The 288358-nt window shown below is 32.5% G+C and overlaps 10 protein-coding genes across 14 annotated transcripts; 5 read left to right on the top strand and 5 right to left on the bottom strand.

The window, feature by feature from the left end:
* Positions 1-6872: 6872 nt before the first annotated feature.
* Positions 6873-62015, bottom strand: LOC113517074 (zinc finger protein SNAI2-like). The gene is made up of 3 exons (XM_026901620.3): positions 61845-62015; positions 23758-23892; positions 6873-15097 (listed from the first exon to the last, which is right to left on the bottom strand). The coding sequence occupies exons 2-3, from the start codon at positions 23879-23881 to the stop codon at positions 14232-14234; spliced, it is 990 nt and encodes a 329-aa protein (XP_026757421.1). The 5' UTR covers positions 23882-23892; positions 61845-62015; the 3' UTR covers positions 6873-14231.
* Positions 62016-63881: 1866 nt separating this feature from the next.
* Positions 63882-65224, bottom strand: LOC113521622 (lymphocyte expansion molecule-like). Its single transcript, XM_026907211.3, has one exon. The coding sequence runs from the start codon at positions 65116-65118 to the stop codon at positions 64054-64056; it is 1065 nt and encodes a 354-aa protein (XP_026763012.2). The 5' UTR covers positions 65119-65224; the 3' UTR covers positions 63882-64053.
* A 2522-nt stretch (positions 65225-67746) lies between these two features.
* Positions 67747-88123, bottom strand: LOC113519147 (nuclear pore complex protein Nup153). Its single transcript, XM_026904207.3, has 7 exons — positions 87729-88123; positions 83337-83567; positions 82869-83136; positions 82435-82770; positions 82195-82360; positions 79206-82107; positions 67747-78670 (listed from the first exon to the last, which is right to left on the bottom strand). Exons 1-7 carry the CDS (start codon positions 87792-87794, stop codon positions 78512-78514), a joined length of 4128 nt encoding a protein of 1375 aa, XP_026760008.2. The 5' UTR covers positions 87795-88123; the 3' UTR covers positions 67747-78511.
* Positions 88124-90680: 2557 nt separating this feature from the next.
* On the top strand, positions 90681-93573 carry LOC113519724 (peptidyl-prolyl cis-trans isomerase-like 1). Its single transcript, XM_026904906.3, has 3 exons — positions 90681-90949; positions 92875-93322; positions 93422-93573. The coding sequence occupies exons 1-2, from the start codon at positions 90879-90881 to the stop codon at positions 93317-93319; spliced, it is 516 nt and encodes a 171-aa protein (XP_026760707.1). The 5' UTR covers positions 90681-90878; the 3' UTR covers positions 93320-93322; positions 93422-93573.
* A 4396-nt stretch (positions 93574-97969) lies between these two features.
* LOC113518958 (rho GTPase-activating protein 1-like) lies at positions 97970-116399 on the top strand. The gene is made up of 10 exons (XM_026904000.3): positions 97970-98154; positions 98231-98341; positions 98423-98539; positions 100760-100881; positions 101981-102138; positions 103955-104272; positions 104798-105042; positions 105516-105716; positions 107682-107788; positions 108173-116399. The coding sequence occupies exons 2-10, from the start codon at positions 98293-98295 to the stop codon at positions 108341-108343; spliced, it is 1488 nt and encodes a 495-aa protein (XP_026759801.1). The 5' UTR covers positions 97970-98154; positions 98231-98292; the 3' UTR covers positions 108344-116399.
* Positions 116400-118849: 2450 nt separating this feature from the next.
* LOC113520588 (PHD finger protein rhinoceros) lies at positions 118850-144473 on the top strand. 2 transcript variants are annotated; one of them, XM_026905968.3, is made up of 6 exons: positions 118850-118988; positions 119819-120129; positions 122151-122345; positions 126071-126287; positions 128667-128856; positions 128954-144473. In XM_026905968.3, exons 2-6 carry the CDS (start codon positions 119960-119962, stop codon positions 136207-136209), a joined length of 8028 nt encoding a protein of 2675 aa, XP_026761769.2. In that variant the 5' UTR covers positions 118850-118988; positions 119819-119959; the 3' UTR covers positions 136210-144473. The 2 variants fall into 2 exon arrangements, with proteins under 2 accessions (XP_026761769.2, XP_026761778.2); XM_026905977.3 differs by lacking the exon at positions 118850-118988 and adding an exon at positions 119344-119480.
* Positions 144474-155462: 10989 nt separating this feature from the next.
* LOC113519744 (protein nervous wreck) lies at positions 155463-233553 on the top strand. Its single transcript, XM_031911436.2, has 18 exons — positions 155463-155611; positions 168645-168788; positions 179541-179626; positions 204647-204791; positions 206381-206517; positions 211536-211689; positions 211910-212137; positions 216091-216276; positions 221166-221402; positions 222048-222192; positions 222533-222696; positions 223275-223433; positions 223635-223898; positions 225956-226069; positions 226900-227008; positions 229387-229587; positions 230249-230283; positions 230921-233553. The coding sequence occupies exons 1-18, from the start codon at positions 155591-155593 to the stop codon at positions 231392-231394; spliced, it is 3003 nt and encodes a 1000-aa protein (XP_031767296.1). The 5' UTR covers positions 155463-155590; the 3' UTR covers positions 231395-233553.
* A 9614-nt stretch (positions 233554-243167) lies between these two features.
* Positions 243168-250893, bottom strand: LOC113518908 (atypical kinase COQ8B, mitochondrial). 2 transcript variants are annotated; one of them, XM_026903938.3, is made up of 9 exons: positions 250752-250893; positions 249122-249694; positions 248443-248659; positions 247842-248051; positions 247262-247377; positions 246444-246606; positions 244795-244997; positions 244270-244422; positions 243168-244018 (listed from the first exon to the last, which is right to left on the bottom strand). In XM_026903938.3, the coding sequence occupies exons 2-9, from the start codon at positions 249689-249691 to the stop codon at positions 243731-243733; spliced, it is 1920 nt and encodes a 639-aa protein (XP_026759739.2). In that variant the 5' UTR covers positions 249692-249694; positions 250752-250893; the 3' UTR covers positions 243168-243730. The 2 variants fall into 2 exon arrangements, with proteins under 2 accessions (XP_026759739.2, XP_052751437.1); XM_052895477.1 differs by having other exon boundaries at positions 249122-249423.
* A 1560-nt stretch (positions 250894-252453) lies between these two features.
* LOC113517836 (phosphatidylserine lipase ABHD16A) lies at positions 252454-262724 on the bottom strand. Of its 2 annotated transcripts, none has more exons than XM_026902575.3 (9): positions 262274-262724; positions 261199-261252; positions 259480-259790; positions 258975-259135; positions 257636-257889; positions 257089-257250; positions 256184-256368; positions 255571-255766; positions 252454-253746 (listed from the first exon to the last, which is right to left on the bottom strand). In XM_026902575.3, exons 1-9 carry the CDS (start codon positions 262340-262342, stop codon positions 253627-253629), a joined length of 1512 nt encoding a protein of 503 aa, XP_026758376.2. In that variant the 5' UTR covers positions 262343-262724; the 3' UTR covers positions 252454-253626. The 2 variants fall into 2 exon arrangements, with proteins under 2 accessions (XP_026758376.2, XP_052751418.1); XM_052895458.1 differs by lacking the exon at positions 262274-262724 and adding an exon at positions 261953-262083.
* Positions 262725-264459: 1735 nt separating this feature from the next.
* LOC113519752 (protein GPR107) lies at positions 264460-287799 on the top strand. 2 transcript variants are annotated; one of them, XM_031911461.2, is made up of 12 exons: positions 264460-264690; positions 269039-269149; positions 272339-272493; positions 274730-274860; positions 274985-275076; positions 275845-275949; positions 276774-277060; positions 278124-278241; positions 279131-279261; positions 280389-280530; positions 281355-281506; positions 282228-287799. In XM_031911461.2, exons 1-12 carry the CDS (start codon positions 264604-264606, stop codon positions 282337-282339), a joined length of 1623 nt encoding a protein of 540 aa, XP_031767321.2. In that variant the 5' UTR covers positions 264460-264603; the 3' UTR covers positions 282340-287799. The 2 variants fall into 2 exon arrangements, with proteins under 2 accessions (XP_031767321.2, XP_026760743.2); XM_026904942.3 differs by having other exon boundaries at positions 264461-264690; positions 274982-275076.
* Positions 287800-288358: the final 559 nt, after the last annotated feature.

Here is a 288358-nt window from a genome sequence, read left to right as displayed (position 1 = left end):
GGTGTTATTCCTCCGTACCTAGTAAATTCACGCCATATCCCACCCTTCAAACCGAAACACAGCCATGCAAACACAACTGCTTTACGATTGAAACACGAATGGAATCTTCTTTTCTTTATTAAATATTACATATTCTATATTTAATATTATATAATATATACATATTAATGTATATTACCACTCTATCCACTATCCCTATTCCACAGTAGTTTTTACCCGCGACTTCCGCGTCACCGAGATATATTGATTGGCCGGAATAAAACGTAGCCTATTTCCCACTCCGTTCCAAATATTCGGTATACACCAAATTTAATAACGATTTGTTAAGCTGTCAAGACGCCAAGGGGTAACAAACAAACTCACTTTCACATTTATAATATTAGTAAGGACTATTCAACGGCTTACAATTCCAATTAGCTTTGGTTCTAATCAATGAATACCTCTTATTCGAGCTTAGTCAGATTTCGGTCCGATAAGAGCTCTTTATCTAGTTGGTATTGCTAACTGACACGAACTTATAGCTTCAATTTGCAGACTATACGATTAGTTCTGTCATTTACAAAATAAGATAGATAGCCCATAATTTATGCTTGTAAAATTAAATATCTTGAACTAGTCACTTTATTTCAAATTATAGTACTGAATAATCAAGTAGTAAATTAAAATTAGTACGACGAAGTCATGTGACGCATAAAGGGTAGTATTGCTCTCACAGTGCCGTTCGTGTATATAGTTAGTAATTACCATTTTATATCAAATGACCCTTAAGCTTGTTTATAATTCAAAATTACATAAAAAAAAATTAGGTCTATTCTGAGGCACTATTTTTTTAAATCTCTAAAATTATAATTTCAATTTAATATCACAGCGAATTATTTATTGTAAGGACGAATATGCACTCAACTTTTAATAGATATATTTAAAGAAATGGTATCTCAGTATCGACTCCAATGATAAATTCGTTTAAAATAAACATTTACATTTTTTAGACAACTGAAACGGCAGATAAGCTGACAATAATTGCCAATACGATCCTCCAGTTAAAAAGTATCAATACTACAGGTCTACAAACATACTAGAACGATAGACGTTTTATATTGTGACACCCTCAGTGCCTTTAATGAACTGCCATAAATACATAAGGTGTTATACATCCGTACCCTGTAATTTTGCTGTCACTGCCATCCAATCTTGCTTGGCAATAGAAACGCTTATGGGATATAGGCAACTCTGCAGACGACTTTTATAGTCTCCCTTCGAATTGAACGTATTAATTTAGCAATCGAATTCAACATTATAAACGTTTAAGACAGGGTTAGCGTACTTTAATAGTTATAACTCCACGTGACGTCCAAGCTAAATATTAAGGGTACTTAGTACGTTATATACTTAGCTATATGAAGCGAACGCTTGTGCTTAATTTAGTGATCGTGTAATGTAAATTACCGAATAAAGTGATTCGTTTATCACTCGTATATCATGCTCGTTTGCCCTCCGTGTTATTTAATATATATTATTAAAAAATTGTTAACCAGATAGATAGATAGATAGATAGATAGATAGATAGATAGATAATTTATTTGCATCACTTACAGCACACAAACAGCAAAAGATACAAAAGCAAAGTGAAAAAAGATAAAAAACGATACATGTACAAAAGATTAAAAAAAAAACCAAAAACAAAATTAAGATACGATATAGTCACTTAATTAGGTGATTTATACCTTAACTCTATTTAAATTTTATGTTACACAATCTTACACAATTACGAAATTAAATATAAGCATTCGAAAATTAAAAATAACTGCTATGAAATGCCTAATAAATAAGTAGAATTACCTAGGCACTTGCCTTATTCTTATTTGAGATTTCCTGTATTGCACCGGTATTGAATTGCAAAACCCAAATTATATTGCAACTATTTAGGACAGTGGGGCGTCAAATATAAAAAACAAAAAAGAAAATAACGTACCAGTTGTTTTTTATACTATACGATTTTCTGAAATTATATTAATGTAATATAATAAATGAAATAAATAGTTTACCTGATTACAAGATTAATACAACATTAATCTTAGTAAAAATGCGTTATTTAAATAAAATTGGTGTACGTATGTGGTAACATGTCGTGCTATATAAAAAATAGGTTTTGTCGAAACTTTATGGTCAAAGTATTTCACTTTATTTAGATATTAAATAAAACATAAGGATGGAAAGGGATGGAATAATGGGATCTAACAGCTTCATTGCTAGCAATATAGGGTATACCTGTTTCAAGTTTTAAGTTCCCTCTGGAAACCATCGTGGTTACTTGTCACCAAATTCTTCACGATAGAAGAGCTGCCTTTATCCTCACCTATTTATTTATCACGGCTGCCCTTCCAGTGCATACTAATAGCGCGAGCAGGGTTATCATTTTGTTTTTACCCATTAAAACAAACTCAGAAAAATAAGAAAATTAAAATAAAACCACGAAATATTTACTACCTTTTTATTGAATTATTTCTAAGTTACAATACCGTATTTTAAGCAGTTCTTAGTATTATTGCTGTTCATTGAATTTTCAGTTGCGTGACCTTATCCTAAGTGCTATTTCCCTATTATTGAGTGCCAGTAGGAATTCACACAATTCATACACTATTTATGAATAGAAATTAAACACTAATTTCTATGTACTTTACGGAATTTGTAGAGAAAAAATAGTTGTATATATAATTAAAAGTTTAAAATTATTGTTAATAGTAAAATTCAACAACAAATTAAGTTTTACCTGTAAAATATATAAATGTATTATATAACATATTTGTCGCATTTTGAATCGATTTATTTCTCTCATAATCTCAACATGATCTATTAAAGACAGTTGTGATTGTGAATAAGATATGACAATGGATTATAAAGTCTCTTTGGAATAATTTTTAAAATGAATAATCGAATCACACAAGGCCTTTCAGGAACTGTTCCTTGTTCACACAATTTTGATTCTGATGAAAAATGCAACAAATATAAAAAAAATATATAAAATAAAAAAGTATAAAACAATGTAAGAGAATGAATATCATTCATTAACATTAGTGGGCAGTTTTATAGGTACCTATATAAGATATGTACGTGTGATTAACAGTATATATAGGTATGTATGCTTATTTGTATTTGTACAATTAACCGAGAATATAAATCAATGTAAGCCCATTTAGCTACTAAAATGTTTTATTCTGTTTTTTTTTTTAACAACACGAATACCTTTATAAATTGTTTTTAAATACTAAACAGGAATTATATTTTTGTTTCACATCCTCATTTTATATAGATACCTATTTATGTGCCTATCTGCCTATATAAATATTAGAATGCTACAAATTTTATAAAACTAATAAAAGATAAAATTATTAAAAAGACACATAAATAATCGAAATTATGATGCATTAATATATCATAATTTAGATCATTTATACATACATAACTAATTAACAGTTTACTTAATTGACAGTTTAGCCATAATTACAGTGTTAAAATCAACTGTTGTATAACTAAGTATAAGTTAGGTATCTATGTATATCACAAAGGCTCACCGTTTCGTGAGCGGGGGCGATTGACGTAACGTTATAAAATAAATGCAAGACACTTCATCGCATCTCTAATATAAATGCACTTAAAGAGAAACGTTTATAATTATTAATACAATCGTTTTCTTGTTAGACCACTTTGATAATTTGTCGACCTAAGTTTTAGCATATTTTGCTTAAGCTTGAATACAGTTTCAATCCTAAACAGCCCTTTCATTCATTTCTAAGTACGTAAAGAATGGGATAATTGTGTTGTATAAAATATTGTGCAAAATAATTTGTACAATATTTTGGACATATTAAAAAAAAATATCATGAAATTAAAGGTACATTTGCTTACAGCGAAATGAACATATTTTGTTATCATGAATTTTATTTCATATCTGATATTAATGTATATTTCACCGTAACCACATTTTGATGTTACATGATATTCAAGAAATACTGAAATAAAATAATACATTCATTATCAATTGTATAATGTTTAAAAATTATGATAAAGTTAACCTGGTGAATAGTATCTACTTGATCCCGGTGATCTATGGCATATACAGTTTTCAATACAATATGATTTTTGCACTTCAATATAGTAAAATAACATAATTCTAAATTAAGAACAAACATAATAGAAGATATAATTACGTTATGACATGTTTATTACTAAAAACATTAATGTTTTTCAGTATTGAATTTTGTTTATCTTTACTTTTTTTATTTTTTCTTGTGTATTTATAATATTTGTCTATATAATTTTGAATAATAATGTAATAAATATGATATTGTCCATAAAAACTACTATTAAAATCTAATAATTTCTGCTACAATCGTGTTATAAAAAACTACAGATAAATAAAAACGGAATAAATCTTCATTATTAAGGACGTTGTGTCCATACATAGTATTTTTGTGAATCATATAATTATAATATCTTAAATGGTGACTTACGTATTATATTATTTCCCATATCGTTGTTGATTAAATTCGCCGTAATATAGGGGTACAATTTTATTAAAATTATATGTTTCAACTACAAAATATTAGAATTATTTATTTTAAATTATACATTTCGTTGTTCGATAAATTCAAATAAGTAAACGTACATTTTATTTATCGTTATAAAGTAGATACATTAGTGTAATGTGTACATTTATGTTAAGTATTATAGAAAAGAAATAGGTGTATATGTTAGTTACAAATATTAACCTGTTCTGATGACGTGTTTTTTTACCACTACCCACTACCTACCTACGGTGGCAAACAACCATAATCTACTAATAGTATTAAGTTATTTGTGCTACTACGGCTACAACACCAAGGGCATATAATTTACGCGTGCCGATTGTGAAAATTATAACCGGTCTTTATATTTAATAAAACGAAAAATAATGTAAATATGTCAGTAGCAAAAAATTTATAAAATTTTTATTAAAATACCAAGAAGTCAATAAAAATGGGCTAATAACAATATATGATTACTTATATCATTCCATTTTAATTTAAACCGACTTCAGAGTGGAGAAGGTTATGCATGTATGCATAGGTATATTCGACATGCGTACAATTAAATTCATTAAAACGCTAAGTTAAAACATTTGCTTTCCGGGCTATTACGTATCAATTTAATAAAACTGAAGTTTGTTTTATAGTGAAATACAATAAAGAATTTTTATCATTATCTCTTAAAGATTATTTGGAAATTATCTAAAAAAATTTTAAAAGTAGTCTATATTTCTTACCACTTTCCATCAGGTGGGCCGTCAGCTTGTTTGCCATTCTAAGTTGTATAAAAAAAAGATCATTTCCAGATGGCATGTCAAAATAAAACATACACCAGTTTTAATGTTAGAACAGAAATACAACTTTGAATCACATCCAATTTGATGTAGTAGTTTTTATGTAATGCCAGACCAAACATACAGACAAACAAAAATTCTAAAAACCATTGCTTAAGCTTCTAAGCTCCTGTCAAAACCCTTCGTATATATTTTTGTTAATCTCCCATGACAGACATCGTCTAGTTAGTTAGTAGGTAGATAAAATAACATAACATCTTTAGCGCTCAGTAAGTATTGAAACGAACAGAAGAAACCTCAACAATAAAAAGATTTCTTGCTTGTGATACAAATATATAATATAGATAACAATATAAACTTTTACAAGAGCTCCACTATACATATTTAATCAACTGTGGAATACAAAACAACTAACAAAGGAGCATCCCTATCAATTCTATTCACCTAGATATTCCAGTCAGTATCCAGTAACTCGAATTCCCTGGAAACTGTAACCATTTTATATATAAACGTACTAATAGTATACATCAATGCATGTTCTGCGATGTAGGTATTCAGTTTCTAAACAAACCTGAGGATTATATCTAAAATATAAAGTTTGTTATGTAAATTCAATAGTTAAAACAAACTTAGTTTAACTGCATATTAGAACAATGTCTTGACTAGATAATAATTTTGTCTGGAATAGGCACGAACTTTATTTTAACGAGCCCTACGCCACTAGGAGCGCGGTGCTAGGAATGATTTATCCAAAAATTACATTCATATTTCGTTTAAAGGGTCAAAAATATATTTGTTATATCAAATTGCGAATTTTGAAGAAACTCGTTCAGTTTCCTGAACATTATCGCAAATTTTTAGTTCCAAAATATCTAGTACTGTCAATAATTTAAATGTTAAATAAAACCTGTCATGTGACCTAGACATAGAATGGACCACCCTTTCTTCTCCGTGGGTGTTATAAGAAGCGACAAAGGGGACTTAATGGTCGACGGATGGATAGCAGCTTCCCTCTTAAAACATCACCAAAAGCCAAACTGTAGTTGCCAATCCGCCTGCGAAGCATGGCAACTACTGGCAAAATTCCCCTAAGAGTAAACCGCCATAAAGAACACTCCCGTTCCAAATGGAAATCAATGAGTGAAGCCTATGTTTAGCAGTGGACAGATGCCAGAGATGGCGAAAATGATGATTAAATAAAACATATATAATAAACAATATAATAGACAATTTAAAAGTACAATAATACTTTAACGATCCATCATTATTGTATCTAACAACCATCAAATGATAGTTTCATTTATTGCAGCGATAGATGTATGAAATTCTGCTTTTCTTTTTTCTGGAGGACTGAGAGTTTCATCAAATTATTTCTTAGAAGAGGAGGTTCTTAATTTGACTATATTTTCTATATATATATATATATATATATATATATATATATATATATATATATATATATATATATATATATATATATATATATATATATTATACAATATTTTTTTCCAATTTGGAACTTTGAACAATTATTTTTACAGTCGATAGGATTCACATTTGTTGTTCTTGTAATAACGCGGGCGATTAAAATAACTATATTTAGAGAGCATTATTTTAAATTTATTTACCTTGATAAATTATAAATAAATGATCAAATTGCTAAATTGTCAAAACAAATTAAATATTAGATATATATTTGATTTTACATTAGGTACTTTAATATATAGGAAGCATCACAATATTCGGGGATGCTTCTTGAAGTATACCTTAGTCCAATATCGGAACATAAGACACTAACCTTAGAAATCGAATATGTTTCCTGTTCCCAATAACATGACATCCGATCTTACGGTATTCCGTTCATATAAATCTAAAATGGAATCGTAAATCTGGGCCTTATTCCGAACAGGTAAAGTACAGTAAATATTCATAGGCGAAGTTGTTTAGCGCCTACGCCCGCGAAATGTAATAAAGGCTACCTCTGTCAGCTTAAACATCACTTATGTTAACTTTTACCTGTTGAAAGAATGCAAAAGTTTCTTGAGGATATCAAAATATTTAAATGCGAATGGTTAAAATATACTTCTAGTACAATAATGAAATGATACAATGGTGAATATAATTTGCCAATAGTTTCAATATAATTTAAAACATGTTATTTTCTTTATAAATTTCATGATCAGTTAGGACATCCTTATACTTAGACAAGGATAATACCGGTACCATACCGATATATAGGTATATAGGTATTTATTCTCTTGATATTGGTAACAAAGAAAAAGCCATCACACATCGCCCATACAGGATATAATATTCATTTCAATAGAATTATGTATCTGTTATTGGACAAATATATAAATATTGTAATTAAAATCAATAGATATTACTAAAAACTACTCACTTACGACAATTATATCGACTATGCCCAAATTATAAATTGAAAAGCTTTTTTGCAAATTTTTTTATTGTTTTATGATGATATATTTATTTTATACTAACATAAATTTAAATTAAATCATATACAAAAATCTTACATTTATATTTTGGTAGTACATTCCCGTGTACTACATACTAACTATATGACACTTGTGAATTCACGAAAGTAAACAAATTTATAATTAACGTCCGTTTCAATAGAATTTATTGAAAATGAGAGCAAATGAATAATTGAACTGGTCAAAAGAAAGTCTATTGACAATTGTAATACAAAATAAATAAAAAACGATTGATAGATTAAATGTTACAATTTGTTATTAATTTCATTTTAAGAGTGTTTCTGTAATAATTTCAACTAAACTTCATCATCTTTTCATTAAATTCTTGTGAAATAAACTGAAATAAGCCTAGTAATATAACTTAAAAAAATAACATAATAATAGATATATACATAATAAAATTAAAACAAAAACGATATATATTAATAAATAATCAAGGCAAACAGCTCAGCTTACAAATTTACTTTATAATTCAATTTGCAACGGAAATGAAATTAAGAAATTCCGTACCGTAATTATAAAATTGCAAACTCAACCATTATATGATCGTTCATTGTCCTTTGAGAAACACGATACAGATACCGGTAAATGATTTCAAAAACCGATGTTGTTCATGGCAGTAACGAAAACATAACAACTAGGGAATTTCAACATACTCGTAATGAAGCTACTTGATACAAAGAAAACAGTCGTTCACGCTACACTATTATATATTCAATCAGTAAGTAATACTTGGCAGATATTGTATTAATAAACTACGCCATGAAAACTACATGGTGCCAAATTTCATGGGAATCAATCAAAATTTCGAACTTTTTAGTCATGAACATACATATATACGAATTCACTTTACCTATTATTTAGGATTTATAAATCGAAATTACTAGCATCATTTTAAGGGTACTTTGTCCCTCTGACGTTCCCTTAAATAAGAGTTGAAAAACGAGAAAAATATTGTGTAATATATTTTAACGAACGTAAACAAATTAGATTAAGTATTTATATCTTGCATTTAAATAAAAAAAAAATAAAGGTAATTTAAAGGCACAGACCGTAACTATGTTATCCTCCATCTATAGTACAAGCATATTCATCTGAGGTGTGAAGCATCATTGCTTTTAAATTTAAAGACACATTAAAATTAGGTAATTAATTGAAATTAGATAAAACCATAGACAAAAAGAGAATTACATAGAATAATGCAATTTATGTTGAAATTAGCTTTTAAATAATGTTATATTTGAGTACAAACACGGAAATTGTATTAAATTTTACGTAACCTGATATTGATGATAATGTCACTTTGTACAATTGTGAAATTAAATTTCATTGGAACATTATCATTTGTTAAAATAACAAATAGATGAACAAACTTAGGTACGTTGACTTTCTAATTGCCTAAATAGAGAAAAAATTTTGAATTTATGTTTTTTTTATCGGTGGAATTAGTTCGAATGTTTGGTCAATTTTGAAGACGGTTTTCTTCTGTAAGATGGATCATTTTAAAATATAACCTATGCTATATGTTCTTAGCCCGAAATAAACATAACTCACTTAACAATGCATACATACCGTCTAGGAATATGAAATTTTGACATAGGAGTTCCTTATATAAATGAGCATTAAGAAATGACTTCAAAATTCACTTCCTACTTTAAAAATAGGATGTGAATTTGTATAAAATTTTATCGTAAATAACATAAGTGAAAAAATATTAATCTTATTTTGTATCTAATAATATATTGCATGAAATACGTTATATATACACATTAATATCTAATTAATTTGGTAATAAACCTGTTTAAATAAATTAACATTATGTTAAACGAAAAAAAAATACTCCTGAAGGTATATCGTTCCAGATAAAAAAAAAACCAATACGGTTTACAACTGTAAATGTTATGAGGTAATAACATAAAAAATACAAACGAATTAAGAACCTCCTCCTCTTTTGAAATTTAATGAAAAATAATACAGATTATGAATAGAGGCATAAACATTTTGCCCCAATTCCTACGTCAGTTCACAAAGCGGGAAGCGGTTATTCGGAATTTCAACGCCTGTTGCATGTCGGAATACCTATCCACTGCGACGGTGAAATAAACGACTAAAATATACTCTATATAACTTTGTATAGTACATAGTCGACTTCAATAGAATTTAATCGAAATGAAAACAAACAAACGAATAATTGATTCGACCATAGAGAGTCTGCTGATGTTCAATAGCAATACAAATCGAAATTCCGTTGAATGTTCCGTGTTGTTACTAATTTTCCGATTCAACAAAATTTAATTATCTTTTCGTCAAATTCTATTAAAAATGATACTAGCTGTGCCCACAGCTTCGTCCGTGTATATATTATAATGTGTGTTATATTCCAAGCTAAAATAGTAGCACATAAATAAATTGAGGTAATAACGCACATAGCCATTGGTGCTGAACGTAGTTCTGAAAGTAATTTTGCGAAATTGTTTACACACGTAGAATATAATATGAAATATTGATAATATCGAGGTAACAAGAGTTCTCGATACCAATTACGTTTTTTGGAAGACTTGAGTTGTTGAATCGAGACGATTCCGAATGCCCGATTTCGTGGTAGCTGTCTATTATAACATCAAAACCGCGCTCCTCTTATCAGTCTTATTCTGAACAGATTCTTTCAATTGACTAAACAAAGGGGTTAATACACTATCATATAATATACCTATATCTACATATATTGTTGATTTTATTACTTTTTTCACTATTTCAATTTTATATTCCTTTTTATATTAATACCCGCCCACTATGTACTTTTTATTATAACACATTTGTGATTTGTTAATCTTTGTCGGGTGCCCACGATACAGGTTCACCTAGTGTGGGACCCATTGTATCTTGTTTTTGTAACTTTGTATTTTGTATCAAATAAAAAATAAATAAAAAAAAATACCTAAAGGGAGAGAGGGATTATTAGTAATGGGACATAACAAGCCCATTGCTGGCCAATCCGCCCTGTCAGGTTTCATAGCAGTATAGGTATCACTGAGAGATAATATAGGTCCCTCGACCTCACTGGCACCTCGCCAGCGAAAACCGATAGCGCAGACGGGGTTACTATTCCATTTTTGCCCATTATAAAACAAATAGACCTGTAAGAGCACATTTAAAAATTAGTATTTACGTGCTGTGAATATTAATAAAGTTTTACCATATGTTGTATACTTTAAACTGTTAAACAAGTGAAACTACTTCAGTCTAAAATTTATGTCTCATAAATAAATATACGATGATATATATATATATATATACGATCGTGTAATAACCCGTAAATTTGCGAAGGTACTCGAATAAGTATTATATAGGTTAGTAGATACTTTATTGAAAATTAATAGATTTTTAAGAAATACGTTCAGATTAATGCTGAAAGAACAAGAGTAACACTTATATATATATAAATTTATAGGAATTTAAGATCCTCTACTTGGGAATTGACGAAATTATCAAAATTGACATTAATTATCAAGGTGAGTTTAAAGCGTGCGAATCTATGATTTCATACTAATAATATATACGCTCTAATGCATAAGTTTATATTTCTAATAAAAAAAAAACTACACTACCTTGTACAATTGCATGTAAAATGTATTGTTTTATTATTATTTTTTAATACGATTTTTTTTTTATTCTTGATGGAGACAAAAATAGAATCTGCCAAAATCAAATCAATCAAAAATGTAAAAGGGAATTAGGTATTAAGATATTAAGATTTTGGTGACTGTACCGTTTAGGCCTAAATAAGCTAAATCACTGAAATCTACACTAACCTATGCATATTGAGCAAAGTAACGCACGTATCATTCTTTTTTTTTCTACTTACAATTAAATAGAATTACACATAATTGATCTGAAATATTACATTAAACTGCATAACTTGAATAAATTTTTCAGAAAAAGGTTTTCGTTGAATCCTCGTACTTTCATGTGTTACTTTTATTGAATTTCATATAATTTACCATGGATTATATAAGGCGGAAAATGTTTAAATAGAGAGAGATAGATGTGAATTTTTATAATTATATAATTACCGCTCCTAAATAGTAAGTATTATTAAATATATTTAATTTATACACAACCAAGAAAAAACTTCGATATACGTATTTTAGTGAAATTATAATAGTTATCGCATACAGTCAGTGACAAACTAATATACTGTTTTGAGATCAAAAGAAATGTGTTAGTAATTTAATGTTATATACATATACAGTAACATTAATCTATTTAATATTATAATTTTATGATGTTGCTTTATTCCACACATATTACAGTTGAGTGTGGTAGTGTATTAACAACACTGAGTGAGTACTGACAGAGTGACTAGGTAATAACATTTTATTATGTAATTTTATCGATAAACTTACAATTTAATCGCTATCAATCTATACGGATAAATGCTATACAATAACGGAAAGTCGTCGTGAAATATCAAATATCCACATAAATATGTAACTCTCTATAAAAATACTTCTCTTTTCAACATACATTAGCGATCCTTTTGCTTTCTGTTTATATCCGAACTCGAAACGTTCCACGAGAAAATTAAATGTTTACAACTACGTATTATCTATAAACATTATCAATGAAATATTGTAAATTTATTTTAAAACATACGAAATGAAAGTATTTCATTAATGCAAACGAACCAAACTGTAGCATATTATTACGTCATGCATTTTACTACATTCTACGGCGAATCCAAATTTTTAGGCTCCTCGTAATTATGATAGTATACGTCTATGACAGTCTATGTCTACTTTGGCGGGTATCTGATCCTTTAGTTGACAGGATATACATATATATTTATACTTGAATATATAAATGTATCGGTGACAGTCATGAATCATTTGTAGTATAATTAATAACTGTCAATTCACCTTAAACATAATGAGTATTTAAACTTGTGTCAACTAAAGTTATGTTTTTGGTAAATACCAGGTACTCATCATTCAAAAAAAAGTAAAAAATGTTTTAAAGGATCTATTAATTTCATTATTTTAGTTGTTATGAAGTTAATTGTTAAACAAAATTGAGTACGTATTCCAGTTCAAACTTGCTTAGAATACTGGTACATATTATCTAAAAGTTAGACAATTGCTATTTATATTACTATAAAAATAAAAAGTGTTGTGTTCGATTGTACCTTAATTTATATTGTAAATAAATGGAATATATTATCGCGTTTAATACGATTGTAATTGAATTAGTTATTTAGAATTCTATACCTTTATTAGGCAAATAAAATGAACGAATTTGTGATAACAATTATTGAATCTGTTTATTAAGTGAAATTACACGCTTCCATGTAATATTTTGTTTGTAATATTACTATATTAATAACATGAAAATCAAATAAATTATTCAAGCTTTCGAATAGACGTTGCCATTTATAGGTCACACCACACAATCAATATGTGGGACGTTGTGTAGATATAAACCTACTTAAAAACATTTTTACTGTAGGTTTTAAAAAGGTCTGTGAACTTGGTCGCTTATGTTACATTATTTAAATATATATTATTTATTTCATGTTTCGTAAACACTAATGATTAATCTTTATCTCGCAATGTACTAATTTATAATCTGTGAGTATGTGTCCAACAAGATTGTAGCATGATCCAGAAAGTGAAGTTGCGTTGATACCGCCACACCCCGCGGCGCCACGGCGCGCTTTTCCTTGCACAGTAGACGCGACACGCAACACGCGACACATGGCCCATGCATGGCCCATGCGTGGCCCGTGCGCGGCCCGTGCGTGGCCTGTGCGCGGCCCTTGCGCGGCCCTTGGGCCGAGGCGGGCGGCTGAAGCAGCGGCAGTGCCCGAGCAACAGTTTGGTCCTCTCGAGACGCTACCCGCTAAGCTACTTGCTACGCATGCACGCTACTCGTGCGCCTATCACTGTCTCTCTACGCTCGTTACTTTATTGCTCTCTTTGTACCACAGCTCGACGGTTTCATTAAGTCTCTACGTATCACCGTAACTACTATCTATAGTCGTCTCACACCATACGTGTGACACTAACTTACCTATACGTTACTATGTAAACATTACGCTACGCTGTAACATTGCAGGCTCTTGCCATAAATTGACACGATTGCTTATGTCGATGCCGGACTAATAATTGAAAAAATACAATTTATTACATATTAAAATTTACTTTTTTAAAATTATGGAAAGAGCCATAACGATATTAGGTACATTATTATTGCTTATTATTCTTTCGACGCCGTCGAAACTACGAGCTTCTACGCTATAAAATATTTCTTGTAAAGGTGTAAAGAAGTTTATAGAGAAATCATTCGTTGCAATCATTCGTCAACGGGAGTGGGGTCACTCACTCGTCGTCGGAGCGCACGCACGCAGACTCCTGGTGCTTGTTTAAGTAACTTTTGAGCGCAAACGTCTTATGGCAACGAGTGCACTCGTACTTCTTATCGGAGGAATGCGTCTGCAGATGGGCGCGCAAGTTGGAACGGTCCGCAAATGCCTTGCCACAAGCGGCGCAACTGTATGGCTTCTCGCCGGTGTGGGAGCGCAGATGGCCGCGAAGAAGCCACGGCCGGGAGAACTGTTTGCCACACACTCCGCAAACGTGACCCATGCGATGTGTCAGCACGTGCATGGCAAGTGCGGGCATGGACACGTATGCCTTACCACATTCCCCGCAACGCTTTGCCGCAACCGAGTCGAGGCTGCGGTGTGTTTGCTTGTGACGCGACAGATTTGACGATGTCGCATACCGTTTACCGCACTCGTTGCAATCATACTTAGCTGGTTTCTCCTTTAGTAGTGGGGTCGACTCCGGTTCCGTCTCCTCGGGTAAAGGTTCAGGATCAAGGTTTATATCTTTATATTCCGGCTGGAGATCAGGAGAAGGGGATTGGTAGGCAACGTAATTGACTTGCGGCTCTACGGTGTACTCGACCGTTTGTACCGGTGTAACAGTTTGCACGGTTTGATAGATAGGTTCTGGAGGTTCCTCGGCTAGTATGTAGATATTGGTAGGTTGTATAGTGTAAGTGTAGACTGGTAGGAGGGGTGGCGGTTCAGGGGCGTGGAGGACGGTGACGACGGTGGTGGGGGGCAGCGGTGGCAAGCCCTGGGCTAGAGACAGCAAGTCGTGCGCCGCCTCAGTGTCGGCCGCGGACCGCTCCGACACTGGCATACACCCCAACTCCGCATACTCGGCGCTGCGTGGTTCTGGGAACAAATATAATACATTTAACACTACTTTTAAGAGATTTTAGAAAGGAAGAACCCTTCATTTGGTTTGTAGGGTATTTTTCGTGCATATGTTACGAGCGAACCTAATAGTTTATTTTTACAATTATTGATTGTAAAAAGAAACTAAGATACGATACGATAATAATTATAACTTTGGACGGTTTCTTTTAGCAGAAAAGTAAAGCAGGCTTAACGACGTAAAACCTACATCAATCACGCTACTTTGTTGCAATGCATTGAAAAAACCATTTTACAAAATTAAAGTTTCAAACATAAACTTATAAAAATAAAGGGAGACGCACACATTGCACCAAATATGTACTTGTATATCACAAAACTTGTACTGTAACCGAGTAGTTTGATTCTTATACTCATGTAAATAAGATTTTCTGAGGGAAAGGGATTATTATTAAGGCAGATTACCAGCCCTATTGCTAATAATATATCCTGTCAGGTCGTCGTCCACGTCTTCACCCCGGGAAACCATCTTGGTGAATTCCTGATGTATTCATCACGATGGACTAACTGATCTGCCCTTTCATTTCATCTATCATCCCTTACTGGTGCCCCGCCAGCGTATACCATTAACACAGGCACCCCGCCTGTAATACTATACCATTGTAATCCAATAAAAAACACACATTTTTGTCACAACTTTATTAGTTTATTTTTAGTTACAGAGTAGTATAAAATATACTATAAATAAATAGTAGTATAAAATAAAATATATATATATAATACTTGTATTTTATACTACTCTGTAATATCATATAATCATGGACGAACGCATATACAGCGTATACAGCGAGATAAAGATAATTATTACGAGTAGGTATTAGTATACCCAAAAATAATAAATATTATAACAGAATAGTCGGCACATTTCGTATGTCCAAAAAACAAACGCTTCCAATGTATTCGATTTCAAGAGAGATGTTAAAGTCAGTTAAAAATATATAAAGCACAAAGCAAATTAAATTGCATCGGTGCCCACGTTAAATAATAAAAATACGTTTTGTTGCATTCAGCACTGTAGTAATGAAAACTACGTTGTTCAAACGAATTCCTAATTGTGATGTACAAGTTTTGTTTATACATGCAAAACACGAGTGCAGTGAAAGTGGCCATAACAACTTATGTCAACATTCAACAATTTATTTACAGCAATAAAACATGTTCTTTGCAGCAAAAGTTTTAGTGACGGTGTTTCATGTGACACGGCTAGATAATTATACTTATTTTTGTAACAATTATTATAATTAGATTTATCATTATTATTACAATCTATTCATCACCCAATGATGAATATAGATATCTATTATACTTAGATACAACAAAGTTAAAATAAACTTTATTTAATTCAACAGAATATGGCAAAAGCTCTTTAGAATCGACTTGATTTTCTAGTATTCTATAGTATTTCAGGAAGCCATTTATTGAGAAGATGCTGCAAGAAAATTAACAGTTAATAATCCTTTACGTATTAGATTGGGATCCAATACTTACCTGTCTATTGACTTCATGCAAATTTCTTAGGGCATCACAGCAACTAATCGTTCGAGCAAGTGAAAACCGTCTTATTTCAGCTTTCATATCTATTGCAAGATTATCTGATTATATTAAAACAAGATTCAATAATTAATCATTATTTCCATTGCATACTACATACACTACTCCTTCCTTTGTTTAACGTTATAGTTAAAGAAATAATGATGAATGATTAAGTGTTTGTTCAAAGAAATACTGGTTTCAGGTTGTCGCTTTATTAACGCCTTATTCATAATACCCAACACCTCCTACAAAACTATTTTAACTATTACATATTATTCAAACTGAGAATATGACAAAAGAAAGTTCAATAGCTAAAGTAGGTTTATGACAGGTTTAATGTTTTTATGAAAAAAGGGTTAAGTTTGTATATTTTTTTAATAAAAAGAAATCGCGCTGTTGTACAGTGTTGTAAGTAAAACGACTCAAGTTTTCTCCATAAACAGCGCTTATTTTAAATCTATTCTCAGTAATCTATAAAGAACAACATCGTTATGAATTATGACGCTGCTTAACCTTTTCTTTCAAATGTAAGTATGAGAATATTACATTTATCTTGTTTATCAACTTAATATAACAATATACATTAACACTCAATGAATTATATCTGACCAGATACCTTAGGGTGAGCGTAATTAGTTACGCACACAACAACATTTCACCTAAATGAATTTGTACATTGAGATTGCTGGTGCATAAGTAAACCCATAGCATCAAAAGGCGTCAGTATTGTCTATCCTCCGAAGATTCTATTCAATAAACAAAAGGGAAAACAACATCGCACTATCCGCCCGCAAACTTTAATATTGAATTGGACGCTCAAGTCTTGACAAAATCATAAGAATAAGAACTAGGTGGAAGTGACACTCCTGCCGATTTAATAATAATACTGCCTTCGTGGCTAAAAATATTATTTCAAATATAAAATAGAATAACAAATTTTAATGCTCATATATTAATTATATTAAACACTTATATTTAACAATAAGGATATGTTACTTATTATAATTATACTATCACAAAATCAATTATTTTTTTTAATTGTTCGTTTATTTACTTAGCAACCGTAAAAAAATTGGCGTGATTTCAAAAAATTAAATTTTATGTTTTTCAAAGTAACAACAGTAATTTAATTACTAAATATTTGACCTATTTTATTATAAAGTAGATTGTATGTGCTGTGTTTGTTTAAGCATTCATAACTGTTTTAAGACATTAATGGTATAAAGTCCATTGGAATTCTTATTAATGTATGGGTATCGACTTCACCCCTCACCACCTTTATTACGTCTCGCTAAATATTGTATGTACTGTATATTACTGATATTTGTATCGTATTTATAAGATGTTAAATTGTATCTACGTCATTGAACCTACTGGTAGGGGTACCTTTACGTTTGTCTGTATAAGATCACCACTTATGAATCTTTTCCCGCTTTTTCTGTTTAACAGATTGCTTTTTTATTATTAACTAGCTTCTTGCACGGTACTTCGTATGCATAGATTTTAGAAGTAGGAATACTTCTACTTCTAAATGGCATATAATATAATACCATATTTTAAGTTACATTTTCAGAAACTTTAACTCTGAAAACTGTATTCAGTTCATTAGTTTTTGCGTGTTGCCAGAACAAATAAATATACAGATGTCTTTATACCAATTTTCCCCAAATACCTCCCATGTGCATTGTCTAATTACAATTTTATTATATTAATAAGTTGTATAACAAATTAATGTATTAAGTATGAACTTGTGACATCCCTATTTGAGTGTTGGAAAGTGGAGTTCATTTTGTCGGCATCGGTGCACTCATAAAAGAAAGTGCATGAGTGCCACTTCTGCCTACATTATTTATTCTTATGACAACACCTTGTACCATGTAAAGTGCAATTTTGATCGCTTCTCGGTTTATATTGCTTTAGTTCTGTGACTTATATTAAGAACTACAGTTCTCAATCTTAGTTCTTAGCAATCTAGGTCATGTCTATTTGGTCAGGTGTATTAATCTATTTTATACCAGGAATATCGCTTTGTACATACATATACCGAACCGAAGAATACCTCGGTAGAATAGTATAATAATTCTAATCTATAACATATTTTTTATTTTCAGCTAGAAATGTCAAAATATAAAAAAATGCTTGTTCGGATAAATTAAAATAATATACATACAAAATTCCAAATATATATATATATATATATATATATATATCCAAAAAATACATAGATAATAGAGTTGCGAAAATGAGAAATTAGGAATTACAATGGAGAAAATATTGTAAAGTATAAATCTCTAAATTCTTACTAATATTATGAACTATTATGAAATTGACATATACGTAGAATGGAGAATAAACGTTTAAAATGGAGAAGGAGATAAGCTTCTTTATTCCCGTCCACAAAAACTAAATCGTGTGCACAGCTGGTATACGAGGTAGCATGAACGAAGTCATTGAAAACATTTGTACACGAAGCTTAATTCTTAAACAATGCGAGTGTTTTGAACAAAACGTAATGCAATAAATCATTCGTTCAGTTCAATCCATTCATTCAAACATGTCGCACCTGTCGGCCGTTGTCGGTATTATTGGAAAGTCAAACTCAACGTATCGAGTTATTAAATTGAATCGACAGACGGACGAATATCAACTACTTGCTGACTTACCCGCGTAAAGACTCCCTAATGGAAAGCATTTAGATATTCAAAATAGGGTATTTAATCATTCACTCAATAAGAGCGACTTACCAATGAATGGGCTGATCATTTTGTCTGTTTTCTAACCGACTTCAAAGAAGAAGGAGGTTCTCATTTCTGTGGTATTTTTTTTTACGTTTATTATCTCCATCATCTACAATATAAACTGATTTGGATGTTTTTTTTTTATTCAAAAGAACTTTCAGAATCAGTAGTATAGTTCAGTAGTTTGTTTCTAACATCAAATAACAAATTCGGGGTTGTGATTATGCTTAAATAGGTTTTGCTAAAATTAAGGTAGATGTATATTTTTATGGAGCAAAAAGTGTTTTTGCACTACTACTAAAATTAATTACTAAAACAATGAAATTTATTCCTATTGGAAACTTACGTGATTAAACAGATCTAATGTACATAAGGAAAAGTCAATAATGTCCGGAACTGTCCTATGTAGGACAGTTCCGGATTTATGCATGAATTATTATAGTGGTACCGAGCAAAAGATAAGTGCCTACTCGGGAAACTGGAAACGTTTATTATATCTTATATTATCTAAAGATATATATTACTTGAATCAGAAGACTGAAGTCAAGTCTATCTCTAATTAAATACACTTATTACGAAAATTACAATTACAACACCTTTATAGTATTAAGCGATAGCTATATATATATATATATATATATATATATATATATATATATATATATATATATATATATATATATATATATATATATATACACATACATATACACACTAACAAAAATTTATTACAATTATTCCAAATTATAATTAATTTTTGTTATGTTGAGTTGGACATTATAGACCAGCATTTTGGTCGTTTGAGAGGAAGAGATTGTTAGTAATGGGGATCTAACAGTCCCTTTGTTAGCAATGTACCCTATCAGGTCGACATCCACACGGTTCTTCCTAGTAACCATCTTGGTTATTTCTTGTGGAATTCATCATGATAGGCTAATTGACTTGCTTGCATCCTCATCTAACATCCCTCAGTGGTGTCCAGTCAACGTATACCGATAGCGCAAACTGGGTCAACATTGCATTATCACCCATTACAACACCCTACCACTATATGTCAAACCGACATTGTTTCACGGCAAGTACCTTCAGGCAAAGAAAACTGAATGCCAAAGACCTCTCTATCTGTATATACATCTTTTACTTCTAGCGCGCATGCTTGCATGAGTTATAAAAGTCTCATGTATGCACAGTTCCGGAGACTGTTGACTCCTTCTCCAAATAACCCAATAGTTAAATAGTTTTCTGCTGAAACCCTTATAAATACTAATAGCAAATAAATAAACCCATCGAAAACGAGAACGCACAAATATTAAATATCATAATAAAACCTTAACTCGAAGAATTCCCAGAACTTCAAAATACGCAATACCGTTTAAAGACCGATAAATTCGACGCCCCAAACTCAATAATACCTGCACAAATGGACTAACAAAGTCGAGTGCCCCTTATTGTTCAACTTTTACGAATGGCAATCGAGTCCCAATTTTTATAATAACGCCGTCGAGTGATTGTTTCAATTCTGCTTCCATAAAAATAGGTAAAATTGAAACGAATAAAAAGAGTTTCGTGGGACTTTTCTATTATATATTTCAAGGCTACGAAGGTTTTACAAACTTCGCTCGCGTGGATTAGTTCGATCCTTTTCGAATTAACCTGTAGTTTGGTTTAGTCCGGTTGACCGAGCTAGTAAAACTTTTCAGTAACAATACTTACGTTAGTATAAAATAAAAAGAAAGGTTAGGTGACTTGTGTTTTATTATTAAAAAGGACTTTAAAATACGTAAACAAATTATATAGTATATTAATAAAAAACGACCTCGACGACGAAAAGGTAAACATATTGCTATGCATGATGAGGTTTTGAATTCGATTATCGGTCACTTCAATTTCGTTCGACTCGGGTCTAAGTGTTCTAAGTTGTACCTCCAGATGTTGTATTGAAAGGTTAAATTCATGTTAAATAAAATCCTAACTTTACTTACGTTTGTTATATTAAATACTTTATTAATATAAAAATTATTATGCAAATTTTACAAGGTAAACAAAAAACCTATAGCTAATAGATTACTTCATGTGTCATCTGTCATATATCTGGGATATGTTTACTATCAAGGATAAAAAAGTAACCTACTCCATTTCATATAGTACGTGTGTGCCAAATTTCATAGTGATTGGTTAAATCATTAACGCGCTATAAGGTAACAATCAAGCAAACTCACTATCAAATATATACTATTAGTAAGGATAAAGAGAAAACAAAAACTGCAAAATAATAATTTATAATTATCACATTTTACTTATATAGATATCATATGAACGAGTATCGTTATATATTCATGATACGAGTATGCAAAAGTTTTCTTTCCAACTGCGGCGCTGTAAACTTAACAAATTCACCAAAGAAATTCGTTTTGAGTATTACCGATTCCGCCAATTTGTATTGATGTTTATTTCTATGTATTGGCTAAACAAATAAAAACTTTAAGCTACGGACTTAAAGGTTAATTTCCTGTATATTTATACCTATAAGTATAAGATTTGAAGCTTTGCATCTAACATGTATTTAAACTATAGTAACACGGGGGGGAGGAAGGGATTGTTAGTAATGGAGACTGTGATTCCATTGCTAGCAATATACCCAACCAGGTCGATTTCCTCGCGGTTCCCCCCGGAAACTATCATGGTTAATTCCTGATACATTCATCATGATGGGCTAATTGGCCTGTTTCATTCTCATCGATCACCTTCACTGGTGCCCCGCCAGCGTATCCCATTACCGCAGGCGGGGTTACCATTCCATTATCACCCATCAAAAAAAAACTATCGTAACACATGGATACTCATAAAATATGTCTACTAATTTAAAGTTTAAAACTTAATATACACATGTATATAGTAAGGAAACATAAAAACAGTAAGGAAGAACAATTACGTCAATAAATCAGACCTAATATTGTAAGTGTCCAGATAATATCTAAATACCCATCTAGAATAATCTTCAAAAAGTACTGTATAAAAGTGAATCTATCAGATTCAGACTACTGAAGATTATATAATTTACTTGAACGTAACTACACGAGCTAAAATAAATATTAAATATTAAAAAATGTTAATATTTACTATTCTTAAAAAATTAAATCCTGAAATTGAAATTGATTTCCTTCGACACTTTAATCGAAGTTACGGTTTCTAAATTCTAACCTCCTAAATTTTAATACTCTTAAGTCCTATTAGGAAATTTATTTCCGCTCTATTACACCCCTACCTACACGTTTCACATTTTAAAATTCTAATCAAAGTTGGTGATTTTATTCTTATTAAGGTCATGCACCTCGTTCTTAATTTAAATTCACCTAACGATTAATAGCACGTGCTAAATAATCTGAATCTGTACAAAATTCACCGAATGAATGGATACATAGAAGCAAGGTCGCACAAAAGTATAAAAAATTTTATATAAAAAATTACCATAGTTTTAGAATCTACTGATGAACTTAGTGACTTAATTATATAAGGAATGAGTTACATGGTGAGGTATTTAATAAGGGACAATTCTGTGATTGAGGTCCCAATAGATTCGTTACCAACTAATTAGGTATATAATATACAAAGTCTTCCTTTGTACAACAGTCGTCTGCTTGGACATTTTATTTATAACATAGAGGCCAAACGAGTATGCGGCTTACTTGATGGTAAGTGACTACCACCGCATATGATCACCTACAACACCAGAGGCATTACAGGTGTGCTGTCGTCTTTTAAAAAGAAATATGATTTATTCTTGAAGGTTACGATATCGTATCCTTTCGGGAATACTGCTGCTGGAAGTTGATTTCAAACCGTAATTGTGCGTGGAAGAAAGTGTCTTGAGAAACGCATGGTTAAGGACCACTATTTATCCAGATGGTTGAGATAGAAATTTATTTTGTGGCGGGTTGTACGGTGGTGAAAATCAGCAGCAGGTATCAATCCAAACAATTCCTCAGAATACTTCCCATAATATATTCGATGAAAAACGCATAGAGATGAATCTATTGTTTTAATTTGATAGTTTCGTTATATTACTCTACTCGTATTATGGACTATCATAAACCAATTTTATAATAATTTTGACTAAAACCTATAAGAAATATAGTTTGTATTAGCCCTTAATATAAAGATTTTGCTGTTATATCAAATTACGATTTTAATTTTACAGATAGATTTAAAGAATAGTCGCTCAGAATCGGCCAAACTGCAGTACATTTTGTGATATTCATGGTATTGTTCAGTATAAAGACGACGGTTATGTAGGTCGTTGTTACCATATATTGTTGTATAAAAAAAAAAAGTGAAATTGGCACGTACCTGTTAGTGCCGAGTATTCTGTAGGACTGTAGCAGGGGGGCGCGACGCTTGCCTCCGTGGGACTGCAGGGCGGCGGGCCTTCGTGCCGCTGGGTGCCTTTCTTGACCATGTAGCAGCGCGGCATCGCGGCCCACGCTGAAACAAATACCGTTTTAATTGACTTCAAAAAAGGAGATTCCCTTTGAGGTTTTTCCCTTACACTGTAATATGAGTCTTTTAAAAATGTGTACTCAAAAATAGTAACTACACATTTTTAAAAGATAGACGCATTTATTGCACTACTGCTATTGCAAGTATTTATGCCGAAATAAACCACTTTCAATCAGGTGGACAGTTAGTTCGTTTGTCTCCGTAATTATAAAAAAAAAGTTCTCTCTCCGATTGCTCTTAGTAGTCTGCTAATGACAAAACGATGTTCTTCAGGATGCTGACCGCAATAGTTTCTAGAGGCCACCTCTGTGAAGTGACCCACCACAGTATATTGCAACTAGATCGCTAGTCCCCTTTACAAAGAATCCTTTCCCAAGTCCTTCTATTTGTTACGGTCCTATATAAACAAATGACTTTTTGATTAAATTTGCTTGTACACACAATTATAATTAGATGCCGGCTTTATTTTCATAAACCTAATTATATTGTGTCCCGAAACAACATATAACTGTTTATACTTGAAAATGAAAAGATCGCCGTGTTTATATAATATAAAGAACCTTACGCACAAACCATTATAATCACTGTAGCAGTATGAAATAAAATAACAAAGAGTTACTTTAAATCTGCCTACCCCGCAAAGGGCTTGGCATGAAAATTTATACTGCTTTTAATGGAAGCGCGGAATTGAGGTATTAAAATTAAAGGAATTGAATTTATTTGCAAAAATAAATAACTTTCACATTTAACAATGAAGCCGTATTGATTAAAAAAAATATATAGCCAATGTTACTTGAGATGATATAAGAATCATAACTATACACCATATATCTAATTTTTTATAAGTATTTAGAAGTTGTGGTGTAACAAAGAAACACATACATACGTGAACCCTTAAAACATTACGCTCTCTTTTTGAGAAGCTGCGTAAAAATCACTTCGCATCATGTGATCGTTTATCACAGATACGCACAAGGAAATCGAAGGGACAACCGTAAAACGGAACGCAATTGCCGCGTGTGTCCCAACTGGGCGGTATGTTAGATAGTTCTATTTGACCTAGTTAATTGAACGGCGTTGCATCAGATTTAGCTATGATTGTTGATAGTAATTATAAATTCAATCGAAATGTGTGTCATACTGAAAATAAATATCTCCCAGTGGAACATAATAAATAAATATTCTCATAACTGTTAACCCTAATGCGGTAGCAAAACAAAGCAGTGGAATGAAATAATGGTGCGAAATAAAAGAATAAATAGAAAATTAATAAAAAAAAATACCATTCTCTTTAAAAAGAAAATGTTATTGGCTAAAATGTCAATCGAGAGAAATTAATTTATTTCGAAAAATGAATAATCGAAAATCCTGTCACGTATTTTTCTACCATGAATGGGAAGACGCAGGAAGCGAGATAGTATCGCTCCGACCAACCACGACATAAGATTGTAAACAAGGCCGTTCGTCCCTACAGAGCAATAACCGGGTATAACTGAAATAATGTCAACAGAAGCGTAACACGGATCTCAAATGATTTGTTAGCTACTGTCTTGTACATAAAAGTCCTGTTATTGGTAAATATACATTACTAGCTGTTTTCTGCGGCACTGCCCGCGTGAAACAGCATAATATGAAACTTGATACACGGTTAGATTATATAACCTAAATATATATATACATTAGATTACCTACGTTGCAAGCATGCCGAAAATGAGACTTTTCTATAAAAGAATGCGCCATTTTCTGTTTTTAATTTTGATTCTGTTGAAACATTTTGTTTCATGCGGTGTATTCGCCGTGTGATCCCGGGATAGAATATGCCAACACTTCCATCCCTGCGGCAATTAAAGGAACAAAAGGGTATAGGCAGTAACGTTCCTCTTAAAAGTCATTAAAAACCTAAAAGCGTGACACGCTTGGCAGGCGGATTGGCAACTATTGGCAAAATTCCCCTTATGGGGAGTTTTATGTTCAGCAGTGGATAGTTGACGGCTAATATAATGAGACATTTTGTAGGAAAACAATTCACAGTATCGCTAGAAATAAAAAAGTTGAGAAGAGATCGTTTATCTTGATGTACAGGGATGAAAAGAATCTGATAAAATCTGATAAAAATATTATGACAATGAAGATAATCGTAAGTATAGAGAGAGACGTAAAAAGAGATGTATGATTGACTGTAAATCTTCCTTTCTGATAAAATGTAAGGAAAAAAATAACTTATTACTTATATCAACTTCAGATATTAAATAAGGATAAGAAGATAAAGCATTCTGTCCTCACTCTTGTTACATTTGACATCAAAATTTCAGTAAATTGTACACACTATTCCTATGTAAATTCTAAGTCATATCACAGCAAAAGACATGCAGATTATTTAGAGTAAGCATGCAGACATTTTAGTATTGCCAGCATTATATGAAGCGGACATTTTGGAATGTTTACATTGCGGAATGGTAAACACGAAGGGGACATTTTTAGAAACACACATAAAATCTGGAAAGGGACGCTTTTTCAACATACGAAACTGACACATAAACAGACAAAAGTCCCATAAAAATGTTAAATATGAAAACCTGACTTTTCACATTTGTATTATTTGTATAATTCACATACAGAGTAATTAAACAAACTTTTATTAGTAGGGAGATTTCACGCGAAATGTCAACCCTAATCATACATGGGTACTACACTCATTACTAAGTTGGCTTAGCGTAAACAAAATGTTTAAATTATACAAATAATAATTATTTTGATTTGCGCAATAAAATTACGAGAATGATCTGTTTATTACAATTAAATTATTCCGTGGAATGTGGCCTAATTTAACACTGCTAATGAGGTTAAAAAAAAAACACAAAGAATTAGGCTAAGAATATTAAATACTTTATGTAGTTTATCCTGTATAACATAGATTATTTATTCTAACATTGCATGTAGTCGAATAGGGACTATTTTTTTACATGTATAGCACAAAAAAATTACTTGGTTTATATCACGAAAATGACTTGAAAATAAGGAGACAGTTTATAATATAACATTCAAGTAATAAATATAAATTAAACCCATTTTTAAATACTAATAAATGATACAACAATACCTGGTGACAATGCGGATAACCGCACTGAAATTCAGGTTATATATATTATGTTCACAGGTATCCAACAGGTGGTTTGTCAATCTATTTCTTGCTAACTTGGTTTAAGCAATAAAATATTCTCATCTACCAATATTGTAATACTATAGTATCTAACAATTTTGATAACAATTTCAAAATGTTTGAAAGGAAATTTCGCAATATTTGTATTATGTGTCAATTTTCTGAGATAACAATTTTGATAATTACAGAATATTATTTCAAACGTGCTATTACAAACAATAGTCACAGATTTAATAATACATAAATCCACTAGGTACATGTACATTACATTTTCTATAATCTGGTAACCGTTTCTTCATTTTCTTCATATATATATATATATATATATATATATATATATATATATATATATATATATATATATATATATATATATATATATATAATAATAATACATATATATAAAGAAATAAAATGTAATAAAAATGAGAAGCAAAAGAGAGAAACATTATAGAAGACTAAAATAACTAAGAGTTAAAATTCACGAAAGAGATTTACGCAACTCAAACACAGTCACACTGTCTATACATACATGTCCCCGATTACGGCACGACTGAAGCAAGGGACATTTTCTTCGATAGATCGTGCTGTTTCTTCGGCTTCCTTAACTTACTTTAACAATAAAAATCAGGTGCGTAGACCCTATTTATTTCCAATTGTCTCACGTTAAATCCCGATCGTGAATTTCAGTATGTGTAAACAACGCGAACGTTTATAATTGACTAAATTAATTTTATCTTCAGATTTCAATTTCGACACGTTTACTTTTTCCATCGTCTTTCTTTAATTATACTAATCTTACTAATATAAAAAAAAATTAACTAGACGACATTTGTACATGTGATATTTTATTGATAAATTAATATAAGTGATCTTAATAAGACCAATAGATGCCAAAAAATATTTTTTAAAATTTCAGTCTGTATTTTATTCTGACATCACGCAAAAATACTGTACCAAATTGGATACCATTTTGATAGTCGTATTCCTGAAAGTCTAACTTGAAATATGTTACATATTTTACCATTATACACCATCTAGAAGTGATCTTATAATAATTATGATTGTTAGCAGACTCCATCATTAACATTCGTAAGAGGTGCTACGATGAAGTTCATACATATTAAAGCTTGTACAAAAAGAAAAAGTCTAGAACAGCTGTAAAGAGGATTTCTCTGGTCCCGCGGGTTCCGCCGGCAAATACGTCGAGCGAACGACACTTTAATATCAAGTAAGAGCGTTTGCAGATGTCACGCCTTTGTCTACGCGCTCACGCGATTGTGGGGAACCCTTCGTGAAATTGTTCACCGAGAGTTATCTTAGTGATATATTTATACTGCCAAATATATAGGACTACGTGTACATTCTGAGTCATGAATATAGGGTAGGAACATTGATCTTGCTAGGTTTTTCCTTGTAACATGTCAAGCAAAATAATTAATCTATATAGGTTCCTATGTTTCGTGTTATACTCAACGAAATGTTTACTATTACGTTCATTGGTAAATAGACACTTATAGATAGATAAATTGTTTGTTTATCATAAATAAAATATAAATACGTGGGAGGTTTTATGTGTCGCTACGGTGAAAGGGTAACGAAATCAGCATTAAGATACAAGGCACTCGTAGCGCTGATATTCTGCTGGTGCCTTGTATGAAAAATAAAATGCTAACCTCGAAGTCTTATCAATTTCACTGTTCTAATATTATTTACAGTATTTATATAAGATATCTATTATAATATTTCTAATAGTGCGTAAAATTAAGAGCGTATGGAGTGTAGACATGTAACTTACAGTATAATGGTGTTTCAAACCAAGTATGATAATAATAATATGTTTAACTTTTATATTTATATAATTTATAAGTATAGAGATAAAATTACTTGATATAAGAATAATATATAAATGATATAAAAAAAAAATATAAGAAACAAGAAAGCTTCAGACATGTAGTCTTCCTATTTCAATTGTTCGGAAAGTAAGAATTATTTGTAAAGTTTTATAAAATTTTGTTTAGTTATTAGGAGGCGGAAGGTAGGCGGCTAGCATTTGGAAGCCATATATCTACAACTGTCTCTGAAAGAGCGATCCTTATTGAAATCCCATCAAATTTTACCAAAATTAATTACACTTCTAGTACCATATTAAAGATTAAGGTCGTGTACATAATGATTTTATTTTACGTATATTAACAATTCATACATGAAACTATTTTTTTAAATAAATAATAAATCTTTATAAGTGAAGATAGGTGGTAATTTTTTTTTGTTAACTATTCATCCCCCTTGTTTATCACAGCGTATTACAACGTAGCTCGAGGTTCCTCTGACTTCGATTTCAAACTACGTCCCTTTTTAATATCAGAAAATTTAAAGAAACTTCCTCGAATTTTCTAATATTCACCAGCCTTCCTACAGTAGAATATTGAAAAATTGAATTGAACCTATGAGTGTAGGGTTGACTCTCGATATTTTTTCTTAAATGCTTGCATTCTAGACGAGAAAAGAATTAGAAAGTATTAAATTAAAATATGTCTACAAATGTAATTGTGTTAAGTTGTTATTACTAAAAAGGAGATATTTAAGCATAGTCTTAGCGTAAATATAAATATTATAGTCAGGGGCACTCATTTTGATTTTGATAGGCACATAATTAAAACTGTAACTTGTAATCAACGATACACAAAGCACATAAAGCAGTGGCCACTGTGAATGACATGAAATTGATTTCAATATATCGATGTGAGGTCTGCCATATAATCAACCAAACTATATGTAGATATAAAGGGACTGAACTAATTGAAGCACTAATAAATGGATGAGATAGGTGTCTATTAGCGGTTAAATTAATCGAAAACTACGTGTTTTTGTGCGGTTTGCTAAAATTCATTTCATATTAGTATTTGTAAATAATATTTGTATATAAATAATTAGTAAACAGCCATGCTTTGATATGATGTCAATTAAAGCTGTTTATTTAAATTACAACTATGTAGCAGTTGATGTATTTGTCTAACAGAAAGTAAATATTTGGATAATTGTTTATAACATGTTTTCACGCGTTTATTAGCTCCACTTATTGTGGCAAGTGTAATCAAATCATATACATATTAAATGCTCCCTTCACGGTATTAAATTATAAAAACTCACGACTTTTTCTCTTTACGATTGACAGAAACTACAGAACGCTATTACTTCTATCCAGACATACTATCCCAGCTTCCTCCACATTCACACCTCTTTTCTCCTAGGCTTGTAGGTTCCAGATAACCTTAATTTGACCATTATAAAGTCTATACTCGTATTTAATATGTCTCCTATTTAATAACATTAAATGTAACAAAAGGAACTTTTTGTGTAACAAAATAATATACTATTTTATACATTGATCAAGATCAAAGGGTGGAACCATGGAATAAAAATAGCGAACAAGTTGACAGCCCACATGATGGAAAGTAGTGGCTATCACCCACACCTCAAGACAACAACAACAAACTTGTTAGTTTGAAGTTTCTGAGTTTATTGGCCTCTTTAGTTGTACATGACGGCCTATGACGTGGTCAACGATTTTGGTGGACCCTCCAAAATTCAAAGCTACTGATAGTATTTGAAAATACAACTGTGATTTTGAAAAATTCAAAGATTTAAACTTGATTAAGAATTGCTAAACTGATGGCAAACTAAGCTGTCGCCACTTTTAACTGGTCATTAACATGTTAGTTTCTTAATATAATAATACTATAACTAAAAGATGTCTACACATAGGAGATTTTTAAGAAAAAATCATTCAAGGGGTCTTACTAAGACTCATAGGGGCAAACATAATATTTTATTGAAATTTTTGTTTGTCTTTGTGTATGTTTATTCACGCATCATGCAAAGCCTACTATTCAAAATTAGAAACGGTTTTCAGAACTGTATTCCTAAATATTTAACTTAAAATTTGGTATTACATTTAACTTTACATTTTCATTATAACCTGATATTTTCATTAAAAGTAAATGTACAAAAGAATTTAAATAAAAAAATAATATTTGACGTATGTTTATTTTAATATGCTATATAAAAATATGCCCAATAAAGGTCAAAAGTTTTCCTATTTCTAGAACCATGCGTACGAAATATCGGTCAAAAATATAATTTTAAATATTTCTTTATTGAGTTTTGCTGATACTAAATGTTTTGAAATAATCAGGTGAATATTGAATAGCCAAACCTCTAGTATATGAGTATAGAGGGGGTGCGAGCAAAAGGTCCGCCATTTATCAATGTGGAAAAGTCAAAAGAAAAGGTTACACGTGGCGGAAAGCAGGTGCCAAAAATGCTAAATAAGGATCACCCTGATCAACCGTCAGAGATGCTTAATTTGCATCAAATCATAAATACTTTAGGGAATAAAGTATAGTAAAATTGGTGATATAAACACAAATTTTATAGTATGTACTCGTATGTATGTATGTATGTATGTATGTATATATATATATATATATATATATATATATATATATATATATATATATATATATATATATATATATATATATAAGTCTTAAATACATCGGAGAAAAAGAGGGGAAGAGCTTCCGCCACTCAACGTGCAGACCACTAAACTTAGGGAAGTAGCTCCCGGAGTTGATGCCAGAAAAAATAGGCCCACCCTGAGTTCCACACGTAACCTTAAGGCTTTTTTATAAATTTCTTAACATTTTTCTTATTTTATTAAAACACAATAAATACCAATAGATGTTATTTTATATGATCAAATTATATTAAAGTGTATACAGAAATATTGAATGTTCAATTTGTATTTTTATCAGTATTAGTTTCGAGCGCCTGAAGTACTGCTGTAGGCAACTTCGACACTGCAACAAGTGCCTCCCTGTTGCTGAGCTACACAAACGTGGAATCTATTATGAGATTCACATGCGATTCGGTTGTTTTCATATTGTAAAATATTTTGCATATGTATTAACCGCTTTTTATGACATAGGCGCTAAGTGATTTTCATCTTAAATAGTAATTGAAAATAAAATTTTGATTATTTATTATATTCAGGGTCCATATCGCTAGACTTAATGTAAATGTAATAAAGTAAAAAACAACACAATAGTGCAAATTTTAATAGAGTATCTACCATTTTAAAATCTCATTAGTTGGTACATTTTGTTTACGATATGACGACTACAACGTGACAAAATACATCGATAAACGACGTGACCTTTCGTAGAAGCATTAAATAGAAAATACTACTTTTTGCTCGCTGCTTTGTACACGTGGACTTCAGAAGTAAGCGATCAAAATAAATAGAATCATCTTGACACTTGACACCCCATCTAGAAGACTACTTCTAGATGGGGTGTCAATATGAAACATGCACCAGTTATAAAGTTAGACCTCCAGGAATACAAATAAAAAATAAAAAAATACAACTTTCACAAAATATGTAAATTTTAATAGTTATAAAAAGAATTGTCTTAATTGATTCAATTATTTACCAGAGGGAGGCTTTGGATGTTTGCTTAGGTACCTCTATCCCATTCATCTTTCTACCATGAAGCAGTTGTGTTACCATGGCTGTGTTTCGGTTTGAAGGGTGGGATATGGCAGTGAATTTACAGGGTACAGAGGAATGGCACTACATGGAGAGTATCATGGGCAAAATAGTATCCATGGTACTGCTCATGTCTATAGGCAACGGTTATCACTTTCCATTTGGTGGGCTGTCAACTTGTTTGCCATTCTAAGTTGCATAAAAAAAAATATTAGTGATGTAACGTGTAACATGTAGACGAAAAATAAACTATAGTTAAGTGCTTAATTGAATTTTAAAATTTACAAATGTCCACCTTTTCATAGTCCGTCGTTATTGAGCATATAACCAGCATAATATTTACAGCTAAACGAGGGCCTGTCACGAGTTACCATTGGGCGTAGGGAAGGCGTTTATTTTTCGCTTTTCCGTTGAAAACGGTGTGACTTATTTGACTTTCAAATGAAGTTACGATCCCATTTATCCCCCGTAGTGGTGTAAGGGTTTGCTATAACCACAAACGTTGATAACTCTAACAAAAAATATTTATATATAAATTTGCCTATATTATAAACACATTTACATATTGTAGAAAATACACTTCCTAGCATTTAAATATATTAATGCTAATTAATAATATTTTAAGTCGCGTACTTTAAGAATAGAAATTTTAGTCATTCTCGTTTACGAACTAAAACTTTAGAAACCGAGTTAAAGTAACAGCAACATTAACTCTATTCTTGCTATTTTATTTTATGATTTTTGTACGTATCAGAGAGAGATAGATATACATTGTATATAGAAACCCGTAATATTATCTATCTATGCGAAAAACTGGACCTTTAAAGTTTATACCTAATTATATATATAATTATAAATTTCAATATTTTTAATTTAAATATGCTATATCATCATCATCACATCAGCCGTTAATTGTCCACTGCTAAATATAGGCCCTATAGTATTGGTAGGCGGGTCGGCAACTGCAGCCAGCCTTTGACGATGTTTTAAGAAGGATGTTGCTGCTCAATCCTTCGACTATTAAGTTCCCTTAGTTGCCTCTTACGACACCCATGGGAAAGGAAGGGGAGGCCCATTCTATGCCGGGACCACACGGCATACATTGCATTTACAAAACATACTATTTATATATTTTTTTAATGTAAAAGTGATAATTCATTTTTCCATTCAAAAAATATATAAATTGTATGTTTACTATTAAGTAACAAATGTTTTTATACACAAAAATGATTTATTAAATAACGCTACCAATGTTATTTAATATAATTGTTATCTCGTCCAACCGATTTTAATTTATTGCAAAATTAATTACTTTCTGTAGTTGACGCTCAGTTAATAACGTAATTGGCTAAACTACTAATTGTGTCGTAGTTGAAAACAATTAACCACAGGACATGTTGATTGCGGCGAACCTCAGTTTAATTATAATTTTATAATATTAACATGTCGCGATGTAAATTTTTATCTTCGATAAACTGTATCAACGATTTATTGTACCTAAATTCTAAGTTAGCCGAATATGAACAAACCTTACTATTAATAATATTATAATAAAATTGTAACTAGATGATGTCTGTATATGGGGAATATTTAAAAAAAATATATTTAAAAGTTCATAATAAGTGCAATAAACACCAACACAATATTTTTTAGAAATTGTATCTGTTTTCTATCATTATGTTTCTTCCAGAAAACACGAAAAAACTACTGCATCGTTGCGGTTCTCACAGATGTGTTCCTAAAAGTTTAATTTATAATCTATAATTTATATCTAATTTATAATAATAATCTGGTATGTCTTATTTTGATACGCTATGCAGAAGTAATACATTGGTATACCTCCTTCTGAAATCCACATATACGAAGTAACGAGCAAAAAACTAGTAACAAATTAATCTGTTAGTAGATATGTTTTCGTCACCATGCATATAAGATAGGGCTAGACGCCACACGTTGCTTTCTTATTTATATAACCCACCGCGGCTTCGCACGTTTCATTTAGAAATAAAATATAATGTATGCTACTTGCTGATAACGTAACTCTCAATAAGAGCTGGAATATTTAAAAATCGAATAAGAATTTTTTAATTTATCCATTTCAAACAAAATATCAAATCATTGCTCTTCATAATATTAGACATATCACAGCGTTGACGTACCTACCGACAGATTCGTTTAAAACTGTCTAGGGACGCGGCGCTTTATACAAAATGCGAATGAAATGGCTTCAGTTATTACAAGCGTCATAATAGATCTGTAAAATTCCAGCGACGATAAAAGAAGAATATTTAATTCTTCGAGGTAAACAAAACCCGAGTATCGTTGTGAATTCAGAAATTTAAAAGCGAAGCATTTTTATATTTGTAAAGTTAAATTCCATAAAATCGTCACAGATCTTATAAATCGTGAGGTACATCCATCATCATAAAGATTTCATTGTATTTTCTAAGTGATTTTTTCATTTCCCTTTCGTTATCTATTTATTATTGTTTTGATTCGAAATACCAATGTATTATTTTTTTTTATTTTTATATTTCAAAAATGTGGACTTTATTCTAATAGATAGAAGGAAATTCGGAATTTTTTTATGCAACTCAGAATAACAAACAAGCTGACGGCCCCCATAATGATAATTGATACTCGTCGTTTATGAGCATAACATACATGATCAGCTTATGAGCATAACAGAGTATACAGTATCGCCCATACTCCTCACGCGTTGCCATTCTTGAGGACTAAGGTGTTATGCCTCTATACCCTGTAATTTCACTGTCATATTCTATCCTTGAACAACGTTCAACCAAAACACCGCCATGCAAATACAACTGCTTCATGGCAGAAACACGAATAGAACAGAGAAACCCAAGCAATCGATTTTTGTACAAAGACTCCCTTTGATAAATGCTAATTTGCTAGTAGTTAAATGCAAAACCCCATCGATCGTATCCCGACCTAAGCACGTTTAAAGTTTTCGTGAATGATGAAAAGGACACGTAAAAAGTTATAGATTCCTTCTTGTCAAGATATTGGATCTATAATAATTTCTATCCGTCAAAATTACAGAACTATTAATATTTTAAAATTTGATTACATTATATATATATATATATATATATATATATATATATATATATATATATATATATATATATATATATATATATATATATATATATATATATATATAAGATTTTATTCCACAAAAAAGAATCACCATCTTGTCAAAACGAATTATTTTGATTTAAAAACTAAATTACTGAACCAGTTTTGATAAAATTGAAGTGACACCTCTCTATAAGAGTAATTATTTAATCAAATTCCCCAAGACAAGTACTGTAAATATTTAAAACGGCAAAAATTGTCGGGTCTTACTCCGCAACATATTTCAGAGTAGATTAAATTTTCTCGCCCTTGTTTTTCCGGAGTATTTTAAAATGAAATATCCAAGGGAATGAGGAATGTTCAATATCGCCTCTATAGATAAAAGAGCTTACCTTAATTAGCGAACTAAAATTTGAAATTCTAATAGAAATTCGATAGTGAAGCTCTTTAAAATTCATCCATGGACAGACTGTAAATGAGATTCACCCACTTAAAGTTTTAATGATAAATATTGGTAAATATATTATTTTTTTATAATCTTACTGACAATAATCTATATTAGTTAAGGATATGAATGCGAAAGTGAATTTGTTTGCTTGTCTATTTCAACAGAGGGAGACTTTGTACAAAACTCGATTGCTTGGGTACCTCTGTCCCATTCGTGTTTCAACCGTGAAGCAGTTGTGTTTGTATGGCTGTGTTTCGGTTTGAAGGGTGGGATATAGCGTGAATTTACTGGGTACAGAGGAAGAACACTTGAGTCCTCAGGAATGGCAACGCATGGGGGGTATCATGAGCGAAACAGTATACTCTGTTATGTCCATGGTACTGCTCATGTCTATAAGCGACGGTTACCACTTTCCATCAGGTGGGCCGTCAGCTTGTTTGCCATTCTAAGTTGTATAAAAAAAAACTGAATCGATTATAATAAATTTTAGTATAGAGACAGATAGGACGCTGGTGACGATTATAGGCTACTTTTTCTCGCAATCAGTGAACATATCTCAGTCACGCGGACAAAGTCGCAAGTAAAAGCTAGTATTTCTTGTATTCTTAGATATGAACATTATAAATGACAAAGCGAACTTGTTCATTTATTTATCACCTCTTGGTGCCTCTCACTTTAACGACACAATCAATCGTCGTTAAATTTAGCTCACAAATAATTTGATTGAGATTATAGGCTTATTTATATCCTTTACAAATGGCGGTCGTTTTGAAAATATTAACTATGTTAAACATTGCATACTAGCTAAATGTGTATGAAAAATTTCAGCACAATCAGTTAGAAGGCACTAGTTCTATTGACCTAAACAAAACTATCAATCATTATAAGTCAAATAAAGGCTTGTACAAGATAAACAACGTTTCAAATAGTTTCAATCAAACATGAATCTGTCTATGTACAGAGCGAAATCGAAGTTAATAACATCCTTTTAAAAGAGTGATATACCAGTAAAACCGAATATTCTTTCAAAAGAACCATTAAATTGAAGTAAAAAAATTCAACCTACCACTAGTAATCAACCTTTCAAATTTGTTTGTATTAGAGACTCAAAAGATCGATTTTTATTTCGTGTTTATTTGGAAAAAATATTGCAACTATTTCTATATAATCTATATAATATATTCTATATAATTTATATATAATCATTCTTTTCTTCTTTTTTTATCCTCATGGCTAAGGGGCGTGCCTATGATGTGTAGCCTGCGCCACTACCTCTTTCCAAGTCACACAGTCTTGTGCTTTGTGAATAGACTCTTTTAAGGTAACTCCAGTTGCCTGCTGAACTATACCCATCCATTTTGTTGGTGCTCAACCTGTTTCTTTTTTTTAGAAAGACAAGTGAGCAGGCGATTCAGCTGATGGAAACAGGCTACCGTCTGATATTAGTTTTGCGATTGACGCCTGTGTTCTTTAATATCTTTTCCAGTCTCTTGACTGCTGATTTTACCATTTAGGACCCTATTTTAACCTCTAGCTCACAGTTACCATCATCGTTAATTTGTGATAACATCACAAATTAATTAGTACACAAATTTGTGTATATAAATTTTATATCTTACTAAATTATTTAAAAAAAAATAACATTCTGCATTTCTTCTCTATATAAACTATAAGTGTGCTATATTTCATATTCCACCGTCCGCACAATTTTCGTAAAAAGATGTAAAAAATTTTTTGCTTTACGTATTATTATTATAATAATAATAAAATCTTTTATCGTCAAGTAATTTGTTAAACATGCGTGGTGCCATTCCAAGTATACTGCTGTGAGCTAGTGCAGCTTTATACACAAACTGAGTATTAATATCCACAGTCCCGCGTTATGGGTAATTTGCTAAATAAACAAGAAATTTGTCTAACAGGAATTGCTACTTCAAGAATATATAACCATAACTTGGCCTTTTTCATAACATCAGCTTTTTGGTCACATAACATACATCTGTCTAGAGTAAATCGTACCACCATTTTCACTCGATATATCTGTGTGTGTATCTTTCAATTCTTCTTTTATCCATCCTTTGTAGACTACTAAAACATTATGTTTGTTACGCGCTATCTTCTCCAACTTTTAACTGATTTAGTTGGATGATTCTTTTTGTAATCGAAGGAATTCACTCACGTCCGATATTAATTTGGTCTGTTAGGATTTTTAACGTTTTAAAAGTCGAAACACAACTGCCTTACACCTTCACATTACACATATAAGCATCTAAATCTGCTGATCAACAAGTATTGTCTTACAAATTAATTACACCCCAAACGATAACATAGCAAAAAATATAAGCAACTCCGTATATAAGGTTCGTAGCCCAACCAAGGGTTCACTTCAAACCCTAACCAATTTAATTTTGGCACAAGAGCTTCGTAATTACGCGTCCAAATTAAATGTTGCTGATTCAGGTGCACTCCCAGCTAGCTAGAGAAAATAATAAACAGAGCTATAAGAAATCCTTTCAGTTATTGACTGAAAATATCTGTTATTTTTATACTTAAGCATTACTCGTAGTTAAATGAGTTAATAATCTCTTACAAAAAATATATAAAATATATTATATTATAATATATTATGCAGCGCCATCTCTCCCCAAATAAAGGAGAATTTATACTTGTTCTAAATTCAAATATTATATGTTCATGAATAAACGACTTTTGAACCGAATGGTATAACAGTTTAACACGCTATAAGATATATATATATATATATATATATATATATATATATATATATATATATATATATATATATATATATATATATATATATATATATATATATATTATTTTAGTATTTATTTATTTAAACTCCATCTTACTAGTTAGTACATACATGAAAAAATCAAAGCATACATAGTGTAATATATTTTTTAAAAAGGGTATAATGAATAGATGGAGCCATATAATCAAGACAGATGATCAGATTTCGGATATAATATGGGAAAGAATGATGATCACCTTGTCAAAAGAATAATGAGTTTTAGACGGATGCAAGGACAAGAATACATTATAACTATGGCAATAATGTAGGAAAAAAAAAACATAAAGAAAACCAATAATTTTACCTATTTATTTCATAAATGCCAGCGCTAACAGAAAAAACATAAAACTAATACGCATGATTAGCATTGTATGCAGGAGTCATGAATAATATTTATAGGGGGGAAAGGGATCGTTAGGGATCGTCGCCAGCAATATACCCAACCAGGTCGACCTCCTCGCGGTTCTCCCTGGAAACTATCATCGTTAATTCCTGATGAATTCATTCATTCATGATAGGCTAACTGGCCTGTTTTCATTCTCATCTATCACCCTTCACTGGTGCTCCGCCAGCGTATCCCGTTAGCGCAGGCAGGGTTACCACAACATTTTTACCCATCAAAAAAAAAATTTATAGGCCATGGCTACCATTTTCTACCAGGTTGAAGAATTGGAACTTTTATTTAAATATTTTAAACATCGTAAAAAAGGTTACTTAGCCATATCTAAACTGATATTTACTCGTTGATCCCACGTTAATTTTGTTAAATATGAAACACCATTTTCAAACCAAATTCGAATGTACGCAATATATCTAATCCAATATTCCAAATTCAAATATCTGTTATGGTCTAGAAAATATCTTTTCATTTATAGACATAGTGCGTTCACTACTTAATAAATTCGCAAATTGCCTTTTAAAAATCGAAGATAAAATACACCTTAACAAAGATATTGGCTCTAAATGAATAGTACCATCATTTCGTTATCATCATATCAAATAACCTACCCAACAAAAGTATCAAGTAACGTTCACTTTAATGACGAGTCCCTTTTCCCTTTCTTTCCGCCCTCTTCATAAACATCTAGTCAAAAGAATAAGGTTTTCCCTAGCGATCTTTTCAAAGGGTCATCTTACCCAATATTCTCGTTCGATATTCGTTATTTATTAATTTGCTGATGGATTGATGGAGATATAAATTAGTTTAACAAAAATAATAACTTACATAACAGTAGATTTTTTTTTTTATAAATCTTACGGTGTCGTTCGATTTGAGTTATCTATCTTCTAGCTTTCGATTCACCGTTCACATACAATTTTAAATAAAACTGAATTAAATAACAATTCAATTAGCACAAAATACAGTTTATATTTATTTATTTTCTTAACAAAATGCAATTCATTTAAACGAAAAAATACAGAGTTTAATTATTTGTTAATATTACAAATACCAGTGAAACATATATTTAAAATTACGCTTAATTACCTTTCAAAAGGTATAAAATGCAAACAAATCTAAATTAATTTTCATATGGTTGGATATTATAAAAGAAGAAACAAACTGTATTGCTACAGATTGCAATTTCCGTTGCCATCAGGTACAGATACAGTTATTATAAAAGCAATATCTAGGAAACAATTTAATTATAGGTATATTAAAATAAATTATATAAATTAATTAATGAATACAATTTAGCGATTTTGATTTATCAAACCCTAATTCAAGTATATAACAATTAATTAACAATAACTGCTTTATGCAAGTACCTAACAATAGAAATATATATATATATATATATATATATATATATATATATATATATATATATATATAATAAATCTCTTTATTTTCATGTATATACCCATAGTTTACATTTTTATATTATTAATTAAATAAATTGTTATTATTATTTTTAAAATATACATTAATTATAGTAGATTATAAATTTTCTAAAATGTAACGTGTTTTAAATTGATATCTATTATAGTGTGACTGCTTAATGTTCTTCGACATAACAGCTATTTATCTAACTTCTATCGGTAAAAACCTGAGATGCCCCCGTAATTTGTTCCTGTCTTGCGCGGTGAAAAGTGGGCGTTTATATATAGACATGATAAACATATCTGAAGTTTTGATCCATTTATAAATAATAGATATTACACTGGGGAGTTCATATGTTCTTCTGTTTTCGAGTTGGTCCATTAATTTTTTTTTATTTTCACCCAATTTCAAAAGGAAACCTCTTTTTTGGTTATTCACGATATCTACGCTGATTCTAAATGAATTTTGATAATTATTTAAATCGAAAGTAAACGCAATATTATTCTCATACCCACTTTTATAAATTACTTTTCATAATTACGTATTTGCATCGTAAATGAAGTAGTAATTTAGATGTTACAAAAATAATCGTGATTGTTAATATAAAAAAGTGTTTGCATAGTATCAGATGTTAGCTAAGTATCTAATGATAACTAATAAAATAATAGCCATTTTGTATTATGTGTGAACATGTTGTATGTGTCTAACATTTGCAAAGAATCTAACAATCCCTCTCGTAATCGGAGAATTTAATATATTCAAATTTACAGGAATAATAAAATATATTTTATTATATAATTAATACGGAACAAGTTCAAACAAGAACTTATCCGTTAAAGAGATCTTTCGCTTATACACGTATATAAAGATTAAAACGGATACCTGACACAGAGCAAATAAAAGCGAGGAGGAACGAATTAGCGTTTGTAGAAAAAGAGTTTTTATATTTTTCTTAAAATATAAATTTTTAAATGTACGAGCGTGACATAAAACGTAATCTTATTTTGCCATCTAATCCAACCGCAAATGTGGGCGGTACGGAATACTAGGGTTCGCATGGCCTTTGCAAAATATCCCAGTAATGATATACCTAAGTCCTGAAAACATAACATCAGATTATGTCCATTACGTAATGCAAAAAAATGCATACTTTTGCGAGAATAGTTTATGACATAGTTCATAGTTTACCAGAGGGAGACTTTGTACAAAAGTCGATTGCTTGGGTAACTCTGTCCCATTCGTGTTTCAACCGTGAAGCAGTTGTGTTTGCATGGCTGTGTTTCAATTTGAAGGGTGGGATATGGCGTGAACTTACTGGGTACAGAGGAATAATACCTGAGTCCTCAGGAATGGCAACGCATGGGGGGTATTATGGGCGAAACTGTATACTCTGTTATGTCCATAGTACTGTCTATAGGCGACGGATACCACTTTCCATCAGGTGGGCCGTTAGCTTGTTTGCCATTCTAAGTTGTATAAAAAAAAAGTTCAAATATTAATGCAACGTAATGGAAACAATTCAATCAATTTACTGTAGAATCAATATACATTAAGTAGATATATAAGCATTGACGGTTACTTGGACGATGTTCGACTACAGTCTATAACTATATATATAACCATCATAGAATCTTGGTCTAAGCTTCAGAAGTTCTATAATTCACATTTTGATGTTTTTAAAATGATTGTCCCTTTTTTTCGTAGATTGCAAGACATGTAAAGCCGGTAAGCCCGTCGGAAGTTCAATATAATGAAGGTATCCTAGAATCTCATCACATCTTGACACCACTCTCACACGAGAAATTATAGTCTCTTTTAATGAAAATGTAACCAAACGACTTAAATAAATTACCCGACCATAAGACATGTAATAGCAGTACAAATCAAAAATAGATTCATTAAGTTATTGTTTAGATTTGTTACAAATTTCATTTGAAGAGTGTTTCTGTGATAATTTTAACAATACTTGGTTACAATTTTTTTAAGCTCTATTAAAATGGATTATAATAGTAGTAGATACAATATTACGTAAAGTAGCTACCTATTTTTGTGCTACTTTCCAAAATAAAGCCAAATTATTAAGGCTTAAGGCTTCTCAAAATATTTAATTTTACAAAAAGGATCTGTCGTCATAGCAGTTCGCTATCTAATTTAGTCAAACTAGATCCATTTTTACAAAATAAATAACATAACATAATCGGCGTATTAGTGAGGCTCTGGTGACCTATAATACAGGTATTCTTATCTATCTATATATTACCTATCTCAAGCACCAGTCTCTCACAATTATATTTATAATTTGATTACTTTAATGTAAGCATGTCTCATTGTATCTCACTGTGATGAATTGTGAAGAGAAAATAAATCTATTTATTTATTTATTATACAATCTTTGTGTTCATATGTACGCTGTTGATTTGGCTTTATAAATAAATAAATAAACATAATTACTAATGCCTTACTAAAAATTCTACAATATGAAGGTGTCATTAGACGTTTTCAGATAAATCGACGATAATGTACGTCCTTGTGATTCAGTGATATTGTGTAATCCCGAAGGACCTCAGTAAATCCGTGATCCGCATTCACTAACAGCATTATTATATAAGAGGCAATGTAACAGACACGCCTATTGTAACACAATGACCTAATATTATATTCTCATCCGGTGCCAGTGTATGCCTAGTAGATAATCCCTTGCATTTAATATAATATTGAGACAATACAGGAAATTGATATTACGAAGATATTATCAATGCAAACTCTAATTCTAAATCGATATAATAGTTTGAAGTAAGAAGTGGATTAGTATTTTTTTTTATATAACTTGCAAGCAACTTGGCATCGCGCACGTGACATCTCTGGTGTGGCAGGCGTCCATAGCTACAGTGACCGTTTACCAGCAGACTGGCAGTATGCTCGATTGACACCTTTGTGTTATAAAAAAAAAAATGTACCGTAGGTGATTGGCCAGTCAATCAGTCCAGGTCTTTCGCTCCTAGGAGAGTTTAGGATATTTCGGGGCGGATCCCTTTGGTGGGTGGTTACTAAACAAAATTAGACACGATATACTAGATGGCGCTAGTATCGTAACTTATAATTTTTAATGAGTATTATGTAATTAAAGATATTTTTTCCTAAATTTCAAATTTTCTAAATTAGCGACTAAATTTATTTATTTTTGTCCTTATTCTCTTGTATTAAAGAAACATTGCGATTGCGTGGATTATAATTCATTCAGGAAAAGATCGCGCTGCATGTCACTTCACATTCATATATAATAATAAAAACCTTTCGCCTATTTAGACATTTTACATCACATTATTTTTAATTACAAAATAAACAACAAAAACCACAAATATCGAGTCCAGCGACACATAGTGTTTCTTATCTAATTTTGTTTAATGACCACCCACCTTACTGAAAAGTCGTAACCGTCGCCTACAGATATAAATATCATTATAGATTTGACAAAGTAAATAAATAGGTTAATTACATTGTTAATTGAATTACATTGTTGACCCATACATTCAGGGGGGAAAGGGATTGTTAGTAATGGAGACTGAGAATCCTATTGCTAGCAATATACCCAACCAGGTCGACCTCCTTGCGGTTCTCCCTGGAAACTATCATGGTTAATTCCTGATGAATTCATCATTATGGGCTAACTGGCCTGTTTTCATTCTCATCTATCACTCTTCACTGGTGCTCCGCCAGCGTATCCCGTTAGCGCAGGCGGACATTAACGTACCATTGTCACCCATCAAAAAAAAAATCCTATACATTCATGGCTACTCTTATTTTTGACATAGCATTCTCGCTCTTCAAATAAAAACGTAGATGAACAGTCGTTTACACAACAGTACACAATCTATTTCGGGTGAAATCTGAAACTACCCAATTAAAATTTAAATGTGAAATCATGTAAAAAATTTTGAATGTCTATATGTTTGTTACTCAATCACGCTTAAATGGGTACACGGGTATATTTAGGTATATTTTAACTAATCCTTCATGTACTAATTCTCGTGAGCAAATTCGCGGAAAATAGCTAGTATACTAATAAAACGCAGTGAGTGGCAAGATATCCGTCGAAACAGCGCGGCTATTAAATAATGAATGATTGAACGAATTTCACCTTTACAAAATAAACTTTTCACATGTTTGTAAATAATAGATATTGTATCTAAAGAATTATTATATTTTGCAAGCTCTTTACTTAACTGCCGAAGAAAAGAGGATAATGTTTTTCAGATATATGTTTTTTTTATACAACTTAGAATGGCAAACAAGCTGACGGTCCACCTGATAGAAAGTGATAACCGTCGCCTATAGACATGACTAAGAAAGTGCAACGCCCCCATTAAAACATCCTCAAAGACCGAACAGCGATTGCCAATCTGCCTGCCAAGCATGGCAACTACGGGCAAAACTTCCCATATGGAGAAGGCTTATGTCCAGCAGTGGACCGTTAATGGCTGAAATAATAATAATAATCTATACAGATAAATATATTTATAACAAAGTAATAAATGAAAACCACTTGAATCCAAGTATATTTACATTAAGTTTTTCACTTAGTGAAGTTCCAAGTTCTGAGAGCAAGATACAAGTTTGTATCTTCCATATAAATTGTTAAGCATTTTATATTCTCCTAGATACTTTACCTGAGAGTACCTTCGATGGCTATGTTTACTACTAGATATACGATTATTACATTTTATATATTTATTTTATTTCAGAGTGAGTCGAGACTTAAGAGTTATCACCTCGGTCAGGTGTAGCATATTATGATGGCGCCGACGCAGTATATACTGTGATGCCCAATGCAGTGACCATATATTTTATTACTACCAGTGAAGTACAACTAATACTATATATTTTATTACTGCCAATGAAGTAAAACTCAAGATTTTGTAACATCTTGGTATAAAACTGTATACGTGATTTAGCACTTTAGTAAATTCATCCCCTAAAGAGTAAAATATAATTAAGACGTAAAATTTTGTACTTGAAAAATTCATATAAAAGAATTTTATTTGAACATTGTTTGTTTAAATACCATAACTTGCAACTTTTAATTGAAATGAAATAAAATATATTTTTTTCACATTTTAATTATCATACAAATCTGTGAAGTAAAAATATCTAAAATAAATATAGTCGATCTAAATGTTATAAATGTTTACAGGATAAATAAAGCTATGTTTTTATTTAAATAAAGTTATTGAAAGATCAAAAGCCTTCACTAATAAATTATATATATGTAAGTAAGAAAATCCTTATCTCAAAATTAAATACTAAAAAATATAATTTTGAAATTGTTTTTTATTTATTTATTTATATATTCTTCATTGATCATATTACAAAAAAAATTTCGATACAAAAGGCGGACTTAATGCTATTACAGCATTTCTTACCAATCAACTTTTGACAAAACAGAAATATTATAAATGCAGTGAAAAAAATATATAAATTTGTTGTAAATGAATAGTTACAGATCTATTTACATAAACTCACAAATAATATAATATATACAATGGGGAACTTCTATATAATTATTATGTACATATAAATATACTTACATGAATACATGAAATAAATATTACTTTCATTTAAAAACATATCATAAAACATATACATATGTATAAATATATGTTATATATCAACATACGTATGTATATACACAATCATGTGATACCAATAAAGTAACGGCAGAGTTTAAATTATAACTAGACAACGTCTGTACATGGAAGATATTTAAAAATAAAATTAATACGAGTATTCTCAACAAGACTAATATGTGCTAAAATAATATTCTTTTGGCTTGGGCACCTCTGTCCCATTCGTGTTTCAATCGTAAAAATTGTGTGTATTTTTTTTAATGGATGATAATGGAATGGTAACCACCCGCGCTATCGGTATACACCGGTAGGACACCAGTGAAGGATGATAGGTGAGGAGATGAAGTAGGTCAGTTAACCCATCGTGACGAATTCAACAAGAATTTTTCACGATGGTTTCCAGGGGGAACCACGTGGAGGCCGACCTAATAGGGCATATTGCTAGCAATGGGGCTGTCAAACTCCATTACTAACAATCCCTTTCCCCCCCGTAAAAATTGTGTTTGCATGGCTGTGTTTCGGGTTGAAGGGTGGGATATGGCAATGAATTTACAGGGTACAGAGGAATAACACCTGAGTCCTCAGGAATGGCAACGCATGGGGGGTATCATGGGCGAAATAATATACTCTATTATATCCATGGTACTGTTCATGTCTATAGGCAACTGTTACCACTTTTCATCAAGTGGGCCGTCAACTTGTTTGCTATTCTAAATTGCATAAAAAAATCTATCTAATAATAATTGATAATATAATAAGTGTTATTTCAATTATATTTAATTTCAAGAAATGGTTTTTATTGCTACATACCCATGTTTCCGGCGACTGCTTTTTAAATTCAGGATTACAGGTAAATAGTACCAACATAATATATTTAAATATGTGTGAACAACGCGAACGTTTAAAATTAACTAATTAAGCCATTACCTATCTATACCTTTATACTAGTTGATATACATGGCCATACAAAATAATTACGTAAAAACTAGTAATTATGTAAAGACGAGACAAAAATAACACGATGTCGGAGGCATAAATAGAAGATATTTAAATACATTTGTATATAAAAAAAATAAAATTAATTTCAAAATTATTTTAGGTACGGAACCCTCTCTCTCTCTCTCTCTCTCTCTCTCTCTCTCTCTCTCTCTGTGTGTGTGTGTGTGTGTGTGTGTGTGTGTGTGTGTGTGTGTGTGTGTGTGTGTGTGTGTGTGTGTGTGTGTGTGTGTGTGTGTCTATGTGTATATGCGTGTGCGTATGTTGCGCTCACTCGAGTGATTTCGTTTTAATTTGTAATCCAATATTTATATTGTATTTAGACTCCTCACTGTGTAATCATAAATAAAAGAAAAACCAAAGTTTTGAAAAACCAAAAACTCAAATCGAGGGGTGAAAGTTTTAAAAGGAAGATTCATTTTGTACGTTCCATTGACTCCGTTCTATAATGCGGAATTTAAAATGTGAATTTATATTAAATATAAGCAAATATTTAAAATCATTCAAACTTGTTTTAATATTCTTTATGAAAAAGCCCGAAACGGGAAAGTTGATAAAAGGTTTTTATTTTTTATATAGCATATTTTTTACTTCACGTCACTTCAATGAAAAAAATAAAAAAGCAATAACCAAGTCTTAGTCGTACTTGATCGATTTTTATATACCTCTTTCTTATATATCTTTTAAGAAAATACTCGTATTATAACCTCGCCCGCTTCTTCATCACTTTTACAAGAAACTACTGCAGTAGTTGATAAAGGTAATCGAATACAGGTGTATTAATACCTTTAAATAAGTCGATAGCTTTTTTGACATTTACAGTAGAATTATTAATTAACAAGAGGCAAAAGTGGATTCGTTTAGCCAGGCGACTAAAACAGAATCAATTATTCTGTTTTCAAATTATATTACAACATATACAGAAATCATATGTCATATATAGAAAATAAAATAATGATAAAAAATTATAAAACTTAAAAACTATTCAATCGATTTAAAAAAGGGGATTCTCAATTCGGTTGTATTTTTGTTTTTTATCTCATAACTACCGTCAGTTATAAATTGATTCAGAAATTTTTTTTTTAAATGAAAAGATATCCTTCAGATAAAAAAAAAATGTATGTGCTTACAAATTAGAATATAGAAATGTTATCAAAATCGGTTCAGTGATTTAGTTTTATATCAAAATAACAGATTTTGCTTTAATTGAAATATGTTATTTTTGTAGAACAAAATCTTAAATAAATTACTACAATTTCTTAAATTTATAACAAATTAATAATCTGTTAAATAATAAATAAATTCAACTAAACATATTGTTACACGGCGCTATTCCTAAATTAAGCAAAACAAGGGTATTTTCAGTAACGACCCCATTAGTAGTAATAAACCCAGTCAGGTCGAATTCATGCGGTCCTCCCAACAAACCATCGTAGTTAATTCATGATAGCCCATCGTAACAAAGTGTCACGATGGTCCAACTGACCTGCTTGTATCCTCACCTATCATCCCTACTAGTACTCCAGTAGCTTATAACGGTAGCGCAGGCGAGATTACCATCCCATTAGCGTCCATTAAACAAAAACAAAGCAGAGTTTCTAAAATAAATACATTATACTTTTTTGTAAATCCAAACATTACACATAGAAAATATTTGTATTGATCAAATATTTATTATTGGTCCAACCAATACAAACAGAATTATGATAGGCACTCATGAATAAAAATGTTTGTATTGTGCAGGGATGAAACCGCGACCATCAAAAAGATCGCGCGAACGCAGTGTCGACAAACTTCGTCATTGTAAATTTATCACTTAGTAAGCAAAAGCTATATTTTTGATGAACATATTCAAAGTCGTAGAACGAGAGTTGTTCCGTTTTGTAGACTGTGAGAATTTTAGAAAATAGCAAAATCCTTCTCTGTATAATTCGTTAATATTTCAACTTACGCAACATTATTTTTATTATTAATTAATAAGAAAATTATACAAAATTTCACGTCCAAAATTTAAACCACCATTGGGATGAAACATACTCTTCTCGAGGATGGATTTTCGGAAACATTTTATTATTTTTTATGTTCTATATATAAAATTGATTTTTTCATATTTTCAGGAGTTTCGGCTGTCGTCATGAATCAGTCAGTGAAAAGTATAAATCGCTGATTATTATCAATATTTTACCCTTAATTTTCTGTGTACATAAGTAGTATTTATAGCTAAAATATATACCCTGGAAAGATACAAAATAATACAAAAAAATTAATACCTTTATATTTGTAGGTTATATGAAATTTTAAATGTCACTGCTCTAGAAAGACAATTTTTACACGAACTTTACGTAGGTACTAATAAATTTATTTACAAAGCATTTTTTTAATAAAATACCGATTTCCCTGTCTAAAAAAAAGAAAAATACTGCAGAATGTATTAATTAAATAATATAATAATTAATTAAACAAAAAGTATTAATCGCGCTATAGAATTGCGAATTAAAAACTATTCAACAGGTAGACTGTATTAACAGCGGAGCGATCTACTAAATTCGCGTAACCCAGCTACCTGTTACACGAGCTAGTGCACCGACGCGACCACTCGATGTGCGAATGCACTATGCACTACCGTACATGCGTTAGTACCCCTAGCAACTTTGCACTTACATACCCATCCCTCAATGCGCATCTAATCAACAAGGAGCTACTGGAAGCTTATTAATACTCTCATACTTTAATTATAATTAGCGACTACTACACTCATATTGTTCTTACGGTATTGTAGGCTTTAAACATAGTTTCATGAACGCAACACAATTCGCTATTCCTTGAACCTCTGAAATGCTTTTGTTTCGTCCGTAATTAGACCAAAATTGATAAATAATACGGCGCAGAGTTCATACACCTATTGTATACATTGTAACATTTAGTAAGAATTATAACACGAGTTCTTGGAATACGTAGAACTGGATATTTCTTTATTCGCTAACTCTGTTCGACTAATGGGTAATAGAATGACTGTAGATCGCTCAGTTGAGCTTTTCTGTTACAAAAAAAATATTGCGTTATCTCTTTATATATGTACTAAGTACATACAATTTATATTTAATTAATAAGTTGAAGTTATTAATAGAAATGGTGGCTATGAAATTTTATCTATACACCAACTTTTAAAACTCATTTTTGTGTATTTGACCCATAGATAGCTTTCTGCTTAGTGATTTATGAACTTCGACACAATCTCTCTGTATTAAGTTGATTTTAAAATCTTAATAAAAGTTATATTTTTGAATGGATTTAGTGAGGAATAGGGTTTACTGTCAATAAATAAATAAAAAAAAATAATACAATGTCACATCACGGAAAGTAGAATAAAATATAACTTATTTAGTTTTCATAAAAATCGTCAAAGATAACCTAATATGTAAAAGTTCTTTAGGTTGTTTGAGTCGAAACTAAGTCGGCAATAATACCCGTCACGTATTTTGTCATTTTACCAGAGACTTCATACAAAGTCTACTTATGTGTAATAATAAGATATCTGTGTTTCACTTACTTTTCTTCTGCTGTGTAACTAATATTTGCATAGCTATGATTCGGTTTGAAAGGATATGGCAGAGAAAATAGTGAATAGAAAAGAGGAATATCTTCATGAAGGAAAACATATAGGAGAAAAGCATGTGTTTTCTTAAGTAATCGCGTAAGAAAGAACAAGAATAATACACTAAACGTTGCTATCTCGGTCTATCTAGAATAAAATAGAATAGAAACATTTATTGCCATACAATTACAATATAAAATATAAATAACATATAGAAAAAGTGTCCCATATTCGGCTAAAGGAACCAGCTCAGCTGATGCTGTGAGTGTCCCAGCGCAATGTGAACAGCTGCTCAGCGCTGGTTTTCAGCCAGTCCCTCTCTTAACATGCTCTAATCTAATGCTCGTGGTAACAATAACGTATCTAAAGATAAAATCGTTTGCATTCTAAGAGAACAATCTTTTAATATTGGTCTAATGTTTGCAATATTCTGTCTCATGTAGCTATTATTATTGAAAGACAGGCTTTTTTCGGGCAGAAAAACCTGGGACACTACAACCTTTCCATTCTCATATAACTACGTATATCTATATTATTTTTTATACTACTAACGCGGCAAACAAACATACAGCCCATTTGATGATAAACGGTTACTGTAGCTTATGTACGCCTGTAATATTAGGAGCATCACATGCACGTTGCGGGTCCTGAAAAAACCTTAATACACGCTTTTTAAATAACCCCATACTGTGGTCTCTAGGAAAACCCCTCGGCTAGGAACTCATTCCGTAGCCTGAGTGTTCGCGGAGAAAACTCCTCTAAAATCGCATTGTACACGACCATTTAGATTCAAACATGTAAGAATGAATTCTCTGTCAATAGCAAGCGGTGCGATAATAAAATATGACTGTGGCCATACTTTCTAATTAATAATGTATTTGAACGAGCTAATTTTTGTCTGCATTTGAAAGCTTTTCTTGAGGAATATGAGGTATAGCCTATTGAATGTCACAATACGATCCAACATTACGAGCAATGCTGGGAGATACTGCTAGTATCATTATACAGTTTACATATCTCCAGATGTATTATCAAATCAAGTGCACAAACCACTAAAGAAGTTTGCGGTCTATGTTACTAGGTAGAAATATATTGTACAACTATGCTATACAGATAAGTCATTTGGCCGAACAACTAGATATATTTTATCTATTGAAATAGTCTTTGTGTGTTTATTTCGACATTCAACACTGATTCTACAATATTTAGTAATTATTGCAACAGCTGTTATCTCTTCGAATTATACGTGATTAATACACACATACGTGACTTCTTAAAAACATGAAATAGATACGCAAATGATACGGCTTAGTCCAGACACTAATCTTGTCACGATTAAAATTAATTTTTAAACACTTACAAGGTTTTTTTTCGCCTATTTTTAGGGTTAAAAGCCAGAACCCTAAATAATATGAATAAAAACACATTATGTCGACCCCAAATAATAGGATAAAGACAGGAAGGTGACGATGAATAAATATTTATTAAAAAAGGGATATTCTTACTTACAGTATAAATGTGAAAATGAGTTCGTTTGTTTGTTACCTTCTAACGCGTTAACTATCGCTATGAAATTTGGTATACACGTTCTAGATGGAACGGACACACAGGCTACTTTTTTAATCCGGCCAGTAAACATATCCCGTTTACGTGAAAGAATCCAATAGTAAAATCCAGTATTAATATAAATAATACTTTAAAAATACAAATATAATAAATTGAGTACGTAATATTATACCTCCTAACATTTGGATTCCACGTAACAAGCAAGCAATTTTCAACAAAAATTTAATTTAATTTTACAAGCTCGCGTCTACAACTATTACAGAGTATTGCAATGATTTCACTAAAACCCTGTATACCACAATATACAAAATATTCAAAGCGTAGCGTTAATTAAAGCACACGGAACCGGAACAAGCCGGGAATACAACTGAATTCGTAATTATAATTATGACTATTGGAATGAAACCTAAACCTCCTACACTAATGTAGAATTAATGACGATAAAATAATTGGAAAGCAATATTTATTTATTGAGTATAATTATAAATTGGCACAATTCTTTTGTACTTACACTACTTAAAATTTTGTATCAAAAATGGATCGATTTCAATCTTGAGCAATTTATTAACAACTAACTGTATCCCGCGGATTCACTCGCGCGAATCAGAATATAAAGTATCTTATGTTTTATGTTAGTATATAACCTAATTGTGTACCAAATTTCATTCAAATCTGTTTAGTAGTTTTTGTGTAAAAGAGTAACAAATATTCATCCATGCATTCTTACAATCTTTTACTTATTTAATATATGTATATATAATTATTTATTTAATATATTATGTGTATGTACATATTAGTCTAATTTCACCGTGTGGTCCCGGCATAGAATAGGCCATCCCTTCCTTTCCCATGGGTGTCGTAAGAGTCAACTAAGGGAGGGGAAGGGATGGGCAGCAGCATCCCTCTTAAAACGTCCCTAAAAACCGCCTGCCAAGCGTGGCAACTACTGGCAAAACTCCCCTTATGCTGAAAGCTTATTTTCAGCCGTGGTCAGTTAACGGCTGAAATAATAAAAAATATTAGTCTAATTATATGTTTATAATATATGAATACATCGAGTATTGCTTTATTTTCCTGTATTTAATAATGCACCGCTTACTTATTTCTGGGTTTGCCCAATGGTTGACTGGTAAAGAACACCGTCCAGTATTAAGTTTATCAAATGTACATAGAATTTTACTGTGCAATAAAGTTTAAATAAATAAAAATAAATATAATTCGACAAAATATACTGTGCTCAATCTTGAGCAAATTAATTTATCGTAATAATTTATTTATTTGTCACAATTGTTGTAATAATTATGACTTTCATGTTTTAGTATAATTTCAGAAATAATTATCAAGTAATACCCACACGACAATTTGTGTTTTAAAATTATGCGCCCTTGAAAGTAAGTACAAGTGTTCTCTTGGCGCCTCAACTGCTCAAAAATTGTTATGAAATTTGTCACGTACAAGACATAAGCAAATTTTTGTCCCGATCACTTGGGCCAAGTCGTGGATATGGTTAACACATAATAGTGCTCTGTTTCCCGTGGCGTTGGCCGCATGAATCAGTATTTAAAAAATCCTATGTGTCAAATTATAATTCATATTTTTATAAATAATATATACAAATGACAAAATATATTGTTTATATAAATATTAGAACCTACCCATACCAAATGACATGACAGTTGCACGTCAGGAATAACAAAATGTGTGAAACCAACTATTTTAATATTACCATATCATCTTATTATATCACATTTTTAGCAATAAACTCATTTACCCGTTCAAATATCATTCAAAACCGTTCAGCCGTTTAAGCAATATTGTAACAAATTCTTTTACCCACAGAAAGCTACATTATCACAGAATAACATAGGCGATTTATTATTTTCGAAAATTCTATCCACCCGCGCAAAGCCACGCAAAGCTGGACTAGATCACTAATAATTTACCATGAAAAACAAAGTGTTATTTATACCACCTTAAATAAAATTATATTAACATCTACAAACAACAACAAAATATATTTACATCAAAGCTTGATATCTGATAGTGCATGTTCCTACAAATCTGTCAGCAAATATAACAAATATTTTCAACCGTCATCAAAAAAAGAGAAGATCCTTAATTTTGTTGTATTTTCTTTATGTAACAAATAAATACCTCAGAACTCTATCAATTATAAACCGACTTGGGAAATTCTTTCTTATCCCAAAGGATATACTTTCTGGTTAGTTCTGTAGAAGTTTCATCAAAACCTATTCAGTAATTTAGATTTAAATTAAAATCACTGGTTTTACAATGACTGAAGCGAGTGTTTTTTGTGGGACAAATTTTAAAATAATTAAATCTTATTAATGCTATAATTGGTAATTTATTTTACTTTGATTACACAACCCATCATTGTATGAAATTGTATTGGCTGTTTTATCTTTATTTTGCTATCAGACTTTCATACACCCTAACAAAAGATAGATAGCCAACGTAGTATTGCGTGTAGTAAGGCAGAGTATGCAATATTACGTTGCAACATGAAATTATGATAAAACCTGTCACATGCAGGTTGAACTCACACATTGAGAATTTCATCCATAGACAAGAGATAAAATGACCTTATACTAAATGAAATACTTCTAGTGAATGAAAAAAAAATTTGGCCCGTAGCAAAGAAAACAAAAATATTTTTTTAATTATTTGTATTGCAATATGTGACCAATATGGACCAATAATATTAAAAACTAATTAACATATATTATCTTACTAATATAAGAAGAGGTATTTAAGAAAAATTTATATGAGTGCTCTTAATAAGAGAAATAGAAGCCAAAACAATAATTTTTAGAAATTATATCTGTCTGTAAGTTTTTTTCGGTGACACGCAAGAACTATTACACCAAATTGAATGCGATTTTCACAACTGTAGGTATTCCTGAAAATCTAACTTAATATGTATTATTTTGATGCCATATATAAGTGGTCGGTTTCAGTCGTTTTCCTACCTCTGAATTCACTGGCAAAAAGATAGAAATATATGTACATATATGCACAGAGATTCAGAGTACAAGTTGCATCATTAATTTTTATATTCTCTCAAAACTTCACACCCCTATTATGAAAAAGTAAAATTGCTGTGGTAACAAAATTATGATTAAAGTAAACATAATTAATGCAGGTAATGGCGGTGGGCTCGCCCACGTTGTTACATTGCTCTGTTTATCCTTAGGGAATGGATTGGCCGCAAACACGGAACTTCCTTCTACCACCTGATCCAGATTCAGACATTATTGTTTTGGTTGGAAAGAAGTATTTGGTTGTGCTTTGTGGAGAAGTTGCTAACAGTATCAGGTCTACGCAGTACCCTAATTTATTTTGATTAATTCCTGGTGATTTCTTTACAATGAGCTAATTAGCGAACATCGATAGAATAGCAGGGAGTTTTAATGAATGATAATGGAATGGTTATTCCGCCTGCGCTATCGATATACACTGGCGGGTACTAGTGAGGGATGACAAATGATAATTAAGCAAATCAGTTGGCCCATCGGGACAAATTTAACAATAAATCAATCGCGATGGTTTCCAGGGGGCAGCAAATGGAGGTTGTCCTAATAAAGTACATTGCTAGCAATGGGATTGTTAATCTCCATTACTAACAATCCCCGCGGTACGCAGAGTTACCATGCTATTTTCATCATAAAAAATCCATGTATGGAGGGAAGAAATTGATAACAATAGAAGGCAGCAGCTCTTTTGATGGAAATATATCCTGTCGGTAGTAAAGAGATTATCAGTAATGGAATCTATTAGTCCCATTGCTAACAATATATCCTATCAGTTGGACGACTATATAGTTCTTCTGGAAAACATGATGGTTAATTCTTGTCGAATTCGTTAATATTGACTAACTGACATGCATTCGTCCTCATCTGTTATCCTTTATTAGTGCCCCGCCAGCGTATATCGACAGCGCAGGCGAGCTTACCATTCCATTATATCTCATAAAAATAAAATAAACCCTGTCAGATTGACCGTCAGGTTCTCTCTAGAAATCAATGTGATTAATTATTATCGGTGAATTCGTAACAATGAATCAACTGACTTGACTTGATCTTCGCCTACCATATCTCACCAAGTAAAGGAATAGCGCAAATGGAGTTTTCATATAATTTTCATTTATTAATAAAATACTTATATATAAAAAAGCGTAGAGAAACTAACAAATCTTTATCACCACTACGATAAAAAAATACTTTAAAGGGTGATCACTGGTGGGCATTGTTGATATGAGATTATTTTCCAGGTGGTGTCTGAGTCCTTAAGAAGGAACGTATTTATTTACTTTTAGAAACTTCTTTACGCATAACTGTAAGCTCTGTTTGCTTACTGCGATGGGCATCAAACAATTCTGAGTTAAGCACGGCCTACTCGACGCCTCCGTAAATACACCTATGCAAGTCTGATGAAAAAACACTACATACTAATATAATCAAATAAATATGATCAAATCGATTGATGCGCTCACAAGAACGTTAACATTTGACAACGCCGTAGACTACTCCACCTGGGACTATTCGTATTCTGAGCAAGTAATCGATACCTTTTAGTAGCACACTATCAAATATACAACGCGTAACAGAACACCTTTAATATGAACATAGTCATGCTAAAATACAGCGCAGATACGAAATAAATATAGAATTTTTCCATTTATCTTTAAACTAGTCATACGAGTTACTGCTGTTAATTTTATTATTAGATTATTTTGAATATATTTTCAAATAGATATTTGAATGTAATATACCGTTTAGAATTATGATTATAAACGACCCATGTCGTAAGAAACAACCCATGGGTTGTTTCTTTTTCTTTTTATATACATCGATCCTGGCTGACAGCGAAAAGTTTTAATTTTAGAACACATTTACAACCAAATTAATCCGAGGCAAAGGCTTGTTGGCAAATGTTTCGTTGAATTCAGAAGTGCTCGACGAAATGTAAGCAAGTTGAATGTTACTACGTTCACCACAACGACCACAGTCGACAATGCCCCTGATTACCCTATCTGAGATTACAGACCGTATCTTTTTAGCGCATACTGTAACACTTATGCCTTTAAATGCCTCATTACACTTATCAGTGCCCTGTATATTGTTGCATGTAGGATAAACAAACTAGAGAACTGAACTCCAATGTGACCGATAATCTCTAGCTGTTTTTAAACAAAAATCAGTCATCATGTGCCAAGTTGTATACGACTATATGCTGATATATGCAGCGTCAGCATCATCAGCGTTTTGCTATTGATACAACCCAAACCCCACTGCTCGACATGAGCAAGAATTTTAATTTACTATTAAGTACCCCTAAATAGGATTGCATTTCGAATTTTCCTGGGTTTGGAAAGGCGTAATGATATAATTTATTTTTTTCTGTCACCACATGGAGATCCACTTTTGCTGCCAACAGCTGGTAAGTAGCGTCGGCAAGCCAAAGATATATAACGGCATATTATACAAACCATGTTTATTATATTACTTAGTCGGATTATTTAAACTAATTGACTGAATAAAATAAGTTTGATTACGTTCTTTAATATTTTTATTCATGTTATACTATTATTATGTAATTAAGTAATGTTTTTCTTAAATAATTGACATTTAAATTCTACAAAAAAAGATAAAATTAAATTATTGTAACATTTGTTTTTCAACATTTGCAAGCTTGATCTAAGTAGATTTTGTAAGGTACTTTTAATTTATAAGATCTAATGTTTTATACCCAGAATCAGAGCAAATAAAATTATTATTATTCATAGATGTATTACAATGCATTACGTACTGATAGACTGACAATGCAATCACAAAAATGAGACAACAAAATGGTTACAGTAGTACGCCTGTTTTATAAATGTATGCATGTGACAGGTCTACGTTGAGAGGTTTATGTGGTATTAAAGTTGCGAAAAGCAAAAATTCATCAGTCAGTATTTGTTATAATTTCTACTACAATTCGTAATCGTTAAAAACTTTATTTGGATTAAATTGTTTTTGTACCAATTCTTGCATAAAATATTTCAGATTTTTCTATAATATACATTTAAAGCAAAATACGTGAAAAATATGCTATCTTGTAGTTATTTTTTTTTTTCTAATTTTGCTTATGTCCAGGTATAGCACACCTTATTATAAATACATTCTCGTGAAATTAATCCAAAACGTAAAAATATTTAGAACTTGTTTTGTTCATACTCCCGGCAAATCAGTTTCGAGCTTATATTGTATGGGTGAGTATTCTATTTATCTATCTCGCTCTAATATATATGTTATTATGTTTTCTCTCTTTTACATTGCCAATCTATGTAATTTATAATCTAAGATACAATCCTCCAATAAGCGCAATCTTCTAGACTTTAGTAAAAGTGGCATCCATCGAGTAAACACAACACATTTAAAGTTATGACTCAATCTAGGGGAATCGTTGTGCGCTCGTTATTCTGTATAGGGACGCGACGTGGCTTTAGTATAACCTCTACATCCTTGCCGGTATTATAAATATGAGAGCGAGTTTGTTTATTTGTTACATCCTGGCGCCTCAAATAATCATGAAATTCGGTATAATCTGGTTCAACTTAGTAAAAAGGTAAACAGGTTTCGTTGAAATTATTATAGAAGCACTCTCTAAATGAAATTATTAGTAACAAATCGTAACCAATAATCCACTTTTGTACTATTAAACGTTAGTAGACTACCTTATGGTAGGGTCGTCTATTCGTTTATTTTACATTTTTATTGTAATCTATTGAAACACACTATGTACATCTAATATTTGGGATAGACAAGAACAGGCAAATTTTTATTATTACATTTATTATAACTACTATATTCGTCGCTTAGATTTCAGAAGTAGGAGAACTAATGAAATAGACTACTCCCAGGTGATAATATCAAGTAAAAACATACACTTTTTAAGTTATACTTCTAAGAATACACAGCTATTAAGCCACTCCCAATTTGATGCAGTTTCTGCAAAGTTACAAAAATTATTGTTTTGGCATCTATTACTCTTATTAAGATCCCTTGTTTTACAAACCTGCTAAAAATAAGAAGATTCTCAATTCGATTGCATTTTTTTTACGTTTGTTCCTTCGTAACTCCGTCAGTTATAAACCGATTTGAAAAAAATTTATTTATCTAAAAGGAGATACTTACAATTTCGTCTCATAGAAATTTTATCCAAATCGGTGTAATAGTTTAATTTTTAAATCAAAATAACTGGTTTTGCCTCAATGAAAGTCGTTTTTTTTTGTGAAATAATCCTATATGACATAATATCAGTAAAATTAGTATTTCATACATACACGATTGATAACAATTATAAATACCCAATATTCCTGTCGATTGGGCAACAAAATCAGTTAATATACGTAGAATAGTTCTCTTTATATCAAATGGCAGGTTAAGTATCACCTCTCAATTTTTATCTTCTAGTTTTTTCTTTGAGTCTTTATTCTTTTTTACACTTTATTTCAATAAAATATCGACTTAATAACGACCAATCGGTTTCAAAAGGAAGTTTACAATTCAACTATAGTTTTTCATATTTATTTCAGACCTTCACATTTTCTAAAAAGATTTCAGTGATTTTTATTGTCCACTTCTTTTTTCTGTTTGAGTCTAACTTTCAAATTTAGTAAAGTATAAGGCAAAACTAAAGATTTTGTTAATGGAGATACGGTTTTTACGATATTGAAACTTTTATTATTGAATCCTTTCTTGGATTTGGTCTTTGTTAATTTATTTTTGTTTTTACAATATATTAGTGTTTCATGCAAAAGCTACTGGACTGATTATGGAAATTTGGTCACAATGAATCCATGAATTTATTATTATATTAAGGTAAAAGATTACAGAAAGTTTAAAAAAATTACTCCATAAAGGTATAAATTTTTATTGTATATTGTTAAGAACTATTAAACATTAAATCGTGGAAAAAATTAAGATATAAATAAAAGGCGAGCAAAATTAATATGGTGTAAGTTCTTTATCTCCTGTCCCATGGGTGTCGTATGGCGTCTAAGGGAACTTAATGATTGAAGGACAGACAGTAGCGTCCCTATTAAAACATCAAAACCTAACTGCGGTTACCAACCCGCCTGAGAAGCGTGGCAACTACTGGCAAACTCCTCCTTATGAATGAGGCCACGTTCAGCAGTGGACAGGTAACAGTTAATATGACAATAAAGAAGTTTTTTACACGTGCAATCATAGGTATATATATTAAAAAATATCATCTAATTTTTTAATTAAATATATACGTACCATGTCTTTATATATACGTACAATGTAACTCCAAAAGTCATTGACATACATTATAAAATCTACTTTACACAAAAAAACCGAATGGTGATGGTTCGAACTCGGAAGTAAGCATATATAAATGAATTATAACTAAAATATATATTGACGTCATTAATAGTTATATATTATATTTATAGATATTGGCTTTTGAATTTGAACTCTGTACCTAATCTAACCCCTTATGAATGATAGCGTTTCTTAAATGAATATGACGGATATCATTGAGGAGCAGAAAATTAAAAGGTTTCTTTCCTGAGGTACCACCGAACTACCGGTCCTGCCTATTCATTTCTACCATGGATCAGCTAAGCGTGCTTTGGTATATTTATGTTTGGAGGCATCAAAGCCAATATATTTGCTGACAACAGAAGCTCAAAACCTGTCCTTAAAAATAACAAAATATGGGTGAAAAGTTGGCACTTTCCATCAGACTTTTCCGTTAAGCTACTTGTTTGTTTACTATTTCTATTAGCGTAAAAATAATACCTACTGAGGTTAATAATATCTGAACTACTTAAGAATTAAACAAAAATCCGTAAATTACATAGTCGGTTTAAAAAATTAAAGAGAACATAAAGTAATAAAAGGGCTGAAATCTCGTTAAGCTTTTTAGACTTTTATGCGAAAACGCTGAAAGTCACAGTCGTTAAATACTTTAGAATACAAACGCTATGAAAAACACGGGATACGTATGTGAATTAATGTGATACGAATAAATAAATTTTTAACCGCTAAATCCTACCCTAAAAACAGGGCAATAAATGGCACTCGTTAATAAACACGCAAAAAACAAGGTCACTCGCGTGACCGCGCGATTCAAAATGTTATCGCTATTAAAGAGTGCAGAATAATAAATATGATAAAATTCGCACTGGCAGCCACTAATAGAGAATACAGTGGAACTTACCTGAGGTTCACGGCGCCTCCATGACTTAACAGGTGGCCCTTGCAACAAGTCGTGCGGTGCGCGCCACAGGTCGCGAGCGTGCTATACTGCCGGCAGTCCAGCGGCGACACGAGGACCGCGAGCGATCGACGCACGCGCGACCAACACCTCTCTCCCCCCATCGATTTTCGATGTACGCCGCCTAAGGCACGGTATTTACTAATGCAGAGAACCGCCGGCCCGGGTTCCCCTTCATAACACTTTTCTCTAATTTAGAGGAAACTAGCAAGCGTAGCGGTTACGATGCCGCCCAAACGAGCGGTAGCGTAATCGAATTCCGATAGGCTGCTACGAGTCGGCGACGTCACATGGCGCCGCCAGTGCGAATCCCACGCGCGTTATATGGACATAAACTTTAAGTAAACTTGTTAGCTTCCAAGTTACATGGACATCGGACACCACTTGTTAACACTTCTGGCGTTAGATTGAAGGCATGCTAAGGGTGGTAAACTACAAACTTTTACTGAAAAATAGATATTTACCAATTATTAAAAATTATTCTTAAGGATGATATAAAGTTCTCCTGTTTTTTAAATTCTTTAATTTATTCTCTATATTATATATTTCGTACATTTCATCAATTGAAAGCCCCTTCACTATTAGGTACATTGCAATACCGAATATCCTAATCCTACCAAATATTTACACTAATAAGTATTATAAAAATGAAAAAAAAAAAAATGTTTCTAATGTATAAACTAGAAAAATAGTTAATCGATTATTTAAATTCTTTCATCTGTAAATAGCTACCTTACCATACCAGCTACATAGGCTGTATTTTATTTAAAAAATCCGTACAATGCCGATGCGAGTCGCTAGTTATACATACATAAATATGTTTATTTATTACATCGGGCGCTTGTACGACTCGACTAATGGTCATGAAATTTGCCACACAGAAGAAATTTGCTACTTTTTCCGGTCACTCAATATTTCCCGATCACTAAAGAAGAATCACGAGTATATTAAATACTTCAAACCATGTTTATCACTATCCATTATCCAAACACCAAATACACCAAATTATAATAAAAAAAATTGAAAGTGTACATCACGGTACATTTCGGTAGAATGTTCCCAGTATCCTGAGTTATTTTTATTGGTCGTCTAATATTCTGTTTGAAGCAAAAGGTTTGACATAACACCAATACAATACCCTCCCAAAATAAACAGGATATAAAACTTCTATTTAACACAAACATGAACGGATATAAATCCATTAAAGAGCCGGCAGAAATGCTTGCTTAGGCCTAGGAAAATGTCGGTTGTGGGTTGTGGATAGACATATTTTATACATGCATATACAACCACTACTCTCTATTATGCATCATTCAACTAGCAGGGTGAATACATCGCTAAGCAGCCCCATATGGTATATTATTATCAAGAAAAAGCATTTTATAAGTACATATATTTTGCAATATGTAGATTATGGAGGGGCATGATTGTTAGAAATGGGATTTAACAGCCAATTGCTAGCAATATACCTTTTTTTATACAACTTAGAAAGAGCAAACAAGCAGACGGCCCACCTGATGGAAAGTGGTAACCGTCGCCTATAGCCATAGGCAGTACCATGGACATAACAGAGTATACTGTTTCGCCCATGATACCCCCCATGCGTTGCCATTCCTGAGGACTCAGATGTTATTCCTCTGTACCCTGTAAATTCACGCCATATCCCACCCTTCAAACCGAAACACAGCCATGCAAACACAACTACTTCACGGTAGAAACACGAATGGGACAGAGGTACCCAAGCAATCGACTTTTGTACAAAGTCTCCCTCTGGTAAACCTTTCGTGCCGAAGCCGGACTGTCCCTGAAAAAGTGGTTATTTCGTTGTAAAGTCTTTGTAACCAAATTATTTGACTTCATCCTCACCTATCATCCCTCACTAATAGCCCACCAGGGTAAACAACACAACATTACCAATCCATTTACATTCATTAAAATTATGTAAATAGATTATATTATAGATACGACGTGATTCTCGGATGATTGATTCAAGAATTGATAGGTTGAAGCTGGCATTGTAATAGTTATTTTTATGTTAACAGGATAAATATTATATTAGTTAGTACTAGTTATATTAATTTTAATTACCTATATAATTTATCTAGAAATACAATGAAATACAAATAGAAGCTACCTACTGAGTAATCATCATTTAGAAGGTGTTCATAGGTTGTTGTATAATGGCGCCAATCGTCCTGTCCGACTTGCTTAAAAATACATGCCGATGTCCCTGCCCAATAACACCACAGCTCACGCCTTTGATATTATACCTACCGACGCCAGGCCAAACGACCACTCGTTTATACCCTGGCGGCTTGTCGTACGAACTGTTAAAACCTTGCTTGTTCTGTTTGAAAAATTTCGGTTTATTAATATTTAAATGCGCTGGGCCCGGCTCCTCCGGACATTTTAAACACATCGAAATATCAACTAGAGCATTTCGCCCCCGATACGGTTGGCTCCTACTCGTTTTATTCATGACGCCAAAATGACTTTTCTTATATTTTTCCAAGGTGCCTTTTAGAGCTATCGGCCAAGTTGCAGCTGCGCACCTCAATGATGTACTAAAGTGATTTTTTATGGTGCTACCGTCCCGTTTTCCAGTAAAGAGATCATATGGACTTCGCAACGATACAACTTTATTAGACTTTTGTTCGATGCATTCTTTATCTACTATAGTATAACGGTTAGGCGCCAACGACCACTTCAGAGAGGTATCTTTGAATCGGCATAGCTCATCTCGATCAAAAGTAGGTCTAGTAGAATGCGGCCCATAAGGAACTTTGTACGGTGCTGTATTGTAATACGTACCCGGTCCAGGAATTCTATTTTTCAAAGACCGACTTCGTGGAGTTCGTCCAAAACCAAGGTTCTTGCAAGCCGGTTCATATTTTGTGACCAACGGAATGTCATGCCACGCTGGTCCCAACAAAGAACGTTGCAATTTTCGTTGTTCTAGAACCCTTTGATTTCTATACCCCAAGTTACGCGCCCACTCCTCTAATTCTTTCTTGTATCTCCAAAGATCTTTTGCGGATTTTCTGTTTTTGTTTACTTCAAAGATTTTGTGTATAGGCTGGGGATGGTATAGACATGGATCACAGCCATTGGGTCTTATAGTAAACAAACCACTTGGATCTAGTTTTGGATGAACCGTTATCTTGCCAAAACGTTTCACACTAGACCCAAAACCTATTTTAGATTTAGTAGTGACCATTGTAATTTAAATGTAACTAAAATAATATAAATATAAATAGATAAACTATACATATAGGTTTTGTTAAAAATTTGTTAATATTTTTATGACTAAATTCACTGACGAATTTTTTGGCATGTTTAATGTCAAAGCAAAATAAATATCTATATAGTATATAAATTACGTTGTTCGTAATTCCAAATATTAGATCTACATTGTCAAAATATTTGTTTGTAAAAATTAAATTTATAAATTTGAATATAACTATAGCAATATTGTCTTGTTTATGTAGAATGCATAACTTTAGGTTAAATCCTTACTAATATTATAAAAGTGAGTTTGTTATCTCATAGCGCCCTAACGACTTAACCAATTATTATGAAATTTTGGATACGCGTACAAGGATATAGGCTACTTTTTATCTCGGTCAATAAACCTATCCGAGTCACGCCGACGAAGATGTGAAAAAAAAAATATAAAATCAAATATTGTATGCACGAATGGTTTGAAATCCGTGATATAATTAAGGGTTTACGAAGCAAAAATCCCCGTAGGTATATCGATTCTTTAATTATTAAAATTTTTAGAAACTAACTTTTATCCGCGACTTCTCTAGCGTAACCATTATCAATTGAATTGGGATCAATAGTAGCCTACAGTAGCCTATTTGTTTGTTTGATATCTATCGCATATGGTTCCTACGTATATACCAAATACCATGACCATTGATAATTGATACCATGATTTGACAAGCTCTCTTTTACATAATACTAGTAAGGTATATTAAACTACAAACATCATATTCCAATAATTAGCGATTCAAAAAAATTCAAAGCGAGCGGGATTTGATAACGTGACTCTCCTACGCTATGCCATAGTTAGTAATCTTATCCTGCCTGCTTCAAATGCTTTTACACCATACCCGATTTTCCATGACCTGCGGTATTATTGAAAAATCTTGAGAACCCAGACCAAATATTATATTTTTCATTGTGATCAAACGTTTAATAAAAAAAATTCGGTGTAATGTCGCAAAATCGCCATACATGATACGTTATCAGTTTCAAGATCGAATGATGAATCGCTACAAAAATCATTGTATGTAAATCCCCGAAAGTTTTTTGTAAGTTTTCATTGGTTGTCTCAGAATATACAGGTACAATTAGTAGTACTGGTTATAATCCTAGAATCCATCGTGGTTCATTCCCGATGAATTCGTTCCGAAGGGCCAACTGACCTACTTCATCCTCACCCATAATCTCTTACGGGTGCTAGTGTATATCGATAACATTGACGAAGTTACCATTACATTTTCATCTATGAAAAAAACTTACCTTCAGAAACATACAGAAATATCAAAATATAATTTGATACTTTCCTACACTCGACTTCAGGTAATATCCTTGACCTCGTAACCGCTTGTTTTCAAAGCTTAAAAATTCGACCATGCAACTTGAGGAAAATGCCTTATGAATACTTTTCGGTTTTGTGGGGGGGGGGGGGAGAATTGTTGGTGAATAATGCGGACTACCAGTCCCATTGCTAGCAATATACCTTGTCGGTTCGACCTCCACGTGGTTCCCCTTGGAAACCATCGTGCTGAATTCCAAGTGCATTCATCACGATGGGCTAACTGACCTGCCTTTTCATTCTCATATATCAACCCTCACTGGTGCCCCACCAGCGTATACCGTTAGCGTAGACGGGGTTACCATTTCATTATCATTTATTAAGAGTTACGGCTTGGTGTACCTATTACAACTAACCACGCATAAGTCTCAAAACACGAAATGTAAAAGTTCGATATACCGACATTACAAAAAATCTATGTTTATAGGGAAAAGATTGCTAGATATATACGGTCAGGTCGACCTCGTCGTGGTTCCGCCTAGAAACCATCATGATTTATTCTTATACATCAGACCTGCTTCCATTCTCAACTATCATGCCTCATTGATGCCCGCCAGCGTATAGGGATAATGTAAACAAGAGTCATTATTCCATTACTGTACACTTTAAAATCCAAAATAGATATCTTAGTCAGCCTTAGAATATCAGTGTCAAAACATACTAACCACATAACCATAGACTACCTGCAGTCCTCACATCCCCATTAACTATTAATTGTCCACTGCTAAAAATAAGCCCCCACCTTAGGGGGGGAGGAGGTTGACACTAGTTGCCACACTTAGCTGGTTAGCAACCGCAGTTAGGATTTGATATATTAAGAGGGATGCTGCTGTTCATCACTCGACCATCGAGTTCCTTTAGCCGCCTCTTACAAAACCCACGGGAAAGAGAGATAATCCATTCAATGCCGGGTCCTCTTCAGTCGGTTATATTTAAATAACTAACAATAATAAGCGTATATTTTTATCTGTATGTCTTACCGTATTATCCTTGTTAAATTTTGAATTTCTAATTTACTACTAAGATTCTTAATTATAAGTTAAATAAGTTTCTTAAGTATAATATTAATTATTAAAAAAATATATTTATTTCATACATTGGCAGTTGCGAATTAATGATGATTTATTTCCAAGGTGTTCCCTTACAACTTGGTCCAAAGGAAAGTCATTTTCTTTCGATATAAAATTTTAAACCCACAAATGTCCTATAAGGAGTTTAAATGTAAATCAAACAAACAAGTATTGTTTTTAATGGCCGTTTTAATTGAGGAACAAAGCTAAAGGCATTTTATATAAACAACGGTTATTAATTTCAACCATTTATCAACATTTTACTTACAATCAAGGAGTCTGACACGTGTATACAATTTTAGTTTTGCTCCCCAAAATGTTCCATTACTCGTTTATTGTAATGTTTTGTGATAGTAAACCATATATCTTTACAATGACTATGTATAGTCCGCATTTGGAAGCCTTACTATTTAAATCCTTACTACTAAAAATATAATCGTACATTGTTAAGGTCCAAATGAGACTACACATTACACTATTACATGAAGATAAATGTAACTAAAATTAAATTAATTATGTACAAAACCTCAAACTAGAATGAAAAGCAAAAAATCGTAGCATTCATAATATATTATGAAAAATATATACAAGGTGAAATCATAATCTTTAACATCATTTTAAGAGATTTAAACTTTTTAACCAAATTGAAAAATACAAAAAATTATGAATTGAAATATACCAAAAAAAATTTTAGAGCCACTATACTAACTAGATAGGTAGACCAGCTACATTAGTATGAGAGGCTCAAAATATGTCGTCTTTCGACACTATGTTTCTTTGAGGAAAAGTTCAGTTTTACTAGTAAAACCACTCCTCTGAAATGATGCTAATGATTTCAATTGCACAATGTAGAAAACGATAATTTATTATTCTTCTCTTATTACTGATTTTAAATATATAAAAGTTCCAAACAACAAACGCATCATGAGTGATACAACATTTTGCTAATCGTTGTTACTCGTATAGGTACATCTAATCTTAACCATAGAATTAAATGGTTACAATGATGGCCACCACACCTTGCTTCAAATATGTTTACAAACTTCAAAATGGCAAACCGAAGAAGTATTAAAGATTATAACGAATAACATCACTAGAAGCAAGATCGTATACATCACTCTTAGAGATATATTACACTGTTAAATAAATATGATCACATTACATTATATAAGGTAGAAACGAAATGATCGCACCTGGGCTATTCCTGAGTTCGTAAAGCTATAAAATGATAAGTGCATCAATAACTTCATGAATTGATAATTAATTTTGCTATGATCCTTAAATATATGATAGTTTAATACAGTGCTTATTCTGCGTGACAGTATAGTACAAGGGTGTTTGTGACGTGCCACGGTATTACATCGGAGCGGAAACACAGAATTGTCAAAGTAATAAAAGTTGCATAAAATAAATTATAAAAAAAAAGGAAATAATACATCTATTGTATTTTGTCACTAACAATTTAGATCAAAAGAAAGAAGCAAAATGTGTCAATAGTTTTTCTATGGAAATAGAATACCCCATATCTAATAGCAATTTAATAAATACAAAACAAACTTATAATTTTACTTTATCACATTTTTACTTTTTGTTAATAAACAGATACTTTGTTAGATTATTAGTCCTTACATTGATGATTATAAGTATGAAAATCAAACGATTAAAAATAAAGCCGAAAAATTTATCACAATATTAGAAACATACATGTATTATTACTATTAGGGTCGATTAGTTGAAACTTTTATGAGATTGCAATGAATGCAATGAACATTTGAACTAAAGTATTGCTATCTCTGTCGTATAATTTTAAAATATAGAACAAATAATAAATCATCGATTTCTCGACAAGAAAACACCAATGCTACTAATCTAAATGTTCTCGCCGCATAGTAGTAAAGTGGATGACACTTCAAATTAGTTGAATGTATTGTGACCATATGTAATAACAAGTTGTAAACACAGTCCGCTATCAAATGCAACTAAATTTAAATGTGTTATCGGTTAAGAGCTGCAACCTGTACAAGACTCTAGGAACCGATACGTCCGAGCTCGCGCTTTGCTGCATTACGCACGGTGTACAAAGGGCACAGCCTTATAAAAAAAAAATTAAATCCCTTATTAGTCTAAAAATTTATCACTCATGTCTATGTTCGCAAGTATATTACGAATGTGCCAACTTTGACATAAAAGTATTAAAAACGAAAAACAGACTTCATAATTGGGAAACTTAATATACTATCGTAAACTGCGCCATTAAAAACATAAAAAAAATAACAAAAATATGAAAAGAAAGCCGAGTCGGCACAGACATGTTTTTTTCGGCTTTGCCGTTAAACAGTTCGAGATCTAAACGGTACCCAAGTTCTACGTAAGATCCATGAAACAGTATCACATAAAACATTTATAGTGAACATAAAAAAAAAACTTGCAAATATCAATCCTAAGCTTACAGATTTCAAGTTCAACCATATTTTCAAACCAAATAATCGATTTGTACGCATATGCAGTGAGAATATAAGATAATAATGTTTATCAATTTAATATTTATTTATCAACGTACGGTTGCCGAATATCCCTTAACCTACATATAATCGACATTGACCAACAATTACTACTTGCCAATGATTACAGACGAGCAGTGAGCTCATTTATTTGAAGTCCTATTCTTAATTTATTTGTTAGTCTGAAATGACCTACTTTCAACTTTCTTATTCAGGAGGTAGGGTAAGTAGTAGTAGATTAGTATAGTAAATAGTACAGGTTAGCATGTCGTATACGCATCAGATGGATTCCATAGCATTTCGGAGCTATATTCCTGTATTAACCGATTTCAAATCGAAGAAGTTATATTGAATGTTTTTTTTATTTAGTTTTATACAAGGTCTTCACCATACCTTTTTTAATCAAAATTAATCGAATTGATTTAAGTGTTAGTCTAGAATCCTTGTCTAATAATAAGAAAATAGCGTCCGTAGCGCAAACGCGAACCCCACTACCCGTGTAACCTGCTTTGCGCAAACTGTAATCTTAACAATAAAATTAATCGAATTTTCATTTGTCCCATACTAATTTTGTTGCAATTTAAACCCGCATTACATTTAAAAATAAATGCTAAACTACGGTAATACATAATAGATATTATACTATTCAATTATGAATAATCTAAAATAATACCAGTTAACATATTTTGTTCACAACAAATTATGTCTATGATTGTAAACCTTGTAACTTTTTTCAAAAAGAAGTTTGACTTCTTGGTAATTTTATTTAAAATTTAAAAGCGACATGTAAACCAGTTTATTTACGCATTATTGAGGATTTGGTGAGCTCATATCTAACGAAATAAATCGAAGTAACTTATTAAAACCTTATTTGAAATTTCGAAGATGAATCCAGTCTAATATTATATTTGTTATAGCAGTCTAAAATCGGCTAAAAATCATTCAACAATGTTAACTTTGATAAATATTCAAAAGGTAAGCTTCCTTGTTTTAGCAACGAATGAAATTTTTTATCGCATCTAAATATTGTCGATCTATTTAAATATATAATTTTTTTTTTATATTATTTCTAAAATTTTGATGTAAAAATGTCAATAAACACCATGTCAATAAACTATACAAACTGTTAAGTAGCTACAGCGAGGGATGAGTATTTTGTGTATCAACAACATTTCATTACAATTATAAACTATTTTGACTTTACAATCACAATTTATAATTTTCTGAAAAATAAATTTCATTTCATTTTAAATTGTCATAAAATATAGAAATGAAAATATTCTAAAATCATAATGATAACATCGATTACCTGAAAAACGCAAAATATCAGCAGCACTCATGCCGGTAGACCATAAAATACTACAAACAAGCTTTCTATTGCTTTTGAAAATGGAGAGATACTGAACACAGCAAAACTGATGCCCACCTGGTATTTACATTATAATACGTATCACAGATAATTTGTAGTGCATTTGTAAAAATCAAATTTATAACTATTTTAATCACTAAAAGTTATTAGAAGAAATCAATTTATATAGGATGATAAATAATTTGTAAACTAAGAATGTAATAGATATATTGTCTTTGTGTATAGGCATACGGATAAAAATTTCATGAAACAAAAACACAAAAACGATAAAAAATTTCGAACTCGCCATACCCAACTCAACAGAAGAATGCGCCGTATTAGTATGAGCTTATTTTTTATCGGTTTCAACCCATGTTGCTTTTGTGAAAATATTCAATTTCACTGATGGTACCCACCCTCCCTCGAAAGCATGCTAACGATTTCACCCTGAATAAATTTTAAGAGCCAGCAACTCGATCTCTCTTCTGTTGACTATCTAATGTAAAATTTATAAGACGCATTAAATACGTTCATTGAAAATTGAAAACAAAACCTGTCATATTGAATATACAAGTAACACTACTAGTAAAACTCGAGGAGTTTCGCATATTGAGTCAAAGATTGCATTTGTTTATATCTAGATCGTGCATAACGAAGGCGGCCCAAAAACTTTTGACATTACTTCTAGACCTCAAGGTGCTACGCATTTAATACTGCACTAGTCATATTACCCTTTAAAACTGAAAGCCGGCACGTAACATTTCAGCAATATAAATCTTGAATTAATACGTATTAGTTAATTTAGGTACTGTAAATATTGAACTTTATATTATTTCGATGAGATTCCATTGAGTTAAATGTCATTTTTTTACATACTCCTTCTTCTCATCGTAAATATGTACCATACACTTTAATGCACTAGATGGGTTGTCAGCTATTTACCAATTACCATAAAGATGGATGAGACATTACACTTTAAAATCCAGATGTGAAAGAAATTAGAGAACTAAATAATATATACTCTATTTTTCTATATTCCGTACAATTAGTAAATAATCTTAGGATATTTCTTCTCTGTTTAACGAAATTTAGTATTGATTTAAAAATAAATAAAAGTCTAAATAAGATGTAAGAAGATAAAATCATTTAATATTTTCTAGATTATTTTATGCTTTGTTATTTTAACCAAAATACAGCTAAATTTGTTTACTAAACAGAAATGACAAATATAGAAAAACAAATAATACTTGTGATGATGGAAGTGTGTTGGAATAAATGAGCAAGGGGCCATCCCTTACAAATCCTTGTAATGGAGATAATGTATTTTTAAAAGGGCAAACCATCTGTTCTGTCCCCACAGACAAGTGACAAACAAATCTATCACTAAACAAATTGTATTGCGTATTCGCTACCGTATAGGCAGAACCAGAAATAGTCTATTTCAATAGAACTTAATAAAAGGTAGCCAGGTTTCGTTGAAATTTTAACAGAAACATTCTTTGAAAGAAATTATTAGGAAATAAAATCTATTTCGAATTCTTATAATTTTGTTTAGAGAGTGTCCAATTAATTAATCGAGTTAGTCATTTGTTAGTTTAAATTTTCATTAAGTTCCATTGAAATAAAACTAGACATCCGGCATCTTTTTATTTCAATAATTGTAAATATTCAGTTTCAATTATTAAAATAAACTTTATGGATTGGATCAAAATCCATAATGTCTAATAGAATTTATATTCATAAATCCTATTAGACATTATGGATTTTGATCCAAAATAAAGTATTATCCATTTCTCATGAGTTTGATAACAAAAACACATCTATATACTGATTCATTTGTTACTTGTCTAGAGAGAAGAGGGGGGAGGGGGGGTAGTGGTAGTTAGGATTTTTAGTGTCAACGAATTTCTTCGTTACAGAACTCATAATTTTGTAACTGTATTTCTACATATGTATGAAATTGAAACATGGAAACAAATATATTTTTACCTTAAATTTTTGAATTTCCTTTATTTGTAACCAAATTTATTTATGACTTTCTGATTGGTTAAAGAACTAGTTAATTAAGTTAATTAATAGGTTAATTAATAATACACATTTACGATATATTTCATAATTCGACACCTTCCCACCCCCATTCCGGTTTCAAATATCATTAAAAGGTTTCTACCCTTCTCTTTAAGACCCCTTAGATCCTAAAAATCCCTTATCCCACTACAAGATCGCTTTAATTCCTTCTCATTTTTTCCTCCATCTACTACCCCACAACCTTCTGGTCCCTATCATATGACGAATTTTGTAATATAAATTTGATAAGATCTTCAAAATTCGATAAAAAGACAATAAATTTCAAAATAATTTACTTTTGTGGAAGAATTAAATGAGCTCCCTCTTGCCTTCATGTACTTTTTACGCGTAAATTCGATGGCATATAATGTAAAACCCAAACCAAATTGAGCCAACAACAAGAGAGATAGAATAAAACTGTACACCTTTGATAGATCATAATAAAAGAAATAAGACTAAAGGAATAAAAAAATACCTATAAAAACAGAACTAAGAAAGCCAAATATTATAAGTAACCAGGACGTACAACATCCAATTACCGTAAAATACCTAAAACATATAAAACCTCTTTTTCAAACGGTTTCGGACTAGAATACCCTATGTTATGAGAAACCAACCAACAAATATCTGAGAGCAAAACCCAGAATACTCTGACCCGAACTCGTTTAGAAAGTTTTATTTCTTAAATTAGCTCCATCAGGAATGTACCTGGGACCTCATTACGCAAAATAGCGTGTCGACCGCTCAGTCTCGTCGTCAACCTAGTGGACGCTTAGATAATGTATAAAAGCTTAAGCAGAAAAAAATTAAATATATATTATATTTAAATTTATAATATATAAATTATAAATTTAGAAACAATATTATTGCTGTGCGTTGTTAAATCAGTCTAACTTTTATACTAGAAACTAGTTTGTTTAATGCGGCGTAGAACACGGGTAATCTTTCAGCTCGCAAGAACAGGTACATTAATAATCACAAAAATTCGTTTTCACTTAAAAATACATAGTTGTAAAAATTTTGTTTAGTATATGCGTTGATAGACACTCAATTACAATGAATTTTTAAAAGTTATTATAGACCTAGATACATTTTAAATTTGCAATTAAATATTTTCAAAAACAAAATTGTCAAAACATAGCATCTTTTTATATAAATATTAGATCATTTAACTATTTTTTCTTTTATTTAAATTTTACTTGCAGTCGCTCTTAAAGTAGGACTACAATAACCACCAATCATCGGACGCAGTGACTAATCAATATATTAATCACTTTGCAAAATCATAATCAAACATTGCATTTTTTTATTTAATTTGATTAATATTACTCTGTTTATAAAATAAATTAATAAAAAAAAATTATATATAAGTTCGAAAAACGTCAAAAATAATTCAATAAATAAATAAAAAATCACGAAATTTATGTATCATTTGCCAATAATTTTTGTCATAAGTGTAAAGATTTAAAAACAAATACAATTTTTCTACGCCGATGATATATGATCTGATGACAAATAAACGATTTGTTTAAAAAAAAAAATTAGAACGCGTAATTGAGTGTTATAACGAGATTTTGCTTCGAGACAAACAGAATTTTGCTTCGCATAAAATTGCCGGTTCAATAATCTCAACACGAGAGTAAACTTTATCGATTGCGAAAATAATTATCAAAGCCAGTCAGGGTTAGCATTAAAGTTAGAAACTATCAGAATTAAAAAAAATCTGATGAATTAAGAACCTTGTCTTTTTGGAAACCATTTAAAAATTAACTACATATTACGTCCTTCAGAATTTACATAAAAAAAATCTGTTTTTAAGAAACCAATCGCCGCACGGTTAAATCGGTACGATAATAACCTAATAAGTTTGTGAGCATTATACTTTTGCAATAAGTCGAATTTTAGTGAATAATAACTTTTGTGAATCCTACTATGTTGGCTTTACTCGCGGTACAATTCGCGACAAAGTCCTGAACCGTGCTCATGTACAGAGCCCCTTTCGAGTTTTAAACTAGTTGGGCATCCGCTACTTTAAAATTTGTTGATAATTTACAATATATAAAGTTTTCAATAAATAAAAAAAAATTATTCAAGTAAATACTTTTTAATTAAGTTATAAGCATTTTAATAGGACACTTGATATGTGTTGAGTTCAAAATGAAATATCAATGAGTTTTTCCAAAATAAAAAAAAATGAATACTATGATAACCTCCTTATTTTGTATAACTAGTATTTTTGAACAGACAAATCTAATAAAAACAACTTTGTTACGAATATATATCCGTTCAATAGCCTATATCAAGGACTAAGTCTTAAAGAATAGTTACATCATATTTTGATAACCACCCTTTGATTATGATGTAACATATATTAGAACAAAAAAATCCCCATCTAATGTGTCTAAAACAAAATTCTTTCGCGAGATATGAGCTCGAAAAATTAAACCATATTTCTATTAAAGTAAAAATTTAATTTGGAAATAAAATTAACTCGATCAATTAATTTCATATATAAAAAGCGCGCAACGCGAAAGTCCAAAAGATAAATAAGTAGCAAACGAGGGGTTCACTATCCACTGTAACGTAAAATTATATCGAAAATTAATCAAGATATGGATAAAAGATTTTGTCTAATAAAATGTGCAAACAGTAATCGCTAATCTATCGCAAAAAAATTATTACGGGACAGACACGATGATAAACCCAGACACTAATAGAATCGTTTCAGATTTGTCAACCCTATCGATTGTATAAAACATTAATAAAATACGTTCAAAATTGTGAATATCATGTCACATGAAACAAAATATATAGGCTAATGAGGTGCTAAATCTTTATTGCGCGCAGGACATGCTCTTGATTGGATTTTATAATGACAATTACATAATTCTAACACTTTAAGAAATTCCGAACATACATACAATACCGAAACTATTACAATCGTTACTTCATAAAAGCTCGTCGTAATTCCGATAAATATATGAATGTACTAGCAGCCCGTCCCGGCTTCGCACGGATGGACATTTTTACAATATTTTACATTTTTATCTGATCCTACACAGCTACCTATTTTATAGATGTGTCTGCTCCCAGTTACCCCTCTCCCGCACCGCTACAATACCTGGCTAGCTAGCCACACACCGACACGGCGCGAGTGGCGGGCAGCGCTTTTTCTATATCTGACTTTTTAACATAATATCTTTCGAATGGAATATACCTACGATTTGAAAAATTCAAAAAATAATCTGCGGGTATTGAGACGATTTTGAATAAAAAATATTTTATTTGGATAAGGACTAATAAATAGGTATAAATAACATGTACAACGCGACAGTGTTATTTTTTTTTTATTTCTATGATTTATTAAATTCGTAATATCTATTCAATGGAATAACCGATTTAAACAATTCAAAGAGAAATCTACATAAATTGAAACAGTTTTGAAAACAGTATGATTTATTTGGATAATAATTTAAACAGAAGTATGAATAACATGATGTAATTTTGGTCGATATTTCTATCAACTTTTAAAATATAAAAAGTAGTTATTGTGACATAACGATAATAGTTGGACATGTAGTTTTTGTAGTTATTGATGTTTTCTTCAATATTGTAGAACATACTTTTGTTCTATCACTAATAGTTTCCGCAGTGCACCGCATGCCCCAAGATATGAGAAATAAAACTATAAATAATGCAAGTTACTAAATCCGCGCCAATTTAGATAAGATCATGAATCAAATCAAGAACTTGGTATACACATTATAATACGGCTTATATACTACAGTAAGTTCATAGTGCTTTCTAATAATAAACAACTTGGAAAATATAACTAAAGTATTTTGATTTCCTACTTAAAAGAGTTTAAACAATAAAAAGAAAATAAATAAAAATAATGTAAAGCTGAAATGTGGCAACACTAATGCAAATAATGAAGCCATGAAAAAAACATTTGATAATAATTTAGTCTGTTGCCACACACAGCGAAAATAAAAAAAAAATAAAGATTCTTCTTGCCTATTCTGCTAGAACCGGCGTGAACGCATAAATAATAAAAAAAAAATATAAAAAAACAAAGCACAAGACTAATTAAGGATAACGGCCTTAGGATTCCGTCTGTCTATCCCATAAGTACTGGCGTGAAGATATCCAAATGATTTATATTCGTTTTAGTACTTTTGATTACTAAACACTGGGAAATGTTTAATATAAGTTAGTACTCTTAATAACACTTGGAAATCGAACCAGATGAGGATGCCCAAACTTCTTAATCATGAGTTAATTGATTGTTTATTATGAATGACTACGAAACCCTAGTACAATTATTTGGCGATTTTATTTACATATCAATCTCATTATGTGATAAGTTTCACTCAATATGAGATTACTTTCATGAACTATTTGTACTAACACCAAAATAATTTCTCTAAATATCATCTGAGAAATACCCATAAACAATCTGTACACATGTTGATAACTAAACAAAAACTGCCATGTAACTTTGTAAACCCTCAATCATGCATAACATGATTGTATTAACTGAAACAGATTTCATCCATTACAGAAAAGAATATAAAAAATAAAAAAGTATCCCAAATGACTGTGAGCTTATACTTGGCGACCAAGTTCACAATTTCAAAATTTGAACACGTCACATTCCCATGCATATACATGTCTACATGCACAATGTGTTTATTACAGCTAAATGATAATGAAAATAATAAAAAAGAAAAAAACAAGCAAAATCACATACAGTTTCATAATCGTTTTTATAGGTACATATTACGTTATAAAGTATAATGCACACATAATCAATAGACTTGATTGATTATAAATCTAACATATTAATCACTAAGCTTATAGTATACGTCTACCATGAAGAATGCCCGAATGTACGTCATCCTTGTAGGTTTACATGAGTTTTTATCTATTTACTACAGATAGGACACTTACAAGAGTTTCCGCGAGCAATTTGGGCCATTGTGATGGGGACTGTGCGCCATCAGTTGGATATGGATTCATCGCTGGGGATTCCTGCGTACAGCTTTTCGTACGCGTCTGACGCCCGCACTAGGAGAACTGCCCATGTTAAACTGCACCTGAGGCGCGCCGCCTGCCGCCGCCCCGAAATTATACATGCCTGTCTGCAACGCCGGCTGCTGTGTTGATTGCTGTTGCTGTACACGAATAAGTAACATATCATTTTTTGTAAAAAATGAAAACAAATAGATTTAATGTGTGCATGTGTGCATTTATACGAATGATAAAGACGTATTTATTTTGTTGAATTTAGTATTGTTTTGCTATCCATGTAATTGATTATTTAATTAATATTCAAATATATCAACTATTAATGGTCAGACTTCTATATCAAATCGCAATCACATGCACATCGTGATACAGCGATTCAAATAATTGAGAATCAAAACCAATTATTGTGATTTAAAATTTTAAGTACTGAATCTATTTTGATAAATTTCCTACGGGATCAGTCTGTCCTTTCATATAAAAAAAGGAATTTTCCAAATCGCGTTGTAAGTAACGGAGTTATGAGGTAACAAACAAAATATTTAACCGACCGAATTAAGAACCTCCTTCTCTTTGAAGTCGATTTATAAGAATAAAGACCTCCCAATTATTTCATTTCAATATTAAAGTGACAATATTAAATATCAAGGTTGATTACAAATTAAAATATATAGGTTTTATTACCTGTCCAAACCCGAAGATGCCGGTGGTCTGTGGCGAGCCAAAATTAAAAGTGGGTGCTGGCGCTGGTGTGAGCGAAGGCGCTTCAAATGACGGGATTGATGGACTGGGTGTACCGAACGTAGGTGCAGCACCAACATTTGGTGTACCAAACATTCCCATTGCCGGTGCCGGGTTACTGGACGCTTGCGCACTGCCGAATATATTCTGTGCAGGCTTCACCGAAGTCGAGAATAACGACTGTGGATTACTTGGGCTCTGGGCCGGCATACTGAACACGTTTTGCGGAGGCGATGTGCTACTTCCGAACGCAGGAGTCACATTATTATTGGCGTTGAAAGGAGAACTAGATCCGAAGGTAAACGCCGCCGGTTTCTGGAGACTATTACCATTAGATGCTGTATTTGATGAAAATAAGTTGGAGGTAGAATTATTTGCCGCAGACCAAATATTCTCTTTTTGTACAGCTGCACCGAAAATGCTTGACGCTGTCGCTGGTAAAGCGTCACTCCCTTGTAACTCATTTCCAGTGGATAAGGAACTAGTAGTGGCTTTGCTGTTGGCAGCTAAGTTTCCAGTGGGCAGTCCATTGTTACCAGCCAATGTACTGCCCAGAGAGTTTCCTGTGGATAACCCATTACCTACTAAAGGATTATTGGTCAGTGGTTTATTGGTTCCGATACTGGTTCCACTGGAAATTGTAAATTTGGTAGAACTGGCATTCTCTGTAGATGCTCCAAATGCAGGTAATTTAAACTTAAACGAGCTTCCCTCATTCATATTGTTAGCACTGCCAAAATTAAAATTATATTTTGGTTTCTCAGACTGAGTGGTACTTGGTTCTGAGTTGGCTCCAAAACTGAATAATGGCGCAGTGGTGGCAAGAATTTGCGGAGCAGCTGTGGAAACTGGTTCTGGTTTTTGGAACAATGATATGGCTGAATTTGTTTGTTGATCACTTTTCTGAAACAATGTTTGCGTAGTAGAAGTAGTAGTGCAGGTTTGACTTGGCTTCTGGAATACTGTCGCTGCCGATATCTCTGATGAAATCTGTGGTGGTGATGTAAATGACGTTGTGATAGTAGCCGTCGTAGACGCCGGTTGGGCAAATACATTCTGAACTGTGGGTTCACTAGTTTCAGTAAAAGAAAATTTATTTTGCGGCTGAGTTCCTTCACTACTTATCACACTTTGTTGCAAAACCGTTTTTGTTGTAGAAGGATCCTCATTCTTCTCTTCAGGAACAGCAGATGGCACCAATACTGGTATAGTTAATGGTTTATCTGGAGTTTTGTTAGACTTTAATGAGGAACGGAATATTGACTTAGATCGTTTTTGTGGTGGCCTGGCTGGAATTTTGAATTCAACTTTTGGTACTTCTTGTAATTTCTCTTTTTCTTCAGCCTTATCAGGAGCTACATATGGCATTTTATTTACATTATCAAAGACCAACGGCGCTCCTGTTGCTGTAGCAGATGGTAAGCCAAATGAAAATTTTGGAGTTTCACAGAGTTTTTCCTCAGTAGTTTCTTTAATATTGGAATTTCCATCCTCCAACTTTTTTGTAGACATCCCAAAAGTAAAAGCAGGGGCTTTAGATAAAACATTATTATTTGTTTCTGATTCTTCTTTGTCCTTATCACCTTGTTTAGGAATATTGACCACTTGAGCATTTGAGTCAATACCAAATTTAAACATTACATTTGTATTCATACCAAAATTGTAGGTTTTCTTCACTGGCTCCTTTACAGATCCAGGTCTCTCAAATTCACAGCATACACATTTATCTTTATCATTATAATTTTTTACCAAACAGCTACTACACTCCCACATACCAGATTGTGATTTCATCACATTACTGAATAATGGATCTGGTTGCTTGAATACTGTTGTAGTTAGAGCACCTGATGCCAATGCAGGAGTACTGCTTTGCTTCGCTCCTGGCTTGGCGCCCCCACAGGCGGCACACTTATCAACACTACTTTTGTTCTTGATCCAACAGTCATCACATGTCCAATCACTGCTTGTCACGGAGGAACTCTCTGCCAACACTTGGTCGGCAGGTTTTTTAGAGATTGAGGCTCCACAGCAAACACATTTTTCAGCACTTGGGTCATTAAAGACCCAACAATCTGGACATTTATTTTTATTTTGATTATTAACCTTTAATGATGGCTGGGTATCAAAATTATCGGAGGATATCTTTTCAGAATTTTTACATTTATCTTTATTTGCTTCACTATCAACCGTCTTACAAACAGAATGTATATCCTGTTTATCCTCAACCACTTTCATTTTCTTAAAACCACAACATACACACTTCTCTACATAGGTTTTATTGAAAACCCAACAATCAGGGCATTGCCAGTCTTTTGATTTAGTCATCTCTGCTTTAGCTTTTTCTTTTGGTGGTGATGCACCTGCAGGAATAGGGGAAATAGTACTTTCCTTTTTATCAATGGTCAGTTTATCTATAGGACGCTCGGGACTGACAAATATGAACTTAGGAATTGTTGATATGGATTGAGGCACATCTAGTGATATCTTGACAGGATTTGAAAATTTAAAACCACTACTAACAGAAGTAGTTTCCGATTTACTTATTGTGTTTTCAGTTGCTTTTGTAATTGTATGAGTTACAGGACAACTTAATGCAGATGTTGATGATGAAATACTTGATTTAGGGGTGGAAGTAAAATTCGGTTTGGAAGCTGTAGTTCCTCCAAATGTAAACTTTGGCAGATTATTATGATCAATTTGCAAGAACACTTTAGGCAAATCCAATGGTGGTACCACTGTACTGTCTACTTCATCACGCACTCTTCGGCTTTGTAATTGGGAATTGTAAAGTCTTGATTTTATTTTTGTTGTGTGCTTCTTGGAATTATCCACATCATTTTGGTCCCTGTAAAACAATAATTTACATAATTTTGTTTTTCTTAAAATAATGAATGTTTTGATAGATTTCAGTCCAATTTCATTTATTAATTACCTTTGTGTTTCAAATAATTTCTGTCGGCAATAAGGGTAGCTTGAAGCACTACTATGCGACGCTAAGATCTGTCTCGCTGCATTTGTAGTATCCATGAGACGGGATCTTTTTCTCAATCTCAAAATGGATGCAACGGAGGGCACATGTAGTTCTCGTGTTTTGTATGCTGCAAAACATGAACTATTGTAGAAATATAAGGTACCCACTACAAATACAAAGTAAAAAAGTACAAATACTAACAAAGTGTTTTATTATTTGGGGGATTAGGGTTTTCGGAATATTCAACTATTAGTTTATTTTTTGAATTCCATGTAAATGTTGGTATCCTATGAGCTTCTTTCAATGGAGATGAATAATCCTCGAGTAAATCCATAACGCGTCTAGATGAGTAGCTCATTGTGGCGCTGTCACTATCGGTCGATTGATTTACATGAGCGTGCATCTTCTGTGTAATATTAGGTTGGTTGATATACTGAGATGTAGCTCCACCGTATGTAGTTCTTCCTGGGTAGAAAGGAGATCCCAACAAGGTAGCTTGGAAAGATGATCGTTTAGAATCACTCTCTAATCTAGATTCTGTAAAAATGACAAATTTTATTAAAAATTTAATTATATACTGTAAATAAAAAGTTTCATTAATAAAATTAACATATCTGTAAAACATATCCACTTACCATGAGCTTTGGAGACAGTGGCGACAGTTGCATCTGAATTATCAAATAATGATTTTCTTTTCATTACAACAGAATGGCCAGATCCTGAAATAGCATATGGTGATCGAAACATGTCACTTTCACCCCTTTCCATTCTGGATTGTTCAACCGATGATGTCAGAGGTGTAGAAACAAAATTGGTATCTCGTGTGACTGTACTATTTTTCGGTGCGGTTTGTAAAGTGTTGTATGGAATACATTGCTCGGTAGATTCGACAGTGGTATCAGTCTGCAAAAAATGTACACTGATTAATATTAAATCCTTTCATTTTTTAGGTTGTGTGCAATAAATAATAAGCTGTTAACATTGATAAATTATATAAAATAAATAACATTCATAAATAAAATGTGCAGATAAGCTCACCAGTAAGGGGAAATATAAACTATAAAAGAAATAACATTTGAAATAAAATGTGCAGATAAGCTCACCTCTAAGCGGGAATAATAATTATAATTTCCTGAACTAGATCGCACCCGTTTCGCTGGAGGAGGACGTGGTAATACAGAATTTTCCATTCCCTCATCCTCCGTCGACGAATCCGTCGCATCAGCCAATGGCGCAGAACCATTGCTATTGGCACTATCAGAAAAGTTAAACCACTTGGCTATAGTCGCAGGCAGCAAACCTGATACTTTACTTGTTACACTCTTGACGAAGGACTGAAATATTTATGAAAATATTTTAATGTACATATTTATTTAGCGCAAAATTTGAAATTTTCGCATAGACATATAAAATAAACTGCAAATACAATAGATTCTTATTTAGCATAATCTATGAAGAGATATGGATCATGATACTACTACTGATTAAAAAGGATACATAGTAAAATTAGTTAATTTAGAATATTTTAATGTTATTTGAAAACAAATTTAAGAAACAAAGTAAAAAATAATTATATAAGAAGTATAGATCTAAGAAAAATAAAAATATCAGATGTAATTGAAAAAGCCAGACATGTGTAAAAGAGAAGGACTAAGCATGCAATTTGCAAGATGAATAAATGGAATAAGTGGTTCACAGTTCATCAAGCAAGAACTCGCAAAAGTGGCAGAAATGGACAGATAAAAAGATAGAGAAACAACCTGCAGAGAATGGGTGGAAGAGATTGATAGACCTGTGCCAAGAGGTATATATGTACATAACTACCTTCATATAAAATAACATATTACTAATATAATAAAATTATAACTGAATGATTTTTGTAACTAGACGATGGGAGATATTTAAGAAAAACTTATCTAATGCATGTTTTATCTTGATATTACATCTAGAAGTCATCTATGTCATTTATATATTTTTCCTGCTTCTGAAATCCATGCATATAAAATAGCAGGCAAAAAGCTAGTAATAGTAGTATTATCTTATGCATTTGATATGCACATTAGATCTTAAATTATTGTCTATATTACACATTATAGTATGAGTATGCATATAAAATGCATAGGATAAATGATAGATTATTATAATTATGTTAAGTTGTAATTATGAGGCTATGCTTGCATGAATTAGTATATAAAATATCTCATATGTTCAATTAGAATATGACCGACCCGTGAACCAAGCATATAAATTCATTTAGAAGAATTTGTATAAAAGAGTAAAAAACATCCACACATCCATACATTTTTCATCCATACTTTCGGCCGCGCCAAAACTCTGTATGTGTGTTTGTGTTGTGTGTGTGTGTCTAATTGAAAGTTGATTTTTTTTAGTTTACTTGCAAGAGTAAGTAAAAATTTTAACATGTTTTTACATATAAATATATATGACATAATTGTTACATACTTTAATTAGTGTTTATTATAACCCTTTAAACTATCTGTATGTTTGTGTTAAAAATACACTAAATTTCAGTATAGAAGAGAAATTTTAAATATGTTTCAGTAAGTGTAAGTCGGCCGAAACCAAGACCAAGGCCGAAAGTTCGGTTTCGGCTGTAAAACCTGTTTCGGTCATACACTAATAAAAAACCATTCTTATATATAATACCCAAGTTAATTTTTATATTTTCGAGTATCTCTGTACCCCACTAACTAATAATTAAAGAAAGAGTGTATTCAGAAAACTAAGAAACTGTCACAGTTCTGTTCTGATTCCAAAAATACTAGGATGTGTATCTTAATCAAAATCTTTAACTACTAAATAACATTTTGTAATGAAAATTGTCTATGCAAAAAAAAGAGTTTGGGTGCCCAGTAATAGAATCTTGATGGCATTTATTTTGTTTGCACCTGTCTGTGCAAGCAAAACAATTGAATAAAAATAAAATTAGATATAATATTATTAAGCACATCAAAGTAAACATTGGAATTTTACTTTAAAACATTTAAAGAACATTTGACTACAAACCTTACTGAATAGTTAAAATAAGTGCAATATTTCTGAGTTGTGTTTTAGTTTCTGATAGTTATATCAAGAGATTTTATTATATCTATGTCTTGTATTTGTTATTTTTTGTTTTTATAGATGAAGATATAAAAATTGCAAATATTTCAATTTTGTTGATTCAACATAGTTATTCATAATATTTATATCAATATTATAGAGATAACAGTATAGTCAATATGACACTGTTTATACCTCTGATTATACATCAAAATATATGATTTCTTAAGAAAATTTGTATTTCATGTATAATTATGAAACAATTATTAAGAAAGAGACATTATGTAAACAATTAAGATCTTTAAAAATCTATAAGTACACCATATCTTTTTTAATAGTAACTGAGAACTTTAAGTAACAACTATTAGCATCCAACAAAACTTCAAATTTTTACTAAAATTTGTCAATTATAAAAATAACTGTCTATATTCTAACTGCCTTCAACTACATTTCTTTGAATATAGTTATATACAAGTGTAAAAATTACAGAACAGAATTTATATATGAAGACAAATGTATCTTTGTGCCTATAATTATCAATAATTTTTATGTAAGGACTGAACCAAAGTTTTGATTTCAACCAGTTTCAGTGCACATTTTAGAAATGGAAACTTCATCAATTTGCATTACATTTTATTTAGTTATTTATTAGCCTTTATTACCAACTCACATTATATATAATTAAAATGTTAGAGTTATTAGTTGTTGGTGTCTTTGTGACACAAAGGCCTTCTCCAGCTCTTTTCAATATTCTCTTATTTTGCTTTTCTAAGTCAAAGTAGACCTTTTTTTTTATACCTCTGAGGTGGCAAACAAGCATACGGCCCACCTGATGGTAAGCGGTTACTGTAGCCTATGAATGCCTGCAATACCAGAGGTATTACATGCGCGTTGCCAACCCTGAAGAAACCTCTTTACCCCCCTTTTGAAGAAGATCCGTTGTTATTTTAATATCATCGAACCAGCATTTCTTTTGTCTGTCTGTTTTCCTCTTTGTTTAGAATCTAAGGGTCCATTCTGTTATGTCTTTTGTCCATCTATTCTCCTTTTTTCTCAGCATGTGACCCATCCACCTCCATTTATTTGATTTTGGTTGCAACATCTTTGACTTTCATTATGTTCCTTATATCTACAGCCCTTTTATGGCTTCTTTTTGTATCCCAGATCTCATGTCCCAGAATGCTCCTCTCCATGACTCTTTGACATATAACCAATTTTTGTTTGTTTGTTAGTTCCAGTATCATACAAAAACGACTGCACCAAATGAATGCAGTTTTCAGTCATATTCCTGAAGGTCTAACTTGAAATCTGGTGTATGTTTCATACATCTCACTATCAGTAGTCAGTTTCACTGGTTTCGTAATTCTGATATCCACAGGTATGAAGTAGTGGGTAAAAAGGTAGTCCATAATATATATCATCATCTTCCTACCATTATCCCCCATATTATTTAGAGTCGGCGTAATATGGTTTTATCCATATTATTTAAAGATTTGGCTTATAGTTTTACGATCAGCTGATTTCAAAATAATATATATCATAGTAGTCCATAATATATATAAATTATAGAAATATCATAAATATTGGGTTATTAGAATATCCAGGCATCCATTCTCAACAATTTTATTGTTGATTATGATAATAAGTATATTAATGTATGCAAAAAGTTATAAGATAAAAAAATATTGAAAAGATTTTTGGTTTTGTCCAGATTAATTTCCCATTTACTCTAACTCTACCATTGTCACAATGTATGAGATTACTTTATTAACCAATATTAACAATTTTCTTATACCCTTTAGTCACCTACCCAAGAATCGTTAACAATAGACAACAATGGAGGTAGTTGGATAAGGCCTTTACTAACAAGCAAACAGACAATAGTAATTAAAGAAATAATAAATTGTAAAAAAATTGGTAAGTCTAAATGAAGGCTTATATTATTATTTGGTCACCCAAAAAATTATACAGAGTACAAAATAAAAGATTGGTTACCCTTAAAAAAACATATTATATTCTCTCAGATATACAAGAGAAAAGATTTGGTACCCTCAAAAAATAAATTGTATTGAATACAATAATTCAACACGGTGCAAGACAAAAATAAAAAACAGAAATAGGATTTGCTTATATTAATTTATACAATATGTTACTGTAATTATCACATACTACTATTATTATATAGAATAATTACAGTACTGTACTGTACAATATCACAAAACCAGGGTTTTTAACAAGTACCCGTTATTGCAAAAAAATATCACATGACCTTTACCTTCAATATCAAATACAGAATAAATATAGTTAAACAAAATAGAATCAATCGCATAGCAAACGTTTATCCTATAATAAAAATATGTTTCTACGTGTGAGGTCACAGTGACAAAAATGTAACGACATTCGCAGAGAGCGGGAATTTGATGAAAACTTACATTGTTAGCACTATCTGTAGACTGTAATTGACTTCGCTTCTTATTTCTTGAAGGATGTTTGCTCATCTTGCAACTTGAACCATATGAGATAACAATTGTCTAAAACAACGCTACACAAATAGATTTTTAGGTAAATTTATTCATAATTGGCAAAAACGTGACAAAAATGGCGTCAGTGGAATATGTCAAGAAACGCTTGGAGGGAGGTTCATTAGTATTTTTATAGAATATTCCACTTAGTCCGAAATTACGACAATTACTATATAAATTTTTGCATTTGAATTTTATGATAACAAAAAGTAATACAGAAAAATCTAATAACGTTACAATATGACGAAGAAAAAACGACTAATTTTCACGTTGCCGCTTGACTTGAGAAATATGACAAAGAGAAATATAGTCTATGGTGTCGTCAAAATCAACTTTTTTTACTTCGATATTGTCGCAGTGAAAGAAGACTAAAGACTCGAACTCTACTTGAATGTAACATATACGCATTTATATTCTATCACTTCAAGAGAGAGTTATGAATTAGAATTAGGTATTATACACAATTTTTTAAAAAATATTATAAATCTTTCTTATCATTAGGAATATAATATTATCCTTAGGAAGGATCGACGTTCATTTGCATTTTTTTTTTTGGTTCTGCAATGAAAATGAAACTAAAGTAAAACCGTGTACTAGAATAATTAATTAATACGAAACTTGAGAGTAAGCGTAACCCAAAAACAAGGAATTACCTAGAAGGAATGATAAAATTTTTTATTCATATCCGGCTAGTATATAGAAAATGTTATAGGGCCGTATAATCCTACCAAACCTAGATATAACTTGCTTGCATACAATCTAGTCATGTAAATTTGTCATTGATATATCAAACATTTTCTATAAACTAGCCTGTTATGAATTGAGAAAAATGACAACTGATGGCATCTGTCGTCCTCATTTAACTAATTATATTTGCATAAGAAGAAAGGAGACAACCATATGATTTACAGTTTCTATTTTAGCTTTTCTATGTAATTCCTTGTTCTTAGGTATTTATTATATAAAAGGTAGGTTGTAATAATAACTTAAAGTAAATAAAATTGTAATTGATACTATATAATATTTTGTAAAAATCGAGTTATACGTATCACTAAAGGGGTCAATGGAAACGAACAAAGAGGGCAATAGAAATGGCTGAAGTATGAAAAGAAATGCATACAAGAATAAAAATGCTTATGAGTTGAAAAGACTTTGTCATATAGGATTATCAAAACTGCTTCTCTCACATCAAAAACATTACTTAATAACGTTATTATTTACAAAGAAATTGATTTTGTGAATTACTCTTTTTATTATCTGTTGATTTTTTTTACATATATAAAAATATAGACCTAGCTTGTGTATGCTAATCTAATGTCCAGTACGTAAGTAAGAGTACCTATTCACGAAATAAATTCCTTCATAAAAGTGACAATCCTGGTTAATTTTTCTATTGACCCCCTTTCTCGTTTCTAGTCACCCAATCTCAAGGTATACAGAAAATGAACATATTTTGTAAGATTTCAAGAGAAACAGACTATTCAGTTAATATTAAAGATCCAAATTTTAAAGGATTGTACAATTCTTTAATTAACCCTTTTTTACGGTATCTATATAATTTAAGGTTTTTACACAATATCTGATTATTGTTTGACAACATTATGGATATTAAAGAGATACATTTAACTTTTATGGGTAATAATAGAATTATTGCTTTTGGAGGTAGATCGATAACTTTTATATAACTAACTGTCGTTGTCAAATCGTTAGAAACCCAAAATTTTATAATTATCGTTTTAACAAAGAAATAAGTTCAGCTATTGTAAAATATTTAAAGTAAACGGAAATTTAACATAAATAATGATTTCGCCATAAATTTCACAAGTAAGTAAACATTGAATTGTAATGTTTAATGTATGCAAAGAAATGACTTGTAAAATTCAAACTGAACCTGGAGCTTAAAACATTTACAAATAATTTCAAATAATCTTGGCATATTTTAAGAAATTTAAGGAACTAATTGTCTTTTAATTATTAGGTATTACGATGATTATGGAAAGTCATTCAAAATATACTTTTCCTTTTGTAATTTACATGTTTTTTTTTTTTTGTTTTCTGCACCGAAATTTTTATATAATGTGTAAAATTCATTTTTAAAAATATCATATTAATTGCTATGAATAATCTTTCAATAAAAATGAAACAAACGAATACAGTAGTAAATTTCTAATGTTAGTACAAATAAAAATCCATTTACTCATTAAATTCTTATGTCGTGACCACAATCCGATAATATTGTTTACTGACATTGAGCTATAAAAAAAGTGGTATCATTTATTGGCTGGTACTACAAAATAAATTCTTTTTTAATAACTATGGGCCCATAGCCGACAATTTTTTTCTTTCTGGCGTAGAATGACACTAACTGCACCAAACCAGGACTAGGATGCGTTCAAAAATTTTAATTTTTATTTACAGAATTATATTACTTATATATACTTCGATCGATTATAATCTTTGATCGATACCTATTTGATACTTGCCTTTAAAGTATATTTATTCAATTTTATCAATATAAAAGTAATGTCGCTTCTTAAAAAACGATTGTGTTCCCAGTTTTGCTAGATTGGGTATTATATATTGGGTATTATAGATTGGGTAAATTATTAAGTAAAAATTTTTATTACTTTTAAATTTTAAAGTGTTAAATAGGAAAAAATTTGGAGAAAAATTAAATAGGCGTGGAAAGATTTAATTAATATTTTTGACTTATGTAATGAAAAAACATACTTTGACTAGATATTGACTAGATAGAAATGAACAATATTATATTAATTTGGAGAAAAAAAAAATAGTATAATCAAAAAACGCACATGACAACCCTGGTGATTGCACACTAGTGACTATATACCGTATTTCTCTAAGTAGTCTGTGCTATATAATATACTCTTTGACGACAAATAGCGTACCCAAGCGACATAGTAATTACTAATCATTGAGAGTGTACTTATCTTTTATTTTTATACAGTGTTTGCTTTCTCTATTTTTTAAATAATTGTATTATACAAAGTATTTTTCTGACTTGAATTAAATATTAATTGTTGAGATATTCTAACAAAAATGTTAGGATATTCTAACGCCGGTATACCAGACAAATCATGGCAACCACCCGTTGCAGTCATCGAAACAACGTAAATAATAAATATTTACTTATATCAATTTATTGTTCATTTGCAGACTGTGTTTATTTCGTAAAATTTGTGAAGACTATCTCATTTATTTACTCTTTCTTTTATTACTTTTTATTCAAAGTTCTGTTGTGTACCTAAAATTACTACTATACATTAACGTGAAAATTACTTTAGTTGTTCTTAAACAACATTTAACATAACCAAAAGACGTACATAAGATAGATGAGAGAGTACTTTTTCAGGAAATAAAAGGGCCACTCATGTATTTTGCAATATGCACAAGAGCTAATATTACACACATGGTATCTTATATCACGTCATTGCAAACTTGCTAATGTAACAGGTTCTGAGTGAACAGCGTTCACAGTTTTATATTCTATTTACCCCTCTACATTATTACGATAGACATTGCACTTTTCTTTCTTTTCTCTTAGTCTTGTGTTGCATTTATCACAACAGAGTTTTTTAATGCATGATAATGAAAATGGTATCCCACCTGCGCTTCTAGTATACACTTTCAGGGCACCAGTGAGGGTTGATTGGTGAGAATGAAAAGACAATGATCGATGATCATTCAATGATAAATTAGTCACATTAGTTTCCAACAATAACCATATGGTAGTCGACTTAATAAGGTATATTGATAGCAATGAGAACTAACCTCCCCATTACTTCCCATTACAATAATTAGAGTAGATAATGTGACAATTAATCAATCAATTGAATTTTTATATCAATATCAGTATGATAGTGTGGCTACCTATCTGTTTTCTAGGTGGAATGGGATTGTTAGTAACTTGTTAGGTTGACCTCCATGAAATTCTCTCTGGAAACCATTGTGATTAATTCTTGTAGAATTTTTTACAAACACTTAACTGGCTTGCTTTCACCTTTACTTATCATCCCTCACTGGTGCCTTGCCAGAATATAACAATAAAGTAGGTTGGTTGACTAAGGAAATGCAATGTTTGAGGGATAGGCAACAGTGTTCCTCTTAAAACATCACCGAAAGCCAAATGCGGATTTCAATTTAACTGCCAAGCATGGCAACTACTGATAAAATCCTCCCAATAATAAACTGCTATAGAGAATGTCTCCATTCTATAGACTATATTGGGTGATATGATGATGATGAATGGAATAGAATCTCTGCCTGTGCTCTCTATATATGCTGGTAGTACAAGTATAAGAAGTGATAGGTAAAGATGAAGACAAGTCACAAATTATTATTGTTAGACATATTGATTGATTGTTTTATTGTTAGTAATGTAAACAATCCTTTTGCACAACCATCAGTTTATTTAGACTAAATACACATATACAATGATTTAGTCTTGAGGTTATGTGCTTTAAACATGCTATATGTGTGGTGATAGATTTACATAATCTGGCTCTCTTCAAAGTGACTTCATCAATAGAATTATTATGGTTAGTGAGATCAAGAGTTAGAATGAGATAGTAATGATGATACTGTCTTATTCCAACTCATGGATTAGTTAGCCACAAGGATTCCATCTATGAATTATCCCTTGTCTAGAGGGTCAGTTCAGTCAGAGTGTAAGATGCGATTAGAGGAACAAAGCACAACTCAACAATGCAAAAGAAAGAAAATTTGAAATAAAATTCAATACCAATTTTATCCTATTAAGTGTGAAACTGTACCAAAATAGAGATGTTAATGTATTATTTAGATCAATGAATATCACCATAAAAATTACATAAGAGTTAAGTTGCCTATGCGACATAGTTTTATATTTTATTTCAAGTTTTTGTTCCTTTGTACTCATTGTTTTTTCTTTAGTTGCTTATATTATCCTGGGGATGATGAAGAGTTGTTATATATATTCTTGTTCTTTAATTACTAGAAATATTAATCTGTATTAATTAATTAAGTTTAACAAATTTCAAATATGTTTGTATTTCAGGATGGGCACTATGGTTGTCGAAATGTACTGGAAACATGCTCCTCTTACATGTCGCAATTTCATGGAACTTGTAAGAAGAGGATACTACAATAACACCAAGTTTCACAGAATTATAAGGGACTTTATGATTCAAGGCGGAGACCCAACAGGTACTGGAAAAGGTGGCCAGTCAATTTATGGACCCCATTTTGATGATGAAGTTACATCAGATCTAAAACACACTGGTGCGGGCATACTGTCTATGGCGAATGCTGGACCCAATACAAATGGATCTCAATTCTTTATCACATTGGCTCCTACACAATGGCTTGATGGGAAACATACAATATTTGGAAGAGTACAAAGTGGAATTAATGTCGTCAAAAGAATAGGATTGGTGGAGTGTGATAAATGTGATTGTCCTGTGGATGACGTAAGAATAGAAAGAGCCTATGTTCCTAAATAGCAGGTTATTTTAATAAAAAAAAATATTTTTTGCTAAAATGCTGTTTTTATTTAACAACCTTGTAAATTTGTTTTTTTCATCACTCACCATCACTATCCACAGGACACTAAAAGGAAACGAGGCCGTCCACAGAGAAGATGGGAGGATGAAATAAAACAAACAGCAGGTCCATGCTGGAGTAGAGCAGCAAGGGACGGAAAGTATTGGAAGGAGTTGGAGGAGGCCATTGCCACAAGGCACTCTGTGCTACGAGATTTAATTTGATAAAAATAATAATATATATAACATATAATTTTACAATTTTATTAATTAATTATAAAAAAAAATATAATTATAATATATAATTATTTTAGTAAAAAAAAGAATTGTATAATATTAAGTGCAGAATAAAGGCTTCTTTATCACCATCACTATCACATATGTCTATGAGACAGTGCCATGAACATCACAAAATAGGCCCTTGTTTCGCCATACCCAAAGTCTATGTGTTTAGAGAAAAGTGGAAATATCTAAAAAAATCCTTTTTTTAAATTGGTTAATAACATTTTATTCTGAAAGATTACATGTGTTTGCAGTTATGAAATTGTAATGAGAATAACTAAACTTTCAGGACCAGAGGTTTATTTACAAGTAAAATTTAGTGTTTTATTTCAGTACATACAAATTGTAAATACAAAATTCTGCATATGGTGATTAAAGAAAAATTCTATAACCATTATTATTTTCATCCTTAGAATGCTATATTAGTATTACTTTTTACTATGGCATTCAAAGGATTCCTTTTTGCCAAGCCTATTTGAGAAAAAGGAAATCTTAAAACCATATAGGAAGCATATTCTCCTCTCATTAGACCAGTGTCTAATAATGAGATGAGTTCTTATATTGAAAACCAAATATAGAATGTTTGAATAATAAATTTTTTCAATAGGCCACTCTTTTTCATACTACTTAGGTTTAGCAAAACCTATAAATATAGGTATTGGGACTATTGTAACTATATATTAAATGGATAATATATAGAATATAGCCTTTTCTAGCATTCCTCACTCTAAATGAAGCAGGTCATATACAGACTGATAAAAACACATCAATAAGATGAATGTCTAGACGTATAAAACAATTCATGCGCAGCACTGACGAAGGACTGCAAATTGTAAGTAAAATTAAAAGATTCTATCAACTCTTCGCCTATTCATATAATAACTACAATTAACCCACAACGCAAGTCATAAGTAGGTACAAGCATACTTAATATCAATAGTAGAAGGGGAAGGGATTGTTAGTAATGAGGAGGTTACTCCCCAATGCAAACAGTACCCATACCCTTTCAGATCGACCTCCAAACCTAACCCTCTAGAAAAGATTGAATAATTGCTGATGAATTCGTCACGACGGGTCAACTGACTTGCTTTCGTCCTTACCTATCATCCCTCACTGGTACCCTGCCAGTATGTACATTAGCACAGACGGGGTAAGCATTCCATTATTATACTTTGAGACTAGCGACCCCATTACAAGCAATATAACCTGTCAAATCGATGTCCATCCAGTTTCCACTAGAAATTATCGTAATTAATTCTTGTTGGCAAAATTCATGATGAACTAACCGGCCTTCTGATCTCTTTCTCTCACTTATGATTCTTCAATAGAGAGATGCGGCTAATGATGAGCTAACTGACCTGATTTCGTTGTTATCTATCACTAGTCATCCATACGCCGCCAGCGTATACCGATAGCGCAAGCGAAATTACCATCCCAAGGGGGAAAAGGATTGTTAGCAATGGAGTTTGACAGCCCCATTGCTAGCAATATACCTTATTAGGTCGACCTCCACGTGGTTCCCCCTGAAGACCATCGTGAGCAATTCTTGTTGAATTCGTCACGATGGGCTTACTGACCTACTTCATCTTCACCTTTCATTCTTCACTGGTGCCCCGTCGGTGTATAGCGATAGCATGGGTGGGGTTACTATTCCATTATCATCCATTAAAAAAAAATTACCATCTCATTCATTATCATTATTACAACCGTCGACTGTCAACTGTTGAACATAGGCCTTTCACTTGGGCGATTTTGCCAATAGTTGCCACGCGTAGCAGGCGAGTTGGAAACAGCCTTTAGGCTTTGGTTAATTTTTTATGCCACTAAGAATGGCAAACAAGCTTTCAAACCACCTGATTGAAAGTGATAACCGTCACCTATAGACATGAACAAAACCATGGAAATAACAGAGAATATTGTTTCGCCCATGATTGTACTCCCCATGCATTGTCATTCCTGAGGACTCAGCTGTTATTCCTTTGTACTCTGTAAATACACTCCCACCCTTCAAACCGAAACACAGACGCAAACAACTGCTTCATAGTAGAAACACGAATGGGACAGAGGTACTCAAGCAAACGACTTTTGTACAAAGTCTCTGGCTATGTTTTATGAGGGACACTACTGCCCATTCCTCGATCATTAAGTACTCTAAGTCGTCTCTTATGACAGCCACGGTAAAGGACGGGCGGACCATTCTGTATTTTTTTTTTATGGATGATAATGGAATAGTAATCCCGCTTGCTCTATTGGTATACACTGGCGGGCACCAATAAGGGATGATTAGTGACGATGAAAAGGCAGGTCAGTTAGCCCATCGTGACCAATTCAACAATAAATTAGTCACAATGGTTTCCAGGGAGAACTGCATGAAGGTCGACCTGATTGGGTATATTGATAGCAATGGGGACTAACCTCCTCATTACTAACAATCCTTTCCCCCCGCCCATTCTGTACTTTTTTTAATGAATGATAATGGAATGGTAACCCCACCCGTGCTATTGGTATATATCGACGGAGCACCAGTGAGATGATAGGTGAAGATGAAGCAGGTCAGTTAGCCCATCGTGACGAATTCAACAAGAATTGTTCACGACGGTTTACAGGGGGAACGACGTGGAGGTCGACCTAATAGGGCATATTGCTAGCAATGGTGCTGTTAAATTCCATTGCTAATTTTTTTATGGCCTTTCCCCCCATTCATTCTGTACTTTCTTTAAATGGATGATAATTTTTTTGTTGGGTGAAAATGGTATGGTAACCCCGCCTGCGCTAACGGGATACGCTGTATGAATGATAATGGAATGGTAACCCCGCCTGCGCTAACGGTATACGCTGGCGGGGCACCAATGAGGGATGATAGGTGACAATGAAAAGGCAGGTCAGTTGGCCTATCGTGATGAACTCACTTGGAATAGAACACCATAGTTTCCAGGGGAAACCACGAGGAGGTCGACCTAACAGAGTGTATTGCTAAAAATGGGGCTACTAATCCTTATTTTTAACAATCCTCTCGCCCATTCTGTACTAGGATCACACAGTAATATCATGCCATTATCACCCTATATACTATTATCCCTCGCTGGTGCCCCAATACCGTTTACCGATAGCGTTGAACGGAGTTTTAGAGTTACGTTAAGTAGTGCTCCCACCAAGCCACCACTAAATGATAGGCTCGGGTGGAAAGAGATTGTTAGCAATGGAGTTTAACAGCCCCATTGCTAGCAATATGCCCTATTAGGTCGACCTCCACCTTCCCCCTGGAAACCATCGTGAACAATTCTTGTTGAATTCGTCACGATGGGCTAACTGACCTGCTTCATCCTCACCTATCATCTTTCACTGAAGCCCCGCCGGTGTATATTGATAACGCGGGTGGGGTTGCCATTCCATTATCACCCATAAAAAAATGATGAGCTCGGGGGAGGGGGGGGGGAAGGGATTGTTAGTAATGGAGACTCAGAATGCAATTGTTAGCAATGTACCCAACCAGGTCGACCTCCTCGCGGTTCCCCCTGGAAACTATCATGGTTAATTCCTGATTAATTCATCATGATAGGCTAATTGACCTATTTTTATTCTCATCTATCACCCTTCACTGATGCTCCGCCAGCGTATCCCGTTACCGCAGGCGGGGTTACCATTGTATATTCACTCATCAAAAAGAAAAAAAATGATGAGCTCTAGAAACCCTCGTAATTAGTTTCTGGACGAATCATCATGCAAAATTTATATATTTTCATTATACCTTATATATGTTATACAATAAATAATATATTATTATATTTATATATAAAATGATATCTTCTATACGGTCCAGCTTGATATAAATTTAATCCTGTTTCTCGAGTGCTACCTATTGAGTGGTGGCCCCACTGAAAATCAGCGCTGTAGTACCACGCTGCAGCTTGCGCTGAGTGGGGACCATTTCAGTTACTACCACATAATTATTAGTTTAATGTATAATATTGTAATTAATATTGTTGTTTGTGACTAAATAAATGATTTATTATTATTATTATTACTTCAAAAAGAAAAGAAACTTTCTGAAAGTGAAATTTTTTTAATAAATCAGTTTCTTAGGTACCTATTACAGACATAGTGGTATCTATTTAAAAAAGTATGAAATATTCGATATAATTCTCATTTTAAATCAAAGATTCAAAAACACGGTCTATTAGCCATTTTTTAAACTCAGAACTGCGACTATAGCTACTAACATAGCTATTATAATTTATCTGTGGTCGCAATATCCACCACCCATAGGTAAACGATAGATAGTCGATTTTTTTTTTATTTCATAGATTAAGGAAGAATCGTAACTCCAACACAAATAAAAAAAAAAGTACTTGTGTTTGCCAAGTTGCCAACTTTTGCTTTGGCATTTGTTCGTTTTGCAATTGCAATTGAAAAGAAAATAAACCTATGAAAACTTCAGTGCATGCTGTTAAATTAATTTAAATAGAATGTTTAAACGCTGTCATTAATTAGGACGCCAATTTGTGTGTCAATGTGTATGTTGCAAGCCTCTTGTCTTGTTTGTGAGTGCGCAAAGGAAGTGACATTTACATTTTGGTTTACATTTTACAGAAATCTAGTGATAACAGTGGGCCGGACTTCCAACCAAGTTGTTGTAATAGTGCGTTTAAGATATGGAACCGGACCATCAACCAAAACTAAGTCCAATCAGGGCTTTTCAAGGTATTTAGCGATTAAGACACTCGCGACGTATATGAGTTGTTTGTTAGTGACTAAATAATGTACCTGTTATCATGTTCGCAGTACTTCACGGACCGAGCCTAGAAGCTGAAGAGGCAAATACCAGCCTTTCGGAGTACCATGACTATGAGCCCAGGTTGGAGTTTGATGACTCTGAGCTTACTCAAAATTCATACCTAGGTAAGTATCTATTTACATTGTTTATATTATATTAATGAAACAACCTTACAACAAAATAGTAAATAAACTACATATATATAGGGTCTCTATGCAACTGTTTCACAAAAACAACTTTTTTATCAATGTGTCTCTAAATTGATACAAAAATATGTTTCAAAGTACAAGATAAACAATGCATAATGATGCTTATCTTTACTAAACAGAGTGAATGTGCTGGTTTACAACCAGTTAATGTTGTGATCTTAACAAATCATTTTTATAAAAGGAAAAATTTTATTATTTAAAAATTTCACTGCAATGTTGAAAAATAAAGTGTCATGGCTTTTATGTCTTTATATTATGAAATTCTTTTACAAAAAGTCTCAATAATTGCCATTTTTACACTTGGACACTGGGAAGACTTGTGTTTAGTAGTGGACAATTAAAGGCTGATATGATCTTATTCTATATAAGGAAATGCCAGTCATATTCTGATGTTTATATTTTCTGTCCATTGATTAAAGAGTATGACAAAAGCATTTCTAGTCATATTGGCTGAAAATATGAAAGAGTACTAAAAAAATAGTAAAAATATTAGTTATGTTGAGGCTGCTCACATAATCCTGGAATGTGAGGCTGCGGCCCATCAATGTTTAGAAATCCTTGGATCGGTGAGGTCACTCCATGAGGCCTGTAAAGAACCCAGGAAGTTTCTGCACTTCTGGGCGGAGCTAGGTTGGCGGTACTAGCCACGACTCATACACACAACGGCCTAAATGAGAGGCTAAGCGTGGAAAATAGAGTCCTTTTCACATTCACATTCAATATTAGTTCATGACCTAAGCTGGCATAAACCTTGTTTTCGTCTTTTAGTATTATTGTAGTAAAACTATTGAATTATAACTTTTATATTGAATTATAGTAAAATTTAATCAAGTCTTGGTGCTTTATGTACAACATTTAGTTGAAAAACTTATTGAAAACTATTTTATTCATGATTGAAAATATACCAAGAAAATAAAATTTACAAAAAGTAGTGATACTTTTTGTAAATGTTTATGCACACATCCACATATGCTAAAATTCTTTGGCCTGTAAATTATTATCATCACTGGCATTGGTCATCAAATTATAAACAGGAGTGTAGGATAAATTAATCTTGTTATTTAAATATTAAGAACCTCTTTCTTTACTATTAATAGGAACACTTATAAGAATACTTATTACCGTTTTAAGTAAAAATATTTGAGCAGTGGTTGGTGGGCTAGCACTTTGACTTTACTTTGATTTCTATGTGATTATAGACATAAAATGTATTTTTGTTTTTAAATAATTGAAAATAGCCACTATTTTAATTAATACATTAATATCAATTTATAAGTAACAGTGTATATTTATATAATATCAGAAAAATAATTCTAAATTCTAATTTATAAATTGACTTGATGTGGGAAATTTTTATTTTAATTATTTTCTACACCGAGAAAAAAAATGTATTTTATTTTGATTTAAAAAAAATGTCAGCGGAATGTCAAATTAGCTAACTAAATTTTGATATATACTTGATGCTTTATCTATATCATGTAAGCAGATAAATTAAATTAGATGAAATGAGCTGTTTTACTTGAAAAATGTTTTTAACAAAGTATGGAATATATCAATATAATTACATTTGTATGTCTTATTAATAAATAAGTAGAGTCTCAGTAGAGTATAATAAAATTATTTGTCTTTTCATTACTACAATGTTAATACATTTACTTTTAGGTACAAAGTTGCTTAATCGATAAATATATTTTTCCTAGGGTAACAATAGTTTTCATTCATTCATATATAAATACTTTTTTATTATAGGCCCCAATGTCATCAAGTTTAAAAGGCAATTAGGGCACTGTGAGTTAAGTGATAATTTGTATCACTGACTTGTATCGAACCTTTCAAAGTGCTTGTGCAATATACACTTTGTTAGTGAGCTTTTAAAATATTTTTATTAAATGTTTAGTTTGTATTTTACTTGATATTATCAAATTTTGTAATAATAGATTAACAGATTCAGAGTACTAGAATAAACTTTTTAAATTTTAATTCTATTAACAGACACTAAAGATTATTCATTAAAATAAAATGTTTATTTTCTATATGATTTAAACTTAATATTATTATCATCTAATTTCTACATTCATATATTGGACAAAAAAGATCTTTATGACTTTAGAACATTAAACTGTTTTTATATTTAAGCTCCGTTGCCTCCTGAACTCATGGATTTACCAGACTATCTTTTGCAACGTTCTGCAAGTGATGGAACCATTGAAGAAAACTTTGAAGCAGAACTATCCAGAGGGCCAGAGGTCTATGCTGAGGTTGGTATAAGTAATTTTTTTATACCATGAAGGTGCCACACTAGCATACACCCTGTCTGTTGGTAAATGGTCACTGTAGTCTATAGATGCCTGCAACACTAGTAGTCGACCCTGTAGAAATCTTAATATTTTTTTTTGCGGAACCCAATACTGTAGTCTCTAGGAGAAACTTCTGCGGGCTTAACCACATTCTATAGTCTGAAAAACTATATACTTTACGTGACCATTTACTTTCAAGCATATGATGATGAATTTCTTGTCAGTGACGAGCGGTACGATGATAAAAGGTGGCTGTGAGTATCATTTTAAACAATTCCTCAAAATATAATCTGTTCTACAAATTGTAGAATAAACAAGTTAATAAATATTGATAATTACGTCTGACGCTTCTGTGGTAACCGAATAAGAATTCACCACTCAATTTCACCCTTAGGATATCATAAAAGACAGTTTACAGATTAAGACTCAGCATAGCAATATGAGGAAAAGAAAACTTGAAACCCTATATTAAGCCGTCTGGCCCATGTGAAATCGAATAGAAGCATTTTGAGATTAATCGTGACTAGAATATTATTGGATTGTTACAGATAGTATGAATATATATATTATTTCTTACATAATCATCTTTTACCACACCGGAAATCCTCTTATTGAATAAGATTCGTTCCCATTAGTGGTATGTTGATCAGTTGTTGTAAGTAAAGTTTAGTCTTCAATCTATAATACTGTGTATTTATTAATTTGAACTTTAGTAAACAGTATAGGAAAGTGTTCAAGGTGAAATTGTGTACCAGCTTATCTTTTGAGATGAAATCAATTTCAAAATAAATTCTATTTAATTAGTATGTGATGTTTTTATGACTTTATTGTAGGAAGGAATATTGGTGAGTAGAGTTCAAATTAGCCAGATTCAATAAAGTGTTAGTTACTATAATTTTTTAAAGGTAATTTAAATCTCTAGACAAGTGTCGAACAAATAAATTTGTGAATAAATGTATGTTGGCATGTCTATGAGATAGAATGAGATTCAAGATGTGATTTGTTCTTTCATATGTGTCTTATAATGTAAACGTGCTACAAAGTTTTAGTTTTTACACAGATAGCGACATCGTCTCTTGACGACGACTCCTTTGCCGAGCTTAACGGTACAGGCTTGGTGGAAGTGGTCGGTGACGACGAGATTGGACGTCGGATCATTGTAGTATCGGCCTGTAGACTTCCGCCCAGGGAAACCTTGCACCAGGACAGACTATTGAGGTCAGTGTTTTAAGCAGAGCTAGATTTACCAAAAGGTAATGTAGGCCACGGTCTATAGGTCATAAATGTTAGACGACTCTCGCTTACGCTTTTATTCGCTCATACCAACATTGTATAATCCGATTTTTTTTCATCCGTTTATATCCGTATTAACTTTTGTCCGCAACTTTATACGCGTGGATTGTGGTAGTAAACAGAAACAATAAGACGGGGTACTTCTAGATGTTGTATCAAGAAAATGCATAAGGTTTTTGTTAGGTCTTCAGGAACATAAATGTGATAACCGCATCTATTTTGATGCAGTTGTTTTTGAGTGATGTCGGAACAAATATACAGATAAACAAAAAATTTTATGACTTTCAATCAGTTTTTCTAAAATATCTATAGACATCGGCAAGTATGAAATTATAACTTCATTATTTACTAGCTTTTACCCGCAACTTCGCCCGCGTGACCGGGTTATGTTCACTGACCGCGACAAAAAGTAGCCTATAACTTTCTCCATCCCATATAGTAAGTAACTAAATTTCAAAGTAATTGGTTAAGGCATTAAGACGCTGACAGATAACAAGTAAACAAACTCCCTTTCACATTTATAATATTAGTAAGAATTAAATATAGATTTGGTATTCTATAACGAAATCGAAGATCGTAATAAAATACGGAATAATATAATAGACGTATAAATAAGGATAAAGAATGGCTTCCCGTAGTTGTTCCTTCGTCCATCAAGTATTAAGTATCGTAAACTTACTGCGTCAAAAATAGGTAGGACGTATTGAAGGCCAAAGTATACGTCATCATGAGAACATAATAACTGTTTTTTTTTATTCAGTCCCTTCTTCAGGATTTCAAAAAGTTATAATTGAGTGGCTTTTATCCGAACCTAAAAACTGGTATATGTTTGATCAAATTCCGCCAAGCAAATGATAAGGTACATCTTGACCTTTCCATTGTATGTATACACATAGAAGATAGATTTCTTTGTTGATTGGACGGTCACAATGATTAATCAACATCGATGAAACTGATATTGGTTTAAAAATATTAGATTTTTGTACGTAAGTTCCTTGTATAATTCACTATAAAGAATTTTCTAAATATTGTGAGATAGGAAGTAAATGATTACATGCAACTAATGCTGCGAGTAACAATAATTAATTATTAATGTTATAATGCATACTTCTGAGAAACAACGATATTGTATGCACAATATCATTGTTTCTCAGACAACTGATGGAGAAAAGACCTCTATTTAAAAAAAAAAAAAAAAAAAACTATATCCATTCTAGAATAGATTATTTGCAAATTCTGGAATCTGCATTAGATATTACAGTAGATTCATACGTACTCTCTGTTATTTTTGGCTTCATGAGCAATCCCATTAATAAATCAAGGTTTTAAATGTTTGTTTCCATTTCAAGGTGTTGATACGCAAGGCGATTTATCGTGTTGTCTTTTATAATACAAGTAAATATAATATTAATATTCATTTTGCATGTCTCAAAAGTAAAATAGTAAAGTATTTTTATATACCACAAAAGTAGCAAACAAGCATACAGCCCGTTTGATTATAAACGGTTACTGTAGCCTATGAACGCCTGCTATACTAGGGATTTTTTCATCCTGATCCTGGGTATTTCAGGTAGAGTTTCGGTTCCTAAATTGCGAAAACCGAGAATAGAACTAGAAATTTGGTGTATTTTTTGTACGAGCAAAATATATTACTTTTTTGGTCGATACAAACATGGTATGTTTATGAAAACTTCACTGAATGGTGTTAGTATTTCATAATTTTTTTATTTATTTCTTTTAGGTACCTGATGTTCACGCTTGATAAATATGTAGAACAGGACTACAGTGTTGTCTACTTACATTGTGGGCTCAACAGTAATAACAAACCACCCCTTTCATGGTTATGGAAAGCGTACAAAGCATTCGACAGAAAATATAAGAAAAATCTTAAGGCGTTATATTTAGTTCATCCGACCAACTTCATAAGGATCGTGTGGCAAATGCTGAAGCCGGCTATAAGTGTAAAGTTTGGCAGAAAAATGATGTATGTTAATTACTTACACGAACTACAACAATATTTAAACTTGGACAAACTTTGCATTCCGGAACCAGTGCTCGAGTGAGTATTTCTTTAAATATGCTTCTAATATATCTGTTGTCATAAGTTTGTTATATTCCTCTAACATAACTACCTATATTTTATTAGAAGATTTATAAGTATCGGTTGTCGAATACAATCGACAATTGATCGATTTAATATGGCCACAGTTAATCCATGTCTTTTCTAATTAATTCGCTTTTGTTGACACGATGCATTGTCAGTCACATTCTTAAATAGGCATGAGTGTTTTAATTATTATCTTCTTGAATAAAATGATTTTAGGTAAACAATATTTTTTTTTTACAAATTACGTCACATATAAATTATAAAGTGACGTGAGTGTTACTCAAACATGTTGTCATTCCAAAAGGCGTATGGTTTTGTCTTTTAACTCCATTCTCATAAAATTTACTGTCATATCTTACCTTTATAGACAAAGACCTGTATAAGATAGAAATACTCATACCAGATATCTTCGTATACGCAAAGGTGGTCGCACAGCTATGACCATATTATTTATTACCACTTATTATTATTTAACAGATATGACAAGCTACTTCTGTCCAAGAACCCTAAAGCGGCAGAGATCGCTCGGCTGCAGTCTCAGCGAAAAGAAACATTACCAGACCAAAGTGACGTTAAGTCTATACCCAAAGCAAGCCTTTCGCCACCCCCTACCCAGCAGTTCGGCGTGTCACTACAATTTGTTAAAGAGAATAACGCCAATATGGTAGACTCGATACCGCCTGTGGTCAGACAATGCGTTGAGTTCTTATCGCAACCGGACGGTGAGATAACATTAATTGCCCAAGTTGTTGATTTTATGAGTCATTGTCCAATGTTGGTTTTGAAACGACATTAGAATAATAACGATTGTGACGTAAGAATGACGTAAGACGATCGTGAGGAGCTGTTGTCTGTTTCAGTAGAACGTAATTGAAACGTAAACAAATGAATAAATCATCAGACTAAAAGACAGTTGGCCGATGTCCAATAGTAGCGAAATGAAAAATCAATTAATTGATTAATTTTGTATGTGTTTCTGTGATAATTTTAACAAAAGTTGATTTTTTTCATTTAATTGTAATGAAGTTCTTTACACCAGATATACAAAATTAAGATTGTAGTACATAATTTTAGTGATACAGAAGGCGATCTTATCGTTAACCTATCCCTTTCATACAACATTTGGGTAGATAGAACTGTTTAGCAATGGTAAATGAATGACTAAAATAATAAAATGGTAATGTGACTGTTACAGCTTTGGAAACTGAGGGCTTATTCCGTCGTTCGGCCAACATATTGGTTATTAAAGAACTACAGCGCGCTTGCAACAAAGGCGAGACGATATCATTCAGAAATGATCCCCACAATGCAGCAGTATTGTTAAAGACATTCTTAAGGGATTTGGAAGAACCTCTCATGACCTTTGATCTATACGATGAGATACTGAAATTCCAGAGTATGTAACACTTTTAAGGTTATCGCAGTTATAGATATACTATATGCATAAATGACTGGCTCTCACTATTATTAGTTTATTTGAGCACGCTGATAATTCGAACCTAATTGCAAGGATCATGGTCACAATGTAACTAATGAAGTAAATAAATAATTGTGATAAGAGTCCGTCAGTTGTGTAATCTTTTATATATATATATATATATATATATATATATATATATATATATATATATATATATATATATATATATATATTAAGATCTATTGTTTTAAATTTAACTTGCCATTTAGTTAATGTATTATAATTCTACCCAACTATCGAAAAACGCGTAATTTGTTTTGAATGTATATATGGCCAGATATATTTATACACCTACATACTTGTTAACGCGATTTATAGCCTTAATGGATTGATACATTTTCATAACTGGAACGTTGTTAGAGTCGTTTTAATTTATTAGACTGCTAGAGGCTACATAATGATAGTATAAAATAAGGATATATATGGCAGTGGTAAATTTCGAAAAACTTGACTTGGAAAACTTAAATATTGTGACTTTTAAATAGCCTAGGATTTATATTACGATCTAATCGAAAGTAATAAAAGCTATGTCTATAGACATGAATACTCCTATAATAAACGGACAGAATATACTGAATACATGGCACTTCTCATATGTTAGCATTCTATAAAATACAATTCATAACTTTCATATGTTGTTCAAATAGACTTGTTTACAAGCACTTTTAAATTGTCATATTTTTTTAATCTATTACTGCAAGGGGTACGTCAAATTCACACTTTTAATTGCATATTTTTTAAACAATCTAATTACCAAATTCATACTTCTATAAGTCTGATGTATATGAAGCATGTAATTATGCAATTTAATTCGGTACACACACACACACACACACACACACACACACGCACGCACGCACGCACATCACCGTACTCTCCATAATTAACTCTGTCAACATTTACTTTTTCCATTGTTACTTATTCACATTGTCAATAAGTGTTGTTACTTCTATGCTCACATTTGTCTTCTTAGTAAACTATATTTGAATAAAATGGTACATCACGTGTTATATTATATGTATAAAGACTTACTACTGTTACAAAGTATTTAATGTAAACAAATTATTTGTTCGCGTGACTGTATGTTGAGTGAACAAGATAAGTAGTGCCATATGTATTTCTCTATTCGAAATGTTACATGTATATTAAATTTCATAATCGGAGGAGACATTATGGCACCAAAAGTTAACAAATTAATAACTCACTTTAATGAATAAATGAGTATATTTGCGTTATACAATACAGGGAATAAACAAGACAATAAAGGTAATGATACAGTTGTATAAGTACAGTAAAGTGGTGTTATCAAGGAGTGATCATAATTTCAATTGTAGCAATACCACTTGTTAACTTGTCATTTCAAGTTATATAAAAAATAAAAACTGTCATGGTTACTACACAATGTAGTAGAAATATATGTACAATCAGTATATAAGTTTGTTTAAACTACAAATTGATGAACCAAGCTTTTTTTTTACCAAAAAACTCATCATAACTGCGTATCGGTGAAGCAATGAAATTTTTTATTAGTGTCTACTCATAAAATTCGTTTCAGATAATAATAGTCGGATTACTATTATTATATTACTAGTTTTTACCCAAGAATTCGTCCATGTGACCGGGATACAGTAAAAAGTAGCCTACATCCTCTGTCGCATGTAGTATGTGTGTTTCATAGTGATTGTTTAAGCTGCTAAGGCGCTATGAGATAACAAAGAAACGAATAAACTCACTTTCATGTTAATAATATTAATAAGGATGACACTGACTGCTAAGGCCTTTTGTTATTATTTTTTTACATAAAATTGTTTCAATATTCATAGCGGCCAGTTCCAATCATACTGTGAATTTATATATTTAAATCAATTGATATGATTCCAGCATGGTCCAACCGGGAAAAACCGAGGCAGGTGAAGATATTGATTCTGGAAAGGCTGCCGTTAGATAATTACAAATTGCTGAAATATATTATTCAGTTTTTATGGAAGGTATAGTGACAATTATGTGATGTATTTTAATTTAATATGTTAATAACCAATAATGACTTGAAAAGTTCAAGTATTTCTGTAATTATATCAATATATTTTAATTTTTTTAATCTGCTTGCAATGAAAATATTTTGGAATATTTTTTTTAACAAGTTTTGTTAATAAGACTATTTTGACAATTTTACTTACAACTTTATTTTAATTTTACTGAAACAAAATATTAAGAAAAAAATAATAGTAATACAATATTTACCGCATTATTACGTTATTTATCAAATGAGTAATAATAAATCAATATCAATATATATTAATTTAGTTTTATCACATATTTAATAAGTTGAGCCTATCGTATGTCTTTATAATAGTATCTTTTACCTTTAACAGGTGCAAGATAGGAGCTGCCTGAATAAAATGACTAGCAGCAATCTCGCCGTTGTGTTCGGCCCGAACTTGGCATGGCCACCGAACGGGCAGATGTCGCTGCAAGCTATCGCTCCCATTAATGCATTCACCGACTTCTTATTGGAGAATCAAGAGTCTATATTCATTATTTGAACACAAACATCACCGGACGTATACCTTCCAAAAAGTAAGACCCCTCCGACTCATATAGAGACGGCCGCGGAGCATAACAAGACAAAAGTGAAAAAGTCTCGCGACTGTCATTGTATATGAATTATGAATACAGGTAATATCCTCACGAAATATCTAATGTTTGTACCTGATGTCCTTAGAGAGTGATCAAAGTTTAAAGCTAATAACACACTAACGTCTTACGATGCGCTGGTAGTCATCCGGTTTGTTAGATGAAATGTTACGACACTGTAATGTGTCTTAAGTACTAATAATAGTACCTATTTTTTTTTTTTTTACTTGACATTATTAAGAGTTATTTGTAGGGATGCCTTTTAATGAAATTAAAATTATTATCAAATGAACTTAATCTACTTTGATTGTCGTCCACATCGACGGTTGTTCGTCAGACTTTGTAGATATCTATGCCGGCGTAACCGAGAAGTTAATTACATCAAACAGTAAACATGCAGCGCGAAAGACTAATATGTAAGATTTTAGTCAAAAGCGCTCAAATTTAGTATAAAAAAAAAGATATACAAAAAGAAGTTTGATTCTAAAGTGGCGTTCATTTAACTTTGTCACTAATAGAATATAATAGATTATAAAAAAAAATCGATAGTGTTCATCCAGAATAATTTGAATATCGACCTTAATTAATAGAGTCGATATGAAACTTTATGGAATCGATTATAATCTTAATTGACGATTTAATTGTAAATGACCCTTGATAGTATTGTTCCAGTACTTGCTATATTGTACAGATATTTCATGTGATTGATCATATAATCTATTATTAGATTATTTGCGCTTAAATACTATATATGCCAATCCACAAGACATTGGTATGTTTTTAGCTGTACTGTTGTAAGGTAGATGCCATTTAATACAAATAATTGTTAATACAGCCCATATTAATGTAATGTATTATTATTAAATTATATTTAATGTTTTAGATTAAGAGAAATAGAATTATATTTGTAACGCCAAATGCGAACTATCGTGTAATTATTTATATTGTACTTTGATGTTATACAATTTTAAATATGAAATTTAACATTGAAATATGGTTTCCATTACTAAATCTCGCAGATGTAATATCGAAGTATAATATTACTTAAAGTATAATTTGTTTTAATCGAAATTTAACCAATATGTTATGTCTAATTAGGTTATATAACTCGCTGAGTTGTAAAATCTCGTCGTGTATAATATCGCATACAAATTTTATTAATTACCTTAATATAAGTTTTTTTTTAATATAAATTGGTTATTATCCAACAACTACATTACGTACACATAGTTGTACACAACTATTGTTGTACAATATGTGCGTAATGAAAATGAAACTAACAACAATAGATAACATATATGAATTATAAGGATTCGTTCAGTATGTACTGTACCCAAATCTTCATACCGAACTTATTAGGTGGATCAAAAATCGTAATGATCATTATTTTTTTTTACTTAACCACTACAAATATAATAGAACACTGGTAAAATGGTAGTCTGAAATGATTGATATAGGTCTTTATAAACAACAAACTTTATTTGGTGAAATTATTTTAAACTTTTTTATCTCTTTTTTTTAATTGAATGTGTCGGTGTGAGTATATAGAAAAAAAAAACAGTCATTTTAATGACAAACAAATACGGAGTCTTTATTTATTTATACTTTTTTTATTTACTATAGTATTTTTTCGGTCTAATATAACGAGATAAAGTCAGGGCCATTATATTAATTTATAACGCATATTAAAAATTTTTGTTTCCAATTGTTCCCAATTGAACGAACGCTATATTGTCGCTTGTGCTTGTATATTGACAGTTCTAGGTCTTTCTTCACAATCTTTCAGCCACTAGAACTAGATGAAGACCACCCAGATCAGAATGTATAATACAGACTTCGAACTTCCCACCCAATTCTTGTTACTATAGTACTCTTACTATGAATGTATCCCCTATTTATTCCACTTCACATAACATTTCTATTCTTTCTATACTCCAACGGCCAGGAACGTATACTGCTAGTGCATCTTTTTCTTCAATGAGTCCTCAAGTAATAAAAAAAAAACAGACTATTCGACGGAGTATGCCTTCTACTTCTGGCTTTAACCTCTTAACTGTTTCTTTTCTTCCTGTTAGGGAAATGTGGAATTATACATTCGGAATACCTATTAAGCGGATACAAAATATTAAATAGGACGTTGCAAGAAAATACGAGTACAGACTCTAAAGCGAATCTATTTATTAATTTACTTTTTTATACTTATCTTGGTGTATGTAGAATAATATTATTTCTACATTTGCGTATCAGTATTTCTTAAAACACATGTAACAATTTGTAATAGCTACTGAACGCGGAAACAACGAGAAATGTAGTTACTATTAATTGTGAATTACTCCAATGTGTTTTCTTTGGGTTTGCATTGCATTTTTAAAAATTATTCGCGCGATTTCATTTTTATTTATTACGTTTGCCGCCTCTACGTGTATGTGTGTGTGTTTTTGTAGAGTTATGTTTTAAATTCAATTAAGCTTTATTATCGTCCTGCCAAAATGAAAGTTATTGACGGTACAATATAATTATTCTAAACCTTAATATTATAATAGTGTATGGTTTGTTTTAATTCATTTTATCTAGATTCATAAGAATTATGGGATAGGTATGTTAGTGCAGATATCCATTGTATCAGTTACTGACTTTAAATTCGAAATGGAGTATGGGTGCCGATTCTGTACTTGTGTAAATCGATTTTAAGTTAGTTGACGCGGCACCACGACTGTCTTTAATGAGGTTAGAACAGTTACACAATCTCTTTACTTGACCCTTGTCTCCCTAGACAAGTGATAAACAAATTTATTGATGGGCACGTTTTTCTTAGCGTTCGTATGAGAAAGAATGTATATCGTGTTCTACCTCTTGCATGTGGTAGCGATGACGTATACACAACTTGTCTAGAGGGACTGGCGTGCTTTATCGCAACCACGTAAAAGTGTAATAATATATATCGTCAATGCCATGATGTCATATCAAAGCATTCTAATGAACGGCAAAAATATTCATAGTAACAAATCCTAGTTTTTGTATGATTGGTTAAGGGGAATTATAAATATATAAAAAAATATATATAACACTGTTGATAGGTAAAGAACGCCTTACGGTGTTAAGTCCGCCATATGTACACATGTATATTAATATTTAAATGAATAAATTGTAAAAATAAATGAGCATTCTATCGCAAAGATATATATTAATTTACTATTTTCTAGCAAATTCATCATAAATAATAAAATGAGAATAAGAATTCTTCGTGACATGTACCATTAAAAACTGACTGATAGAAATTACTGGATCTGACTTATTGTCATCAGTGTTTAATGTTGATGACAAGTGATAAATATAATACAGGACGATCAATGTAAATAGATAGTGATTATTTTCAATATATATATATATCCCAAATGATAATCATTTACGAATTTATGTTTTTTGTATTACCACTGAACTGCAGATCTGCGTTTATTTATATGCAGTGCTTATTATGTGGATGGATAATGACGAGTCAGGAAAAAGTCTTTTATAATTTTTTTTTATTACATTTCATAAGTTAAACGTACGCACCTAGATATTTTTTTTTCTGTGGACCAAACATTTTTACATAAATTTGTAGGTATAATGTGTCAAATTTTTGGAATAATTATTATAACTAAAAATGTAAATAAAAATATTTGCATTATTAATGCCAAGTTAAAAATTTGAACTTTCGTGGCAGTTATTATAGAAGGAAGTACTGCGATGAAAATTGTCGTAAATGAACTGTTGAGGAAAGGGAAATTAAAATATTCGGGAACTTATCTAACCACCAACACTCTAAATCCGTATCGTAATGAAAAAAAAAATCGAAAATGTAAAAAAAAAGAATTGGCTTCAGACCAGTTAGAGAAATTCAAATAGAGTTCATTTGTGTTATGAGTAATTGGGCATAATAGGTCGTTTATCCCTAATCTGAAAAAAAATTTCAAGTATACTTTTTTTATTTTTTTTTTTCAAGTAAACTTAAATATAAACACATTTTTTAATTTACCGCCCAGTATGGAATGCAATTTCATCTGACATTCAAATTCTGTAAATATTAATTTATAGAAATTTTGTTATTCTGTAAGTTGGCTATATCTTCACCAATATGAACAAGGCACATGCACCTACTTCCTTATCTTATTGAACTGCAATCGTGAACATGTTTATATTTTAACTGTTTTATGCGCGTATTAAACGACATTGAAGATAATATCAAAGTGTACATTTGAATGCATTTTGAATTTATATTTATTATTATTAGTTGGTCTGTTTGGTTTTAGTTGATCGGAACGGATCGACTGAAATCTAAATGAATTATCTATGTCCATAGATTTCGAACACTTAGGTATTTATAAAATGTAAATGGCTGGGCGGGTACAAATTTTCAGCATAACAGATGCAATTTCTTTATTATTATAAATTGGTTGGGAATACCCTATATTTATTTATTTGAATAAATTCTTTTTCTTCGAGTTCCACTCTTATTAATCTTTTTATATGACATAAAGGCAGTCTTAATTGCTCTTATCTTGTCATACCTCCAATAGCCTTGAAGCAACCGCTCTGAAGAGTGAGGTAATCTTCCAAACCAAACCACTCCCGCAGGTTCATCAGGCAGAAGTGCCGCCTTCTCCCGGCACCTCTTTTATCAGCAAGCTTACCTTGGATAATTAGCTGGATTACTCTAGTTATATATAGTTTATTCAAATAAATATAGAGTACTATATACCCTATAGGTTTATAATATGTCAATAATTTAAATATACAATCTATTCAAACAATATCTGGTCTAAGGATCTCGTCACCATCCAATCGCAGCGTATAGACCAAATCAAGGTATCAGCAATGAGAATTGCTGCATATTATTTTCAAACTAAATGCTTTAAAATGAGTCTATGAAGTATACCTAAGGTTTAGTAATTTCCAATCAAGCAACGGCTTGGCTGAGGGGAAAGATGGTAGTTCTGATGTGAACTACGATAATTACGTATATGAACTACAAAGAGCGAAGTTCAACTTCCCTTTAAAATTATAGAAGATGATAAATAATGTTCTAAATATAATTACGTATAATTAAGAAATTACTATTAGTATTTAAGTTTATATAGTAGACATGCGGAGGTAATTTACTATGTCATGGTAAACGTGTATACCAAAAATAACAATAGCTGTATGATTGTAATAGTATTATTAACATTGTCGAAACAAAGTTTAAAAATGTTAGGGGTTTTTTTAAGAATATTTAGTGGAAAATATCTTTATGATTTAGTTGTTAAGAATTTAACTAATATGTTCCTCGATTTGAGTGAATTGTCTATTATATTATCTTTAATATACTTGAAATTTATATGTTTTATAATCTTTAGGCTTATTGGAAAGTAAATCTTGCGTGTCAGAACACAAGAATTATTTTCTGTTGCAACGGAATATTTTCTCAAGGACCATTATGTAAGTAGTTTATCTTGAAATAATATTTATAATAATTGTGTATCACACTATTAAAAGCGTTCGTACTGAAAACTGTCAATATTAGAATTTTCTGTTAGTTTTCAGAACAATTTTTAAAATGTGAAATTATATTGAACTGAAAAGTTTATCACGTATTAGTAACTGTCACTTAATATTTCGATGTTGAAAATAATAGAAGATTAAAGGAAAATCTATATAATTCAGAGATATTGAATATTGTCAGATAATATAGAAATTGTTAGAATTCATTATGAACGCTCTTAATATACAATAGTCATCACGTCTTCCATACACTTTCAGTTTTAAAGTATTTCAAATTTGAAGGATGATTTACAGTCTTTATACTCATGAAATATATATATGTACATAAAAATACAATAGGAATTGAATGTACTCTTGACTCCATTCTAGAAAGGCTTTTAATTATTATAATGATAATGGAATGGTAATCCCGTCTGTATTAACGGTATACACTAGCGGGGTACCAGTGAGGGATGGAAAGTGAGAAGGAAAAGGCAGGTTAGTTAGCCTATTGTGATGAATACACCTGGAATCAACCACGACGGTTTTTAGGAGGATCACGTGGAGATTGACCCGACCTGACCTGATTATATACCCTATATTACTAGCAATGGGATCACTAGCATAATCCGCATTACTAACAATCCGTTTTCATTTTCGTCAGGTCGACCTCTTTGCGATTTCCCCTGGAAACCATTGTGTTCAATTCCAAGTGAATTCATCACGATGAGCTAACTGCCCTGCCTTTTTATTCTCACCTGTCATCCCTAACTGTTACTCCGTCAGCGTATACCGTTGGCGCAGGCGGAGTTTCCGTTCCATTATCACCCATTTAAAATATAGTGTCAATTTAATCTGTTGACTAAAACATTAAGGGTTAATGATTTCAGTTGTATAGTTTTAAAATTTTGAAAACCTATGAACTAACCAAGATTTACGTTGTTAGTAACAGAAATACAATTCGAATGAAACATTGCGTTGTAGGCAGGCTTTGAAGTTTTAACTCTTCCTAAAGCACAAAACTTATTGATAGAGGTTGAAACATAACTTGTGTTATGACGTCATTTAAAATTAAAGGCGTGTTCACAGTGACAAAATATGACAAAGCAAATAAACATTGGGTGTATGGCCTAACTGGATTGATAGTTTTCTCGATACATTTCTAAATATTTATTACTATATGTATATATATGAAGTAACAATAATAAAATATATTACAGACTATAAACTAAATTACGAATATATAAATACACACATATAACTGTACTATAAGTGTCTTTATAGACTGGTGTTATAATGTTTATTTCGTTTGTAACGCTTTATCTGAATATAACATTATGTACATAAAGTTATATTTAGATTCTATTGTATCTATACTCACAGGTGTATTGTGTGTGATAAATACCATCACAATTAAATTATAATCATCCAGAAATATCTTTGAGTATTCATTAATGTAAAAGTTTATATTGAGTCAGTTACTGATACCATACTCGAGAAAAATCATTGTAAATTGATCTGACAATTTCAATTAATGTTTATAGTTGTTATAGCTAGTGTGGGTTGTAGTAGTACAAATATTTGTTATGACTGCGTTTAGCGTTTACGTCGTGTGTATGTACTGAAAATGTAGCTGCGTCTCTAGTTGATTGTTTTGAAAATTCAGATTACAAACTCATCGACTTAATCATAACGTAAATTCATTGTACAGTTCAGACTAGCCACTCTGTCCGACTACTTCAACAAACTGCATGAGTCAGTCTTTTTGGTGCCCTTATACAGACGTATATAACTGACCTAATGTAAATTTACTTTTGATTTGAATACTCAAAGTATTCAGTGTAAGAGCTGCAGTTTCTCACTCTATATTAGCCATGTACTATTAATAATAATTGTAGTTTTCTATGTTTGTAAGTACAAGATGTAGTATGTATTGCAGTTCAAACTAGTTTTTAGGTTTTAGCCTGAAGATGAATGCATGTAATTTTTACTTTTCACTAAAAATGAAAAACCATATCACAAAGAGTATGGACTGGTGTTTCGTGTGTCAACCACGAATTTTTATTCTTAATTTGGCATTCCATTTAATACAAAATTAATTTATATTTAATAAATCTTCATAGCTATTTTTTATGTTAATAACTGAAGTGACGATGACTATGATGAATTATTTACAGACAACGAACTTATACCTATTTATTGTTCAATTATTTTTGTTTATTCCCAAAGGAGCTATTTTATATAATGAAAATCGACTATATTATTTATAATGATAATTAACTAAATTGTATAAAGAAGACAATTTTGCTTTATAAAAGCATTTTTAAGTGTTTCTTGAACAACCAATAAATGTAATTTTATTTAGACAGAAACTTGTATGTTTTAATGTAATAATAAATTGTTTAAAACTTTAATATATGATCTGTTAACAGACATTAATTATGTCAATAAAATTTGATAATTTTTTTTTGTTTTAGTTTATGGTATAAACATTATCTGACATCTCCTTATAATGTACTAAAATAGTATATCTACAATCAAGGATAAACAGTTAAATATTTAGGAAGACATTTTAATCAAAAGACTATATACATACACACAAATCTGTCACACCTGTCTCCCAAAATATTTACATATATAAATATGTTTAAAAAGACTTTTTCTTATATGACCAGTTAGTTAATTAAAAAAAAAGTATTTTTGTTTGTTTCCTATTTGTTGTTGCCATTACGATTAACAGCAATTAAAAATTAAAACATAATTTTATTATAATACCTTATGAGAAACACATCATACATTTTAAATTGTGATTTTTAAAATAATACGTTATTCATTATATGAGAAAACATATGAAAAAATTTAGTACTTTCTACAGAAAGTAATAATTTTTGTTGTTTGTAAATCCTGAATTTGATTGTAATTATCTTTCTTTCAGTCGTCGCTCCCTGATTTTTATAGTTTTTAATACCCTCATAATTCTTATAAAACACACTTATTTTGGGAGCTACATTATGGCTTAGTATTCCGAAATTCAACATAATTTAAAAAAATATTAAAATATCTTATTATTTTCGAGACTAATAAGATTAAATTTTATAATACTGAGGGCAAATGAGCATGCGGCTCACCTGATGGTAAGTGACTACCTCTGCCCATGATCACTCACAACACCAAAGACATTGCAGGTGTGCTGCCAGCTTTTTAAAAAGGAATATGCTTTTTTCTTGTGATGGTGTGGGATGTTGTTACAAATGAAACGAAGAATAAATGGATAAATTAATGTAATAAATATAATACAAAGTAACATGACAAAATATAAAACTAGAGAAAAGAAAATGTAGGAAAAGTAAAAAAGGCAACGAGTTTGTCACAACAACAAAATATTTAATAAATTGGTAAAACATCGACTGCTACATGGGAAATAAATACACCTTGAGCTGTCTTCGAAGGCACTTGGACTTGGATGAGTTTCCCACATTAAGTGTTATAGTATTCAATACTAAAAATAATGTTAGCAGTGTAATACTTGTTCAGCTGTTTTACTATGTTGGGATTTTTTTTACATTATTTAAACATTAAAGAAGTTTATTGAGTTTCTGGACTCAGAACCTTAATTGCAGTTTGAAAGTAGGCTATTTTTCAACATTTGGTGATGATAGGAACAAACTAAAAAGTGTTTAGTTTTTGGCAATCCAATATCTTATTATGGATTAGATATTTACTGCCGATTAGGGAAATATAGGTAAGTATTTATACCAAAATAATACCTAAGCTGGTAATTATAAATAATACATAACCTGATTATTCTACCTAAAGTGCAACCCATTCTTTTTTTAAGTTTGATAAAAATGGCATATATTTAGGCACCAATCTAGTTATTTAATTTTGAAATTGTCTTCTAAATATGGATAAGATCCAATTTATCACAACTAAGTAGTAATAATTAGGAGAACCATTTGTAAAAGTGAGTTCTTTTGAAGCAAGTAGGTATGAAAAGTTATTTTATTCTATATAAGTATTTACAGATACTATTACTTTAATTCATTCAACTACGCAGGTACTTAAATTCTATATTTAGTTATTTACATATTACTGTTTGTATATGTAGATATTAAGGAATATTATCTAGGACCTTATTTGAAACTACTAAAAACAAACGATACAAAATTAAATGAAATATTAACCAAAAATAAAATGTTAACTAGATAATAGTAATTATTATTTGTAATGTTCGAAAAATTATAGACAAGCAAGATAAAGTACCTACTTTCTTTTTAATTCCACTGTAGGTAATGTGTAGTCACAAACAAGTGAAAGGCATGCATCATAGCAGGTAGGTTGTGTGCGTTTTTCGACCTACATTTAGATGGTATGCATGGTATAAGAAGTATATTTGCTAAAAGTACGACATTTCTTTATTAATTCTATATTAACATACTATTATTCATAATTTTATTATATTAAACAACAATTTTATTTTCGGCAATAGTTAAAAGAATAAAAATAAAAAATAATTTCATGTAACTGGCAACATACATGAAAAATTTGTGTAGCGGAAGACATTAAAATTAATAATATAGTTCATATTGACCATACTTTTCAAATATATTTTTTATTCTACATTATCGTAGTTGTAATTTTTTATAGGATTAAAATAAAATATCAAAAATAACTTAAATTATTTTTAATATAAAGGTAACATTGAATTTTTTTATAAAGCGACAACTAGCGGTTAGTTTCTGTAACTTCTTATTGATATCTCTTGCTCTATGTTCATGTTGTAATTTATTCTCCAAAAATTGTGATACTTGCTAACAAACCTGACGTTTATTTAATATGTGTTCGTGTTTGGTTTGTTCTCGAGTTTAATGAGTAAATTATCTTATCTCAATGTATATGTTATCCGGCAAGTTCCTTTCAAGACCAATGACATTATATGATCTCGATGTGCGTTTTGGCCATTTTACTTGGCTTGCGTTGGTGATTCGTACATAAGTCACGTGACCTAAGTGGATTTTGGATCAATGGCGCCAAATGTCTATAACAGAAAATGTATGTAAAATAAAAGATATTTCAAAATAATGCATGACTCTAAAAGGTATATGATTCTCCGAACAACTTAACGTATACATTCATAGCGAAAAGAGGATGAAAAGATGCGTAGGACTCACGTCAATCTGGCAACAAAACAGTGCTGCTATCTATGTTGTCAATTTTGTTATGTAGTTTATAATGGAGACTACCCGTGAGATAAATATTTACTGTTAAATATTATAAAATGGAGTCTTTAGGATCTTTAATAGTGTTAAGTGAATGTATTTTACATTATAATAACGAGTGCAGAAGTAAATTAGGCGGCTAATAAAAGCGTGGACGAGCGGCTATTTACTTGCACCGCAGAGCTGTCTTCGAACCCGCCATACATTTTACTCGTGCAATAAAGTGAAACGTCAAATGGGATTTCTGTTCGTTATCGCTACAAAATGTGAAAAATGCTAGTTACGCACGTAATTTCTTGTAATATTCGTTACCGACAGATAAAAGGTTGGATTTCCTGTAATTCTCTCACCTGTCTAATTATCATGGTTGAATTCCAAATTGTCATTTTTCTTTCTTACGTCAAACAATCTTTATAGTCGTTTTTATTATTAGTTTACCGCGTTTTAGACACTGTTTTCTATGACAAAGTGAAAATTCAGTTATATTTTAGTTATTTCAAAATACTATACATCATGAGAGTTGTTTTGGATCTGTCAAAACTAACAATAATATTGAATCATTTGTTTGTAATGTATCAAGCATAGGATTGTGTGCAATGTTGACTTATACATATGTTTTTTACCTGTCACATGTGTATAGCAGTAATTTTTTATAACTTTCAGGTTGTACCACTTGCTTTCGGTCAAGCTAAAGTGCCATCATGTAGTGGATGCTGTGACATTTTACACAATGTTGCTACCACGATCCAAGTGTAAAGCTGTAGTGGGATCGTGAACATGTAGGTTGTGAATAAACTGAGAGAGATGTCGTTGAGAGGCACCAAGCGGGCGACCGGTGTGCGTGGGGAGGAGGCGGGCACATCGAAACGCCGCAGGACGGAGCCTGAGGATGCCCTCTGGCAACTCCGTCCTGATGTCAAAATGTCATCCATATACAACAGGAGTGCCTCAGAGGCACCAGCAGAACTATTCAGGTTTGTGTGCAATTTGGTACAACAAAGCATTGTTTTTAATGCATTTAAAATTAGAATAAGCCTTATTTTAAGCGGATGTGTATCTGAACATTAACTAAATTGTGTGCTGTAAATGCAAAAGCTAAGCGAAATTTGTTCATAAATGTGATTCAATTTATTTTTTAAAAATCTTAATTTTTGTTGTTGTCATAGAATATAATATACTTGATATAATAAATATCTAATGGAAATGGTTAATGTTACCTATTAGTATCTATATTGTAGTGCCACAATTTAGATACTAAGTTAGCTGAATTTTCTACATTAAATTAATTTGTTTTTATATGTTTAATTTTTATATCTATAATAAATTAAAGATCATATATATTTATATATATAGTAATTATTGATACATTATGTGTACTATTAATGAAATGAATTTTTAGTAAGCGAACTTGTAATGCACCTGCGAAATTTCATAATGATATTAATACTATTAAATAATATACATCAGCTTTGCTTCAGCTTTTCAAATTTTTAGTGATGATAATATAGCCTAATAATAAGTTTTTTGAAATCAAGCAAATTTATACTGATTCTGTTAATTATTAGTATGATATAAAATGTTAGACTGAATATACTACATGATTGTAGAATAGTAGTAATAATGATGTCTAAAATTGTTATTTTCAAAATATACTTAAATTATATTATCTAACATCTTACTGTTAAAAACTAAAAAAATAACCAGATAATATTAGTACAATTGTAATATAAAATTTAAAATATAGCATTCATAATATTAATAGTATAAGTATATTTTTATGCAAGCACTACAAAAAAATGTATAATTCAACAAAGTTCACAAATATTAGTTTTACTATAGTGATATATTTAGAAATGTATTTGTGATAAATATTGGAATTTTTTATTGAAAACTTGTTAAGATGTTAAGTATACATTCATTACTAAAATATATGAATTATTTATACAAATAAAATAACATGCGAATGTGTCCACTTAATTTTAAATGTAGCAGCTATTGCGATTGTGTACACTTAATGAGTTATTATCATCAATCATTCAAAATTCTGTAGATATTCATAGATTTTGTCACATTGTTAGTAGACTTTTTTTTATTAATGTGTTCATTTTAATATTACAATTATTAATCAATACTCTTAGTAATAAATGCAATAAGGGCTAATTATATGTCCTATCCATAGGCTATTGCAAATTTATACTTGCTAGCTAAATAATGTGTGTAAGTTTTATATTATGTGTAAAAACTGCTTGAGCTTGCGGCTTTTGTATTTAAATTTACCTCAACAATAATTAGGATTTTACTACACATTGTAGAGTTTTCAAATTGTATTATTTAGGTATTATGTGAAATAGCAGACTGTGTTTATAATTTTATTTTGTTTTAAAGAAATATGTTTGTTTGTTTTTGTTAACAATTTCAAATTGACATTAAATCTCAGTATAAATCCTCTTGCCAACCAACAATTGAGTCTGCTGTTATGTAAATTATAAAATTCGCTGTATATATTTATGGCTATAAATGTTTGTTTACAATTGTTTGGTGGCATGTTTGTGAACAAAATTTAGTTGTTAAAGTTCAATCAAAGATAAAAAAAAATAAACTCTATAAGGTAAGGTTAGAATTGTTTTTTTATTAATTGATAATTAATGATTAATAAAATAATTAATAATTTAATTAATAAATTAATTATTGTTTAATTAATTTATGAATTAATTCATATCATAGTAAAAGATTTTAGTAATTCCCATAAGATATTAGAGTACTATTCATATTTATTTATTTTCAAATTGTAAATTAAAATATTGACAAATTATTTTAAGCTATAAACAATTGGTGATCTAAGATAAGTCTTTGCAAGACAAAAATTTGTGTAAATGTTGTTATATCACAATGATTTGTATGAAATATTTACAACATAAAAGAAATTCAAAGAGTTAAGAGGCAACTAACATTATATTAATGGTAGGCTTTAAATTTGTCCATATATATCTTCCAGGAAAGATCTCATCAGCGCGATGAAGCTCCCAGACTCGGAGCCCCTCACGCCAAATAACTATTGGGTCATCACAGACACATGGAAGCAGGACTGGGAGCGAGGTGTGCAGGTTCCTGTCAACCCTGACTCATTACCCGCGCCAAAAGTCAAGATAATTGACAACCCACTGCCGCCAGACTTTCAAGAATTCAAATTGTATGTATTATTTAATTTTCAATTCAATTTAACATTCTACTGCACCTACTGCACATATCCACATCAAAAGTGTCTAGGGATCAAGTATGTATTAGAGTATCGCTGATTATTTAAAGATTATTATTTTAACTTTTTTGGACTTTTTATTGTTACCGATTCTTTTTAGTGAGTTTCACTATTTCAATGAAGGATTTCCTTTAAATTTTGATTAAATATAGAAAATCTACTGTTAATAAGGATTCCTATAAAAGTGTCTAGTGTTTTTACAAAACCATTATAAATTGTGCATTGGAACTGAAAAAAATTTTACCTATATGGATCAACATCATCATTTGACATGAGAAGAGATGATGAGAGCCGTTAGGATGTTGCTAGCTGATTCCAAACAATGTACTGAGGTTATCATTATGACACCACACAGAGCGTCATAAGGCGCCTCTAGACAGGCTATCGTATCAGAAGTAGCGTGGCCGAGCGGCATGGAGGATGATCTTGCATCACCACTCGCAGATAGGACCAGTAAAATATTGCTCGACTGAATTATACCATGACCACTATGATGCTGGATTCAACTCTTCAGGCTTGCTGATAAGTGAACAAACCATCCGAAATCGGTTATGTAAAGTGGGTCTGTGTTCCCGAAGGTCACTGCGAGTTTCACCTTTAGCACCCTGCAATTGAAGGTCCTGTTTAAAATGGGCTTGCAGAGACAAATTTGGAGGAAGAAAATGGAATTGCGTTTCCTTTTCTGGTGCATTTTATTTTAGTGTGAAACGAAATACAAGGCACTCGAATTGGTAGGACCTCTGGACATCAAAAACATTTGAAGTTTTGTCAGGAAGTTCATTCATATGGAGGAGGAATAATAGTGATTTGGGCCGGTATTTGGATACTAGATGGAAGAACCAATCTCATTCGGATCAGGCGCAACCTCAAAGCTCAGATTATGTAGAGATGATTGTTTCAGACGTGATCATATCTTTGTGAAACCAGTTGGGCGATTTGTTTCGATTAATGCACGACAATGCACGTCCACACACGAGTAGAGTTGTAACACTCACTCTTGCTAATGCTCGCATTAATATTTTGCTGTAGTCTACTAAATTGCCAGATCTCAATTCAATTGAGCTCGCGTGGGATATGCTCAAAAAATAAACTTTTGCTGAGTATAGATGCTATGCTACCCCACAACTACTTTTTGACTTGTTAGAAAGAACATTTTAAGCACGCCAAATCGCTGTGATTGTGTTATTAGTATCAATGGTGGAAACATAGATTATTAATCTTTTTTATCTTTAAAATAAAAATGTGCTATTTTTTGTCATTTCTTTTACGACATTAAGTCATTAACTTAAACATAAGAATTAAAGTAAGAAGCCAGTCTGATAGACTATATTTGGTAATATTAATTGGATTTATGGTTAAATTTGTACTTTATCCCTAGGCACTTTTGTACTTACTAGTATTTCAGTTTACTCATTAGTTGTGTAGTATCTAAAGTACCGGTTATACTAGATGGTGCTGGTATTTATTTATTCAGTTCGATCACTTAGTCTGGAAAATATGGCTAATACAATAACTCGAGTCTCGCAACAAATTGGCTATTAGTTAGTAAAACATACTATCTAGAAATAGTATGTTTTACTAATAATTCTTAAAGTATACATATTTTATAATGCATCTGCTACGTGGAATATTTTTGTTGTTGTTAAGTATATATGGCATTCTAAGTTCAAATATATAATTGCATTAAAATTAGAAATAACAGCATATAAATAAAAAAAAAAAACATATGTTATTATTAAGGAAAACAAATACTAAAAAATTAAACATTTAGTACTAAGAACCTTCATTCCTTTTTTTGAGCCTTAAGCTCTCCTTTTATACGTAGACTTTGGGAAATGGCATAGCAGGGACCATCGATTTATGGCGAACTTCCATAACGCGTTAATATTGATGCATACGCTCACGAAACTTGAGTTTTATGCTCATATTGCATTCTAAATCTTTTAATAAAAAGATTTTAAATGTTATTTTATAATTAATATGATTGTAATAATTAATATACCAGTTTTATGCTTTTTCACAGTGAGCTGAGGAAATATTTGATAAATATAGGAAAATGGTACTTTAATGGTACTTGATTAGTGATTTAATGGCAGCAGGATATTTTTTTCACGAGCTATAAGCGACTCTTTGACAATATGTTCCTTCCCAAGTGTTAAATTTTATTTCAAAACCTAGTGTTTTCTTACCCAATGTTCATTTTTTGCGCTACTGTCCCAAAAACATAAAACAGGGAAATTTTGTGTAACCACTTTTTGAACCAAAAAAAAAAATGTTTTCCATTTTTAAATTCATACAAATTTGTCACTTATTTTATTATATTGTCTATTTGGGATTTCATAATGTTCATATTCATTTCCGTTATGTAAAAGAATCCATTTTAGGCTACATTTTAAATTGCAAATAAAGTAATTTGATTCATATTGTTTCAATTTCACTCATCACTCACATTATGAATACTTCAATGATGAAAATAAAACATAAAATTATATGAGCTGCACAAAAATTTCTAAGAGTAGATTTGAAAATAATATGTCATAAATGAATAATATCAATCATAAAGCTTAACAACAAGAAAAATAATGTACTTTCATCTATTTAGAGCATCTTTGGATAATGAAGATGATGATGGAGTGGGTAGATATCTATAAAGGGAACAGTTATGATTTATTAATCAGTTATAGTTATCTAAGTGGTATTATCAATATGATCAGTCAGGGCTTTCTTATTTATAGATAATATTGATGAAAATAATTTAGGTATAAAAAATATATAGATATCTATTGATTCTTTATTTTACATGTTACATATTTAAATTATGAAAACATACTAATTATGTTTCCTTTTGTACAAGTAAATACTATTTATATTTTTAAAGAGTAGTAGCATTTTCGGTGCATTTATGTCCTCTTGAAACACTTATTTTCTTTCACAAATTTTGATAAAATACTTTTGCAATTATCTAACGTAGATTTATTGAAGATAAAAGAATGCTTTAATAAATTAAAAAAGGAAATACATATAGTATTTTCTTTTTTAATTTATTGCTTTACTGAAGTACAATCTTTATGTAGATTAACATCAAAATAGTTATAAGCTACATTCTTATAATTCCCACTTCATAGAGTTTGTAGAATAATACAATGTACAAGATGAGTCTAAATTTTGATCATTGCATCTATAAAATAGATAATAATGTTTATTATTGATAAACATTATTATCTTATATTAAAATGTATGCAAGGATTGATACTTGACAGTCAATTATCTTGGCTTTTATCACAGGACGAACAGTTCTATGTAAGCAATCAATAGTATACTAGGTAATAATATTATACTAGAGTTTAGCCAAAATATTAACATCTGCTGAATGCACTGACTTCGCTTACAGAATGAATTCGTATTTTTAATTAGTTCACTTTATTTTGACATAAAACTAAATTTTATTATTTGTGATAAATGTTATAGTTTTATATTATTTTTGTTTTTAATAGTATAGATAGCCTACCTATCAAATAATGGCCATATTGAAGTTCTGTATCAGGTTCGAGATGTGATCTAATTTGAATTATTGATAAAAATATATAAGGTTCATATTTATTTATTTATATGTGATGTCTTATTATTGTCCCGGGCTACAGTGTATGTTAATTTCGCAGGCCCAAGGACAAGTACATACATTTAACGCGCGATAGTCATTACCAGCCTGACAAACACCAGTTAAGCACCACGCCAGCTCGTGCCGAAGCCGCTTGCAGTTACGACCTTGATGCTTTGGATACGGCTTGGTTGAAGCTGCTTAATGCGGAGCGGGCTAGGGCTGGTGCTATGCCAATCTCAGAAGATCAACTTGAAAAAGTTATAGAGGAGTTGGAGGTGAGTTTTTCAATGCGATTCAGTATAGAAACGAGGTATTGGCGTGCCTGATAGAAAGTAGCAGTAGACATCAACTATACCGTGGACATTACATAATACTCTGTGATATCCAGGGTATCTCTCATGTATTGTTATTCTTGAAGGCTATGGTATTATGCCTCCTTGCCTTGTAATATTATTGCAATTTTATTGCCATTATTTACTCTTCAGATTGACACATAACCATGCAGGCATAGCTGCTTCACGGTAAAAATATATTATAATTATTAATTATTAAATTTCTATATTAATAAAATTAATATAGAAATTGAGATTATTTGGTCATAGGATAACCAATAAATATCTTAGATATATTATATTAGATAATAATATTGTATTGACAAAAACATCTTTAAAATGTTTGTTAGAGTACCATCGCAATTTTATATCTGCCCAGAAATAAATTATTATTTATTTGCATATGAAAAAAATTTAATTGAAGTCAATAGCTAGCTACTTTTGATTACATACTTCATCAGACGTTAAAAATTATGTTGTAGACATAGTAATTTCTTACAATGTGAATACATGTTTCTTGAGTATGTAAAACTAGTTTTTATTATTATTATTATGTATGTAAAATGTAATTAGATTAACTGGGCAAGTCTAATTTTTATTGATAGATCAGCCAAAAAATTGGTTTAGAAAGAGAAAGGTTTAGAAGGAAATGATTCTCTTACTGATTTATGTAGTCCAAACATAGTACTATGTTGTTAGTAGGAGTTGAATCAAAATTAAACCTTTATTCAAGTTTACTATATCATTTTAATATATAACAGCTTATATTTAATAAATAATCTTCGAATGTTTATATTTATTTTCACCAATTAGTCATAACACATAAAGACATAACAAAGTCTGATATTGTTTGTAAATTAATATATTAAGAACTAGTCTGGTGTAGTTTCTATTTCAATTTGTAGACGGCGTGGCTACATGAGGTTATTATTGATCTAACAGTACATTATACCGATGTCTGCCTACAATGCCCCATTATTCAAAACAAATAATTTTCGATATTGCTTGAAAATGATTTGTATTAAGTTGGAATAAGTCATCCGGCGTTGCTATCTCATTCTCTCTCACGGACTCGCTAGCGATGTCAATTCCATCGACGAATTCGCTTGTCACATGTCTAGAGGACCTGATTTTTTATTGTATTTTATACAAATCTTGTCCTGACAATTACAAACAACAAAAAAAAAAAAAGATTAGTCTAATAGATATAGCCCTTTTGAAGTCATAAAGTAGTTCAATAATAAAAAGAAAATTAAATTTAAGGACAGCTTGATGAGATAGGAATTAAGTCTGTATCTATCTGTAATGTTTCTAAACCAATTTCGCTATCATTTTAAGGCCGATTTGTTTGGTTCTTTAATATTTTTTCTTAATCGAAATAAGTTAATTTGTATAAAAGAATTATTAAATATATTTATAAACAAATTATTGCATAGTATATTAAAAAAAACCTGTTAATCAGTAGAAAATGAAGCTTAATTTCATGTTTCGTAGTGCTATTTAATTTATAGAAATAAAATGAAATAAATATGTTAACGAATCTTCTTATTACAATCTCTTATAATAAGAAATCAAAGGCGTTTGTGGTGAACATAACACTTGACATCACGCTGCTTTGTAGTTATTACATAACCTATTAAGAAGCAAGCATCCTCCGTTATTTATATCGCCGTTCGTTCAAAATTAGTCGAAAATTTAAATTAACGCACATAGTTTTCGACGATGACCACTAAGCTCTTAATTTTATAAAACTTTTTCTTCATTCTTATAATAGTATAAATATCTGCTTTAAATATTTTAATCATTTATTAAAGTATTGAAGTACTTATACCTACGACTTTATCAGCGTGACGGGAATATGTTCATTGATTGAAGGTAGCTTATATCCTTCTTCAATCCATTTAATACGTGTACACCAATTACATAGTGTTTGGTTGAGCCTTTAAGCCATTATAAAGTAAAATATAAATGTAAATATATATTTATTTCTCTCACATAATAACAAAGTAATAAAACTTGCTACATAGTAAAGCAACAAACAAATAAACAAACTCACTTTCACATTTATAATATTAGTAATATTCTTACTAATATATGAAATATAATTCTCAGGCTGTAGCCAAGTTGCTTAATTGATTAGCTAACATTTTGTAATTTTTGAGTTAATAAAATATAAATTTAGTACAATTTCATCACGCTCGTAAGTTAGTGGCAATAACAAGAAAATAATAAGTGCATGAAAAGATATTTACAAAAACGAGCTGAATGTAAACTAAGTATAAAATATAATTATGGACTTTAATTAAACAATGTTTGTTATAGGTTCGGACATGGGACAAAATTCAAGCTATTATGAAGTCTGAAGAAGGTTTAGGTATCGAGTATGACGAGAATGTAATTTGCGATGTGTGTCGATCTCCAGACTCTGAAGATGGTAACGAAATGGTGTTTTGCGATTCATGCAACATATGTGTGCACCAAGCTTGCTATGGCATTACTGTTATTCCAGAAGGTACGTATGGTATTGGTGAAACGGAGACTAGTTATCACTCACTTTACGTAACGAGGATATTCTTATATAAATGAACCATATATATTTGTCATTACAGGACAGTGGCTGTGCAGACCCTGTGGTGACGGCGTGCGGCCTACCTGTGTTCTGTGTCCTAATCTTGGTGGTGCAATGAAATGTACACCATCTGGCCATAAGTGGGCTCATGTTAGTTGTGTGCTTTGGATACCCGAGGTATCAATTGGTTGTGCCGAACAAATGGAACCTATAACTAAAATATCCTCGATACCACCGTCGCGCTGGTCGTTAGTGTGTGTATTGTGTCGCGAACGTAAAGGAGCATGCATACAGTGCTCAGTAAAAACTTGTAAAACTGCTTACCACGTAACATGTGCATTTAAACATGGACTAGAAATGCGTGCAATAATAGAAGATGAAAATGCAGACGATGGAGTAAAGCTGCGATCATATTGTCAAAAACATAGTGTTAATTCTAAAAAAGAAAAGTGTCCAGGTTCAGGCTCGGAGGAGGAGGAGGTAAAACGTAAGCGTCGAAAAGACATGACGTCAGAAGAGAAAACACAAGCTCGGGCTGCTCGGTTACAAGAAATTGAAGCGGAGTTTGACAACCATGTTAGCATGAAAGATATTAGTACACATCTCCTTGATGTTGACCAAGATGCAATCAATTATATTTACAATTACTGGAAATTGAAGAGAAGAGCAGGGCATAATCGTCCTTTATTACTACCAAAATCAGATGATAGTGAACTTCTCACACATAGACAAGAACAAGCAGATCTTGATAAAATGAAGATGTTTGTGCAGCTAAGGCAAGACCTGGAAAGAGTGCGGAATTTGTGCTATATGGTGAGTAGAAGAGAAAAGCTGTCTCGCTCTTTCTTTCGATTACGAGAACAAACATTTCACAAGCAAGTGGCGGTTTTAACAGCAGATTCTACAATAGCGGGGCCAGATTTGGCTGCCATTATTGAAGCTAATCATGGACCATCAATATATGACAGATTATATTCGCATGATAATGCACCAGATCATCAGAATGACTTTGATGCCTTACTGGCACGAATTGCGCCTCCAGATTCAGGCGACGAAAAGAAGAAAGATCGTAACGGCCTAGTAAGAGGATCTAGGTCATCAAATCCCTATAAGAAACATTACGTTAATGGCTCACGTCGAAGTGGTAGCATGTACAGTGGTCTTTCTAGTGAAGAAAGTGCTGTGGAAATCAGTCGATCAAATAAATATCGTGGTAGAGCTATTGGGTCTAGTACAGATGAAGATGAGAAAAAGCCTAATTCACCAAAGAAAAAGGTATGTCCAAAAACAAAAGGCAAGAAATTACCTAAGAAGTCTGACAGAAAAAAGAAGAAAGTACCACAGTCTAAGGCATTGGTTGAAAGTAGTAGTGAGGATGAGGCATTAAAAGCCAAAATGAAGAAAGATAGATCTCGTAGTAAAACATTAACACAGATGGAGAAAGAAATGACAGCTGGAAAGTTAGGCTTGTCTGGTTCTGATAGTGATGAATTAATGCCAATAAAATCAACAAGAAATAATAAATTCCCCATGAACATTTATTCAGACAGTAGTGAAGATCTTCCTTCAAAAACAGATATAAAAGCAGAAAAAATTAAAAATATAGATAAACTTAAATCCGAAAAAGTAAAACCTGATAAATCTCCAAGTGGAAATGATTCACAACAACCATTACCACGTACTAAAGCTGCCATGAAAGAATTTATACCAACTCAACCTGAAAAGAAAGTAACTATTAAGGAAGAACCGAAGCCTGCCCCCAAGAAAAGAGGTAGGAAACCATCCAATAAAGATAAAAAGCTTCCAGAGAAAACTGAATCAGATGATGAAGCGAAGAATAAAGAAAATATTAAGTTCTTAAAACAGAAAGACAACCCCACAGATTTAATAGTACCACAACGACAAGCTGCTAAGAAGGCTTCTGAAAATATGCGATCTACAACAGTGGTTAAGAAAGAGGAATCAAGTACTGAAAAACAAGTGAGTGGTGATGACGCTAAGTCTAAGCCAAAAGTGAAATCTAAAGGAAAAGAAGTTAAGGAAGTTATTATTCCTACCACTTCACCATCTAAAATAGGAAAGAAAAAATCTACTAAAGAGCTTAAAAAGGAGCCCATTTCCTATGTACCACAAAGACAAGCAGCTAAAAAAGCGGCGGCACATATTAAGAGTGGCCTTGGAAGTAAACCACCAGTTGTTGAAACAACAGATTCTGATAAAAAGAAAGATGAAAGACCAGATTTATCTAAAATGTCACCTAAGAAAGATGATATTAAAAATACTAAGACTACAATAAAAGAAAGTTCAAGTTCTTCTTCATCAACTAGTAGTAGTTGCTCATCATCTTCTTGCTCTGAAGAAGAACAAGAAAAACCTGGTATTAAACCAACTGCTAAAGCGCGAGAAATCAAACCGGCAATTAGGCAACCCTCTATGTTTTCACCACCCGGCTCTAGGCCTACAGTGGACTTGCCCTTTCTCGACAAGGTGTCAAGACCATTGTCTTCAACTAGTGCCTCGAGTGATTGTGACAGCTTTAAAGAATGTAGATCTGGTTCAGGGAGCCCCTGCCCTAAACGCCCGCGTAGGCGACGGAAAGGGAAGAGCCTCTCCACTGATACGTCCCAACGCAAGACCCCGGACAAGAAGCTTAAAACTTCCGAACGGGGGTCCGAGCGTAGGGTATCACCGACTATTAAGGGAGAGGAATCGAGCAGACCCAGCGATGCGCGTGCTGCCACGCGTGCTCGGACCAGAAGCACTACTACAAGCGGAAATATGTCTAATAAGTCTGATGCCCGACAACGAAAACCATCTAAAGACAACTCCAGTTCTGCCACTGACTCAAATAAAACTTCCAAAGAGAGCGGCCAGCCCTCTGAATTTTCATCTCCGAAGCGGCAAACGGACGAGGAGATGAAGAGAGATCTAAAGAAATCTCCATCTTTTACTGAAATGCAGATTAATGATGTAAAAGCAAAGGTAACTAAACCTAAAAATCGCAGTATATCTGTAGAAGAAAAAGATAAAATAAAATCCGAAAGTGAACCCATTACTTCAATCAAAACTAGTCCAAGGAAAAGCCTAGATATAAAACATAAAAACAGAAGATTGAGTGTCAAAGAACCTGGATTAAAGGAGTTAGGATCATTGTCAAATGAAGTAACTAATACTATTCCTAAACAGAGAAGACTGAGTAGACTTGAGGCTCTTAACACTTCTGATTTTGATCATAGTAATCTTTCGCCTGTTAAAAAATCGATTTCAGTTGAAAAACCTCCAGAAATTGTGGATGACAGAAAGAGTCCTATACCAATGAATGATGACTTTAATGATAATGACAAACATTGGTTGGCAGCTCCTAGTCCTTGTGTTCATCTTCCGCCTATAGAAAAGCCAGGTGGGCATGAAAAATATATGACTGAAGATAAATCAATGGATTCTGATTCTGCTGATAAAAACAGCGTTAAAATGATCGCTAAAATTCAAGCAAATCTAAATGAAAACACAATGATTAAATCACCAAAGACACCAATGGATGCTAGAACAATATCCATGGAATCTATGGATGTGGATACACCAATGGCTAGAAACATACGAAAACGATCAACACTCGAATCCGATAAAAAGTTTATTACTCAAGATACCAGTCACGTGCAGGGTGTTGAGATCTCAAAGAGTGCTAAAATACCTTCAACAGTAAATCCATATCCTAATCGCTCCATGTTTTCACCTCAACCTAAAGACCATGAACTCTTCGATTATGAAATGTTGGCTGTCGATGATGGTTTTAACCATGATGACATGATGAAACCGTTTACATCATATCCAGAATTTTTCTTCAAGGAAGACTCAAAAGAACAGGGTGTGCAAGAGACCTTGAACTTAGTTGATAGGCTTAGAATGCAGTTGAGCTCTAAAAAAGTGTCAGCAGAAAATTCAACTCATGATGAATCATTAACTGAAGATAAATATAACAGAGATGAAAATAATAGCATTAATCCGATTTCTACAAAAGTAGAAGACGATCATGAAAGTATACCAGCAAATAAACATGAAAACGATTTGCATGATAATGACACAGCACTAAAAGAAGAACAAACTACAGAAAACCATATTCCACAGCCTTATGCATCTGATATGGTATCTAGAGAATCTATAAAAGATAATAAAGACTACCACCAACCAATACCAATGACAAGTAATGAAAAATGGTCTGATTTGCCTGTATCTCAAAGCAATAATCATATCGATCAATCTAATGATCGAAAGTATGACCACGTAAATGTTTATCATGAAGAAGTTAAAGAGCGAAATATAACTCAGTCAGATGTACAGTCTATTTCTGAAGTTGGAGATACAATATCGCTATCGAAACAAAGTGATGATTCACAGTCATTATCTGTTGTTGACCATTCCATACACAGCAATGATCATGACCTCACACAAGACAACCAAAATTATGAAAATAATAATTCATTAGTGCACTCGGATTGTGCTACTGTTTCTTCTCCTTATATTAGCCAAGAAACTAAATGGAGAGAAAGTAAGATAGCAACACGTAGATCATCTGCATCAAGTACAAGTTCTGAAGGGTCTGTTTGTTCTCAAAAGACAGATATAAAATCTCATATGAACAATTGTGATTCACATCAAGGTAATGTCATGCCTATTGACTCGTATCCACCAATACCCACGTATTCTTGTCCAGTGGAGCCATCGATGCCATTAAATCAATACAGTGCTTATGCTCCTGATGCTTCACCGTTCTTGAGTTCACTGCCACTTTTTGCAACGGGTGCATGCGCATCATCTCAGCTACCATTGCCGTCGCCAGGCCCAGGACTTTATGCTTCGTCTGTCGGTCTGCCGTTCTCAACGACTTCATTGTCGACGTTGATGCAACCGAAACCAGCTTTTCCACAATTATGCGCTGCTTTTACATCTTCGTCACAAAATATTGCACTTACGACAGCAATGATAGCACCGCCAACACCTAAACCAATCGATTCGCCTCGGGATGATATTGACGTAACGGGAAGTGATAAATTCTCAATACATGTTGCATCAAGTCCAAGCATTAGTGTCGATTCATATGAAGCAACTAACAATAGAACTTCCACCAAAATGTCTAATGATAGCAGTGAAACTATTGCCAGTATACATCCTCAAGAATCGAAATCACCGCCAAAATTGATTAAGAATGCATCTAAATTCCCAGTAAAGTCACCTGGTAAAAGTCCAGGTATATCGCCTAAACAAAGTGAAATTACTAAAGGCACGAAGCGCTCTAGCAATAGAAGTAATAGAAGCCAAAGAGGGCGAGGTCGATCCAAGAGCCGTGGACAAGGTGTCCACGGTTTCCCTCATGTTGAATATATGGGTAACTCCATTCAAAACAAACTAGTCGGAACAGTTTATGATTTTGATGAAGAAATTGCTAATGATGGCGTTGATCTCAAAGCTCTTCGAGAAAGACGTAAGTCTATAGATATTAGAGACGATAGAAAATCCGAGCATTCATTTAAAGACGCATCACAGTCACCTCCCGTAGTTAGTCCTCAGCAAATAAATAAAAGACCGCCTCAAATTGAAGCCAAAGACGTTAAACCTCCTACTCCTGAGCCTCCAGGTCGAATTACTTCACCAGCTATTAGTAAAACATCTTCAGAACGCGGGCCAGGATTTTCACAAGTCCAGCCCGTATTACCAGGACCCGTGGACATGCGTACCTATCAACCATTCGATAATCCAGCGCCTGCTACTGGCGATGCTTATCATAACCATTTACTAGAATTTGCCAGTGGCACTGCTGATCAACAATTAGCGGATATCGACGAAGAAGTTGAAAAACAACTCCATAGTGCGTTAATGGCTAGTAAACCAAGATCTGGTTCTCCATCTGCCACTCCAGCCCCTGATTTAGTTGAGCCTCCTCCAAAAGAGACATTTACGCCACAGTTGCCGAAGGTTTCATTGTCTGATTCAAGAAATCAATTGAAAGTCAAAATAAAGGGTCCATTCTTAGACGCTAATTACTCGGCAAGTTCAGTTCAGCCTGTTGCACCTCAACCACCAGCGCCAGTACACGAATCTAATAGCAGTTTGAACGTCTCTAGTAGTGTGGCATCCAGTATGATGTCTGGCTCTACAAATTTAAGACGAATGCGCAAGAAAGAGCTACTTCGACAGTACTGGACGCAGGATATGAATATGGATGATCCTACTGCTGCTTCTATTATAAGAGCGACGCAACCACCGGCGGCACCACCTCCTTTGGCTCGAGCCGTCATTACAATTCCAAAAGCTGTAGCATCTATGACAAGTATACCGACCAGGGAAGATTATAAAATAAGCGACACGCCAGTGGAGAAAAAGAAACGTAAGACCACCAGTGGTTTGTCCCGCGAGTTAAGACATTTAGAAGTGAGCATGAATGATGCTGATCCATCAGATGATACCAAATTGTCAAGCTTCAGTACTGCCAATTCAAGCCAGTCATATAAGAGACGAGGTCGAGTCACTATAAAACCGAATACGGCGAGTGCTCCTGCACCAGTGGCTCCTAAATTGAAAATAAAATTGAGTTCTAATAGTGTGCAGCAAGTGAATGATGACACGTTAGGATTTCAGTTGCGACCGCCAAAGAAACGGCTGGTTAACTTACCAAAGACCAGTATGGAAGATGTTCGCCGGGAAAATATGAAATTCCGGCGGAAGATTATGGCAGATTTTGAGGAAAATGAAAAAACTGAAAAATATAAGCCTAGTAAGAGTGAAAAACGTAAGAAGAAGAAGGACAAAAAAACGGAAAAACTTGAAGTGATAAACCCGAGTACTAGTGAAGGTTTGAGAATAAAAATAAAGTTTAAAAAAGAGGAGGAGGCGGAGGAGAGTTCTGGAACGATGACTGTGGCGGCAGCGGCACCGGCAGTGTCGGGAATACCGCCAACGACCAGCACGTCGACAGCGGCAACGGCGGCAGCGACCGCGGCTGCTGTAGTGCCTGAACCTGTTGTGGACCCGTTCGAGTATGATCCGACCGCTCAGGATCCGCTCGCTATCGATCCACCCTCCTACTCCGAAACATCCGCGATGCGTAAAATTCGGACCGATAAAGTGACGCCAATACGTTTAAAATTAGCTCGTAGCTCGAAAGGTTCCGGTTACGTGATGAAAGAGGCCGGCGAGGAGGATACGTCCGCGGCGAAGGCTGCGGCAGCTTCCGAGGCGGCGCCACCGCCCGTCTCCTCGCCCTTGCCATTGACTGTGAACAAACACTGTGAAGTGAGATGATACAAGCCACGTATTAGCAGATAATCAATTAGATTATGATAGAACAAGCTTAAAATCTCGTGTATAGTTGGAGTTAATATAAATTAGATAGTGTTTGTATATTTTCAAAATAATATTATCTTCTTTGTAATGACGTAGTTAATCGTATTATTTATTTGTATAAATTGAAGCTCAAGAATTCGATTAACTTAAAGTTATGCTAAGGTAATATTAAATATGTTAGTTTTGTGCATTCAGTGATGCGCAAGTAAATTTGATTAATTCTAACATATATTTTTGTTAACGTTTATGTTTTACTTTTGCTTATGTCGAATCTCATTATTTTTTTGAAATATGTAAGCATTGAAAACATATATCTAAATATGATAATATTTTAGTGATAGTTCCAATATTACAACATACATCACATTTACTGAACGCACTTCTTGCAGTGTGGACAATCTGAGAGCTATTACTTTCATCTATTTCTCCCAATTGTATTTGACTGCTTGTGATTGATTATTCATATGGATAGGCGTCATGTTAATCGCGTATTAATATCAGACGTCATAGGTAAAGATATTATTTTAATATTATTAAAACATATATATCTATATATATCATAATGCCTTGTACATAGTGTATCTACATTTTTATATAATTAAAAATTTATGTATAAAATTGTCTATTTCTATATATTGTTACATCGGCAATGTAAATATTTATTATATTTGTCATTTGGGAGCATTATTATTTTTTCATTAAATTGAATAATGTGTATGTAAGTATGTGTATATATATTAACATTTTAATTTACATACGATCATTTAAGTACAATCATTAATAAGTGTATAAAAAAATGCCGTGACATATCCGTCTGCTCGGCCTAATCTTGCAAACTCGTTATCCTTAATTCTTATTATTAAAAGAGAATGTTTTCAGACTATACATAATCTTTTAATAAAACAATAAAAAATGACTGCATTAGTTGGAATAAAAATATGAAATTCGTATTTTAACCGCGGTAACACTGCCTGGAATTTTAAATTAAATATAAATGATAGAGCTCTTTGTAAACTATTACATATCCTTTTGATATTTTTATGTTTATATTTCGATACAATTTCAAAAATTGCTCTCATTCTCGAATGGGTTTTCTTTGTCTAGACGGGGTCACTGGTTATAAATATATTGAAATTTATTTATTTTATTTAGTATTTTGTATAGTTTATATTGAAAAGTATATATATATAAATTTTATTACGAGTTTACTAGCTAGCGAGAAGTGATTTTTATGACGTTTAACCAATTCCTGTGCCGACTATACGCATCTCATAATACATTATTCCTTGATCCATATATTAACCAAAGACTATGGAAATGATGAAATTACTTTTTTGAAAGGGCATTATTAATTTTGGCATTATGTATTAACGCTTACCCGTTTTTGGAACAATATTAGAAATAAAATTGTTATTTTGTCAAGTAAATTTTACATATTTATGGGAAATAATAGTATTTTATTATCACACGTCAGACATAGAAACGAGACTGTGAGTACTTAAGATTTACAACTAAAGTACAGATTGTTCGTTTCTCAATTTTTATATTCTTTACTCATTCATACCTATATATATGTACAGTACATAAAAAGCGAAACGACTGACTGATCAACCCATAGCTGATACTGCTGGCTCTAAAAAACAAAATTGTGCACAAAGTTTCTTTATATAATGTGAGCTACGCCTTATATTTTGAAATAAATGGGGATAAGAGATTCTTACACAGGTGCTTTGACATTTTTTATTTTGTATTAATACTTAATTTTAAAATATTGCACCTAAGTTTCCTTTTTTAATTTTGAATTGACAGAAATGTTTATATATATATCGTCATAGTCGTAGAATACTGACGGATCTGACGAATATTACATATATAGATCCGTCAGTATTCTACGACTGTGACGATATATTCTATATATATAATATTTCATATATTTATATGACTAAATAATAATAGAAAAAAAAGTTGTTCTCAGTTACGTCCTAAAATAAAACTATATGTATATATATATATATATATATATATATATATATATATATATATATATATGTATAATTGTATTGCGTCAGTTACTTTTTGTATATCCTGAATACCAGATATTGTTACCACAAAATAACACATCACATGGTTGTTGTTTCTATTTCAAATTAAATACAGCAATTATTGTAACCACTTGAAGTGAAATATACATGACTTTCATTTTCTCATCACCACTTGTCATCAGGTGATACAAGTGAATTGTGAGTCTCCAATAATAAAAAAGTAATTTGTTTTCGTTTTTAACACTTTGTGAATGCCATATTTATTATATATTGTACCTTTGTAGTCTCGAAATGATCTTCTGCAATTAAGACTCGTTTCGTATATGAATATGAATGTTGATAAATTATTATCAACATTCATATACGAATACCAGAAAAAAAATATCCTTCTATAAATATTACATATTATAACAATTAAAATGTGATTGCTAATATTCAGGATGTGCACAAACACTGATCATTGAAACACTATTTTACGAATTTTGTTTATTACTAGCGAACAAATCCACAATCACGTTCAAATATTACACGTTTTTAAATAAAATCAATTCAAGAACAGGTGGGAAAGAGAAGTTTCTTTTTATTTTTGACTTAATATATATGTGTATGTATGTTTCACGTGTTTTGTGCAATATTTGGCAATACTCAATGAATAGTCATCGTTTGACATTATGAGAGCGTATTAGATTTTAAGTACATATTCGTTAAGTTCTTTAAGCTATGTTTACCCCATATCACTTTATATAAACTCTTAAGTAATACACGCAATAATATAGTGTGTATATGTATTTATTATTATTATTATATCAGCCGTTTACTGTCCACTGCTGGACATAGGCCTTCCCTAAAACGAGAATTTTGCTAATAGTTGTCTTGCAACGCTTCGCAGGCGGAGTGGCAACCGCAGTTAGGGTTTACTGATGTTTTAAGAAGGACTCTATTGTCCATCCTTCGACCGTTAAGTTCCCTTAGTCGCTTTTTACGACAACGTCCAGACAGGTTCCGGACAGAAAGGGGTGGTTCATTCTATGCCGGGACCACACGGCTAATTTTCTATTATATTTGCATATTCTTCGATTTTACGACTGCACGATAAATTATGTAAAGAAATATATTTTATTCATTAAAGTTATATATTTTATTCATATCAATTTCAGTAGGCCAAATTCCTCTAAAAGATTTTTAAGCCCTATATAATATTAATATTAACAAATTTGTGACAAAAAAAAATTAATAAATGAAATTTTGTTTTATACCCAAAAATTATTTTAAACGGTAAAAATTTTTAAATGTAAAAATAATCATAAAACGGTTCCTACGTACTGACATAATATTTCTTGGGTCACAAATTTTTGTCCACTAAATGATAAATTCTAAATGAATTCGTGCGTCTAGTTGGATTAGCTTATAGATATTTTATACTTTTATATTTTTCTAATTATAGTTTTATTGAAAAAGTAAAAAAAAAATACCTTCAATATTAATGCATTTAATGTATTTTTTTGTTTGTTAACATATTTACTTAGGTTACGATATTATTTATACTTAAGATTTGTTGTAAGAAGTTTGTTGCCGAATTAAAACTAGAATGCCTCTTGCATAACTACCGCTGGTGTTGGTGTTACTTTTGTACTTGAAATAATCGTATAACTTTCTTTCGTCTGTGGAAATGAGCGACGAAATGTTTTATTTCTAATAGGAATATTATTTATTGCGTGCGATCTAACTAGACGTACAAAAGGCAACCCTTCACCTATATTGACATAATACTATTGTATTGCCCTAATTTTACTAAATTGACAAACAAAAAAAAATTTAAAACCAATATTTTAAAATGAAATATTAACGTTTAAAATGTAGCAAAAATATTTACCCTCGGCGTTGTTCATAAAATACTTCTATAACAATAAATATCTCGCAGCTCATTTTTTTTTTAAATTGTCGCTACCTATTCTCTCTTGTAACATTTGATATTTTTGTGAATATGGGTGTGCCATTTTACGGTATTAGTTAAAATTGTCCTCTTGATTTGGTTCAAAGACGCTATGACAAATGTTCACGATTCCAAGCTCACGGGCCTTAAGTTTAAGGCTTGTATAACGGATTGTGTTTTAAGGAATTGTTCGAAATGATGTCCATAGCCAACTTTTGTTCACACACCACTCGCCATCAACAGGGAGTTTATCCTTAATCGCTGAAACCTAAATTATCGCGTACAGCGCAGTTTCTTCCCGCGTACGCTCAGGTTGTGGAATGAGCTTCCTGTTGAGATTTTGCACAGATTACAGTATGGGGTTTTTAAAAAAAATGTGTTAAGGTTTTTTCAAGGTCACAACGTGCCCGTGACATCTCTAGTGTTGCAAGCGTCCATAGAATATAGTGACTGTTTTCCATCAGACTAGCTGTATACTTATTTACCACCTTCGTGGTATAAAAATCCAATAAAAAAGGTTTCATTAATCATCATCTAATGATGATTCATATCAGTCGATAATTGTTCACTACTGAACATAGACCTCCTCCTTAGGGGGGTTGTGCCAGTAGTTACCACGCTTGGAAGGCGGGTTGGCAGGTAGAAAAAGTGTGGTCACAACCATGAGTATACACAGAGAGGGTCAATGAATACGATCAACGGAAAAAAGAATTATTTACTTTCAACTCTAAACGGTCGAACTATCCTGGTTCTCCGAGTGCTTTTTCATGCTTCGTTTAAAGGTTCCGAGTTTATAGGATGATGGGAATACGTCACGGGAAAGGCCATTCGCAAGTTTATTTGTACGCGAGTGCGGACGGTTTACAGTGTATGAATGTAGTTGCTGGCCTATTCTCGTTATAGGCAACGGTTACCCCCCTTTGGAATTTAGGGTTTACTAATAAAACTATGGAACTCTTGCACCTGTCAAATGGTACATCCTTAATCACAAAACTGTCAACTTAAAGCCATCTTAAAATAAAAATATTAGCAACTGTGTTACATAATCAAGGCCCTGGTTACGCGGAGGAAACGGAAGGCATCACACTAACTTTTAATAACGAAACAGGCCGCGTCAGCTGTCGTCGGAAAACATCGCTCGAAAAGGCAAAATAAATATAAATCGATAAAATTTAATCCGCCTTTTCTGATGGTGCAATTAGTTTTTATTATTATTATTTTTTTTTTATGAAAAATGAATTCGGTATTCGCGACACTTACCATCGAGTTTGTTGTTTATGCGTGCGGCTGCTCCATGATAATATTTCTATTTGCGGGTCGACTGTCAATGGAAATTCAAAATAATAAATTAAGCGATTTTGTACAAGATCTCTCGAATATGTCAGTCGATGAATTTACTTCACATTTTATCTATATAACTGATAGTCTGTATTTGACTAAACCTATAATAACCGCAACGGTTATATGGGGGTTTAATTTGGCATTCATTTATTTAATTTACTTAGACATTACATTACTTATACTTTTACATTTATAATTTTAGTAAGGATAAACCGGTTAATAACCAAATTAATTTACAATTCTTGTACTTATTTTGAATGACATTTGTTAAGAAAGCTCTTTTGAAGAATGTTTTAAGATATTTATATCATAAAAACTATGAATAAAAATGTTCTTGAATCCATAACTTATATTAGTCTACATGTGGTTATTCGTAAATTATGGTTTTCATTGAATATATTAAACTATTTTAAATACAAATTGCCGTTTATTCATAGAATATTTATAAAACACGTACACAAGTTACGAATTATCATGTGTAGACTGACCGATCTCGTTATCTATGAATTGTTTTATTATAACTATATATTGTCATAGTACGCCAGATACTGGCCACTTTCGTAACGATTAGGGGAATAAATAGGTGTCTCTACAGACTTCACGGTACAATGTTTATTAAATTAAATAATTCGTTACCATAAAATATTTATTTTTAAGATATAATCAGAAATATTAGAAGGAACTGGTATAGGTTCATGTAAATAATAGATTAAATATGTTAATGTTAGTTTATTTTGTTTAAAAATTGAGCATATTTCCTATGGGGGTTTCATACAAGTTCTAAACTTATTGCTTTCTATAACTTTCGAATGCTCGACGCACACACTAATCGAATACCAACCAACTTACATGCAGAGTCGTGTCTTTAAGCTATGAGTAAACTATAATGTTGTAAATAACTGAATTTATTTATTGAATCGTTAAAAGTTTGAAACGAATTCCTTTCAACATCTAATTGTCTATCACTAAATGAATGAACCCCATTCTAGAGCTTAGTTGTCACAAAATGTTTTGAAGAAACTATTTTTTACATATGATAATTAAATGTAACGACAATTCTTAGTGTATATATATTTAGTAATGGACAATGTTGTTGAACTTGTATATTTTACTAACGAACGATTAATGAATTTTTTTAATATCCATACTTATTTAATATGTTTACCACTGAACTCAAAATTACTCACAGCTTGATGACATCCATTTATATTACTTATTTAAATCAATTGTAAGATCAGTTTTTTTTTTAAATAGTATGAGGTTGTATGTAAATACATTAGAACATTAGTACAGGATCACTTTACTGCACGCAAAATAATTTTATCTGTAGTTGTATATATTCGTGGTATTAATTGTAAATACATAAAAAATATAATTAATACGGCACTCTCAGGTTGATATGCAATAATCTGCCGTTTATTATTAGATTCATAATAATATAGTGTTACATAATAACAGGTACGTACCTACATATTTGACGTTTTTACTCCTCCAACCGAGTAATGTCCTCTTGAATCTAGTAGCACATTTTTTTACTTAACCGACGTTCACTGCGCTAGCACTGAATTAATACTCAGCTATAATACATTCTGGTCCACATGTACTTTCATGTTAAAAAAAGTTTAGAAATCACGCCTGCATGTCTTCCCTAATTAATTTAATGTGGTCAATGATGAAATGTAAAAATATTTTGGATTTGATGTGCACTGAAATTATTAGACAAGCAATCATATAAAATGCCATGTTAATTTATATGTATCTTATAGTTCTTATTACGCACAAAATATGAACTTTGTTTAAACATCACAATTGGACAGTCATAATTACCTTGTTACTGTGATTTGTTTAATTTATATAAAAATTGTTTATTACTTAGGAATAATTTTGTATTTGAGATTCCAATTGCAGGGAATAAAATTCACTTGGATTTGTACATAATGTTTCATATATGAAATTTCTTAAGTTAAAAAAGATATATATTTTCTTATAAAGTGATGTATGTACTTTTCTAAAATTGTAGTAATTAATAAATAATGATTTTTTTGTATTTTATAAAGAAGTCATGTTATTTAGATATCGTGCTATAAGCGTATGAGTTATAGTGTTTAATTTACATATTGAGCGTTTATAAAAATGTATGAAATTGCATTTTTTAGTATATTGTACACGATGGCGGTGCGAGTGTATTGTTGACATATTTATGTGAGGCGGTTACAAGTATCTATCAATCATCCTTGTAGACACTAGCGCCAACTAGTGGCACTACTATTTGAAATGCATTGTGGTAATGGAGGTTACTCGAACCGTACACATACATATGTTATCTGACACAATTTTCTTTTCGAAAATAGAAACCGGCTTATACATGGATGGTTCCGTTAACTCTCAGTGTTTGTTGGTTGTGGTATTTTAATTACATAATGAGTACATCGTTGATAAAAAGTGTATTGTATCATTAGATTAACTTTACGTGCCACAGTCGCAGAAAGTTAAATGTTATAGATAATGCCATGGCTGAGCGACTCGTACCAGTCATTACTTTAAGGAGAATTATTAATACTAAATACACTACTATTTATATTTTAGTCAGATATAATCAGTTAATTAGATAAGAGATTAACATCTTATACCATTACCCGTATAAGTATTACAATAAAAAACTTTATTTCCATTTGTGTAAAATTAGATTGTTAGATATTATTGCTAAGTGTAAGTTGTACAAACTACTTATGTACAGATTGTAATATAAGATGATAATGTCGGTGCGGCGTTGTTGTGTAACGGTTGGATAATAAAGTTGAAACGCGGGTCTTGTAAATAGTGTACAAGTGATCTTGTAATATAAGAGTGTTTTCAACGTGCACATAGTCGCCTCCATTCATTAATAAATTTTTTAGATCAATTAATCTTTCCTTTTAATTTCTCTGTCTATTTTGTGTACCTGTCTGTTACGTCTTGAATTTGTACGCTTGTTCATTTTGTTCCCCTTTTTTTTTTTTGTTTCGTTTGATTCAGTCGAAGTCACTAAACTACAAGTATGTCAATTAATCTACACGTAATGCATCTTTTTTTTTTCTAAATACTGTATAAATGTTAAAATTTAATGTAAAATTTATTATGATAATGAAATTACTCTTATTTATTAAATAAAATATAAAATATAGATTTGAAATTTATCAAAACAATTTGATGCGTACATATTATTATAGAAAAAGTATTATTTTATATATGTTTTCTATAGTTACCGTATTAAGCAAATACGGGTACAGATAATAAAAAATAACTGAATCCCTATATACTACAGGTATTGAACTTACAGATGTAACTGTTGTGATTAACATGGTGACAGACTATGTAAAATTTATTACAAATGAAGGCAAGAAGTAAAGTTTTCTAATAATATCCCTCCATTAGGACCTCCTTCCTATACATCCTCCTCCATAGTATCAACAGACATAATTCTTGGTGTCCTCTTTGATCTGTCGCAAGTCTCCTGCTAACGCAAAGAGGGATTTTATCTTCTGTGGACAAAGAGAACCCATCCGCTATTTGACCAACTGAATGAAGTGTTACTTAGTACCACTGAGTATCCAGTCGACTTGAACATAGATTTACTGCTGCATTTATATTGATAATTTGTATTGAAAATCTTGTTACGCTTCTAGCGGATCATTTTCGAAATTCGAATATGCATACAAACTTAGATGAAACTTAAATAAATAGTTTTTACAACACTAAGCATCAATATGGAATTGATTGATGCTTTTTCTTCTTATTTTTTCTGTACCACTTAGATCGACTAGAACTGAGAGGACTTTAAAATTATAGTAATAATGTAAAATATTATAACTGTATTACATTACATACTGGCAGTCGTATGGCTGTTTGTGTTGGTCTGTGCATTTTCTATCTAAAGGTAATATTTTATATCCAACTTGGAATAGCAAACTAACATCTGACCACATGAAAAATGGTAATCCTGGCCTATAGATATGAACAGTAATAAATATAATTTATGGCTATTATTAGGTCTGATGGCTACCTAGTTGTACTATATATTTTAGGACCAGATGGCTCTGTTTGAATAAAGAAGTAAACAAATAAGTTATGCTAATAAGTTATTAAGACCGGGATTTGCTATGGCGGAGGTGTACATTCAGCAACGGAAACGACATTGGAAAAAAAATTTAATTAGACTTTGTTGGAGAAATGCATATGTTATGCTTTGGCACAGGATATATATATATATATATATATATATATATATATATATATATATATATATATATATAATCGATTGGTAAGAGGAAATTAAAATTTAGCCAAATATTTATAGATAGAATAGTTTGAAGGATAAACAAACTGAAGTGGCAATGGGCTAGTCACAGAGCGTCTTGAGAGGCGACTTCGTATGGGCAAACGTAATGTAGGACGACCCACCTACTACATTGGAGTAACGACCTCAAATACATTGTAGGGAGTTAATGTATGCAGGTGGCTCAGGACCGTTCTTTATGGCAGTCTATGGGGAAGACCTGTGTTCAGCAGTGGACGGATAGTGGCTGAAATGATGATGAAACTAGGTTAGCATATGTAGTCGTTGAATCTATTTATGAATATGTTTGGATAGGCATAGGTGCATGTAAAAGGCTGGAAGAGGAGGAAAGTCCGGTGAGCTCCCCTCGGTACTCACCCTAGAACGCGAGTGAAGCTTGGAAAAGACATCTCTGTAAGTACATATGCGCTTTTTTAAGGAGCCTGCCTTTTTCCCTGGAAAATGAGCTTAAATACGCCAGTATTTATAGGGTTTCTATTATGAATTTAGTATGAGAATTTGGGGAGCCTTCGGAGAATTACGCCAAATTCTCTAATATACAGTACCTCAAAGTTTGAAGATAAAGGTTTTTAATAAGTGCATGTTGCCAATGATGACCTATGGAACCGAAACATGTTTGACATAGCCCGAAAGATAAGTAAACTAAAGTGGCAGTGGACTGTTCACATAACTCGAAAAACTGACGCTCGATGGGAAATAATTAGATGTAGTCTGAAAGCAAGCTTACTCGTAGATTGTACTCGTATTGAATACTAGATAATTGACCTATTTAAAATACCTATTTTCAAAGTAATTATTTGTTTTAGTTGAACTTAAATTTCATGATGTTAAAATTTAAAATACATTTAAATAAAAAAAATCATGACTCCAGTTGATAAATTTAAAAACAATAAGTTAATAGTCAAAACATTTTTTTGGTTTTTTTTGTCGTGTAACATAAAATAGTTTTTTTTTGTAGTTTTGTTATGTGTGTCTAATAATGCAAATACAAATAAAAATTATATCTATCTATTTACATGTATACCTACATAAAAAACACCTATATCAAAAAATGTATTACTCATGATTATAATGTTTGTTGTGTAGGAATCGAACTCGTAACTATAGGAAGATAATGCAATGTTCTTAAAGCAACGGTGACCCCGCCTGCGCTATCGGTATATGCTGGTGAGCCACTAGTGAGTGGTGATAAGTAAGGATGTAATATAAGTATGTAAGGATGTGATTTTGCTCACCTAGATCATGCGTTAAACTAAATATTAAACTGTAGTTAGATAGGTATTATCAGCTTACATACGTATTTTAACTGATTATCTACAATGATTTAAGTAATATATATTGTTATCTAATCAATTTTATCGCTGATGCTTAGAGCATTGTAGAAGAATAATGCCGAATTTGTATCTATTAGGGTTTCGATATGCACAAAGATCGAGGTTACCTTATCAGCCCAATAACGTCTCATTACTACTCACCAGAATCACAAAAAAAATATTTATTTAATTTTTAAGCATTGAATTTTTCTGTCATTGTTTTCATGATGACTGGAGGAATGCCAATGATGGTTTTTGGTTGTCTTTTGTGTCAAATTTAAGTATATAGCTATGCTTTTTTTCTAATAATATCTGTAATTTTATTTTAAAACGATTCACTTGCTAACAATAACCAGACGAAAAAATGTTTTTCTAAAAAAATAATTATTTAAACCAATAAACAGGGCCGGATTATCTATTAGGCAGTGTAGGCAACTGTCTAGGGTCCCTCATTGGTTGAGAGAAAAAATTTTACGTAAGTTTCTTTAAGTGTTCAGTGACATTTCAAGATTTATATCTAACAAACTCTTACTGAAATTATAATTGCATTGTTTATTTTTTATTACATCATCGTATTCCAATATATTGTGCAACGTAATTCAAATTATTATATGTATGGTTAATACGGCCCTTTCATTGAATGTTTCTTCTACATATATGTATATAACCATATAATATATATATATATATATATATATATATATATATATATATATATATATATATATATATATATATATATATATATATATATATATATATATATTAAATAAATATATATATATATATATATATATATATATATAATGATTTAACAGTTATATTTTTGTTGATGTAATGTTTGGCAGCTGTAATATTCGCTAGAGTGACTGTGTAAATCAATAAAAAATGAGGGGTTGGCAGTGCTTATATATATTTTGTTTCTGTTGTTATCCGATATATTTGTTAATTTGTGAAATAACTAGATAACTAATTTTGTTAGGTCATTTTTTATTAATGATAAATTTTTCTATTCTTATAGTAGTCAAAACGAATCTCAGGCATTTGTGTCATTCTTTCTATGACCGCTATTCTTACATCAACTTGGTAGCATATAGGTACTTATAAAAAGAAGGTACTACTAAATTGTCCACATGTTTAAGTATACGACCCAAGAGAATGCAGAAAGTTAGATAGCACGATATATAATCAGTTTTTTTTTTGTACTTAAGACAATTAGAAAATTCTCTTAATTTTGGCTTGTCTTTTTAAAATAAAATAAACAGATAATATAAAATTTTTCGTCAATATAGTTTAATTAAAAACAACAATATAGGTATATATTATTACGCATATTTCTACTATTTTGTCTGTTCCCTTTTTAATTTACGAAATTCTATAAAAAATAAATGACATTTAAAGATTATTTTTATTGTTTATCATAAATGAATCTTTGCATAAATGCCAAATAAAAAAACAAAGTTAAAGAACATAATATAGGTGCTTATAACAATTTTCACAATTAAAGATAACACAAGTCAGTTAGCAGTAATCTAAATGACAAATATAGTTACTAACAATAGATATGAAGATATTGTCCGATAAATCACCGGTATTGTGACATGTGCGCTGGACTGCAGACTAATATTAAATTATTTTTAAGTGCAAGGTTTTTGTGTTGTAATGGAAACTAGTGCCAGTTATTTTGAAAGGCGCTATGGGGTCCCGAAAAAGCAACGCCTTGTAATTGTAAGTAGAAAAAATTATAAAGCCTACTAGACCATAAACACAGTATGACCACAGTATTAAGAATTATTTTTCATACAGCAGTTTCACGAGGATATCTATATAGGGCCACTTTTGAAGGGTGGTGAGGATGGAGAGGTACCGAGCTGTCATACATTCACTTGGTACCTGCTAAAGTTTTTGATTAATTTGGGTTTGCTGATCTAAGAATCTATGACAAATAGACAAAGAAGATGGCAGTTGTCAATATTTTTAATTTTATAAAAAGTTTAAGATAATTTTATGCAAATTTAGTTAAGTAGTCAAGTTGTCATCACATTTATTATCAACCAACTTCAATGAGATAAAATTAAAACTAAATGTAGGTAATTTGGTTTTAATCTCCTCCTATTAAAGAAGAATTAATTTGACAAGACGGTCTTACTTGATTATATAGGACCAAAGCAGTCAAACTATATGAAACTTGACTTAAGTTATCAAATTGGACCAAACTTGGTCTAACTTGATCAAAGTTGGCCAACCTTGACTAAACTTGGCCAAGTTGAAACAAAATGAGGCTGAGTTTGTTCTATTATAATCTCGATTGAAGTGATCAAACTAAGCCCAATTTAGTCAAACTTGATTAAATTAATAATTTTTAGCTCAATTTAACTAAACTTAGCCAAATTGGCTAAACTTGGTCATTGTTGAATAAACTGTCTAAGTTTAGCCAAACATGTCTATAGTTGTTTAAAAAGACTGGATTCGATATTCTACTCAATTCGATTATCTCGAATTTAGAATCTAGAATTTAGGCAATTTTAAGGCAGGCAATTTCGCAACATAATATTATTCAGTAACGATATTCATATTCTCCTCATTTTGAAGTCGTTTCAAAATAAACGTGACACCCCTTACGATAAATGTGGCATGACCACAGATTTCTATGGGCGATAAATCACTGTATGAAGACTCTTTACACTGTGGTATAACGTATTTACGCACTAATGAGACAAGAAAATAGGTACACTAGAGTGCATAATAATATAGATGTAAGTGATAGTTCTGAGTTTAAATGGAATTGAAGCTGAAAAGAAGCCAAAATTTACGTATTTTTTAATATTTTAATTTCAATTAGTGAACGTTCAGAACTTTATTTAGATTAGATAAGCTATTTTTTCTAGCAATTCTTGTAGAAAATATTTCTTATTATTCTATAATATTACATCGAAAAGGATAAATATTTAAATTGGAATTACATGTAATATGACCAATTTTTTTACCTTCATTCCAAATTCGTGTTATGTTCAGGTATATTACACTTAATTGCAACCAACTACATAACTGAAAACTTAATCCACTTTAAAAATATTACATACACAGTGCCATCTAGTACCAAACTAAGCAGAGCTAGTTCCATACAAACTAGACAATTAACAGAAATACAGCAAAATATTGTAAATACATAATTATTATACATTAAAACAACTAGAACAATACAAACTGACATACTCATGAATATAAACGTTTGTACTGTGCGGATATCGAACACCTCACCAGTGGAAGATGAGAATCAAGATTATTTATACTTAAACATTTGACAATTTACTAATTGCAAATTGTTATAAAAATATTATTAAAGTATAAAAATAAAAATAAAATATTAAAGTATAAAAAAAATACAATCTAATATTTATTGCACAAGTAACAAATTTCGAAGCGGATGGGAAATTGAACTCGTTTAAATAAAGCGGTAGTTCAGTAGTTAAGAGCATTGCAACCGGAAAAGTGTAGGCGCGGGTTCCAATCCCATCCGTTTCGAAATTGTTCATACCAATAATTTTTTAAATATAAATTTTATATTTTAATAATACTTCAATGTATATTTTATTCTGTAATTATTATAAATTGATGATAATGGAATGGTAACCCCGCTTGCGCTAACGGTATACATTGACGGTCCACCAGTGAGGGGTGATAGGTGGGAATGAAAAGGCAGGTCAGTTAGTCCATCGTGATGAATACACCAGGAAATCAGCACGATGGTTTCTAGAGGGGAACACATGGAGGTCGACCTTATAGGGTATATTGTTAGCAATGGGACGAGTAGTCCGCAATACTAACAATTCTTTCCCCCCCCAATTACGAGGTTAAACCTAGATAAATTCGTATGAAAATCTGAATTTGCAGAATTGTCCGCTAGAGGCGCAGTTAAATTTTCAATATCGTTTTATGGATGTAAAGGTGAACACGGTAATAAGGTAAATCAGTTTTAATACATTGTGACTTCAATATTAACAATTTTGTTCAGTTTCACACATGGGCTACTGCGAGAATGCTGATTATTGATTAAAAACTGGCTTTATTAATAACTAGCCGTTTCCCACGGCGTTGCCCGCTTCAAACAAATTAGTTCCCGTATATTATTCCCATTGGAACTCTTCATGAATCCAGTCTTATATTGTATTATATACGTAAATGATAATTACGTATCTAATACCTTCATAAAGTTTCAGCCAATACAACTGAAAGTTATTTTATAGCATTTTATATGTTCTTCTTCTTCTGATTCTTTAGATGGATATAACTTATTATTTACGAACCGATTCAATAAGAACAAACACTAAACGTTAAGTGGAGTAAACCGCAACGCATTAGTGAAAACCACGTTCAAATCGGTTAAGCTCAGCTGTTTATGAGATTAGCATGTACACACATACAGACTGGCAAACGTACAGACAAACAAATAAACAGACAAAAATTCTAAAAATCATTGTTTTGGGTTCTATTGCGTTTATAAAACCGCCCTGTAATATTTTTTCTTATATATATATTTTTTTTTATACAACTTAGAATGACAAACAAGCTGACGGTCGACCTGATGGAAAGTGGTAACAGTCGCCTATAGACATGAGCAGTGCCATGGACATAACAGAGTATACTGTTTCGCCCATGATACCCCCCATGCGTTGCCATTCCTGAGGACTCACTTGTTATTCCTCTGTACCCTGTAAATTCACGCCATATCCCACCCTTCAAACCGAAACACAGCCATGCAAACACAGCTGCTTCACGGTTGAAACACGATAGGGACAGAGGTACCCAAGCAATCGACTTTTGTACAAAGTCTCCCTCTGTTAAAACGTATCTTCCACGTACAAACAGCGACCAGTTACGACTTTATTATACATATGTATTGATAGATATAATATTTATTATTGATCGACAATTTTAATGTAACATTTATCTATCGATAAAAATGTATTCATCAAAGTCGGCTCAGTATTGGCGGAAGATATTGTGCAACATACAAACACAAAAAAACTCTATTAACTTCTATGTTAATATTTTCTATTAATTTTTAATTTTTATGCGACTTAGAATGGCAAACTAGCTGACGGCTCACCTAATGTGGTGGTGGAAAGTGGTAACTGTCGCCTATAGGCATGAGCAGTACCATGCACAGAATATACTGTTTCGCCCATGAAATTCCCCATGCGTTGTCAATTCTGAGGACTCGGGGACTAACTGAAAGGGATTACCTAGTTAATGTTAGTGCAAAGCGATTTAGGAACTAAAATTATTTAAATAAACTAGACTAATTTAATTAGTCCTATATATATTAGTTCTAGATCGCAAATGTGCTATTTGACAATATAGACATAAATATTTGTATACCTAAGCATTGTATAAATTAGTCAGTATATTGTAAGTGTGTAGGGAAAAAATAAACACTTACCTACATTCAAAATCGACGCACTAAAAGTTGCGGGCAAAAGCTAGCTAAAAATAAAAGTTGTTCATTTTGACACATATAATTATAACCATTATTACACTAACTACACTATGTTTAACTACTTAAAGTTTTGTTAAACACTGTTTAGCTAAACAATGTTTTAAATATTGTTTGTAGTGAGAACGAATGTGTTTGCGGAACATCTCGTTAATCAGATTCGATATAAAGTAAGACCAACAAAGTTGTTACTTAATCAATATTAATCATGTTACGACTGCTGCTTTTTTGGGGAGCAACGTTTACTATGGGTCTTATTGAAATGTTTTCTTCCGTAAGTTTCCAATCTGCTAGTCATAAGATTTTGCGCGGAAAAAGTTAAGAGTCACACAGAGTAGGCAGAGAAAAATTAATAGGTACTGAAGGTCTTTATTCTTACCATTGGCGTATTTGAATTTAGTTTTCACGGGGTAAGAGGGGCGGCGGGCGGTTTTGTAGACAAATGCTATATGTATACTCAGATATTTTTTTTTATAAGTTCCACTCGCATCCTAGGATGGGCACCAGAAGATTTCTCTCTCTAAAAAACGTCTACGATCCTTACTTACATCTGTAGGTTCATCCACTTTCATGACTCGTGACATGCATACACACTGGCTTTATAAACTATAGACTTTACCATTAAGGCGCTTCATCCCATCGAACGCCATTTTTAAAACGTTACTCTCAGATTAGGTTAATAGTAAAAATCTGACAAAAATATATAATAAAATTAGATTCTTAAACTACAATCTGCGCGTTTAAAATTAATTAATTTGATTTAGTTGCACTGACAAGAGGAAACTCTTAAATGAAAAAAAGAAGAAATTACATAAATATAATAAAAAAAAACCTAAAAATTAATCCTTCCTAAAAATTAATTATTTTACACAGAACCAGTTGATCAAAAGTTAAAACTTGAATTTGTATTAATTACGTATCAGAGAATTGATAAGGATTCCCAAGTGGGTTGGGCACGGCAGTCGGCTTCTGGCATTCAGACGAAAATCCTGTATCGCAAGATGTGAAAAATTCTGCGTGATAATGTCGTTGATTTTCTTTCAGAATGCTCAGATTATTAGTGTAGACTATAGTGTAAAATTTTAGTAAATAAGCTTGTCGTGTGGTTTACGTATCGCCTATTTTATGTTTAGCCTATTTCGACATTTGATAGGTTTTACAAATATTTGTATTATATTTGTGATTTATTTGTAAACATATCGTTGCAACTAATCATTGTAGTTATTAGTTCAAATTCTGTTTTCTTTATTGTACACAAATATAGTGAGAAAATATTTAATTTTTAAAATTACTAGTTTATTTTTAATAAGAAATTTCTTCTGGTAAAATTTGTCCCAGAAAAGAAATTATCGTTTCAAAATAAAAATATAATTTATTAAGTTTATGGATATACAATATTGTCATTTAACAATGTCTGTATGTAGGTGATATTAAAGAAATATTACCGATGCTAAAACAATAATTTTTAGAAATATTGTTATTTGAATTTATTGTTGTTTGAAGTCCGCCGAGAAAAGAAAAAAAAAGCAACCGCTTTCAAATTGGATTTAAACAATTAACTTAGAAAATGTATGTATTTACCCTTAATATGCCATATAGAAGTGGTTTATTCCATAGTGTTTTTTACTTCTGAACTGTAGAGTAAATAAATAAAATTTCGACGTGTAGACGTACGAAATAGCGTCCTTAAAGCTAATTATATATAGATAGGTGTGTAAATTTATAAAAAAATATTACGTTTAAAGATATTAACATAAAAATAACATTATTTTTATCTTAATCGAGTCGGGTAATGTCCCGGGATCTAGGTGGTTCGTTAAATATTTTGAGTTTCCGACTAATTCTTTAACAATATAAAATACCGTTAACAAATTTAATTAATCCAGATAGTTTGGAGAACAAGGATCATTAATGATGGGTAATAGTGTTAGGAACTCTCAAAAAAGGCTCATTGTTAGGAACGTACCCCGTTAGGTCGAACTGTACTACTTTTCGTTTACGTTCACTACAATAATAAACTTTTGAGCAATTTTGATTGAATAAATATTTGTACAATTAAGTACTCTTTGTCATCATTATATTCTTACCGGACAGCGTGAAGAAAAAATAAAGCTTCGCATATATGGCCTAGGCTCAATTAGGAATGAAACACCTTAAATAACCGTGGCTTTGTTGATATAAAAAATAAATTTTACTAGTATTTTTAGGAAACCTCTCTTAGTGCTTCTCTATATTACGATTATTAAATATGAAATCTTTTATTTATAGAATCGATAAAATAAATGACAATGATATTATTGCTGATGTCCACAATCTGTCTGTTTATCAGTCATGTATCTGGGTACTTGTGTTTTGCTTAAGTTTTAGGCCTATGTTGCTAACTAATTGTTAAACTAAAATTCAAATGTTGATAAATATGTATAAATTAAAAAAAATAGTTTTTTTCTTTGAAGAATACCTAAAACCAAACTAATATCGAAACATAACAATAAAACACACTCAATCTAAGTAGCTCAAATTTTTATTATGCGCAACGAATATCGTATGAGTACCAATAAAAAAAAAATGGATCGCGTGGGCTCATAGGTACCTTAAATAAATAACTCTAACAGGGAAGTACAATTCTTTATCTATGGTTCGCGCCCTTGGCATTTAGGGGTAAGTACCGTAATGTAAAATAAAATAGGTTGACATATTAGTCTATGGCAAGAGGGTGCCGTAGTTCGCATGCGCGAGTTCCGAGGCGAGCTTGGGCGTGCGACAACCGAGCATAAAACGCGGCAGACGCTTGCGTGCAGCAACCATTGATCCACCGGTGTCCGCGATACCGCTACACCAAGTCGGTCGCGGACGCTGCGGCGACCACCGACTCTCACCATGCAACCCCCACCTAGAAAGGTGAGTGCACCAACACACCACGTTCACTGCAACTACATGACGATACTCAACTCCTCGTCCGTGCTTTACATTACCATTACCATACCAAGCATCAACTTTGTGACACCCAATGTGCAAAACGTGATGGCCAGTGAATGAATTCCGATGCGGACCATTATGTTATTAGACGGTTGCGTAGCCCCACGCCATGAAATTATGTAACTTAAATATTTTGTGCCGAAATACACCACCCTCGTGCTAGGTTCGGGGCTGCCAAAAGCTGAAATTGAGTTAATTGATTGGTACCTATATTCAGCTTACAGGCAGTGCGTGCCCCAATTTATGTTGATTTTTTTAGACAAAAAAAAACAGTTTTATTTATCGCTCCGTGAATAAAAATCTTAAGATAGTTAAATCAATAACATTGATACGCACCTATTATTAAACGTGTTAATAAAAGATGTGTTGCGTGCTTTGTATAAACAGAATTCATATTGTTTAAGCTACAATTAATTTTGATGTTTTCAAATATATAATTATAATTTATTTTACAACAATAATTTAGACTAAAGATTTACTGTTGTTATAGACTACTAATGAAAGATACATAGAAGGTTGGCACTAGAGACATACAAGTTTCGTATCCACATCTCCTCTAAGTTAGCGTTGTAAATACAATTAAAAAAAATTATATATACTTATTTGTAATAGATACCATTCGTGTACCACATGACCGATTTCATGCCAGAATGTGGAGCAATGCCCTATATTTATTATGAACATAAATGTCATTTGTTTATGCCTTAGAGAGGCATTATAGAAGTAATTCTTACTAAAAATATAAATGTGAAAATGAGTGTTTGTTTTGTACCTCTTGGCGCCTTAACGGTTAAGTCAATTGTCATGAAATTTGGCATACACGTATTATATGTGCTGGAAAAGAATATACACCTTTATTTTTTTAATCTTAATAAATTAATATATTCTGGTCTGCGAACGAAGTCGCGGGTAAAAGAGTGTAAACTGTAAACTGTAGTTTTTGGTGGTAATACTATTATTATATATAATAATATGATGTTATCTATTTTTTTATGTAAAATTTTTATAAAATAGATAACAGTAAATTTAAGATTTTGGATAAAACACGTACCTGCATTAATGAATGAATGAGTATACTTTATTTGCATTATACAATACAGGAAATAAGCACGACAATTAATAAATGTAACGATACAGTTGTATAAGTACAGTGAGGCGATCTTATTGCTGTAAACAATCTTTTCAAGACAACAATGTATTAAATGAATTTTACGTAAAATTATATTACTCATATTTGTTTATAGAGAGTTTAATTAGTGAATACTAACAAAACGAACGCCCGAATAATATGTTAACCCACTTTCTAAAACCGTAAAGTTCATTGTTATTGTTCTTCTTGCCAAGAACAACATTTCTTGTAGGTATTTTGAAGAACCTTTCCATTGAGCACCTATGGCTTCAGGAAACTGGTAGTAATTTTGCAATATTTGCTGTGCGTTGATTGAGCATGACAGATTGTTTTTATTTCACACTAGTCGAAATAGTTCATGGGCCAGGATAAAAATTTGCCTACACCCTTTTCCATCCCTTATAGAGCGCACTAAGTTTTACACTAAGTTTCATAACAATTGATTAAGGCGTTAAGAGGCATCAGACAAACGAACTCACTTTCATATGTTTTGTAAAATTATACTGAGATAAAAATTGGTACATCAATGTCACAGAAATTATTTATATATATATATATATATTATATAAAATTTTACCTGGCGACAACTCGACTCACGGAGTTCTGATCCACGTCTCTCAATTAACTGGGTCAAATGAATTTCTTATCTAAATTTCTAAACACAGTTGGCAAATTATTCAAATTCATGTTCGGAACTTAACGTAACGTTTCGACGTGGATCGCACCTCGTCATGGCGCGGCAAGACTGAAGCGACTGGCTTCCTTTACTGAAAACTCGCGCACATCCGACCACCCTCATCCTATATCACCACTAGGTGTAAACTGCGGCTTCAACTACGTCAATTGCTATGGATATTTACATGCCAGAATTTATTTGTATAATGTACAAGGGATTCTAAACCCTTTACAAAATAAGTAATATTATTTTGTAAAATATTGAAGACAAATGCTGAAGCGCACCTTTGCTTTTTTTATGGGTGCTAATGGAATGGTAATCCCATTCACGCTATCGGTATACACCAGCGGAACACCAGTAAAGGATGATAGATGAGGATGAAGCAAATCAGTTAGCCCATCGTGGCGAATTCAACAAGAATTGTTTACGATGGTTTCCAGGGGGAACCGCGTGGAGGTTGACCTAATGGGGCATATTGCTAACAATACGGTTGTCAGACTCCAATGCTAACAATTCCTTTCCCCCCTGTGCAACTTTGCCGTCCCTATGATGTTGAGAGACTACAATTTAATGGTCGTATAATAGACGTAGCCACGACGTAATACTCTAGGCCATTAGTGTTAGCATTCCAACACTATATGGCCGACAATTCTTCGATTTTAAAGCTGCCTCGGCGTTAAGGGTTGTCTGTGGCACCTATTCAATATGTGTTTAAGAGATAGCAGACCATTATTGTCCCATTATTGTTGTTATTGTTGACCGTTATTGTAATATTATTTATGGATTTGTTATTTATCGTAAGAAGTTTAGCGAAGCCGATGAACTGGGGTCGACCCTGCATATATTTATATGTACATTTATGTATATGTATGTGTGTATGTATATATATTTAGCATATATATATATATATATATATATATATATATATATATATATATATATATATATATATATATATATATATATATATATATATATATATATATATATATATACAACTTAGAATGGCAAATAAACTGACGGCCCACCTGATGGAAAGTGGTAACCATCACCTATAGATGTGAGCAGTGCCATGTACATAACAGTATACTACTGTTTCGCCCATGATACCCCCCATTCGTTGCCATTCCTGAGGACTCGGGTGTTATTTCTCTATACGCTGTAAATTCAATGTCATATCCCACCCTTCAAACCGAAACACAGCCTTGCAAACACAACTGCATGCAACAGAGGTGCCCAAATAAACGACTTTGTATGGCCCATCTAGATGATCACAAATTTTACATCAATACAATTAATTCAATTGTCCCATGAGTATAAATGGTAATAAATAATAGTATTGAAGTCTTACTGCTAAATATAAAGTGTTATTATTCCACTATTCAATTATCCCGAAGGAACATATTCATGGATCAAAATAAAATGTAGCTTACATCCTTCGTCAAATACTATATGTATGCCAAATTTTTTGACGATTGGTTGAACTGTTTAAGCGCTAAGAAGTAACAAACAAACTCACTTTCACATTAAAAATATCATTAATAAGGATTATTGTCTACATTCAGCATGTCAATATTCAATGTTTTAACACAGCCATTTATATAGACAATACACACCTACCTACATATAATATTGTGTATTATATTTTTAACCCTTTGTATATAAAATGTTAAATATATCTTATTAGAAAAGAGCGGAACTCATCTGTATTTTCATTTTATAATTAACGAATTTTTTAAATCTCTGTTTTAATAATGCCTAAATCTCTAATCTACCTAACTTTAAATATCAATTTGGAATGTTATTTACAAATTTACGCCTCCCGTATTAAATTTCTGTACTAATTTAATTTCAAAGTTCTCGTCTAGATGATAAACAATATTTCTTTACTTTTTATTAAACCGAACTACTATATATATATATATATACATATATATATATACATATATATACAACCTTTGGGTAGAGAAAAAAACAATATAAAATACATAATATACATTTCGATTTAAATGATTATAACTATTAACGCGACATTATTAACAAAACCAAATAATCTGAAAGGGGGCGATCATACGCTCGACTTTTTATCACATTTTAAATTCAATTCCAAAAAATGTTGTATTCAATTCCATTAATATTTCATTATTAGGCATCGGTCTCGGTCAGTTCTTTTTTTGCTATACGGTTTCATTTTACGTTTTCTTTCTCTTAAGTTTTTGTATTGTGCCTTGTGCCCTTAGATCAGTATTTCCCAACCTTTTTTGTATCATGCCCCACTTGAACATTTCTAAAATTTTTATGCCTCCATACATAATTTTTCTCGACAAAATTTACTCGATGATTCTAATCGCCCAGTTGATATTTTGGTAATGTCAAACGAAATTATACCTAATAACTATTTACAGCATTTTTATTTTTATTTATTTTTTTTGTTAAATTTGACACCGATATCTACTCGTAGCATTGCATTTAAATGGCCCGGAGCAAGAGGGTTAAAATTCTTCGAGTCCATTTTTTAATTGCCCCCCATAACTACCAAATTGCCCCCCTAAAGGGCGTGGGCCCCACATTTTGTGACATTCTAGTTGTAGCCATACTTAGTCTTAGTCGAATGTGACGTGTTCAAAATATGCTCTGAAAAATGTAAGCGAGTCGAGTGTTACTTATTATTTCGATCCCACTGTTACCGCCGACAAAGCTGTTTTGACTTTCCTATTTAATATTTTACCTCTGTGAATATATTATTTTTTTATACATCTTCAGAAACGAGAAGGTTCGCAAGTCGTCTCTATTTTTTTTTATATTCTTTTATTTTTCTTCCATTCCATTTTCATTCCATTACACATTCATTTTCCTCCTTCTCGATCTTGTCCCTATTTATAACGTTGTCCTTTTGTGGATAATATTTTAATTAATAAAAAGTGGTCAGGTAGATATTAAATTGCTCCTTTTATCGATAAATAATTGGACGGATTAACGTAATCAGATCTGCCATCGGTATTCGCACGAAGAAACGTGAAACTCAATTTCATATTTTAATCAAACGCGCTATTTATGGAGATTTGGGTCGAGTCGTCAACAAAGCATTATATAGGTACTTTAAGAAGTTAATCATCAGATATTTCATGGTTTCAGTTAATCGTTTACTGTATTCTAAATAATAATTGTATATAAGTAACATAGATGTAGGTATTTATAGTATCAATTATTGACAAAGATACAAATGCCCACTAAAAATAAGAAGTTTTTTTAAATAATTATTTAAAAACTAAAGTTTAAATCCAATTATCCTGTCGTTTAGTTATTAAAATCTTAGGAAAATTATTTATAGATATAAATATATAATCCTTTAAAATACAGGCATCGACGGTACCTATTATTATTTTATTTGATAGTTGGTTTAGATAGTCTACTAGATTGTGGAGTAAATCTCTAGTGTTAAATAATATTACATTTATATTAGAAAATAGTTTAAACTAAAATAGATTTAGAGATCTCAAACATGCAGAAATGTAATGTGTAAAGTAATACATCCCCCCCCCCTTCCACGTAAAGATGTTTCATACACGCGGTATATTTAAATCTATTATAATTTAAGATTTAAATATTTAAATTCAGAATGCGAAATTGTATGTCAAGCAGATTTTGTTTTGCAACAAGCGGTTTTCTGTTCTTCAAAGAAAAACGACAGCTTCAATCTTCAAAAAATGAATATGGGACCATCCCGTGTGTTAACTGTATCCATTACAAATAGAATTGAGAAAATCAGTTCAGATTTTGCGACGTAATCTCGTAATATCGTCTTAGTTGCAAAAATCAGGTAACTTGAGTACTTCCTTCTTTCAAAAGTCGCTTATAAATAATTTGTATTTGTAAAATATTTATTTTTCCTTTTGCATTGTTTGAATTTGCTATTATTATTATCGTCGTTGATTTGAAACGTTTTTGGTGTAGAATTATCAGGTATTGTAATTATCGAAACTTTTTGTTTACAAACTTGCACATTTGTGAAGTACCTATAAATTTGTATCCCAAAAAAATATTGTTCCGATTTTTGTAAATTTTGTATGAGATCAACAAGTAAACCGTTCCCATTAAAACAACAAAACAGGAAAATACTTTTAAAATTTACGATAACATTTAGTAACGTACTACACGTACATTAAAATTTATAGTCGAATTAAAAACCTCATTTTTTGAGGTCAGTTGGAAACCCTTTCCATTTTTATTACACCGTTAACTGTGACATCTATGAAGCCTGATGGCTTTGGAATTGCATCGACAAAAATGAATAAATATTTTAATACGTTCATTATTTAGTATCTACTTATTAAATATGGACTAATTATTGTATCAAAACATTTTCATTTATTCATGAAACTCTATTTAATCGATTGCTTATATTAATGTATAACTAAGACTATTGTATATCATTATATATCTAGATCGGTGGACTTTTTTTTATACAACTTAGAATTGCAAACAAGCTGACGGCCCACCTGATGGAAAGTGGTAGCCGTCGCCTGAGCAGTGCCATGGACATAACAGAGTATACTGTTTCGTCCATGATACCCCCATGCGTTGCCATTCCTGAGGATTCAGGTGTTATTCCTCTGTACCCTGTAAATTCACGCGATAACCCACCCTTCAAACCGAAACACAGCCATGCAAACACAACTGCTTCACAGTTGAAATACGAATGGGACAGAGGTACCCAAGCAAACGACTGCGAGACTGTATATATATATGATATAGTTATATATCTATATAACTATAGATATATAACTTTATCATAATAACTCATTAAGGACCCACTCAAAGGGTATATAATTGTGCTGCCACTATTAGGCATGAGTAACTTTCATAATATCAGATATAATTATACTGATCAGGCGGTTTCTTAAATTATTATATTTTCAGTCTCTAAATCACTAAATCTAAAATATATATTTTTTTGCGTTCTTGAAAAGTTATCATCTAAAGGATTATATTGTATTGTAGAAAACGTTGATTTTCGTTTTAAAATAAGTTTTGTAAGTAGACATTATATTTTAAGTGCAAGACTAGCCTAAAATATCGTAACTCAAATACGTCTAGTATTAATCTTACAGTTAAAAATCAGTTCATAGAGAAATCTGTTATTATCAACTGACTTCATAAAGAAAGAGGTTCTTCATTCGGTTGTAATTTTTTACGTTGTTGTCTCATAACTTTGTCAGTTAAAAATAAATTGGTTCTTTTTCTAACTGAAAGCATACTTTTACTTACAGATTGGTCCCATGGAAATTTTATCTAAATCAGTTTAGTTTTTAAAACGAAATAACTGGTTTTAACACAATTGAAGTCAGCTTTTTTTATAAAATGCAATCTTAATTTGATTTTGTAATTTGACGAGTAATTAATCATGTATCATATTTCCACATTTTTACAAAATAACGTGCAAAATTTACTCTGTGCGTTACAGCATGGAGCAGCTGACAGATCGATAAGATGATACAAAAATATATATTTAAAACATAATTTATGGACTCGAGATTGTTTTCTATGAAATAATTCTTTCAATAGAATAAATTTCAATTTAATAAAAAGGCAACCAAGTTATATAATGAAATTAATAATAAATTGAATCATTCAACGTATTAATAGATTTTTTATTTGTACTGCCACTGGACATCAGCGGAATGTCAATTATTTGTTTACTAACACAATAGATTGACTTCAACACCAAAAATCTCACTCAATATAATATCCACTCTTACTTACAGGAAAACTGCCAAAATGTCAGCTGTCACCCGCACCATATTACAACGTGCCGAATATAATATGAATTGTACCTATGTCATTGTTATTTCAATGATGCCAAAAAAATACATATGAAAATTCACCGTTAAACGGTTTCACTATTACTGTGTGTACTCACATAATTTTATTCAGCTTTGTCGGTTTTCGGTTTTTAGTCGACAAATTCTCATTACGTAGGATTCGCATAACTATGCGAACACTAAAAAACTTACTACCTAAAAACATCTACCGGTTCCATTCCTTTCCTAACTAAATAAAAACTATCATAATTTTCAAGGTATCGCAAATACACATTTACAAAAACATTTGCGGAGATCTAAAAAAGATACACTTTGCAAAAAGCGACTTTAATCCTGGCAAAATATATCGATTAATCAGCAAGACTAATGTCTACCAATATCATAATAAAATTATTTTTATTCAAAAACTGGACTACTGAATCGACCATGATATTCTAATGTCTATGAGCCTGGGACGGGGAATGTATATTAGATGAAAATATGAATTCTTAAAATCGGTTTAGAAATGACGTAGTTATGAGGTAATAAACATAAATAAGTGCAATCGACCTGAGAAATTTCTGCTTTTTTGAAGTTGGTTAAAAATAATTGAATTTCGTGTCTGCAAATAGGACATTCATTTCCATTTGAGCAACAAAACTGTTTCTTATATGGAAAACAATATCTGAAACCGTAACAAAATCATGAGCCTATCCATTACAATAATAATTCCTCATCATTGTCATCGTCTCCACACATATATATATATATATATATATATATATATATATATATATATATATATATATATATATTTAAAGTCAACCATGCTTGGCTAAGACCCACATGGTTGAACATTTTACCCCCATAAAAAGAGAGATGTTAAATACAATATATATTTAAATAATAATAATACAAAATTATATTTTAAAAATATTAAAATTATTTTTTTACAAAACAAACCAATTTTTACAATTAATTCTGTAATCGATATGTCTTTACTCTGATATTGATACCATTTTAATTTTGTGACGATGAATCTGTCCTGTTTGTGCAACTAAGAAATGTTTGTTGCGAAACAAAATCTACATGTACGAGTAATACACACAGCTGGCAATCACTCAATTGCACGATTTAATTATTTTTTTATTATTTACAAAAAATCTCGCCGTTTATTGGTTTACATGTGTTTTGTATTTACTGTAGCTTTTTTGTGGAACAATATTTTCTTTTACATTTTGAATTATTTATTTAAGAGCGTTCAACAATATTTAATGTTTCTAATTAATCGTTTAAAAATTTCTCTGTTAACTTAGTTAATCATGCAATAATATTTTTATATAAAAATTATATTTTGATGCAAAAAATGTATTGGAAAAAATTCCAAAGCAAAATATGTTATGTGAAGTAGGTAGATACAAAATTTTTAGTTGTATATTTATATGGAATGTTTTCTATGATTAACGTTTTACTTCTCTAGCATAGATTTTTTTAAATAATCAGTTAAAAATAGACAATGGCGAACTGTCAATTGTAATATTTTATATTAATATATACGGTCACGAACTCTGTTTACGACGTGACGTCCTACGTATGCTTATGATTTCTTACTTATGTAAGACGTCATAAGCACAGTTCGTGAGAGTCACCTGTTTGAAATCATCTGCCGATGTGTCCACTCGATTGGAAAAATGTCATAAAGGTTACTTTGAAAATCTGCTAAAGGTAGTGCGACGCGTTTCGCTCAGTATGAATATTGTAATGGGGTCACGGAACCCTTGTATTCTTTACAGAGACCTCACTTTCCTTAGGTCAATATTAACATTTATTCGATACAGATCAGATTAGGTACTTTGCGGTATACATAAATATGGCTACTTTAAAAACAAAATAATTTCTATTTTTATATTTGTATTACGATTATTTTTAGAATTATATTACAGGGAAGAATGATTTTAAAATATGTTTTAACAACTCTTCACTTCAACTCTTTCCTCAGTAATTGTATTTTGCTATTATAATAAAATTGTAACTAGAAGATATCCATATATGGTAGATATTTAAGAAAAAATTTAAAAATGTTGTCTGTTTGTATGTTTGTCATACACAACTTACTGCCAAATTTATATGGGGTTTTCAATATTATATTCCTGAAGACCTATATTAAAATCTAGTTTATGTTTTCGTTTGTTTGTGTATTTTGTCACGATATCTAAAAGTAGTTTATTTGTTAGTTTATCTATTTCTAAAACTACGCATACGAAGCAGCGGGTTAAAAGCTAGCCAACAATAGATATGTATTTGTGTTTATCTTTACTTTTTACTACAAATTTTTAGTTAGATACTAGCTAAAGATACGAAAAAAACATCATTTTGAAAATTCATATTGAAAGATGTAATATATTATTACACTTATAATATGTATTAACAAGCATTACTGAATAAGCTGAGAAATACTTGTCTTACTAATTATTATTATAAATATGAATGAGTTTGTTTGTTACCTCTTAGCACCTGAACGGCTTAAGCAATTGCTATATTTGGTATACACATACTATATAGTATGGATAACGACATAAACTACTTTCTATCTTGATATAATGAATTTATCCCGATCACGCAGCCGATATAAGCTAGTAATAAATAAATACTTAAATAAACTAATAATAGATATCTATAACTATATTTTTTTTAATGTATATAATATAACGGTAACCCTGTCTACGCTAATAGTATACGTTGCCGGAGAACCAGTGAGGGATGATAGGTGAGAATGAAGAGTTAGGTCAGTTAGTTTATCATGATGAATACATCTGGGATTTAGCACGATGGTTTCCATGGGGGACCGGGGTATATTGCTAGCAACAGTAATAGTATCCGTATTATCCGTCCGTATTATAATTAATCTCTTCCACCTACTTTAAAACTATTATAATTTATAAGTGCAATAAATAGAGAATATTATTAGACAGATATAATACCCTTGGCATTTCACTGAAATAAAGATCCGCTTTATCCACCTATCTGTCCATCAACGTATTAAATATTCAGCTGCCCATTCCTGTATTTACAGACAGATATGTATAATTTATTTGTCAGCGCTCAATTCTACTATTACAAATGTGAAATATTGTTCGGATGCTTATTACTCGATCACGTTTAATTTGTGTACATATACATAGATAATACTTAAAAGTGTGAAAGTAAGTTTGTTTTTTTGTTATCTTTTAGTGCTTTATTAGTTAAAGCATACCTAAGTACTATTTAGTTAAAGCACTATTACTACTTTACACGCAGACAAAGGCGCAAGCGAACAAAAATAAAGTCGAATCTTAATCTCGAATGTATTTATTGTAATTTGTACAAGAATTGAATTCATAATGGAAAGTTTAAAAAAAAATCCTTTTTGTATAGAGTCAACAAATACAGGTAAAGCTATAGGATATTATTATTAAAATTCACATGGGTTAAGTCGAGCGATGTAGCTAGTTTTTTTTAATGAAAGATAATGGAATGGTTAACCCGCTTGCTCTAACGGTATATATTGGCGCGGCACCAGTAAGGGGTGATCAGCGAGGATGAAGCAGGTCATTCGGCCTATTGTAATTAATTCAACAATAATCAGAATAGTTTCCAGGGAGAACTGCGTTGATGTCGACCTGATGGGGTATATTGCTAACAATGGAATTGCTAATTCCCATTACTACCAATCCCTTCTCCCCCTGATGTAGTTAGTCATAAAGAAAATATAATTTCGATTTATCCTATACGTGAAAAATTAAACCGTATTATTGAAATGGGTTTTGCATTAATACATTTTGCGTTTTCCTGGTCTAATAAAGTTATTTTTCACGGGCTTCTAAATTTATATACGTAGTAGCAAAAAAAAGTTTGAAAGAATATTTGGTCTCGATTTCGCTACTTCGGGATAAAAAGAGCGTAAACACCAAAACAGAAACTTTATCAGGAGAAATAAAAAACGTGAGTCAAAAAACATTTTGGCGAAAAAGTTTTTGTTTGAAGTGTTGTGAAAATTTTTGTATTTAATTGAATACAATTTAACATCGTGGAATTTAAGTTTGACGGAAATGTATATTTTAAAAGTTCTAACCACCTCAATTATTCAGATTGACACTTGCGTTTATGACCAAAATTTTTTTACGATTGTAGCACTCTCCACATGATACAGATGCGTGTATAAATTTGATATTTGAATTGTTTTTTGTATAAACAAATATAATAAAAGAATGGGTTGGTAAGAATTTTATTTCGTTATTAATTTATTTATAAATTATAAATATATAGATTGGTATAACGTTAAATTTTGAACAAAATTGTAACATTAAATCACTTTCAACAAAAGTGGTAGTTACGTTCTTTCTATACGTAAGTAGCGATAGTTATTTATTTATTTATAAAACGACTTGTCGGACATTACAGCTTTTAACAATTTGCGTGACAATTTATTTCACATATTGTACAATACATTTTATATTAATTAATTAACACTAGAAATAAACTACGTTGCTATCCTGTAAAACTTTATATCAGTAGTACAATGGAATATATCTCTTTGTAAATAATTATTGAGCATATTGTCAAGAAGATACTGTACAAATGTGAGGGGAGAATATTTAGTTATGTCTGTTCTACATCTCGGTAAGACAAAGAAGTTACGATGTCGCTCTCTTAAATAATATTCTGGCGCACATACGAACTGATTATCTTCTTTGTCTATAATATGCTGGAATACATGTTTCATTAACGTCAGTTTACGTCTTGTCTCTAATGTAATGTGGCTACTGCAAACCAGTATATTGTATCTTAGTGAATATTTTTAGCTTGCCTGTGGAGTACAGACTTTTTGGGTGAAATATAAAGGAAATCCATATAACTTTTATTTCTACGTTACACATTAAAAAAACATGTCAAACGCGACTACATTGAAACAATTATAAAATTAAGTTAAAAAGAGTATGCGCTTTCTTTTCGGTATTGATATTATAAATCGAAATGTACTAAATAGACTGCTACTCACTATTTAAGTCTCATATATATATATATATATATATATATATATATATATATATATATATATATATATATATATATATATATATATATATATATATATATATATATATATATATATATATATATATATATATATATATATATATCATGATGACTATGCAGCTCTTATGTGTTCCCAGTCCTGAGAAATGATGTGTTTGTAAAACGATTGTATGTCTGCTTCACAGCGTTCCGCATGGATTGTTAGTTGTCTCATCTAGTTGTCCAACAATATCTAATACAATCTCATCATGAATTAACTATTTATTGTTTCAGAGTAACTACACGAAGTTTCTAAAGAATCTGCACACTGAGCAGATTGCCAAGCTCCACGCTAAAAACCAGCATGAGTGCGACCTGCTGGAAGACCTTCGTACATACACCATCAAGCGGTCCGCTATTGAAAAGTCATACTCGGAAGTAAGTACAATAATAGACTATGGGATCATACATTCCCGTCAATCGAGTTACTACCTAAGCATATGAAGCTGTAAATTTTAAAAGCAATTTTTATTTTAGTATCATAATAATATACCTTTTTATGTAAATAAGAATTATGTAAAGCTGACTGCCCATCTGATGGAAAGTAGTAAGCGTCGTCTATAGACGTGAATTACCATATGCATCACTGTGACCTCATGCGTTGCTATTTCTAGAATTAATATCTTATACCTCTGTCGTCACTCTGTAATTTCTTTGCCACATCTCACTACTCATTAATTCGAATACACAATCGTACAAATAAAGTTGCTTCACGGCAAAAATACGAGTGAAACAAAGACATGCAAGCACACAACATTTATTTAGTCTGCCTCTAGTAAAGTGAATTGTCCATTGGGAATATTTAAAAAGAAAACGTTTTTATAATAATAAACAGGGTTTAAAGCTTAAATAATTCCGCAACTTAAAATAAATAATTATAGTTAACTAAAACATCTCAATAAATAAGTCGTAAAATTCAAGTATCTTAGAACATTCAGTTCATCAGAAAATTTAAGTGTTACCTTTTGGTTGGATGATGGATATCCAGACACTTACATGTAATTATTTATAAAACATTGAGATGTACAGACATGTTTAACCTAGTATTGACTTTATGTTTAGATAAGAATTGGGTTTATATACTAGCTCAGCTGTGTAATTAACTCCTATGGTTTCATTGAATTGTTCCATTTATAGTCTGTTGTCCAAAATAAAATATTTGTTTGTAAAATTTTAACCATTCTAAAATTTATATGTAGCCGAAATATCACTACATAGTATAAAACAAAGTCGCTTCCCGCTGTCTGTCCCTATATATGTCTAGTTCATTAAAACTACGTAACGGATTTTGATGCGTTTTTTTTAATAGATAGAGTGATTCAAGAGGAATGTTTGTATGTATAATATCTGCATAATATAGTAGAGAAAGACTGACAATTTTAAAGGTTTCTAATGTGATGTCGTAAATAAACGCATTTTTTTTTGCGCTTATATTGCAAACGCTGGCTAAACCCTACGAGATAGATCTAAATAATGTACTACAATATTATACATCTTAAGAAGGTTTACAAAAAGTCCGCGATTGTATATGTTAGGGGGATAATTGTGGGTACAGCATTGCACTTGTGCGAAGCCAGGGCGGGTCGCTAGTTAATCATGAATTTTAAACCAAATGTACAACGTGTACAGGTACTTTGAAACATAATTAACGATTCGGAAAGATATTTTAGATAGATAAAATTTATTTAACCTTTAAAGCTTTAAATACAGATTTAATCAGGATGTAATTTCCAAGAACAATTTAAATTTGCGAGTATAAATCTGCAAGTGAAGGTAAGCACAATGGAAATATTATTGATTAACGATCGGGCCCAGATTCGCACGGGTAGACAGAATTTTCGAAAAAATATATACCCTACATTATTCTACGACAATGCAGCTTTATATACAATATAAAAGAATTTTTAATAAATAGTTTGTTTAGTTTTTGAGTTTATCCATTACAAATAAATAATCAAATCTTTCTTCTTTATAAAATTAGTATAGGAATATTTTTCTTCTTAACGAAATTAATATAGTATAAGATCATAATTCGCCGTTGGTGCCCCAGAATTGAATGGGCCAACCCTTCGTTTCCCGTGAGTGTCGTAAGAGGCGACTAAGGGAGGGCGAGGGATAGGCAGCAGCGTCCCTCTTAAAACATTTCTAAAAGCGTAACTGCGGCTGCCAACCCGCCTGCCAAGCGTGGCAACTACTGACAAATTTTCCCTTATGGGGAAGGATAATGTCTAGTAGTGAATGGTTAACGTTAAATAAATATCACAATTTCAATTGAATTATTTATTGAAGAAAAATAAAGTACCAAGTGTCCAATTATAAATTAAACAGTAATTTCGATGCCATCATTAATTTAAATTTATACATGAATTTATTATTTTCTTATTTTTACTTATTCTAAAGATGAATTGTGGTTTATAGTTAATGTTGCAAACTAAGAAAAAATTAACAACAAATCATTTCTGCGCTCACAATAACAATTCCCGTAGCCAGAACTTATAAGGTTTGCTTATAACGCAACTAGTGTATGCGAAATATCAATGTTTATTTTATAATAGGGATGATTGCCTATTTCTGTAGGTATAAGGTTTCTCTTTGTCAAGATACACAGTAGAATTATGACCCTTTCCAATAAACTTTTTTATTCTATCCATTTTTTTTTTGTTTAAGAGCCTTAATACATAATTTATGCTTGAAGCGTGGCAACGTCACATTTATCTGTAAATTTTCAAAAAGAATTTATACATTTTTAATGTTTCTAATTGATTATATAAAAATAACTGTGATAGCGAATTATAAATCGTTAATCATGCAACAATATACTTGTTATTTTAACATCGCTCAAAATTTGGATTTTGGTAGCAAAAAAGACTATTTCTTTGTTTTATTTATTCTTAAACAATATTTTATATTTGAATGTCATAGTAAGTACAATAAAATTCATAAGCAATAGATAAAAAAATAAATGAAATTAAGTACAAAACAATAATTAAAAGCGATACACAGTCAATTTAGAGTCATTTCTTAACATAAATAACATATATATTTAAATTTGCGACAGTTAGAAAGACATTTCTGTTTGGGCTAATTCTGCCTATGTTTTTTATACAACTTTGAGTGGCAAAAAAGCTGACGATCTCCTGATGAAAAGCGATTACTGCCGCCTAAAGACATGAACAGTACCATATACATGACAGAATATACTGTGTCGCCTATGATACCCTTCATGCGTTACCATTCCTGAAGAATAAGGTGCTACGCTTCACAGCCTTACAGACTGAAACACAGACATGCAGACGTAACTGATTCACGGCTGAAACACAAATGAGATAGAAGTACCCAAGCAGATGATTTTAGTACAGTTTCTCTGTATTTGTTTAATATATGCCTAAATTCCTACTGGTGTATATTAGTTTTAAACAAACATACCCTTTTATATTAAATGCTTCAATTGGCGTATCACCCAAGGAGCTTCTATCAAAAATTTTAACAGTCCAAATATTTGGCATATTACCAATCTTTTTCACGAGCAGCCTGTGGTTTGACTACACACGGCGGGCATACAGCGCTCTGCGTGTTCAATACAATAATGTTTTCAGGGTGTTGTTACGGTTGCCACGTTTCTGTAGTGCATCCACAATATTTGCAGCGGCATCGACAGATGACTTTTATGCCATCAGACGTAAACGGATCGCATCTCTTTTATACCGACTGGGTGGCAGCAGTAACAGCATTCTGTGGGCATTGTGTAATAAATACGATAGCCCGATCTTCTTATTCTGGGTCATAATTATTATAGGGGCCATAAAATGATTTTTGTATTTTTTTTCTACTAACATAGTTTAAGCCAATTCTTACTAATAAAAATGGATCTTAGTAATCTATAAAAAAGAAATATTATTATTATCATTGGATCCAGTAATGTGAACAATGAATTGATGCGTCAATCAGTTTCTATCCTTCTATAAAAGACTAGTCTTTTGCCCGTTACTTGGTGCCCGTGGAGTTTAGAAGAAAAAATCAATCAAATAGATCTACATAACATATCAAGATAAAACATATCAGTTTTTTTAAGTTAGACTTTCAGGAATAAAGCCATATAATTTAGTTTCAGATTTTGTATAATACAGGAATATACAGACTGACAAAAATCCTAAAAAAAATATTGTTTTGGTTACTATTATTCTTATTAAAACTTCTCATATTAAATTAATCTCACATGCACTGACATCGTCTAGTAACAATTTTATTTTTTATTTTTATTTAACTCTTTATTGCACCAGAAACATATAAAATATACAATGATAATTAAACAATTTAAGTGAAATACAGTATCATAAAGTACAGTTTAAAATATATACATAAAGGTACAAAAGACGGTCTTATCGCTAGAGCAATCTCTTATAGATAACCTTTGGTTAAAGGAGAACAAATATTATATTACTAAGATTAGCTATTTTTGCAAATTACACTTCGTATAGAAAATGTGAGTAATCATCAATTAAGAAACATCGATTATGTGTCGATATGTGGTGTCAGCATTTTAAACATATGCTAGATTGCACTTTATTGCGTTTGTACGAGATTTGCTTTTCATTTGAAATATCTTGTGAATTGAATTTTATACTAATAAGCTTTCTGTAGTTCAATCAATAGAATAGTAAATGATCAACTTCGTCTTTTAATCTGTCCGGAAAATTCCGTTTCACTAACTGTTACATGTTATATAAAATTAACACTCGAATTCAATATCAATCCAATCTATTGCCAATGACAATTTTATACTGCATTCATGAAGCAACAGTTAGGGATTAGGTTATAATTGGGATCGGTTTACAATAGTTTGCATTGACAAGTTACACTAATATGCATCTATTGGAACAGTATAGAACCATTTCGTCGCTAGTATTGCAATTCGAGAGTGCAAAACGTCTCAATTTCAATATTGGAATTTATTTTAAGAGTAACCCCACTGGTTATTGGAATGCTATACTGTTACGAGTGTCAAGAACACTGAACTACGTATTGCATTATTTATTTTTATTATTTTAATACAATTCAAAAATCAATTCTGCACCTATTTCAATGTTAGTTTTATCAATTTAAATTTTTCTTGAAACTAATCCTTAATTTTATTTCCACCCACTTATGTACCTTTCACCATTCTATTATTATGTAAGTATATTGTACATAGTAGGAAATGAATAAGAGCTATTCACCTATTTGTTCGATTTTTTTGTTTATTTTTTTAATGACATTCACATTCACAGTATCCATGCAAATGTAAAATTGTCTTATACATAATAATTTGAAAACAGTATATTTCTTTTTGAGTTCTTTCCCAGCAGATAACAACATCCTGAACCCAGCAGTACAATAATATAAAATTGACGTTTTAAAACAGCTTGTAAACAAGTCTATTTGAATAAAGATTAGTCCTATTATATTCTATTCTAATGACAGTATTAAGAAAAAAAATTAACGATTATCATAAAAATGGAAAAAAACTCCTTTTGAAAATAATTGCATTAATTCACGTTGAGTTAGAACAAAACCCATAGATAAAATCATTTCACGATAATGATGAATAGGTACTCCAAATAAACAAGCGGGGTGACTTTCGATGCAATCAAATTGGGATCAAATTGAAATTACACTGAAGAGACTTAAAGTATACGATATAATGACTATAGAGTGAACAATAAATAAAGTCCATTTGATTTCTATTCGATGTGATTTTGATTCGATTCCAATTAATCGATTTGGGATCAAAACGAAATAACATCAAAAACCACCCCGCATTTTTAAAACAAAAATTAGCAAAGGCAAACAACCAGATAAAACAAACAAAATGATTGATATTTGTGCGTCGATATTCATCAGGATATTTTTAAATTTCAATTGACTAGTACTATTTAAAAATACCCTTTATCACGATTTCTTAACACTATATATGTTCAAGGAATTCGACGAACACGTTTAAAGTGAGATTACGAGAAATAAATCTTTTTAATCTTTCTGCCAGCGAAACATGTTGAACTGTAGGGCTTGGGCTGGGTGTTGGGACTACAACTAGTAGCGGTGGGTAACTAGCGGAAATTTTAATAACTTTTGGCAGCTAAATAACTAGCGATTTGGGTATTCAGCTATCGTACGAAAGACTCTTTATAATCAACGTAACCAATAGTGTAACGTTTTGCGCTAACTCTTTAGTTAAATAACTGCTTATTTGCATTACATCGAGTTCAATCCTCAACGTAGTAAATGTCATTCTGTATTTTTTTTATTTTTTAATTCAGTGAACTACTTTGTAGTTATTATTATGTTGTATATCTATTAGTAAAACAATCTCTTAATTTTTTCCATAGCGGTGCCAACTATAGAATAAGTTAAGAAGATCTGTTGTATTAACAATAATCGGACGGATCAACTCAAAGTTCATAGATGTCGCCTATTATTGTTGATAATATAAATTTTGATAATATCCATATACATACATGATTTAATTTTTCTTTCGATTTTTTTTAATATTATTTTACTTAGTAAGTCAATTAAATAAATAAAATAGAATATTGGAGGTATTTAACTAATAAGTTATCAACTAGCATACGATATTGGTTCGGTAGCCGATAGCCACGGTAGCTGCCGTGGCTAGTATAGCTGGCGGGTGAACGTAGTTACCAATTAGCAGTTAATCGTCGTTGCGCTATAATGTGCCGGGTGTCGAGGCTACAACCAATAGCTGGTTATATCGACGACATATAACTTATCCGCGGCTATTCTTTGCATAGCTGCTATATAGCTGAGTATAACTACCCATTGCAAACGACTACAACAGCACTTGTATGGCTTTTGTATTGAATTTCATGTCTCTTAAGAATATATTTGTTGAAGTCTTTTTATGGAGATCTTTATTAATATTTGATACAATTTCACCATAAGGAATAGGAAACAAATAAATTCCTATGGTGTAAGCACACGAACGATATGTCTTTATAACAATTTCATCACTCTCGTGATGTGAGGGAGAAAGAATTTTAATAATAGCTGTCCTATTGCTAGCAAAATACTCTGTCAGGTGGATCTTAATATAAAGTTAAAATAAAAAAGAATGACCAAAATGTGCGGAACGTAATCAATATTTAACTGTTTTTTTTTTTATTTTATATTCGAGATTTTTTATTATTCTTTTATTTTTTACTATTCTTTTTACTCTTTCAGTTTATTTTTTGTTCTTCCTTAATTGAATGTTTAACCTGTCTGATCTGAAAAAATAACTTGAAACTTGAATGTTTAATCAAGTTATTTTTTCTGATCTGTCAGGATCGGACTCTTTTTCGAATTGGTTTTTTTTTGTTTCACTTCCTACACATTGTATTTATTACAAAAAATCGTTCTTTTCTTTAGTAGGTATTATTTTTTCTTTACACCTTCGTTAATCATTCTATTTAAACCTATAAAGGTACCTGCCAATCCACGCGACAAGTAGATATATGTCAAGATTGATACATTCGTACATTTTTAGTACGATTTTTTCTAAATGTACATAGAAGCTCTACTAGGTTTATAAAATTCAACAATTAAGAAGCGACTTTATTTATTTCCGCTTGATTAATTATTTTTATTATATTATAATTAGACATTATTAAATAGGTAGCAAACTATTTTATTTTATGACGAATGGAGAGCTTAAACAATACTATGCTACTGCATTTATTGGTATATTCTGTAATGTGCATGGTTACCGTTTACGTCTATAGGTGACGGTTATCACTTTTCATCAGGTAGGCCGTCAGCTTCATTGGCATTCTGTCTTGAAAAAAAAGTAACTAAATTATTTATAAGTAATGAGGTAGCGTTATAATATACATAGCATTTACTAAATATTTCCATAGTTTACATCTACTAGTGCTACTACTATGGCGTGAATTTACAGGGTACAGAGGAATAACACCTGAGTCCTCAGGAATGGTAATGCATGGGAGGTATCATGGGCGAAACAGTATACTCTGTTATGTCCATGGTACTGGTCATGTCTATAGGCGACGGTTACCACTTTCCATCAGGTAGGCCGTCAGCTTGTTTGCCATTCTAAGTTATATATATAAAAAAAAACTAGTCTAGAGAACTTGATAGTAATGGCCAATTCTTCGCATGGAAGTGAGAGGCAAAGATTTTCTCTTAAATAATAATTTAAAATATCAACATGATTTAATTTTTAATTGTTGAAAAAAGGCTTTGCTAATTCCTTCAAGTTTGAAAGAAATTGTAAAGTGCTTAAGTTACTTCTCTGTTAATACTAATCATGTTTATCTATAGTAGATGTTTATTTCTTGGGAAATTTTAACGTCTCGAATATTAAGATTTCGTTTGCTCCTTCTATCAGATTTTGATATTAACACCAAATATTTAACTGCTTAAAATAAATGATGAATTTCATTGGAATTGGTTTGCTCTAATGTAAACAAATAGGGGACGGATGCTACCTACCTATTAGTAATTATTTTTAATGACTTCAATATACTTGGAACTCTGAGAGAAAAGGAGAAAATAAATAACAGTCCAAACCCAAATGAAACCAAATGTACATATTTGATGTGCTTCCAAATTTATTACTAGTGTTACTATCTATATCACCATTTTCTAAATAATGGAGATAACTCAAATTGTACATTCTTAGAGTTGTCTGTTCGTCTTTGATTATTTCCATAAATAGGTACTTGTATATTACAACTACACAGATTCCACAGAAATTAATTTTCCTTTAAGCCCAAAGTGCAATGTGCTGAATGCAGGAATCTTGTGAATTCAAACCCCGGATTGAAATTCAGCCACTGCTACCTGAGCTGAGTACGTTTCCAATACCTACAACATTTTATTTTATTCATTTATTTCATGCACTAAGAACACTCATGCTTAGAAAACTACCGAATTGAATTACATGAACAATTATTCAAAGTACAGTAATGTAAGGAGATTCAAAGAGATCGTTTATAAAGTGAGGTCTTCATAAGTATTTCTTTATACTCAATTCAAAGTGGCTTTTACAGGTGCTTACTAAAGAAGAAATAATGCTACGAAAGAAGTTCCCATGGAGTCAGACTCACTCACGTTTAAGAAAAAAATATAATCTTTTTCACATGACAATATCCTATCTGTGCAATGCAATGTGCTAATATGCATTCCATGCACCAGTACGTATCGTCGTAGCAGATATGTTATGGAGCCAACTCCACGTATTTCGTAGGCTAAACTCGGGTTTAATTTATAAAACTAATCCAATGCTTCATGCAAGAAACTAGTAAATGAAGTTAGACGTTTTTATAATCTATGTATGTATGTATATATGTATATATATGTGTGTGTATAAACATCGAACGATACACAAAATTATTTAGGTATCTCGGACTAATTTCACAATTTAATGCAGTGTAAACCTCGACGGTATAGAGGAGCACTTGGTCCACACATGTCAAGAGATGCTTCTTTTTATACTAACTGACCCGGAAAACCCAATTTATGTAAATTTAATATGTTTACAATTACGTTTGTATATATTTTTGTCGTAGCGGATGTGTATCGGATTCAACTTCACGTATCTCGGAGGATACGGATTTACATTGAGAAGCTAGTTTAATGTATTACGCTGGAAGTTTAATACTTTTATATTTGGTTGGGTGCTAATCTATTTTATAATATAAATATATTGCATGATAATACTTTTATTAAAAATCAAAATGCGCACTAAACTGTTTAGGTGTGCGGAAACTTGTTTCACACCATAAATCAGGCTTAAGCCTCGATTATATATATATGTACATATCAGGGCTACGTATCGTATGTCGATCTTTATTAGCCAGCTTTTGCGTAAACGATGTCATGATTCGATTTGATGATACCTGTGTCTCCCACGCGGATAGCGTAGCTATACTTGTGTACCTATATATACATTAGATATAGACATAAACATCGAGTAAGATTATTATTAAACTATTATAGATATAATAGTTTCCAAAACAACAGCAACTGTTTTTCAATATTTGTTGCTATAGATTTAAAATTTGTAAACTCATAGTAAAAATTAGAGAAAAACAAATTGTTGTCGTTTTCCTTCATATTTTTGATCATGACAGCAAAAACTTACGAGCACTTACTTTTTAACATTAAGCAATGTTAAAAAGTAAGTGCTTTATGTTACAGCTGCATAGTACTTATCGTAAAAACTTTCATTTTAAATGAATACAATGTACAAACAATAGTTGATGCTACTATATCAAGAGATATTAAATAAAATATTCATTATTATTATTATTGTTTGCCATTTTAAGTTGTATGAAAAATTATATAAAAAAAACGTGGATATGTCATAGGCGTGCTGAAAAAGTCTGATAAGACTCTAATTAGCACTTCTAATAGTAATAAACACAGTTGCATATGCTTTCGCGCAAATGATAAATGATAATTATATTCTTGTCGATTTAAAAATTATATCAATTTAAATTATTTGAGAATGCAGTGAAACACATGGAATTCGGTAACCAAAGGGAGACATTATACAAAAGTCGTTTGTTTGGGCACTTCTGTTCCTTACGTGTTTCTACCGTGAAGCAGTTGTATCTGCATGGATGTGTTTCGGTTTGAAGGGTGGGATATGGCAGTGAATTTACAGGGTACAGAGGAATAACACCTGAGTCCTCAGAAATGGTAACGCATGGTGCCATGGGCGAAACAGTATACACTGTTATGGCCATGATACGCCAACGGTTACCACTTTCCATCAAGTGGGCCATTAGCTTATTTGCATGTTTAAGTTGCATAAAAAAACGCCTAGATATGTTTGTAGTAATTTCTTGAATTGTTATTGTTGAATTCCTGAGTTGTTTGTGGTGAGAAATAAATAAATATAAAACTGTAACTAATATTTTTTCAATTTTTTTTGAACCTATCTAACTACTTTAAAAAAATATTGCTGTACAGATTCACTGAGTAGACCTGAACAACAACTGTACTGTCCACACAAAATCTATCCATAAAACATTAACTAGAATGCTCAGTAATTATTCTATTACCACTATTACTGTGTAGGCCGGCGTATCGTGATCCTATTTAGCGTAACACCTGCTTTGTTCGCAGGCACTACTGAAGATTTCCTCGGCGTACCTCAACAAGAAAATACCAAATATACCCGACATAAAAGTGGACGGTGCAGAAGAGAAATGGTGCGTATAACTATAGCAATAAGATTCAATGAAGATAGTTTGCGCAAAGCGACCTTTATTTACAAACGAATAATGTAACATGTTGAATGTAACATACTAGGTACTTGCAGTGTGCTGAGTCAATATATCACGATATTACTATTTTAAATATTACGTCTGTTTATATTATTATTGTCACTATAATAACTCACGCATTTTACCTGCAAGGCATTGTTTTGTATGTGTTTCCTAAGTCGTTTTTACAGACTTTCTTACTCCGTCGCCACACGAAAAGTATATAACGAGTACACGAGTATAAAAGATGTATGTAACATATATATATATATATATATATATATATATATATATATATATATATATATATATATATATATACATATATATGTAATCAGATATAAGTACTTTCTCGTTCTTGGGTATTACTGAACTAGAAATAATGTATACGTATTAGGCGATAGCATATCGGCTGTTAATTGTCTACTGCTGACTACAGGCTTCTTCCTATTGGGGGTTTTGCCAGTAGTTGACACGCTTAGCAGGCAGGTTGGCAACTGCAATTAGTCCTTGGCAATGTTGTAAGACGGATGTTGCTACTCATTCCTCGATCATTAAGTTCCCTTAGTAGCCTCTTACGACACCCCCTGGAAAGGAAGAGGTGGCCTATTTTATGTCGGAACCACACGGAAATTAAGTATTAAGAAGCAAGATTTCAAACACACTGTTGACATAGCAATACATTATTGATTTTGCAAGAACCACGTAATAGTTTCATAGACGTATCACAATATTTATTGGTTTTATTTCTGCACTTTTACACGAAACACTGTCTGCTTTTTCTGCTCTGGGTATAAGTCGTCACCAGTTTGTGAGGTCGATGATGTCAGCAAGCCATGATTGACCTTCAGACCAATTAAGTCTCTTGCCAAATTAGGAATATATTTTTTCTACAGATTTTTTTACAGTTCTTTTGTACGGGCACATTTGGCTGCCTATTTAAAAATATTTTTAAGTGTCATATTTAAGATTAAAATTGTATGCTCACTATTTTTATTTCACAGGTCATTTATAGTAAAATTTTCAGTCCCAGAGGCTCATTGAGCGTGAATAAAAGCTCGTAATAAAAGCGTGAAAAAAATTGCAATAAAAGTACTTATTATATTTCTTCAATGAGTGAGAGAGAGATAGCAACTACTGTTTCCAAGCTGACGATACACTTCGATTTCAGTACGCTTCTGGGTATGCAGCTACATCAATACCTTTCCATATTGATAAATGATTTCTCTGAAACATCTTTTTGAAAAATACGTAGGTCCAGCTTCTTCTGTCTGAACATTTTGCTGTAAACAAAGTACTTCACTAGAAATTACTGCGACATCAATTTTCTGAGAAATAATTTCAATTTGTGCTCTTGAACTATGGCCATAATATCCTCGAGCTAAAACTGTTCCATTTCTTAGATTTTAACACCCGCATTTAGCGAATTGTAAATATTCCGGTTAAATAACCACAATAACTACTCAGTTTCCAATATGAATATATTGCAATAATATATACAAACTTGAATTATTAGAAGTTATAAAACGATTATGACGGAAATTTAATAATTCAGAAAATATATTCTTTTAAGAAATGTAAATGCAGTCATTTGATCGCTTTGGTATTTTCAGCGCTAGAGTAGAACACTGGGATATATAGTATAATCGTAACTTGGTTTATATTACTAACATGGATATTAATAAATAATAATATAATTCATAAATTGTTAGTACACTGGTTTCATGAATCAGAAACGCTTTGTGCTTATGGTGCCCTTTATGGCAGTGTTTTTCATTCTTTTTCATGACGCGACCCCCTTATTATGTAAAAATATCTTGCGACCCCCTACCCTCCACGGTTTCGAATGTGTAAGAATTTTATTATAGTACATTTATGAAATCCCTACAGTTGTATTTATATTCACAGTTAGGTACCTATAAAATAAAATAAATAATACATAATAAAGTATCTAAAACAGACACGTAATCGATGTCTGTTATAGATACTTCATTATGTATTATTCATTGATTGATGTATTTACAGAACTGTTGATTTTTCACTGCTTCGCGACCTTCCGCGACTCCTTTGTAGAGGCTCGGGGACTTCTTAAGAGGTCGCGACTCACACTTTGAAAAACATTGCTCTATGGTGTATTTACTGCAAATATCAGATTCGATATAGTTTCATAACTAGTTCCAGGAACGAAAGAAAGGAATGTGTCCTTTATTGGATATAGTTCCAATAATCTGGGGGGAATTGATTGTTAGTAATGCGGACTACCAGTCCCATTGCTAGCAATATACCCTGGCAGGTCAACCTACGTAGTCACCCTAGAAATCGTTTCAGTTTTTACATTCCCTTTTTGTACAGTTTTTATTCGACATATTTTTTTATCTATTGCTACACCTTAAGAACAATGTTAGCTAACAAATAGTGTATTCATTGGAAGGAGACAGTTCATATTATAGTCTTTTAAGCAATGGAATCATTCAATCCATTTCCGGACACATTTTGCGCATATCCGTATTTTAAACCTTGTTAGATTTATAACACTGTGAATATTTTAGTTGGTTTGCTAACTACGAAAATAATTTATTCAATATTCACGCCCCTAAGCTATTGAGATTAATACGACTGATGGATTTTGTATATTGAGCATAATTGATTATTGTGTTTAAAACTGTTCAACCAATATTATTTAAACCTACTTGGCAGGTAGGTATATTCTAAACATTCAAAATTAGGTTTTGTTTATTTATTATCTATTTGAGCACGACTTGAATAAGGATTCAGTACTCTGTAAGGGGAGGGAAAGGGATTATTAGCAACGGAGTTCGACATTGCTAGCAATAATATTATTATATATTTATTTTTATATAATAGCGCGGGTGGGGTTACCATTCCATTATCATCCATTAAAAAAAAGTACTCTGTAAGGACGTTACTAGCTATATGGTAAATCTGTATAGATAAGATATAATGTTCGTTGGTAAGCATGTCTCTTGTGAACGACGGGACCATGTGACATAGTACATTTAAAATTTTATAAAACAAAAAAAAATGTAGGTAACTTTAACAGGACAGTGTCGGTCTGGTCAGTTAGTTGTTAAGAGAAAGTTTCTATGTACTTACTATGTACTTCAAATAACTATAATGAAATAATGTTCAGCTCGTAAAATTTAAATTTTAATAAAAGGCCATGTCATGCTGTTGCCGTGATAAAGTTTAAAAATGCGCGAAAACTTTGTATAAGTACTTATTCAGTTCGTGGAAAGTTTAATGATGCTCTCTTGTGCTCCAAAAGGCTTATAGTCTTTTATAGATTGGTATTTTTATAATTTGAATACGCAATAAAATCGTTAGATTCGAGTGATTATCATCAATCAATCACCAATACATATAATAAAATTCTAACTGGTCGCTGTCTGTACATGGAAGATATATAAGAAAAACGATTATAGGTTGCTTTATGAACGCTATAGAATCCAAAACAATGGTTTTTAGAATAAATGCCTGTTTGTCTATTTGTCTGTACGTCTGTTTGTCTGTACATATATACACGTTAATCTCAGAAACGGGTTAACCCGTTTCTGATTTGAATGCGATTTTCACTAATATGTTGCGGTTTACTCCACTTAACATTTAGTGTTTGTTTTATTTCAATCGGTTCATAAATAAAAAAGTTATATCAATCTAAAAAAATTACATATTTAATGCTATAAAACAACCGATCAGTTGAATAATCGATTTTAAAAATTTCGTGATCAATTTTAAATTATTCGTGCGGGGTTCGAACCCGCGACCATCGGGCCGCCGCTTGTTCACAATTACAATAAAATAAAGTTTGCAAATAATAAATTTAAAAGTAAAAAGTGGGGTCAACAGTTGTCATGCTTCTTCATGTGTCATTCTTTAATCGTTCTAATACCAATTTAGACGAGCTTGGTATGAACTGGCTTACGCAGTGATTACGGACCCCGGTATATAGTTTTCATTTTACTTCTTTTAACCTACGTTGTTAAAAAAAACTCTGATATCGCGTATTAGGATCCATAATAAAAAAAAGGTAGGCATCTAGATACAAAAAATATATCAAGCAATCATTTTATATGTATAAATATTTTTATATTATATACTAGTCTATTTTTATAATATATAAATAATACTAAATTAAATTTTATTAAAATATAATTTTCAATTTTAGATTACGAATTATATTCTTGATCATAGATTTATTACTATCAATCAATAAGATATTTTATCGATTGCATACATAAGTCATCTAACGTCAGTTGTTTAATAGTACGTCAGCCATCGGTTACATTTTAGAGAGTTTGCACTGGTTATGTGTTTACTAATTCTGAATAATAAAATTTATATATATATATATATATATATATATATATATATATATATATATATATATATATATATATATATATATAGTACATATTTATGTATGTATATATATTGAACAAATTGCGTCATTTACTACATAATTAGTAATTTGCACGTATTGCAAACTATAGTTGTCTAACGCGAGGTATACAAGTATACCCCACATATTTGGAAAGTATTGAAACACAATTGTAAACTAAATATTAGACAATACACCTTGTATTTGTGCTTTAGATATCATGTTGTAGTACTTGCTAAATCTCAGTATGTAATATAGTCTGGCCACTCATACTAATGTCTTAATTTCACACATTGTAGTTTTATACATCATAATCGCTTGTAACTCTGTCGATCACCTCGCCAACATTAATGGGCCATTCATTTGTAACTTCAAAAGGTGATCGTTAATAGCGATAATTACAAGAAACGATCCTGATTGCTTTGAATGTATACATTCCAGGTTTTACCCGCATCGTAGTAATCAAGGATTGGGCTTATAGTACCTGCTGCAATCATACACCAACACCGGCTGTACACCTGCCCCATAAGAAGTACCATTCCAAGAATGGAAAGTTAAGCGGGCTATATTTCCATAACATTTCATCCATTATCTGACCAGTGCTATCCATAAGCCTCCCCCGTAGACCGCCATAAATGCTATGTTTCCATGCTCACTATTTTATTTATGATTTTTATATATATACATATATATTATGAGGTGTCCTAAAAAATCTTACTAATATAATAAAATATTTAAGAAAAATTAATATGAGGACCTTAATAAACACAATATACATGGTAAAACAATATTTTTTTAGAAATTTTGTCTGGCTGTATGTTTGTTCTAATAGCACGCAAAAATCACTGCAGCAAATTGCGTATGGTTTTCGCAGTTGTATTCCTAACAGTCTAACATAAACATTGGTATGGCGTATTACCGGCTATCATAATACGCCTTTTATATTTTTGTGCGGTGTGGACTGCCGTACGGTGAGCGTGGACTGTAGGGGCGTTGGTTCAGGCTGGAGTGAAACACAGCGATTACTATTCTGAAGCCTCCGGTACCGTCTGAAGAGAGTATTTTTTCTTCTTGTCCTATTTCTTCTCGAGTGTAGTGCGTCGCTGCCCGGAAGCGAATGCCGCTCGACGGGAGGCGGCCTATCTTTATACCCGCCCGCTCGCACGATAACGTTTCCAACTCGCGTTAGCGAATCTGTGTGAGCGGGACGGGGCGAGAATGAACGAGACGCGTGTCTCTTCAGATCGGTACCCTATAGCGTTTATTTATTTATTACAATTTACAATTTCTTAATTCTATTTATTGTTACAATTTCTATTTCTATTTGTAGGTAATAATGATAACACACAAAGGAATACTTTATTTAACTTACACTATAGGTATCTTAAATCTATGTAAAATCTATATAAAATAACAGTATACAAAAACGATTAAACTAGAGACTTAACAACTATCTATAAACATTGCTATAAATATCACTATAATGACACATATACAATAATGTCGCGAACATAATCTCCCGCCGCAGCTCTCGTAGCTGGAGTTAACTCGTGTTCGCGTCGCTCGATGTCGATGTGGGCAGTATGATCAGCTTCTTAGTGGGTCGCCGTAGGATGCCCTTGTTCGTCCGCACGTCGACCGCTCGGATCTCGCCGTCTGGTCCAGGGTAGGTTGCCACCACCACGCCTCGCGGCCACGTGTTGCGAGGCAAGGTCCCATCAGCTATCAGGACCAGGTCGTCCATTTTGATGGCTCCGTGTGTAGCTCGGGGCTCCCGCCGGTGTTGCAACTCGGGTAGGTACTCCTTCACCCACCGGTTCCAGAAGCAGTCAGCTAGCCTCTGGCTGGCACGCCACTCCTTGTGTCCCGCCGCGTCGCTCTCGGTGAAGCTGCCTGGCAGTGGGACGCGCGATGGACCGCCCAATATGAAGTGATTGGGGGTTAGGGCGCTGTCGTCGTCTGCCGATGTTGACACGTGGGTTAGCGGTCGACTATTGAGGGTGTGCTCGACCTCGACCAGCAGAGTGTGGAGGACCTCTTCCTTGGGGGCCCGCTCGTTCAACGTAGCGGCTAGTGCGGTCTTCACGCTACGCACCAACCGTTCCCACGCACCTCCCATGAAGGGTGCGCTCGGGGGAATGTAGCGCCACCGGATGAAATGGACTGATGACTCTTCTTGGATGGCTTCCTCGGCTGCTTTCTTCAGTTCGACGTCAGCACCTTTGAGGTTGGTGCCTTGGTCGGACCATAGCTCAGTGGGACACCCTCTGCGGCTTATGAAGCGCCGCAGGGCCATTATGGCGGAGTCCGTGCTGAGGCTGCCGGCGATTTCCAGGTGGACTGCGCGTGTCGTTAAGCAGGTGAAGAGCACTCCGTACCGCTTCTGGTGAGTGCGGCCCACTGTCACGGTCATAGGCCCGAAGTAGTCTAGGCCGGTGAACGTGAACGGTCGTTGATGATGCGCCAGCCTGCTCTGTGGATGGTTGCCTGTTGACGGCTGCGCCGGTCTTGCTCTTCGTAGGCGGCACAGCTGACACCTCTTCAGTTCACTGCGGACGGCGTGTCGTAGGCGCAACACCCACAAGTGTTGTCGCACCTCGTTCGTGGTGATCTCGAAGCCGCCGTGGTGAAGTTTCCGATGCACCCATGCGATGTATAGGCGCACCCAGGCGTGGTTTCCGTCGACGATGGGGGCTCTCGTTGCTCGGCTGACAGATCGGCGGCGGCTGCTATTCTCGATCGAAGTCGCAGAATGTCGTCGTTGTCTATGACGACTGACAGCTGTATGAGTCGACTGGATGACGGCAGCTGTTTTCCATGTTTTAATGCTGCGATTTCGTCGCCGAACGCCTCTTGTTGCATCGCGCGAATCCATAGCCGTCGCGCGCGATCTAGGTAGTGTGTGTCTATGGGGATGAAACACACAGATGGACTATTGCTGTTCTTGATTTTCATCTTCGTCTTCTCTCTATCGACTTTCTTCGTGCGGGTCCAAGTGGGGTCGGTGCTCTCTTTCTTCTTGTTCCTCTTTCGGATGGCGGTACAGCGTTGACTGGTCGGTCGCAGGAGGTCGATGAACTGCAACACCCGTGCTGAACTGCGAACAAGTTTCAACCAATTAGAAAAACGTGACGGATCGGGTAATGCTATAGACAACTGCGTCGCGTTCTGTAGCTTGTGTACGCGTTCTTCTCCCGTTTCCGTTTGACTATCGTCGCTCGTACTATCTTCACGCGGCCACTGGTCTTCGGGAAGGTACAGGAAGTCCGGCCCACGGAACCATCTATGCTGCGAGCCGAAGTCCGTCGGTGGGTCGCGTGTGGCGTCGTCTGCTACGTTGTGCCGCGTCGGTATCCATCTCCACTCGTTCGTCTTCGTTTCTTCGACGATCTCGGCGACTCTATGCGCGACGAACGGCTTGTATGCGCGAGGACCGGTGCGTAGCCATGCGAGCACGGTGCGTGAGTCCGACCAGTATACTCGGCGAGCGGGCTTCAGGTCGTGTTCTTCGACTGCCGTGCGCGATAGGCGACACCCGAGGACGGCCGCTTGCAGCTCCAGTCGCGGTATCGTGGTCACCTTGCTGAGTGGGGCCACTCGTCCCTTTGCCGCGATCAGCGACACGTGGACCTCGCCGGTCGCGCTTACGGCCCGCCAGTACACGGCACAGGCGTACGCGTCCGAGCTGTATCGGCCGTGGCTACCTCCGGGTAGCACCGCGGCACCTCCAGCGCGGACAGCCGTCGCACGTGGTCCATCCAGCTCCGCCAGGCGTCCGCTTCCCGTGGTTGCAGCTCGGTGTCCCAGTCGATACCGGTACGCCACGTCTCCTGCAATATCTTCTTCGCCTGTATGGTGATGGGAGTGGCGAGGCCCAGTGGATCGAACAGCGACATGATCGCTCGTAGCGCTTCCCTCTTCGTCGGCGTCTGTTCCCCGCTGGCTATCTGTGGCGGTAGCTTGTGTCCGTTGAAGTTGAAGCCTAAGGTGTCTTCAGAAGGTCGCCATACCATCCCCAGTATCTTCTCTGCGTCGAGTTGTACCACGCTGTCCCCGCCGGTGTCGGAGAACGCGGCGCGCACTTGATGCGAGTTCGACGCCCACCGTTGGAGATAGTAGTTGGCTCGACCGTGGATCTGTGCGACCTGTCTTGAGACGCGTACGGCTTGCTCTTCCGTGTCGAAGCTGGCGAGGTAGTCGTCGACGTAGTGGTTCATGACCACCGCCGTTGCTGCCTCCGGGAACTCTTCCTTGTACTGTTCTGCGTTCTTGTTCTTGATGTAGATCGCTGTACACGGTGACGATGTTGCGCCGAATATGACACTCTTCATCCTATATTCCACAGGTGGACCCTCTCGTCGATCTCCTCGCCACAGGAATCGTTGCATGTCCCTATCTTCTTCCCGTATGGTGACCCGCATGAACATGTCCTTTATGTCCGCCGTGACTGCCACCCGTCGTTGCCGGAACCGCATGAGGACCCCCGGTAGCGATTGAAGTAAGTCGGGGCCCGGCAGCAGCATGTCGTTCAAACTGATGCCCTTCGTCTTGGCTGCTGCGTCGTGCACGATCCGCAGTTTCCCCGGTTTCTGCGGGTTGATGACGGCGAAGTGTGGCAGGTACCACACCCGTTGGGAACTCCGTGGCGGGGCGACTTCAGCATACCCGTTCTTGAGTAGCGTGTCCATTTGCTGTTCATATCTCTTCTTAATTTCTTCATTCTTGTCGAGTTTCCTTTCAACCAGTTGGAGACGTCGCATTGCCGATTCGTAGTTGTCCGGCGGCACAGGGTCGTCCTTCTTCCATAATAACCCCGTCTCGTATCCTCCCGCCGGTAACGGACGAGTTTTCTCCTCTAAGATGCGTAGGGCGCGACGTTCTTCTTCATTGTAAGACCTCTTCGGTGCGATCCCCAGCGATTCGAGCGCGAAATGTTGCTTCATCATTTCTTCCATCGATTGTTCCTCTTCATGTGTCGTCACTATGTGGCTGATTCTGTGCACCTGCTGTCTTGTCCTGCCGCGACTCGTACCGTGCAGTACCCATCCCAGGTCGGTGAGTGATGCGACCGGCTGCGTGTCGGATCCTCTTCTGACTTCGTGGGCCAGCAGTAGGTGCCAGTTGTCTTGCCCCAACAGTACCGTCGGTTTGCCCTCTTCGTAGACCAACTCCCTCTCTATGTCTTGTAGATGTGGACAGCCCTTGATGACGCTGCGCGGTACCGACTGCGGTGATAACTGCAGTCTGTCCATCGTCCGTGCCCCCACTGTGTATTCTTGCGAATTCCGCCCGCGGATCTTGAAGTGAACACGCGTCGATTGAGCTGCGTTGATCCGTGCCCCGGCCACACCTTCCATGTAGAATGGTGCGGGGGGACCCGTAGCACCGATTCGCTCCGCCACCGTCGCACAGTGGGAACTCGCCTAAGAAAGCCATCTCATAAATACTTTTTTTAAAACTCCGTGGATATGCATGTATAATACCTCAAATTGTAGCTAAAGAGTTACTCTATCATTATAAGTATAATTTAAATCTGTCACTATTCATACTTCATAGAACAGAGCATCTAAAGTCAAGGAATGAAAAAAATACAAAAATAATTATGTAACTTAAATTTCGTTTGGTATAATTTTATAGTATCAAAACAATAGAAGTCATATAGTGTGATACCATTTTAGAATGCTTAGAATGTGTACTTTACTATAAAATAAAAATATATTTAGTTTAGTACAATATTACTTAACCAAAGATCCATATATCGTTATATGTATTATTTTCTTTTCTCAAACTTTCAGTTGGAGATTTGACAGTTGCCGAAGCTTGCCGAAGTTCTGATTTTGGTTTAATTTATTAGGAAATATAATGTAATTTGAGGGCAAAAGATTTTTTTTTGCAGTTTTACTGCGTAATATATTTAAATCTAGTATAATATCATGGTGAGAATGTTTTTTTCTAATTACGTATATTAAGATTTTTTTCTTTATTTGAGATTCTCTGTCTGGACACTCAAAAAAATACTTTTGTCTCAATTATTACTTTATATTTTATCTTTTGCGTTACTTTTATCAAGTATTTCACACAGTATTTAGTTCCCATTTCCATACAGACCTATTGTTTACCGCATAACCGCATAATGATGATTTTTTTAAATCAAGTAATTTTGCACACGTCTATGATCATTATTAAGTATAAAATATTGCATTTATATATAAAATATTACAGTTCTCTATAAGCATTTGTCATTTCTGAACAATTGTTAATTATTTAACTCTCCGCAATGAGTGAAGTCTCGTGTACCGGACGCGACTTAAGTGTGTTATTGTTGAAAGTGATACAAATTATATTGATTCTATCTCAAACTATGTACGAAATAATATTACCGAATCTTCAGATGCAAATATAGCAAAAATTATCGCAAGTATTTAGAAGTCCTTCATAACTCAGTTTCGTCAACGCTATACGAAATGTGGTCGAAAGAAAGAACAGTTTTTAAATCAAAATAGCAATTGGTTAATGTCATTTTCACTGTAAATCTAGAAAAAACTACATGCGAACCTGAACCTTCTACTTCGACAGAGAAAAGAGGAAGACCTTCTAAAAGATACGAAGACAGTTCAGAGAGTACAAAGAAACGGAAAAACAAGGGACTGCTTGATACCTGTGGACTTGATTTCATACTGAACTCATATGTATAGGGTTTAAGGTCACGTGGTGAAGTAGATGAAGCATTCATCGTTGATATTTTACGAGCATGGCCGTCAGAAAAATAGAGTGAAATACGCAGTAATCTTCTTAATGAACCGGCACATATAACAGCATATTCAAAAGATGAAGATTTTAGCATTTTTATAGAATTGGATCTGAACAAGGCACAGTATGAAAATATGATGAGTTGTTTGATAGTAAAGAATTGCTTATTGTTTCCATTATACAAGTTGATTCGTGAAGTTACAGAATCTTGCTATCCGCCAAAATCACAAGGTTTGATTCATTGTGAAAGTGTGATACGTTACTTTTCTGTCTTGCCTCTTGGGCAACTTTCAGAAAATGCTCAAGAGTCATGGAACAAAGACTATAAACAGTTCAAGCTTCATCATGCGAGACAATGTTCGAGGGTAGCCACTAACGAAGATGTTCTGCACGCACTTTTATATACCTCTGACCCATACATAACAAGTTTAAGAAAACCTTCCAATAAAAAATATTTAGAACTTTTTGATGAAGTAAAGGAGCTCTTGAGTGACTTCTAAGTTATCTTTATAAGAGTATTTGTTTTTTACGCAGATACTTTGACTTATTCCTGTATAAATTTCTTAGGACATAAATGTAAGTCTACAAATTTTATATTTCTTGTATTCCTATATTATTTATAACTATTAGAAATAAATTTTTACTCACAAAGCATACATAATTTAAAAGCATATATATTTAAGATTATCAGGAAAAAAAATCATGTACATATCTTTATTAATACGGAAGTTATAGATTTATGAGATGAAAAGGAGTCAAAGTTCCCACTGTGCGTCGTCTCGATGATGGTGCAAGTCGACCCGTCGTCCAGTAGCGCGTAGGTGTCGCACGTTCCCGTGGGACCGGTGACTCGTATCGGCAGGATCTTCAGGAACGCGATCTTGTCGTTTTCCCTTGCCGATGCGGTGACTGCGGCGGACTTGTCCTCGATGACGTGTGTTGTCACTTCATTCTCCGGCTGTTGTCGCGTGGTGTGCAGCAGAGGGTGATGAGTCTGCGTGCACTCATCCACTCCACATCTCTTGCTCTTGCAGGCGTGGCGAAATCTTCTCACTTTGAGGCAACGGAAACACAGCCTATGGGTCTTCGCTAACTCCCATCTCGCCGATGTGTCTGCTTCCTTCATCGTCTTGCAGTCCGATGGAGCGTGTCCCTCTCGTCGACACATCGGGCAAGGTGGTGTAGCGGGTTTCTCCTGCGTCGCGTATGTCTTCGCCGTCTGCCTAGGAGCGGACTCCCGCCGGTCTTCGGACGGTATCTCCTCGGCGGGGGCGAAGTTTCCACATCGTGCGGCGGTCCTTTGCAGGAACTGAGAGAGTGTTATGAGGTCCGGTTGTCCCTCTGGTTGGTCGTTGGCGAAATCGTAGTACTTGAAGCGTAGTACCGACGGCATCTTCTCTGTGACGTTTCTCACTATTTCTTCGTTGTAGAGGTAGTGACTCTTGTTCAGCGCTCGTATCGTGGCGACGACATTCTGCACCTTGCTTGCGAAGAGGCAGACGTCTCTTGCGTTGTCCGAGAGTCGTGGTAGCGCGCGGAGTTTATTCAGTTCGGCTGTGACGAGTGCTCCAGGGCGGCCGAACCTCGCGGCTAACATCTTCATCACTTCTTCTGCGGTCGTAGACCCGACGAATAGGGAGCGTGCCGCGTCCTTTGCGGCCCCCTTCAAACTTCTGCGCAGTCTTGCTAGGTTCTCTTGTTCTGTGTGTTGACTTGCGCTTTCTTCATAGGCCATCTTCCATGGTAACCACTCGCTCGACGATCCATTGAAGACTGGCAACTCGGTGACTCTTGACGCTGTGGAGGGCAGTATGTTGCGAGCGGCCATCTGCATGGCGATCGCAAACTCGTTACAATCGATGCCCACCTTCAGCACCGGTTCTTCCTTCTTCATCGACTGCATCGCTGCTGCTATCGTAGGCATGGCGGCATGTGGGTCAACGTGGCGTGCGTGGTCCCGGTGAAGTGCGTCGCTGCTCGGCTGTGGCGGCGGCGCTCTCGAATCCTCTTCAACGGGTCTCGATGGGACGAACCCCTGACGCTTGCCGGTGACTTCTTCTATCTCTGGTACATGCGGCTCCATCGTGAGTGCTAGCGTGCTTCGATGAACCCAATCCGACGTTCGTTCTCTTCTGACGGTAGCGTCGTCGTCTTCTATTTCCTCGTCGTCCTCTGATTCGGCTTCCAGGGCGGCGACACGTGCAGCAGCCAATTCCACCTCCTTTCGAAGTAGCTCCTCCCGTGCCTTGGCCAGAGCCTTCTTCTTCTGTGAGGCCGTGGTGCGAACCGTGCGTGCCGTGCCGTGCTTCGGTTCCTTCTTCCTTGCTGTCTCCTCTGTCGTTCCTGTGGCTTCGGTAGTCTCCGTAGCTCCTGTGGTCGTCGTATCGCCGGACGTGTTCGTAGTCGATGTGGTGGCGGCGGTAGACGACGTGGCAGCGACAGATGACGTTCTGACAGCCGCAGACGACGTGGTGGCAGCAACGGATGGCGTGGCAGCGACGGACAGCGTTCCGGCGGCCGTAGTCGACGTGGTGGCGGCGGACGTTGTGGCTTCGGTGACGGCGATTTTTTGTTGCGACGACTTCATGTTTCTCGTAGTCGGCATTTCAGCGATCCGGCTTCAGAATGGTCTTCCTCCAGCGATCCGGCTTCTTGATGTACCAACGGTGTTCCTCCAGCAATCCGGCTTCTCGAAGGACCACGATGTGCGGTGTGGACTGCCGTACGGTGAGCGTGGACTGTAGGGGCGTTGGTTCAGGCTGGAGTGAAACACAGCGATTACTATTCTGAAGCCTCCGGTACCGTCTGAAGAGAGTATTTTTTCTTCTTGTCCTATTTCTTCTCGAGTGTAGTGCGTCGCTGCCCGGAAGCGAATGCCGCTCGACGGGAGGCGGCCTATCTTTATACCCGCCCGCTCGCACGATAACGTTTCCAACTCGCGTTAGCGAATCTGTGTGAGCGGGACGGGGCGAGAATGAACGAGACGCGTGTCTCTTCAGATCGGTACCCTATAGCGTTTATTTATTTATTACAATTTACAATTTCTTAATTCTATTTATTGTTACAATTTCTATTTCTATTTGTAGGTAATAATGATAACACACAAAGGAATACTTTATTTAACTTACACTATAGGTATCTTAAATCTATGTAAAATCTATATAAAATAACAGTATACAAAAACGATTAAACTAGAGACTTAACAACTATCTATAAACATTGCTATAAATATCACTATAATTACACATATACAATAATGTCGCGAACAATTTTTATACTAATTTTCTATTGTCTTATGTTTTACATTGTCATTGATAGTCTTTACGTTTTTTCTACTGATGAAGATGTGATAAAAAAGAACTACAATATAAAGCATCTTAATAATTTACACGTTTCGCTTAATTGGTGATCCCGACGTTATGAGATTTGGCTAGCTCAGCCAATTCGTAAGCTACGTGTATAGTTTCGACTCGCGACATATGTAGCATCAGCGACAATGCTGTCTGAACCTTTAAGGTGTATTACGTCAGTCGTGAATTGAGAAATAAAAGATAACTGATTAAGTTGATCTGGTGGTAATTTCTTGTTGTGCCTCCAATATATAACGGAAATGTTGCACTGTCTCATATACCGCTAAGAGTTCATGGTAATAGGCTGGTCATAAGGACTGTTTCGGATTTAGTTTTTTACTGAAGAAACCTAATATTTTTTTTTTGATGCGTGAAAATGGTATGGTAACCCCGCCTGCGCTAACGGGATACGCTGGCGGAGCACCAGTGAACGGTGATAGATGAGAATGAAAACAGACCAGTTAGCCCATCATAATGAATTCATCAGGAATTAACCATGATAGTTTCCAAGGGGAACCGCGAGGAGGTCGACCTGGTTGGATATATTGCTAGCAATGGGATTCTCAGTCTCCAGTACTAACAATCCCTTTCCCCCCAAGAAACCTAATATTACCTATTTATTGTTGAAGTACGGCACCAACGTCTGACCTAGACGCATCAGTAAAAATGCCAAAGGGCTCAACTTGCTGCGGATGAGCAAGTAAAATAAAATGGCCGTCCAAAATAAAATTCGCACAGTCGGCGGCGCACTGATATATAACTTATCTTGTTATGTTAACTAGAAATCTATTGCATTACGGAATAAAAATCTAAAAAGTGGGGTCGAGTTTACCCGAAGGTTGTGTGCTATGACTCAGAGGTTCTAATTGTATGACTAATCAAGTGTTTTATGTGCGCTGGCGTTTAGCGACATGTATGCTAGGTGACAGGTGTGCTAATTTAGATCAGCTTGACTTAGGAGCTGGCTTCCCTCGAGACCGTTGACCCCACAAGTTTAATTTAATCTTAACTATATGTACTGCTATTAGTAAAAAAGCTTCAATAGCGCGTTTTGTGACGTCAAGAAACCCTGAATTGCATAGCTTTTTCAGAGCTTTATTTTTGTATTTCACCCATATATTGACATAAAAAAGATCCTAGATACACATCTACAAATTAAAACTAAAAACGGAACTAACAATAAAGCATATATAACCAAATGTAGTCATTTCTAATCGACCAGTGACGTGTGTAATACAACATATTTTTTTTTTCTCTTTATGCCGCAATATTTTTACTTTCTTTTTTTACTATAACATCTACACATGCGATTTCTTATTTAAAATTTCCTAAGGGATCCTAATAAGACCAATACAATGTTTTTTTATTCTGCATGTTCGAATGTGTGTTTGTTCTGGCATCACAAAAACAATACTACATCAAATTGAATGCGTTTGTAACAGTTGTATTCCTGAAGGTGTGCTGCCTGCCAAGCATGGCAACTACTGGCAAAACTCCCAAAGGGGGAGGCTTATTTATTTATTTTTTATTTATTTAAAATTTTATTACACCAAAATTTTCTTAATGAATTTTCGATAAGTATAGTGTACAAAAGGGGTCTTAGTGCTGAGCAATCTCTTCCAGATAACTTTTGGGTAGAAAGATTTAATGAATAAATAGATAGTTGGTGCGTTAAAAAAATAGATAAGAAGTATGTTAAGCTTATATTCAGCACTGGATCATTAATTGCTGATATGATGATGATTCTTCCTGAAGGCCTATCTTAATCACTGGTATACATTTTATCTTGATACGTCATCTAAAAGTGGTGCATTTTATTGATTTCCCTATTTCTGTAATCCACCCGCACAACGTAAAAAGCAAAAAGCTAGTGATGAATATTTTTAAATTTTTGTTGAGAAGGACAGCTGCAGTTCAGTCCACTCGGGATTATTTTTATAATTACATAGTTACATAGTTTACATAGTTGTACAGAGGAATAACACCTGAGTCCTCAGGAATGGCAACGCATGAAGGGTATCATGGGTGAAACAGTATACTCTGTTATGTCCATGGTACTGCTCATGTCTATAGGCGACGGTTACCACGTTCCATCAGGTGGGCCGTCAGCTTGTATGACATTCTAAGATGTATAAAAAAAATTAATAATATACACCAATATTCTATTAAAATTTATAATATTACATTGTATTATATTTACAAGTATCAAATCGGACATCCGTTGCAACAAAAATACAATTGTTTTATGCATTTATTATGAATAGATGATGTGATTATACAAATTCAAGTGAAAAATGATGTAATGGGGTTTTAGTAATATAAAGCTGTTATTATAAATGAGCAAATAATTACTAACATGATAAATGTGTAAATGAATTTCTTTGTTGACTCTTGACGCTGTAATAGCTCATACAATCGCTATGAAATGGGGGGAAAGGGATTGTTAGTAATGTAGACTGAGAATCCCATTGCTAGCAATATACCCAACCAGGTCGACCTTCTCGCGGTTCTCCCTGGAAACTATCATGGTTAATTCCTGATGAATTCATCATGATGGGCTAACTGGCCTGTTTTCATTCTCATCTCCTTCTCATCACCCTTCACTGGTGCTCCGCAAGCGTATACCATTAGCGCAGGCGGGGTTACCATACCATTTTCACCCACAAAAAAAAAATAACGCTATGAAATTTCGTACGCAGTATTTGGCATAAAGGAGGACATAGATCCAGTCATTCAGTGTATTTTAGTTAAATGACAATACAAATTAATATCAATTTAAAAAATATTCAATTTTTTTTATTATTTATTTTATGCTTTTTTTTTTGTCACGATTGAAGTAGTTATTTTTATTAGGGGGCAAATTATTATATACTCATATTATACACTGGAATTTTGCCTGCTACTTCATATGAGTGGTTTCAGAAGTAGGAAAACCAATGTAGTTGTCTACTTCTAAATGGCTTATACAACTTGATAAAACATAGACAAGATTAAAAGTTAGATCTTCAGGAATACAACTGTGAACTGAATTGAGTAACAAAACCGCGTCCAATTTGGTGTAGTATTAAAAGTATTATAGAGTATAGTAGTGTAGAGTTATGCTAGAACAAACATACAGACAGATAGACAAAACTTCAAAAATATTTTTTTTTGGTCTTTGTGTGTTCTCTTAAGGCCCATCCTAAGGACCCATCATATTACTTGTTTTAAATATCTCCCATATATTCACATTGTCTAGTTATAATTGTATTATAATAGTAAGAAAATAAGATTACAACAACATCAACATCTTAAATAAGTAGCATAAATATTTATAGATCAAAATGGTGGGAAAACTTTTAAGTAAAATTTGACATAAGTAGATTAGCGCAGTGTTCGATACTTTTTTATTATTTGAATTTGGAATCTCTTTATTCTAAGTGGCTAGTGTTCATTAGGCATTAGAGTAAGTAGTGCTTTAGTTTATATTTTAAAATTAATTTTATAATTCACAATGTACGATTCTAGATAGCAAAAATTGGCAAGGGGACGTTGTGGGCGGTAGGTACTATTCGTGGAATATCAGATTAATAAATGAGTGGTTGTACCATTTCGTTGTGTAAATACATGGAGTGTTTATATATTCGAGTATGTGATGCATCACAGTTGCAGTGTAATATATCTAATAAATAAATGTATAATATAATATTTAAAATTAAATTTTTTATTTTATGAAATAACAAATTTCAAATTTTAATATTTATAAGTGCAAATTCCTGCAAATAAAGCTTGCACAGTAACAAGCAACTGTGTCAGTACTCTGTAATATTAAGTAACAAAGCCACTATGCATAGGATTTGATCTATTTTACTGACGCCGTACTTTGATACAGGCTTGTTATAATTAATTATATTAAACCAGGTGTAGCTCAAAGACATCGAAGAAAAGAAAGATAGTTATGCGTTAGACATTCCTACTTTGTTACGTACTGGCTCTAAGGTTAATAATTATTATTTCCATTAAGGTTTTAGGGTGACTATTCATAACGAACACAAATACTGTAATACAAACTATTTCATAATTGTAAAATACTTGTTTGGTTGGAATGTTTCTTTTGTCTTATTTATTACATCACAATACATACACGTCTATACATGGCATTTTTATTTTTATCTAATTTTATTTTTCTGGTTCAAAGTTCCTGACAAATTTACCTATAACAAAACCAGCGACCAGCAAGGAGCCGAACAGTAACTAATAATAAGTTTTCTGTCCTTCTTACTACCTTCTTTCCTTTATTATTACAACGTTATGTATTGATCTTTCCTTTAACAAATATTATATCTAGCTAAATGTAAAATTTTATTAGTTTACATGTACTATTGATAATCTAGTACACAGATTAATTGTAATGGATAGAGTTGCAGATTATAGCTAGTTATTAATAATGATTGGTCAACGCATTTCAATTGTCATACAACGGGGCATTACGGCTAACCTTGTTGGTGCCTTGTCAGTCGGTGGTGAACTCAAAGAAATTTTCTTCTTAAAATAATTAATACATGAAATTATACTTATGTTAATAATTAAAAGTTATTGTGTAATTTTTAATATATATTTAATAAATAAATTAATTAATGATATTCTATTTAGATAAATGTAATGGATAAAATTAATGGTTGATTAGTTTTTTTTTTTTTATTTATCAATTAAGATTTGATTGTTAGTTTAACAAGTCTGGCATAAACGGCGGACGTAACATCTAAAGTTTTTCTTTACCAGTCAACCATAGCCCAAACAGAAATGTTTGGTACTTTAAAATAAAAAGAAAAACTATATAAAAGCATATACTAATATAAAATGTCGACTATATATATATATATATATATATATATATATATATATATATATATATATATATATATATATATATATATATCTATAAATAAAAAAATTACATAAATATGTCATCACCATGCCAGCCGTTAATTGTTCACTGCTGAAGATAGGTCTACCACTATTGGAGGGCTTTGCTAGTAGTTGCCACGCTTGGCAGGCGAGTTAGCAAGTTAGCAACTACCGTTTGGTTTTGGTGATGTTTTAAAAGGGGCGCTGCTGCCTTTCCCTTGAAAATTAAGTAACATAAATATATAAAAGATTATATTTATATGCAAATAAATATATAAAACGGAAGATGTATTATGACAAGAGAATATAACATGTACCTTCCTACTACAGCTGGGTATTTAGCATTCGAAAGGAGATACTTTGCCATAGATATGAATAAAAATATGTGTAGGTATTTCTGTTAGACGGGTATAAATAGGCAGAAATAATATATCTCATGTTACTAATATAATAAAACTGTAATTAGATTTTTTTAGAAATTTTGTCAAACTGTCTGTTTCGTTATCTGTTTGTTTCACCGTCATAAAAAACTATTATACCAAATTGAATATGGTTTTCACAGTTATGTTGCTAAAGGTTTAACTTTAAATCTCTTATATGTTTACAATTACTCCTCTCCATCCAAAGGTTGCCTGAAAGAGACTGCTTTAGCGATAAGGTCGCCCATTGTTTTCTAAGTGTAATAATTTTTTGTAACTACTTTTGTAATCTTTTGGAGAAAACAATACAGAGGCTCTATCTATCTATGTTTTCTTTAAAACTGATATATTCCATTAGTTTTCCTATTTATGAAATTCATGATAACGGAATAATAGAATTACCTCATGTCAACATAATAATTGCTTAGTCGAATTTTGACTAAGACGATATATTTGTGATGTAAAACTGCTGTTCCGCTGAACTAATTGTGTTATTAATATGTACCTATTAAACGCCTTTTATAGATATGACATATACAGATATAAGTATATGCCATTTTATATATGTGTAGTCATGTGCCGATATGTATAGTATTAAAGAGATATGTTAGAGTTTCGTCAGTACAGCTATCACCCTCGAATATTCTATTGATTCCTTTTAGCTTCTCAAGGGTTGTCTGCAAAAGATCCCTCTATGGGATATCTCACCATTGTGCATTAAATCATTTTTATGTCATTTATATATGTATACAACATATCTATTTTATATAAATAAAAATAAATTCCTGAATGTACATATGTAAGCGCATCAATTTAGAACAGCTGTAGCTATTTAATTAATTCTTTTTTTTTTGTATTTGTGATTGGCAGGACTATGTTTGTATGAACAAAAATATATGAAAAATCGTATATAAAAATAAAAATATTAAAACAAAATTTTAATAAAATTAATTAAAAATTTATAATTAAAAAAAATGTGGGTTAAAAAATTACATTTAAAAAAATGAGTGAAAAAGATTTGGTATCGCTTTCTTCATTAATACATTTGTGTGAAGCCGGAGCAGGCAGTTAGTTTATAATAAAAAAATATATAATAACGAACAGTAAATATAATAATCGCTGTGTGTGCCCCAGAATAGAATGAGCCGCCCATACTTTTCCCGTGGGTGTCATAAGAGAGGCGACTAAGGGAGGGCGTGGGATGGGCAGCAGCGGCCCTCTTAAAACGTCTCTAAAAGCCTAACTGCGATTGTCAACTCGCCTGCCAAGCGTGGCAACTATTGGCAAAACCCCCCTTATGGGGAAGGCTTATGTCCAGCAGTGGACAACAAATGGCTGATTTAATAATAATAAAATATAATAATTACAAGAGAGAGCTTAATAAATACATGTGTATTCTTTATTTGCGCGGAGAAGTAACATGTGCAAGAGAAGTAGTATGTTGTGTTCATTTGTAATTAGTCTCTTTTCTAACAAGAAATTTATATAGAATCTACTGTTTTTGAAAAACGAACAACGGATATCCTTTATTTTTATTACATACAGTGGTAAATCATATTACTTACAGTTGGGCGTATATGTAAGAAATTAACAACAGTTTATAATTACATATTTGATAATTTGCATAAGATTGTAATACTGCAACACTTCCTTTCACCTTATTTTCGAATTTTAAGATAAGTACCTATGAAAGTTATAATTGATTGATCTTTGTTTTTCCCCAGCTGATGAACATAAAGTTATATCTTTCGGTACAGAACGGTTTATATATAGTTAAAAGATGTAAAGGTTCCGATCGATTTATTCATAACAAACTTTTCGTCTGCTACTTCCTACGCGAGAATTTTAGAAGAAGGAAAACCAATCATTTTGACCACTTCTCGATAAAGTATCAAGAAAAAAAAATACATCATATTTTAAGTTAGACCTTTAAAAATACAAATATGAACCCCGCATCACATTTAGTGCAGTAATTTTTGTGTGATGTCAGAACAATCGTACAGACAAAATTTCTAAAAAAATGTTATTTTGACATCAATTGGTCTTATTAAAACCCATCATGTTATTTTTTCTTAAATATCTCCCATTTACAGACATTGTCTAAATACAATTTATTATATTAGTAAGAAGTAAGACATTCGATTCAATACGTAAATATTATATGTGTATTAAATATTCTGAGATTAATGAATTGCTGGCTGGATGGGATCGCAGGCGATATTGGATGCGAGATATTTTTAGAATGTCAATTTCATTCTATACGAGTTAGTTATGTCTTTAAGCCTTTAGGGATGTTCAGTTTAGGGCGGCCATATATGTTCTACGTTCGATAAGGAGTATAAATAAAATTTCTTATTTATACTGACTTTTTAATCTTACTCTAGAGTCAAGTTTCTTATTTCTTTTATAGTTATTGTATTATTTTTGAAATAAACTAAATAAAGATACTTCCAACACTGTCATCCCCGGAATGTTTAAAGGCAACTAATAAGAGCAACAAAGTACAATACTTTTCTACCTACTAGAGGAGAAAAACTCAAAATATAACTTATCAAGTCACCTAACAAGCGTATTGATAGTTAATACCCTGGGCTCCTGTTATGGGAAGTGGTCCGTACCATGCTATAATGATGCAATTCAAAGGGCTGTTGGTGAGATCTTTATCTGAATTCTAAGTAGAAGAGTTTTAAGAAAAATGGCCATCATATTTTTATATAACCTATGAGTATTTATATTTCCTGTTTTTACACGCCGTAATTAAGTTAAATACCGATCAATATCATTAGAGTTTTTAATAATACCTTTTTACCAAACATTTCCTGCTTAGAGTTGTATTATTCCTTTTTTTGAGTTTGAGAATTCGAGTTTCATTTTATACTGATTCTCTGTCATGTAAAATTTATAATTACAATTACAAATGACCAGTTATTTCAGTAAATAAACGCCAAGTAGCCTTGGATATGGAAATTTTCAAGGCTGATTGCAAAGTGTACTAAAGCGTAAAAATTTATATTTCAATTTCACAGCATAAGAATTAGTACTGTAAGAATAATAATTTAGTAGATTATTTTATTAAAGGACTTTTTATAGATAAAAAATCACTTCACATAGTCCACTGTCTAAAGTTTTTTTTTTTTTATACTAGTTGCCTAATTTAGAAAATAATATGACCCGAATTATCATGTAATCGTTCGGGACATGATCAAGGCGTTACACTACTGATTGTTCGTCACACTGTGACATAACGATATATAGGTGTCTATCTACATATCGGTCATATAAATACAAACTCACAAGCAGAATATACTAAGCAATATGTTATAACACCCAGAGGAATTACACGTCCGAATATGTTCATTTGGGTTTGTTTTAACTTCCAATGAAACGAATGATTGGACTTTATAATTCTTTTTGTATGAAAATTGTATTTAAAAATATAAACATGTAAACAAATAAACAAATGGCGACGGAAAATTAATAAAAAGTTTTTTTTTTCCTAATATAATAAAATATACAGGACACTACATCACTTGTTAAATAATAGTTTCTGCTTATTTATTCAACGATTCTACTGCGTTGAATTAAATTTTGTTGGCGACTCGAACAGAATGAATAATTCTTGGGTTATCATAAAACAAACATGGTCTGGACACAAAAGAATTAGACCAAATGCAAGTTAATCAATTATAATTTGATGAGCATTAAGTCTAACTTAAATTTAATGGTCGAGAAATGGACAGCACCATCACTCTTGGGATATCACCAAGGCCTACGATTGTGAATCCGCCTGCCAAGCGTGGCAACTACTGCGAAAGCCCACTCATATGGGGAAAGCCTATGTTCAACAATGGGTAGTTAACGGTTGACATGATGATGATGAATTTTTGGCATATTACTTGGTTAGTTTATATTGAATTAGCGATCTGCCCCGGCTTTGCGCGGGAACTTAGGTAGGTACGTTATAACAATTATTATATTTCCAATTTAATTGAAAATAAAATATAAATATAAGTCCATATTGCTTGATGGTAATGTAACTTACAGAAGACTTATAGAAGGTGCAAGAATTTTTAAAACCGTTAAACTTAGATTATTTAGATCAAGTCTCAAAAACGGGTCAACATTCTGCCAGCTAATTGTCAAATTAGTAGACTCGTTTCTTTATCAGTATCCTATATACTTACACATAAAATGTATCTTGACGTATTATTGAATAAATAAAATGAGTGTTTACGCATTAAAAAGATACAGAATTTATAAGACAAAATAAATATATAAGTTATAAAGGAATCACTCAAGAACTATTTATCACGCAAAATTGTATGAAAATGTTAACCCATTTTTCTCGAAGCATATCTATGATGACACTCTATTTATATAATGTAAGCCGTTAATGAATTTGAGGACTATTTATATAATCTAAGCCGTTGAAGTATTTATTGAGATCATATATATCCTACAATATCCTACAATTGGCGGTATTCAAATTTGCGATGGCCTATTTTTCCGCCATCAATGTTCAGAGGTACGCAATATATTGATATCGGAGCGGTAACGATATTAGTTGGTATCTGAAACGCCTAAGTATCTACCCGACTGCAAAGAATGCCAAATTTTATCTGTGATCTGTCATAATATTTTCAATATGCTCGGCGAAGTATAAATAACCTATTTTACTGAATTGAATGATATTTAGTGGAAATCCATATCACTGGTTAGTTTGTTTAACTCCGCTATTATTAATAGCCGTGTTAATATTAATAGAATATAATAAATAATATAAACAGAATAAATAATAAACAAAATAATTGTAATCAACTAACCATATGTAACATACTAAATAGTAATAACGTTGCACCAGTCGTCAAAAGAGTTCGGTATATATTGGATTGGATATCGAATTGGATGAGCCTTATTGGGGCGCCAGCCTCGGCTATTAAGCCTAGGTCTGACGAATATTGTCAGAGGATGCGTAGGGTATGCTTGTAGGGGAGTCGACTGCAAAGCACACTGACGGGCCACGCAGTGGGGTTAGATATATCGGCTCTGCTCCAAGTACCGTGTTACTAAACAGGAATGTAAACAATGTACACATTTATGGTTAATGATATTATTTTATTGATTTTTACTCATAGAAACCTAACTGTACTGTATTGTTCAGGAACATGTGGAACGTTTGGCGCACCGTGCTAGAAGAGAACGAGAAGCTAGCGCGCGCCAGACTAGCCGCTGTAGAGGTGTTCCAGCAACAAATAGCAGACGAGGCCAAGTTCCTAAGGCAACACAAACTTAATGTCGCCAAAAAGGTGAGACGGTCCTAAATGCAATTTGTAATGGCAAAGAAGTATCTTTTTTAATAAAAAGAAATAAAATAATTATCTCCTTTGCGCTATCTGTGTACGTTGATGAAAATTCAACTAAATTGCTTCATCATCACTTATCAAAAACCAAAAAGCCCAAGCTCTTCCCCATCCAAAAAGTACATATAAACCAAATTTAGTGACAGTTGGTTGAGTCGTTAAAGCATCAAGAAGTAACAAATACACAAAGAAACATCCACATCCATAATATTTGTAATAATGATTACAGTACAATAATACTCTTGGTACTTAAGATCAGCAATAGTATAAAAAAATCTTTTTTATACTCGTATGAAAATAGCGTAATCTGATATAATAAGATACGAACCATCAACAGTTGCCTTCATGTCAACAGTAAATATTTTAAAGTAGATTTAGTACGACGTCATTTAAATATATGAAAGCTGCAATCTGATGAAACAATCAAACTGTAATAAACAGTATATTACGGTACACATCAAACGCGAAATATATGACGAGTGAGATATGCGGGCGGTCATTTATGTTACATGTAAGTAATGAGTTTCGTGTTTAATCTGTGGTTTAATTGGTCACTTTTAACGTATGTTGGAAATTAATTACGAATATTGACATTCCAATTTTAAATCCAACCTTTTTTTTAATATAAGACCATCGTCCACGGACATAATGTCAATAAAATGGGCTTAGATAAACAATTCTAATTCTCTATAGACTTATTTACAAATATTCGGTAAGCAATAGAAAACAATGTTTCCAATCGACAACATCTTTGTGAATTTGTTTTCTGTGCATCATATTGCGATTTTGCTTTAACATCAAGGGCTTGTTAACTTTTATCTTTATTTGTAATCTAAGCTGCTAAAAAATTATAAAAATGGTGTAACCATTTTCTATAATTTAAACTGTCGGCTTATTTTTTAAAAAGTAGAATGCTTTTTTACTACTAAACTACGTAAACTACTTTTTAAAGTTGAATATAATACATTTAATTTGTCAAGAAAAAATACCGACAACAATCGTGGCAGAACCCGTTATTTTAATTTAAAAACCAAACTATTGGAATTATTTTGATGGAATTTCTACGAAACAAATTTAAAAATATATATTTTCAGATAAAAATAATTTTTAGTTTATAAATGAACATAATAATAATACAATTGAATTAAAAATCTCCTTTTCTTTAGTTAGTTGCAAATAGAAGTAAAAATCTATTATGCAAACAGGTACAATAATGAAGGAAGGAATGAGTCAAAGTCTAATAACTGGTAGTCTTTCATAAAATTTAACTACTGTAATTAAACTGAATTAAATACTTTACTATCCAAATAATTATTGAACATTTTATGATTTGTAATTATTTATATCGGCTTATGGTTTAAACAATGTGTAAATTACTGTATGTCACATGTAATTCCAAGACTACATAAGGAATTGTTGAAGAAATTAATTTCGTGCAAGTAGTTTCATGTTTCTACATTTCTCATTGTAAACTAGGCTTTATTAATATAATTGCTTTATATACAAGTTCTAATTTATATTTGTCATTGTTACAGTGCACAGATTCACTTGCACAAGCGCACAAAGAATTACAATTGACTGTGGTCGATGTAGACAAGACCAAGAAATTGTACTTCGACGAGGAACACACGGCCCACGACGTAAGGGACAAGGCAAAGGATATCGAGGAAAAGTAAGTAAATTTATACATGTAACTAGCAGTACCCGCGATTCTATTCACGTCAAAAATAAATAAATTCGTGAAAGCATTCTAATCATTTGATACTAACATCTCTGTGCAAGTAAAACTCAGTGGCGACCTCTCTGGTATATCATGAATAATTTTATGACAAATTAAGTCGCTTTATTCTGTCTGAACGTGTCCTTTTTGTGTCAAAATAATCTAAATATCAAGAGTTCTTTAGACTGTTCTGACAACATCAAGCAGATATCTCATGATATGATCTCTGTGGCTTATAAAGGATTTACACGAAAAGTTTTTAAATTAAAATCAACGTATTTTTCCCCTGCCTTGTCTCTCTATATTGACTGACCTGAATAATAAGCTTGTATCTGCTTTTATGCCAAATTTCATGACATTGCAATTTCATTTTCGAATTTATAAATGTTACTAGCTACTACTATGTTAATTAAGAATACAAAATATGTGTTCAATCCAACGATAATACATGTTTGTTCATATATGTGTATTTATCATTTATAATATATGTGTATATGTATAGCGAAACAGTATACTCTGTTATGTTCATGGTACTGCTCATGTGTATAGGCGACGGTTACCACTTTCCATCAGATGGGCCGTCAGCTTGTTTGCCATTCAAAGTTGCATAAAAAAAATTGTTGAAATACGATCTACTAATTATCCTAATGCGAGTATGTTTGAGTATTAGACATAGAAAAATTACAATTATAAATACACTAACGAACATTTCGCCGCCAAACATGGTCTCAGCATATAATGGGCTTGCAGTCCTTTCTTTCCCGTAAGTGTATTAAGAAGCGGCTTAGGTAACTTAATAGTCAAAGAATGGGCAGCAGAGTCCCTCTTAAAACATCACCAAAAGCCTTACTGCGGTTGCCAATCTGCCTGTCAAGTGTTGCAAGTACTGACAACCTCCCCCCCCCCCTCATAGTGTTTATAAGCCTATATCCAGCAGTTCATAGTTAACGGCTGATGTAATGATATAATGCATTAAATCTTTCCTCTTCACAATATTCTATATTATTTATAAATTGGAAAGTAACTGCTGATTCTAAAACAGAAAATACACACTAGATAATACCTGATAGATGGTAAAAGAATGGAAAATAAAATCATATTTTACCTCCCCACATAATAACTAGAGAGCTGCTTTAAAATGCAGCCTCCGAGGAAAATAGCTAAGAAAATATTTTCTTGATACTTTGAATTACGTACGTAATATGATATTGTGCGTAAATGTATCGTCAGCTGTAATAACTTTTACTTTAGTTAACAACTTAGTATACATACATGTATATATGTATGCATATTGTGAACTCTGCATATATTTAAAGTATCTATTATTAATCAGTACATATAGTAAAATCGTAACTGATCGCTGTCTGTACATGGAAGATATATAAGAAAAACTATTATAGGGGGACTTTATGAACGCAATAGAACCAAAAAAACAATGATTTTTAGAATTATTGACTATTTGTCTGTACCTTTGTGCACGCTAATCTTAGAAACGGCTTAACCGATTAGAATGCGGTTTCCATTAATGCTTTGCGGTTTGTTCCACTTAACATTTAGTGTCTGTTTTATTTCAATCGGTTCATAAATAAAAAAGAGTTATATCAATCTAAAGAATCACATATAAAATGCTATAAAATAGCCGATCAGTTGAATTGGCTGAAACCTTATGAAAATATTAGGTACGTAATTATCATTTAAGTATATAATACAATATAAGACCAGATTAATGAAAGGTTTCAATGGGAAGGATATACGAGAACTACATAGATAGAAGTGAGCAATGCCGCGGGAAACGGCTACTATTTACATGTACATACATCCTTCTTACTAATATTATAAACTAGCTGATGCCCGCGACTTCGTCCGCGTGGTATTTATTATTCTTGTTTAGTATGTATCGATGTATGTACCTATCTGTTTATTATATCTGAGAATACTGGATCAAAATTAACAAATGACATGTCGTTCTCACTCTTTGTCTTACGTTAAAATAACTTTACTTAAGTAGGTTGTGTACTAAGCTATATAAGTTACTATAGTTTTTTAACTATCCCACGGGAACTCCTTATTTTTCCATGATTAAAAGTATCTAAAATGTTGTCCGAGCTTGTAAAGTACCATGCAAAATTCCATTTAAATCGGTCCAACAATTTCAGAGATTAGCTCGTACAAACAGACGTAATCTATTTCATTTCTAATATCCCCCTGACTTGGTTTTTAGCGTTTTTTTTTCTATATACAGACATACATTAGGTATGTAATTATATATATATATATATATATATATATATATATATATATATATATATATATATATATATATATATATATATATATAAAATAGTTTGTTTGTTTCCTCTTATCGCCAATCGATATACACGTATAAGACGGAGAAGGATATAGGTTACTTTTTTCCCGGTCAGTGAACATTATTCCGGTCATGCGGACGAAGACGAAGCGAAAAGCTAGTTTATATATAAAGATATTTTCTTTTATTTATCTTTTACTAAATGCATAGCACTAGCTCTGGCGTAGAGTAGAAGATGGTGCAAATTCCAAAATATAACGTGACAACGTTATATTGTATTTTAACAATTAGATAAGGATTTTTACGTTATAAGAAAGTATTGTAAAATATATATAAGTTTTCCACACAAGATGTTTAATATTTTAGTTAAGGCCTAAAAAAGAGAACTCTCATTATTTAGTCTTAGTTACTAAGAAATATTTCTATTTTAAATGTACTATCTTCTATAATTTAGTTCAGTAATTCTTCAAATACACTTCAATAGACTTCAAGATGTTTTTAAAAAAGGAAAAAATTATTGTCGCAATTTTCCTATATAAACTTTCCACGGTAACCTACTTACAGTAATCGACAAAGTGTCGTCTAGCCCATTATAGAAAATAAACTGTGGGAATGTTCCTATTTTAAACACGCTTCAATATTGTTCATGTTGTCTATAATCTAATATTATAAAGAACAAAGTTTGATTGTTCGTTCGTAATAGTCAAACTCAAAAACTACTTAAACGATTTTAAAAATTCTTTCATGTATAGCTACATTATCGGCATGTAAACAATAAATTATTATAGAAAATTCGATCTACTCATGTGAAGCCAGAGTGGACAGTTAGTTTTTTATATTACTGTGATTGGCAAACATATTCATTGTGCATTTTATAAAAACTGTATATACAGCTTGAAATACTCATATAATTTTTTTCTATTTTTTTATTCTGCCCTTTTATTCTAGCAGTGAATCGGAATATATTTCCTTAAAAAATATAAGTTGAATAACGACAAAAAATGTTAAGCCTCCACAGACATCAGTCTTAATATGGAAGATATACTTATTGTTGTGTCCTTAATAAAATATTCCCTTTTACATTTAGAATAATAAATATTGCTACTAATTTCGATTTCATCTGTACATGACTTTATCAAAAAAGTTCTTCTTTTAAATAATATTTATTAATAGGATATTAGCAAAATATATTTCAAAATCCCAAATAAGTAATTTCATTGGAAAGTTTTCAATAAGTAAGTAAATTAACACCACGCTAAGGAAGAACGTAAATTAAAATAGAATAAATTGACAAAATATGCATTGTATTAAAAATTTCAGTAGGACAAATCAGGCTTTTAACTTGCACTAAAGCACCGCTACTGGCTGTAAGCCACCATTTATCTTGGAAAATAAAGATAGGTAGCCAACTCAAAAGCCCAAGTCGAATGGTGTCACCAAACTTTCCCGGTTTTAACCAGTTTGAAGCTTGAACTGAAGCATTCAGGCAATACGACAGTTTAAACGGAGACTTTACGTTACTTAAAAGTGCATACTTACTCTACAAACTATATATCAAAGTAAGTATTAACTTTTGAGTTTTCAAAGGTATTTCTCAACTAAAACTATGTAGTTTTAATCAGGAAATAACTCTGACTGTAACATTTTATGCACATTCTAGGTTGTATACGCTTTGACAGTCCGTAAATGCCCGCGGGATTCAAGTCGTGAGCATGTTTATGCATTTATTTTATTTTACGATGTCGCAACAACGTCCAGGGAAAATTTTATGATATCACGTTATACCATCCTCAGTATCAAAGTATCTTTTGGCCATTATGTTTTAATTTACCAGCACCCGTAAACCTTTGCTTTTTATCTTTATTACATTTATCTATTTTACAAAAACACTTGCTATCTTATACTTATACTTGAAAATCGCGTATATTTATTTATATTTGGATATCTATATATTTTTGTGCTTTAATCTTACACAACATAACTATTTGATACCTCTTATAATAGGCCATTATAACAGGCATATTATATATATATATATATATATATATATATATATATATATATATATATATATATATATATATATATATAAAATCCTCCTTTCCTTAACGGAAGGCTTCGTAATGCAATGGTATTCTACATGAACAAGATTGCACAAGTAGCGAGTTCGAGTAGGAATTTTTGCTGACGCCAAAAATTTATTTAAATTTAATTTCCGATTTCGGTGATGTAATATACTGATAACTGATAATAAATAAATTAGAATAACTGTAATAGGCTCGCAGATTAGATTCTAATAGCTTCACAAAATATGAGCATATGGAGTGTCACTGAACGGAAACTATTGACAAATGCTCTGATTATCCCATGAGGATTATAATACAGATGTAGTGAGCATATATTTTTTAAACAGCATCAATCACTAGCTTTTACTCGTGACTTCGTTCGCCTGACCGGGATATGTTCATTAATCGAGACAAAAGTGGTCGATGTCCTCTATTCCATATAATATGTGTATACCAAATTTCATAATGGTGAAATAAGTCGTTAAGAAACTAAGAGAAAAAATCTCATTTTTACATTTACAATATTAGTAGAGATATTATTTATTTTATATCCCTTTCCCTCTTAATATGACTCAAGAATAAAAATTTGTACGCAGACTGAAGAAGAAGAAAGGCTCGTTCTTCCAGTCTATAACTTCACTGCAAAAGAACAGCGCTAAGGTGTCTTCCCGAAGGGACCAGCTGGAGGAGAAGTCCACGGGTGCCAGAAATGACTACTTGCTCAGTATCTCAGCTGCTAATGCCCATCAGGTGAAATATGCGTAAAATGATTACTTAAGGATTTTTAATTTACAAAATCAAAATGCAATAAAAAGCAATAAAGAAAATATCACAAAATACAAAAATTTATGTCTATAGATAAGTGACGGTTGCCAATTAAATAAATTTTGTTTTTAAATACATATAGGTACTGATGTTGATTTAAAAAGTTATTTTTAAAATTTACTTATAAAACCTGTTTTACCTACAGAACCGTTATTTTTTGGTGGAACTACAAACTTGCATGCAAAACATGGAATCATCAGTCTACGAGAAAGTGTCAGAGTTCCTAACTCTGATGGGTCGCACCGAACTCCTCACATGTTCAGCTACTCAGCACTCGTTTGGAAAAATCAGGGACCAAGCTCAGCAGCTCACCAGAGAGTATAACTTGCAATGCTTGTACTTATACTATCCAGTATTGAAACAACACATACAGGTCAGTGTAGTAATATATTGTATATTATTATTGAGACAGATGGATAATTTATTTGCATTACTTACAGCACACAAATAACAACAAATATATGCAATAAAAAAGAGATAAAGGAATGCATATACAAAAAAGCAAAATATATAAAACAAGTAACAGTTTTCTTCCTTCATGCGCGTGCCATAGCAATACAAATTGGTCACAATTCAATTTATTGTTTTGCCCTCAAAAGAGTAAAACACTGATATTCTGTTGTGGCGAAGAGTCAGTCGCGAAATTTCTTAATAAAATAATAATAAAAAAGAAATATGAATAAAATAGATTGTGTGTGTCCTTTACATTCTTTACCATTTAATATTTTATTTTAAATAAATAACAGTTATTTATTTGGTATTAGGTATTAGGTAATAGGGCTAGGTAGCCAGAGGTCACTTTCTGTCACATTCAAACATTCAAGCAATAAATATTTCCGCTATATACCTATAAGGTATGCCAATTTTTTGTTTCATAATTAAAAACATTTTAAGCTCTTTTTTTTTAATATATGTTTAGTTTTAGACAATCTTGTTGGTGGTGGTATTATATTATTCTAGCATTTCATAGCTTGGTAGCGAAAACTTATTTATCAATCCGAGGTTTATAAAATTTTAATATTTATATATTCTTTATTGCACAAAAACATACAGTAACAACAATAAGTTAATAACAATGTTAGCAAAGGCGAACTTATCTCTAAAAGAGATTTCTTCCAGTCAACCTAACGCAGTGGCATAGGAAGTAGTGAGTGGGCAGTAGTAGTGCAAGACAGAAATTTAAATAAATATTTACATAAATTATAAATAATTATATATATACACACATGCATTCACATATATACATACATACACATACACATATATATACATATACACATACATATACACACATACATACACACGTTAAATACAACATATAAATATCAAATACAAGAGAACACAATGATGACAGTCTTCTAATCATTTTTATATTTAAATTAAATTGGAAAGATAAAATGATTTTAATCTTTTTTTGAAGGAACTGCTAGACGGGCTATTCTGAATATTCACGGGAAGTTTATTCCACAGCTGTACAGCACGATATGCAAATGAGTTACCCATAAAATGGGTTTTACAGCAGGGAAGCTTCAGTACCCTGGACTGGTTCAGACAAAGACGTCTAGGTCTGGAAGGAGGAGGTAATAATTGGAACCGGGAACGAAGGTAGGAAGGAGAATTGGGATTATTAAGGATATTATATAGGACCGCTAGGACATGTGTCTCATGACGATGTCTAATTGGGAGCCACTTTAAACGAGTGCGGTATTCCGAGACATGATCATATTTTCGTAAGCTGAAAATAAACCTTATCGCTAAATTTTGCAACCGCTCAAGCTTATTTAGCAGCTCCTCGGTCACATCTAAGAAACAGACATCGGCATAATCCAGAATGGGAAGAAGAATAGATTGTGCAAGCATAATTTTGGTATTGAAAGGGAGAAAGTATTGGAGACGTTTGAGAGAGTGATATGAAAAGTACATCCGTCTACTAATGTCATTAATATGAGAGGTCCACGACAATGTACTATCCATAATAAGTCCTAAGTTTTTCACTTTATCAGTATAAGATATCCTAGTACCCTCGTATACCAATGGAGGAATCTGAGACCATTCCAACTTACACCTCAGCCTGCCACTACCGACAATCATAGCTTGAGATTTGGCTGGATTAACAATAAGACCAAATGATTTAGCCCAAGAGTGAATAGCCAGTAGATCATCGTTTAGAGCTGAAGTTGCCTGTGTAACCTCAGACAGCATAAAGTGACGATACAACTGCAGATCATCCGCATAGAGATGGAAGGGAGAAGTAATGACTCGAGAAATATTATTAATAAAGATAGAAAATAATAAAGGGGAAAGTACACCGCCTTGAGGCACGCCAGCAGTTAATGAAGCCCAGTTCGATAAACCATCATTGGTTCTAACACACTGCTGGCGGCCGAAAAGAAAAGAAGAGAACCATTCGATAACTGGAGTGGAAACGTTGACTGCACGAAGGGTGCTAAGGAGAACATCAAAATCAACCGAATTGAAAGCATTACTGAAATCCAACAAAACAATTGCAGTCAATTTTGTGCTATCCATAGCCCGACGTATGTCCTCTGTAATATTAAGAAGCGCTCCAGTAGTGCTATGAGAGGGTCGGAAGCCCGATTGAAAGGGGCATAAAAGGTTGTTGGTGGAAAGAAACACATATACTTACATGTAGAGGGTCACAGTGAAAAATAATATTCTTAAGAACAACAATATATTAATACGTATAGAATACAATATACTATATAGAATATATAGAATAGAATACAATACGTATGGTATACAAGACGAGACAACCATTTGAATAGAAACAAAAACTGTATAAAAAATAATATCAACATATATATGTGGCCAGATTTAAAGTTATATTATCTCCACAAAGAAGTTTCAATAATACATGTTATAGAGGTACATTTTATTATTATAATGAAATTATTATAATTGGAGAAAACTATAAACAATAGAGATTTATTAATAAACGCAGAATACAAAATTTAGGATAGGTAGTTCAGAAAAGTATGGAAACATAAAAAGAGGTTAAATTATACGTCTGAACGTATGTAAAACAAATATTTTTAATTCTTGAATTCCGAAAGCCATTAGGTCGATAATGAGAAAAAAAATAATTCTTTTCGTTTCGCGCTATTTTCTCGTAAGTGCGACATTAAAATTCAAACAAGGTCCGCGTCACTCCGAACAAAAAAAAGAAGGTTGTTTGAATCTATGTAATCAGTTAATTGAATTTGAAAATGTTAGTCTATAAAGATGTTAGCTTTTTATTTATCTATCCATATTGATGCTTTGGAGTGAAGCATACTGTAAATAGTTGTATAACACTATATTAATTTACTGTACTTTGTTGATAGTTTCTGATGGTTGCATAGATAGATTTTTCAGTTTATTCAATATAATGATAATACAAACTCTTAAGTAATACGATGCTTACTGCTATTTGCTCAATTTTGGTTTGTAATTGAAACATTTAGAAATTTATACTATGCTATACTTTTATAATTATTTATTTAAATAACTTTATTGATTAAAATAAAGTATAAAAGGCGAACTTAATACTAGTAGCATTCTCTACCAGTCAACCTTTGTGATGAACAGTGAATCACGAACGCAGTACTTCATTATAGGGATAGGTGAAGCAAGTAACAAATAATAATGTATACCTCTTCGATTATATGTATAAAGTGTCTCCGTAGAAATGAGTCGAGAAAAACGGGTCAACTTTTTCACAACTTTTACAATTATAATAGTTATGAGTAATAACTTTATAACTTCTATATTTATTTTGTTTTATAAATACTGCGCCTTTTTAATGCACAAAAACTCGTTTTATTTTTTTAATTTTATTTATTAAAAAATTCGTCAAGATACATTTTGTAAGTATATAGAAAACTGAAAAAAATAATTTTTTGCTAATAAATTTAATTTATTGCTGAAAGCTAATTTGACAATTAGCTGACAAAAAGTTGACCCGATTTTGAGGCTCGAGGCTCATATACAAACACACACACACAGCAGTGGACTCTTCTTTTGAACATTAATTTATTTGGAAGATACATTAGTATGGAACTTATTTATTAATTAAAAGTAAATATGTAATTGACCATGATAATTAGGCAACAACCGCTCACGATCATAGTTTTAAATAAAATATCATAAATAGGTGTCTATTAATAATGCATTAACTATGAATTTGGTAATTTATTTGTATTCTCATTTTAGTCTTTCACTTTGCCATACTTAGTGAATGTAAAACGTCGTCTTTATAGACATTTGTTATATTTAAATCTTTCATATGTCATAATTATGAATCAAAGATAATTGTTTATTTAACAGTATGAGTTCGAGCCGTGTGACAACGACCCCATAGACACAGTGACAATAGAACACGACTCTGTGGCTCTGACCCTGGCTCAGGAAGCGCGCAGATGGGCAACCCGCGTGGTCCGCGAAACCGCGCTCGTGAGGGATGCCACACGCAAACTACATCTATACCAAGCCATGCGGGACGCCGGCCAAAAGGTAACGATAAATATTCTTTGACAATTTTCTATTTTACAAATTATGTTATCAATACTAGTGACCTGCTCCGGTTTTATTAATATATTCGGCGAAATATGTTCATATCGAGATTTACGTTCTCTACAAGTATAACAGTTGACAAATGCTTCTGACGGAACGGAACGGGAAGAGATAACGGTAATTAGACTAAAACTAGCCCCATTGTTAGCAATGTACCCTATTAGGTCGACCTCCACGCAGTCCTTCAAAAAATAATTGTGATTTGTTTTATCAGCCATTAACTGTCCACTGCTGGGAGAAGGATTATTAATAATGGGGACGTTAATCCCTATTGTTAGCAATATACCTGTCAGGTCGACCTCCTCGCGGTTTCCCCTGGAAACCATCGTGATTAATTACTAGCAAATTCGTCGCGATAGATTTACTGGCCTGACTATATCCTCACCCTCACTGGTGCCCCGATCGTGTATACTGATAGCGCAGGCAGGGTTACCATTTCATTATCATCCATAAAAAAAACTGTCCACTGCTGAACATAGCCTCTCCCATACGGGGATTTTACCAGTAGTTGCCATGCTTGTATACCTGTTGCCATGCCACTAATACCTGTTACTGACATTTGCAAAATAGCCATACACCTTTTTTTACTTATTCTCCTTCTTTTTTATGTTTTTTTGATAAGTGAAAATGGTATGGTAACCCCGCCTGCGCTAACGGGATACGCTGGTGGAACACCAGTGTAGGGTGACAGATGAGAATGAAAACAGGCCAGTTAGCCCATCATGATGAATTCGTCAGGAATTAACCATGATAGTTTCCAAGGAGAACCGCGAGGAGGTCGACCTGGTTGGGTCCATTGCTAGCAATGGGATTCTCAGTCTCCATTACTAACAATCCCTTTCCCCCTTTCTTTTCTATGTTATATACATAGAGAAATAATTTTTACATCAATACGTTTCGAATAAATTATTTTTATTTAATCCACATGACTGCCAACATTTGAGGATTATTACAGAAAACCTGCGTAATTGGGACCTAAAAGAACCTAATATTTTTTATCACTTACAAGAGGCTTTTCATTTATCCAATTCCCCCAAATGAGCAGGTTTAAAACGACAGTTGTCTTATTTATACGAGAGTCACGCTTATATTAGAAATATTATATTTCCTTACCTTTTTATCCATGTGCAGAGATATTTTTCAAGTTCAAGATACTACACTGCTCGTATTCGTTTTAGTTTTCCTTTTCTGTTAATACACCGAGAAATATTTTTGTCCCTATTTTGAATAACTCTATAAAGAGTTGACTTTGGTAAATTAAATTCCGTACACAGTTCGTCACGCGACTAGCCGCTATCATGATTCAATTATAACTAAATTATCAGTCTGTTAATGAATTACAATTACATTTCGACACAAACCCTTAAATAGTAGTGAAAAACGAAACAAGTGTGGAAAAAAATATAATATTTTTAAAATAAACTTACATAACTTGTCTAAATTTAATAATTTGTCTTATTTTTACGGGTTAATGAACTGCAATATCCTAATTATAGAGGCAAACATCGAAAGAATTCAAAAAATCAAATCTTAGTTAGCGAAGTTTCAAAATTCCCAGTAACACAAGTTTATCAGTACAAAAGTGTCGAGACTTCGTTATAATTATCAATAGAAGAGATTTCAATCTACAGGTCTTTCCAATATAGCATCGAGGCGAATTCAACCAGCATAAAACTTAATAATATACTAAATATATGATTATAATAATATACGCAGTCCAAATAATCTACCAAAGGAAGACTTTGTAGAAGTCGTTTGCTTGGACACTTCTGTCCTATTCGTATTTCTGCCATGAAGCAGTTGTGTTTGCATGGCTGTGTTTTGGTTTGAAGGGTTGGATATCGCAGTGAATTTACAGGGTACACAGGAATAACACCTGAGTCCTCAGTAATGTCAACGCATGGTGTCATGGGCGAAACAGTATACTCTGTTATGTCCATGGTACTGCTCATGTCTATAGATGTCGGTTACCACTTTTCGTGAGGTGGGCCGTCAGCTTGTTTGCCATTCTAAGAAGCATAGAAAAATCAGTTTTAACTATACAATACGACATAAGAAACAAAATTATATTTATATTACCTATTTTGATACTTAACTTCATTATTTCTTTATTGATACTTATTATGAATAATTTTCAGTTTTTAGATTTTTTTCTTTATATAAGCCTAATTGTCTACTTTGATACCAAATATCAAGTTTCTAGGTCATCTGGAAGTGAATTACGTTTTTGATCTATAAGTCAGTCAGTGTGTCAAACATAAAAACTCCATTTTTAAAATGTTAATATATATAATCAACAACTATTAAAGCAACATACATGATGTAGATTCTAGACAAACTAATAACTGCACACAATTTCATGTATGTAGGTTAAATAGGTTTCGAGTTGTGAAGGTGTCAAAGGTAGCTTGAAATGGTTCGTGTAATATTACACTCGGCTGCTGCGTTGCTAGTTTATTTGAACTTAGCTGGACACGTGCCGTGTATCTAGGTATCCAGAGCTCACGTAACCAGGATTCATTGTATTATTATTAGTAGAGGCAAATCTAAAAAACTACAATCTTTCCTTTTACTATTTACCGCAAAATAACACCAAATTAAATAAAAAAATGAATCAAAGCTTAATAAATTAATAAGTAAAATTATGTCCGTGTTAGTAAGGAGTTAGTTGCGATAGATCGTCAACACCATAATTAGTCTCTACAAGTTATATAGGTACCACCTATATAATCCATATGTTATTTCACACGTTGATAATAAGGCACTCTCATGGCGTTGGAAATTATCACACACATCTGGCAGATAAACGACGTGATAAATTAACTGCTAGATCCATTAACTGATAGTTTATTACGTTAGTACTCTGACATTTAATTTAAAAATATACAGGTCACACTATCTGTCAGGCTATCCTTTAAGACCTATGAATTGTAATTAAACTTTGTTATGTTTAAAAAGTAATCATTGAAATCGATTGATAATGGACGAAGATGTCACGAAACATGCTATAATAAAAAATACAGTTGCTTTAAATTTAAAACCTCGTTTTAAATTCCTTTTGAACAAAAGAAAAACATTCATTTTTAATTTAGAATACCGTATATAATATAGATACCATAATACAGAGTAAAACATAGACAAAAAAACACAATATGGAAAGAAAATATAAAAGAATTTAACTTACTTATAATTAACCGATTTCAAAAAGAATGAGATTCTCAATTTGGTTGTATTTTTTTATATTTGTTACCTTGTAACTCCGTCAGTTGTAAACTAATTTGGAAAATTATTTTTTTATCTCAAAGGTTACAGTACAGATTGGTCTTATAGAAATTTAATGAAAACCAATTTATTAGTTTAATTTTTAAATCAAAATAACTAGTTTTACTACAATTGAAGTATTTTTTTTTAAACGCAATCTTATTTATATTATTAAACTTAGCACTGATAGGTTCTACTAATTTGAAACATTATTCTTTGATAAAATCTACGACTTCAATCGTGATAAAATTTATATGAGATATTAACACGTCATTAAACAAATGACTATTCAAAATGCTTAATATATATATATACATATATATATATAAGTTGTAACTAAACGCAATTTTAACTTTCAACATGTAGGCAACATGCGTATTGGTTAACTGGTTAAAGTATATTTAAAGTTGTTAATTAAGTTTTCTGTATAAAAGTTTTAAATGGTTAGTTCACCAAAATGTTATTATTTAGTTAACAGATTTTGTTTTAACTCTCATTTATAGTTTTAGATCATCTCTGCATATAATACAACTACTTAAGTTTAAATTTTAATTAAATTTCTGCTATTAACATTTTCATTAAATCTGTTTTATATTTATCTAAACTAATACTATAAATAGGAAATATTTGTTTTTTTTTGTTTGTAATGAATTGTTTGGAACTCATTTAATCGATTTAAAAAAAATACTTTTATAGAAATCTATATAATTATCAGCGAATAACATAGGCTAATCTTTTAAAATAGAATAAACAGATATATAAACAGACGAATATACAGATCATTCGTACTAAGTATTTGCGTCGTCTTTGTAACTACATTTAATTTTTGTGCTAAGTACAATCGGTAACCGCTGCCAAGAGGCATGTACTGCCCATAAATTACACCTCTGTGCTGCCTCTCCAGAGAATTACCCTTGATCACTCTTAAATCTTTTATGCACACAACACAGACACGATAAACACGTAACGTACAGATCTTTAGAGATCTAACTAACTATATATTTATACTCCAATTATTACTTAGGTAATAATTGGAGTATAAATATATAGTTAGTTTTAATATAACTTAAATCATTATCATCAACATCATACCAGCCATCAGGTTATCTCCATAAGGGAGGTTTTGCTAATAATTGCTACGCTTGGCAAGCGAGTTGGTAACTATAATTAGCCTTTGGTAATGTTTTAAGTGGGACGCTTATACCCATTCCTTAACCATTAAGTTCTTTTATTAGTCACCTCTTACGACACCCACTTGGAAAGGAAGGAGTAGCCCATTCTATGCCGAGACCATACATATAATTTAAATATAGCTCAGTTTTCTTAAAATTATCACAGAAACACTTTTATCTTTTAAAATAATAAGAAATCCAAATATAGAATCAATAAAACGATTTTTACTTGTACTACTGGTCATCCAGAGACTATGTTATGATCGGGATCAATCAATCGTTTGTTTAAAATTTTCATTAATTGAAAAAGATTGTAAAGTAAAGTATTAAAATCTGTAATTCTTTGGTCTAAGTTTCGTATTAGTATTGATCAATTTTCTTTAATTTTCACTTTAGGTGGATCCTAACGACCCGAACGGGCCAGAGCTTGAAGTTAGAATGGACGAACTAAGGGCCAACATACGTCGGTCCGAGACCTCCAAAGCGAAGTACGAGGCCAGGCTCGAATGTCTGCGCACCAGTGGCGCTCCTGTCGACGAGTGGTTGAAGGAAGTCGATCTCCTCGCGGTTCAAGACACGTTGCCTCGCAGCAGCAGTTTGCTTAGTGTCCGGACTGATGCATCTGGAGCTGCTGTGAGTAATAAATCTAAATTTTTATTAGGCTAGTAAGTTTTTTATATGATTGATGAAATTAATTTAGTTCTTATATTTGATTATAATACGATACATTATTAGAGAGTTTTGTAAATATATTGATGAATGTAAAAAAAAAAGTGAAATAGTTCTATTAAATAACTATTGTCTCTGTTTACTCTCAATAATATATCTATCTTAATATTTTTAATATTATAATCTGTTACGAGAGGTATTTATATTCCTTAACTTATGAAACTTAGACGCATTCAGACTTATAATTAAAAATAGTGTAGTTTAGCAGCAATATCTACTGTCTATCAATAGCATTGTTTCAAACAGTGACCTATACACATTGTAATATTGTATTGTAATATTATTATAAAAAATATATATATATGTCCAAAATTTTGTACTTTTTATTTATAAACAATAACTAACTGCCGAACTGATCAACAGTGTTACTTGTCATTTACAAAAGCTCGCACTAACTGCTTCATTATTAGCTTTTTTTGCATTTGTGTAACCTAGATAATGTTTCCTATATACATTGGATCTGCTCCCCTAATAATCGATGTCTAGATTTGAATTAATCTAAATAATTTGATTTATAATTCTTTATTGTTATGTTTATTTGTTGAACAGGACCAGCCCAGTTCAGACTCATTCTACGACAGCGACAATACTGAAGGTGAAGCGGCCACATCGGTAGGGGTCACCGCCACTAGTGGTCACCAGCGCACCACCTCGGGCTCTCAGAACGAAGACGAACACGACGAGGATGTCGATGGTGAGTGATAGCGTCTATAGATAATTTATAACTTTATTAATAATTAAAAAAAATAAAGTCGTATTGTGTTGTAGGTGTTAGTTTTAACGTTACATTATCTTAGCAACTAACGCTAGAGACGAACATTTCCAATAACGCTATAAAACAAACAATATAATAAAACCAACAATTCCTTGCCACCCCTAGGGTCTTGCACCAATTCCATATTTTTACTCTAAAAACCTTAATCGGAAACAGTTCTGATTGTTAATGAAAACAATAGTACAACTGTTCTCAACGACGATACATATAGTTATAACTTTAAAAAGCAGCATTTAATAATAAGAAAAAAATATTGTAGCCGTTCTAGAAGAAGAGCGTATGCGAATTGAACAACTGACGGTGGGTTGGGACGATCCCACGCAAGTGAACTGGGGCGAACCAGAACCGGACACTCCGGCCCCAGAGACCACGGAGCCACCAGCGGCGCCACTGTACAAATGCACAGCACTATATTCTTATACGGTAATTATATTTTAATCACGATCACATACTATAGTTATTAAACTATAATTACTAAATTGCAGTATACTTACTTAGTCACCGTAAATTTAATGAAATCTATGTATTAATACATGTAGCAAAACGTTGTACTTTTTTACAAAAATTGCGCGAACGAAGGAATATGACATTTGGCACTCTTATAGTAAATATCAATAAAAAAATACACACACTACCATGTATTTGACACACACAAGCGTATATACTCAAATCCAGAATTCAAATTGAGAATAAATTAATATTGTTTGTCTTTAATATTATTTGTCTATTGTCTTACTGAACGTAAACAAAAAAAAACTAGATCAGAAAACAATCTGTCGATGTCAAATCTTAGTATACAAATCAAAGATGGATGAATTAATTGAATGATTCGATTTGTTACTAATTTAATTTAAGGATACAGATATCTGTCATAATGTTAACAACACTTGGATAACCATTCATTAGTTATATTGAAATAGATTATATTTATACTAGTGAGAATCTTGGTTTCGCACGGGTACAATATCTACTTATAATACAACAATTTTTTTTACTAATAGGCTCAAAACCCAGACGAGTTGTCAATAATAGAGAACGAACAGCTGGAAGTAGTTGGCGAAGGTGATGGGGATGGATGGCTCCGAGCGAGGAACTACCGTGGAGAGGAAGGCTACGTACCGCACAACTACTTGGACGTAGACAGCGATCAGGTAACAACGGTACTGATATCACACTTCCTTTCTTCTAGCTATCAGCCTTAATACACTGCTCACTTCTCTTCTTAACTGAAGATATTTATATACAAATAGACTTTTCAAATATATTTTTATCACAAATTTTCTTTGTTATCTTCCTCATAACAGATCTCACCGAAATTTTGCATACACATTTACTTTAGTTCTGATATCAACTTGTTACAGACATCCAGTGCTCCCGGCCTGGTCACGCAAATATCATTCTCATCTGTGGACTACACTGTGGAAGGCGAGGATGCGGATGTGGTGCAATCTCCGGATCAGATATCCGTGATATCGGCTCCAGTCGCGAAGCCTGAAGAACCCAAGCCAGAAGAGCCGAAACCCGAAGCACCGAAGTCGGAACAGCTCCCAACCCTGGGCTACTGCTTCGCGCTGTACGACTACGACGCAGACAGTGCTGATGAACTGAATCTTGAAGAGGGACAGGTAAGTGGGATTGAAAGTTAACCGTATTGACTGCCCTGTTGAAATAATTGACATCCATTTAAGGATTTGGTCATTCAGTAAAACTGAACTGGTTCCAAAATAATTAAATTGTATTCCACAAAAAAATCGACTTCAATTGCGACAAAACGAGTTATTTTGATTTAAAAACCAAACAACCGGACCAATCTAAAAGTTTTTTCAAATCGGTATTTATTCTAAAGACAGTATTACGAGATACTCGTAACAAACAAAAAGAATACAATCGAATCGAGAACCTCCTTATTTTTGAAGTCGCTTAAAAACTTGGATTTACAAATATTAAAATATTGTAAATATCTCATACTATATAACATAGTATGTGCAGCTGTCACGTTAAGATATCCCTGGAGGATTTGAATACTATGCACAATGATCTCAATAGTGCTTCTCAATAGGTAGGGCTTAATATGAACATGAGCGAAACTGAAATGATGTATAATGCCCATGTCACACCAATCTAATCTAACGTCAATAGTGGAATTATATTATGACATTATTAATTTATACAAAGCATTTTAGAGTTTTTAATGTTAAGTAAATTATTCATAATTTACTTTGTTCACAATTAAAAATTAAGTTTTATATAATTAACAATTATGCGACCACAAATTAAGTCCTTTTATGCGTTGATGACTTTTATTTTAATGACTTCTGTTACAATGACTGACTGTTATAGATAAAGCTATCATAGATTAAGTATTTACCCATTACAGAGTTTAATTCAATTATTTGCGACCCTCATGAAACAAAGAACAAGATATTTAACGTTTAACATTAAATGTTTAAGACGTTTTCTGTATTATAAACTTTACGGCTACTACCCTTATTTGTACCCATCACTGTTCATATCTAGTATGGTAGATCTAGAAACACTTGAAGTAAGACAGTTTGATGATGAAGTATTATCTGTTGTTCAATGGTAGAATAGACAATCCCGTAACTTTCAGCCGTTGTTCTTTGTATGTACCTCAACGGGTTTTTTTTAATGGATAATGGAATGGTAACCCCGCCTGCGCTATCGGTATACGCTGGCGGGGTCTTAGTGAGGGGTGAGGGATGATAGATGAGCATGACAGTGATGCGACAAGTTAATTACAATGTTTTCCAAGGGGAACCGCGTGGAGGTCGACTTGATAAAGCTTGTGGGCATGGGCTTGTGTAAATGGGGGCATTAGTCCCTAATCACACAATCCCTAACAATCCCTCTTCCTCTACTGCATGCATGTTAATCACTATCGGCGCCGCCAGTTCGCACTTGCATTGCTCAATTAGCTCCCACTTATCAGGCTATTTTTCTACTCAATTCTCTGATTTCTCAGCAGCATATATTGATATTTTTAATGATAAATTAGATACATCTTCTAAAATTTTTAAGCTTGTAACTTGAACCTATGGCTCTCTACACGTTTTAGAAAACTGTAAGAGAAGTGACCAATTTACACATATAAATATTTTATGAAATACTAATTTTTTTTATCGATAATAAGTCGGTATTTTTTGATGATCAAATCTTTTTTTTTATACGACTTAGAATGGCAAACAAGCTGACGGCCCACCTGATGGAAAGTGGTAACCGTCGCCTATAGACATGAGCAGTACCATGGACATAACAGTACACACACATACTGTTTCGCCCATGATACCCCCCATGCATTGCCATTCCTGAGGACTCAGGTGTTATTCCTCTGTACCCTGTAAATTCACGCCATATCCCACCCTTCAAACCGAAACACAGCCATGCAAACACAACTGCTTCACGGTAGAAACACGAATGGGACAGAGGTACCCAAGCAATCGACTTTTGTACAAAGTCTTCCTCTGGTACCTGCGATTAAGTTGGTATTGATGGATGTCTGTTACTTTTTTACTCAAAAACTACTTAGCACATAAGATAATATACTGATACATGCGGGTGGAAGCCACGGGATATAACTAGTATATAATAATAACGTTTATATTAGTTTAAATTAATTATTGACAATTCTTAATCTAGGTATGTTTTACATTGCAATGTTTAGATAATCCGCATCGTGTCCCGGGACGCTCATGGCGTCGACGACGGTTGGTGGCGCGGCGAGGCCAATGGTGTTATTGGCAACTTCCCATCGCTTATCGTTGAAGAGTGTGATGAGGTAAGACCATTATTGTCAAGTATCCATTAAAGTCATGCCGAAAGCGTTGGACTACTGGTTGTCCTTACACTGTGATTGTACCAAGCATAAAACAAATATGTATTTATTGCTCTGAGAAAAATATTCGAATTTAGAATATGGAATCATTCTTGTAATGAAAAAGGTAACTTCAATCGTTGCAAAATTAAAATTATATCAATACAGGGAAATAAAGCTTGACTATTGAAAAGAGATTTTGTTATGATAGGTTCATAATTGACAATGTGAAAACCTGTTCAATTTGCTCGCTTAAAACACAAAGTTTTATAGTTTTTATAATTTTATAGTTTCTTAATCAATGCAATTCATTTATTACGGTCTACAATGTTAACAAAAGATTTTAAAATTAATTAAATTGTAGACCATGACGGACACAGTAATTAGATGTAAGAAGAACTTCACTTCTTCAATTCTTTATTAATTATTAAAAATAAATACACGAAGGTTTTTGGTGTAGCTTTACATACCCTCTGAGGTACGAAATAGACGCCTGTTATTTTAAAAGATCAGAATATGAATTTTAAAACATATAGAAGTTTAAATTAAAATTAAAACTTTGAATGGGGAAACTACAGTAGAGTATTGTCTAACTGAGCATCGCAGACATTCGTGTATAATGAAGACGACCCAAAACTTGACGCCAGAGTTCGTCGCCGTCACATACAATAGTAGAAATAATATAATAAAATAAAAAATATAAAAAAAGTAAAAGTAAACTACTTTAAATAGATTTAAATTAATCTAATCTTTATTAATAATTACCTTGATGATAAATCATTTCTTGATAATAGAACGGAGAGCCGCTAAGCGGAGGTGACGACTGGACACCTCCAGGGTCTGCACCCCCGGTGTTCTCCTCACCCCCCGGGACTCCGCCTGGCACCGGCTACGAAGACGAACGTAAGCCTCACCTCTTCTCTCCTCTGCTGTTCTCTACGCACTGGCTATCAGAACGTGGACATCTTTGGTTCTATACTTCAATTCACAACCATGCTCTTTTTCTATTTGTTCTACGAATGAATATGAATTTTTTTTTAGGAAAAATTACAGTTAATAACCTACTTATCTATAATCCTAAATAAAAAAATATAAGCGGAAATATATAGAAAATAAAAGATCAGACAAAATTTCACTAAATATCATTTATTTTTATTCTCGTTTTATATCACTTGAAATTAGGAACTGACGCAAAATATAAATTTGAAAAATCTCATATAAGGAGAAAGTGATTCCATCGTATCTCATGAAATCTATTTAAAAGAGTACAGAGAAGGTTTAAATTTAAGAAAAAAAAAACGTAGTCAATACACGTTCATTTATAATTTAACGTTTACGCGATTTTGAAATAAAACCTTACCAGATTTAACTGTGAAAACCATATCTTGTAAAATTTGATGGAACAAAGTATACGTTATGCAAGAATAAATTTACAGACAAATTTTTCTCTGTGTGAATACATGAAAAAATATTATTCTTACATCTATTGCTCTACTTGCCCCTCGTAACTTTTTTTCTCAAATATTTAATTTTATTATTTGTATATATTGATATTAAGTGCTAATAAAAAATTCAAATGTAGTTTGCCAATCATGATTGAAGGAATATCTAATGATAACTAGTTTATTCAGTGATAAGAAACAAATCAAGAACGTGGCATAATTTCTACATTCATAGAAAAGCGTAAACATTAAATTTTTAGTCAGATATCGTTTACGTGTGTAGGTTACACATGGTTTATGAAGTGTTACCAGCGGTGTCCGCGTTCTAAAGCCAATCTATTCGTATAAATGTCTTACAGTCCGTATATACGTACCTTTTGTATTGTAATGTACACATAGTGGCAATAAATTGTGCGGTTGTTCACGCAACATAGATAGCTTTTTGGCTGATTGGGTAAATAGTTGTGGATTTTATTCCCAATTGGCATGGTATTTGCAGTTTCGGTGAATGGCACGACCTCTACCGCTATAGTTCCGTAAATACAGCTAGGAATCATAGGACCATCACATATTGTCGTTAATGCATGATGTTTTGCACGATTACTTAATAGATAAACTGATCAACCTGGTTTGTAAATTAAGTGATTCGAATGGGTTTTCGGCGTCGATTGTAATTCGTCAAAAAATTACTCGCTCATATCGGATTTATGTCAAAGGAAATTGTTATGCACAATATATCAAAGTTATTAGCTGCATCTTCTATGTAATTGTCTATGTCTACTTGGATATTATAATTTCTTATTCACACAATGAACTCTAACACGCCTTCTTTCAATCGCCTACACTACTGCAAGTTTAACAATCAATGTTTGTGTGTTTATCTTCTGACTCACAATGTCTTTCTTGTCTATTGTAGTTTAACGAAATATGTTGGCACCACTGATGTCCAACGTCAATCTTAATTCAATTTCTACACAACAAACTGGTTCCATTTAATCTTTTATAGCCACATCATTGAAATTTGAAATACTTAAATCTTTAAACGCGTTCAGTTGACTCTTAACCCGAATCTCGTTTTATCTGCATAACTTAATGTAAAAACCTTAAAATATTTAAAGTACTGATATATTAAATAAATAGAATCATGACTATATCAATTTAAGAAAATGGTGACGCTATTTTATTTTTTAATATAATTTAAATTTTTTATAGTTGTTTGTTTTATGTAGCTACATAAAATTCTAAAAGGATTTCAAATTGACGTGTTCGATAGCGTTATAAATCTCTTATGAATACTTGGTTAATATAGGGATAAACAATTGCCGAACATTAGTTTTTATGATAAATGATTATTAGGTACTAATTATTACTAGATTCTAATTCTTTGCTAAAGATAATATACGAGTAAATAAGACTGTTTTGCTATATTCATATAAATAGGTAGATACTCTTTGTTGTATCATTCAAAAGATTACAATAGTAAACTTATTATAGACACAAACAATAACAAGAAATGATCACACCGAAAAAACAATGGGCAGCCATATCGGTAAAAGAGTTCCTTTGATGAAGTTCAGTTTGATCAATGTTAAATAATATCATTGATTCAGTGCAAGTACTCGTATGTTAAAATGTAATTATATTGGCAAGTACTAATGCTTGAGTTTCATCTTGGTATTTAAAGCTCCTCATTAGAAAAGACGTGGAGTCAACTGAATCGCGTGTAACAGAGGCGGTCCTAGCCGCAATACTGACCTTACCCTAGTAGCCTTCAAACATATACTAGAAGGACCGCCCCTGGTTTCGGCTGAATTGTATGTTGTCCTTGGACGCTGCCAGTGATCGTGAGTGAGAACAACAATACAAAAAGCGCTGCGCCCCCGGCGGATCCGCCCCCGCCGCCGCCCGCCGACCTTGGGGACTCTATGGACAGCCAGCCAGACTTCAGTTTTAACTTAGAACTAACAAAGAACCAGCATGAGCAATATGATATGCAGTTCTCAGCGCAGGAGACTGCGCCATCAGCTGTCACCATAGTTGGTAAGTGATTGGGAAGACGAATAAGTTACCTACACTTGTTCGTTACACGATATTTTGACGATTCCCGACTCAGCAATTAAATCATTTAAAGAATTCCACTATTCTGAGTATAGAGTAATAAAGTTAATTATTTTTTTGATACATTCATTCCTCAGAGAAACAGACTAAGGTCAGAGACCATGCTGCCAAATCTTAAATATAAAAAGTTTGTCTAGGATTTTATATTCCTAAGTCATTTTTGGAATTGTCAGCTTCTTTTTAAAATGTCATCAATAAACAAAAACTGCTGCTTATTAATCGTACTATTCAAATGAGTTTAGATACATTGTATACAATAAAGTTTTACAAGTATTAAACTTACTTATATTACAAAATTAAGACCAAAGAATTTTGTAACGTATCCTACTGTAAAAAAAAAAATATTAGATAAATTTTAATAAAATATTGTATGAAGACCTTTAAAAATTTTTTATCTCGACTCATGCCCCTATTATATCATCATTATCATGAAATAAATTACATTTCATCTAAGAAAAGCTCTATATTTATTAAATTGTACCCACTGTAAATATTTACTTTTACAGATGTCTTCTAAAACTTTTAATGTAAATATTGTATAAGGCCGGTGTTAATCCTATATGAATTCTTTTCCATGCTTCAGTCGATGAGGTTCTGGGTGAAAATATTGAGGAAGAGGTTTGATTTTTATTACAAAATACTTCACTTTAATGTCGTTATTATGTAATGTAGGTGTGCTTTGTTGTCGCTTCTTTGTAAATAGAATATTAATAATCTATTAATTGGCTTGTTGCTGTTATTTGTTTTACCGCGCTTACTGACGCTTTTGTATTGCAGGACATACTGTGTACAGCCCGCCACATAGTGAACGATATCATCTTCCAAACCCAATCAATTCTAATCAGCAATCAATGGTAGATAATGTGATAGATGGTATACAAACATTTGTGGTCGACTGTACCATACACGGACATTTACTTTTCTTTTAAGGTGATAGAGGAAAATGTGAACACAACAATTAAAGCTTTGTAACGTAGGTAATTCGATGCTAACACTTATCCCTCGAAGTGATATAAACTCCTCCCTATACTTTTCAAACGATAATGTAGAATAGTTCATGTCACCACAGCATGATACTTATTAATTGCATGATAGATATAGTTTTGTTTCTATCTTAAACTATTTACCTTTCGACATCCACGATTAAGACCATTAAATTTAATCGAAGCACTGAACTTTCGAGCCCGCATTGACCATGCCCCTGCTATATAAGCAAAGTTGGCAACGAGCTAACGAAGTGTACGTAATTGTGTAGGAGGAGGAGGAGCGGGTAGCACCGCCGCCTCAGCCGAGCAAGCCTGTGCCACCAAAAGTTGAGCTGCCTGAGGATTGCGGGCTCGGCGTGGCGCAGATCGTCATCACGGCAGCCACGCCGATGGTCGAGGAACCAGAACAGCCGTTCCCACCACCCGAACCAGATCCGGAGCCCGAACACCACGAGGAACCCGAGCGCAACGAGGAGAACGAGGATGAAGAGTCCTCTCTGTCGGAACAGACGGCCGTCTGCCTCCGGGACTCTGATGATGGACCGGCGGACTCTGCTCCACACCCGGCGTCTAGTTCCACAGCCTCAGAAGGGGAGTCGACGGGGGCGTCTGTAGCGTCTGGCCCCCCGACCGCCCCACAGTCCCCCCCGGCGGCCCCCCGAGCCGGTCGAGCCTCTATACCCGATGAATTAGAACCGGCACAACTAGCAAGGCTCACAGACTTAAAAGAGTCGAACGCTTAAGCCTAAACCCGCCTACTCTTTACCTGCTCCCGTAACAAACTACATTTTCCATTAGTGATATCATTAGAAATGGTCAAACTTACACATTTATACTGCCACAATGACATTATCGGGCGAGTTACGCTCCCTACAATTAGCTCCAAGTTAAAATCTAGAAATCTTTCGACAGGAACTATAAGTATCTTATTGTCAGGACATTGACTTATGTAATTGTCTCCGCTTTATTCTATACTAAACAAGTTAGAATAAATTAATAAATATACATGTTTACACCGCTATAAGTATGAGATAAAAATAAAAAGCAATGTTAGAATGGACTTTTTGTATGAGGTCAGTACAAATATATTTACAAATAGATTCTTTTTCCTGTGACCCCATTTTTATTTTATTTTAATCAACGATTATTAATTCGTGTAATTTCTTGTTTTTTTTTTTTCTCTGTAATAGGTATCATAAATAGACTGTCATGTTTTATTAATTTCTGTAGGAGCTTTATAATGTACCATATGTGAAAATATGACATGTACGGTACTATAATCGTTCGATTTTATCGTCATACGAGTAATATAATAGGAGAGCATAATGTAAACAATTAAATCGTCTTTTTTATACTACTATGGCGGCAAACAAACATACGGCCTGTTTCATGGTCAACGGTTTTTTTTTTAATGGATGATAATGGAATGGTAACGCTACGTCTGTACACGCTATCGGGGCACCAGTAAGGGATGATAGGTGGGAATAAAAAGACAGCAGTTACCTAGTCAGCCCATCGTGATGAATATGCCTGGAATTCGGCACGATGGTTTCCAGGAGGAACCTTGTGGAGATTGACCTGACAGAGTATATTGCTAGCAATGAAACTAATAGTCCGCATTACAAACAATTCCTTCCTCCTCGGTAAATAGAGTTACCATAATCTATAGACGCCTTTAAAACTAGGGATCACCCTTCTTTTTCTTTTTGAAAAATCCCATGCTGCAGTCTCTAAGCGAAGCCTCGGTAGGAAGATATTCCACAACCTAAGTGTTCGCAGCCTATTTTTTGTTCCGGTCAGTAAATATATCTCGGAAATGCAGACGAAGGCGCGATTAAAAGCTAGTTATATATATTTTGCTGCTCTATTATATCGTGATGATAAAATCAAAAGATATCGTGTCGTGCTACGGCAAATTATAAAATCGTCTATTCAAATGGTATCGCTTATCAAAATGTTTTTTGTACGAGGGCTGGCGTTCAATAGACGATCAAACAGTATGTGATCAATGGATGCCCTTAGTGTCTAACCTTGCCTATAATAATCTCCTAACACCACTAGCCGTGGCACATACTGGTTGAATATTCGTCAACTATATGACCGTTTCTCGGCTATGCGACGTTCCATGTCATTTGTATAGCAGTGCGATATCATTCTATAATTATATTTAAAAAAAATCTTAATCGATATTTTTCTTTACTTGGCACAATTATTCATCAATATTAGCGTATCATTTTTATAGAATTTAATCGTTTAAAATAAAAATAAAAAAGTATGTAATAATTAATGCAAAAACGTTTATACTTTAGCTTTAATAATCGTGTCAACTATAGAAAAAAAAAAAAAAAAAAAAACTATGAGTATGGTAAATATTTTGGGGTTTTATCAATCTATGGCCAAAATATATAATTTCTAATCACGTTACCAGAATGTGTACCTAAATTAGTTAGTGCTAGGTGTTAAATGACATATACTGTGTAGCCATATGATCGAACTATTGTTTCGATTATACAGTACCTAGTAATGATAGAATTATTATAAAAGTTCCGTTAGAAAACATTGATGTTAGATATTATTATAACTTTTAATACTTTGTTACAATAGATATATAACTCTATCTATTTTGCCTCTAATACAAGTATTGGTGCCTAAGTAGTTTGTTAGTTAGGTGCCTACAGCATTTACTGACTAATCGATTCGGTCTACATTAATTACTAATCTTACTCCGTTATAGATAAAAAATAATTCTGTGGAAAAAGGTGACATTTCGCCAATTTTACTAATGCCTCCGATTTACTACCGATTCTGTACATAATGATCACATAATAAAGAAATGGCGTCGATTTATAGTCTTTATTGGATGAACGGAAAGTGGTCGTAGTTGTAAATTAACGACCTAGAACTATTTCTGGTATATGTTTCTAGAAAGTTTTCTATCGCTCTATTTACTAACTACCAATATTTACACACAGGTCACATTTGATCAGTTTTATGTCGCAAATATATTCAAAGAGGCTTCAATTTCGTATTGATTATATACAGAAATGTCACATATGGGGTAATTTTACATTATAAATAAATTACCAAATTTGACAGCATTGTACCTGAAAAGCTATTAAACCTATTTATGCGAAGCGAAAGTGTTATGTCATTAATACATAATTAACTAAAGATTTCTATAGAATTTTATTACTGTTGAATTATGTTGTTGTTTTTGTTAATTAAATAATTTTAACAATAAAAGTGAACCCCGCTTGTACGAGGTCTGTCCGGAAAGTTCGTATAAAAGTGTTCTGGAATGCGAGAAAGAGGAGTGGGGAGGCCAGGTAAGCGCAGGACCCCTTCCTTATGTCCCTAACAATGCTTCAGTTCTGGTCTGACCGCCGTGCGGTGCGAACTGGCTTGTCACGCCATCTGTGAAGTTACCTCTTAACGAAACCCCGTCGGCATGGAGCCCGCTTCCGTTGAAGAGCAGCGCGTCGTAATCAAGTTTCTCTCGAAACTCGGCAAGAATGGCCGTGAAATTTATGCCGATCTCAGAACAGTTTATGGGGATGATGCTGTGAAGGAACCAACCGTCCACAAGTGGCTAAAAAGATTCAGAGAGGGCCGAGAAAGCGTTCAAGATGACCCACGTTCAGGACGTCCTTCCACTTCACATTCCGACGAAAACGTGGAAAGAATTCGAACTTGTGTTAATGGGGACCGTCGTTTAACGGTCAGACAGGTGGCTGAAGAGCTTAATTTGGGCAAAACCGTGGTCCACGAAATTCTAAGAAACGAACTTCAAATGAAAAAAATTTGCGCCAAGATCGTTCCGTGAGTTTTTGAGTAAAAATTCCATTACGGTGACCGAACACCCCCCCTATTCGCCGGATTTGGCCCCGTGTGACTTCTTCTTGTTCCCAAAAACCAAATTGGTACTTCGGGGGCGGCATTTGGGGGACATAAATGAGATAAAAAAAGCTACGACGGGGCAGCTGAGAAACCTACAACCAGAGGACTTTCAAGGAGCCTTCTCACAGTGGAAACGGCGTTGGCACAAGTGCATTATGTCACAGGGGGAGTACTTTGAAGGGGATAAAATTGATTTACCTGAATAATTGTAAAATAAAATTTTTAAAAAACTTTTATACGTACTTTCCGGACAAACCTCGTAGTATGTGACAGGCTATGGGATGGTACACAGGCGCAGTGACTCTGATATGAAATAACTAGATTACGCATCTACAAAATGTACTTAATTTTAGTAAAATAGAAACACCAGCTAACTTTTGAATTGGATATCAGAAAAAGTTTAAAACATTAGCAACGATAGTATACAGATGTATTCTGGGTATTTTCAGTAAATACTCAGCTTGGAGTAAATATCTCCTTTGACTTAATCCCACTAATATATTTTTTTTTAATTTCGGGAATTATTTGAATAAATTTCAGCACAGAGATAGATCATGTCCTGTACAAATAGGATTTAAGGACCAACCCACTTCCTAGCCACCCATTACCTGTCTATATTGAGGCCAACTCTTAGGTACCATTTCTCTAAATTTATCTCTTAATATTTTAATTTAACAATATCGCAAAATAATCATCATAAATATATAATCTATCAGAAAATAAGTTCATACTGATTCTTACAATAAAGATTTCGCTGTGAAATTAAAATTTTAAAGAAATGGCGCCTCAGAATCGATCCCACTAGCAATATATAACCTAACCTTACGCGTGATCTCACTTGGTTAACCAAAATGTTATAGCGCAGCGAGAAACGGTCATAATTATAATGTAGATGTATTGTGTATATACCTAGTTAATACTTATTACTAGAATTATTGAAGCACGATCTGTGGACCTAGAAGGTATGATAGGGAAGTACGTTAGGCGACTCGCAACATGTTCTTCTGGCTTCTTAATTAAATTTTAAAAAGTATTATACCTGAGTAGGGTTGCTATATGGAAAAATCCTGATATGTTGTGGCAATTTTATTTTTTATCACTCACCATAGTTATTAATTTCCAAATTTATAACAGCATAAACAAATACTTTTAATTTATTTACACATATCTTAATCCGTAATGTAATAATGTTTAGTTTTGAATAAAAATTTGTATGTGAAAAATCTATTAATTTATCATGTCCAACATGTCAGGAAATTTTGTGACATATTGCCTTACTCATGATTCTACAATGGCTATAAGGCTCGCCATAAATGCATGGTGCCAGTCCCCGTCGCGAAATTAGTGAGCGTTCACAACGTTAGACTGGCAATGTCTGATTATATCTCATTTATTATGAAATACTTTTCAATATTATTAAATAATTGAGTACAATAATAAATTATTTTCTAATACAATTCACGTATAATATTTTACATTTAAAATTTCGAAACACTCCTTCACCACTATTTTTTTTAATATTTTAATTCACTTTTACAATATAAAATTTGATTGATTAACGCATTTTGCTTATTTTTTTTTAAGTATTTTAAATCGTTTTTAATGTAACAAACGTTGCCAGGCTTCCGATAAAACTCTCATGACAAATTAAAAAGACAATACGAAAAACTTTACTTTGGTTTATTGAAAATCAATTCTAGATTATTTTCACTGTTAACAGACATTATTGGATGCGTGTTATAACCCTCAATGTAGTGATATTCAGAGTGAAATTCGTGTAGGTATAACTGTTAAATTTAACAAGTTGTCAAGTCAAAGCTTTGGGCGGGTATAGAAGATGTGTATTTATCGCAAAATTAACGATAATAATAACGAATGCTTACTGTTACTGAAACTTGATTGAACTGTGACTTTTATACATATTTGCGAATTTAAAGTATAATATGAATCACAGAGTTATAATACCTATCTACCTGATTAAGTAAACATTATGCTTCAAAGATTTAAAAACTGAAAAACAGTTAAATATTCTCTAGAAAATTTATATATTAAACTCTAGGCCAACATGTGAGTGAATACACAATACAATATAATGCCGTTGAGTGTTACCACTGTAAGAACATTTTACATCGAAATACGAATAAAACTGTGGTAAAACTCAGTGGGCGAGCGTAGGGTTAAGGAAAGTTACAGGGTGTTACTCCCTTCTCGTTTCAACATCAGAGCAAATGTCATTTAACTGTTTTGTAACTTGTTTCTTATCTATTACTGCACATTTGCCTCGGCTTTATAATTTTCACCGAGGACTAAAATATTCGAAACTTAATTTTAAAATCACAGTTCCATTAGCACAACTCGAAAATTGTGACAAACTTTGCGTATCGACACGCACTCGACCATGTTATTATATTGAACATAAATTTAAATATCATATTTATGTAGTGTTTATTAGCTGTTATTTACGCGTACTCACACTTTATTAGACAGAACTGTACAATTTAGTACGTCGTACCACTATAGAGCAATTTATTGCATATCTATTTATCACGTTATCAATTTCATTAATATTATTATGTGCATATGTATTCAATATTAAATACCTTAATAGATCCTTGCTCATATTATTTTAGGGGAATTATCGAGGATTATACAATTGCTGTATGCTTATAGATTATAATATTATTACCTAATACACGAATATAGTGATATTGTTTCCATTTATCGTTACTGAAAGGCGAGATTACCATAATTAGCGTTATAAGATATTTTAAATGGATTTTTCACAACAAAACATATAAGGTAGACAGAGAGTACTAGAGCTATGACGACGGTTTTTTTTTTAAATATATATAGTTGCCGTAAACTGTCTTTTCATATCAGTTAATATACCAAATTCAATATCTATCTATGTCTAACCTCATTATATCTATGATTTCGTTACCTATATTTAGCGGTTCAACAAACATGAAATTTGCTACTCCTGTCTATATTAACACTTTTAAATTATCACCCTTACAGTACCCATAGATGATGTGTCACAATTCATATTCATTATAAGTATTCGACTTTTTTACTGGAGTGTAAGCGGCATAATTATTATATAATCTGTGTTGGAGAGGTTTGTAGCACTCTGTAGAATAAATTATTCTCACTGTAACAAAATTGCACAGGTAAGTTGACTGTTACTATATGAATACAAACTATCAATGTTTGTGATAATCAAAGAACATATTATTAATTTTAATCTGTAACGGTATGTACGTACCTAAGTGTTGCTTTTTCTAGAAAATGAAGTTGGAAATTAGCATTTAGTCCGTCTGCTGGGATTAAGCTAGATGTACTCGACAATATAATAAAGAAATATTATTTGATTTCTAACATATTTTATACACGAAGCTCTCATCCACACTAACGTTAATTTACCTCTAGTATCACCATTATAGAAGTAGGTATTAGGCACAATGATTGACTATAGTATAATAAATTTTAAATTCTTACTCCGATCGCGCGGTACCGACACGCGGTAAAATAACGCTTGTGTATATGAGGACTAAGACTGATTTATTAAAGAGAAGTTTCTAAACATTATGTTGTAGAGAATTTTAAAGTTTATCTTGATTGAAATAATATTTTTTTGAATTGTTGACCTTCTGTTGTTATTTGACTCCAAAATCATTTTAAGATGGCATAATCTCAGCACAATGGTGATCTATTTAGAATTATAGGTAATTGATACTCTGATGTATAAACACATAAGGTGTACTTTCAATTTTTAAATGATGAAAGTACCTAACCCCCGGCTGTTCCATGTACATCATAAATTAAGCTTTAATTTTTTTTTTCTATTAGTTTTATTATATTTTTTATTTCTATTAGTCGCAGCAATAAGCACATTGTTTCGAATAAATGTGGCCCAAATTAATTTCTTGGCGAAATAACGTATTATTTACTAAATAATTTGCCATTCCTCTTAATTAGTAAAACAGTTATCTGAATTACATTTATATTAAGACCATATATGTTATTATCTTACTACAAAACTGTACCACTTAATTTCACATAGCGTCATAGGCGTAGAATACTGACGGATCTTTATATGTAATCTTTATCAGATCCGTCAGTATTCTACGACTATGACGATATGATAACGTAACTTCGTATTACTTGCATTTTACACCAAACGAATCTTAGAATTTGTTTAAAAAAATACCACTTTTTTATTCTTAATCACACGTGTAATATACTCTATACGGGACTGCATTATTTATTTTGCAATAATAAAGTTATTTTTGATATTATAAATAAATTACCAGCTTAAAGACTTCACTAAAGGTCATGTATGAGAAAATGTAAAACTTTAAACATTGTTCTGTAACTGTTTTTTCTCTAACTCTATTAACGTTTTTCAAAAGGCCATAGCTAGTTCATAATGTCACGTGACTTACATCAGTAAGTACATAATTATTACGTTCGTATGTTTTTGCGTGTTTAGCAATTTTTTACCATACGGACTTTACGCTTATCTAGTTTTTGAGTACAAATAATATGCATGTATACGGAACCGTTGGTATAAAAATAAGACTTAGTATTCGTATTCGCAATGACCGAAATGGTCACAGGTTCGATGTATGGTTGCTTTAATGTTCCCCCAATGCCTTTTCGACCTGCAATAAAATTTCTAAAATAGAGGCTGTGTTTTTATTTTTAAGGTACCTTTTGTCGCCATCTTTTTTGATATAAATGTAGTATTTAGGAATGAGGCTACTCTTGTCACAGTCATTCAATAACCGCTTAACGAATAGGATACGTTCTATATAACTCTCCGAATGTATTAGGTTTTTGTTTTTTTTTTATAAATAGATAAGTACTTAGTATACTCGTGTTATCATATCGTTCTATATTCGTCATTTCTGAATTAATTTAGTTATTTTAATTCAATATATTTTATGTGTTTTTGCGTTCATTGCATGTAAATTTTTTGATAGATAAAGCGTGTTGTGAAACAAAATGTTAGTTAGTACTGTGTGAGGATGATGATGATGAAATCAGTCACTAACTTTTAATGGAATAGTAATCTACCATTGTTTGCGCTATTGATACACACTAGCAGAGTCAGCGAGGTATAATATACAAGGATAAAGTTAAATCAGACGGCTCATCATGATAAATTCACCAGGAATAAACCACGAAATAATATACCCTATCATTGTCGATCTTTTTTATTACTTGGATATTATCGTAGGAAATTTTTGATAAATTTGTCACAATGAGATCGCTTCATATTCAATCGATTTCAAAAAGAAGTAAATTCTCAAATTGGATGTATTTTTTTATGTCTGTTACTTCATAACTCCGTCAGTTTTAAACTGATTTGGAAAATTATTTTTTTATCTGAAAGGATATACTTTTTTTTTATAATAATTATAAATACAAAGTTACAGAAATTATGTTACATTAGCATTCAGAAACCACGTAGGTTTATATTAATACTACTAACACAGAATACTTACACATTGGTCTTACAGAAATTTTATCTAAATAGGTTTAGTAGCTTAGTTCTTAAATCAAAATAATTGGATTTTTGTCACATTTGAAGTCAGTTTTTTGTAGAACAAAATTATTAAACATTACTTATTTAATTTCTATTCCTTTCCTGGGCACCAGGAAAAGAATATAAATGAAAGCCAACATATACCAGCATATACCAATATCGCGGGCAGCTTTACCATGCCATTATCATCCACTCGCTTTTACCCACAACTTCATCAATGTGAGCAGTATAATATGTAGATTAACAGACAATTAGTAGCTTAAAGATAAATAGTAGCTTTAATATTTCTGTAGGAGTACAAACCTCCTTCTGAGGTTATCAAAAGAATTGTATAAAAACTTAAGGAAAATGGCCATAGGAACTCCGTAATTAAACGATGCAACCCCATCGAGTTAGGCCTTGTTTAATTCGTCTTGACGAGTACTTTGATACTGGATGGTAACCAGGGTCTGATGATGGACTCGGAAGGTGGCTCTATAGCCACCTATTGCGTCGTTTAATTACGGAGTTCCTATGAACTCCGTAATTAAACGACGCAACCCCATCGAATTTGAACTCGTTTAATTCGTCTTCACGAACAATTTGATACTAGATAGTAACCAGGGTCTGATGATGGAGCTGCAAGGTAGCCATAGGAACTCCGTAATTAAACGACGCAACTCCATCGAGTTTAGGCTCGTTTAATTCGTCTTGACGAGTACTTTGATACTAAATGGTAACCAGGGTCTGATGATGGAGCTGCAAGGTGGTCATAGGAACTACGTAATTAAACGACGCAACCCCATCGAGTTTGGGCTCGTTTAATTTGTTTTAACGAGTACTTTTACTTTACTTAACGAGAATTAAATGAACCCAAACTCGATGGGGTTGCATCGTTTAATTACGAAGTTCCTATGGCCACCTTTCAGCTCAGTTCAGATCAGATCAGTTCTATGTCAAAATAGTATTGCATTGTCATCCGAATTATAAATGTCAGAGTCCAGTTAGAACAAGCTAGGTCACAATTAAAATCGATAAACATAGAAATTGACGTAGTTGTTGTAAATAGCAGGATGCAGTAATAAAACATATATGTATTTGTGATATAAAATAATAAGTTTAGTGAAAAAATACGAGACATGTCTTATAAAAATCTGACATAGAACAAGCTTCAAAATAATACATTGTTCTAAAAAACCTCAGTGTCAACAGCCAGTATTAAAACTTCAACAGTAGTCGCTTATTAATTACATTATAATAACACGTGAACACAATGTAGGTAGATCTCCAGCCGCAGGGTTGCCATTAAAACAATTAATTGTTACTCAAATATTGATTATTTTTTTCTTCAAATCTATAGGACTTCTTTCATTTTACTTAAGTACAAATTTGTATCAATTTCTCTACATTTTGCCAAGTAACCACTAAGAGAACGATAACAAAATACTATACTAATTATATAATGCTGTCTGATTGACAGATACCACAAATGTAAAAAAAATAAAGCGAACTTCTCTAAAGCTTTTGACTTCTTTTCAAACATTTTACTAAGATTTTTTTTACAGTTTCGCGAATAAATAATTTTTATCCATAATGCGACAAAAATACTCCATCTGGTAATGCTGTATCTAGAATTTCAGGTGAACGAGTAAAAACAGATATAGTAGTGCATTAAATAGAAACAGCGCCATCTGTGAAATGATGTGTGCAAACTTGCAGCACGACGTCGTTAACTAAACAACGCTAATTAGATCGAAGCACAATAGTTTCCTGGTTTTTTATTTTAATATAATTAATGAGATTTAGTTTAAGAATCTAGTTTTATTAATTTTTACGTTTTTAGGAAATTTTTAAAATAAAAATATAAATATTTTATAAATGATTTTGTTTATTTTCTAACACTTACGGAATTATTATTATTAAATCGCGACTAGTATCGCAATCTTTTAAAATTTTTTTCGCTTAGCCAATTTTTTCTTGGTCAACGTGTCCCCCTGCCAGTACCTAGATGACCGAGCTTCGCTCGGTATTTATTTTTTCCTTTGATAAATCGTGTTTTTGGAAATCTATATATAGCTTACACTAAACTTAACAACGCCATCTATTGTCACGTATCTTAAGTGTAGCTATGTCGGTAAAGCAGTTAGTTTCAAGTAAAATGGAAATAAAGCTATAAGAAGTAAAAGGATATAAAGCACCTAATATATATATATATATATATATATATATATATATATATATATATATATATATATATATATATATATATATATATATATATATATATATATATATATATATATATAAATAATAACCAACAAATTGCGATTCTTGCACTATTTATTAGGGTGAAACAAAATTGGGAGCAAATGCATAATAAAGTATCACGATTTTAATTTATGTTAAATTTATAATGCCGTTTCTAATATTATTACAATTAAAATAATTTATTACATTTTATTAATACATTTATTACAATTTAATTACATTTTATTAATAATTTTTTCATAATTATTAAAGTAAAATAAAAATGTTCACGAACATTTTGTTCATAAGAAGATCGCAAGACTTGACGTAACAACGGAATGAATTTGGAACTAAATCAGTCCTTTGGTATGATATTCAAATATTTATTGAATTTATAATAGCAACATTTCAAAATAAAACTACGATCCAGTTAGTTGTATTAATAAATACAAATTTACAAACAGCTAAATGCAACGCAGGCCGCGTTGTTTAAACAGTGTTTCACTCTTCTGACTTATATGACTCCAATGGTCTTGAGTCCAAATTTGGACAACAACAATAACCTTTTGTGTATTTACATTTCCTATTGGAGTCAGAAATTCAGCTTTCCGGTGATGATAAATACCGTTATCAAATAAAATTAATTCTAGACACGACAGCAAGCTTGTCTCTTGGCACGTTTGATAAAATTTACTTAGCATACCGTAGGTAAATCAATTAGGTACAGCCACTGTACAACAACTAAAGCTTGTAAGTCAGACTACCCATTTGGGATTATTAGTTATATATATATATATATATATATATATATATATATATATATATATATATATATATAATAAGTTAAAATGCTTTATGTTAACTGATTTTATTATTTCTTCTTAAATATTATTAAAATATGAAAATCATCATTATATCAGCCGTTTACTGTCCACTTACGAACACAATCCTCCCCCATTAGAGAATTTTACTATTATTGCTTATTTAAAGAGATATTTTGTTATGAAATTTGAATGTTTGACCAAAATCTCGCCTGATGTAAATTTATGACGTGGCCTAAGACGATGTACACAAACTCAATGTCCACTCACTCAAACCTTGATGGACAATGGATTATAAAAGCCGATATAAGTAATAACAATACAGTCTGACTCACGTTAGTCATTAATCAACAGATTATATTTTCTGCTTTTTAATTATTTTAATAAAACTCGACTTACAATAACACTGTTCTGGTTCAAACACTGTATGCATTTTATTTTTTTTTTCACTCACACAAACATTTTTATATAATTATCACATTTTAATAATATTTCTATAATAATTATTTGCAATTAATAACTTACTTTTAATCTTCATCGTATAAATATATGAATATTAGTAAAATTCGATTGGACCTTATTCATTACCTAACAATGTTGCTTTTGTATTGTTCATAAATCTCATTAAACATATCCCTGCAATTCATTTTGACTTTCATCTTAGAACAAAGTAAGAAGACGCCCGATAACTTTCTGTGTAAGGAGTATATCTCTTCGGGGGGTGGGCAGAGGCGGTGGGTCAGTATGGTCGGTACTAATGCTTGTATGCGTCTCGTTGTCTTTTGCGCACCAAAGTCGAATTCTCCGGTACCTTCGCTGGTGAAGACCTCGCCCATAATCATGACGGTGTCTATGTGGGTTTCCTCCATGATCTGGAATAAAAAATATTAACGTTAGAACGTTATATAAACTAAATTATTATCATTAGAACGAAGTATGTTTCCAAATATTACAGTTGTGGAAAAATAAATCATATTGTATTACTCGTCCTGGCTTCACAGGTCTTTTTTAAATAAAGTATATATCATGTTACTCCCTGATAATTTCGCTTTCTGCACATCAAAATATTTTTAAAATCAGTTGAGTATTTTTTTTTTATCTATTACAAACAAATAAATCATACCTTTGACTCGTATCCAGTAAGAAACTTCATTTCCAGCGACTTCCGTAAGATAGCGCCTCTGTCGCCTTCGGATGCCGCCTTGATGATCTCGATGTATTGATCCATGAACTCCTTTGAGTATTCCCGAGTGGCGCCAAAGTCGAGAAGGATAACCTATTTTAACAATTGCAACAAGAAAACCTGTAAATTTTCGTGCTGTATTCATTAAAATGAAAACATTGACAAATTTATATATTACATAACATACATCGTCGTATGATCCCGGCGTAGATTGGGCTATCCTTTCCTTTCTCGTGAATGTCGTAAGAGACGACTAAGGGAATTTAAAGCATGAAGGATGAGAAGCAGCGTCCCTCTTAAAACATAACCCAAGCCTAACTGTGGCTGCCAACCTACCAAACGTGGGAACTACTGGCAAAATCTCCCAAGGCGAAGGCCTATATTTAGCAGTAGAGAGTTAACGGCTGATATGATAATAATATTCCACAATTTGTCAATCTGTTTTTAGAAGCAAATTCAACCCACCTGTTTAGTGTTGACGTTGTAGAAAAAATTCGCCCAGTTGGGGTCAGTCTGCATGCATCGTAACACAAACATTTCGCGGAGGCAAAGCTTCATAATCTTGGAGGCTATGTCCACCCGAGTCTCCATTGGTGCGTCGAACAACTTATCCAGTGGCATGCCGTCAATCAACTCTGTGGTCATTACCTCGGCAGCGCAAAGCTCGCCTGTAAGTAGAAAATATATAATAAATAACCTTGAACATATTACAGAGCCATCTAGTTTCATATTAAGTACAGCTCATACTATGGGTACTTAAATTTTTGTCTGTAGTTCCTATTAATATAATAAATGCGAGAGTTTGTAATGATGGATGGATGAATGTTTATTACTCTTTCCGCGCAAAAACTAATGGCGTATTTGAAATAAATTTGGTACACGGGTAGGTTATATCCCAACTTAGCACAAAGGATATGTATTTTTTATACTGATTCACACAGTTGAAGACGCCTGATACAGCTAGTACATACATATTATACATAGAAAACACCCAGACCAATACAAACTACCATAGTCATGAATAGAAACGTTTGTATTTTATGGTATTTGAACCTAACATAATACCATTGAACGAAATATATTATTTATGCAACATTTATGTAAGTCTGTATCTATATAATACAATTTTATTTTTGACTGTTAAATTGGTTACACAGGTTACACTCTGGATTTGTTGTACGCGTCCGTGTAGCCTAACTTCAGGCTGCAGCTGAAAATCAGTGTTTTGCTTTTAAGCAAAACTATCACTGAGCTGTAGCCTATTTGGGTCACTGGGACACATATGGCGAAACCATATTTTCGTATTTTGTCTTTTGTTTTTTATTTAAAAAAATGTAAATAATTTAATTGTATACACTCATTTGCAAATTTACAAGTGTCATAAATGGCTTAAATAAAGTTTATTTATCTATCTATCATTGGAAAATAAGGTGGTGTGTTAAACCGCTACAACACCATGGTCGTCGAAATAAAACTAATAAAGCCCATGTAATGACCGAGTAAGAGCACAATATGTCTTTTCCATCCCAAGAAAGTCGTAAAGAGTGACTGTCGTGTTAGAAGAATACATTTATCAATTTAAACTTTAATAAACAATGTAATTGTATGTACATTTGGCGGATTTATCAACGGAAGGTGTTCTTTACCAGGTAATCATTGAACAGAAAAATAGGTAAGCGATGCATTCATAAATTAAGTAATGTGTGATTTGAATAAAATTTGGTACACGAATAGGATATATGCAAACATATAAGATGATTTTATACTTATGCAAGCAGGCAAAGACGTAGGAATTAGATAATTATATAAACGAAAATTTTACGAACGCTTTCTATTCAATTATGCTTACATTGCTAAACGATTTTAATTTAATTTGGTACATAGATGGGCCATAGACAAACATAGGGGCAAAGCTACTGGTTACATCTAATAAAATAGTTACTACATTACTTACTTGATCCTCAAACATGAAAATGCATAGAAAATTACTATTTATTTGACATAGTATTTTCACTACTATTGTCACAGTGGTGTTTTATTTTTACATAATATTTCCCAAGAACATGGTGCTCTTTTTTTTTACAATCAAAATATGTTATAGCTAAAATAATTACCAACGACATCAGGGACAAAGTACTCTGGGTATGGTGCCAACAACCGTTTGAATTTTCTCGTGCATTCAGCCTCTCGAACATAGTCCACCTCCCACGCTAATTCCTTCTTTGCAACCTCAACTATGTTATCTATGAACATGCCTTTAGGAAAGATATTCCATACCTAAAAACAAAGCAAATGTTATTCGGTAGATAGTAATAATAAAATATTTTAACTGTAAACTTGAATTTAAATATTACAAAAACACACAAACAATAATGCATAATACTTTGGTATAATATTTGCATGATAAATAATGGTTGAAGTTGCCTGTTTTGTGCCATAGTCTTTCTAATAATGACAGTATACAGCAAACTATTATTTATATGGTTACATAAGTCGCAATACTCTGATACAAATATACATTATAGGGGGAAAGGGATTGTTACTAATGGAGACTAAGAATCCCATTGCTAGCAATATACCCAACCAAGTCGACCTCCTCGCGGTACCCCCTGGAAACTATCATGGTTAATTCCTGATGAATTCATCATGATGGGCTAACTGGCCTGTTTTCATTCTCATCTATCACCCTTCACTGGTGCCCCGCCAGCGTATCCCGTTAGCGCAGGCAAGGTTACCATACTATTTTCACCCATCAAAATATATATATATATATATATACATATCTATAGGATTATACTGGAATGCAATATACAAAAATAATATATTACAAAAAAGATATTTCAAACTCAGTTCCGTAAGAATACTCTTTAAAAGGTCTAGAAAACTCATCAAGTTAGATATAGAAAACTAGTAGTAGTGGAACAGCCCTTACCTTCATGACGCCCACCAGGTTGTCGATGTCACTGTTGATACCCTTGGCCACCCCTGGATACTGAACTTTGACAGCCACCTCTTGACCATTGTGTAATATAGCTAAATGCACTTGACCTGTTTACAAATGGTAATATAATGAAAGGTTCATTTACATCAATATCATTTCACACAATTTTTATTTTTGAACAGTTATTATTTTTGCCGCCTTGCAATTTATTAATGGTAAACAACTTCTCTCTAATAGCAGTCGAGGCCTTTAAAATTAAAGGCCATAAAATCGATTTCATCTTCACTCTGTACTCAAATATAGAGGGAGTTCTATTAATTCAAATTATTACACATATTCTAATTTTTTCAATCTGATTTAAAATATAGAATATTGATCCATATCCTTGATAAAATATTAGTTTTTGTAGTCTCCTGACATTTATCAGACTTGGATTTAGCTGTCTTCGATTTTATAGGCCTTAATTATAGAATACAATTTAGGTATCTGATAAACTTAGAGTGTTTGAGGTATTACAACTACTAAAACATTTACTATGATATATAGTTAAGTAGAAACATATAATACTGACCTATACTGGCAGCAGCAAAGGGTTTTTCCTCAAAATGCTGGACTTTGGTTCTCCAGTCGACTCCTAGTTGTGAACTCATGACTTTCTCCACTTGCCACGAGGGCATGAAGTCTGCGGACTGTCGGACCCGTTCAAAGATACGCTGCAACTCTGGGGACATCACTGTGTCGTCCTGGATACTAAGGAGCTGGCCCAGTTTTAATGCTGCACCTGGTGGAAAGGACAACTTTTTGTTTTAATTTATACATGGAAAATATGAACAAGAAACACATTATAAAGTTTTGTTGATTATAAATTTCGATTTCTTGTAATGTTATAAAAATGTAAGAATTCTATGTAAGCAAAGTGTTTTTTATGATGAAAATGGAATGCTAATTATTGGAATATGCTATTAGGATCCCAATCAATAATGATTGCTTATAATTTAGTTGTTTCAATTGGCCAATTGTGACAAATTTATTAGGAAATCATTGTGGTTATGGTTTCCAGTTTTCCTCTCTAAGATCAACCTGATAGGGTACATGCTAGAAATGAAGCCGCTAAACCTCATTAATAACAATTCTCTCCCCACATCGAGCACTAAAATAACATAAAAACCAACCTCTAACTTTGCACAGAGTATCAACAATCCTCTCAGCATTGGCAGGTGATAAGAAAGCGTTGGCGGACTCGTCGGCGTGACCCGTCACTGACTGGATAGTGTTCCTCGCATACTGAGCTACTGTGCCCACCCCAAGGCCAGCTGCTAAAGAACCGAATGATATCATGCGGCCGATACGGGAAGATGGCACCACACGAGCCTTTGAATTTTCGCTCAACTGTAGGAATAAGAATTATTATATATAATTACTATTTATTGTTTTTTAGTTCTGTTCATAGTAAACTTAGCAAAATAAAATTACAAGAAAAAGCAAGGGGTGGTGAATTACTCTTATTTTTTGAGCAACTATATTTTCTACTTATTCTTCTTGTTTTCTGTTCTGGAAACTCTTGAAAAGATAATCCAGAGCTTATTTAAAAAGATATGTATAGTAAAATAAGAAATGACAATAGATAATTTATGCCTTGTTAGAGACATAAATTGACATCAGGAGTTTATTTAATTTTTTTTATGTTTAATGTTGACAATCATAATGTCTTTTGTCTTTGTAGAGATGATGATAATGTATGAGACATGCAATAAACACTGTCTATTTATTGTATATTAGATATTAATCCTAATGTGTATCACTCGTGTCTAAGTAACATATTGTTTTGTTACTAATATAAATAAAACTTACAGAAACCCTTATTTTCTTCTTGGCTACAGGCTTGGGTACTGTTGAGGTAGATGTGGAGGCACCAGAAGCACTAGCAGCAGTAATATTAGACTTTGTTAAAGGTATTTGAGGTTGTGTCTTTATTTCCTGCGTTTTTGCTTGTGCTTTAACTTTTTCAAGTGGATCTACTATCTGTTGATCAACTGCTATGGAACTCATTTTGAGGTCTTCTGCCTTCTTCAAACTCTCAAATGTCTTGTTGAATTCTCTATTTAGCTCTTCAATCTCATCCTTCAATTGCGAATCCATTTCGGCTCTCTTTTCTAAGTCAGACTCCATATTAGGTGCATGCATAATAGCATACTGTCTAAAGCCATGAGCAACAACCAAGGCACGTTCAAAAAGATCTTTTGCAACTTCAGGAGTTGGTTTGTAAGCTGTGAGTGGGTTAGTTGGGCATGTTTGTATAAGAGATTTGATAGTTGAGTTATTCCATATTAATTTAGTATGTTCTTGCTGGATTTTAAGACCTGCCTCCACCACAAGCCGGAGACCTCTCATTACACCTATTAAGTCGTTAATGTGCGACATAGCCTGCAATGGATTAGTGTAGTTAGTTACATATATAAATATAATAAAAACATTTAAAATGAATGGAGCCAAAAATCATATACCAATATTATATAAGAACAACTAAACCTATTAAATTGTATATAATTCATTACACATTAAAATAATTAATAAAGTAAATAATTTAAATAATATTTGAATTAGAGAAAAACTACTTTTTATACTTGCTAATCTTTATGTCCTAGTGTGACTGTTAATGTCCATTACTTATTTGTTATGGACATAATTACCTATATTGTTTCTTTATCATTATATTATTTTGTAAAACAAGTCTATTAAAGATGATTTTTGTACTTTATTAATTACAAATATATAGTATGTGATGGGGCCGATTGTGAGACACCACTAATCTAAACATACATCTTAATCTAACATTTTAATTTAATAATTTTCCAAAATTACTGTTTCATGAACCGTCATAATCTAAATTTATAATAATTTTGATTCAAATCAATAAACATGTCACTGCAATATTAAATTTTAATTTTAGAGACAGATTTAAGGAAATGGTGTCTCCGAATCTGTCCCAACGCCAGCAGCCAACCTAAGGAAATATACAGCTTTTAAAACTATTAACTTATTTAGATAATAAATTATATTTTCTTATTTTACTTCTAAAATAAGAAAATATAATTAATAATCATAACTAAAAGATAAATTGTATAATTTGGAAAGAAATCCTCCAAGTATTTTTATGAAATATTAAAATTTTTATATTAACGTCATTATTGTGTTACTGTATGAGTTAAAAGGAGCTATATATGGGTCTGGTGAGTGCACAAGGTTATTATATGAAGTTATTGCATAACATTACAGCATCAATGTTTTTCTCAGAATAATTTAGTAAATCAGGGCCGGTCTTTCTAACAAATCACAACATTGAAAACTTTATATATTTTTTTATTTAATGCATTTAAAAAAAATAAGATTATTTGATTTAAGAAAGAGAAAAACAAGTAAATATAAAACATGTGTTGCTTGCGATGTAATTACAAAAAGGTTATAAAGTATGTTTACTTACTGATTCGTGTGTCTCAAATAATGAAATAAATTCACATTAATAAATAATACGTATATACATTATTATTAAATGTTTAATAAAAGATTTTAATAATTATTTTATTATTAAAATGAATTCTACAAAAAAAGGCCATTTCCAATTGTCAAATGTCAATGTCATTCATATTATTGTCAATGTCATTATGAATCCACAGATATAGATAATGAACAATCATAGATAAGATATAGAACGTATAGTTTCAGTAAACCAAGTACTTACATACGTATGTAAGTTTTATTTTACTAAAGTCACCGACATAATCCGAAGGATAAGTAAGATAAAATAGCAATGGACTGATCACTTAATTCGAAAACCCAATAACGGATGGGAAAGTAATTCTTAAGCGACGACCCCGCACAAGCCAACGTAGTGTAGAACGATTCTCACTAGATAGAACGACGGTATTAAATACATTGCAGTGAGTCAGTCGATACAAGTGGCTCAAGGTCGTTCCTTATTTCAATCGATAGAAAAAGGGGGTTGTTAGCAATGCGGTCTAAAAATCTTTTGCAATCAATATATCTTAATAGGTCGACTTCCATGCGATACCTCTGAAAACCATTGTAGTTTTTTTTTAATAGGTGATAATGGAATGGTAACCCCATCCGCGCTATCCAAATACACCGATGGGGCATCAGTGAAGAATAATAGGTGAGGATGAAGCAGGTCAGTTAGCCCATCGTGACGAATTCAACAAGAATTGTTCACGATGGTTTCCAGGGGAAACCACGTGGAGGTTGACCTAATAGGATATATTCCTAGCAATCGGGTTGTCAAACTCCATGCTAACAATACCTTTCTCCCCAAATCATTGTAGTTAACTATTGATGAATTTATCACTATGGGTCAGCTGACATCCTTTCAACTTATTTAATCTTTTCCGATTGGTGCTTCGCCGGGGGGGAGGGATTGTTAATAATGGAGACTAAGGACCCCATTGCTGGCAATATTCCCAAACAGGTCGACCTCTACGTGGTCTCCCTTGGAAACCATCGTGCTAAATTCCGAGTGTATTCAACACGATGAGTTAGCCCATGTCTTCATTCTCATCTATCATCACTCACTGGTGTCTCGCCAGCGTATACCGATAGCGCAGACGGGGTTACTATTCCATCATCACCCGTTAAGAAAAATGGTGTTTCGCCGGGGGGAAAGGGATTGTTAGTATTGGAGTCTGTGAATTCCATTGCTAGCAATATACCCAGCCAGATCGACCTCCTCGCGGTTCTCCGTGGAAACTATCATGGTTAATTCCTTTTGAATTCGTCATGATGTGCTAACTGGCCTGTTTTCATTCTCATCGATCACCCTTTACTGGTGCCCCGCCAGCATATCCGGTTGGCGCAGGCGGAGTTACCATTCCATTTTCACCCATCAAAAAAAAAATTATGCTTCGCCAGTGTATAAAAGCAATGGTTACGATTTTATCTTCACATTAAAAAAGTCTATGAGGAGGCGTATGATCAGCAGTAGACAATTAACGGTTGCATTATTAATGTACTATTATAATGCCACCATTTCCTTCGTTTTTTAACGGCGTGTTCTAGCAAATTTTGGTGTCAGATTCGAACTCACAACGAGTCTATAAGACATAAGACAGAGAAGGATTTTAATGAATAAACAAATAAGTTAGAAACCTGTTTAAATAATTAAAAGTACAGAGTTCTATGATGAACATATTTATTAATGATTTTATTCTTAATTCTATACACATGAATATTGAATTTTCCATTGCCAAAATATTTTAAATGCTATATTACAATATCATAAAATATACTGAGTTTTGAGACCCACATAAATTCACGCAACCACACCAAATAACATTAATACATAAAAATGCAGTCAATAATGACTCTAAACCATTTGTGTGCCAGATTTTAATCTAGTTTTCACCATGCTAAACATTTAAGAATTTTACACCGATAAAATAATAGAAAATACATCAACACCATAATTTTATTAGATAAAAATTCCAAAAGGGGTAAATAATAAAATCATATTGCAGCCAGATAAAAAGGGTGGTTAAAATTTATAACTAATCACAGTTTGATAAACCCAATTCAAAATAAAATATAATTCTTATGGATCAATCCAGTTACCACTATAATCTCTATGCATTATAAATATAAAAAAAAACAGTCCTGAAATGCAAGTTATCCATCAAGAAAAAGTTTTGGAAGTTTCACATTAGCCATCTCACAGAAATTTTTAATTTTCTTTGTATATAAAATATAGTTTTAAAAACAGAATAAACTGGAATCGCCCATTAATCAGAATAATATAATACAAAGATTGTAACCTCATACAAAATATAAATGGAAAAAAGAAACGCACCACACAAATAAATTACATAAATTAATTAATTAGAGTGAATTCCCACCAATCATTTAGTTGTCAATCACTTTTAGTGATGAAAATACATCTATATAATATTAATTAAAAATTCATATATCTTATGCATATATGTCAAATGTATTCTATTGTTTTTTTTTACACCCATAAACATGCTTATAAAGGTAATACAAATTGTTTTTTTAAATTACACATATAACATTTAATTATAACAATAAATAATTAATTCAATTGCAATTGATAATAAAAATTTGAAACTTTTCTATTACAAAAAATCAGCATTAAACCCTAGAAACATTGCTAATCCTGACTTACAAACTACCAACAGTGATCCCACTGGTCTACGTGTTTCACATGTGACGTTACGAGAAAAAATATCCCTGACAAGTCCAGCGAGCAGAATCACGTGAAATATAACAAAACGCACAAATATTTCAAGCCACAAATAAAAAAATTATGTTCACTGTACTTTTGGCCTAGATTTTCAGAGCTTCGCTTGATTGTTGTACTTTGATGTATTGATAAAATTCATGACGGACTCGAAGTGTTCCGCAGGCAGAGGAACGCAGTGGGTGGACTGGTAGTCACTCATGTACTTTGATATCTGTCAACAAAACAAAAATATAAAATAGAAAAATAAAAAAAAAAAGCAAACAAAAAAGAAAGTTGGCATAACATAAATATCATAGCGAGGACAGGCCCCCAATGTAACTAAATGAACTATAATAATGCGTTTTCTAAGTAATAAAATTGTAACTAGACGAGATATGGGAGATATTTAAGAAAGATTGATCTGAGGAGTGTTAATAAAAGCAATAGAAGCTAAACCAATCTTTTTTAAATGTAATTATTAATTAATGTTTGGTCTGGCATTCCGCAAAAACTAATGTACCAAATAAAATGTGATTTCCACAAAAATGTTCCAGAGAAATTAAAATCTGGTATATATTTTATCTTGTTTGACCATCTATAAGTGTCTTACCTCATGGTTTTCCTACTTTTTAATTTACACATACAAAGTAGCGGGCAAAAATTAGTACTGCATATAAAAACAAACAAAAAGATACGTAAGTAACAGAACTATTATTAATCTATGCTAGTGACACATTTTTGTTAATATAATTTACATTGATCTACTAAACTATATGTCGCAATAGGAAACAACATACCAGAAGTGTCATTTACACCTATTTTACCCAATTTCCTTATTTCTACCTATATTGCCTTGTCATTTGCAGTGGAGTAGGCAATTTATTTGTCTATTCAATATTTAATATATTCTATTTCCTTGCAAGAACATTGCTGATTTTGTTTTTGTTTTGACCGTGTTGTATAAGTGTGAGATACTTAGAATGGCAAATAAATTGACGGCTCAATTGGACCATAGACATTACAGAATACACAGTGATGTTTATGTATCCTTCATACATTGCCATTTCTGAGGACTACAGTACAGTGTTACCTTCATAGCCTGTGATTACATTGCTATATCATATATCACATATCACAGAACAGTCATACTTAATTCAATATATTACCTAGTTTAGAAGATGTAAACATAGAAATAGACAGATGCGGACAGCCATTTTATAATCTTACTAATATTACAAATGAGAAAGTTTGGAATGATGTTTGGATATCAAGATACTTGTATATTCGTTAAACAATCAAATTTAATCGGCTGGACAGATTTGAATAAAATTTTGTTCACTGATAGCTTAAATCCTAACCTAATACAGGATACTTTATATACTGATTCCTGCGGGTATTGTCGTGGTAAACAGCTAGTTAAATAAAAAAATCAATATCAATATATTAATTCGGAGGAGGGGGGGGGGGGGGAAGGGATTGTTAATAATGGAGACTAAGAATCCCATTGCTAGCAATATACCCAGGTCTACCTCCTCGCGGTTCTCTCTTGAAACTATCATGGTTAATTCCTGATGAATTCATCATTATGAGCTAACTGGCCTGTTTTCATTCTCATCTATCACCCCTCACTGGTGCTCCGCCAGCGTATCCCGTTAGCGCAGGCGGGATTACCATATCATTTTTAACCATCAAAAAAAAAAAAATTAATTCGTATAGGTTTATACAAGACACTTTGACACGTAATTTATCATTGTTTTGTTACCATTTCAGTAAGTAGTTTCAATCAGTTATCGAAACTAGAATAGGTCAGTCCCGACACTAATCAAGCGTTCATGAATACACAATATTATTCTTGTAAATCAACTATTTTAACCCACTTGCATATATTCAAAATCCGAAAAAAAATTTTTTATACAATTTAGAATGGCAAACGAGTTGACTGTCCACCTGATGGAAAATGGTAACTACCACCTTAGACATGACAGTGTAACAAAGACACCTATGCTTTAGTAGATACACCAATTTTCTTCAGCAGTTATTTAAAAAAAGTACTTACCAGTGTCATCGCCCTAATGTCGTAGATAGTAAGATCGCCGGAGTCCACAAATGGACGTTTCGCCTCTAAATTTTCCACGTGACTATGGAGCGCTTTTTTCCAAGCTGCTTCGTTTTCACTATCTTCGAACGGGTGACGGTGTTCAATTAGACTCATTACTAAATAGTTGCCACGGTTAGTCGATGTCACGCCGGGTCTGTGAATAAAAATTAAAATAAAAAAATCACACTTCATCGATCGACTTGAAAAAGGAGGTTTTAATATCAAGAGTATCTTTTAAACAACTTCAAAACATAGAAAGACATTTCGTTCACGTAAATAACTATCCTTTGCTTGCTTTGTTGGCCCGTGCTTTGAAGTCCGACACCAGACAAATCTCGACTGTATTTTAAAGAGTCTGTACACATATGAATTTTGCACTATAACAAAATAAAGGAAAATTTTATCAGTGGATAAATAATCCACATTTATGCAGGCCATTATTTTTGCGTCTAATACTTAAACCGTCTGGGGATTTTTTTCATAATAATTTTAATATCACAATTCAAGAAGCGAAATTAAATAAATATTGAAAATATACATGAAATTTAGATGATGAATTCATGTAACGTACATAAGACAGATGACTTCGTCTTCAGTCCTCCTGACCAAGTGCACTGGACCAGTGTATTTTTTCAACATTTCTACAATATTGAGGTCCACGTACGAGCGTACAACCTCTTTGACCAACAGCGACCAGGATGACGGCATCACATTCTGAGCGAGCGGCAGAAGGTCGTCGAATGTTGCGTCTAACACCTGAATGCATACGATTTGTAAATTTGCGGTTTGATTTCCACATGAAACTCCATTTGTAAAATAGTCTGTTTGTATTAATGCGAACAAAAATAAAAATATATTTTAGTATAGAACTTTTTTTTATTCTATAGGAAAGCGTTACAGTTAATTCAGTAGCAAAAATTGATGTAAAGTAATTGTTAAGTGCCTTTTGTAGGAAATAAACATTACAATTTACCGTGTGGTCCCGGTATTGAATAGACCAACCCTTCCTTTCCCATGAGTGTCGTGTGTCGACACAAATATCAATTGAATAATGCATGCAAAATAGTTGGAAAATTGTCTTAATTTACATATGCATTATACGAGTTAAAAAGAGCAATACACTTTAAAACTGCAAAATGTGCATGTTTTGCTTATGCGCATTTTTGATTAACCTATGGAATAACAATATGGGGAAATAATACAAATGCTAATGACCTTTTTGTACTACAAAATAAATGTATTATAATATTGGTAAGTATAAAATAAAAATTTGCAGATCGTATTTTAAAACACAAAAAACTTACATTCTTATATATTTTTGAAATATGTAAAATTATGAGAAGTGACCCAGAATTTTATAATGCAATTAAAGATAAGTACTCCAACCAACAAAAATTATGTATAAATAACTAAGCCATAACTGTTTTTTTTTTTTAATACAAATTCTTAATAGACTGTAATGATTATATGACTTACCAATGCCTTCACAGGATAGTTGATAGCGGCCCATGTGGCAGAGTATCCACCAATACTCCATCCGAACATCACCACATTTTCAGGTTGAAAGTTAAGCTCGTTGATAGCATATTGCATCACTGCATCTATTGCATTCTGCTCTTGAGACGGGTATGGGAGTCCCTGGAAACATTACTATTATATAATTTTTGAAATGAATGATAAATTTATTAACCATAGTGATGTAACAATTTTTTAAAACAAACTATTTTCAGATGTTCCATATTTTTATTAAAACTTCATTATTTTACAAAAATTTGTAATAGTAACATAAATAATCCACTATACATCCAACGCATCCTGGATTTGCTTTTTTTGTGCAGAATTTATGCCAAAAAATAAATTACTATTAAATAATAATAATGGATTTTATGTAAAATTTGTTAGGCTATGAAATCAATAATCATTAAAACCTTTATCTGAGCAAAACCTGGATGCTTCCAAACCAATATATAGAATAATTGGTTCTAATTTATGTACAACATGTTACATTTTGAGATTAACTCACCGTACTCCCAGCAAATCCTGGATGATTCCAGCCCAATGCTGAATAGCCAGCTTTCATTGGTGTAGCCATGATGCCAATTTCATAGAAACCCGAATTCCCTTCGCAGCATACTACTAAGTATTTGCCTTTTGTGGATTGATTCCGATGATCAACAAACATTGTATCAATGGTGTTACCATCTGCTGTCTTCAATTTTGTACGTTGCCCATTAAACTGTTCTACTAATTGAGTTCTACCTTGAAACAATGGGTTCCCTGGAATATAAAAAAAAAGGGAAATGTGAAAATGGTTACACATCCTAAGGAGTCACCATAATAGCTTACATTATACAGATATTACTTGTATAAGGGAGGAATTCTATGGGGTAGGCTTATGTCCAGCAGTGAACGAAAAATGGCTGTAATGTGTATGATGATGGGAGAAATTATACTATATAATAAAAATTTTAAAAATCAACCATAATTACATGTAACGTTGAAAAACAGCAAGTTTTGTTTTGACTTAAAAATAATGTGTCACAATTTACTGAGGTCAATCAATCGTCAATTTAGCTGACAACATTTTGACCCGGTTTCTAATACTCGACGCTATCTATATATGTAATCTAAGAATAATATTTTAAATAAAATAGAAATTATAAATAAATAATTAACAGGATTCACTTCGTAAATCCAGCTCTATTAACGCTAGCAAAACTTTGCGTCGAGGGTGTAACAGAATATAAGTATAATATGGCCACACCCTACTTTCTCCCTAGTCCATCTTACCCCACGCTGTGACTGAAATTACCGTTCTAATACAGAAATTACAGACTTTGATATATACACATACTCATTGCGCGTGTACAGATGTCATCTATTTATATTAGTGACAGTAACGAATCACGTAATTTTCAACCCACTTACAACCCAACAACCCAAAAAGAAGGTTCTCAATTTGGCTGTATTTTTTTGTGACCCCATAATTCCGTCAATGGTAAGTTAATTTGAAAAGTTCTTTTTTTTTATCTATAAGGATATGCTTACAAATTGGTCCCATAGAAATTTTATCGAAATCGATCCAGTAGTTTAGTAGTAACCGGTTTTATCACAATTAAAGTCGGGTTATTTTGCGTGAACACACTTTAATTATCATAAGAAATGATTTTAATTAGCTATTAGTATTGTTTTATCCAGCACTTACAGTAATAAGCAAAAAAAAAGTCGCTATAAACATCTTAAAACATTATGTAAAGTAGTAAACACACAAGCCAAAGAAATCGAAATAGGACATGATGGGTAATTTACGCACATAACTTTAAACCAGGTCAATAAACATATTCATAAATATTTATATTTACAAAATAAATTGGATATCACTCCAAGGGATCCTGGGTAGATAAGGCGCAATCCAAACGCGTGTGTAGCGATAAACGCTAACACCTGTATGGGCAGCCGCTGATACAGAGGGCGATCGCTGTTGGCGCAATTCGTAAATGGATTCTTCTGCAATAACGGTGGACTGAAACAAATTTTAATTATAATAATAAAAATGTTCCACGATTGCACTAATTGCTTGGTTTTCAAGCTAGAATATTATAAGAAATCAGCCAGCTAATATCTAAGGTCATTGCACAGCACACCCTGACCTAGTCAAATTCAATAAAACTTGTTTCCTAAATTGACCTGACAAGGAATTGAACCCGCAACTCTTACATAAAGAGTTTGTATATTTGTTACTCATTTATGCTACACATTTCTTCATTCGTCATTTTACAATACATCCCAAAATACAATTCAACATACATACATATATTATAACATTTAGAATATATTAGGCGAAAAAACCAATGAGTGGTGTCATACCTAGATTTCGGAGGCATGATGAATGTGGTTGGCCAAGCATAAAACTCAAAATCATATTTCCTAATTCCTTCTAAATATGATCCTTTATCAGTCATTGGGCTCTTTAATGCTTTCACAAAATCAACATATTTCTGATTATAAAATCTGCCGAGTCCCCTGATCACATAGGACAATGCTAGAAGACATCCAATGCCACCAAAGAAACGGACTAATGCATATTTGTTCTCCTCTATTACACTGAATCCTCGTTTATAAATATACATGCAAATAAATGGTGATGTGTATATTGCTATGTTCATCATTGTATGCGCCTGAAAATAATGAATTTAATAAATAAATAAAATTCTAATTATCAAAATTTTTATAATATATATTAAAAAAAAAACAAGTTTAATTTTGCTAAAACCAGTTACTTTGATTTAAAAATTAAATTAATCAACCGATTTTGATAAAATTTGTATGGTTCCAATCTGTAAGTATATATTTTCAGATAAAAATCAAGTTTATGACTGATGAAGTTATGAAGTACGAGGTTTGTCCGGAAAGTACGTATAAAAGTTTTTTAAAAATTTTATTTTACAATTATTCAGGTAAATCAATTTTATCCCCTTCAAAGTACTCCCCCTGTGACATAATGCACTTGTGCCAACGCCGTTTCCACTGTGAGAAGGCTCCTTGAAAGTCCTCTGGTTGTAGGTTTCTCAGCTGCGCCGTCGTAGCTTTTTTTATCTCATTTATGTCCCCCAAATGCCGCCCCCGAAGTACCAATTTGGTTTTTGGGAACAAGAAGAAGTCACACGGGGCCAAATCTGGCGAATAGCCCCCTATTCGCCAGATTTGGTGTTCGGTCACCGTAATGGAATTTTTACTCAAAAACTCACGGACAACAAGAGAGGTGTGGGCAGGGGCATTGTCGTGGTGAAGAATCCAACGCCCCTCTCGCGCCAATTCTGGACGAACTCGTGCCACACGAGCTTTGAGGCGTCTGAGCACATCGACGTAGAATTTTCCATCAACTGTCTGGCCTGGAGGGACGAATTCTTGATGGACAATCCCCCGAACATCGAAAAAAACAATCAACATTGTCTTGACATTTGAGCGGGATTTTCTTGATTTTTTTGTTCGTGGTTCCCCGGATGTCTTCCACTCTTTGCTTTGGGATTTTACTGTTCTGAGATCGGCAAAAATTTCACGGCCATTCTTGCCGAGTTTCGAGAGAAACTTGATTACGACGCGCTGCTCTTCAACGGAAGCGGGCTCCATGCCGACGGGGTTTCGTTAAGAGGTAACTTCACAGATGGCGTGACAAGCCAGTTCGCACCGCACGGCGGTCAGACCAGAACTGAAGCATTGTTAGGGACATAAGGAAGGGGTCCTGCGCTTACCTGGCCTCCCCACTCCTCTTTCTCGCATTCCAGAACACTTTTATACGAACTTTCCGGACAGACCTCGTATTAAACATAAAAAAATACAACTGATTTAAGAACCTCTTTCTTTGAAGTTAGTTGAAAACAAACTAGCTCAATACACAAACACTATATTTAATATTATGTGAAAAATATAATGCTTGTTTCTCAAACAAATAGCTAAACAAATAATAAAATTAATAGAACATTGTTTATGATTTAGAATAATATATAAGACAATTATTTGCAAATGAAATTGCAAGTATAAACTATTATCATTATAATATCATTTATTATAAACAATATTTCTTACCGAAGTAATTACTTTGTCAGCCAATTTCTCCAATCGTAATGGTTGGTACATAGTCTAAAGGAGAAAAAAACAATTACACATTAAGATACAGAAATATAAACAATAAAATATTTCATTGTTAAGTATTTATCCTTTATAATTTTTTAACATAATACTTTAACTTTATTTGTCAATTTTTTAAATACTGTGATGGCTCTACATAGTGAAGTTGAAGGGATCAGATATTTTAATGCATTATAAAGAGTTTTCGTTAAACAGAATGTAAATAGAACATATAATTTTACAAATAAGTACATTTTAATTTTGACTATTATAAGCAAAAAAAATTACATAACAAAGTCATAGTTATCTTTGTTTGTAATTTTTTATTATACCAGTATTTTATTGCATATGTCACATTAAAATACTGTAATGTATATAATAGTGGGATCATCTTGGTTAAATAAAAAGATATTTTTAGAATAAAAATTAAATATTTATGATTCTGTGACAGTATTGTGTTTAAAATTCAGTGAAACTGATGTTTATTGGAGTCAAAATAATGATGTATTATTTCGCTATTGAGAGTGGTTGCAACACTATAAAAACTGTTTTCATATAAGGGTAATGATAATGATAATGATAAATCTTTATTTAATAACAATTTACACCTAGTTACATCTACTAGCCACCGAACTAGGCTGAGCCTGTATCTCAGTGGTTAGTTAAAAAGGTAATAGGTAGTTAAAAGGGTAACAATGTAAACCAAACAAACCTTATCAATTTCTACATTTTCAAGAGGTTTTCGTTAAATAAAGTTTGTTATATAGAGTTTACACAGTACTTTCCTTCAGACCAATCTTGGCCCGTAAGACAAATATAACAAAAAGAAGAAATAGCCAAATAGGCGCAGCCATTCTGAACTGAAAAGCTTACATATACTCGATGTAATCGATTTTTAATTATACAGATTATCTATCATTCAACATGGGACAAGGCAAAGGTAGATGAACATGCATAATCAATACTGTCATCAATTATATTGATTATGCACGTTCCATTTAAAATAGCTAAATAAAAAAAATATATTACTTACATCAGATGATCCATCTCTGTAAATTTTGTAGAGCCTTGGTGAAAACAAACATTGAAAGAACAACTTCATTTTACCTATCCGTAGGAAACGAAAAGTTGTTTCTATTTTGTATAGAATCCTGTCTAACACTACTTGTATAACGTGGCACAGTTTTCCACTTATTATGAAATAAAGATGATCAAAATAAAAGCAGTTTTCTGTGGAATGTATGTAACGATAGAAGTGATGCAACTAACTTGTTTACTGTATTGGAATTATTTTCATATAAGTAAATATAATAGATTTCAGCTCATAAACTTTGTAATAAAATTATATAAAAAATACAGTGGGTGAGTTATGATATATTTTAAAGGCCGTTACCTAAAATTATAACACAAAATTAATATTTCATTATTAATTTTTATTATAGAATCGGTAAAAGAGCTGAAACAAGTGAATGGAATTGAATGATGTTTGATTGATTTGATTGAAGTCTGGCTGGATTTACGAACTAGATTTGAGTGGTACAAATTGTATATAGTATCGACAACTATATATTAAACAAATATTGAATTGATATTAGCTTTTGCCCGCGACTACATACATATGAATTTTGGTAGTAGCTAATTATATAGTTTTCATTTCACACATCAGACACTGAATAACTTAAAGAATATTTAGGTATACATAATTAATTAGGTATTATTTGCTACAAGCGACACACGCTGCACTATACACCGTCCTGTGATTGTCTGTGACATAGCGATGTAAAACACTAATGTAACACAATGAGCTTACATACTAATTACGAAATTTTTCATACCGACGGTAGTACCGTAGGCCCGAACAACTTTTATTGTTAAAATTACATTATTATGCCGTTCAAAAATATTTAAAATGTTAAAATATCGTTTCTTTGGATTATTATGGTAGGACTTCTGTCAAACAAATGTTAAGCTTACTAGGCCGATTTTGATATGGATAAAAACACAAAATTAAGTCCGAAAATTCAAAATTTCATATAATGGTAAACCTTCAGATTTCTTTGGCGTTGTCAGATTGGCAATGCATACATAAAGATGAGTAAAAATGAGCATATAAACGAATAATTTATTAAAGTTTGCTTAATAAATAAAGTAAGTATCATAAACAAACACATTTAAGACAGTAAGCATAATTCATTTATATTTTTTTTTATACTTCTATTTATAGGCTCTAACAAATATATCACCAGTAACGCCGTCTATATTCATGCCATCTGTTTTTTTTTTTTTACTGATTCTAATAAAGAAAGTGCGATGGCTCAAACAGATATGTTTGTTAGACAAATACTTGCAATTAGTATTTCGATACGTAGGTGTTAACATAACAATAATATACCCTAATTTATTTCGAATCGTAAAGTATTTCGATATCGAGTTGTGGTTTTATGTTAATGTTATCAATCTCTAGATAAAAAAATTGTGTCGAATTAACATCAACATTGTCCATCTACTCTATTTAGATATCTATGGACTCTGGTCATCATTCGTTCGTTTGATTGCATTTCCGCTTGGTTCAGCATTACCTGAGTGGGTATTTTTCCAAATTTTAGGTAAAAAATTCTTAAAAAAATGTTTAGAAAAACGAATTTGGGGAAAATTTTGTAATTTTTTCAACATTTTTGGTATTTGTAAAAATTAGAAATATGTTTATTTTTGTACAACTGTTATTAGTGAAAGGCTGTAGTTAAAAGAAGGATACTGGCGTAACAGATATGTACGTATAAAATTAAAAAAAAAAGGTTTTTTTTAATTGATACACATTCAAAAACAATCCTTGCTTTGTGTATTTGCTAATTATTAAATTCTATAATAATATATTATTAGGTATTGTTTATCTTGCTTCTTCTATTAAAAAAATAGTTGATTTCTTGGAGCTGAAGATCAACAGTAAATGGTACAGTACTAAGTAAATATAATAACTTACAATAAAAGATACAAATGAAAATAGCAAAATAGAGGGTGTGGGAAGTAAAAATTAGTAAAGGCTTTTTTCTGTCGTTTGGTCTGTAATTACGCGGTGAAACGTAGTGGAAATCAAAATATTTTTACTATTACGTAAAAGTGAAGAATCGTATCGGTTTAGAAATAAAAATTTTAATTATGAGGGTAAAAATAAAAAATTGCTTCTGGCAACCCTAACTTCGCCTGTTTGTCAGTCCATCACTGAATAGTGACTGATCTGAAATTTTGCATTACACTTACAGAAGGCAGATTGGAACTATGTTTTCATTTCTTTTGTAATTAGGTGCAAAGAATTGTTCAACTGTGTTAAATATTACAAAATAGTGATAATTATAGTCATGAAATATGATTTATACAGTGAAAAAAGCTATATTACTCATCCTCTATATGAGTGCAGCAGTGTTATGCAGAATACACAAACTACCGCTTACGGTAAGTTACCCAGTTTTTATTAAACAAATATTGCGTTCTACGTAATACGATGTACTATTTATTACTTATCTTGCATTTTATAAATCTATCTTGATTTTGGACATTTACAGCGCTAGCAATAATCGTTATTGTAATGAAATTATTTAGATGCCTGTTCTGTGTGTAACACTGAACATATTGTTATTTTATTTGTGTGCGTTTTCCACTAGAATACTATAACGTTTCCTCAATAGCAATAAATCGTTGCATTGTTATTTTTAAAATTTATGTAAACATAATAAGTAGATAAAATTTCCTATTATACAGATATCCTTACATATAATCCAATGTTAAAAAAAACATTGGATTTTATTAAGTAAATGATTTTTATTTAATTTAGCCGTTATCATATTATTGCATATAAAATATAGAGTAATAATAGCATATAGAATCTGTAAAGGATGTCACACACTGTGAACATCTTATAATATTTTATGTTTTGTTTTAATCCATAAAAATAGAATGGTAATCTAGAGTTTATATCATTTTTAAACCTAGACTAGGCTAGACCATGTTTAGGTGAAATTGGAATGGTAACCCCACCTGCATTATCAGAATATGCACCCTGACAGGGTGCCAGTAAGAGATGATAGGTGAGAATAAATGCAGATCAGTTGACCCGTTATGACAAATTAGACAAGAATTAACCAGAATGGTTTCTAAGGGGAACTATATAGAGATCAGTTTGATATGGAATATTGCTAGTTATGGGGATGTTAGATCCCATTACTAACAATCCCTTCTCCCCATTTTATGAGTTAGGGTGGTATACCGATAAGTATCACAGTAATGCAAAATTTTAAACATTGACTATATTATGAGGTTTTTCAAAATGTGTGCAGTAATGTTTCTTTAGGATAGGCAAGTATACATTGAACTTTTCTGCTTTTAGCCTTTCATTGGAGCCATTGTGCATATGAGTCTTTAGGATAGGCAATGAACATGTGTTTTTAATGGATGAAAATGGGTTTTTTTATGCAACTTAGAATGGCAAACAAGCTGACGGCCCACCAGATGGTAAGTGGTAACTGTCGCCTATAGACATGAGCAGTACCATGGACCTAACAGAGTGTTGCCCATGATACCTCCATGCGTTGTCATTTCTGAGGATTCAGGTGTTATTCCTCTGTATCCAGTAAATTCACGCCATATCCCACCCTTCAAACCGAAACACAGCCATGCAAACACAACTGCTTCACAGTTGAAACACGAATGGGACAGAGGTACCCAAGCAATCGAACCTACCTACACTGTTAGTATATGCTGATGGGGTACTAGTGATTTATCACTAATTGGATAAATGCAAATAAAATCAGGCTAGTTGGCTCCTTATGATGAATTTAACAGGAAGTTAATGCACATTTTTTGAATGAGGTGGTGATGGAATAATAATCATGTCTGCACTTGATAACGCATACTGATCTATGTGCTGTCTGGGCACCAAGAAGTGATCATAGGTGAGAACGAAGTTAGGTCACTGAGCCAATTGTGACATATTCTCTAGGAACTAACTATGGTGTTTACCAGAAGGGACTGTATGGAGGTACATTACTGGCAATGATATTCTTAGACCCTATTATTATTATTGCCTTCCCCCACAATGCAAATTTTTTATTGGGTGAAAACTGAATGGTTACCTAGCAAGTATCAGCATACACTGGCAGGACACCAGTGAGATTTGATAGTTGAGGATTAAAGCAGTTTAGATAGCAAATTGTGGTGAATTCTAGAAGAATAAATATAATAACATTCTTATTGTCTTATCCAATCAAATAACTTATACACCATCCCATCTATCTGCATTGATTCTTATTCTTAAATTTTGACTATAGACAATTTAAAAATATGCTAAATCAAATCAAATCATATTTATTTGCTTGCTACATGGTACAATAAGAAGTTACATAGCTAGCTATAAAATTAATTATAAAATTTTTGCTTGCATTATTTCTTTGCATATGCGAACATGTTATTTCTGTGTCATTGAGAATATTGTTGTTACTTATGTATTATCTATGTGAATTATTAATTCATATACATAGATTATACAACTAAACGAACTTAATTACCATTGTACTAATGTCATTTTTTAATGTATGTAAATGGAATGGTAACTCCACCTGAACTATCAATATATGCTTGCGGAGCACTATTGCAGGTTGATAAATGAGAATGAAAGCAAGTCAGTTGGACTATCATGATGAATTCTACAAGATTTAATAATGATGGTTTCAGGTTGAGCCATGTGGAGGTCGTGCTAATGGTATGGGGTGTATTAGTAGGACTCCTTCGCTAACAATTCTGTTCTCTCATGGTGACTTTTATCCCATTCATGTCTTTTCTGCCAAGCAGCTATACTTGTATACCTGTGTTAGGGCATAAATGGTGGGGATATAGCAGTGAAATTACAGGATACATAAGGATTACAACTAAGTCCTTAGTAATGATAACTGTCTATGATTATGTCCATGTTTAACTACTTGTTAATCATTCGAAGTTCCATCAAAAAACGCCAGAGGCTGTTACGGGCAAGTTCACAATCTCGACTCTCAGTATTGAGATGGCGCCAAAATGTGTATCAACACACACATTTAATTTCTTAAATTCTTCATAATCATCATCATCGTCTATACGTGCATTCTTCGCCACATTTTAAAAAATGCTAGGCGAATTTAAACATGAGCAATTTGTTTAATAAACATTTGATTATATTACATTTTATAGCTTCGTCTGTGCGAAATCTCTTACTCTGTTGATCGAGTAGGTGTTTCTAAGAACTTTTTCTTAGTAAATACTAAGGTGACATTATGATATCTTAGCTATATGCGGAATTGTAGGCTCGGCATTTTTGTTATGCATTGATGGACATTTCCTGTTTAGCAGACTGTAAACAAAGTATAAAAAGTGGATAAACAAAGATATGCTTGATATAAAAACGTTTATCAATATTTTTGTACTAATGTTATAAAGAGGAAAGGTTCGATTTTTTGTATGTTTGCTTGTTTGTAATGAATAAACTTTAAAATTACTCAAACGATTTTAAAGCTATTTTATCAGTGACTAACAAGAGCTGTACATTATTTTCAAAAACTAAAATTAGAATAATGTAACCCAAAGTGTCATATAATTTACTTATTAAAGCTAATATTAAATATTAATTTATCTTTATATCTATCAATCCTTGCGAACCCGAAGCGAATGGCTAGTTTATTAAATAAAAATTAAAGCGAAAACTTGCGAATTAAATTTTTTTTTTGATGATTATATATACTAGTTTATTTTTTACATATGGTTATCCCTGTTTTACCATTTCTGATGTCGAAATACTTACATGTAATCAGTAGTTTGTTGGATATATTAGTGAATATCATAGGCACAATGACTATGTAATTTGATTTAATATATTATAATATAATTTAATATATGATATACCAACACTAGAGGGAGACTTTGTACAAAAGTCGATTGCTTGAGCACCTCTGTCCCGTTCGTCTTTCTACCGTGAAGCAGTTGTTTGCATGGCTGTTTCAGTTTGAAGGGTGGGATATGGTAGTGAATTTACAAGGTACAGAGGAATAACACCTGAGTCCTCAGGAATGGCAACGTATGGAAGGTATCACGGACGAAACAGTATACTCTGTTATGTCCATGGTACTACTCATGTCTATAGATGTCGGTTACCAGTTTTCGTGAGGTGGGCCGTCATTTTGTTTGCTATTCTAAGTTGCAAAAAAGTTGTTTAAAAAGTTATCTAGGTTTATAGATATAAAAAAAAAAATCCTAGACTCAAATGAGTCTAGGATTTTTTTTTTAAATTGCTTTCCGAAACTTACTCCGTATATTGTTCTGATTTAATATGGAAAGAAATAAGTAGTTATCGCAGGACTGGATTAAAGGAGAAACTACTAGAAACGTAGTAATATTTTTACAAATTTTGTAAGAACATTTCGGCACAGTTGGCTACAAATATCATTGGATGATGTATAATTTGTCTGAATGCGGCTGTTCAAACAAATTATATATAATTCAATGGCGTTTCTTTTGTCTTAGATTTTGCGTTTCGTTTTTTTTTTTTTGTATCAATGTTTAGGTCATAGATATGTCAATTTAGTATTAGTAGCCAATCATTATAGGTTTATACAAGGGTATGCTGGGTGGGCCGTACCCATTAATGAACTGTGTGGTTTTTACTCCCGAATGTAAGCAAGGATATATTTGAGGTGCCTTTATTAAGAGGCCAGGCAGCCCTTGCCAAGCATCTAAATAAATCTAACTGATCACATTTATTATTATAACATTGTTTCCACAGGATGATGAACGTCATTACGTGGATCTCACCACGTTTGGCTTCTTCCGCGGAGGGGTGCTGGACGTGCGAATGATCAATTTTAAACTGCCCACCGGACCTGTATATGGCGAGGTATGTATATATTTCCTTTATTTATACTTAATGATTCAACAGGACACTGGCCGCAACGGGCAGCACTGTATAATATTTTTTTCTATACTTAGCATAATAGTACATTATCAAAGTATGTTTTTTTTTTGTTAAATTTAATAATCCTATTAATTTTATAAATGTGAATATTTGTACAGATGTTGGTATGTTTAGATGTGTGTTTGAATGGAATTTGGTACACAGGTAGGTCATATCCTAATTTAATACATAACATACTTTATGTATTGATTTATGCGAGCAAAGCCGCTGAAAACAGCTAGTTAAAGAATAAGATAGACAAGAAAGTAATAATTACCATAATATGTAATCGAATATCTAAGTATTACATTTTTGGTGTTATCACAAAAAACTTACATTTTGTAATAGTCAAAAAAATTTTACTACATAAGCTATAAGTAGAAAGAAAGAAAGAAATAATTTAATCGAAGAAGCATGCGGCCCACACAGTAGCGCACAAAACAAGAACAAAAGAAACTAAAACAAAACAAATAACAAAAAATTGTATACAAATAGAAAGAAATTAAATTCAGTTCAATTAAAGGCTAAATTAAAAAAAAAGAAAATAAATAATAAAAAGTCTAAATAAAAAAAAAAAAAAAGAAATTAAAAGAAGAAAATAAGGAGTCACTTACCACCAGGTGAGCCGCATGCTCATTTGCCCCCTGTGTTGTAAAAACGTTAACTTACCGCTGCTGAACATCCCCATAAGGGGAGTTTTGCTAGTAGTTACCACGCTTGGCAGGCGGTTTAGCAACCGCAGTTAGGCTTTTAGAGATGTTTTAAGAAGGACATTGCTCTTCCCTATCACTAAGTTCTTTTAGTTGCCTCTTACGACACCCATAGGAAAGGTGAACACCTTTCTTGTGGGTGTCGTAACAAAGGTGTGACACCCAGAAAGAAGGGGTGGTCTCTTCTATACCACACGGACGCGTTTATATTAGTTAGAATTATCGCAATAACATTACAGTATGGCTCACGACATTCTCTATTTAATGTTATTAATGAAGTAATTGAAGCATCAAATAATGTGTGATCGTCACTGTGTAATGTTATTTATAATTTACATACGATAAGAGGTTATTCTGTCCCTCTTTATCTCTAGTTCTGAAATACATTCTTTAGGTACTTACGCCTATTAGGAATTGTGTTATTTATAGGATGCAATAATTGGAAGACAGAATGACTACTCAGTAGTTCCATGATTACATATCATGCACTTCGTTATCATCAATTACTGTATCGTATGTCTACAATTGTACATAGACCTCCTTTGTAAACAAACACAAGGATCGGTTGTTCCAAATATATTCGAGTTCGTTGCATCATGTAATGTGGTGTTGTCGTACACTTCTTTTGCTGTATGTGGCTGCCATTCAACACTTTGATCCATTAGTGGTTGGCTAGTCCACTATACGACCTCAAAATGCTTTTTTTATTATAGTAAATTTGATTGTAATTCGGATAGTTGTTTTGTATAATTAGCTTATATTAATTCTCTTAATAGAGATAGGCACACTGTTTTAATACTATATCTTTCTTATAATTGTTTCGGAGTTATTAATATTTAAAATTCTATTTGCCATATGACATTTTAAAAATATCTTCAAGTTATATCTGTGTTGTGTAGATAGATCTAATGTATATATTTATAAGTATTTATTTGTATATATTTAATAGACTTTGGTGATGTTTTAAGAGGGCTGCCTATCCCTTGACCTTTAAGTCTCTTTAGTCGCCTCTTACGACACCCAAGGGAAAGGAAGGCGTGGTCCATTCTATGCCAGGATGACACAGCATTTATTATTATAATACACTTTAATTAATAGTGTAGGTACTGGTATTTTATTTTCGGATTTTCGTGGATAGATGCAAGAATAAAAAAGCGGATGTCAACACAGTTTACACGGTGTAATGAGGTGTAACGATCATTAAAACAGCAACAGTTGTCACAGAATTTAATTTTTTAGTTTTAAATAAGTATTGCTCAAACAGTTATTGATATACGTTTAAAAACTGGCATTTTTGTGATTGACTCACTGACTGACTTATAGATAAAATACCTAACTCACTTCAAGATGACATTGATATTTGGCATCAGGGTAAACTATTAGGTTTGTACAAAAGAAAAAATGTGCAAATGAAAAAAATATTGATAATAAGAATCAACAAAGAAATAACGAAGTTAAGGATATTATAAATTCTTAAATTTTAACAGACAATTATTTAGACAATACATTTATTTCACTTGGTATGTAATTGTAGTTCAAGATTTGGCTTGGCTAGATTTTACCAACAAACCAAATGCTAGAAAAGCAATGTAGGTATTATGTCAATTCGACAGTATAAATACAGTAAAAATAGGACGTGCACTAGCTTGCCTATGACTCAATGAAGATAAGTTGATTAAATAAATATAATAATGCCTGTACATAAACACTAGTCAAGCCAAATCTTAAGTTTGAATTATATCCCAAAATGAAACATATGCATTATGTAAATAATTGTCTGTTAAAATTTAATAATTTGTGATACCTATTACAAGTAGTAAACATGTTAGTAGTACAAGAAACAAGAAATTTATATATAAATCCATTTTATGATGTTGTATGTTCTTGTAACTTGTAAATTTAAATTTTTGTACATAAAACTTGGCACCCATATATATTTCTATTCTTTCTTCGGTATAGTCGAAATAACAAATATTCGTAATATTGAACTTGTTTCTCACTTTATATTTTAAAATCCGGAAGGAGACTGTACGAAATCCGTATGCTTGGGTACCTTTGTCCCATTCGTGTTTCAACCGTGAAGCAGTTGTGTTTGAATGGCTGTGTTTCGGTTTGAAGGATGGGATATGGCAGAGCATTTACAGGGTACAGAGGAATAACACCTGAGTCCTCAGGAATGGCAACGCATAAAGGGGGTATCATGGGCGAATCAGTATACTCTGTTATGTCCATGGTACTGCTCATGTCTATAGGCGACGGTTACCACTTTTCGTCAGGTGGGCCGTCAGCTTGTTTGTCATTCTAAGTTACATAAAAATAATATGTTTTTAATGAAATAGTGCTACTATTGGACATCAGTACATTGTTTTAGTTCAGTCAATTATTGAAACAGATCATAAGTAATGTATGATTGTTTTTCCAGTATGGATTTACACTGGATCGAACCATGAATGACGCTATAAGCCCGTACATGGATCCTCACACGGACACGTGTTTCCTGAAAGAGATCGAGAAGACCGGTGTATCGCCGCAGCATCCGGCTATTGTGTTCTTGAAAATGGATTTCAATAAATTAAGGTGTGTATGTAATGTCCTAGTTTTTAACAACGTGACCGTGATATACTGATTAACTGAGATAAAAGCAATCATGCCCTTCTTTGTCTCAAATACAAAGTGTATGATTTTATGACTATTGCTTGGGTAGTTAAGGCGCTGAATAGTGCCACATAGATAAACAGATTAATCTGCGTTTATACTTATAATATTAGCAAGTGTTGAAGCTCCTATTTATGTGTTAATAAAAATCTTCAAATCACCACAGAGAGAAGAGGTGTTTTTTTTTTACAACGCAAGGGGTAAACGAGCATGCGGCTCACCTGATGGTAAGTGACTACCGCCGCCCATGATCACCCACAACACCAGCGGCATTGCAGGTGTGCTGCTGGCCTTAAAAAACGAATATACTCTTTTCTTGAAGGTTATGTTGTCGTATCGGTTCGGAAATACTGCTGCTGGAAGTTGATTCCAAAGAATGGTTGTGCGTGGAAGAAAGTACCTTGAAAAACGCACGGTGGAAGAAGGTGTTTAGTCGATTAATTCCGAAAATGAGTCCCTTTAATCTTGTCATTTAATGGTATACTGAAAAATTAGTTCATTTGTTAAGATTATCAAAATACAGGAGTAGATTTTGTTTAAAAATAAAAAAGGCACTGATTTTAATCGGATCTGAATTTTTGATTTGAAATTTACCTACTCATTATATATACTATTATATACTGCTGCTCCCATCTTCAACCTTACTGATGCTGTAGATGTAATTAATAATGATTTGAACGTAATTGCTAAGTGGACGAAGGATTTTGGGCTTTTAGTTAACGCAGATAAATCTCAAGCGGTCATTATGGGTAGTTCTCATTTTATTGCTAAACTTCGGTATTTAACAGTTCCCAACGTTATTTATGATGGAAAAATAATCCCATATTCCACTACTGTTAAAAATTTGGGAATTGTTATAGACCAGACACTGTCATGGGGTCCTCATATAGGTGAAGTAAGTCGAAAAATCCACGCATCACTACATTCCTTAAAGCGCCTGCAGAACTTCCTCCCTTTAGGAACTAGACTTTTACTGGCTCAATCTCTTCTTCTTCCTCTTCTAGACTATGCTGATGTTGCCTACCTAGATCCCACACAGGAGCTTGTTGATAAACTTGAGCGACTGCAAAATCAATGTATTGGATACATCTATAACCTTCGAAAGTATGACCACATATCTAGTTATCGCAGTCAACTCAAATGGCTTCCTATCAGGCTACGGAGAAATGTCCACATTCTTACTCTTCTTTTCAATATCCTTTTTAATCCAACATGTCCACATTACCTTCAGGAAAGATTCAAATTTCGCGAAATTGATGTTCGCCTGAGATGCAGTAATGACTTCATTATAGATTTGCCTTGTTTTAATACTCAAAGCTATGCCATGTCATTTACTGTACATGCTGCACGTCTCTGGAATTCACTTCCTAATAACTTAAAGATGGCACAGTCGCTGAAATCTTTTAAAGCAGGTATCATAAAATTTTATTTTGAAAATCCCTCTTCATTGAGCCAATTGTGAATATATGTATTTATTATGTATACATGTATGTGTATGTAGGAGTGTATATATGTATGTGTATGTATGTATATATATATGTATATGTATGTGTGTATATGTGTATATATGTATGTGTATGTGTATAAGTTTTTATTTATTAATGTTATATTATTATTAATTTACTTTTATTATTTACATATGTAGGTATATAGAGCTGTTTTTATTGTGTTATATATTCAATTTTTTTTTTTTACTGGGTATTATTTAGTTTATCTTTAATTGTACGGTTATTACCCTTATACATTCTACAGTTTTCTTTCAGCTTCTCAAAGGTTGACTGTAAGAGATCCCTTTATGGGATAAGTCCGCCATTGTATACTAAATCATTTACTAGTATTTAATCTGACTTATGTACAATAAAGATTTTTACAACAACAACAACTCAACCGATTTTAATAACATTTCTATTACACCAATCAGAAAGTATATTCTTTCATATATAAAAAAAAAACCGAATCGGTTTATAAATGGTGGGGTTCTGAGGTAATAAAGCTAAAAAACAACCGAATTAAAAACCTTCTCTTTTTTTTAAGTCGGTTGATGAAACGGAATTATGTAGCTAGTATTAATGATCTCATCCTGGGAGAACTTCGGGAAAGATTATCTGCCAAATCCAGGATAATGTCCAAGTTTAATAGTTCGATTTGTTTGTTTTAGATTAAATGTTACGTGTAAGGGCGAAGTGACAACCCTAAATCTATATCGGAACAGGTCAATGATCCCAACAGATAGAACAAAAAGACAATCACAGTTCATGTTCATAAATAGAAGAAAGAGAGAAGTAGCGGGTAAGAGAGACTTATAGTTAACTGTATAAATTTTAAATTTGGAAAGCACTGTTATAATCTTAATATATTTTTTATATGTATGTGTTATTTATTAGATATATTATTATATTTTTTTTTTCAGAAGACAATAATGATATATTCGTCGCTCAGTGTTCCCACACCTTGTTGCCTATAACGAAAGAAAGTCGAAATGGATTTGACTATTACAATACAAGTGTACGTATAATATATTTAATTTAAAATACTATATATAACAATTTAATACTTAGAAATTAATGGTAATTTGTGATAGCCATTGTATCTAATCATATATTTAATTTATTTGTCAAGTTTCTTGTATCAAGGTAATATTTTTAGCACGGTAGGTTCTGTTATGTCTATGGCGTTGTTTATTTAGTGAACAGAAGGGATAGACTTTCATTTCCTGTAGCATAAACAACAGATAATTCGTAATAATAGATTATGAGCATAAATTCTGTCTGTGCTGAGATGGAGCTCTGTTTTTTAATAGAATGGCTCATAGTAACGAGTTCGAGAAAAATCTACCAAGATGGTTTCGAGGGTTTCGCTTGGAGGTCGATCTGATAGGGTATTTTGCCAGCAATAAGGCAGTTAGACCCCATTACTGACAGTTTCTTTCCTCCCATGCCGACGATTCAGAGTAGACATAGTAGAATAAATAAATTTTATTGATTAACTTATGGGTCCTGTCACAGGACCCACAAGTCAATCAATAAAATACTAAATTAAATAATATACTAAATGGGCATAGGACTCCTGTGCCCATTTAGTATTATTATGGATTTTTTATGGTGAACATAATATTAGCAACATAATACGTCTGATATGGTTTAATTACATTTAGAACTCGCTCATTCATTATTGGCAGCTTAATTAAAAAATGGTAACAGTAGTACTTGGTGAAAATACCTGTGGGTTTGCAGTTGTTAGCATACTTTTTTTAATATAGCCTATACTTTACAGTTCGCGATGTATGTGGCGTCGAGCAAGGAGGAGGGACTATACAATCTTTATTTCCACAACTGTCCCCGGGTCGCTAAACAGAATGCACCTCCAATGAACATGATGGTAAGTCAAATCATAAATGTGTTAAATAAATAAAAAATTTTGCCCTATAAAAATAAATATACTAACAATTATAAAAAAATATGACACTGAACAGACAGTGGGCGGCCTTATCACTAAAAGCGATTTCTTCCAGGGAACCTTAATTAACAAAACAGTTAAATGCAATATATATATATATATATATATATATATATATATATATATATATATATATATATATATATATATATATATATATATATATATATATATATATATATATATATATATATATATATATATATATATATATATATATATATATATATATATATATATATACATTATTGCATTTAATGCACACACAAGTATACCTACGCTATCCGCGTGGAGACACAGGTATCGTCAAAACGTCTAACCAAATCATGACATCGTTTACGCAAAACCTGGCTAATAAAGATTGACATACCATACGTAACCCCGAGGCACTCATTCGTCCTCCTATATGTATGTACGTGGGTTATTACAAGTATACAAGTAAAGAAGTAAGACGCGATTAAGGGAACTTAACGGTCTATGAAATGGGCATGGTATGGGATGGGCAACAGCGTCCCTCTTAAAACATCACCGAAGTCTAACTGCAGTTGCCAATCCGCCTGCCAAGTTTAGCAACTATTGACAAAATCTCCCTTATGCTAGAGTCCTATGTTAACCAGTGGACAGTCAACGGTTGGTATCGTATGGTACATATAATAAATATTATGATTCATGTTAAGCTGAATTTTCAATCTATTCATATAGTATAAAAAGGATCTATTACTTATATAATACATATTATTTTTCAGATAGAAATATACGAGAGCAACTACCAGGACAATTATCTGTCAGCTGGGGAGATGCCACTGCCGACACTGTACACTCTAATGTCCCTAATATTCTTCTTGAGCGCTGTTTTTTGGACGTACCTTTTGAAGACGAGTCGCCATCCCGTGTACAGGATACATATCATTATGTGTGTGCTAGTCTACTTGAAGGCGTTATCGTTGGCGTTCCACGGTATTAACTACCATTTCATACAGACTAGAGGGGAACACGTGACCGCATGGGCGATACTTTATTACATCACGCATTTGTAAGTATATCTCTTTTATAGTTATTTATATTATGTTTTAGTCATGTTTTCATCTTTAAATTTAATATAATATGATTCAAGATGCTATTTTTTTTTATTTTATACCAAAATATACTTGTGTGAATTGCACACTCTATTGCAAACTGTTTTCAACTGATTTCAAAAGGAAGTTGTCAATTTCGTTCTATTTTTTTTTTTATTTTTATTACCTCATAACTCTGTCAGTTATAAACCGACTCGGAAAATAAAAAAAAAAAAGTATTTCTTATCTGAAAGGATTACAGATTACAGATTGAACCAATCTATAATAATAGAAATTTCATCAAAATCGGTTCAGTAGTTTAGTTTTTAGATCATAATTACTGATTTTATCATATTTAAGTCGGTTTTCTTGTGAGACACAATTTTTAATTATTTAGATGAATTACTCAAGATGTGCAAATAATGTAATTGGGTTGTAGCCTAGGTGTGTCACTAATGGAACTATTTAAGGTTTTTATGCTTGTGATCTGTTTTGTGTCTAATAAATAAAATAAATAAATAAAAAAATGGCATTGTTTATAAAACGACAGTAGGTTTTATTGATTGTAGAGTTTTGAGTTAGCCTAATTATAGATAACGTTTATTTGATATTTTTTCATGGATTACATGTTGTACTATATTTTTTTATATGTTTACCAGAGGGAGATTTTGTACAAGTCAGTTTGCTCGGGTACCTCTATCTCATTCTTTATTCTACTGTAAAGCAGTTGTGTTTGCATGGCTGTATTTGGGTTTGAAGGGTGGGATATGGTAGTAAAATTACAGGATACAGAGGTATAACACTAGTCTTCAGAAACGGCAATGCATGTGAGGTAATGATACCTCTGAGAACTGATGAATACTGTATCGCCCTCATGGGTGACTACTATATATTCTGTTCATGGTGCTGTTAATGTCTATAGGTGATAGTTACCACTTTTCATCAGATGGGCCGTCAGCTTGTTTGCCATTCCAAGTTGTATAAAAAATATATATAAATATAAATACAATAGTTATTAATTTAGATGTAATTTTTTTGTAGGTTGAAGGGAGCAGTGTTATTTGTCACAATTGTCCTCGTCGGCACCGGGTGGAACTTCATCAAGCATATCCTTGCTGATAGGGACAAGAAGCTATTCATGATTGTCATACCATTACAGGTAAGTGTGTGAGAAACCGAAACTTTTTCATACAAAAAATATTTTAAATTTAATATTCTTGTAAATACTGTAACTGCTATTTTAAATCACACTACCTGGTCATCATCGTCATGCTATATCAGCTGTTATCTGTCCTCGGCTGAGTATAGGCCTTCTTCATTGACTGTCATAAGGAACGGTCTCGGGGTACCTGCATCTACTCCCTGCAATGCATTCGTGGTCACTCTATCTAGTGAGGTGTCGTTCTTCATTACGTTTCCTTGTACGGGTACGGGTCGCTTCTCAAAAACCTTTCTTCCCAATCAGTTGTCAGTTCTTCGAGTTATTTGACCAGCTCATTGCCACTTCAGCTTGTTTATTCCTCGGGTTATCACACAAAGAAACTTCGAGCATAGATCTCCCCATAGCTTGCTGAGTATCTTAAAGTTTAAGCCACAGGGAATGGACGCATAACACAACAATTCTCAAGAATATCAAACTATGAACTGTACTGTGACTTTAATAGTTTGTGATGTTCAGGGTGTTGTTCATGTTTCTATCTATCTATCTATTTAAGAGCTGCGCTCTTGTCGGTGGAGCTCTTGCCACTCACTACGATTTTCAGCGAGTCTCTTCACCTCTTGACACGACACCAACTCCTTCCTTGATCTGCCTGATGTAACTATGTCTCGGTCTCCCTCTCCCTCTCCATCCTTCTATCTTACCTTCTATTATAATGTTCATAAGTTCGTCGTGTCGTATCAAGTATCCCAACATTTTTCCCCTTCTGTCCTTAATGTTCATGTTTATAGGCAACAATTACCACTTTTCATCAAGTGAGCTGTCAGCTTGTTTGCCATTCTAAGTCACATAAATGAAGTCTACATGTAGAAATTTATGTTTGTGCCAGGTGGTGGCAAACGTGGCTGAGATAATAATAGCGGAGAGTGAAGAGGGCGCCGCCGAGCACAACGCGTGGCGCGACATATTCATACTGGTCGACCTGCTGTGCTGTGGTGCTATTATGTTTCCAGTCGTGTGGTTAGTGTGACAATTAACAATTTTTAATATCATCGTCATCTTCCTGCCCTTAACTCAATTATTATTTGGGGTTTTAACACCGCCATTAACAAATATTACCGTGTGTAGAAATTAGACTGTGTCCAGTTTCTTTTGGGTTTTATTTTACATATCATATGTAAAAGGAGGTTTTACTGATGTCGAGCCATTTATAGAATGTTCTTCTATACTCGGTCAAGTATTATATAAGTAAGTATTACCTTACTTATATAGGAGACTTTGTACAAAAGTCGATTGCTTGGGCACTTCTATCCCATTCGTGTTTCAACCGTGAAGCAGTTGTGTTTGCATAGCTGTGTTTCGGTTTGAAGGGTGGGATATGGCGTGAATTTACTGGGTACAGAGGAATAACACCTGAGTCCTCAGGAATGGCAACGCATGAGGGGTATCATGGGCGAAACAGTATACTCTGTTATGTCCATGGTACTGCTCATATCTATAGGCGACGGTTACCACTTTCCGTCAGGTGGGCCGTCAGCTTGTTTGCCATTCTAAGTTGTAGAAAAAAAAAGACAGAGAACAATTAGTAAATAGTTTATAATTTACAACTGACTTCAAAAAGAAGGTAATTCTTAATTCAACTGTATTTTTTTTATACGTTTGTTACTTCATAACTTAATCAGTTGTAAAGTGAACCGGCTTTTTTTTTATGTGAAAGGATATACTTATATATTGGTCCTTTGGGAACTTTGCCAAAATCCATTCAGTAGTTTATTTAAAAAAAATATTTTTGCCACAACACAACCTTAATTATTATTTTAATTAATACTGTTACATGTAAAACCATTGACATATCAACTACCTTTATGGATTGTTGACACCAGAGGGCATCACTCTCACACGAGTTGCGATAGTACTAATATTAAAAGTTTATTTTGACATTTTGGAAATGGATTAATTTAATATAAAAAATAATATGGTTTTATGATTATTGTACTGTTTATATTGTTCTTGATGTTCTCTATGTATAATATGTATTTACAATTGTCAATTGTCTAGTACCCATAGTACAAGCTCTGCTGAGTTTGTAACCAGATGGCGCTGTGTACTGTGTACAGTAATAAGTAAATATTTATTATTATTCACAGGTCCATACGTCACCTGCAGGATGCGTCTAGCACGGACGGCAAGGCGGCCATCAATTTAAGGAAACTGAAGCTGTTCAGACACTTCTACATTATGGTGCTCTGTTATATATACTTCACCAGGATTATTGTCTACCTATTAAAGGTTAGTATTGCATAGGATGACACCTGTTTCAAATATATAAGTATTATTGTATTTGTTTCATTCATAAGTAAATAAATTTAATATATAATTTAAAAAAAAAACAAAATTTTTTGCTCTCTATTTAAATTAAAATTTATAATGAAAAGGCATGTATAGTATGAAAATTGAACTGTCAACTAGCTGTACTCCGCGGCTTTGCTTGCCTGAATATACAGCTGATTCAGATGAATGGTATGAATCAGATGGAACAATATTTTCCCACCGAAAATGCACCACAACGACTGCCACTCAGTTATTATACTCTAACATAATTGACATTTTATGAATGTATCTATTTTGGGCTGTCTTCATCCACACCAGAGGGAGACTTTGTATAAAAGTCGTCCATTTCCATTCCCATTCGTATCTCTACCGTGAAGTAGTTGTGTTTGCAGGGTTGTGTTTCAGTATGAAGGGTGAGATATGGCAGTGAACTTACAGGGTACAGAGGAATAACACCTGAGTCCTCAGGAATGGCAACGTATGGGGGATATCATGGGTGAAACAGCACACTCTGTTATGTCCATAGTACTGCTCATGTCTATAGGCGATGGTTACCACTTTCCATTAGGTGGGCCGTCAGTTTGTTTGCCATTCTAAAGAAAAATTGGTCAATTTATTTATTTATTTTCCATCACTTCTTTTTTCTCGGAATATCCATTCCATAATATCTCATATATTGTGCTGAATAAATGTTTGTTAAAATAAATATTTATAATATTTTTTCTTATCATTCTTTCATAACAATATTTGTAATGATCTGTTATTACCTCATACATGTGCAGACTACGGTACCATTCCAATACTCGTGGATAGACGAGATGTTCCGCGAGATGGCGACATTCCTCTTCTTCGCTATGACTGGATACAAGTTCCGGCCGGCGGCCGCCAACCCATACTTCACGCCGAACCACGTCGACGACATCGAGCCGCAAGTGTATGTTGTTATTACGATATATCCATAATACGTAGGACTTGCAACACATAAGGGTGTCATGGGTGCCACATTAAAGAATCGATTTTGATAAAAATTGTATGGGACTTACTATAAATATATCTATTTATTTAATAATCAAATGTGAATGTGAAAATAATTAAAATAATGATAAAGATGATTAAATGTACAAAGGTGAGCTTAACTCTATGGTAAAAAAAGTAGGGGGGACAGGGATTGTTAGTAATGGAGACTGAGAATCCCATTGCTAGCAATATACCCAACCAGGTTGACCTCCTCGCGGTTCCCCCTTGAAACTATCATGGTTAGTTCCTGATAAATTCATCATGATGGGCTAACTGGCCTGTTTTCATTCTCATCTATCATCCTTCACTGGTGCTCCGCCAGCGTATCCCGTTAGCGCAGGCGGGGTTACCATACCATTTTCACCCATTAAAAAAAAACTCTAAAGAAGTTCTCTTCCTACACTTTCAGATAAAAAAGATTTTTTCAAATCGCTTTATAACTGATGGAATTAAGAGGTAATAATAATTATAAATAATATGAAATTATTTATAAAACACTGCTGGACTAATTTAAGGATCAGAACTATTCTAAATTGGCTCATAAACTTAGCAATTTTTTTTTAAGTAAAAATACGATAATAGTTTTTGATAAATACCATACTTTGCCACAAAACTCAAGTGGTCCGGTCCTTTTTCAGATTATCCGACATCGGAGTATTGGAGGGCGTCACAAGGATATCAAATAGAAGCGAGAAGAAGCGTGAAGACATGCAGCCTCTCATACAAGAGATCAACTATAATTCAGATTAGTTATTACCCAATGATTTTCTAGGAATATTTTTAAATTATACCATTAGGATATCTCCGTATATACATAGAGACATAAGCATTAAGTCGTGTAAGTACATAGTTTAAAATTTTTAATACTAGTAAGGGATTCTAAAGCATAGCGGTATAAATAAAGTAAAAACTCACAAAGCGATTTTAATTTTGCATATATTGCGTGATAATCTACGATTTAAAAGGAGATCGAAATGTATGCAATTCTTTGGAGTCGATTTTATTTGATGAGACAATAAATTAGACGTGCGTGAAAATTTATAAGCGTCTATATACAATTGCATATGCTTTATTCACCTATTATATCAGTACGCTAAAAACGTACGATATCATGCCTTGTTATGGTAAATTATAATATGGACTATTGCCTTATCTTGCATTTATAGAGATGAAACTTTATTACAACCGTCAGGATGAGTAGATGTCACTACAAGCACCATCCGTTTTTTAAGGCATTCTCTTTTACACTCGACACACTTAACTGGAAAATAACAATACAATCTTCAGGAAATAGTCCTTTTTAAAAGGCCTTGCACACTTACATATTCTCCGGGGTTGCGGGGTGCTCATGGGCGGCGGTTGTCATTTACCATCAGGTGAGCCGCTTGCTAGATTACTGTGTTATAAAAAAAATATATATAAAAAAATGTTTCAACCTTAAATGGTACAGCTTCTCATAGACAAGTGGCAAAGAAATCTATCGATAACGTTACCGCTAGTGAGTCTATATCATTGACTCTGAGATAGAATGAGATAGCGACATACGGTGTCTTATTCTTTCTCATGCGAGCGGTAATCGAAACGATTCTATCGATAGAATCGTTTACCACTCGTCTAGTGGGCCGTATTAGTTTTTTGCTTTGGATTCCCCACTAGTCAAAAACTCCTAACACGACAACTGAACAATGTATATACGTTTTGAGTATTCCTAAATATTATTGTATGTAATACTCGCTTTTTATCACTAGACATTTATATAGTGTCAAAATATAGGCGAGTATTATGTAAACTACAAGGTAAGGATGAGGGATATGGGCCTTGATTGCCCTATGTTGGATTCGGGACTTTTTTTTCCATGCAGCAGTGAGATAGAAGTAGTTATCTATGTAAGACTATAGTAGGTAGGCACATTAGGACAGTCATTTGATTTTGTTAGCTTGGCTCGTTTTTTTTTTTTTTTTTTTTTTTTTGAGAAGAACTAATAAAAATTTTATACGTGTATCAATTATAACTATATTAAAGAAGTCACTTCAAGAATTGTTTTTGTTATTACGCACCGTTATTGTTTTATTGTGATCACGAGTAGGGAACTAGGATGAACTGTCGAATAATATGTAAATATCTAATTCGCGTTTAAGCCTTATGTTATTAAATTTAAAATTAATATAAGAGAAGCTAGTTGATTATTGCTTGTTTGTAGGGATGTTTTCCTACATCAAACCTTGTTACATCATACGGGTGAAGTATTTTTTGGACCAATTGATTTGCAAAAGTGCGGACATTTTAGTATCGTGTGTCAGTCGCCGGTTGTCGGGTAAATTTTTTTTTTTCATATTAGATATAAATATATATATTTATTAAGATGATAAAACTCAATACAAAGTATATGAACTAACGTAACTCGTCACTATATACATAATAACACATCTGTACTATATATTGCCGTTGGTACAGATACAGGTTGTTCTTTTATTCGACAATTATAATTTCTTTTTGGTAATATATTTTTTTTTCTAGAAAAAAAAGAGACTTTTTTGATATCCTATTAATAATAATAATAATATTTCTTTATTTATAGATTACAAAGTTCCATTCTTGTTAGTAACAATTGACTTAAACTATGTTAGTAGAAAAAAAAATACAAAATTCATTTTATGGCCCCTATAATAATTTTGACCCACAATGAGAGGATCGGGCTATCGAATTTATTACATAATGCCCTCAGAATGCTGTTACTGCTGCCACGCAATCGGTATAAAAGAGATGCGATCCGTTTGCGTCTGATGGCATAGAAGTCATCTGTCCATGCCGTTGCAAACATTGTGGATGCACTACAAAAATAATGAATAATAACAACAGTTTTAAGGAACGGGTTACATTAATTAACGTATTGTATATCTATTACACTTTTTAATTGATTTTTAATTAATAACCTTATTCATAAAAATGACGAACGGATAGACATGTGATCTGTATCTAAACTCTCAATTTGAGTGACTTGAAAATTTTAACTATTCAAGAACTATTCAGCATTTTGTGAATAAGATGGTTAAGCGATTGGTTTTTTTTATGGTTTGCGGTACAGTATTTAAGGCATCCCGTCCTCGCTATTGGATACGGGTCACGGAATGCCTATACAAGAGGGTACATGGTGGGCGCAGTTTAGACGCAATATTTGAGGAGCGTTTGAAAGGTAAATGAATGGCCGAATACTGCAACAAATGAGTATGTGGTCGGCCCCCGAACTGGCGACCTCTGCTGTCTACCGGTCCCCAATATGTGTTCGGAATATGTCGCAATAAAAAGTGGCCAGTCCTTCTCCATACCATATAGTACTTGTATATTAGATTGGTTTTGCGTCTCCTAAGCTTCTGCCGTCGAGTTAAAATGGGTCTGACATTGTGTTTATTTATCGCTACCGTTTCTTTAATCATACATAGTATTTTTGTAACGCTCTCCTCACATGTAGACACTCTTATTGCGTAAATAACAGTGTCTACATTTGAGAAGCGTCCAAAAGTCATATCACACTATCAAATACAATTTATCAATGGATGAAGCAATTGATGTACACTTAATATCAAAAATGTTGTGATATTTTATAACGTTTTGGTCTTACTTAAAAATAATTTGGTTTCTACTTTGTATAATACGATTATAAAATATTTGGCAGTGTAATATGCCTCTAAAAATTACGTTGTGTACAATGGACTGCAAATAGATATATGAGTTTTTTTTTATACTGTCGACTAATATGGCTAATGTATTAATGTACATAAATACCAAAATAATGCATTTCTCTAAAACCCATAGGCGATTGTATTATGTACATAGTATAAAATTAAATATTTACCTATTTAAAAGTAACGACTCTATGGAAAGTCTTTCGCTTTTACGTCCAAAAGGTCCGACTGCATTGAAATTTTTCTTATAAGATTATCCACATTGTGTATGAATACAATATTGTTACTCTTTCATTACCAAAGTGTCATGGGCAACTAAGAAAACAAAGTATTATATGCCAGTGCAAGAAAAGGTGAACCAGAAATAACATTCAAGTCAATCTACTTATAATAGCTCTTAACACCATTGAATTTAATTATGCATAAAACATTCGTATGACGAGAGTTACAAATAAATTTGTAAGCATATTTCTTTTGAAAAATTGAATGTACTACGAAATTAGCTAATTACAATAATGTACTTATAACAATTAATATACAATACATAGGTTAGTAAATAAACGATGTACAATGGAATCAACTTCCAGCAAGCAGTATTTCCGAACCGATACGACAACATAACCTTCAAGAAAAGAGTATATTCCTTTTTATAAGGCCGGCAGCACAACTGCAATGCCGCTGGTGTTGTGGGTGATCATGGGCGGCGGTAGTCACTTACCATCAGGTGAGCCGCATGCTCGTTTGCCCCCTGTGTTGTAAAAAAAAAAACCATCGACAGGAATATGCTTATAATTTGGGTTTGAATTTTTGATTAACGGATGTTTTGTAAATAATTAACTTCCATTAATGTATATAATACTTGTACATAGATCTGCCCCAGTTAAAGGAGTTTATACGCGCTGGTCAGGCTACCTGGTATAGGATTTTCTTTCGAGTGATTCTTCTCTGGTACTGTTGCCTTATACTTTGTTTTCGCAGTTGGTTGTTATGGTATCTTGGGATGGAAAGAAGTGGTGACAATTTATTGAAGTCACAGAATAATGTGCGTTTTAAGCTTAGAGAGTTAATAACGTTTCAAAGTCGATCCCAATTATTTTTCCGGTTCTTTTTGTTCAGTATTTTTTTTTATTTTTCTCGTCAAATTACAAATGGAACATTCAAATGTAATATATGTTTGGCAGACTGTTCAGTTACGGACCTTCTTGATTTATATATATATGATATATATCATACATAAAATGTGATTATATATTTTTTATGTTTATTTTACTTTCATTATGTGCAAGAAATAAATATACCTACGTAAAACTATGTAGTAATAATTTAATCATATTTTTCCTATAATATATAAGTTCAGTTTTCCTTGGCTTTTTTTTTTATAATGTCCTATGATTTAAGTAAGATTTTATGAATGTAACATTGTTCGTAGAATACTACTTGAGAACTGACGTCATCGCAATAAATGTTACTTTGTTAAGCACTCAGAAATTTCCAAATTCTGTAAAAGTTAGATGAAATACGAGTTAATAGTGTATTTCACCTAAGTACATACATTGCTCAATTAGAAATTCAAATCCGCCAAATTGATCTACCGTTTAAATATAACTAGATTTTGTATCAGAATTAAATCTAATTACAAAGATCTCGAATGTTGCCTGATGGCTATATTAAACAGTATAGTTAGTGTAGGTTTACACTGGGCCAGTTACTGACTTCAGACTCGAAATAGTTTAAATTGAGTTTTGTAAATTATTTCATTACAACAGCGCTGTCACGTCAGCACCGATTTGAGAGTACAAATTCCGCTATCATTTTCTAGTTCGATTCAGTATGGGACAGTATTTGGTGCTGAAACTGGCACCAGTAACTGGCCCAATATAAATTTACTTCTAAGGTAAGTAACCCAAAACCTATTATAAGCATAATTTACATACAATTTACATATAAATAGTTAATAGCCTCTAAGGTCGCTTTCTTTTCATATCACTAGTGCTTAATAAACAGTGTAATTAAATTTTTTTTTTGTTTTTAGTATTTAAGAATTTCTATTAGTGTATAAAGCAGGTAACAACAACACAGGATTTCCTCCGCCATCCTTTGAAGCGTGCCAACTTGTTTGTTATTATGTGTTGAGAAAATTGTTTCTAAACACTCTGCCTGCTATTTACATTGTGCACGTAACTTTGGTCCCCTGTAGTCGAGTCCGAGTACTTATATCAAGATTTTTTTTTTTTATTTTCTGTAGAGAAGGCGAAGTAATTTGTTCTCTCATGTGCATTATGCGATATTATTCTATTTTGTTTAATGACAAACTCTAAAGTGGTTATAAATTAGTTGTACGGGCACTCCATTCTCCTTAAATACGCCTATAGGCGAGTGACCATTTACAACAGATAAGCCATCGTAAAGTATTTGTGAAAAATCCGATTAAAATGATTTAATAGAAGTAATGCATCTCCTAATGATATTATATAAGTTTCGTGTATTAAATATTGTATAAAATGTACAAATAAATTGTAATTGTTAAGTGAAGTGTTTTCTTTATTCATAAATTCACAACTGACATGCAATTATATTACCTATATATTTCAATAATTTATGATTTTTATAGGATATAGGGTAATTTTGATCATTTAAAATATTTTAATTAATATTTTTTAATAATTTATTTATTTTTTTAAGATACTATTACGAAGTACTAAGTTATCATACATTGTGATAATTGACAGATAATCTTGTCAGTTGACCTTTTTTTTAACTGATGATAATGGAAAGGTAACCCCGCGCCTGCCTTATTGATATACACTGGCGGGGCACCAGTGAAGATGATTGGTGATGATGAAAGCAGGTCAGATGGTTCATCGTGACGAGTTCAACAATAAATCAAACACGATAATTTCTAAGAGGAACCGTGTGGAGGTTGACCTGATGTTGTTAGCGACAGGTTTGCTATGTCAGGCGACCTTAGTGGTGACAGTTTAATGAACTACCTGATTCCGATGGTCACGGTTTTATAACCCCGTCTGCGCTATCGTCATACGCTGTCGGAGTGGACGCGAATTTGATTCTTGCAAAAAAATATTTAA

Source organism: Galleria mellonella, unplaced genomic scaffold (assembly GCF_026898425.1).
Source record: "Galleria mellonella isolate WM207_F2 unplaced genomic scaffold, CSIRO_AGI_GalMel_v1 utg28, whole genome shotgun sequence".
Taxonomy (NCBI): Eukaryota; Metazoa; Arthropoda; class Insecta; order Lepidoptera; family Pyralidae; genus Galleria; species Galleria mellonella.
This window is presented reverse-complemented; position numbering and strand designations above follow the sequence as displayed.

Excerpts from the sequence above, each read along its gene's own strand:
- LOC113517074 (XM_026901620.3), bottom strand. The coding sequence starts at position 23,881 with ATGCCGCGCTGCTACATGGTCAAGAAAGGCACCCAGCGGCACGAAGGC. Across the intron at positions 15,098-23,757 it reads AGAATACTCGGCACTAACAG|AACCACGCAGCGCCGAGTAT; the intron begins GTACGTGCCAAT and ends ATTTGTTCCCAG.
- LOC113521622 (XM_026907211.3), bottom strand. The coding sequence starts at position 65,118 with ATGGTCACTACTAAATCTAAAATAGGTTTTGGGTCTAGTGTGAAACGT.
- LOC113519147 (XM_026904207.3), bottom strand. The coding sequence starts at position 87,794 with ATGAGCAAACATCCTTCAAGAAATAAGAAGCGAAGTCAATTACAGTCT. Across the intron at positions 82,361-82,434 it reads CCCAAATAATAAAACACTTT|CATACAAAACACGAGAACTA; the intron begins GTTAGTATTTGT and ends CATGTTTTGCAG. Across the intron at positions 78,671-79,205 it reads GCATCTTCGGGTTTGGACAG|CAACAGCAATCAACACAGCA; the intron begins GTAATAAAACCT and ends ATTCGTGTACAG.
- LOC113519724 (XM_026904906.3), top strand. The coding sequence starts at position 90,879 with ATGTTAGGATATTCTAACGCCGGTATACCAGACAAATCATGGCAACCA. Across the intron at positions 90,950-92,874 it reads GTTGCAGTCATCGAAACAAC|GATGGGCACTATGGTTGTCG; the intron begins GTAAATAATAAA and ends TTTGTATTTCAG.
- LOC113518958 (XM_026904000.3), top strand. The coding sequence starts at position 98,293 with ATGGAACCGGACCATCAACCAAAACTAAGTCCAATCAGGGCTTTTCAA. Across the intron at positions 102,139-103,954 it reads CACCAGGACAGACTATTGAG|GTACCTGATGTTCACGCTTG; the intron begins GTCAGTGTTTTA and ends TATTTCTTTTAG. Across the intron at positions 105,043-105,515 it reads GTTCTTATCGCAACCGGACG|CTTTGGAAACTGAGGGCTTA; the intron begins GTGAGATAACAT and ends TGACTGTTACAG.
- LOC113520588 (XM_026905968.3), top strand. The coding sequence starts at position 119,960 with ATGTCGTTGAGAGGCACCAAGCGGGCGACCGGTGTGCGTGGGGAGGAG. Across the intron at positions 126,288-128,666 it reads AAGTTATAGAGGAGTTGGAG|GTTCGGACATGGGACAAAAT; the intron begins GTGAGTTTTTCA and ends TGTTTGTTATAG. Across the intron at positions 128,857-128,953 it reads CATTACTGTTATTCCAGAAG|GACAGTGGCTGTGCAGACCC; the intron begins GTACGTATGGTA and ends TTGTCATTACAG.
- LOC113519744 (XM_031911436.2), top strand. The coding sequence starts at position 155,591 with ATGCAACCCCCACCTAGAAAG. Across the intron at positions 222,697-223,274 it reads CAGCACTATATTCTTATACG|GCTCAAAACCCAGACGAGTT; the intron begins GTAATTATATTT and ends TTTTACTAATAG. Across the intron at positions 223,899-225,955 it reads TGAATCTTGAAGAGGGACAG|ATAATCCGCATCGTGTCCCG; the intron begins GTAAGTGGGATT and ends TGCAATGTTTAG.
- LOC113518908 (XM_026903938.3), bottom strand. The coding sequence starts at position 249,691 with ATGTCGCACATTAACGACTTAATAGGTGTAATGAGAGGTCTCCGGCTT. Across the intron at positions 244,998-246,443 it reads CTTTGTCCCTGATGTCGTTG|GCGAGCTTTGCGCTGCCGAG; the intron begins GTAATTATTTTA and ends TTCTACTTACAG. Across the intron at positions 244,019-244,269 it reads TTACTGGATACGAGTCAAAG|ATCATGGAGGAAACCCACAT; the intron begins GTATGATTTATT and ends TTTTTATTCCAG.
- LOC113517836 (XM_026902575.3), bottom strand. The coding sequence starts at position 262,342 with ATGAAGTTGTTCTTTCAATGTTTGTTTTCACCAAGGCTCTACAAAATT. Across the intron at positions 259,136-259,479 it reads ATCATGCCTCCGAAATCTAG|TCCACCGTTATTGCAGAAGA; the intron begins GTATGACACCAC and ends AATTTGTTTCAG. Across the intron at positions 257,251-257,635 it reads CAGGATTTGCTGGGAGTACG|GGACTCCCATACCCGTCTCA; the intron begins GTGAGTTAATCT and ends TAATGTTTCCAG.
- LOC113519752 (XM_026904942.3), top strand. The coding sequence starts at position 264,604 with ATGATTTATACAGTGAAAAAAGCTATATTACTCATCCTCTATATGAGT. Across the intron at positions 269,150-272,338 it reads CCGGACCTGTATATGGCGAG|TATGGATTTACACTGGATCG; the intron begins GTATGTATATAT and ends TTGTTTTTCCAG. Across the intron at positions 272,494-274,729 it reads ATGGATTTCAATAAATTAAG|ATTAAATGTTACGTGTAAGG; the intron begins GTGTGTATGTAA and ends TGTTTGTTTTAG.